The 288,358-nt window shown below is 40.5% G+C and overlaps 1 long non-coding RNA gene across 1 annotated transcript; it reads right to left on the reverse strand.

The window, feature by feature from the left end:
• Nucleotides 1-51,426: 51,426 nt before the first annotated feature.
• On the reverse strand, nt 51,427-201,993 carry LOC104147977 (uncharacterized). The gene is made up of 6 exons (XR_695015.2): nt 201,938-201,993; nt 103,805-103,851; nt 61,732-61,876; nt 57,829-57,890; nt 55,457-55,557; nt 51,427-51,936 (listed from the first exon to the last, which is right to left on the reverse strand). It is a non-coding gene; the product is annotated as an uncharacterized lncRNA (long non-coding RNA).
• Nucleotides 201,994-288,358: the final 86,365 nt, after the last annotated feature.

Below are 288,358 nucleotides of genomic sequence, written 5' to 3' on the forward strand. Positions count from 1 at the left end.
AAACAGGCAACATGCCTGATGGAGTGCCAGAATTGGAAATAAGTCTGAAAACCTTCAAACAAATGAGTGAACAAACATAGGGCTTTGCACAACATAAACAGCTAAGGAAGAAATGAGCAAAGAAGAGAAAGCCTGGGCCCTGGCCTGAAGAATAACAAGTCATACAGTTTCTGAGGAGAATTCAAGGGCACTTTCAGCAAACTAGTCCTTGCTTCCCTCCTCTTAAGCCTACGTCTTAAGCACATAAGCTAGTCAAATATTAATTGCTACTGAAGATACAGGACAACAGCTAGGTTTTCTTCTGAGCTCCGGCACAGCGCAGGAAGAGCTCTACATTTGTCCTAATTGGAACCAACTGGAAAGTTTTTACATCAAACTGTTTTGTAACAGAGACTGGAGCTTTCAGCTGCAGTGAATTTTTTATGAAAGGGCTCTGCTTTCCACAGAACGTTTCAATTTTTCATTGAAAAACTGAGCAGGCAAACTCAGAAATTAGCTGACATGCTTCAGTCCTGAAGTGCCATCACGGTGCTCTGGGGGTCTCAAGTTCCTCAAATCTCCATTCTTCGCCAAAGACTTGGCCCCTCACCCAGACTGCATGCCCTAACCATGCCCCGGCCAGGCGGTAGGAGGGATGCACACCCTCCCACCACCACAAGAGGAGAATGTCGTTCATTACAAAAGACTTAATGTAGCCAAGAAGCCAACACTATATGTTTGCTTCTATTCGCAATCCCTTCTGCTGCCTAACACAATTATTGTTGAAGGGATAGGGAGGAAGAAGGGATGAATATAGGACAACCTGGAGGAGAAATTGTATTGGATCCTTTCAGCCTGGGAATCTGCAGCAGGTATTTTGTTTAGGAAATGAAGTGGTAATGAAGGGCCCTTCAAAAATGAGCAGGACAGTCACTGAAGTATGAAAAAACAACTGAGCAAAAAAAGAGGCTGCTTGATCGTGCTTAGGAGCAGACATAGGAAGTGTCAGTCAGGTTTCATAAAGAAATCAGCTTAGCACCTGGTCTGAGGACCAGGGTGCTAGTGAATAAACTGGTGAAGGAGAATTTACACCCATATTAGTGCGATTGGAACCACATAAAAATACAGAGAAGATTCAGAAACACAATATCTGGTGTCCTCAAGTTGAAAGTCCACTTTGATAGGAGCAGCCATTTAAAGACAGTTGGTGACCGTACTTCCCGAGAGTTTAATTTTTCCAAACAGATCCTCAGCTGGCGTAACTTAGCATGACTGATTTCAGTAAAATCCATGTCAATTTACCTGTTGAGCCTTTTTCCCTTAGAGAATTGGCATATCATCTAAGATGAAAAATATATGCTTCGGCTTTACTTAAACTCCTTTTCAAGCAGAAAATACTGTAAGTTGGAGGCTTCAAAACTGACAATGCTTACTCCCAGCTATTCAAAAAACAAAGGTAAAAAGTCCCTTTCACTCCTCAGATCAAAAAAGTCTGACTTCTTTTTTTTAAGATAATCTTCTGAAGCAAGGTGAAGAGTAAGGATGTTAATGTAAGGAAGCTCTTAAACGTATCTGCAAAGAGGATCAGAAATAAACATACGAAAGGAACTTGACACATTTCTCAGAGGGAGAAGTTATGAATGATTGGATGTGTTTGAAACTTGGTGAGATGACTTTCAGAACCGAAAGATCAAGAGACTCTTGATCAAGGGAATCCAGGAGAGGTAGAAAGAGAAGAAGGGATGAAGGAGTGTAAGTCCAAAGTGAAAAATCTTTCTTGCCATGTTTCAGGCCCTTTTCCTTCTTATTAGATTGGGGGGAGGGGGAAGGAGTAGAGGGAGAAAGGGGGAAGGAAAGAAAAGGGCATAGTTATGTGAGCATCTTTCTTTTAAAGTTGATCAACATTTTCTGAGACTAAGAGAAAGGTTTGATTTGGACTCTGTCTGAGGAACAAATGCTAATCAATTCTCATTTGAGTGGTCCTCATTTACTCATCCTTCCATACAACAGAAAATAATTGGTGAGCTGATCAGATAAGGAAATGCCAAACAGGGTAGCAGCTTATAACAGAAAGTTGATCTATGGGAAGAATTAGCCTCTTGATTCTCTGAGTCACACAGCAAAGAGGGGAAAGATAAAAGAAATTATCAGGCACTGATGAGATATTTACTGAATTGTTTCGACTATGCCTAGTGATTCACAGGGCAGGATGCTCAGCAGTGTTGAGCTCCCAAAAGCCTAGCATATGCTCTCCCCCGAGTTTGATATCATCTGGCAGGCATGCACGCAGGTAATGGGGTGGCTTGGGTGTTGATAGGAGCTTAGTGATCATGAAGGGGTCACGCAGTTAAGAATCCACCGCTACTGTGCCTTTTACCAGTTCCTGGGTGACTAACGTAACAAACTGGCTCTGGGTGTCAAAAGCAGCCATCAGCCTCTAGCAGATGAGTCACTGCTCAGCCAGCTAGTGTGCTGCAGTAACCAGATTTATGTGGTGCTCAGTGTCAAATTAGTGCACGTGAGTTAAGATTCTGGCAAGGCAGAGATCGTGTAACATCGGGAGTATTTCATGGATGCAGTAAAGACAAAACAAAACGTTCAGCACTTCACCTTATTTTTAAAGACAATGTTCTTGCAGTAGTCATGCTTTTGAAGTTTGGAGTTGAAATTTGCTTCCTGACTTGAATGTTTCCCTCCTCCTGGGCCAAGTATGGTTATTCGTTAGAGTAGGATTGCCCATCCAGACTTTTGCTGCTAATGTTGGTTTTTATTCAATCTATCTGTTTTAAAGAATGCCCACTATAACAACTGAAAATATGTTTTTCTTATGTAGATTTTTCAGCCAAATATTGCTGAAATAGGGAAAATCTGGAATTTGCCCCAAGTAACTGTCTTTTGATTAAACCTGTAAATTTAAATGATATTTTGTGAGTATACTGTTCTTACTATTTGCATGTACTTTACTGGACCATCACGCATTTAGATAGGAACTAAGTATCTCCCCTTCAGCAGAGAGCCATGGAGCAGCCCGATTCTTCATCTCTGATTCTGGGCTGATAACTGAGGACTGCATCCAAGCTAATAAAAGCTTCTCTTAGGACTGTAGATAACTAAAGCTAGATAACAAAATTCAATCATATTGCTTCCTGTCCAAGTCACCCTGCCTCTTCAGGCCCCCTTTCGATCCATTCAAAAACAGCTACTTTTGTCCCAGCTATCTTTGCAAAATGCTACATCTACCATGCCTTTGAATGGAGGCTCTGCTACAGCTTTAACAGCTATGCAGAAACTAGCTGAAACAGCACAAGAGTGCCTACCGTGGTTGGAAGGGAATGCTACTTCCCCCCTGTGATATTGGGATCTTTTGTGATGCTGAGGCCACAAGTCAGCGCCATCTCCCTGGCTACCACCTGTTGGCTCAGTCCTGATGAAAGGGCTCACTAGCTCAGCTGCTGCAGCCATACCACACAGCAGCCGGCAGCTGCTGCTGCGTTCATCTTTGATCAGCTGAACTTAAAATGCAAGTTGCTATTGAGCCAAGCAATGACTTTCATTTTTCAAAAGTCGTGAATGCTGGCAAGTGTTTTAAAGTTCATTCCATGTTGAGTATTTCTTTGTGTGTGCATATGTGTTTGTATGTGCACGTGTGTGTATACTCTCTGTGATTTGTAATATCCTCATAGAACTGTTAAAGTAAAATGCCTCTGCCCGCTTTGTCTGTTACTATTTGACAACTGCTGAGGTCATTTTCCTTTTGTTTTTGAATCTCAGATTGCTTGCTGCTGAGTCATAGAAGATGGTAAGTTAAAATAAATATAGACCCTTATCTACCCAGAAAGCTCTGGATTGCTGGAATGGCAGGCTGAGGGGGTTTCTTTTTTTAAATCAGCAGTGGTAGAACAGAAGGAAAAGGATTCTGTTTCCTATCACTCACAGGCTTTGGCTGATACTAGGCTGCATGCTCCAAACCAGAAGAATGAATATCAAGAAGCAGCAGCAGAGACTGCCCTCAGCTATAGGAACAGGAGAACAGGAAACACAGTATTGCTTGTACAAGGCCCCTAAAACAGCTGTTTGCAGCTAGAAATTAGAAAATGTGAAGAAAGAAGTTTAACATCAAGAGAAGAGTGAACCTTTCAGGTACACGCTGTCTTTTCCACAGCACTTATTCTTCATCCAGCAGTCTTTCAGCTGGCTCAGCTGAGCTGTGAGGTACAGAAATAATTGTCCACATTTGCAAATTTCAGCAAACTTCTCCTATTACAGCTAAGCCAACACATTTCACATTCGCTGGAGAATGGTGGCAACACAGGAGATGCCTGTGCATAAGCAAGTTGCTGGAGTCAGTGCCACTGAGTCTCTGAGTCTGAGAGCAGATCCAAGAAGGGTGTGATGATACCATTCTTAGAAAATTGGCAGGCTACAGACTCCACTGACACACACTGCCATCCTTGCAACCACAGAGTCAGGTGAAGTGATAACACCAGTGGGAACTTTGAGCTAAAGAACGAAGAAAGAGTAGGACTCTACAGTTGTATCATGGCTGAAATTACACAGTTGTCCAGCTGGTAGCTTGAGAGTTAGATTCAGTTAACAAGGCCTCCTTCTTCCCTGTGGTTGGAAGGTTTTCTAGGACCTCTACAAATGCAGCCCTTTGGCCACTTGATCAGTCACAGAGCCTCTGTTTCACCAACTGATCTTGAGAATGATGTAGCCTGGTTCATGGGCTTGGAGGTATCTAGCAGCCTTATTCAAGACAGCATATAGACGATCCTAAGGTCCTCACCACCACAGTCCAAAATATTTTCATCATCTGCAATGGCTTAAAAATAGCTACTGCAAAGTCCTACCTTGTTTCTTGGGAAAAGTAGCATCTGCGAAGTGCTGTGGGGAATCACAAGAAGGATTCTGGGGTACTGCTGAAAAGGACTGGTCACAGAAGGATGATCACTGAATGAAAGTGTAAGAAGGTCTAGATAAGATTCCCAGAATTAGACTCTCACTAAAGACACCAGTGTCTTCATGGGTGTTTTGACTTGAAATTATTCTTTGTTTCTCATGGCCAGGTTTATTCTGCTATAAAGGATTCACTCAAGCAGACAGCAGGGTAATGCACAGACACTTCCCTCAGGGCACAAAGAGCATGGAAGTATCACTTCCAAAACTGTGATTGGCAAATCAAAGCAGCTGAAGGTTGCAGTGCTAATGTAGATTCTCCTACAGGCACAGCTAGTAATATAGTGTATTTGGAAGGCTTCCACTGCATGCTATTTTGAGCTCTCTCCTTTACTCTGTTTTCAAAGTTGTATCGCATATGACACAGTGCTGCTGCTTCCAAAGTCCAGTCCCTTGAGTAAATCCAGAAAATCATTCTGTTGTCCCTCATTTTATATGCATGCACACTAATTACTCTGGCAGTAATTGAAGACACTTTGAATATTTATTAAAACTACATCAAAGGTGCAATGCTTTTTCCCTTCTTACACGACCTGCAAGAAAATAGAAAAACAACAACAACAACAGCAACAACAACAACAAAAACCCCAGATAACTCCATTCAAGTTCAAGTTATTTAGTCCCACAACTTTCATCTGAATATTTTTGTACGGGGTTGTGGGCTGGGTTTTGTTGTTGTTCTTGCCACGGCTAATTTAGTTCTCTGCATGTGTTTCAAGCGTTTCGCTAAGGAGGCACACTGTTTGTAATGACTTTGATGGTGAAGGAACCTCAGCCCCTCTCTAATATCCCTAGAGTGGCTGAAGGGAATGTTCCCAGATTCACAGCCTCCTTGTCAGGCCAAAAGGTATATCATAACTCATTTATTTCAGAGATGAATGCCAGCAGGATTTAAATCTGCAAGTTTGCCTGCTCAATGTGAGAGCAGCAGAGAAAGGCTGATCCCCTGCCAAGCAAGAAAGTTGAAGCAACGAGAATATTAGTCCACTAAGCCACAGCGCTAGACTGGATCGCAGACGTAGCAAGGCCAAAACACGTTCTATTCATTGCAAAGTGATAGCTTCAAATAGATATTCAAAATATATGGCTGAAATCATTTTTCCCACTCACATGCTAAAAAAGATGTCATTGCCTCAGTGCTAGTGCAGCACACTCCATTACATACTTAGCCTTTTCATAAGTTTGATATTAATGCAGCAATAAGCACAGGATTGACAGCTGAATTATTTATGTATTTAGGATGATTCCATGCATTGAACAGAAGAACATTACCATGAGTTGGCCTGAAGGCTTTCTAACCGTTTACCCTTCCTAAAAATATGTGCATTTTCTTAAAAAGAGAGAGAGAGAGACTGTGGTTTTGTTGTTCAGTGTGAGCTATGATTTTCTTTTGTTATGGGTTATGGCAGCGAATTTAAATAGAAGCACTTCTGAACTCACAAGGAAGCTAAAATGATAGCAACTGAAAGTTCTTCTGGTCTCAGATGCTTCAGCGGTCTCAGTCCAGCTTGGCTGGGGCTTGATAGTTTGCTCACTGGATTCAGAGGCAAAGATGCCCTTAACTTTTCCTGGCATAGAATCAGAGCTTTAAGAGGAACACTTGCCACTGTCTTCACCTTCCACACTGCCTGGTTTTGTGGCATTTTACCACAAGGTTTTTTTTACTTTTAACTGTCCCTCCTATTCCAATCATACATAAATAGCAGAGCATATTGGCTGTTCCAGCGTGTCACTGGTATCAGAGCATTGTCCTTATGAGCATCAACCTGGTTGTAAATGGGATTTATTTTATGTTACTGCAGCTGCAGAAAAAGTAAGGATGTGTCATGCTTGCTATTTATTTATGCTCCCTTGGGAGGGCAGATTTTTTCCATTTTAAGCTGTCTTCCAAATAGCTGGGATTCATTACCCTCTGGAGTTGCCTTTTGTGCTGCTGCCTCACTATACAGGAGCCTGAACGATTAGTGTAGACTAGACATCCAACTTTCTGACAGCTGCAACTAGAGATGAATCCCACTCTAGGTTACATCTGTTGTTGACTTTTTTAGTCAGTGGCTAATTCCAAGTCATTCCAGCACAGAGTTCCTGCTCACCCTTTCTTTTGTCCTAGACCCCAAAAACAACCACTTGTCTCAGAAGAGATTCAGCCCCTGGAACTGCAGGACAATGTCTTCAGAAAACTGCAAACTTGTTTGTATTTCACTATTTTCTTTGTCTTACTCTATGTTAACAAAATACACAGTGAGGCTTAATTTTGCACGTGGCATATACTTGCTACATTTCTACATTGCGTTTTTGAAGTCTTTGATGCCTGCATTAACTTAAAATTAGTAAAAACATCAGTGCTTCAAAACAAGTAAGTGTCAAAAAGAAAGCTACCTACCAAGTATCCTTCTTGCTGCTGGCAATCATTATTTGCAGTGACAGAGCAGAACATTTAAACCTGGTGCAGTTGTCCTCCACCTTTCTAATGCATCTCCTCTCTGACAGCGGTTTACCTCTTCCATTCCTTCACTCAGGCTATTTTCTTGCCATTATTCCTTTTAACATACATTGTTCAGAAATCACATAGGGCCAGGAGAGAGATTGGCTGCTGTCAGTGCCTGTGTCCTCGCCGATGGGCACTGTATTATGAGAGTTACCTGAGCTCTGCGACGCAAGGCAGCCACCAAAGCAGCAGGAGCATCGCAGCACTGCAGTGCTCATACCCACTGGTGTGCAAGGGCTCCCCCATCTCTGCCCATTAGTCAGAGGTGGTCACGATGCCAAGGACCAGAGCATACATTTTTTGTAGCCAGTATTACCAAGTAGAGGGTGGTGTGTTCCCTGAGGTGGCTCTGACGTTTGCTCTTTCCTTCCGGCATATTATGTTCTTGTCAAAATATTTTGGCCTGTATGTCGCAGCAGGTAACCGCTAGGTGGATGTTGAGGCTAAACTCACTGAAATAGCAGCCACCCACGTGCCTGGGCTGAGGCTCTTTGTGCATCACAGGCCTCGGTCCCCTGAGTATCCAGACTGGGGAACTTATTGCATGGTGCTGTGGCTCTCTCCCTGTTCTCCCCCACCACCACCCTCACTCTTTTTTCTAAAGAAAAACAAGGTAACAGGAGGATGGCAAGTACTTGGGTCCTGCCATGACATTCAGGTAGGGAGGGATCAGGGTACAACCCAAGAACGAGGTGTTTAGGTGAAAATTTATCTGTCCTACAGTATAGACATCACTGTCACGGAGGATGGAGAGTCTGTTACCACGTTACTCCTGTAATTCTTTCTAATACAAAACTATTGAGTTTCTGATACTAGTTATGTGATGCAAATCCAGAATGACTCTGTTAACCTCAGTTCTGGGGGGTCAAAGACAGCTGCTGAGTTTAAACATAATTGTAGTTGTTTAGCAACTTGGGGATAAGTCCTTTGCTGACAGAATAGATAGGTTTACACAGAACCAAGCAAATTATGTTGGCTTTTCACTGGAACCGAATCAAACAGATCAAACCGCTTGGTCCATTTTATTATTATTCTAATCAGGCTGTAGCACATTTGATGTAAAAATTGAGTCCTCTGTTTATAGCACAGTGTATTTCATTGCTGCATTTGGCCTCGTGTGTGTGTCTTTATATTTGTAAATGTGTGTGTACATATGGATATGTATACATGTATATTTATATACACATAGAAATTCACTCACACACACAGAAATATACATATGTGTGTGTCCGTGTCTGTGTGTGTGTGTGCGCGTGTGTGAGCTCCCGTGACCTAGAACAAAGAATTATATAAATTGGATAGAGGATAAATGCTATTTTCCTTTGTTTTTTTCCTAGCATAAGTTACATGCCCTGTGAATGGAACCAAAATAAAGCATAATTTGCCGCACAGAAAGGAAATGTTTTTGATGTTTATGAATCACCACCGTCAAATTTGTACAAGTAGAATACGGTACACTGGATGTATATACACAGCAGCCCCCTTCATGTTTAAAACATTCTAGAGAGCTTAACAAGTGATAACCTAAGATAAAGCTACTGTTGGGTCAAAGAATGAATTAAACAAGTATTGCCTTTAGTCTTGACATGAAAGCATTTACAGAGCCAATGTTCTAAATCTCTGCTGGCAGAATATTCAGAGGTGGCAAAGGAAAGAACACTTAAGATGCACAGGCTCTTTCAGCTATGGGTTTATAATGATATTCCTGTAGAGGAATTTCCTGTAGAGCATTTGCAGAACACAAAACCTGACCTAGGCAGTAAGGAAGTAATACCTCAGCTGGATATGTAGTGCCTGGAGATTAGATGAGTGCTTGGGACACCTTTAAGAGCTAACAAAAGCCTGAGAATAGATCACCCTCTGGGGGTCCAGCAGCAATAGCAGCTGACTTCTGACCCTTCCCTCCCCCTTGCTGCTTTCTTAAATTCATACAGCTCCAGTGTTTTTTTTTCTTTCTGACTGTGTTTTACAAATACATTTCATGATTATGAAAGTGCCAGACTGAAAGCTCCCAAAGGGGTATCTTTTACAGAATGGGTACAGTCCTAGTTTCTCCCTTCTGCCCTGAGCAAATGAGCACTAAGCAGGAGAGAGGGGAGAGGGGATTCGTCCTTGGTGTGCTGAGGAGAGTTCGCTGTGCTTCTGTCGTTATGTGGACATCTGTCAGTCAGGATTTAGAGACCTGGTGGGGTCTGGATAGACACTACTTTCCCATAGAGCATCAAAAAGTAACATATGGTTGTGACTTGCAATCACTCCTCAACCAATCCAGACTCAATCCAGTTTTCTGACTGACTATACCCTATCATACCCCTTATTGAACCCTAAGATGTGCTTTTAAATAATTTGCATTCACTGTGGAAGACCTCTAGCTCATTTAAAAAAATCCTCCAGTAAAATTAAGGCAACACTCAAATCCAGGGCTGGCAGAAAACATAAAGCTGTGAGGATATTGAGAAGCAGCCAACACTCAAGTTCTGGACAAAAGCATTTCCTCATTTCCCCAAATCATAACAGGCAGAGCCATAGAATAAATTGGCCTTGATCCAAATTTTATTTTATCCTATGTCCCTCCCTTTTGAAACAATGTGTTTTAGGAAAGATCTGATAGAGAGTGAAAGTGTCTGAAATTGGAGGGAAGTGGAATTTAAGTGCTTAACTCAAGAACTGCTATAAAAAATTCCCATCCTGCCTACACCCCATCAGTCTTGTGCTTTGTTTTTCTTAACTTAAGCTCCAGAGATTCTCCAAATTCTGCTTTTCTGACTGTGTGAAAGCATACTAAGTCTGAGCATCTCTAATCTAATCAGAATCTAAAACCACACAGAGGAATACATACTTGTCTTGAGTATACTTCAGTCGTAGTGACAGGATTAGATACCACACAAAAGGCACAGACACCTATATCTCTGTATTTTCACAGCCTACTGGTTACTGCACCCCCCCAGGAAGTGGCAGGCATGGGGTCTATGTCCTCTGCAGCCTGCATGGGTTCAAACCCATCTCTTCACACTGTGGAAGGGTGCTCTAACCTTTCCAAGCTAGTCAAAACAGGGCTTTTCTCCGCTGGTCTTACCGCGTCTGCACAAAAAGAAGAATCCATAAATCATTGGATGAGAAGAAAAAAAAAAAAAGGGAGGATGAGTCAAGCAGTTACAGCACTCACCTGTACTTCTTTAGGTGCTGTGAGTTCAGGCCCTCACACGTCACGGATGGCAACAAATCTGCTACCTATGAGCATGAAGTTGAATTTCACTAATCCATTCCTCTGTGTGCCCCCACCTCTACATCCCGACATCTGTATATGGTCTGCTAGCACATTCACTCAACGTGCCATTTTACTTTACATTTGTAAACAGCTTTTAGAGCACTTACCTGAACAGCAGATGTTTGCCAAGTGCCTGGCTGCTGCTTGCGATATCTGGTTATCACTGCCAGGCGAAGGCATTGCACTGCACATGTAACTCCAAGGAGCCCACCTCACAGCTGCACAAGAGCACACCCCTCAGTGGTCCCATTACTCAAAGTGTGTGTATGTAAAAGCTGCTTAAAAGGCTGTTGCTAAAATGTACTAGAGGTTAATTCCAGAAGTCAGGAAAGTTGATGTTTTCTCTGAAAATAAACAATATATATTTATACTGGTAGTTGTAAACAAGAAGGTGTGCTGGGTAGGTAGCCTCAAGCTAGCAGAATTTTTTAAAAATCCTGAGACTTGTCTTTACATTATTTATAGGCTGGAGAAGATTCATTGTTTGTGAAACAACAGGCAGCCTTGTGCTACATCTACTGACATAGTGAAACCTTCTTAGATTGACATTTGCTTCGATATCCTGTAGAGATTTTCTCCTAAGGTCTGAATTTCTTAAATACACTGCATTCAAATGGCATGCACCACCCCACTCTTTCACATACATGCTCTCTCCCCGTTTCTCGTACATCACATACAACACTTCATAGTGAACTAAACCCCATGCAGCAAGAGAGAATTACCAAGAAGGGTGCATGGTATCTTTAATGAGCACATTAGTAAAATATTAATTCTTAATTAATATGAATAAAGGCAAACTGCATAAAGGCATTAGCAAAGAGTGAAAGAGTTGTTATTTACAGAAAGTTTTTGTGTTCTCTGCAGAACCCAGTATGAGTTAAAGATGCTTCTTTTACAATATTAGCAAAAAGCAGGGAACAAAGCAAGAAAAAGCATTGAGAGACTAATTCCTCCCCCAGGAAAACGAGACAAAACATCGTGTCCTAAGAGAATGCCCCATGCACACTGTCATTCTTTATCTTCCATGGCAATTTGAAAGCAGACTACGAAGGCTCAGTGGGCCAAATTCCGTTCCCTGTAACGTCTCTGAAGTCAAAGATAATACACCAGGAATTAAAACAGCCCTTATCTGCCTCGAAACCAGTTTTGCATTTTATTTGTCTTTATTTTTTGAACTGCAGTAGCCCCTAGAGGCTCTGAGTAGGACTGCTGTCCCATTGTGCTCCAAGAGCTGACAGAAAAGGGCAGTGATTGGACCCTTGGGCCTACACTTTGATTTTAGTGGGGCTCTATATGGGCTCAGAAGTCTTCCTCTTCACTTCCTTTTTTGAGGTCAATGTATGTCATGTCCTCTTCTGATATATATCACTGAGCGAGATCCTCTGGTAGAAACACCCCCAAAGTTGATAGAATTACTGATACACATAGCTTGTTGCTGGCTGCCCCTCCACCAAGCCACCCTCACCTGTTGTAAGCAATAAGTCATTTGCCAGACAGAAACAACATCCTTGCCAAGTTGTAGATGGTATTCCTGAGACATCTTCTATTAGCCAATCCCAAAAGATCTAGGAAAAAAAGTCAATTAGCAGTACGTTCAGCTGTCAGAAGAGCACTGGGATAGTCAAAGAGGAGCTTCAGTCATTCCCCCTGGGCTAGAGAGAGTGATGTCTTGTCATGGGGAGCAGTTAAGAGAAGACTAATTAAAAGCTAAGGAAAAAAATAAAAGGAGCCTTATAGGAGCAGCCCCTTTAAAAAAGATGCAATTTAAAAATTGCTAAAGACTACTTTTCCTTTATTTGGGAAAAACTCTTCTTTTTTTTTCTCTTTGCTTTTCCACAATCTAATCTTCAAGTTATAACATTGTCCTAGAAAGCAGCTGCACTACTACATGAGCTTTGTACTACATGCAGGTATTGCTATCTGCTCTGGGGACAGGCAAAAGACAGAAGTAGATATGACAAGTCAGGCACTTCTAGTAGGTCTAAATATAGCCCTTGCTTCTCTCCACTAAGCACATAGGAAAACAGCCTTTGGTGCAGCCTGGGTTGGCTACTGTATCTGACTAACAGACAGTTTAACTTGCTCAGCACATTGCTGAATCCTAAATCCACCACCACAGGTAGTCTGAATGTGGCTTTTCCTTCCATGACATCCTGAAGTCCTTTGTATAGGTAACATTTTCTTTCTGTACTAGGTTTCTTTTAAGGTTTCTAAATTGTTTTGTAAACTTCATAAAGCTCATAAAGTGCCTTCAAAGTCAATAAATAAGTTTAAATTAATCACAATTCAATCGTTGCAGGTATCATTGCTGCTATCACTTAGGTTCATCCCAGAAATGAATGTGGTGCAATGTGTTTGACATCCAGAGAAGGTATGACATTCTAGAGCAGTGTTACTCAATTGGTTGGGAAAGGATGTGCACAAGTCACATTTTTCCAACCGACAGCAAAGGATCTTGTCTTCAGAATATAATCTTCAAAAATAAAAATGATCTGTAACATCAAGTCTTTCTTAGTAATCCAATTTGTCTGAAATGATCAAGGGATCTCTCCAAGAATCTTCATTTTGTCTAAAATCCAAAGAACCAAGCCCCTCTAGCACATGATCCTGTCCTGATCCAAAGGAAAAAGGGCCTTTTAGTCACCTGCCAACAACACTTTCTGCAGTGTTTTGCTCAGTGGATTCTTCTATGGCATGTCTTTGCCTATCAATACCTACCGAGGCTGGATAGATCTCATAGCTCAAGATATTCTATTTTGTAACTGAGCACAAATTCCCTCTCCTGGCTTTGACTTGAGGTCCTCAGAGGGGGAGGTAGAAGGCATCTCTTTGCATGCATTTTTCTCAGTAGCAAGCCAAGACTGGTTTCTGCTCCTCAAAGATAAGTAGTGAAAGGAGAGGATGAGACAAATAGGAATGAGAAGTAAATCATCCAAGCACATCCATGTGAAGGTCATAGTTAATAAGGAGAAAGTAAGAAGAAAAAAAGGCTATAAAAAATACAGGCTCACTGAGCGGTGTCTGTCAGTATATCCCCGCAATAGCCTCTGTATAAATACCTAAGAGATTAAATGGACAAACTGGATATAGAGCGATCATTAGCAATTTTTCCCTAGCTTTCTTTTTCTTTCAGTCCACAGAAACGCAAATAAATTCACTCTTTTCCAGCTTAGCTATATAGAAACACTATACCCTGCCTGGAGCAGGCGTGGAGGCTGGAGGTCACATGCAGACTCCTCACTTGACACTTGTATAGCTCTAAGCATTGAATCCATTCTTGAATTTTGCCAGAGGCTGACATGGCAAGGGGGGAAGCAGGAACCACAGCCTATCGCCTGGCAGTTTGGACTGTCTGGCTAGATGTGGAAGGGAGCATACGCCCCACCTGGCAACAACACACAAGGATGCTCCTTGTGTATGTGTTGCACAAAGCCCATTGCATTCTCAATGACTATGCCACATCATGAATCACCAGGCTCAGCCAGGCACTTGCTCTTCCTATGACTATGATTATTCAGCTTTTCCTTGGACTTGACCAAGTGTTCAAGGTAGGAAATGCTCATATGTCTCACTTACATATGAACTGCAACAGAATTAAAAACAGCATGGAAGGGAAGCTGTACTAATAATCATTTCTTACATCAATGTGTGCAATAGGTGTTATTCATAGCATGCCTAATATTTTTGGTAACTCAGAAATTGTGCTCTGGATTTCCATGACTAATAACAGTGCTGAACTGTTGTATAGACGAAGCTTCAGGCCAAAAAGGTGAGTGGTGCAGTTTAAGCTACATTTTGTGGAACAAAGACTACTCTAGCCTTCCTTTTAGCCCCACTCTAGGGCTGAGTTCTTTTTTTGTCCTTTAGATGTAGCATGCTTGGGGCTGTCCTTCTGCATACCGGGGCCTTATATGAGTTTAGCAGTAGCAAATGTACTTAGAATTACAGGGAAAACATTAAGATCCAGCTGTGAGGCTCAGCTGTGGTGTACTTGTGTGGTATGGTGTGAGGTGTAAGCTTCTTGAACTGGCCACCTGCAGTCAGAGAGCGAATACGCCGGTGCAATGCTGAACCTCAGCCTTTAAAGGCAGGTTGGTGTCCAAAGCATGCTGAAAGCTGCAAAAGGCCTCCAAGCTGTGCAAAGATGCAGATGGCCCTCTGCCTCTGGCTGGCTCTTCTGAGACAGAAAAGGCCATGGACAGGACTCTCCTGGAGATGGTCTTTCTCTCTGGCATCTTTCTCTTGCGTTTCCCAAGAAAGGAATCTGTCTGGACATAGGTTTTGCATGTCAGCTGAGCAAAAACCACGCTTTACAGTTCCACCTCTCCATCATCACCCCTACCCTAACACTACCAGTGGGCTTTATAAATGCCATTCCTTCAAAAAAAAGCTTTTAGGAGCAGAAATCTTTTTCCTCAGTGTGTGCTGAAAACTGGAGCTACCTAAGAACTAACCAAAAGAAATACTCCAGCAGCTTGTGAATACTTGGGATCTGCACAGTTTCCAGCTCAGGTGGAATTCACAGTCCTCAAAATCTGTGCCTAAATTGATTTGGTGGGCCCCTAGAGTCTGAGGTTGAGAGCAGCACCCTGTATCTATCCACAGATACTCATATTCTTTGGGCGTTTAAATCTTCCTTCAGCTCTGGTTGAGTAGCTGCCACAGTAGTTTGCACAGACACAGTTAGCAGAATTTGTTGCTGCAATAGGAATTTGCTGTAGTGGTTCAGTCAAGACATGTGAGCCACAATTGATCTAATTCATTCTTTCTTAGCTGTATGGACTCCTCAGTGTTGCTGGGAGTAAAGGACTGTAAAAATCCATTTTTGTCATTAAAGTAAAAGCTCTGCCTGTGAATATGAACACAAAGCACCCCTATTATAAAAGAAGCATCCATTTTACATTGTCACTTCTAGAAAAGAATTTGACTTCCCAGAGTGAGAGAATATATCAGAGGACAATCACAGATTTCATTTGGGCTAGCATCTTCAGCAATAAAGTAGTGGGTGTTATCCTTACAGATAGGCTCTATCACTTTAATTATACTGGTAGTGTGGTACAACTCTGAGTGTAGAAAAGCTATAAGCTATATTTTGGGATCTTTTTGAGCTACTGCATTTCCATGTCCCAGCTTTATACAGCTTTTCCCAACCTTCATGAATCAGAACGAGTTATTACCTGATGATAACTTAGATGAAGGCAGAGTTTTCAAGTGATGCATGCAGAGAGGGGTCTGTTTTGGGAGGGTGCTCTGTAACTCAGATCCCCTGCTTCATTTCTGACTTGTAGATAGCAAAACTATTTGTTATTCAGTTTTCAAAGACAGTAAAACATGTCGGCCTGTCACACTCTGTAAGTTTGCTGTCAATAAGGACTTCTGAAACAGCCCGTCTTCCTTTACTTGCTAGGCAACAACAACTACCAAAAAATAAACACTTGGCTTTTATGTTCTTTGGGAAAAAAGAAAGCAAGAACAACAAATCTGAGCATTAGGTTTCTCCATGGAGACTCTTTTTATGTGCTGGCACATACAAACTTTGGAATACTACCTTATTCTGGCTTCATTCACTATATCACCATTAAGTTTGTATTCTGGATGACAGGGTTAAATTACTGTGAATGCTATAGTTAAATTATTAATGTTGCCTTTGTTGCCGATCCTGTACTGATTGCTTGTTACCTTGGTTTGTGTGGCTGGTTACAGTTCACTGCCTTTTGTCCCTGTCTTCCTAAGGTACTGGCTCTAACCAATTACCAAGTCTGATGCTTTTTTGTTGTTCTTCCTAGTTATTAAGCAGCTCTCTTAGTTTTTCCTTTGATGTCACAGTGACTGTGCTAATGAAAAGTAACTGGATTGGACCTGGAGTATGGAAGCTATATTTTTATCCACTGAGGAAGCACAGCTCAGTCTGCAGCACAGTGAGTTTCTCTGCTTTGACATGTCAAACCTTGGCTGAGATGCCAAAGTGGACTAATTAATGCTAATTTGGTTGCTGTCACCTACACCCAGGGAGGTAAACTCATACCACATAGCTGAAGTCATGCCATCGACTTTTCCTTCTTCCCACGCAGGCCCTCTGGATTTGAGCTAGCAGCCTACAGCTGAAAGAATCTGTAGCCACTACAAATTCCTAGGGCTATCTACTGCCTTTGTCATGGATGCTTTGGCAGTGTCCAAAAATGAAGTCAACAGACCGGTGGATAGAGCCAGCTGGGAACGGAAGTTTTTTTTTTTTTCAGGCTATTCAGCATTTCAATAGTTCTAGTTCCCAGTTAGAATAAAACCTACTTCCATAATAGCCATTTCCTACAATTGCAAATTCTCAAAAAAAAAATCATTAAAAAAATCAGTTTGGACCATTTTAAAGTATTTTGCTCTGATTTACTTTGCCTTGTTTCTAATATGACATTCAATGTTGCAGTAGTACATCTTTAATTTGTCTAATATCACACACAAATAATATGTAACATTCATTTATAGTACTTTAAACAAGTCATCAAAATTAAATGCTCTAGCATTATGAAAACAATATGTTTTCAATTTTCCCTATAAAAAAGCAAAAAAGATCATCCCAAGGGACTGGCAAGGACCCTCTTGCCCCAAGGCAGGCTGAGCAGGCTGAGGGAGACCAGCATACACTGGAACCCAAGACTGCCTAAGGAGGTGAGGTCACCCATTGCCCCATGCATGGAAACAAGTCATGGGGACTGCCACTAACCACAACCACCCTCTATTGGCAATGAAGTGATAGTGCTAAAAGAGTTGTTTGTGATTTGTGGCCCATGTCATGCCTGCTTCTTCCATGTGCTAAGAAACAATTACTCTTGCTCAAAGTGGAAGAGGTTTGCTCTGAAGTAATTTTCTTATACATGCACGTGTATACCTATATAATTATATATATTATATGTGTATATAGATAGCTAGGTAGATAGATCAATATAAAATCCTCAGTGAATTTAGATTATTTCCCCATCATTGACATTGCGGGGCAGGGGGAGGGAATGGAGGTATTTTAGTGAAACCCCAAACTGGCTTCATTGCTTTCCCAGCTAATTATGTTTTTCGTTGGTTTATTTTAGAAACCAAAATTGGCAGCATCTGTCAAAACCAGGACACATGCAGTGCCGGGAAGGAGGATAATCAATCTACCAGAGCAAAGAGCACATGCACCCACGCACACTAACATCTTTGCTCTCTCAGGAATGCACCCCAAAGCAGCCCATGCCAACCAAGGGAAGGCTCACTCTTCACTTTCCCACCAGCCCACCCACAACCTCTGAGTCTCTAGAACATGCTGCTGGAGCTGGTCTGCTGCCTGTCCCTACATTGTTCTTGTCTTGGAAGGAAACTCACTAGGGAAAGCTTTCATACCAAGTGTGTCAGACAAGTCAGACTGCTGTACTTCAGAGTTTGAGCGGACATGAAAATTAGCAAGAGCAACAACTTAACAGGTAGCAGACAGATGTATTGCCTCCAGCTACTAAGACATTATCAAAGGTTCACTGCTTGACATCTCTGTCCACAGGAAGTCCTTTGCTTTAGATGTTAAAGCAGATGCCAGACCAACTTGGATCTCTGACAAGAAAGCAAACCTTTATATTTGGCTGCTTCCTATGTCTTAGATGCACTTCCTTATCTTCTTGTCTCTACTACAATTTACTGCTTTGTAAGGGTTGATAGCACCAATAAGTCACGATTCACTTTGCTTTGGCTTTCTCTGAGGGATGGTTGTCCTTTACTTTCTGCACGTTTGGTAGAACTTTTAGTGCTGTTAACAAGGTAGGAGCAAGGAGAACATTTACTTGTAAAGAGGCAGGAGTAGGGATTCATCTCAGAGGGAATATTACTTTTGTCCACACCACCGAAAAGAACTACTTTTATAGCTCTGTTTTCTAAGGAAATAAGATTTATGGAATCATGCTGTCTGCATACCTTTCTTGTCTGCTTACCGCTTCTCCCTTCCTTAGGTTTGAATCTCCTGTCTGAGTTCAGCCAAATTTGACAAAGATACAGAGCCCTCAGAGGTAATGAAGTCTCCACAGATTTCTTGTCTATCCTCAGAATAGCCTTTGGGCAGCTGCGTAGAAAGATCGAGGCCTGATCAGTGCCTCTGTGAAGAAGAGGCAGGAGAGAGGGTTCAGCCATGAGACATCAAAGGATTTGCACAGGAAATAAACATTATAAATGTTCCAGCATTAGGAGATTTTCCATCAGAGCTCTAAACAACCATGAGGTTCAAATCCATAGGAAAACAGCCACACTAGGTCTATAGCTTACAGAACTGTTTTTCCCCTTTTCATCATACTTTTTCTATCCTTGAGTGTTACTACAAGGATGAAACATATGCAGTGTTCCCCTTTCTCCAGTTTTCTTTCTTTCTCCACTTGTGATTTTTCAGAACTCACCCCAGCCATGAACAAGTTTCTTAGTGGAAAAAGGGAGCATGAAGGTCTGTAATTTTGATGCTTGCTAACTTTTTCAAAAGTAAGGAATGTTTGTGAAAATAGACTTAGAAAAAAGTAAGTTTTGACTCGCAGGATATCACTCTTTTTTTAACTTAGGAAAAAGGTAAAATTTCTAGGAGAAAAAGTAAAATAAAAATACTGGATTTCCAAACCAAAACAAGATAGTGAAAGAAATGAAAATGGTCTCTCTGAATCCCCTAAAGGGGAAATAATTCAAATTTTCTAATTTTTGTTTTGATATCTTTTAAGCAACAAAGCCGAAATGTCCAAGAACTTGGCCATAAAATAGAAAGCCTCATTTCCCATACGTATGCAGAGCATCCACTATCATATGTTGCCTGCAACAGGCTGCTTTTTTAACATGCAGGCTTATCAATGACACCTGAAATATGTGAGTGCAGTATTCAATCCCTGAAGGCCATCTGTTACAAGTATGTATGTTAATTATGGCTAACATATTTATATCTTAATTTTCGGTGCCCAAAAGGCACCTAAGTCTTGCCCTATAAAGAGCACTTAAATATAGCCTCATTGGATGCTAACAGCTGTTTTGCTATTAACTTCTCTTGGGCCAAGAAGGCAATGAAGATTTTAATTATGAAGGTCATTTGTGGAAAACCTTCCCAGAGCCCAGCAAGATATGTCTAGCCTATTGCAATTTTCATGTTTTCACATATCTGAATACAAGCCAATTTTTTCTCCTGTTATGAGGATAACTGATTCACTTTTTGGACCAAAGTAAAGACTGAGATATTTAAATAAAGATTTAGCTGATTCCTGTTTGTCTGCTCTTCTGAGTGTCATTTTTCTTCCCTTTCTTTTGTTTTTTGTTTTTTTCCTTGGGAATAAGAATATCCATTGTCTTAAAGATAACCTGAATTTTCTAAGACTAGCAAATCTGGATAGCCTGGTGAGATTATTTTCTAGGAAACAATGAAGTACAGAGTGCAAATGGAATTTCTTTAACTTCTATCAGGACAGGATCTGCGTGAAACTTCTTCCAGTGTCTCAGCTGTTCTCACTATATGCCAAATCACGGTTTTAGATGGCTGAAAGGTTTATCTCTTTAAATTTTATTTAGCCACTAAGGAACTTCAGTCCTTTGTGGAAGCAATGGCTCTTTCCCACCTCATATACAAATTCTAGGGTTTGGACTTACAGAACAAAACTGAAAGAAGTTTCAGAAGGATAAAGGTGCACATTTTCGAAAAGCACCGTCCTGAGCCAAGCGGAATGGCTCCTGTCGTGAGCTGTTTTTTGGGAAAGCGGAATCAGGAAGTATGCCCTTGGCTGATGTTCAGGATTTTCCTCTCTGATGTGACACTGAGAGCAGAAAATACAATGTAAAAATTGAAACTCATGTGTGCTAGTGTAAGCACTTCATCTGCAAACTCTTAAGTTCACTTCAGCCTCACAATTTTATTTTTTAAACTGTCCTTCCAGAGAACCCCTTCTGGTAGTCTCGTGCAGTGCTGATACACAGGTGATGCACTGCATGTGCCTTCCCACTTACACAGCCTAATCTGCAACCCTCCATTAGGAAAACTCAACATCCCAAACCACAGGGGCACTGCCACTGCCTCACAGTCCTGCCCTGTACTCTGAAATTCTGGACTAGTGTGATGGGCAACATTTATCCTCCCATCACTGAGTTATTATCTGACATTTAGGCAGTTGCCAAGGTAAAGCACGCTTGAGCTTGTGCCTGCCAGTTTGCAGAGGACTGCTGGGCCTCGGCGAGCTCCCAGGGCCCAGGACAGCCCTGACCTGCCTTGAAAGCTCTTGAGGAGTGGTGTGGTAGGCTATGGCTACATCCCAAGGAGCACTAGAGAAGAGCTACAATTGCAAATGAATAGTGGGGGCTCCCCACTGTTGCAGCACGTGTGGGTAATCTTTGGCGCAGGGACAGCCCCTGTGGTTGTCCACGCAGACCCTCTGTCACAAGCTCAAAGCGGATCCCCCAGACACGGGGCACATATTCAGCGGCATGATATGGTCTGCAGATAGCCCACACAGCGGTCCAACAAGCCCATGAGTTTCTGCTCCGTTCTGCTGAGCACTGTATGACTAGGAAGCGTGTGATTTACAATGGTACTCTAGGTTCAAGGGGGGCTTTCTTTGTTCCTGTGTCCACCAGCTCCATTTCAAGAATATCTTCAAAGAGCTCTCAAATGGGAGGGGCTTTTAATGGCTACCTCTCTATTGGATTTGAACTGGTGACCTAGGGATGAAAGGAGCCATTCCAGACCCAATTACCCATCCCCTGAGTTCACCGGGTCCCTGAAGAATGTGACTCATTAACTGAACTGCTCTTTTGCTGACTGTATCTTTCTAAGCGCCTCATAACCTACATGCAATTACAATATTTTTCCCATTCTCACTGTATGTATGTCAGATACTTACATATCTCCAGTTATTTGCTAGCTAGCCTCATAGGAGTTGTGTAAATGGCATTATCAAAATTGCATCTCCCTGATTCATTATTTCCAATTTTATAAAATAGCTGAGTTAGTGAAGACACTATCAAAGCAGTTTTTAAATAAACATACTTAATCTTCTGGAGATTAAAAAAGATAGTATGGGTGACATATAATGATTATTTTACCCAAAAGCCATCAGAAATGTAACGTACAAGAAAAACACATCAAACAAATAGGCACAATAGAGAGCATTTCAATGAGAAGATAATCACACTGCAGGATTTGATTCAACACTGTGGCCTAAATATTGCCCTATATGAAAAGTGAAATGAAAGAGGAATATAAAAAAATAGAGATTTATACCCAGCCTTCTTAAAAAAATGAACTACAGCTAATATCCAGACTCATTTATTTTTAAATTACTACCTAAGATTTAAATAAGTTCAACAGATACAAAAATTAAAATACTTTAAGAAGCTAGGAAGAAAAAAGCAAGGTGCTTAATTTTCAGCGTGATGCAGATTTTTATTGATAAGAGTAAAATGATTAGGCGATGTGTTTCTAACCAGACATCAGGAAAATTCCACTGAATGTCTGATTATCTTTATATTTTTCACAGAAATGTATGGTGTATATAAAAAAAATACAAGGGCTGTCAGTGCAGAAATCCGTAGGAAGCAGAGTAAATTCAACTCTCTAGAAAAAGGAATTCATTTAAAAAATCACAAATCTTTCTGCTGTTCAGCCTGGCTGCAAAGGGATGGCTGATGCAAAATAATGCCCAATTTTCATACACCACACTGGGCTATTAGAGGTACAGATGCTGTTAGGTTCTGTCCAGACCCTCAGCTGGTGTAACTGGCATAAATTAACTGAAGTTAACTGAGCTATGCCAATTCACCCAGGTAGCTGGGAGAAAATCAGATATTCATTCATAGTATGCCTGAGAAGCCAGGAAAAGGGTATTTTAAGTCATATTGTGTTCTTTGAAGTTAGGAACCTGATTAACTCTTTACAGCAGATGCAGCCTCTTTGTGACTTTGTACTTTTCACTGACTAAATATTTGGACTCAAACTCCTTAAGGCCCTTGCTTCCTGCCAGACTTCCACTGAGAGAGGATCACGTTTATACTGTGTAATTATTTTGTTAATTAAGATTTCACACATTTCAATCACATGCGCCATGGCATTTCATCTGCCCCAAATCATTCTACAAGTGAAAAGAGCCACGGTAGGAAATAATTCAGAAATGCTACCTGGATATACGCTTTCACTAAACGATTTAGGTCAGGCCTCTCACCAGTCTACATTGCCATCTGAGCAGCATATAAACTAATCTAGGAAAACCAAATGTTTTCCACACAGCCAAAGACAGTGGTCCAAAAGACCCACAGACTGCTCATAGTACTTGGGAAAGGAAGAGCTTTGCTTGACACGTTGTGCAGGGATTGCGGCCCCTCTAAAGAACTGAACTGAAATTTGGCTCCCCAAAGCATTCTAGTTTAATCAATTTTGATAAGCTAGCCTCAAGGGATGGCACACCCATTTTATCTCCTCCTCTTCCACTCCAAACCCAAGCCTACACCACTAATATTGTTTGTTTACCTGGCATTATGTTAATAGCCTCATCTCAGATGGAACTCCTTCCACCACTGATTTCTTATCAGCCACAGAATCACAGAATCACAGAATGGCCGAGGTTGGAAGGGACCTCTGGAGATCATCTAGGCCAACCCCCCTGCTCAAGCAGGGTCCTCTAGAGCACGTTGCATAGGATTGTGTCCAGGTGGGTTTTGAATATCTCCAGGGAAGGAGACTCCACCACCTCTCTGGGCAACCTGTCCCAGTGCTCTGTCATCCTCACAGTGAAGAAGTTTTTCCTCAGGTTCAGATGGAACTTCCTGTGGTTCAGTTGGTGCCCGTTGCCTCTTGTCCTGTTGCTGGGCACCACGGAGAAGAGATTGGCCTCATCCTCTTGACACTGCCCCTTCAGATACTTATACACGTTGATGAGATCCCCCCTGAGCCTTCCCTTCTCCAGGCTGAACAGGCCCAGCTCTCTCACAGCCTTTCCTCAGAGGAGAGATGCTCCAGTCCCCTCGTCATCTTCGCAGCCCTCCGCTGGACTCTCTCCAGGGGTGCCATGTCTCTCTTGTACTGGGGAGCCCACAACTGGACACAGGACTCCAGGTGAGGCCTCCCCAGGGCTGAGGAGAGGGGCAGCATCACCTCCCTCCACCTGCTGGCAACACTCTGCCTAATGCAACCCAGGAGACCATTGGCCCTCCTGGCCACAAGGCCACACTGCTGCCTCATGGTCAACTTGTTGTCCGCCAGCACTCCCAGCTCCTTCTCGGCAGAGCTGCTTTCCAGCAGGTCAGCCCCCAGCCTGTCCTGGTGCATGGGGTTATTCCTGCCTACGTGCAGGACCCCGCACTTGCCTTTGTTGAACTTCAGGAGGTTCCTCTCCGCCCAGCTCTCCAGCCTGTCCAGGTCCCTCTGAATGGCAGCACAGCCTTCTGGTGTATCAGCCACCGCCTATGCTGCATCCAGACCAAGCACAGGAGAGGAGAACTAAGCAAGCACCTTCCTTTTGCTTGCAGTGAAGGATAAAATGCTCTATCTATTCCACTGACGCCAGCACAGGTCATGTGGCAGATACATTTTGTATCTGTCAGTGGGCAGACTTTCAGACAGCGCTGGAAAGTTAGCGGTTATAGAAAGCGTTGCGAGCTGATCTAGTGCCTCAGCTCTCAGTCAGGTCAAAGGCCAGATTTATCTCTGCTGGGCTAAAAGAGCACACACTGAAGTCAATGGTATATATTGACATCAGTGAGAGCTGGATCAGGGCCCCATATATCCAGAATTCCCAATTTGTAGGTAGGCTTCAATACAAGGAGGACACAAGACATCATGACTTTTTGACAACGTTTATTTTAATGCCCAAAACATCTGGAAAACATAAAATTGTTCAGACTTGAAAAATGCTCCTTTCAAATGCTGATTGGACTATACGCATAGTGTATGGGACATTCAGTGCTACTGGGCCCAGATAATTCAACATAACTCGTGTCTTGTTTCCTTAATAACCAAAGGAAATAGCCACAGATACAAAGCGTACTGCAGAATCTGGCCCTCTAGGTTTAGTGTCAAAATTTAAATTTCCTGTTGTTCTGTAGCTGAAGTACAAACACTACTTCTCAGAAGTAGTAAAATGCATCAGCTTCTTGTTGGCATGAAAAAAAAAAGAATACCAGCTGTTGGATATTCAAATATAATAGTCACATATTTGCATTGACATGAATGAGAGAGGTTTCTCAGTCATTTCAATGGGAGCTCGGATGAAAGAAACAGATCTAAAGGTTTCTTCTGCTTTTTAAACACTGCCTGTGAGGTACTTTTCTACTTTTTTTTTTAGCTTATCAATATGTATTTCAGAGGTTTTTTTACTTTTATGTTTAACACCTCTTTTTTAAAAGGGAGCACAATCAAGTTCCTCAGAATGCTACTTACAGGTACAGTAGTACAAAAAGGCAGCCATGGGGTCTGGGGGGAAAGCTTTCAAATGCTCGCAGGAAGTGACAGGGATAGAAAGCTGATTTTTCCTTGGAAAGCTGATAGCAGGCACCTTCCAAGCTACAGCCAGCTGGTGTAGACTGTAGCCTAATGCAGGGCACCAGGCAGTGCTCTGGACTAGAATAGGCCTTCCATTACCACTGCTGAAGACAAGCCCAAGACTGTCTGGTATTACTGGCACAAATCTCAATGACAGCCCTGTGTTCTGCTTTTCCCTTAAAAAGTACTTATTCCACCTTTTTTCAGGCACTATGTCTCTTGGCTAAAGCTTTAGCTAAGGGAAAACATGAACACAAGCTGAGGAGAAGAATCCTGCCTGACTTCAGTCAAAGAGGAGTGGTTTAATCTTGATCTGAGGCAAGAGGTAGTTTGATCTTAATAATATTGTACTATAACCTCTCCAATTAGGACACTCTGAAATCTTCCACTTTTGTCTCTTCAGGTCTTCAGTAGGTGGTTCAGGTTTGGAATATGATTAGCAATCTGCACAAAAATATGCAGCTAGAAATAAAAGAGGCAATTAGGGTTATGTTCAGGTAAGCATGCCACTCTAAAATAGTAAGAATTCAAATAATTATACAGTTCAAGGACAATATATGCTAGTGTTTCCCCTGACAATATTCAGTTCATCTCCTGGCCCTTATTTCTAATTAATCCTTGAATCCTTTCATAAGTTAATACAATTAACAATAGGTTTAAACCCGCTGTTCTGTTAAGCCAATCGGATTTGAAGAACTTGCCTTTCTCTGCCTTTCTCTGAGGAAAACCTGCTATGCTCTTAAACCTTAGGTAATTCTAATACAAGCCAATGACATTCATACACATATGAGGACACCAGGGAGGGGAAGTCTGTTTAGTTCAGTATTTCTTCGGATAAATATATACCATTTACACCAACAAACACGTCCAAAAAAACTCCCCTCCCTTACAACTTGCTATCTTCACACAAACTGTTACTGTCCAAAACAATTGCAACCAGTACATCCTGTAGGGCATAGAGTATCCTTGTAACAGCTTAGCATTAGGTTTATAATAAAAAATGAATTTGTAAAAACAATGCCTTTCCCCTGGGTATGGACAGAGAAAAAAGTTCTGTAGGATAAGACTGCATTCTGCATAAGACATTTCTTGCCTCTTACCTTATTTTGCTAGCCTTTTGCTAGCCTTCGGCTGTTTTTGGCTTTTCCAGGTCTATTCAGCCAGATCTGAATGGGAAGTGCACAGATCCTGCTTTCCCTGCCTCTCATGCACAACCTTTGCCATATATTCATTTTTTTTTTAAGTTTTTGATTACAGACTTCATGGTTACATATACAATTTAGACCTTGCTTTACTCAACTACAAACGTATACTCAGGACCTCAAGTACTTCCATTCTCTTCCTCATCACAGACAAATTTTATAAGTAATATTTGGTCCCTTTCATCTCTCCATTTTTAGTGTCTGTTCTTTCCATACTCATTGTGTTGTCCAGTCCTTAGCAGTGATACAGAAGGAGTTTCACCAAGGAATCACAAAGAGCAACGTTGACTGGCAAACCTCTTCTACTTTCCAATGTCCTACAAACCTAAGCACTAGAGCTGAAGTGTTCCATCTTTCCATTGGCTGACTGGTGTTCAAAGCTTCCTGGATCATGTCCTTTACTTCTAGGTAGTTACTTGCAGCTGAGCATTTGCCTTCTGCTGAATCTCTCTCCCATCAGTGACAAGAGACAGAATGAGAAAGAGTGAACGAATACCTCCATTAGATTTGCGTTTCTCAAAATGAGATTGGTATTCTAGTAACACCTTACAGATGTCCTGGGAACCCTGAAAGAGCCCAAACTCATCAGAAGATGTTACTTATTCTCCTTTCTGCAGAATCTCAGAAGGATTTCAAATGGATGCTTTTGTTTTGCTTGCAAGTGGAGAGCCCATATTTTTTAGTTTCAAGAAAAGATGCAGTAAAAGAAGACCAGCTATTTTTAGTTAAGAATTAGTTATGGAAAATAAATGCTGAAAATTCAGAAGCAAAAGAGCCATTTTGTTAAAGGAATTTTGATTAAAACTCTATTCCCCCTGTCCTCTGTCACTTTGTGTCCATGCCTTCTGTGGTTCATTTCTCTATCTTCAAAAACATCTGTAGTGCAGGTGAAAACCTTCATCTGTGTGATTATATATTCAAAATGTGTGACTGCAGAGTGGAAGCCTGAAATGAAAGGGCTTATTAATAACATTTTTTATTCATACAGCGCTAAGAAAAGACTTCATTTGTTCATCCCTTGATCGTCTTTTTTTTTTCAATTACCTTTTCTAAAAGGAAACTTAACGTCATCTCTGTATTCCAGCAGGTCTCCTGTTAAAAAGAAAAGAAAACAAAGCACTTTCCACTTTGGGTTACTCTTCCGGTGACTATTTCCCCATCATTTTATTTCCACATTGATAAAGCACCCGGTATCTGGTAACTCGAATCTAGAAAACTTCACTTTTGTGGGGCCAATAAGTTTGTCGTCTCCCTAGTACCCCCCACACTGGCAGGCTAATACCAGCGTCTTTCCACGTCTGGGACCTTTTATGCTAGCGAAGCCCGTCAGAGTGATCTGGCACCCAGGTTCGCTGAGCATGAGAGAGGCCTCTGCTTCTGCTGCTCTCAGGAGGCCAGGGAGCCTCCTTGGAGTCCGTTTTCAAAGGTGTCCCTCTACAGAGATTGCTTCAGCTGCAAGTTTGTGTCAGACCACTGGTCTGTGTGATCCTCCCACCGCACAACACCAGACGCAGTAGTGCAGCTGTAGGACAAGAGAGCTCAGGGTGAGATTTGATCCTACCCCAGGGGTGTCCTTCTCCCCCATTCTCCACTGTCTCTCTGCTCCTCCTTGTTCTCCTTCTGCCTCCAGCAACACATCCATTTTTTTTTCGCTCCTAAGCTTCCACAGGTTTGTGCCCGGTTAGAAAAATAAAAAGTTAGGCAGCTATAAACATGTAAAAGCAGCAGTCTTTTGGGTGGTACTGTAAGGTCTGCAAAGACAATTTACCATTCTCTTAACCAATGAGATGAAAGTGATCATCCCACGTCTGGTATCAGCTAAGATACTCTTCAGATACTCTGCATTACTCCCTTGTTTGTACATGCTAAACAGAAGAATAGCCCATTTAGAGAAGAGCCTAATGAAGTCTGAAAGTCAGATGTTCTCAGTACCTCTCAGCATCTTGTGCCTCTTGATCTGAAAAATAACTTTGTACACTTGGCTGCCTGGCCAAGCTTACATTTTCTCACTTACCTCAGAAATCTTGTTCATCAGTCTTTAAAATGTCCTGAGTGTCAGCATAGTAGATGAGAAAGGGGTAAGAAACCACTGGTTTGCAATGGAGTATTCTGTTTCCTCTCTGATTATGCTTTGTCAAGTTAAGAGGGTCTGTTATGGGAGAGATTCTGATAACTACCTTCATTACAGAGACAACGTAGATTTTCTTGACTATGGACTCTTCGCATTAATAGATTCGGCACCCTAAAGCAGGGAAAAGCATGCTTAAGCAGCTATTTTTATGACTTTATAATCCTATCTCACTTTTATTTTCTCTGATTTTTCTTACATCTGGTACTTTAACAAGTAACTCTCCTCCTCTTTGCAAGTCTGAGAGCTATTATCTTTTAACAAAGCCAGCTGATTGCTGCCAGCCTTCTATTTAGTGGCTATTTCAAGTATTTATCCTAGTCAATTGCTATTGATAGTTTATAACATTGCCTATAAAGAAAGATATAGCTGCTCATTGAGCAGGTTGGTGTCATCACTCTGCAATTTTCTTAATCCTCCTTTGGTCCTTAGTCCAGTGTGCTGTAGGAAACCCAGATTTACAAAGGCAAGTGCGGGGTCCTGCACGTAGGCAGGAATAACCCCATGCACCAGGACAGGCTGGGGGTTGACCTGCTGGAAAGCAGCTCTGCCGAGAAGGAGCTGGGAGTGCTGGCGGACAACAAGTTGACCATGAGGCAGCAGTGTGGCCTTGTGGCCAGGAGGGCCAATGGTCTCCTGGGTTGCATTAGGCAGAGTGTTGCCAGCAGGTGGAGGGAGGTGATGCTGCCCCTCTCCTCAGCCCTGGGGAGGCCTCACCTGGAGTCCTGTGTCCAGTTGTGGGCTCCCCAGTACAAGAGAGACATGGCACCCCTGGAGAGAGTCCAGCGGAGGGCTGCGAAGATGACGAGGGGACTGGAGCATCTCTCCTCTGAGGAAAGGCTGTGAGAGAGCTGGGCCTGTTCAGCCTGGAGAAGGGAAGGCTCAGGGGGGATCTCATCAACGTGTATAAGTATCTGAAGGGGCAGTGTCAAGAGGATGAGGCCAATCTCTTCTCCGTGGTGCCCAGCAACAGGACAAGAGGCAACGGGCACCAACTGAACCACAGGAAGTTCCATCTGAACCTGAGGAAAAACTTCTTCACTGTGAGGATGACAGAGCACTGGGACAGGTTGCCCAGAGAGGTGGTGGAGTCTCCTTCCCTGGAGATATTCAAAACCCGCCTAGACACAATCCTGTGCAACGTGCTCTAGAGGACCCTGCTTGAGCAGGGGGGTTGGCCTAGATGATCTCCAGAGGTCCCTTCCAACCTCGGCCATTCTGTGATTCTGTGATTCAGATTTAAGTTTTTATTCGACTTCAGACCAGAAAACGCCATCTGTACTCACGGTAAGAAGGAAGAACCTTCTCCGTCATCAAGCCACAGGCTGGGCTGGGCTGAAGCACCCTCATCCTTTCATTTATGTGTATACGAGGACAGCATACGCAAGGATGGCACTACCACAGAAAGAAGTAGTGCCAGTGTCCCTTGCCTTGGTTGATCATTCCCAGCCTTTCTTATGTGTTGCCACACAGAAATCTGGATCGGGGAATTAATCTGAGCAAAAATTGATCTGACATAAAGGGAAAAAAAAATAGTGTTTACGTGGATCACTTCTGTCATTTTACCTTTAATGCTGCTGCATTGAGGTAAATTTCACCCAGGCTGTTGTTGAACAGTCTGACCAGAACACTTGATGCATGCACAATCTCTATGCACCCTTGTACATAAAAGAAGTACCCTTTCATTTTGGCAACATGTTTGTCTGAATCCTATTTATAAGAGATGTGGTGCTGTGGTTACATGCCAGCAGGAATGAAAGATAAGCCCTGAGAATAAAAACTGCCCCAAGAAGTCAACCAGAGCATGGTAAGATCATCAGAAAATCCTTGCACCTCCTTGTTTCCTGACGTTGGGTGTCATTGGAGTTTCATGCTCATTTTGCTTTGAGGAAGCTGAGATAAATGACACTGAAGCATCAGATTAATTGCTTTGCCGTCAACAGCCCCTTTGCCAGGCATATTGGATTACTCATTAGCTGACCATCATTTTTATAAGACTTTGCTTTCTAAATTACATTCAATTAATTCAAATTTTCCTTAATTTGAACCTAGGACCCTTCTCCCCAAGACATCATCCACTAAATGAAAAGAATTTTTGTCATTAATCTCTTCCATATTTCTTTATGTGCAGTAGTCCTGCGTAATCCAAGCAAGAGCGTGTTGTTTTACTAATCTCAGGTACACAAATCTGGATCTATACTGAATGAGCAGGTAAGATTAGTGTGCCTCATTACGCCCTCCGTATTTTTTTTGTTTTTTACATTTGGACAGTTAAAATGGCAGTCTTGTTGTCAGAGAGTGAAAACAGTTTAAATACCAACCAAAGCATTTGACACAATCAACGTAGTTTGAACATCTTGGCGAGATCATTAAAAATGGAATTAGTTGTTGAGTGATAGCACAAATGTGGCACTCCGAAGGACTTCACATTTCTGGAGCTTATCTCATGCTCCACTGAAATTCATTAATGTATCTATACTGAAAGCTGTGATTTTAGAGAAGCTAAAATTAAGATTTTGCATGCCTATTTACATGCAGATTATTGCAAAGAAATTGAATTACCACTTGTTCCAAGAAATTCAATTTGGCCAGGTATTCATGTATGAGAAAAATAACTAAACCTGTGGTGTGTTCTGTATATAACCAAGGCAGTTTTATATCCCAGAACCACAGAATCATTGAGTTTGGAAGGAATCCCTGGAGATTGCCTGGTCCAACCTCCCTGCTCAAAGCAGGGTCAGCTAGAGCAGGTTGCTCAGAGCTGCGTCCAGTCAGATTTTTAGTATCTCCAAGGATGGAGACTCCACAGTTTCTCTGGACAACTTGTTCCATTGTTTGGCCACTTTCACAGTAAAAAATTTCTCCTTATATTTGCACAGAATTTCCTGTATTTCAAGTTGTGCTCATTGCCACTCGTTCATTCACTAGATACAACTGAGTATCTGGCTCTGTCTTCTTTATACCCTCCCTTCAGATATTTATATAGTTGATAAGATCCCCCTGAGCCTTCTCTTCTCCAGGCTGAACAGGCCCAGCTCTCTCATCCTTTCTTCCGAGGAGAGATGCTCCAGCCCCTAATCATCTTTGCGGCCCTTCACTGGACTCTTTCCACATCTCTCTTGTACTGGGGAGCCCAGAACTGGACCCAGCACTCCAGATGTGGTCTCACCAGCACTGAGTAGAGGAGAAGGATCACCTCCCTTGGCCTGTGGGCGACTTTCTGCCTAATGTAGCCCAGTAGCACAAATTTTCAAGATAACTAAAGATTATCATCTGTAATTCCAGGGTAAGAATTAAGGGTCTGTAATAGCCCTTGGTGGCTAGAAGTGAGGCACAATGATGTTTACATTTTAGATGCTAGATTCTCACAGCCTGCTGTACCTTGCTTGGGGGATGTCTAAACAAAATAGGTTCTTCCCTTGTCATGGCACTCCCTACCATAAGCAAATAAGGACTTGTTGGGCAGTGGAGTTTTCAATCTCTCTTCAAAATGCTTCCCACAGGAATGTTTTTTATCCTGCCCTGAAGCCAGCTGGAGCCTCTTTCTGAAGTATTGCCTGTAGTTTTCTTCCTCAAGAAACATTCAGGGTTCTAGCTTTCTTGCCTTTAAAGGTCTGGTAAAATGAAAAGATGAATTAGATAATGGTGGTGTTGATGACAGTGGCATATATTTTTCACTTGATATTTAATATAAAATACAGAAGCATCCTATAGGGTAAATGCTGGCAACCAAGACTCTCCCCTTCTACTGATATCCCCCATCTTTCACCTACAACATTATATTCCTTTTGATCATGCCTTTCCCTCACCTCTTTCCTTCTCGCTCAGTGCATCTTGAGTTCTCTTCTTCACAGTAAAATAACTTCAACATGAGAGGCAGAAAGTACCCCTCACTCGTGCATGGTGTTTAGAGCACATGGGAGTTGAGAGATGTTACTTGACTCCCAACAAGTCACTCCTGTGATCAAGGAGTGAATTTAAGCTCGTTTCCCAGTTCTGTCCATGAGGCACTGCTTTCTTATCATTAAAATAATGTTATATTTTACATTCTGGGGGAGCCCCATACTCTTGGTATATATCAGAAGAAAGATGAGAATATCTATTGGTCCGAGTCACACAGGCTGCTCAAGGGAAGAAGTTCAAAGTTTCCCAGTAGATGTCCCTATTTTCCTTCTGCTACTTAGAACTCTTTCCGTGCCAAGGACCATACAATACTGCCCCTATTTCATGAATCATTTTTAATTACAAGGGCCAAAAGGCATCAATGAGAACTGGGATACTGTTGCCAAAGGCAGTAATGACAGCCAGATCTTTGTCCTGAATAGTTTAAAACAAAATAGCAGTAGAAAGGAAATGGTATTGCCCCTTGTCTTTCACAGGGCGGGGAATGGAGATGTGGAAAGATGAAATAACTTGTGTAAAGTAACACAGGAAGTATAATGCACACCTGGAAAATGAAGCCAGGTTTCAAGTTCCTGAGGGTGCCTTAGCACAAAGTCGTCAGCTCCTCTGTTGGACTAATCTTTTCTGAATCATATAACTTTTTTTTTTTTCTGATTTTTCTGATGCTAAGGCAGAGAGTGCAAAAATCAAAGAGGGCATAATGTAATCCTGCCTGTAAAGTCCCCTCCCAGTTTCAGGCATAGCAAAGGTCCTGAAAGAGTGGATCAAAGGATGAACTGCAACCTAAAATTCAAATTCTGGTCTCTCCCTATCTCCAGAGTAGGAAAATTACTCCAAACTGTACTTCAGTAGACTAAGATGACCCAGTCCAGGTGGCTGTTGATCAGAAAGGGAGCAACATTCAGTTCTGCCTGTGTGCTTACAGCAAGTTACTTGAAATAGTGGCCCTGGGAGTCTCTCTCTCTCCTCTGCACCACAACATGCTGTGTTGTCACTAGTGAATGCACTGGAAATGGTGGTGGCCGCATGACACTTTACCCATCTCTTGCTTGTGCTTCAGTTTTCCCATTTCTTTGGAGTAGACAGAAGTCCTCAAACTGACAGTGACATACAAAAAATTAGATAAACTTTGTAACCTACAATATATCTCTATGCATACACTTTATTTATAAATATATATATATATTCTTAATATCAGGGTGTTTTTATTTATGCTACTTCGTATTTCATTTGCACTCTACAGCTTTCTTAATCTATTCTCAAATATTTCCTGACTAGGGTTCTGAATGTCTCCTTAAATTCAAATGTCAGCGTATTTGTCCAGGCCTACTTGCAGAACCAGCCAGCTGAGAAATGGAGCATGAATTCATTAGCAAATCATACCCACCAAAACCGACCTTACAACCTACATGAATCAAAAGGGAAGTCTTAGCTTGGCTGACTTCTTCAGTGGAAAAAGGGAGGCTAACCAGCAGAGTCAAAGAGGGCAAGATTCACAGAGAACAAAATGTTAGCATCAATCTTGTAACATTAAATCAAAAACAAAGGAAAGAAATACATAGAAATAAGTCTCAGAGACTATTCCATTAAGGGTGACAGTTGTTTACTAGATTTAAAAAAAAAAACACAGGTAGCCTTTATCAGTGTGGAATTGGAAAGTCATATAATGCCACCCTATGTATTTTCACTTGAGGGAAGAAAGCATTTTGCAGCATAGAAGAAATTTCTGTAGTGACCCTGGGGAGCTGCCATTGTTTCCTGGATGAGAACAACTAGGCAAAACAATACTGTTAATTTTGCCACAGGTTTTAAATGATCTAGAAACCAAAATACAAACTCTGCCTTAATAGAATCAACTTAGACTCTAACAGAACGGATTTTCAGTAACAGAATGATTTTCAGTAACATTTTCAGTAGCAGCCAGGGCCACAACTGAGAAACCAACACACCTGCAAGAATAGATATGCATGAATCTTAACAATACAAATGAACTTCTGTTATCTGGGTTCAGAAGGGAATAGCATAGACTAGTGCTGCAACGTACTCTGGCTGGCAGCTGTGTCACAACTAGACTTGTAGAGAGCCTGCAAGAGTAATAATCATCTACCTACAGCGCCTTTTCTTCCTTCAAAGGTCTCCTGACAAACACGTTCGCATCACAACAGGCATTGCCCTGAGTAAATATTAGCTCCACTTTGCAGATAAGGAAGTAGAGGTCCATGACTTCTCCCTGTGTACATTGTAAGCCACTGGTAAAGTAGTCACCAAGAATAGTCACTGCTGAATCTTGATTCCTACAAAACTGTGCTTATGACAGTTGCAGAAATTAGCAGCTTTGTGAGCACCTCAGCCTCAAATTTTGAAGCCCTTGAGAAAAGATTTAAATACGGAAGGCAGGAAACAACAAGGAAAAGAACTGGAACAACTCTCTGCTCCTTTGCAAACTCTGCAGGCATAGTCCTGCTCAAACCCTCCTGCACCTCAGGCATGGGCAGAGCCCTTTCTTAGGAGAACAGCCCATAGCTGCTTGCAGTGAAAACACCCAAAATATTCAGTTTGGTAGTACGCTATTCTGTGCGTTAGAGACCAGAGTACACGCGTGTCCTAGCTGTTTATAACTGCAGTGTGTTACCCAAATAATTGTGCCAGGATAGTACTGCCTGCTGCTGCCATGTGCCAGTGGAATAGGAAGTCGTGATGGATGCGCTACCTACCTGAGAGTGTGCCAGCCTGCCAGCATACCGAAGAGCTAGAGCAGCAGAACAGCACTTTCAAAGAGCCTTATGCAGTTCTTATTTTCTCCTTTTTAACTAGATGACAGGGACCAATTAAAGTAATGAGCCTCACAAAGTATTTCCCTTGGCTAACAGCAGCCTATATTAATGTTTGCAGAAGTGCAGCATTTGGGCTTTCTTATTAGATGTTAACATTTTGCAAGATGGTTCAAAATCCTGTAAAGTTCTCCATCTATCAGACCGGTGCCTTTGTCAGGTATAACGCCTCCTTCTTGTTTCCCATGATTGGCTATATCCCAGCTCTCTCATGTGACTGTTACTGTCCAAGGCCCTGGTTCTGCTAGAAAAGCCATGAAGGTGTGAATCCCAGCCAGGCAGTTTCCCTTATGTGGACAGAGCCTAATTTTTCAGCCTGTGTGTGTTCTAGACATGTATGGAATGAATTTTTTGGTGGGGGAGAGTTAGGCTAAATGTATATATTCCTGTCAAGTTTGATCACTATCAACCTGCTAAATCAGTTTTGGAAAGCAAGACACAAGTTTAATTTTTTTATGTAGTTTGTTTTCATAACTGCTGTAATAAATAATGATGAAGAAATTTTCTCTGCTGAACTTGACAAGCTTCTGCTTACAAAAAAAAGGTAACTATTGACTTTGGCTTGGATGCTTCCAGAGTGTTCTAATTACAACTCTTATTATATTCTTGTAAAATGCCAGACTTTCAAATGCGTTGTAAATGCAAACAGTGAAAACAGATTAAATGTGAAGATAGTGCCAAAAAATAAAGAGAGTTTATTAACTTCTTCAATTCCTGTTTCAATGCTCAGACAGGCAGGTGTCATGTCACAATGGAGGCAGGCCCTGGAATTTGGATCTAGCTCTGAATGTGCTTGCCTTCCAAATCAGGGAGGTTCCAGACCTGTGTCTGCGATTCAAGCCCGTCACTGGAGTTAAAACAAAGGCACTGTTCTGCATTCTAGTCTCTAGTTTCATTAATCATGCCTAATTTTTTCAAACTTTGGTGCCCAGTGGTGCCCTTAGGATATTATATGAGGCTTGCTGAAGTTGGAGGACTGTAACAGATTCGATAGCTCGTGTTCCAGCTGTAGACTTGTACTATAACTTTCCTTTATGATTTGTTTATGATTGTTATAACATATTCTGGGCAGCATTGCTGCCAGTGAAAAACTGCTGGACATCTTAGTGAGAAGCTAGGACAATAAAGGCCACGGCTCCTTCTCTACCATCAGCTCTTGCCCAAGGGACACACTAGAACCAGAAGGGACAAAGGAGAGGCATACAAGATAAACACCTTTTTTTTTCCAGCATAGTCTATCACCTCATGCAAGAAAATCAAGCTAAAGAGAAAGGAGGCAAGAATAACTTTGCCTACCTTGAAAAAATGACGTGTCTTCAAACTTCCAAATGGGATGAGATCAAACTCAAGGTGGTGTAAGTCAGGACATTTGCTCTTTTGCTGAGGCTTGTGGCTTGTGCTATATTTCAACAGTGAAGTATTCAGGATCAAGGGATTTCTTCAGAGTGGGCGCTATTACATTGCTTTAGAAGAAACCATTGTCTGAAATCAGATTTCAGACTCTAAGGATGCAAAAACAACAAGAACAAAAGCCTTTATACTACTTTGTGAAATTCAGTAGCTCTGCTGCTCACTCCAGCTTTTCATCTTACTTTAACATGTGTAAATATTTCTCTCTTAATTTCCATCTTCTCCTTGTTTCATTTCTCCTCAGCTTTAGACAGAGAATGCTAAGCACTCTGACAGACTACTTCTGGAAAACATCACACTGAATCACACTGAGCCCTAGTTGTCCTCCTTGGAAAAGAAGGGACTTAGGGCTCATATAGAAAGTGCTCAACGCTTGGTCAAACAGGTCAATATGAAGTCAACAGAGAATATGAAGTCAACATGAAGTCAATATGAAGTCAACATCCAAAACAGAGAACTGGAGTTCTAGCTCATCAGATCACCTTTACATCTGAAAATTAAATGTCAATATTACAGTGAAATCTTGTGTTTATATATCATTTCCCATCAAACATCCCAGACCATACGAAATGGTCTAACCTCACAACATCTGGACTAACTAGTGTTGGCATTATTATTGCTGTTTTAAAATAAAGATACTTGCAAAGAGCTTGGACCTGTAAGGAATTGCCCAGATGACACTCCCATGACACCACTGGCAGTGGTGGTCATGTGGCACTTAGAAGGACAGGGTCCTAACTGATCTTGCCAAAGACCCAGAGAGGATCAGTGGCAGTGTCCAGAAGATAAATTCTGAATTCAGATTGCAGTTCCATTCAGCAAATCAATTAGATATGTTCTTAAACTTCAGCATGTGCTTACCTGTCTCCTGGAACTTCCTGACTCCCAGTTTCTTGCTTACAGCAAGGGCAATTTTGTCTTGGACCCTGCTGTCGTCATTGAAGTCAGTGAGAGTTTTGCCATTAAATTCAATGTGATAAGAATCAGGGTCTTAATGTATACATTAATTTTTAATTTCTTTGTACTCACCTGAAATTTTTGAAAAACAATACCTCTCATTTCTCTTCAGTGACCCTGTACAGTCTGTGCTTTTCTATCTTGAAGCTAAAAATAATAATAAAAAAAACTCTCCAAAGACATTTGCCAAGTTTGAGAGACTCCTTTTAACAGACAGTCGGTAACAGTTGCAAGTTGCTCACAACACTCTGAAACTAGCTATGGGCAATGATTGTTTTTACTGAAGAAAATAAAATGACCACAATTATATTAAACTGCATTCTCTTATACTTGAAACTTGAAATTGGATCTGTGCTGAAAGGAATAGATGATAGCACACAGATGTTAATGTAATATACGCTAATACTTGAAAGTAAAAGCCACAAATTATACTAGTCGTCTTTACTTACATAAGTAACTATTGATCACTTCATCATCTGTTAATGATCATACCAAGGCAATATAGCTACATGGCGAACACTATATTATTACCATAGGCCCATCCAAATCCCAGTCTAAGTAAACTAACGATATTCCACCAAGCTACATTTCCCTTATGGGTTTTGATCTGATATGCTGTTTTCTTCCATTCAGCTCATAAGCTGTTATTTCACATTGCTATGCATTATTAAATACTTAAAGATGGTGATCCTCACATCTTCATAGCAGGTGAGATCCTCCCCAGTGTAAAATAACATCATACCACTACTGCCCTGGGAACTACACTGAGTAGCTTCAGGCTGAAAACACAACACACTGGGTTGAAATGTACAAGAGAATTAACTGGTATAAAGTAATAGCTGGGAGAATAAACAAATAATTAAAAAAAAAAACGTGTTCTTATAGTAACTGTAACGACAAAGCAGAATTATTTCTGATGTTTTTAAGAAGGTTCAGATTAAGGTCCTTATTGTAATTCCAGTGTTTGCAATTAATTTCCTCCTTGCATAAGAAACCCCAGCTTTGGTTTTTAACTTTCTGGAGAAACCTTTTTTAAAACAAGAAGGATATACATTATATATATTTGTGCTGTCCTCCTCAGAGCTTGGTAGCACCCTGAAGGACAGGCTGATGCTGAAGCAAGCTCTGAGGAGAGCCCACAGCTCCACAGGGCACGGAGGGCTCCCCACCTGACCTGAGGGGATGCTAACGGCGCTCATCATCCCACAGGTATATGCCAGATCAGAGTGTAGCGAGACAGCTTCCAGGAGTCTTTATTCTAAGTAAGCCACTGTCCTACAAATCAGGTTAAACCTTCCCACTGCCTGTGTATCTCTGCACACACACATATATGCACCTGGCAGCAAATTAAGCCACAGACCTACAGTATTTAATTTTAAGCCTCTGCACTGCAGAAGTCATTAACCAACCATTATGTATGATACAAGGCCTGACTTTTCTGATTATATTCCCTCCTTGCTTAACTTCATTCTTTCAAAGGTTAATTCACTTAAAAGTATTCATTCCCTGGTACATTCTTATACAAAAAAAGAAAAAAAGAAAGAAAAATAACACTGTTAGAAACAGTTAAGTTTGAAACCATGGTAGCAGGGACCAGACAGCAACAAGTAAAATGCCTTAATTTCTGTATAAAGTGTGATAGTCTGCATATGAAGAGCAGATTCAGCCACTTCCCCACTTTCTTCTCATATTATTGCCCAATATTCTGCCCTGCCTAATTCTCCTTCTGTGCTCCCCTCACCGTCAATGGGCACAGAGAGGCAACATTAGCAGAAAATTCATCCCACCTTCCTAAGAAATTTATGCCAGAGAGAAAGATTCTGTTGATTTTTAAAGGTGCTTGGCTCTGTCTACTGGTTACAAAGGGAGCTGAGATGACTTGCTTAGACTGGACACTTTAGCTTAAAATAGCTAAGTTTACGTGGGAGGAACCTCTCCCTGAACGACCTACTAAAAGGCACCAGGGCCTGTGGCATGAGGAAGTAAATTTGCATTTCCCAGTCCTAGATAAGCATTCAGACCAAGGGATGACCCAACTTGCTGTTTATAAGAGTGAAAGAGATTTTTCAAAAAGGCAGCAGATACACTACATGCAACTGCACAGTCAGTATTGCCCCTCAGCTCTACCGTCACTCTTTGTGTCTTTGCTTGGGAAGAGAAGTCCAAAAGATGGTACGATTTCTTAGACAGGATCACATTGCAGTATCTCAGTTGTGAGATCGAGTCCTTCCGAAGATCAGAAGGTTAAAAACAGCCCATTTGCCTTGCTTCCAGATGAAAGGATACACAAAGGAGAAAATCTCTGCTTGACACTTGCGCATACCTTAAAATAAACCTTGTTAGAAGGCTTTGTCTGTATAATAAACAAAACTGCACTCTTCCTGATTCCATTTCAATGCTGGGGGGGAAGGGGGCATAGAGTATACTAATCATGAAACTAGAAGGAAGTTGTGTTTACATTATTCCATTCGCTTCATACTTCACTGATTTATTGAATATACATCTAGCCATTACTTGAAACAACCAGATAGTATGGTCACCCTCTGAAGGAAGCAATGGCTTGTGTAATACTGATTCCTCTGGTTTCCTGTAGAATCCCTCAAATCCCTATCTTCAAAGGTATCATTTGCTATTGATCTCTACTGCAACAGAAAGCATATTCTAACACACACACTGGAAAAAGCTAAAAATTATAGCAGGCTGGAAAACAAGAATTCCGTTTTGCAAAAACAGGCTGAGATTTTGTCATTTGAACTTGTTCTATACCTGACAAAGGAAGAGGAGAAGTCATCCCGCCAACTGATGTTCACAACGTGCACCTGAGATGCACAAGACTCAAGCAGACGTCTCTTGCTGGCTTGCCCACAGCAATTTTCTGAGCCTGCCTTTCAGACATGCCAGGGGACAGCTCTGACTGCCACCCTGGATTCAGTCTCTCAATACCTTCCATTAGAGCTCTTCTATTTTGTATACCAAATTGGCACAGAAATAGGATCAAACAAAGCTAGGACTTGGTCTCTGATCTACCACATCCCAGGCGAGAGCCCTAGTCACCTGCCTACGTTTAGGGAAAACTCCAGAAGAGATTAAGAGAAAGGCTGACTATACAAACTGCTAGATGAAGATGCTATTTGGCATTCAGAAGATGCAGGTAGAAAAATCTCTTCCCATCTAGGATTTTAATATTAGTTTCTTATATTTCAGGTAAGAGCCTAAACAGTGGAATCTTGGTAATGCTGGAGTGAATCTGTATCTCTATCTAAGGACCCCACTGAAAAATGTCCTATTTTGCTGAATCAGTGTTTCTTGATGAGTATTCAGTGTTTTTAAAAGAACACAAAGAGTGCAAAAGTTCTGCGAGATATTGTGGTGCAGCTTTCAGTAGCCTCCTCTGAAAAATTATATATGTTGCCTAGAGCAGTGCAGTACTAGTTAAATAGCACAGAGTAAAAATGACATCAGCCCCCAGGATTTGCATGTAAGTCACCCTCCCCCGTCCAGTCTTAAGTAAAGAGTTTGAGGGAGTCCAGGCACTGGGAAAGGAGCTCTGCAATTTTTCCACATATCCCAAGACAAAAAGAGAAGAGAAACAGTTATAAAACCTTGTTGCAGTCTGACATTTTGGAAGGAATTTCTTGAGCTGAGGTGAGTTAGAGTAAGATGGGGGAAGGCAAGAATATCCATACTAACTTCAAATCTTGACAGAGGGCCTTAGGGATTTTTTGTCTCCTGATGAGTAGCTTGCACTTTAGAAGACTTTGTGTTTGTTTTTTGTCTTGTTCAAGATCCCTTTGGATTCTGGTGGCTGCGATGTTATTAAAAACTACCCCTATTGTTGTGAGGGTTGTCCTGAGCTGGTGGCCTCAGGTTGAATGCATGCCTTTCAAGTGGCTTGAAATCACTCAATGTCACACTGACTCTTCTGTTTCATTTTCTGCTTACTGAGCACAGAGCCGAGATGGATGCTTTCACTGGGTCTGTCACCTGCAAAGCCTTGGAGGGAGTGCCCAGAAATAAATGTGATGATTTTTTTTCTGCCCTACTAAACTCTGTGGAAGTTGACTTTTTCCTAATGTTTCTAGAATATTCTGTGGTTAAGGAAAGAGATCGTATACCTGTCCTTTTGCACACTGCATCCCCACATGCATGCTTTCTATCAACCCTCAGCATGAAGACAACCTTTTCATTTGGCGGCAGCCAGATACACATTGTACCACTGTCCATCTGACTCTGATGTTTGCCTCCATTGTGCTCTTGGGAGAGTTCAGATCCCTCCCTCTGACAGTGGGAACAGAGAAACACTAACTGTTACCTTTGTGATAGCCTTCCCTGCTGCTCAATCCACTGTCTTGCTAAAGCTCTTCCATTTTCCTTTACTTTATATTTTTTTCCTTTGAATTACTGTGACTCCAGTGATCAAAGCTTGCTCTCCTTTTCTTCTTCCCTGCAATATCCTATCATGAATGACTCCGGAGGTATATAGCTCTCAGGGCAATACCACATAGGTTCCTCTAGGAAGCCAAGCCAATCTCTAGTAGATTGTCATCAGATAGTGCTATGGATATATTCAAAATGAATAGAGAATAACAGTTTGGATTGTCTCTGGGTGTGTAGCGCTAAAGATCTGGTGCTCTGTGAAGGAAAGATTAGTGAGAAAGCCCCAAAGATGGAAAATGGGAACAGAGATGACTCTTCTGAGAAATCCCAAGTGAATGATCTGTCACTCTGGGTAAGGACAGGTCAGAAGAGAGAAGGGCTCAGTACAAAGGACTCTGGTGTACCTCTTGGTGAGCATATCTCCTCCCCTTTCAAAGAGGTGCACTAGAGTCCTTGGTGCTGAGTCCGTGGTACCAGGAGCGGTGATACCTCCATGCTGTGCCCGCACTGCAGAGAGAAGTGAGCTACAAATTCTTCTTGACTACCTTATGAGGAGGTGCAACCCCAAGAAGCAGGTTTCCTGCAGGCTTAAGACTGCTTTTTCTCAGTGTTCCAGTCTGCAGAAATCTTAAATGTTACCTCCATTATGCTTCCCATAACTGAATAATATTACTTGCTTGCTTGCTTTACAAAATGTGTATGGATCACGAGATCCGAACTTCAGGATAAGAGCTTTCCAAACTGCCCCATCAAAAAGCCCGTAATTTCTGACCTTAAAACAAACAAACGAACAGAGGGAGGGAGAGAGAGAGAGAAAGAAAGTAATGTACTGTCTCATTTGCTGTTCTTTTCCTCCTATATATCATTCCCTTGTGGGGAGTCACTACTGATGGTGGTGCAGGGCTTGCAGGTTTGGAGTTTACTTTTAAGTGATACACACTTTTTTATGAAGAGTAAGATGAAAACCCTCAAGTATTTTCACATTAATTGTCAGATAGCTACCTAGTCCCTTCCCAGCTGAGTGACAATTTAGAATTGAAAGCCTGAAAATCTTTTCTCCATTCACATCAACTTCTGGGTCCTCTAAATATTTTAGCACTGTTCCTCAAGTTGATGTTAGTCACAGTAATTGCATAATTGACTATTTCTGGCATCTAAGGGTCTTGCCCATTTTTTATCACACCAATGTTTCATCTTCCAGTTTATTAAGCAAAAAAAAGACATCAAATTTAAGTAAGAAATTAAGGAAAGGGATAGTGTTTCAGCAAATATTTTTTTTCTGGTAAAGGGAAACATCTCTGAAAACTGATCTCAGAGGACATCAGGAGCCAATGGAAATATCCACGTTTTTAGAGCTAAAGAGCCATCTTTCTGGCTCATTGGTCATTGGTATGTAGACTGAGGAATGAGAAGAATGCAGAAGCCCAAAATTACATCCACTAAATGGTAGTTATGCAACTACAAGTGGAAAAAAGAAAAGAATTCAAAGTTGTTGTAGGATATCAAGTGCCTTTTGGAGCACTTGATACACACAGCAAGAGAATAGTCAAGATGAGGCAGTGAGCATTCAGAAACCAAACCTCACCATAAAGGTATTTTAAATGGTTTAAATATCTCAGCTTCTATTAGGACACCCTGTCTCATCTGCTTGTTTTAGTGACCAAAAAAAAAAAAAAATAGTTCCTGCTTCAGTTCATACTACAGAGCTACTGCTGCTATGGAAGAGCAAGCTAGATACTAGCCCACTTCATGCATCATTGACAAAGTTGTCAGCTGAGTCCCTGGCTGCAGATTCTTTATTAGTAGTGACAATGCGAGAAACAGAAGGAAACACAGCTTGACTTTCAGGGCCCAATCTGAATTCCCATTTAGAAAAATAATCCCTTTACTCATAAACTGAACAAATCTGATAATGAGTCATCAATAGCAAACAAATGGGGAACCCCCACAATCTGCCAGAAGGGGGTCCATCTGACTCCACTGAATCCACAGTAAGAAGTGCAGAGAGGAAGTAAGAAGACAGAAAGAGTGCCTGCCTCTCTCATTCTGTGGAACTGTACAGCAGGTATATACTTTCTATATGGTAAAATATTTCAGAAACATGTGAAATGCTCATCAATTATTAGTGTATAGCTGTTACAAGAAATAAAAGCAGGAAACACAGCAGAGAGGTAATCCTGCCTTGCCACTAGCCTCAGAAGGTCAGTAGTCGAGGATGGTGACTATCTTCAAAGTCAGGAAGAGAGGTGGGAGCTTGCCCACCAGATCTGTCCATAGGGATTTTTTGCATGGTGGAGAAAGGACGGTTGCATCTACAACAAAAAGCATAAATTCCAAAATGTCTCGCAGAGAGAGCATCTGAACAACAAAAAAAGCTTATTTTGCAACTACAAAAATGCTGAATTTTGAACATTTCTAATTGAAAAGGGGCATGAGATTGCTGAGTCCAGCTCTGTCAGCATCCAAGGGCCTAGAGGAAGCCTTAGGAAGTAAGGGTAGAGCTGAAGGGTCATTCCCATTACACAACCAAGAGCTAGAAAGAGTTTCACCTACAGACTGGTCTCTCAGCTCCTATAATCCCTGAGGCTCAGGGGAATCAGACTTTTGCTGTGAGAAGAGGAGCCAACAACCACATTTCCTGGAATGTCAGCTGGCAAATTGTGCAAAATGGCAAGTGCAGCCATAATCAAAAAAAAAAAAAAAACAAAAAAAAGTGAGGCTTTGGTTCAATTTCCTCATTTTTCAGCTCAAAAATAGTAGTTTAAAATCTATAGTGCCATTTTGCTCCATGCATCTTTTCTACCGGAAACAGAAAGTTCTACTGCAAAGTTAACTTAAAGTTTGTTTAGCTGTTTCTCAGATTGTATCCCAATGCACTTTGCAGTCCTCCACCCTCAGTCTGCTGTTGTAATACTTGATATGGCACATGCTCTGTGAAGGCGTGAAAGCTTTAACAGCACAGAAATATAATCTAAAACGTCTAGCATCTCCTAGCTATAGTTACTTTCCTGATAAATTTGATATGTGAATTATTTTGTTTTAATGGCTGACGTTTGAATGTGCAGAACTCTGAAAAGCGGAGAATTTCCATTACAAAGCTCTGTCCTGTACTGTACTTTGAAGTCATAATCACTACAGCATTAATTCATTCAAGCAGGAGAAGAGCAGATTGAACTCCGCTCTGTCCTACCCAGCTACAACGTGACACGTGAGGATCCATTCCCTCCTCCATCCCAGGGCACCCAAATCAGGCTGAATGATGACCTCATGCTCTTCAGCACTGGGCAGAAGTCCAAGTTAACTACCCTAGAGATATATATTAGCCCCTGTAGTCAGGGGTCTGTAGTCATTATCAATAAATAGTCATTTGCTGTATCAAATGCTGTAAGCCCTGTATAATGATTTACAGTGTCTAACACACTGTAGTTTTAAGCTCAGTAGTGCACACCCTAAAGCTGCAGCAAAGATTAGTCCTGGGTTACTTATGGTACATTTACAGTACTGTTTTAAGTTGGGAGCAAAGTGTGCCTTTGAAGCAAATCTGCAGACCACCCTCATTTAGTGTGCTTTGGTTCATGTTTCAGAGCTGTCTTGATATGTACAAACTGAATATCCTGCAGAAGAAACTAAACTGGAAGATGTGCTCCAGCAGCAAATCTAAGGTGCTCCAGCTGCTAACAGCACTTCATGGGACCAAACTAGAACTCCCACAAAACAATCCTCCTCCTCACGCCCCACCTCTTAAAATGTGTACTTTATGGACGTCACAGCACCAACCATTTGCCTTTATGAATCTATTTCTTTTGGGTCACACTCATTGCTAATACAGGCATAATCGTGCTCCCCATTGAGCCTCCAAACATATCTAGAGAGCAAAGTTAAGGAATGACTGCAGCATATCTTGAAGATAACAAAGGTTAGCTGTCGGCACAAGTGGGTACCACAGGCACCATCACCTCCTACTAGCAAGTAGGCAACAACCCTTCTTCCCATATGGTTTTAGGTAACAGCCAGAACAGCAACACAGCCCCTTGTCTGTGCTATTGTTCTTACTCAGCGTGCTTGTAGAGACCACAAACACTTTTGTCTGCTGTGCAGACACACCAGGAGCTTCTGTACATTTACCCATACATTCTGCTTCTTCTGCCCTCTCCAAATTTTTTCCAGCCTTGCTTAACCCGATGCAGAGGGATTTCCTCTCAGCTTTAGAGTGACTTCCTCACTGCAAGGCAGTTCCATGTCAGAATTTCACTTTTTAGACTGGATGCCTGGGGAAATGGGTTTTATGCTCATGGCTTTCTGTGTTTTTGGACAAGTCACAAAAATTCTGTGCATCTCTTGTTCAGATATTTAAAATGAAGGCTGTCATTCTTCTAAACCTCTATAAACCAGCCAAAATGTACTATAGCAAAGTTTAAGCTTACCGATTTTCCAAAGGCTTGTATTTCACAATAAAAATGTTAATTCAAAAGATTTGGGATATCCCTACTTATGTCCAAAAATGCTTCCAGAAAATCACCTTAACAATAACTCAGTATTTTAAATATTGAAAATTTGTCCTAGCTGGAAAACAATTTGGGCAAAATTGTACTGAAATGAAAACTATTTCAGACCCTTAATAAAGGGATATTTTCAGTTTTCCCATGAATATTACAGAGTAATATTTTTGTATTTAATCCAAGTCAGTCTGCCCATTTCTCAGTCAGCATAGACACGCTGATCAATTCATATCTGAGCAGGCATCTTTCTTCCTACTGTGTTCAATTTCTCCATTCAAAACCATCATTTAAATAAATAAATAAAACCTTCCTTCATCTGTGTTCCATGCTACAACAGTTCTCATCAAGAACAGCAAAGGTTTTCTGGATAGGTCACACCTTTAAACCTAGGAAATAATTACTAGCAGGCACTCCTGCTGTCAAGCAATCCTACATTTGCCTAACTGAAGCCCAAATAACACAAAATCAATTTGGAGGTCTTGTTAAAGCCTTGTTTTGACCTCCTCATTGGTGTACATTGTTTATCTTTTTCAGCTTTAACCAAGTCTTTTATCATTTTAAATTCTCCAAGTCACCTTGAAGTCTTCTTTTTTTGCAGAGAAAATGTCAGCATTTGTTTTTCCTCTGCCTTCACTCCCATTAAAAATATTTCTCATTTATCTCAAACTGCCTTTTTCTAATCACTCCCATGAAAAGTCACTCAAAAATGTACAGCACAGAGTGTGCCATAACATGTTCTTTGTTGTTATGGAAGGATTTTTGGAAGGATTTTTAGTGGAAGGTTGCTAGAAGAATTTTTAGGTCCTACTCTGATTGTGAACCTTTTCAAAATTATTTTGGGGGGGCTGGGTTTTTGTTGCCTTTTCAAGTTTGTTTGTTTGTTTGTTTTTTTAATTGTGCCATAAATTTTTAACTAGGATCTTGAATGAACTCATTGAATAACTCGCCTTAAAACAACAGTGGAGTGATTGGCCCTAAGCGTTTGCCATTCATTGCATTTTCATTGTCATAATCTGCCCGAAACCTTCCAAGTTAGTTAATTAAGTCTTAACTTAAAGTTCCTTTCACACATGGCTATCTCTAAACAAATTATGCTTTTTGAATTGCAAGGTATTCCCTCCCTAGAGCCACGCAAATTGTTTCTAATATTATACCGCAATTGACGCTAAGGAAGAGGCTCTGTAATTTCTGGCTGTGTATTGTGGATCTCCTTTTGCAAACAGTGACCAAGTGACACTGTTAGGTGGTAAAAATCTGACTCATCCTTGAAAACTTAAAAAAATAGCTGTTTGGGGCTGTTCTAATTTCCATCCTCACTGTTCTCTAAAAGGGGCATTTTACATAACATAGGCAGAGTCACCAGTGCTCACAGGAACTTGAACCCAGAGCAGAAACAGGACACTCCTAGAGCAGTATTTTGCCTGTGTCTGATTGTTGTAGGGGAAGCTGTGTGATTATTATGCACATGAACATTCATATGCATGCATGTGTGTACACACATCCATACCCTATAAGAGTTACCATTTCAAAAAGTCAGCACTTATATACCAGCCTACAATTGCCTAGCACTTAAAGTGCAGGGAATTGCTGTGTTATTTCCAACATCACTGTGCGGCGATGGGGGGAGATAATGACTTCTTAATGACCACCGCTATACATAAATGCACAAAATAAACAGGATATGGTTATAAACAGTTATGTACAAACAATAAGACTACTCTGAGCTTATACAGGCTCTTCCATTTCAGGCACTTGAAATAATTTTAGCAGCATTTTACAGGTGAGAAACAGAGGTAGGTCTCGGCCAATGCTACAAAATTTTGCCGGGATAATTATCTCTGGTAAGAGCATGAAACTACTATTTCCTGCAGTTCATGTCATTATGACTTTAAAACCCTCAGATCTGAAGCAGCTATTTTGATGATGAACACTTCTGTTACCTTCATTTGTATCATCTGAGGGTGGAGGGAACAGCACTGGCAGAAAAACATTCTATAAACTATGTTGCATCAAAGTGGCATCTCAGCCTACCTAGCTGTACCAGCTAATTCTGCCTTTTAATTAAAAGGCAATGTTAGAGAAAAGGCTGGACAGATCCTTGAAGGAGAAGAGCAATACAGCAAGTGGGCTGTGTCAAGAGTAGCGTGGTTTCTGTGCTCACTCAGACCTTTCACCTCTTTAAGGATAGGTGAAAATTGCCACCACATGTCTGCGGCAAGAGTGGTGTCTGTCACTAGGAACTGCATTGAGACCTTGTCCCCATTGCACACTGATCAACAGTCCTGTACAACCAAGCCACAAGCTAAGATCAGCTCCCATCACTGCTGACCTGCTGTGAGCTTTCTGGAAGATCAGCTTGTAAGGTACTATTGATCTTCACATAATTTCCTGTTTTAGAAATGGGGGATTGCTCTGAAGAAGCCAGTGGTATAATCTTTCATCAAGGTGGCTCCTTCAAGTGCCTCCCATCGAAATACAACTGGATCTTAGCACGTTATCTGTTTTTCTTCTGCCAGAAGGGGGTCCATCTGACTTCATCCAATCTGTTTTCTTCCGAGCCTTTTTTAGCGTGGGCACCCCCTTCAAACATATTAAAAGATTCTCACATTTTTTCCAAAAAAAAAAAAAATTAAACTCCCTGTTGCTTCTTTTCTCAGTTACTGTCTTTTAAGTAGATAATCTAAACTTCTAAGCTGCTCGCTCACATAAATATCCATTAGTATGTCCAGAATGGCTTCTGATTTTGTAGGCTGCAATTAAAAAAAAAGGCAGAGGAGAGCAACCCTTTAAATAACTGCAGCAACATGCTCCTATTGTCACAATGCTCATAGTTATTATTGTGAACAATGTCTGCCATTAAAATCTCCCAGAGATCAAAGTTTTAACCTTACAAGCCTCTTTTATCTGTAAAGGCCTTCTTGATATAATTTTCAACTGCTCTGGGGACCTATAGGGGGGTTTTAGCATAACCTGACTGCATTCATTGTCCTAAATTTCCACCAAGCTGTCTAAGTTGGGGACAGAGCCAAATCTCCTTTCGCCTTGCAAATCCCACAATGTCTCTGCAGCTAAAAGGAGGATTTGGTTTTACACAGAATTTCTCACACTCAAGGTATCTTAAAGGTTCTTTGCAATAAGAGGTAGAACAATGATGACCCAGAATTCATGACAGCAGATGAGGTAGAAAATCAGTCGCCAGCTGTTGTCTGATAGGAACGGTTAACTGGGATCCCTGGAGCTTGGATCTAGTCTTTTTACTAGAACTATTGGCCATCATGCTGCTTTTTTTCCACTATCCTTCTTTTCACAGGATTTTTAACATCCAATGGGCTGCCCACAAGAGGTGGTCAGAAATAAAGCCAATTTAATGACAGATCAAGAAGATGTAGTCTTTAGCAGAGCAGTACTGTGACCCCTGTGCTTTTTATTATTATCACTGAATCTGAATCTTGGTATGAAACATGAAGCCACAAAATTTCTGATTGGGAAGGAAAAGAAAAGTGATAACTTGTGTCACCATTTGCCCACTATTCCCACTCTAGTTCCTCTACATCCTCACTTTATCAAGCCTTTTGTCAGCCCAGTATAAGCCAGTAGGTTAAAATATGACACAGCACACTATTTAATCACATCTGACACTCCAGTCATACCATTCTCATCTTTGAAAACAGATCCAGACCAGCAATTAGATTATGTATGCACCTAGCATGATTTTGCGTGACAAAATAGTTTTGCTTCTCCCTGTTGACTTCCCTTTGGCTTACGTTCTAATCATTTCCTATAATGCTAACCATTGAATACATTATCATTACCTTGGTACCTCTAAATTACCTCTAAATTCTCTTTTTCCCTCTTAGATATTTATACAGTGAATTAAAATCACAGTAGGACATCTATGACTTTGCTTTCACTTGCCGAGATTTAAGTTGCCTCTCTCATCTGTTGATAGATGCATGTAGCATAATGCAAGCAGGATATTAAAAAGCTAATTCTTTTTCTTTCCCTTCTTTAAATATCTTGCTTTTTTTTTTAAGGATCAGCTAACTCGAGTAGCTCTTTTGTATTCCTTTATTAGCTTGCAGCATGCTTTGTTAAGCATGACATAGCAACACAACTTAAAGTGGACGAGGTTGACCATGATGAATGTGTTTTTTAAAAAAGACTAATCCACCATTTAGTCTGATTTCCCCTCTCCTGTTATGGCTTTTTTAAAGTGGGCAAATAGCAGAATGACTTGGAAGATTTTTGCAATAACGACAATTAACATAGCAAGAACTCCACTCATGCCTATAAAAATTACTAGAAAGGCTAGGCTGATTTGTATCTCCTGAACTACAGTATATTTCAAGAGAATGTGCTCTATAGGTAGAATTCAGTTTCATTAGAGCACTACATGGATTTCCACTACAGAGAGGCTGCTAAATCTCTCACCTTCCTCCTCTTTGCAGCAGGAGAAAGTGAGATATAAAGCTAATGGTGGCCCCACCATTACTATCCATGCTGGGTCACTAGCATTGCACATGTGCACAGTGGGCCAACAAGTACAGTGCTAGGTCCACAGTTATGACTACAGAAGATGGGAAGCAATGCTGGATCTCACTCCACAGACTTTATTGCCAGGAGTTCCAATTCAAGCCAACAGTGCAGTACGGGGTGCAGTAGCTCCACCAGATTTGATTGGAGATGCACAAATCTGCATCAGCAGAGGATCCGACCCAGTGAAGTCAAAGAAGAGAAAAAACAGAAAAAGTGACAACAGATAACAGTCTCGTGGTCTCATGCTCTCCATTAAGACACCATTAAACCCAGTAGCGCTCTCCCAGTTGGAGCTGCTGGGTCAGCAAGCAAGGACTTGGCAAGTGGACCTCTGTGGCAAGCAGAGCTCCTGCCACAACACAGGCATTGCACTGCACGACTACGGGCTGCAGGGTGAGGGTATAGTGCTCCCTACTGCAACACATACAAGGAGCAATGCAGAGCTCACAGAGCCAAAATCACTCCCAGGATAGGCCGGAAACTTCCCTGGAAGTCAGCAGAAATGCATTCACTCATACCAGCAGGAATCTGATGGTTTCCATGGCCATCCTTTTGCCAACATCCATTTTTAATGGAAAGCACAGGAGCTTTCCGTTCTGCCTCTCCCCATAGCTACGCAATGCAGAAATTAGCCTTATTTTATACTATAGGTGAAATCCTCAAATCACTAAATTCAATGGTAATTGTCCTCTTGACTTCACAGAATCACGGAAGGGCTGAGGCCAGAAGGCACCTCTGGAGATCATCTGGTCCAACCCTCCTGCTCAAGCGGGATCGGCTACAGCAGGTTACCCAGGACAGTGTCTAGTCAGGTTTTGAATACCTCCAAAGACAGAGAGCCCACAACCTCTCTAGGCAACCAGTTCCAGTAGGATGCTTCATTAGGAAGTCACACTGTGCATCTGCAAAAAATCAAATAAATAAATAAATCACTAGAAGTATGTCCAAGCATGCACATGCATTCCTTTCTTGGGGACTCTTTCCTCAGCTAGGCTGTGAAAATCTCAAATTTAGCAGAAATTGTACAGGAATGTCTTCAGTAAACACAGTCTCGGTCTGCAGATCATTTGCAAACACTTTGTCTCACTGATTCACCATTCGTAGTTCACGCTCTGTTGATTTCTTACATAAGCTGACCTCTTAGTTTCTGAATGATTTATGTAACTCTACCACCCAGCACAAAATCTAAATAGGAAATTTTACACTACATGAGATATTCTCTCGGTAAATATTTGTGCATTTCAGCTTGACATTTGCCTTACACAGGAATAAGAAACCTCAAGCACTCAGATGACTGTCAAATGCAGACCCAAATGGGTTGCAAACAAACCCACTAAATCTGAATTCACTTTCAAATGTGAATAAGTATTCACAGAAAACTGATCATAAAATTCACTCAGCACTCACTAATAATGCTTGGGAAGTGTATTTGCTTATTATTCTCGCTGGTCAGTGGGTGATTTTTAAAAAAAGCTGCATTTCTTGAAGTTCACCTTCTCCTAATTTATGGCAAATGACCTTCCCATTCACCCCATTGAAACTGCATGTTATCAGCTGCTAAAGCTTGCCCTAAGCTTCTCCTGCCTTCCTTTCTCTTCCACTTACAGGCCTTAGCCCTGCAGGTCTTTGAAGGGGATCTCCCTGGGTTTTCATCAAGGAAGGATAAACAGAAGAGAGTTGGGAAGTTATTTGGGCATTCCACTTAACAAATCCTCTGTTTTTTTCAAGGAATGAAGAAGATATGTCCCTTGAGCTCTTTTGCCTATTCCTGGTGTGTAATAGAGTTGTGGGCCGTAATCTTTAGGCCTCAAGTTTGTTTCAAGCACTAGGCAGTGAGACCAGTGTTGGCACCTGGCAGCTGATCTAAACCTCTCATTCACAGCTTCCTATGGCTCCGTCAGGCTGGACCCAGCGCTCCAGATAAGGTTGCCTCATGCTACTTTAGGCCAAGCGTTTCGTGGTCCTGCTACGCTTTTCTGTCAGCAAGACTTTTCTAAAATTCAGTTCTGATTTGCCGTTTTAACGTGCCAGTTGCATTCTAATTTACTGTTTGCCTAATAGAGGGCAAATAATTCTCTTGCTAGTATTTGTAATCTTTGTCTATTTATACCAAATTATCAAGTCCCTCTAATCAAACATACTTTGTTTGGCTAAAATTCAACTCTTATTTGTTCCTACCTCTCTTTATCTGCTTACCATATTTTAGCCCAATGTTGCTTTTCCAGTTCCTCAAATTTAGCATCTGCTATGTTTTCCTTGGATCTCCAGCCACAAAACAAGCCTGAGGCACCTATCCTGCACAATCCCGAGCCCCTACTCCAGATCACTGAGCAGTCTCACTGCATCGAGAAGTAAGTGGAAGCTGAGTGCTCCCCACAGGACTGCGCCTGCATCAGGGCTCCACTGCTTCTGAGACCATGACTCTGCTTTGCGTGTTCCCTACTTTAATCTTTTCCTTTCCTCATGCTTGTGAACCTCAGAGCCCTTCAGATTTTCCACCACTCCTTTAATGAAGTTCGTTGTGCTCATTTTCATTTTGTTTGCTCCCCCATAATTACAAAAAAAAAAACTTTTTTTTTCAGTTTGCAGATTACTCACTTAAAAGGCAAAAAAAAACCCCCAGTGAATAGAAATGAGAATTCTCAACAACATTTAAGATACATAAATAAATAAATGAATCTGTAGACTTAGATTCTAAGGGAAATTGACCCAAATTACTAATTAAGTGACAAATTAAGTGATGACTGCTGTCACTATAATTAGCATTAATAAAAGCTGCTGGATGTTCAGATCTATGCACACTTAAGCCAATTATTTAGGAACCTATAACCTAACTTTAAGCCTAACTTTAGGAACCTATTTCTGACAAATTTGACCAAAGTATCCTCTAGAGAGAGAAGCAAAGTGAACCAAAAAAATTTACTGTGAGTCACTGTAATATTCCATACTTGCAATAAAAACAACGGCAGCTGCTTCACAACAGGCAGAAAGATTCCTCTTTATTTAAGGGGATAGGAAGGAAAAAAGAGACAGAAGGACTCTTTCTTTCATTGCTGTGTTACTCAAGGTGCAGGTTTCAGAGGATATTTTAGAAGGCTTTCAATAATACATGGCATTACTGGCAATGTTGACTGACATCATTTAGAGCTAATAGGGCAAAACAGGAATTGACACAATTTTTTCTGATTTTTTCCCATTAAAAAAAATCCCCATAGATCCATTATTAGTTCCAGAAAAGCAGTGAATTAACCAGATATATTTGATATTGGGTTCAAATTCACAGATAATGCTACAGTGCAGCCCTGAAATATCTAAATATTTTGACAGCAAGACTGGGCTGGAAATATCTTTATGTCAGCACGTCTTGTGCAACTTCGCATTTGCCTGTTCCTGGTCATTTTGCAAATAGGTTGTTTTTCTTCATAGCTTATTGAAATCGGTGAGTTTTACACCTTCCTGAGCTGTTTCCTTGATGTTTTGACACTTCTATTTCTGCTCCTGATAAAACCTAGGAATTATAGAGGTGCAATTACAGGGGTATCCACAGAGGTAACTGGCATTTTGGAGATTAGGCAATGTTGAATACAGGAAGGTGATTTTATCTGAGCTAGGCGGCACATCCCTCATCAAGAGCATACAGGTATAGCAATGAAAAGAAGAACTTGCATTTCGCATTTCTGCTAATACATGCAAAATCCACATAGCCATGTTCAGCTGTCAAGGCCCATGGATGGTTTAATTGTAATTTACAACTTCATCCTGGGTGGACTCCAACCCTGCAGCGACTCTCCCTCAGTTTGTACCTAGATGAGACTTCAGCTGCTGCTGCTGCTGCTGCTGCAAAAATGTCTTTACCTGCTGTAATAATGTTTTACCTTTCTCTGAGCCCCTACAAAAGAAATTGTAGCTCAGATACTGATCTCATTACAAAGAACAATTCTTGAGTCTCCCATATCATAAATGAAGTCTAGTGAGGTCCACAGCCAAGTGGAGCTAAATTCTCTTGGCACGTAGCCCTGTTACACTGCCCTGTTACAGTCTGAAATGCTTTTTTTCCCAATCCTGCTGTGGCTGCTGGCTCAGGCAGACACTATGAGCTGACTCTTTAGTCTCAGTCAGGTTGTCTCACAAATGGGAGTGACCAATTAGATTATCTTCTCTTATTATCTAATTAAATTTTACTTCATCTGAGGAGTTCCGTCATTAGAGCATTTGGCGGCATTCACAACTGGTGTGTGAGGAAGAAGGGAAAAGTAAGAAGTGATTAATAGGCAGCAATAACAAAGGAGAAGGAAAAAAGACCATAAAGGTCTTTTAAAACTTATTTCAAAATACAAGACAAAGTAGAGAAAAGAGTAAAGGAAAAACACATTAAACAGCGCATGAAAAAGGCCATGTTGAAATAGGCAGAGTATAACTCACTTCCGGAATTCACTGCTGCAGGAAGTGACTTTTAAAGACGATTATTTTGAATCTGAGACCTTCTTTGGAATAAATCACATTCACTTCAATGAGAGCCCACCCTGGAAAAAAAAAGAAACAGTAATCAATCAGGAATCATGAATATGAGTTTAAAGGCTTTCTCCAAAGTTGATTTTTCAGGCCCATTGTGTAGATCTATTTCAGTTTCTGGATCATTTAGCAGATAAGGAGTCCTGACCTTCTTTCTTGCCAGCTTAGCTGCTGGAAGTGTGTGCTTAATTCACATGCTAACAATCCTAAGGACATTTTTATTGAATATAATAACATAGTAATGCAGCCACAGTTACTGATTTTTATGCGGTAGGAAAAAGGCTACCTTAATTAATTTTCTCAAAACATTACAAGACATCAAACTTTATTAAACTAATCACCAATTTGTGCTATAATTCTAATCCACTTTAAGTTGTACAAATGAAATTTTGAAGTTTCTAATCTATAATGCTCTATTTATTTATTTATTTATTTAGTCAAAGACATGTTGGAAGCCTGTAGTTTAACATTTCAGAGCTAGTTTCTACTCAAAAAAAGTCACTAAAATTTTTTTCTTTGCTTTTCCCATCCCGTTCATACACTGCTGTCTTTAAAACACTAGATGATTTCCCTTACAGCGCTGTTCGAACAGCACAGACAAGGGTGGCCACACATTCCTGGCTGCTGTAGAAGAGCAGGGATGTGAGTAGCAGGAAAAATGTAGAGTCAGGGGAATGGTAAATATTAAGACCATTGCTGTTGGCTGTAGTTACAGTTAAATTGGGCGACTCTCATCTACATTGTAAACTGGCGGGTCCTGACTGCTGCTGGAGTCGAGTATGCCCTTATCTGCACACCTTCTTGCAAGACAGGTACCTTCACAGCACTGAAGTCACTCAGTGTTTATTTATGAATGTTACTGGTTCTGTTTGTCTCTTAGTTCTGAGGAGGCTTATAATGTTAATTCTGGGATAGGATCCTTCAGAAATATACTCAGGAAATGCTATAGTTTGGAGAGGATGTGGACTCTAAGCAACACTCTGAAAATACTTGACACAGGAGAGGATCCTCAACCTTGATGTTCCTTCACTATCATGAACTAATCTGAGAGTACAGCCTGAAAGAGTGAGAATTTCCCTTAGCATTGTAAAGGGCCAGAGATACCACTGGTCTTGCAGCAATGACAGTGGAGTCTAGCTCCACTCCTCTGGATGAATATTGACAGTCTCTGTGAATTAAGTCGATGATCTCATTCCAGGTCATCCTATATGTGAATACACAGTAGCAACGGGCACACACCTCTCTGCCGTGCCACAAGAGAGCCTAAAGCCTGAACTGGCACAGTCACCAGTCTCTAAAATATCTGCTCCTTCAGCTCTGGAGTGACTACTGCCAGCCAAGTAGGACAGAAAATCTTCCATTGCTGCTATCCGTACTTTCTTTTTGTAGATTAATATAAGATTTTCAGGGACCAGTAGTTATTTCCTTTGTGGATTGCTATCTTTATTTGAAAGAAGAGGGAAAATAGCTTTTTTCTTTTTAATCTGTTTAGTGAGCTTTGTCATGTTTTGTTAAAAATGCACACACTGTGCGTTCAAGAGAATGGGACAAAATGCACGGCTAAAGACTTCTTGGAAAGACATTAAATTATACAGTATACAATTATACAATAAAGCAATGGAGATGCTGAGCCGACTTTCAGTCTTCAATCAAACGACATTTTTTCCTTCCTTTAAATTCTTCTGGAATTCTTTTTCTGAAACTTTGTTTAAATTCTTCTGCAAAAGACTAGAAATTCCCGAGAGAAACTGATCACATAATCTAAAGAACATTATTTTACAGTATTTTACAGATATTTTGGATCAGGTCACTGACTTCTATGGCTTTTATGACAGAAAAAAGATCCAAAATTTTAACCCAAAATTTCAAAGTTCAGAGACGCTTCCTGATGTGGGGTTTGTGCCCTCTTCACTGTTCATAAGACAGAAGCTGCTGCAGATTTTTCTCTCTCACTAGTATTCTGCAAGCCACCAGTAATGACAGATATTTTTAAAGCTACAGTTAGCAAGACAGTATATATTGAAACTCTTCCTTTTTATTATTGCTTTTGATGCACACAAATCCTTTAAGAGGAGTTTTAGCAATTGTTCTATTATTGCATGTCTCCTTTCCCCTTCAGATGAATTATTCATACTTTGTTGTCATAGCAATCCTTTCTCTCTCTGAAATGTTTAATAACTAATGTTGACTCCAAACTAGACAATGAATCAAGTTGTAACAAAAGCTTTATTAACTAATGTGCTTTAAGGTAGGTGCATTGTTTGTCTCCCACCTACACTTACCTTAAGCGGTTGACAGTCCAGGCCAGTGATATTAATGACGACAGCAATGACAGCAAAGACACCTGTAAGAAACATTCTTTACATAAACTAATTTCTTAATACCTATCTCCTTGGCAGAGTAATGAATGTCCACTTTTTTGTTAATCTCAATACTTTTAAAAGCAACAGTGAAAAGCCACTGCTTTCTGCAAAGGACTCCCCTTTGTGACAGATGTGGTACTGGGGCTCAGAGGGACAATTAGGACCACACAAAAGGTGAGGTCTTAATAGGGGGAAGGGGGGCACAGCCATTTCCCAATGTTTTAAGCCTATGCTTAATTTAAATACCCATATACCCATGTGGTCTTATTGTCTAGTTGTCTTCCACACAACAGACCAAGCAGAAGTTGATCCAACCTATCTGTTCGCATTACTGTGGTGAGTAACGTGACTGATATTTACAGCCAAGCACTGTATTAGAGCACATCATAACCTTTCCACCTACTATACAGCTGAGGAGGCAAAATCCGAGGGCAAAAAAGTATCCAGTGACTACACAGATTTGAACTTTTCCAGCTATTTTTACAATAGTGCCTTTGGGGAATACAGTCATACAGGGTAAATATCTCTTATTTTTATTTTCCCTAGCAGAAAGATAGCAGGTTCTTTGGCAACAGTGCCAGGTTATGCAACTGTAGACATAAAGCTGTGCTAATAAAGATATTTTTCCTTCCTCTGAGGAAGCTAGGTAACCAGCAGCTGCAGGGTACCACTCTCCCAGAAGCAGCAGTGGCTCCCATGTTTTTGGGCCCAACCAGTGGCGCACTCGCTCTGACCCAACAAATCTATTTCATGTCCCTGCATACTTTTTTGAAGTCAGTGATATTATACTTCAAAACCTATTTTGAGCTCTCTGTTTGGGTTCTACAGTCACATCATCCAGCCTATATTCCCTTGATTTGATAGAGCACTGGTCTTCCCTATGGCATTTCAAAAGCTGAGAAAGTGGCACTGTCCACAAGAAGGAAGGACAAACTTTGTGTTTTACAACAGTTCAGTGCAAGCAGCTACGTAATTCCTATCCATACTCACCTTGCAGTTTCATATATATCCAGAACTGTTTTCCTCTTGGCAAGAACAAGGCACACTGTTGGTCTTAAGCAGCTGACAAACTGTACTGCAGCCAGAGGTGTGTGTACGTGGTAGTCAAATTACGGGTTAACTCGTATGGCTGTATGGCAGGAGGAGGGGACGGTTCTGAATGGAAATGGAAGGGCCCAACTCACACTGTCAAAGTCAGCCAAAATTTACCCAAGAGTCAATGGAATCCTTGTTCTAAAACTGCAGTATCTGGCCTGTAAGTAGTAAATCAACTGATACAACAACCTATAAACCTAACCTTCCAGCTGAGAGGCCTGACAGACATGTAAATCATTATAGTTTCTGATGCTTGTTCTAACTCAGTCCTTTTTCTTGGGGGAGAGTTTATAGGAAAAACAAAGGCTTCCATTTTAAGATAGCAACTGCCTCAAAACCTAAGTAAGGCATTTGGCATGAATGCCTTATTTTTGCCCAGCCTGCTGGGATAACAAATATTATCGTCCTAGGCCAAGCCCACATGACAAAGATTTCCTTCCAGAGAGAAGTGTGAAAAGTAGTTGTGTTCCCTAGCAGTCCAGCAATGTTGGCAAAACTCCTACCAGACAAAAGATGTCATTTAGAGAAGTGATGCTAGGCGCCCGCGGATGTCTTCCTTTTGCTAATTTAAGCTTCCTGTCTACCTGTGGTGTGTTTAGGGGAAAAAGGGGAACTTTGCCAATATAGCTGTCAAGAGAACTTCTGTGAAGACCAGTTGTTATGCTGAGAGATGGGTATGAGGGCACAGCATCTTTTCAAATTCATTCCAACTCTGGAAACATTTTTTTGCTGTCATTATCTTATTTTACTCTTTCTACCTATAGTTTTGGAAGTGTCTACAACCAACTTACTCCCTTCAGTCAGGGAAGGTAAGGCAAGCTCAGCAAGCTTTGCCTCTGCAGAAACTCTGATTTGCTCTTCTGTCCATATGCAGAGTGGTATATCCTGCATCATTTATTCATCCAGTTTAGTTTATGTATTTAATCTAACAAGTACTTCATCTATTCAATGCCTTGTTGAAAAGGTCCACAGGGTCCTTTCCAGGCTTCTGAGACAGGTGGTAAATATAAAGCAGAATATGCATGTAAATAATGGATTGTGATATTTTTTGACACTAGTGTTCATTATGGAGGGCCTATACCAAAACCTAAATTATTATAATATTTTTTCATATATCATTATTTGCTACTTTGCATCTATTTTACTACATAAATGTGTAATAAATGGTCTCTGGGTTAGACTATATTCAACTTTTCTAGCATATTAAAATCAAAACAAGTGATGTAAAAGAAGAACAGAAATTTAATAAAAGTATCTTGAAGATTGAATAGACATTTCAGAATTTTGAAGCAGTCATTTTCCATGCAAAATAGAATGAATAATACAGTACACAATATGTGGCTGTGCATCAGTTTGAATTTAAATCATGTTATTGGTTTTTAAATCACATAAAAATACAGGCCTTGTCCAGCAAACTGTGCCAGCTAGTGAGTTCACTTCACAATTTGAATTCAGTTATTCTCATTGAATCAACAGTGATTATAAAAAAAGCATATGCTGAAGTTTTGGTGGCCAAGACTTACCTGAAGAATCAATCTCTTAGAGTTCTAGCACAGTCCCACACATTGTTTTTTGATTCTTGGTCTTCTACCAGGCCTATCTTTGCTTTTTTTTGTTTGTTAGGCTTTCTTTTTTTTTTCAGATCACTTACTGAATAAACTACCAGAATGGTCTTAAAACTCAGTTTTAGCTTCTATGCCTCAGCTCACCATTATAACACCTAGGTACCAGAGCCATTGAGTGCATACACTGATTGGTTCTGAGATTTTCGTGATCCAGTAAATTAAAAGGAAATTTATCTTTCTTAGAAGTCAGGTGTCCAGTTGCTTCTGTGGACCAGGCAGTGTCTTGCAGGATCATTACTGTGAGAAAAGGAGTTCAAGTAAGCTCACTTGCGGTGCATCAGATGCAATCCATCAATTCTTTGGTCTTTGATAATCCTCCTAGACAGCTCAAAAGCCACAGGATTGAGAAAAGAGCTGAAGTCTGGAAACAAAATAGTCAATAGTCTCATCTCATTCTTGTGCTGCCTGTATAAGTATGGCCATAGGTCTACAGTAGGGAATAGCCTTCTATGGAAATATTCTTATCTCTCAACACACACTTCAGAACTCTTTCATCCCATTTTTGTTTCCAGAAAGCAACAAAGAAGGGCCTATAAACAACTTCTAAGTTCATATTCTCCTAAGTAAGTTGTAGCAGCGTGGCACATTTCTGTGAGAAATGTATATTCTGTGAGTCAGCTGTACACAGCTTTATACCATCCATTCATTTATCCCATCTCTGATGAATACTGATTTGGACTTCAACAGCCAAACAGGCCGAAGGCCCAGCATCTTCATCCTGCTATATCTCTCGGGCATAGCTTTGCACATGTGATAGAGAGTTCGTCCTTTCTACTCCCAGGTATATGGGGGTATCTCAAGAAGCAACATCCAGAGCTGCAATTTTTGAGGTCCAGTCATCCTCAAAGCCACAGCAATGATGTTCCAAGACTTCAATGCAGGAAGCTACGTCATCCTTTCAAGCGGCATTCACTATGTCTCTCTGTTATTGCCTCAGACACATAGCTTTGAGTTAAAAGCCATTAACCATTACTTAACATTTACTAAGCAGCAGCCTAGCTCAGGACCTTAAGAATTCCTTCAGAGAATGGATGACCTGAAAAAGTAATATGAATAAAAATACTGCATATTTTAACTTGTCTTTATTGCCACAAGGACATACCTTAAAAGCAAATGGACGCATGAACCTGTGACATCTCTCTGCCTCCCATCAACTAGCAGACTCCACATCAGGGGTGTCTGTTCTTCAGACAATCGTATTTCATCAGAACAGAGCAGCTGAGAGACCAGATTTATGTTTTCCTGGCCTGGAAGAGAGAACGCCATCTATAGCAGTCCATTCTCTATGGAACACCTTGCTGAGGGAGATCACAGTGCTTTTGGAAACCAATGTGTCTGGCTCGAAAGGGAAATCTTGTGCACTTTTCTCAAGACTCGTTAACCTAAAAAAAACATACTGCTATTGTTAGGAGGGAGAGAGAGAGCAGGAACACCTTGATTTTTTTGTTGTTCCACATCTATGTTTGACATACCTTAAAAATATGATCTCTGGAAGAGCAGGAACACAGTGGCTGTGCGGCCCCTTATCAGCATCAGCAACTACAACTCATAAAAGCAGTACTCTGCCATGGGGGACTGAAAACTCCCCTGTAGGTAGACAATATCACTACTGGTGATAAAAGACTGTGTGTGCGCAGCCCTCCACTGCCCTGTACTTTTACGCACGCTAATGAGTGCATTTGAGCTCCGGGACAGGTTGCTGGTCATGGCTGGACATGTCAGAGGACAGCAGGACCACCGTGCTGCCACCAGCCAGAGAGCAGTTGAGTTCTCAAACTGTGATCACCACTCACACCTCCTATATACCTGTCCCTCCAACAGAGTTTGGACGTAAACTTTCTTCCTATTTCTGGGAAAGGAAAAGCCTGCAAGCAGAAATGTATGTCCTCAAGCTCCCTCCTGAACTGGCTGCTCTTATGGCTTCTGCCTGCAGGATCTCTCCTGTCCCTTCTTCTCTCTCTCGCTCGTCTCAAAGAAAAGTTCAGTCTTTTTTACTTCTGAGTTAATGAGCTAGCCTTCCTGACCTGACTGTCAGGATGAATCAGTAGACTAGTTTTGCACCTCCATGCCACACTGACATTCTCTCTCAAGTGGATTTAGCATCATTTAATAATATTTTCGCTGTATTAGCCCAGCGGTGATTCTAACATACCTTAGAAGCATGAGTTGATCATTAATATTATTTTTCTTAAGGTGGATCTCATAGCCCAGCTTCATCCTAGGTACAAGAGAGGTTGCTCTTTGTAATCATCTGGATCCACAGCTACTGGTTGGTGGGTGACTATTTCTATCCATTTGCATAACTCTGTATATGTTTAAAGTGGATTCCAGTTTGGAAGAATATTTTTAAATCATATTCCTAACTTAAATTTAATATACTTTTATTAGTAAACCTATATACAATTTAAATTTAAATACAGGCAACTCGCATCAATGCCTATACTTACGATAATCATAAAATTATTTGTATTAAATAAACATTAATATTCCTATAGTACATGTGAACTGCTGAAAGTAAATTACTAAACCGGTTAACTCATGAGTTAGAGTTTTAGATCCAAACCTGGCAACATATGGAACTAGTTAAAAAACTATAGCCTCTTCTGCAAGTGTAGGGACTATATTTTATGCATTTCTGTTTGTTTAGTTACTTAAATTCAGTAACTAATTCATTCATAGCTGAGAAATTTCTGGCTGCTAAAAAAACTGGATAGCTTATTATCCCCTTCCAAACCGTAAATATAAATGAGGTGTAACACACTGAGATCTGCTAGTTCTAAAATCATGACAGACATGATGATCAGAAACTATTAGTACAATTTGTTAACCACAGACAATACTTACTTTGTTTAATGAATCAATCAGTTTTAAAATCCATTTCAATAAATTAACATTTTCCCTGAGTAACCAGCTATTTAAGGTGTTTTGATTTAACTAAAACAAATAACTTTACAACATTGCTTTATGCTTTTTAACTGAGTTGCAAATTCCATCCAACTGCAGCTTAACACAAAACACAAATGAAAGCATAATCATAATAAGGTAAATAGTAAATATAGCATTCATCATTCTTGTAAATTACTTTAAAATTTTAATCTGACTAAAAGTATACCAGGCTAAATACCTACATATGTATATATACACATGCTGGCTAAACACATGCATATTATATATATATGCATATAAAATATATATTTACCCAATTAAACCAAATCCCCACATCTAGCATAAAGCATGCATTTAGCGTGTTTCTGTGGTTACCAACCACGGAGGTCCAGCAGTCCTTTAGGAAGGTAACTAATAAGCAAAAATGCAAAACAAGATTAAAATTGACTATTTAAAACTAAGTAAGTTTCCTGTTTGCTGATTTAAATGATGATTAAAATTGGTAATGGTAATCAATCCACCCTTGTAAACTCCTGCTTTTTGTTAGAAACACAGCTATAACTTTTTTTTGTGGCAGAATATATTACAAATGAAAATAAAATAACTTTTTGTAGTCATTTATATCCAGGCAGCAATTTCTTAAGCACGGAGGGCCCTTATACTGTGCTGGGGAAATTCTGCAGACTGGAAGTTAGTGGGTAAGCATCTCTTAGGACTGGCATCAATCCAGCATGATATCATTCTGCTGTAGACTTCTGCTTAATTTGAAGCCACCTTTAAGATCATTTACATGTATGTAATTCTTTAATTAACACTGCACGCACTTTGTAACATTAGCATAATATCCAGCAATATTATTCACATTTCCTTCATCAGTACGGATTATTACAAATACCACAGCACATGGAAAACTGCCAATTTCAATTGAGTCACTTTTTTTTCTGCCCATAATTCAATTTTTTTTTGCATGCCTTCACAAAACAGAGGAATTTTCAAGAGACAAATTACAGCAAGCTGCATAAATCTTTTTTAAAAAGGCAACATTCTTCATCTCAGTCATTCCCTGGTCACCTCTGGAGTGTGTGGGAAACTCTTTTACCAACCCTTCACCTCTTTCCCATGCTCTTGTGAAGAGAAAGACAGTCAAAGTCTTGTCGTTCAAGAGCCAAAGCGACAGCCCTGAAGACTGTAGCCTCCTATAAATCCATCTAATAAGAATTACAGAGTTACCAGAGTTACCAGAAATTCAGAATTGCCTTCACAGCCTTGTCAAGAGAAAAATTAATATGGGATGAGAGGCCTATTTTGATTTCAGCTTCCTTCTTCGGGACACTCAACGGCAGCATTGCATACAAGTCTTTATAAGGCAGGAACTGTTAATACAAAAGTCGTGAGGCAAATTTAGAATACTCCACCAGGTCAAAATAAAACTTATTAGCAAGGCAGTCACTAAAGTTCTGCTGTGCAAGGAGCAGAGGACATCTTAGACGGAGAACGTACACGTGGAATACGCAGAGCTCCACACCCTGCCCCAACGTTTTGCATACCGTTTCCCCCACAGAGCATGGCTAGCTGATGGCACGACAGCTTTGCTACACGGAAACTGTTACATGCCTGGCCAAAGCAGGGCCTCATTCAGGTCCTTGCCCAGGGGGTCCAGCCATTGCGCTGAAACAGCTGCCACAGAATAGGCTTGTGTCTTATCTGCTCCATGGGCACATTTCATTTCTACTGTAGCTAAACAGCTTTGGAGAGGGAGACTTGTATTTCAACTTTTGTTAAGCAGAAAAGAGTGAAAGAACGTGCCTTAATTTTGGAGAAAACATTTGAGAAAAAATCAAAGTGTCCCACTCTTTTTTCCCATTGCTCCCAGCAAGTGACCAGGAGGTTCTGGCACCGATGACCAGTTAAAGAGCAGCCATTAGACCTCACTGAGGAAAATCAGAGCATCAGTCATGAGTTTCCTCTCCCACGAGGTCTTCTATAGCCAACCTGTAGTTAAATGCTCTCTTAATCGCATCCATCTGTGTTCTAGATAGAGGCACATCTTCACTGAAGAAGAGAAAACAGAAGAAAAAGACATCGTGGATATGAATTTCTTTAAACATATGGGACAAATTATCAACATTTAAATAATCCTACCGTTGGGGTAAATTATTACCTGTTATTACCTTTCTTAGCTAATCTATCATTTGCTTTGATATCACGTGTCCTGGCAACATTCTGCACAACTGAACCGTGCAAGAAGAACGTAAGTACCCAAAATGCAACTACAAAAACTTGCCAAACCCTCGGTGAACCAAAGCCAAATATTTTGATTTGGTTTAAGAAACCAAAATATTTTAGTTTTGTCCAAAAAAGGTCAAAACAAAATATTTAATTCTAATATTCTTGATTTAAAAAAGAAAAAGAAAAATAAAAAAAGAAAAAACTAAAAAGGAAAAGAACAAGAACAAGAAAGCTTTTGGAAGCCTAATTCTTTTTCATTTAGTTTCCAGAAATTACATTTTCCACAGAAGAAATCACACAGGTACAAAATTACCAATAAGCTCTGGGTTAAAATAATGTAACTCATTGTGCTGTGTTTCATAATCATCTTTGCAATCCTATTGCATATTCTGCACTAGAAAAAGGGGCCACTCCAAATTTGGTAACCTGTGCAGAGTGCTATGGAGAAAGATGGAGGGCCAGGGGGTCAAAAATCCCAAATCCCCAGTCACTACAAAGTGGTTGTTATATGTGGTATAGGCTAAGTGCTAATAATGAGCTACATGCAATGAAGCTACATCCATTTAGGAACTTGGATGAAAATTATTTTTCAATGTATGACTTAACATCTGAGGGTCAAAGGAGGATACACTTTCCAGTGAAAAATGACAACTCAAATGGCTCCATAACAAGGTCCATTGTCACAGACCCCTTCCACCCTCTGCCGCTTCACAAGTTCCTATTTCCTTCGTGCTGCTGTAGCATGGGGAGCTGCACCTGTCAAATCCAGCACCAGGAAACAAGAGGAGGAGGTTTTTCTCAAGCTGATCAGGTCCCCGAACCACCACTGCCCAGTCACACGCAAAGTGGCAGGACCATGCAGCCAGGGAGAGTGAGGAGCATCGATAGCCTCAAAGAGATCGGCTTCTGTCACCACTGAGGGGTTCTCTAGGTCATAAAACTGTGTGTGTATGGCCGTGGGGGTGGGAATGTGCATAAGGTAGACCTTTATCCTTTTAAAGCAAAGAGTTATTAATTAATTGGGCAAGTACTGCCACTTGGTCTAACACAGAGAACTGGCTCCCTTCAGGAGTTGAAATAACGTTTACTTCAGTCAACTGAGAAATTGTGGAGGGGAAGATTTAATTTGTATATAACTCCTGGAGGACTTCACAAAGAGGATGGACTATAAAAGTGAGCCTGTTCCAAGGGATCCTCTGTAAAGTGTGCAGCCTGAGGTGTTAAATACATGCAAATACAAGATCCTTAAAGAGGCACATATCAGGAAAAGCTGCAGCAAACTACCTGGACACCGGGCGAGACCCTTCCTACTGAACGCTGAGGGAGGCGAACAAAGTGTAGCTCTTTCACCTTCCACCCACCCCACATTTAACTGTGCTTCTTATCTTGGATTTGCACATTCACTGAACTTGACTTTTACCCTGCCTGAGTTACCAGTGATCTCAGGGCTCTTGCACAGCAAGGTAATCCTCACTCAAAGGTATGGCTGAGCCATAACCTGTGGTACCAAACACCTTCATAGGCATCCACGTTCCCAGCATGTTCTCCGGAGTAACCAGAGGGCAGCAGAGACGCTGTTGTTGTAGGCCAGACCACAGTGCCTATCTGTGAGCATTTCTTATATTCTTTATGTATAGTCCCTTTTTCCAATGGCAGACTCCCTTATCCTCCGTGTCCATACAGTATATATAACTTTTCTAAAAAGGGAAAAAAATCTCTAAGTACCTTAGAGACAAAAAATACTCAGCAATCGATCTGTTGTGACATTTATGTACACAAGTAAAGATCAGTCACCATGTATTAAACGTAATACACATTGTAGGTATATTTTATTCCCCCGCTATTCTTGAGGAATGAAAGAGCTTCTGAGGACAGGTGTGAGAAATGAAAAGTGCTCAGATTATGTAGGAAAAGATGGTTCTGAATAATGTTAAATTTTTAATAACTTGCGAGTTATATCAGCAGAGCAGCAATAGATGTGAGAAAGTAGAACTACATGGAAATCTCTCCACACAAATCGTCGCTGTTAACTTTCATTTTTTCCCCCCACCAATCTTTTTGAAGGATGCTGCTGACTCTAAGTCTTCCACTACTGTGAGTCATGTTGTGTTGACCACCTGCCTGAGCCCAGGAGATCTCTAGGCAAGAGGGAATAAGGTCTGTTTGAAGGAAAAGCCAGACTCTCTTTTAGTTATTTTTAATCCAGCAAAACAAGCAGAAGTACTGGCGATTTCCCTTTAGCAGAGCTGGCTAATTCAAAACACACTTACCTTTCTTCACTGCTTAAAAACTAAAAAAGATACAATACTGGGCTGCATCCTAGTAGAATATAAAACAAATACTAGGCATCAATTGTTCTTGTATAACCAACTGTTACAGCTATCTTCTCTCGTCTCGGTTAATATAAAGAGAAAAAAAACCCATGAAACTACCTATTATATAATACTGATAGACAAAGTCTGCACAACATGGGATGCAATATTCAGCTCACACAGCTGGAGTTTACTTGACCATTTGTGTACTGAAGATCAGGGTAAGCTGGCAATTGTTTAAGCTTGCTCAGCTGGTCGATTATTCACAGGTATAGCAGAGCAGGAAAACAGCTTCTGCTAGTGTGAAATGTGTGTTTACATCTATCAATGACTTGCTGTGCGATCTTTGGCCATCGCTCCCCTTCTCTGCGCCTTTCATTTTCCTCCCACTCTTCTTTCCTTGTTAACCCAGGTTTGCATGAGCTGCTTGCTTGCATGGTAGCCACCTCTTGCTATGCAATGTGTGGCATGACAGACCCTTCGTCTTGGTCAGGGCCTCAAGCGCTACCGTTAACAACTAACTAATAGCAACTTCTTTTTCCCTCGTATGAGCAGCAGCACCATCCTTCTCTTGGCAGAAAAGGGCTCAGCTGGAGCTCGAGCAATCTTTAATCCTGCCACAACTTCCATGCATATCCTAGAGCAGCTCACCAAAGGTCCAATTCAAGTTAAAAGCAGAAGATCATCTCAGCATCTCTAAATGCTCAGCCGCTCTTAAAAACCAGAGAAAGATCCATAATTTGTTTTCAGCGCGTAGCCTGGCCTTAGCTCCCATTCAAAAGCTAGACACCATAGTGCTGCCTTGCCTTACTGGGCTTCTGTAAGTTCACTTGTGCTCACAGTGTTCAGCTACTGCAGTGATAACAAATAAAGGTTTAGAGGCAAATGGAAACAAAGGTTTCAAAATACCGATTTAAATACTTTTTTTGACGGCCTGTCACTAAGTTCCCTATATAGTCACAATAATAAATTTTTTTGCATTTTCTCACCTCTGCAGGAGGTGCTGTCATATTGATAGGACTGAAATGTCTTATATTTGTTTGAAGGGTTTGCAAAGCTCTTTTTCTGTTTTATTATTGAGGGAATACTGTAAACATGAAAGTTGCCTCATGAAACATAGCAAAAGACAAGATCTCTGGCACCAGAAGTCCTGTGATCTACTTCAAATACAAAACATGGAACATCAGTTTAGTTGCAAGAGTGTGTAAAAGTGTCAGTTATATGGGGAAAACAATATACAGGTTTTCATTAAAAAACAAGAAAAGACTCAACTCTCAAAAGACCTCCACTGATCTTTTTCCTTTGAAAAACACAATGATACATACTCACAATTCTGTTTTTAAAGTAAAGCAGTAACAAAAGCTGGCAGCAGAGTACATGTGTACACCTTCATTCTAACAGACCAGAGGTTGAGTCTATTAAAAGGAAGAAAAATCTAGACTAAGGCAACAGATTTCATACATAAGCATTGCATAAACATAGAAACAAATGACAGCACTTTCTTATCCTGCATATATATTACATGCAAGATTTCTAGAGTAAATGGACATCCTCGAGTTTTAGTTGTCCTCGTTCTGCAGGAAAGAGTGATTGCACGAAGGTAGGATGTGGAAATTGCAATTCTAAATCCAACCCTTAGCAAATCTCTCTTTTTGTTTTTACTCTCTCCAGACCCTTAATAAATAAGATTCTTAATGGCTTCTTATGCAAGGGGTTATTATTTTGGGGATGGACATGTGCTGGTTCTGTTCTTAAGACTTTTTTTTTCTTTCACATCCCACCACAGTTATGTTGAATACTATTTGGGCGTGTGCCACTGCACATTTCACCTGAAAGAAGTAGATATAGTTGGAAAAAAATCTTTTCATCAAAACTCTATGCTGGGTTTCTGGAACGTGCTCATAACAACCAATGGGTGCACTGTAGCATCTGTCAGAACCAAGAGGAAAAGGGAAGAGTTTGAACAGAATTATGGTTGTGATGCACTACTCAAAGCAGACAAAATGCAATTTTAAATAGTCTGATATTAAATTAAAACAATATTAACTTACAAATTTGGACAATTAAAATCCCCTCAAATGCTGAAAAGCATATATGACAAGAATACTAATAAATGACTGTTGCTGTCATACTTTTATTTGTTATAAGTGAAAATACAGATGTTATCTAGAGTATCAATTGCTCTCTCCTCTCCAATATCTTTGAGATCTTTATTTTTTTACATTTGGATGAAAACCAAGGTTCTTTGTGAAAAGGCTGCACTGTGCCCATTCTTGTGGAGCAGATATGCCTGGATTTCATATAAGGTAGCAGGCTGTTAGGAATTATGTTTCTGTCAGCGCCAAAGGTAAAAAGTACCTCAGTACTTCATTCCAAGTAATGGTGAGCACTGTTACAGAACAAGATGTAAAAAAATAAACCTTTTACTGGATCAGAAACTTTACTGTTCACTACTGGTTCATCTTCAGTGCTTTTACACTAGAAATATTCATTGATTTAGAGACATCAGGGACCAGCTCTTTACCCTAGCAGAGAGGCAATGTAATTCCTTTGAACTTAACCACACAATTATAGCTTTATATTGATATAATATTCCCCTCTCATCAATAAAAAGCTATCTGCACGATGTTATCTGTCCTTTACATTTTTTTATTCAGGAATTTATATATTGAAAAAAATCTCAGACATAAAAGAGAACTAAAAACTTTAAAAATTAGAGTCAGTTCTATCTTGCATGCAGCAGTTATTTTTGCTGGTTGCCAGTGCACAAACGCATGAGTGTACAAAGACTTGATTCTGTTAGTGTACAAAGACTTAATTCTGTTCTCACCAAACACAGGACAGCTTGTGTGTAAACGAGCCTACCCACATGTGCTAAAGGCTGTCTTCTCACATTTGTTCCCACTAATGCTAAATAGTGGCGAGTCAGGCTGAAGCGGGTACACGGTATAGCTTAAAAGAGAAAGGGGAATCAGAGGGAAGCACACATATTTGCCATGACTTCCCCAACTTAAAAAAAATAATAATTTGTAAAAGAAAGAAAGAAAGAAAAAACAGATATCATTACTAACTACTGAAAATAAAACCACAATACAACACTGCTAAACACATAGAAAAGATTCTACTGAAAATTAAAGGAATGTGAAAAGAGAGATTTTTGTAAAGTGTCCTTCAATTAAACAATTTTCATAAAATGGAAATATATAATTAATAGATGTGAGCAAACCTTTACACTCTAAGCAAAGCAAAATCTTGTATGCACGCACCACAACACCTTAAAAGTATTACTGCATCACAGCACCTGAGTCAATTACACTGCTTTAATTCAACCTGAAGATTATGACACAAACCAAAATAAAATGTCATTACATGATGCGCATGGACTTCCAACTTTTTTGTATCAATAATTAGGCTGCACACCAATTTAGAAACACGTAAGGGAAGAGAAACTGAGATGCTGTTTTATGTCAGAGTTACTGCGGTCACCTGTGTAGATACAAATGCAGTGTTTGCATCATTATTATTTCACATCTGTTAAAAAGGTGTCCTGTGTCAGAAAAGCAGTAACGTGAGGTAGCCACATCTAGCCTATGTAATATTTTGAATAAACCCTCGTATGCGCTCGTTTGCTTTGCTGGATTAGGGCCATTTACACAGGAAGCCAAACTACCTGTTTACCTTGAATTAGCTGCCTGATCAAGGGAATACTAAGGTACCATTGGATGAAAAAGATCTGATTCCCAAGTACTATGTTATCATGTGAGGCACTCCTCAGAAGCTGGGACCTGTCCTAAAAGAGAATATAGGGCATCCCTCTTTTGATCTTGCACTGTTTTAAAAAAGTAATTATTCATTCCTGATGTGTTTTCTGCCTCCCTGCTAAATCGTAATAATCTGTTTCACCCTCTAATCCTTAATTTTCCTAATAGCTTCTTGTGAGAAATTTTGTCTTGTCTTAATGCCATCTTTTTCATCTGCACAATTAAAATTAAATTATCAGATTTAATCACATATTACTCACATTAGGCAGATTTGGATATCATTTACATGGGATCCAATCAAATCTAAAAACTCTCTCAAAATCAACAGGTTTAGGATTTTTGTAAGTGATAGCAAAGCAGGCCACAGGCAGTGCTGGTTCGGTGTGGAACGACAGCAGACACTGCTTGACATCAACCTTCCTAATGCCTTGACCTTCTGACCTTGTTCATCCCACTACTTTTTGATGGACTGGCCGTTTCAAGGCTTCTGCTGCAACTAAGGAGGTTGTAAAATAGCAGGAGGTTATGTGAAGCTGATGAATTGTAAGGATTTCAGATTTTTCAGAAAAATATTCTTGCAAATTTAAGAGACAGCCTGACCTTCAGGGAAAACGTTAGTAACCAAGTTCAAACATGAGCTGTGCAACTCATTCCCTCTGTGACCTCCTTGAGCTTCATCACTACAATTACAGCAAGAAAAGTTTTATAAAATGCTGCTGCCTTCATCCTCATAGCAAAGAGTTTTAAAAGCACAGAAATCGTGCCAGGAGAATTCCGCTCGCAAGTCTGTAAGTGTAATGAGAAAATCAAACAGGAAAAAAGTTTTGAATCTTAGTTCTAAGATCTAAGGATTGACTTTTTTCCTTTTATTTTCTCCTTGAACACAGAACAATGCTGAAAAATAATAACAATTTTTCAAACATCTTCAAAGGGCTGAGTATGTTAACTTCTTAATTTTTTTTCTTTTAAACTAAGGAGTGAACTGTACCAAGCTTTTGCACCTTAAGAACAGTGCATAGATTTTTAAAAGGAGCCAAAAATACACAACCATCTTATAAATAGCAAGCCTAAAATTATATCTGCTGAAATTTTCATTTCTTCTTTTAAAATAACATGTCTTGACACCTAGTAATGGTACTTTAGATATAATGAGCTTCATCCAGTGCAAACACATTTTCATCTTTTATCCTGGTCTACCATTGCGTTAATATAAGATTAAGGACAAAGCAATCCCAGAGATTCAGTAACGTTTTGTACATATTTTCCTCTTCCCACTGTTCACAGAATCTCTGCAAGGGTAAAGAGAGCTCCTGGGCAAGTCTGAATTTTTATCACATTTTACTGTTTCTATGTACATTTTAGGGCAATTATTGTGTTTAGGGAAATGCAGTGCACAAGCACCATATATCCGGTGAGGATGCCCTCACCAGTCTTGAGCAATTCTGTACATAGAGTACAGCACCTGTCCTTGAGGTGCCACATCTAACCTAAGGTCTATATTTTGCTCAGCTTGTAATTAGCTTTGATGCATCACAGCAGACTGGTAAGTACCACTAAAACAACACCTTAAATTACATTCTTAGCAGTTCTGCTTCCTGAAACAGAACATCCCAGTGTGAGATCTGATTTTTATTCTAAATTTATACACACTCATCCTGGTACTTTAATCTGTGGTTAAAGGTTTAATCGATGTATTTTATTTTGGCTTTTATACCACAGCTTCCACCAGAGTTATAGAGAACAGGAATGTGTGCCCACTATGAGCAAAGTCGTTACCTCTTAGACGGGTAGACTAACAAATGGACCAAAGGGTAGCTTAGCTCCTCCTTATGTCAGTACAGCCATACCAAGAGAGGAATTGACTGGATGCAGTAAAATAAATATAAATTTTCAGTTTGTTACCTCAAAGTTTATAAATTTGATTATTCCCAAGTATTTTCTTTGAATTTTCCTATCCTTGAAAATCTTATTTTTCCTAGACTTAAAGAAGGATTTTCTGTATATTATTTCCAAATCAGAAAAGTCAGGAGCTACTAGAAACATCTCCCATTACACGCTCATGAAATTTCCATCTCAATTTCCAAGCCAAATAATTTTGGACAAGTTCAGATACATTAGCTTAGATATGCCAAAGAATATAAATAGGTAGTTTAAGCTTCTGATTGGAATCACTTACACCTCCTTAAAACATAAATTAAAAACTTGATAACACTGTCACAGTTCATCTTCCTGAAGCAAGCACTTTTACTTCTGCTCGGTAAAAACTGCCTTGCTCTTTAAGATATGCTATTAAAAAGTCAAGATCCTTACCAGTTCTCATGGACATTAGATATTCCATCATATTTCATGAAACACAGGAAGGGTGCAGAAATATAATTTGCCAGTATTTTCCCTCCTGTCCTTCAGCAAGCTCTGTAGATTGACTGTCCGTGTGGTTTGCCTGCACAGCTGCATCACCAAGACTATTCCTATCAACATGGATTTATTTCCTGACTTTAACAGAAGCAATGCTAAGTCTTAGGTTGAGGTGCAGGTACATTATATACATTTGCTACATAATTTAATTTGGAGTAGGGATGTATACACAAAATCCCTCCACCCAAGTTATCTTAGACACAGCATACTAAAATGATTTCAAATGAGATATCAAAAAGAAAAAGGAAAAAAGCATTGCCTGAGCTCCTCAATATTTACACCAAAACCAAACGTGCCCTAGCACGTTGTGATGAGAAACGTGCCCTAGCACGTTATGTGATGAGAAATTACATGTATGTGCATGTGTCACAGTCTTTGAAGTGTTTCTAGTAAATGCTTGTAAAGGAGATCTATTGCAAGTAGCAAGGAGGGAGCTTTTATTTCTACTAATGCTTTAAGTAGATAATCCATTTGGAAGAAAAGCACATTTAAGCTTCTATTCTAATCATGTAGCCTTCCTCTCCTGCTGTGAAGGGCTCAGATTCCAGCTTTCCTTACCCCAAGTTGTCAAAAATAGTCCAAACCTACAGAAACCTCATATCTGTTCCTGCCTTGTCTGGATTCCTGGGAATCCTTATTCTCAGAGTTGGACTTTTCAGCATTGCTTCATACATGTCCTTACAGAAAGTACACCGTTGTAATGTTTAAGGCTGTAAATTCGCTGCTGCCCAATGCAAAGATGGCATAAAAATGCTACCATGCTGCTTCAGCAGTGCTTGACATGGTAATGAATGACTCAGGTGTAAGATAGTTGCATGTTTCAACAGATCAGGAAGAGGAAGTCAATGAGGTCTTCTACAGACAGCTGGAAGTAGCCTCATGATCACAGGCCCTGGTTCTCATGGGGGACTTCAACCACCCTGACATCTGCTGGGAAGAGAGCACAGCTAGGCACAAACAGTTGAAGAGGTTCCTGCAGAGCACTGAGGATAATTTCTTGACCCAGGTGGTGGGGACGCCAACAAGGAGAGGTGAACTGCTAGACCTTGTACTAACAAACAAAGAAGGTGTAGTTGGAGAGGTGAAGGTTGGGGGCAGCCTTGGCTGCAGTGACCGTGAGATGGTGGAGCTCAGGATCCTATGAAGAGGAAGCAGGGCAATAAGTGGGATCGCAACGCTGGACTTCAGGAGAGCTAACTTTGGCCTGTTCAGGGACCTACTTAAGGGAATCTCATGGGGTACGGCCCTAGAAGGAATGCAGGTACAGGTGAGCTGGTTAATATTCAAGCATCACTTCCTCTCTCCTCCAGGCTCAAGATCAGTGCATCCCTCTGAGGAAGAAGTCCAGCAAAATGGGCAGGACACCTGCATGGATGAGCAAGGAACTACTGGCAAAACTCAAATAGAAGAAGGAGGTAAACAGAATGTGGAAAAGGGGACAGGCCACTTGGGAGGAACATAGGGACACTGTCAAAGTATGCAGGGATGTGACAAGGAAGGCTAAGGCCCATTTAGAATTAAATATGGCAAGGGATGTCAAGGACAACAAGAAGGCCTTCTTCAACTACATCACTAGCAAAAAGAAGACTAGGGAAAATGTGGGCCCACTGCTGAATGGGGCAGGCGCCCTGGTAACAAAAGATACAGAGAAGGCAGAGTTATTGAATGCCTTCTTTACTTCAATCTGTACTGCTAAGGCCAGTCTTCAGGAATTCCAGACCTTGGAGACAAGAGAGGAAGTCTGGAGAAAGGCTGACTTTCCCTTTCTCGAGGAGGATCAGGTTAGAAATCGTTTGGGAAAACTTGACATCACCAAATCCATGGGCCCTGATGGGATGCACCCATGAGTGCTGAGGGAGCTGGCGGATGCTATTGCTAGGCCACTCTCCATCATCTTTGAAAGGTCCTGGAGAACAGGGGAGGTGTTCCTGGGGACTGGAAGAAAGCCAGTGTCACCCCAGTCTTCCAAAAGGGCAAGAAGGAGGAACCAGGAAACTACAGGCCTGTCAGCCTCACCTCCATCCCGGGAAAGGTGAGGGAACAGCTCCTCCTGGAGGTCATCACTAAGCATCTGGAGGACAAGAAGGTGATCAGGAGTAGTCAGCATGGATTCACCAAAGGGAAATCATGCCTGACCAACGTGATAGCCTTCTCTGATGGAATGACTGGCTGGGGAGATGAGGGCAGAGCAGTGGATGTTGTCTCCCTGGATTTTAGCAAGGCTTTTGACACTGCCTCCTATCACATCCTCGTAGGGAAGCTCAGGAAGCGTGGGCTGGATGAGTGGATGGTGAGGTGAATTGAGAACTGGCTGGATGGCCGAGCTCAGAGGGTTGTGGTCAGTGGCGCAGAGTCTAGTTGGAGGCCTGTAGCTAGCGGTGTCCCCCAGGGGTCAGTCCTGGGTCCAGTCTTCTTCAATGGAGTCATCAGTGACGTGGATGAAGGGACAGAGTGCACCCTCAGCAAGTTTGCTGATGATACGAAACTGGGGGGAGGAGTGGCTGACACACCAGAAGGCTGTGCTGCCATTCAGAGGGACCTGGACAGGCTGGAGAGCTGGGCGGAGAGGAACCTCCTGAAGTTCCACAAAGGCAAGTGCAGGGTCCTGCACGTAGGCAGGAATAACCCCATGCACCAGGACAGGCTGGGGGCTGACCTGCTGGAAAGCAGCTCTGCCGAGAAGGACCTGGGAGTGCTGGCGGACAACAAGTTGACCATGAGGCAGCAGTGTGCCCTTGTGGCCAGGAGGGCCAATGGTCTCCTGGGTTGCATTAGGCAGAGTGTTGCCAGCAGGTGGAGGGAGGTGATGCTGCCGCTCTCCTCAGCCCTGGGGAGGCCTCACCTGGAGTCCTGTGTCCAGTTGTGGGCTCCCCAGTACAAGAGAGACATGGCACTCCTGGAGAGAGTCCAGCGGAGAGCTGCGAAGATGACGAGGGGACTGGAGCATCTCTCCTCTGAGGAAAGGCTGTGAGAGAGCTGGGCCTGTTCAGCCTGGAGAAGAGAAGACTTAGAGGGGAATCTCATCAATGTGTACAAGTATCTGAAGGGGCAGTGTCAAGAGGATGGGGCCGGTCTCTTCTCCGTGGTGCCCAGCAACAGGACAAGAGGCAATGGGCAGAAAGTGAACCACAGGAGGTTCCATCTGAACCTGAGGAAAAACTTCTTCACTGTGAGGGTGACTGAGCACTGGACCAGGTGGCCCAGAGAGGTGGTGGAGACTCCTTCCCTGGAGATATTCAAAACCCACCTGGACACGATCCTGGGAAATATGCTCTAGAGGACCCTGCTTGAGCAGGGGGGTTGGCCTAGATGATCTCCAGAGGTCCATTCTGTGGTTCTGTGAGATGAATTTGTGATTCCATCAAATTAAGTGGCTTTTTGATTACAATGAAGATAGGATTTCATCTAGCAGTGCCTAGAGCACTTCAGGGTTTGGGGATTTCACTTAAGAACACTGCAGTATGCCTTACAAAGAAGTTTTTCCCCTGGCCTTTAGTGCAAATTCGCTATATTTTAGAAGATGCTAGAAGCCAAAGTAACCAAAGCCTTTCATGACGGCATGTTTGTGAAGACTGCTGTTCTTTTGCCATTTCTGCTCACTGCTGCTGTTTAATGAGCGAAACAAAAACCCACCCAGTCATCTGGCAGAACTTTTCTATTTCTTCCAGATTAGAACATTTTGTTTCATTTTCCTGCCTGAATTTTCTTGAATGTCACAGGGCCTCAGTGAAGTTTAACCCTTCACAGGTCTCTATTTGTAGACAGTCTGGAGGCATTGTCCCCTTTGCCTGTCCTTCAGTGGAACAGTCAATGCCCACATATCTCATTCTTGCTGCAGCCTTCGTTTTCATTGCTTCTGCCTGATGAACCACCTTTCCCATCACAAGCTCTTTCTTTAACAAAGCATTTTACATTTATTTAACATCTTCCTTACTAAAGAGCCTATAAACAGGTTGGCTGGGAATTCTTCTGTTAAGATCCCCCCTCTCCTCCCAAAAAGAAAATTACAGCTCTGAAAATTTAAGTCCTGAGGGGATTTAGGATAAACTAAACAGAACAAAATATTTTGTTGCAGTTTTCACAAAGGAAAGCTGAAATGGAATTTATGATCCTTCAAAACGTGAAACATTTATGTTTGTCCCATCAAAGTGAATTGGTTTGTCTGTCATGAACTCAGTGCTGATTTTTACGCCTATTGAGTTATAGCTCTTCCAAGGAGCTGCTGTTTGGTTGTTTATGCCACATATTAATTGCCTTCAGTAAGCCTTCCTGTTTGGACAACTACTCCTTTTCCTATCTACATTCTCTAGACCAATTTAAATAATTTAATTATAAAATTATTTAACCCACCTTTTAGAGATAATCAACCCACCATAAGAGTGAAAAACACCATTAGCATAGAAGGTCAGAAAGCAGTTTTGGAAACTAAGAGCAATGGAGAGGCCTGTTAAGGTATTTAGACTGCCATGAAAGCGTTGCTACAGCTTTTGATAATTATAGTTTCCCTATAAATAGTTAGGAAGACATAGATACTTTTGAAGAGGTAAAAAGATATTGAAAGTTTTGCTATAAATCTCCTGTCTGAAGGATGGGCTTTGAATGCCTTCCTGGCCAATTAGTTGGTCTTGCTAGCTCATAAAACGGAATCTGAATAAACAGGGATCAAAGAGCTATTTAATGGCATTGTTTGTTTGTTGTTTTCTAAAAGGGTTCTTTAACTGCTGAGTTACACAAGTGTCTGTTTATCTTTTAATATTGACTGTCACTATTTTCCTACTATTCATTTGAAAGATGACTCCATGGAGGAATGAGGTAACTATTGTTCCAAAAGAGCATCCTCTTGAATATAGGCCTCTCCATAAGCTTTACAATAAAATCTCATGGCCCAGGTTTTTTCAGGATAGCTATAGCTTGGTGCAGTGCCCCTGGCACTGCGCGTGGACTTGTCAAACCTCTCCAGCGTCTCCCAGAGTTTGTTGGACAAGATGTGTCCCAGCACGGGAGCAGAGGGTAGCTTTGGGCAGCTGAACCCCCACAAAAGCAATTCCACATGCCAGGTCTCCCCCCAATGCCCTCAGCCTCAACATGAACAAATGCAGCAATCTTACAGAGAATATCAATTCCCCCTGGACATGTTGGGAACCAACATACCACCTGTAATCTCCAGCAAGAGGATTTCTAGAAGTTGTATAAGGAATAGAGAAAAGGTGAACCAAAACAGAAAACCTTACTTAGAGCCCACCTAAAGAGGATCTGTGACAGCTCTCAGCCTGCAGAAACAGAGTATGACCAGGTCACATACTCCAGAAACTCCCGCTCACACTCCTGTGATGAGCTTGCCAAGACTGAGTGCATTAAAGGACAATTTCATGGTGGGAGGCTGCTTTCTGCTATGCCATACAATTGTTCCTGGTGAAGTTTTTGTATTCGATTAGAAACACCTTGGACAATTTATTAAGTAAGGAAACTGTTTGTACAGATACGATTTGTAAAGATATGATAGTATATTGGTGAGCTTTCTGCTACTCCAGAGATAGCCATGACATGCTAATTGCAATATTTAGTTTAAATGAATAACAACAAGGAAAATAATGGCTTCTTGAAGAATATTTATTCAGTATGTTATCCAGGGGTCTACTTGACCTACCTTGAAGGGAACTAACACTAGCTGAGTAGTATACAACACTTTGGTAGGGTACTCCCTTATACGGAGCATTCCTTTTATAGAGACTTTTTTTTCCAGAAAGTCTGAGTAGCTGAGCAGAGCTTACGTTGAAAGCAACTTCAAACATGAGGTCTGTAAAGTAATCACTATTCAATGAGCATCAGATAAACAAATATCATTGCGATGCACTAAGGACCAGCTCTCCAGAAAGTAACTTGTAGTCCTCAACTGGAGTTCATCTCAAACCATTATACAATGGAAACATTATGTCATTTCTGCTCAAATACATGCTGTCTTTTAAGTTATGGGGTAAACTTTTGCTTCTCTTTCAGATAATCTGACACCAGAAACTAATATTAGCCCAAGGGACTGCGTGTACCAAAAGAATTAGGCATAATCCCTACCATTTTGCATAACACCTTCCATACAAAAGGATATACAAGAGAAAATCCCCTAGAACTAGTGATTGCCAGTTAGGTATAAGCTGTGCACAAGATGCTTTGCATTTAAGGGGGTTTGGCTCCTTCCTGTGCCAAGGAAGCACATCGTGTTTTCAGGGCTAAACAAGAGCTTTCCCAGTTTTGCCAGGCAGGTGCACTGAGCAGCAGCTGGGGAAGGAAGGATCTCAGTGCCCCAAACCTTTCCCCCTTTCTCTTGCTTGAGACAGTCCAACCTCCATTTCTACAACTATGGGGAGCCTCCTCTGATCTAATGCAGGCCATACAAAAGGAGGATTGAGCGCTCTTTACTTCCACCTATCGAAAACCTATGAGAAAAGAATCCAGCACCAGTTTGAAGAGGTACATCATCAAGACATACTGACATTTGTGGTCAACATTAAAAAGTACCCTGACGTTAATTTAATTTGAATCTGGTTTAAACCTAACCTACCTTAATGTATACCTGGCAATGACAAAATATGATTTCACATCCAGGTTCCGTTCTCAAACAAATATCTTACAGTGATATGTAAGGTGTGCATATACATATATTTATGCAGATAGCCACATGTGTTTCTGAGAATTTTGAAAACACCTTTATGCCTGAACATCTTCTGAAATTAATAGCAATTGGCAGTTGGGGCTTAAAAAAAAAAATCCCCTAACTGCTTTTCACACTTGGGAGCAAAAAAACTGGAAGCTGGGCAAAATATTTTCTCTTGATTTTTCAGGGGTAGAGTGAAAAACAAGGCAACTGAGCTCTCCTCAGCCAAGCACTCACTAGTTAGGCCAAGCACTCAATCGTCCACCTACTGCGAAGTGTGGATTGAACTCCCACCACTTGCTGAAGCTATTCGAGCCTTCATCTTCCACCTTCCAAGAGGGTATCTTGTCTGAAAAACTATAGGATATATTCTTCTTTTCAGCCTCCCACTCACAGATATGAGATAACTAGTCAATTTGACAAAGAATGACCCTTTCTCTTAGTCTGATTAGTATGCTTATCTTATAGCATACAATAGAGAGAATAGTGAGTTTGGGATGTTTAGGTTTTTTTCAATTCAAGCAAAAACAAACCTGAACAAAGGAGAATGAGAGAGGGAGATTCTGCCCTAAATGCCCACAGCATCTCTCCAGAAACACATGCTCAAAGCTTGCAGAAAAAAGAGAAGAGTGAACCAAGAAGTCTTGCATCATTTGTGAGTAATTTCTCATTGTAAAAGGGCAATGCCAATAATCTGATTCAAGTCTTTTCCTGCCTTCCTTACAAATCCAAAATACAACAAACACTTTGATTCAGGGGAAATTGTGCACTTTTTCTAACACAGAGGGAAAGTTTGCAACATTATGTCCTCATGAGAAAAACCGAAAAGCTTTGCATTTGATTTAATCATAACCGATTGTACTTGGATTTTTTTTTTTTTTGGCTTGGCAGCTGAACTAAGAAATCAATTCTTGTTCACTATATTGTACAATATAGTATACTGTTGTACCATTCTAAATATCTTTAAGTTATGGCCTTAGCTCCTGAGGTAGATTTCCAGAAACAGTAGGCTGTATTTTCCTTTCTAGTTCAATAAAAATCCCAAGGGAAAGTAGAATGTTTTATGTGACAAAAATTCCCAGACTGAAATCCCTAGACCTTTCCATTAATTTATCAACCAAACAGAAATTATGAGGTATCTAAATTGGAAATGAGATGTGTATCTTCATGGTCTGTCCCCCCAGTAACCGAATGAATAAATAAATAAATCACACGACTGTTGTGGACAAAATACAAAGCTACTTGCATCTTTCTTTTCAAGCTTTAAACACTTGCAAATCGCTATGTGAACACAATGAAAAGGAGGATGGCAGGAAATGTGTCCTATGCTTGTTATGCAGCGTGCAAGAAAAATTCCATTTGTTCATGAGACGGAAAGTAATAAAGATCATTGCATGGATAAAACACTTTCACTAGCAAAATACAGATTTTAAAACACCCCACACTGTTGTGTGTATGCAGATAATATTACTCAGCGGGTGTTGAATGCTGCATATCTCAAAAAAACTGTGTGACTCATTATTTCCATGAGGCTGTCAGATCAAAATGACTTGGACTTAGCTGGTGTAGTAAGATTTTTATGAAAACAATTAATGGTTGAATGTTGGAACTGAAACCCCAGGATGTGCATGACGACCTACCCAACAAAAAGACGACTGCAAAATGTCTAGAACAGAAGCTGAACTTCATCCCACATCTACATCTGCATAACTCAGAAATATAAAGTGACCTACAAGAGCTGCTATTCCAAAAAATTCACTACCTTTTTGTCTAATGCTGATTTTCCAGGCCCATAGTCTTTAATACAACAGCTGATCAAAAGTAAATACATTTCTATAACTAGATTGCTTGGAACCTGCTCAAAATTGACCTTCAACCTCCGCTTATGAGAACTGGATATGCTTGATTGCTCCACACCGACAGAGCATGTTCAATTAATGCTTACATTATAAGGATTGTGCAAACAACACAAATGGAAATTAAACCTTTTCAGTATCCATCTGCATCTGAACATACATAAATTGGAATAAGTGTAGAAGAGCTGCACTCAATCAATTTCAGCTCGAGTCCCTGACCTGATTAAGTTATGCATGTCAATATACATTCTCTTAATTAAATGTGGTTCAGTGAACATTAGCAGTAAGAAAAAGGGAGACTATGGCCCACTTATTGTTACCTAGGATGTTACCATGAAAAACAATAGAAAGTAAATTGATGCGGGGGAAAAAGATCAGCTAAAGACAAAGCAGTTGTGTATGTCATCATAATGTTTTGTTATGCTGGGTAACTCCAAAGCAGATTACTAAAAGTGCCTTTTTTTCCTCAATGATCCACTGTGGAGCTTAACAATTAGGCAAAAAAGCGTAGCATCTGAGGAAAACCAAATGCTACACTTAAACTGTGTATCACCAATCATCCACTCTTGCAGGCAACAGGAAAGCATCTCCTGGAAAATTGCAATTTAAGAATGAAAGAATGGCACTGAACCGGAGGCTTCCTACCACTTCTCAGCAATCTCCACCTCACATCAGCCTGGTGTCGATTCTGCACAACACAGCAAGTTTTGTGGTTTAAATTCTTCTCTTTTTTCCTCAGTTCCCCAGTTTCCTGCCCCTTTTACCTTTTCCCTGCACAATCTGCCACAGGGACACCTACTGGAGCTGTTACTGGGTGGCTGTTGGCACACACATAGGTGAGTGGTTTCCACAAGGGACAACCTTCATCAGTATCGTTTGGAAATGGAGGGTCTCACACAAAGACCAAGTTTGCAAGGCTGTGAAGTACTGATAATGATGTTAGAGGGCATTAATTAAGAATGCTTTTTACTCACGGTACTGCAGATCCTTGGAGGAAAAGAGATGACAGACTGGAAGAGTCACAGAGCACTCCCATAAGAAACTGACTCAGGAGGGAAAAAATATTTTCTACAGTCAATTTTTATTATTTCTGTAGTATCTTTCTCTTCTTTCTCAGATTCAGGCTATGGATTACACAGCACTTATGATTCAGAAAGAATAAAACACCCTCTGGTGTGCTAATGAGCATGTGCTGCAGTCGCAGATGGGATTTAGATGATCCCAAATATTCCCATCATAGCTGGATGCACATGGCAGACAGCCTTTCACTTTAGCCCATTATAGAGAGTTAATCGATTCTGGATCTGGGAATAACATTCAGAAAAAGACTATTTAAGTTCACCTTCATGCACAAAAGCAAATTAAAACAAACAAATCAAACATGTTGAAACAAGCTATTTGGAGCAGCCTACACTGGAACACAACTCTTGACTCCAGCCTGGTGTGGCAACTGTAGTCATGCTTGCAGAGATGAATGGTTCTCTGTTAACCCTGCCAAATCCCACTCATGCTTTCTGGCCCCTTTCCCCCCCGGGCTTCTCCAATCTACCAATCAGCCCTGAAGTCCAAAGAGATCAGAGAGGTTTCAATTGCATCTAATGTAGCATATAAATTTTGGTCTTATTTAGCTCTTTTCCCAGTCATGAAGAGCCTTATAGGCAGTCTACATTTGTTTTATATTTACTTAAGAGCTGTGTGCTCAATAATTTCTGAAAACATTTGCGTGTTCTGAGATTGTTCACACAGAGTATAGTGCAATCATTACCAAGAAAATTCAATATTTTTTGCTTCTGAATGAAACTCAAAGAGATGGACCCAGTCCCAACTGGACATAGGTTAAAAAAAAAAAAAAAGAAGAAAAAGTCAAAAAAAAATATTAGCTGTGAAAGGAAAGCTGCAGTGGAAAGTAAGTTAGTAAAGCTTAGGGTCTACTTATTTGCAATATAGAATGATATAAACTAAAAGCATTATTAAACAAAAGGGAAAATAGAAAATTCACTAAACTATCCTGGGAAAACAGTTTCCCTTTTGGTATTTAAAAATTTCTCACATTTTTTTACTCTCATAATGGAAGATGGCGACCAATGAATGGAGTAGAAGAAACTATGTTTCTAATGTGATCAATCCACATTTCACTAGCTCCTTCACTGGAGCAGGCCAGCACAGCAAACATAGCAGACGTACCAACTGAGATCTAGAAAATTCAATTTTGGCTAATTTGGCTAATATAGATGGAAGAAACTTTGACTCTTCAGCCTTATTTCTCTGAGGCAGAGGGAAGTAGTGCAATGCTGGTTTGACCTGCCAGTAACATCTGCATCCAAATTCTGGCCCGTTTCTTGCACTGGGAAAAATATAAATGAAAAATTATTTAAATCTTAGCCAACCTCTTTGCCACACAGCGCTAACGAACCACAGTAACAGTTTTTCAAGCAACCCAATACCTTATTATAGGCCCTTATTTTCTTCTAAGAGTCTGTAATGGAGGGTTGGGGAAGGGGCTGAAGGTAAAATAAAAGACATTTGGGGTAAATTTTTTGTTTATTAATTCTGCTTGGTTTATGTGTTCTCATGTTTTACTGTGTCTCAGAGAAGGTGGTGCAGGAGCACAGCTGTACACGTACTTGCCTCCCTGGCCTATCAGTAGTTTTTGGTTCTGGTGGGGCTTTTGTAGAGTTATTAGCAAATAGAATGGACCTCACAACCAGCACAAGGTAGAAAAAAGCCATATACTTAACCTTCAATACTCAAATAAGCAATTGACGCAGCTAGCTTGCCCCTAGTTCCTCAGGCAACAAAATCATGTTTAACGTTGTCTCAGTTCATATGACTTCAGCTGAAAGCCATTTAGGTTTCCTACCACATTCATCATCCTAAATCCACAGCATCTACTTCTTAGTGTTCTAACATGACCTGCTTTTCCACATAAGACAAACCTGTCGTAAGGCAGTCAATATGGGTGATAAGATACTTCAGCCTTTGCTGATGTTGTCAACCAGGATGCTAATTAAAGCTATTTCTGGTGATAGCTTTTCCTTTTTTTCTTTCTTTTCTTCTTTTTTTTTTCTTTTTCTTTGGTCAATGTCAACATTTAGTCACATAAAACCCAGACTAAATGCAAACACTTTTAATCCTTTGCTAACACAAAGGTCTTCTTCCACACCAGCTTGTCAGGGACTCTGAACAGCAGGCAAGTTCCTAGAATTTTAATAGCTGTCATGGTGGTGCCTTTTCCAAAAACTTTCCCCCTTCCTCTGAGAGCTCTGCAGGCACAGTGCTGTAAGTAAAATCAATAACTACTCTGATAATTGCAAAGCTGTCAGGCTAGCATAGGGGTCTTTTTCCTACCTTTAAAAACAGGAAACCATGCTTTGCTGTTGACCTTCCCAGGTTAATCCAAATCCCTCCTTTGCAAGAACATCTGGAGGAAATTAAATACAATAACATAAATCTCTTTAAATGGCTTTAGCTGATGCTTCCATAAAAGCCCTATTTCATTTATGTTCCTATATTTCCCCCTATCTTTCCACTCTCTCACCTATTCAGCAACAATAAAAGATATTACTCACACCTATCAAAAGACACTTAAGACCTAAGCAAGCAGTAAGAGTGCTGCTCCCCCAAGTAACAGTGTACCCCACTGGCTGTGACTGGTGCAGCAAAAATCCCTGAAGAAAACAGTGCGCATGACTTAGCTATGTAAATTGTAAGACAGATTTTAAAATCTCAGGTTGGCTCTATGCCACGCACCCACATAAAGGTCTCCCATCCCTTTGCACAAACACTTCAACTTTGGTCAAATAATTTCTCTCTTCTACCATTAGTTTTCTCTTCCAGCTGCTCAAATGCACTAGTAAGCTTCCTTATGGCTTTCCCATCCATTCTGTCTTCCCCTTAGCCCAGCTCTCCCAGCCCAACTGTATTAAAAGGTTTGAAACTTAAACTTAGAAAAGTAAGCAGAGTCCAATGTTAAATGCATACTGTTTCAGCTTACATCCCCCCTCATGTCTTTACCTAGGAGAGCAAATAAAACCTAATCTTCTATATAGACCACTCACATAGTTACCTAAAGGAAGTAACCTATGCAGTTCATATTTTTTTAAAATATGAAATGAATTACAGAAGTTAGGTAGAAAGCAACACTGTTTATCTTTTGGCATTTAGGAAATTTGACACTGCTTTCCCAGAGACAATCAAATCAGCAGCCTGACTAGAACATCAGAAAATCTCTCTCGCTGTCTCTCTCCCTACAGTGCCAGCTAAGTAGCTCCACCTGCAATGAATTGGGATGGTGTTACATTGCAACAAATCAAGGGCATCTCGGTATTATAAATTTCTTATTAACTGGTTGATGGTGAAGCAGATGCCTGCAACTGAAGGTTCCATGCTTTGTCTTTAAGGGCTACTGAATTAATATCCAGAGAAAAACATCCTTGCAATTGTATTTTCATAGAGATCCCATGACATCTGGAATACAAGTCAGTTAATTTTACTCTTGGTTAATACTCCCCCGTGGCAATGCACCCAAAAAACAGATTAATTACAGTTAAACACTAGCACTAAAAGTCTATTAGAGCGATGTGTGGCCTGATAGTTAAAATCAACCAAAAACAAAACAAGAAATTTTTTTATTGGGTGATGAAGCTGTGAGTCTCAAGGTTCCTTTGTTGGTTCCCGCTCAATATTATCTCCCTCTTTTGCATCTGTATTAAAGGTAAGGCTGATTGCTTTAGCCTGAAGCTTCCACTTGTGAAACCCAGTGAACCCAGTGCATCATTATGTCGGCTTTTAATCATGTGGCCTTCCAGTTTTTCATGCTGCTGGTCTCTTTGCAGCAGGCTAAATTCTTGCATATGGATATATGTAGTGGCACACACACATTCATTTGCACATGCAAAATTTTAGAGTTTGCCAAAGATTTCCAAGAATGAGCTGGAGTGAAGGCACATGTTCACGCTATTCTAAAGGTTCTTGCAGTCCGTTCTCTGAAACATATTGGTACCCTACATTTCTGAATATGGAATTTTCCATTTGGAAGGAAGATAGTAATAATGTCTGGGCAGGGTAGCATCCAATATACTTCTTTGTTGTCAAACTAAATTTCTTTCAATAAGCCAGAATTATATGTTTTGAACATAAAAACTTTATTTTAGATTTTTTTTTTCTGCTAAAATTTTCCTCAGTTCAGGGAATTGTTTTATATCACTTCAGAACTTCAAAAATGTTGCATTTTTACATCATTACACTGATTTCACATGACATTTCTGTATGTGCAGAGCACAATAAGCATTATGAAGTGGCAATTCCAATTTTTTCCTCAAATGATTTAGTGTTTTTTTTTTTAACTTTTTCCTCTTTCCAAATTCGGATTCAAAATATTAATGGTTACACTAAAAATGCCACAGTCTGATTTAAAAATATTTAAATTATTATATGTTATATAAGTATATACGTTATAAGTATATCGAAGTATTTCAGTCTGTGCTAAGTGGAAAGACTTAACAATTTGATCTTCCTATCTGCATGAAATTTTGCTTTATATATGTTAAAAATCAAATTGATAGTATGATGCAGTGGTATATATTCAATATATTGCTGCACAAAAAAGTGTAAAATAAAGCAACATTTTATATAAAGTGTATAGATATATGTATATATATACATGCATATACCTGCACACACACATGCCAGACCTACTTCTCAGAATACAAAGAGGCTTGTCTGATTGGTTATTTTTTATTTTAATTCTGACTTTAACCAACTTTATGAAAAATGCTAAATTAAAGAAGCTATAGGCTAACCTGCTCCCAGTGAAAGTCCCCTCCTACCTTTTAATGGTTAGAGAGATTGAATTAAATATTAAGCATGAAGTTTGATTCTGTTACAATTTTGTTAACCATAGATATTCCCAATTTCTCTCACACTCTTTCTTTTTTTTAGCTTCAATACTATTGCATTACAATGAGTTTTTGCAGTCTAGATAAGCACTATGTTTTGAGTCAGATTTCTTGAGCGACCAGGCAATTTAAAAGAGGACAGCTGAACCAACACTGCCCGCTGAGAATAGTCCCTGGGCAAATTCCCAAGTTGTTTCTAAGAAACCATTTGGTGCAATGCTTCAGAAGCACTTTGCTATGGGCCAAAAGGGTACCAAATTGCTACTCTTAACAATTTAACAGCACAGACAGTTGAGTTACAGGGTTTGGGCTCTGAAACTGCTGAATTTGCTAGCGGAAACACAGCCCACAGCCCCTGAGCCTCCCAATCTACCTTTTTATACATTCCTAATCTTAGGCATTTCTATCTGGACCTCTCCATTTCAACTCCAGTGTGAGGAAAGCCACCACTGTTTAAAATTTTTCTTTGAGAAAGAGCTTTTCTGCATCTCTCTCTATGGAAGTACTTAGCCATGGAAACACAGTGCCTCTACCCCAAAGTATGCACGGTCTCCTACCTAAGTTCTGCCACTGTTACATTTTAAGCATGTGATTTTGTAGGCCAATGGGTCTAATTTAAGGGCAGGATTCAGTGATGAGAGGTCAACAGCCAGAGGTAAGACAGTATGATTATGCAATGGGAAACTGATGACCACCTTTTTTTTTTTTAAACACAATTAAGAATTACGTGTCTTTTGAAGGGAAACATCAGTTTCTCTGTTAGATGGTCAGTAAATGATAAATATGATAAAACCATTTAATCCTATAACCCTTTGAATATCAGGCTTCAGACGTGCTCTTTCCAAAGCCAGAAAGGACTTAGGTTCAACTTCCAAGCACTTTAAGGAATTTTTATCTCGAGATGGATGAATAGCTTATGGAACAACTGCCCACCACGTGAACAGAAATCTTGTAGGATTTCAGTGCACTTAAGCTAGAACAGAACTTGAATCTAAACCTAATCACTAGCTCTTCTGTCCCTTGCCCTTGAATAATATGTACTTAAATAATCGTTGTTAATTTTGTAACACAAGCTAAATCTGTGGCTAGTAGAAATATATTCTATTTCCAGTGGTACTGGAAATAGAAACAATTTCAAACCTGAAAGAGATCATTTTGCCAAACAGCAGGTACTTAAAGCAGCTGAAATCATTCTTCACCTGGGGTGCTGCAACTGAGAGGAGTTTTTATGAATATTACAAAGTAATTGCCAAGAGGTAGGGTGGGAATGTGCACACCTGCAGAGAAAGTACAGATGAAATTTGAAAGACAACTAAGGATGAATTTAGAAAGTTTACACTCAGAAAGAGTATGGAAGCCTTTCCTCATGATTCTGTGGGTAAACTCTTGTCATGTCACCATCGCTTTAATAAACTTTCCTGAAGTGTATGGTATTTTTTGACAGAAAAAAATCTAGGCCGCATGAAAACTGAATGGGCTTATGTCCTGCATGCTCCAAGGTTCTCCTGATACCCACCATACTCCAAGGTCATGCTAACAGTTGAATCTTTTAGGACACATTGTAGGCTTAGGGGGTTCTTTTTCCTGGGACAAATGTATTATCACTAATGAATGAATTATTGTTTACTGAGATTGTGACACCACGATTTTCATATCAGGTAAGTCTCAGCACTAAATAGAGTGAAGCTTAGACAAGCTGTGAGTTATCATATGGGAAATGGCTGCAGTGAAACCCTATGCTCCAAAGCATAAACAAATAAACGGAGCAAATAGGAAATGGTTTTCTTGCTCCTCTGTGCACTCGGTGGAAAGAAACTATCAAACTTTTGCACCCCACTGCTCCAAGATGTGTTAAAAATCCCTTTCAGCTGAGTGCAAAATGTGTCAACCGTCATTGCTATTCCAACTCAATTTAAGGGAGAAAAAAATATCCATTTTTGTAAAATCTGTCACTGAAAAACTTTCATCTAAATATTCATTCATGCCAGAGATTGGCCTTATATTTCATGCTTAATGGGCCAAATTTAGAGAGAACCCCTGTGCTGATAGCCAGTATTGACCCATGCTGTTTGTTAAGAAAAGGCACACTTACGTGGCACTGTTTTTCCACTGACATGAGCATGCAACTTAATTTAGAGCAACTCCCTCCATCTTCCAGGTAGTTTTGGTTCTCTGTTCAGCAGCTGTAGGGCACAAGTACACTGTATTTGTCCTACCAGCTCACTGAAGCCAGTGAGCTCAAGGCTTTCCTAGGCCACTGCTAGAGACTTCTAAATAAGCTGCAAACTCCCAACACTTGGAAAAAAGGTATCTCAGCAGTCCTGTCAAAACATACATGGTAGGCACAGGAACGGAAGAGGGAGAAGTGTGGAGTCGAATCACCAGTATTTCCCAAATAAAGGAATGCAATGGTCATGCACTAATATTTGAGGCAAAGCTGGAAGTGAGGAGAAATGAAGGGCTGGAGGGAGGATATGACCTTTAAAAGAACAAATAGAGTATTGCATTGCTTTGATCAATGGGCACAGGAGACAGGAACTGTTCCTTTTCAGATGTCTCTTTTTTCCTTCTTTTACAGTAAAACACTGAAGCTGAACACTTACGAGTAATGCTTGGTGCAAAATCAGGATATTAATTTTGAGCAATAAACTCTAAGGTGAAACCTTGCCTAGAAGCACTGTAAATACTTACACATTCTCATCTAACCTTTTCCTACAAACCTTTAAAGCAGGCTCCTTTTAGTGTTCAGGAAGGTAGGATGCACTGGATTATACTGCCTGCAAACAAGCCTGTTTCTGATTCCCATCATAATTAAGGGACGGCCTGAGCTGGACTGGGAATCCTGCAGCCAGCACTTCCCCACACAGTGATCTCAGACACGCATACATGCACGTCTCTTTGCATCACAGTTGAGGGCAACCCAGACATCAATGCTTAGAGTTCCTGCCTAGAGGAACTGAAAATTCATTTATTTAGGTATACCTGGCCATCTCAGTCCCCCCACTTTGAGTAGTTAGAAGGGATTTGTTGAGCATTGCACCCATGGGAAAGTCAGACTACAGGGACTTGTGAGGTCCAAATACTGAAGCACCCTGTTTTTCTGCTTGATATGTGTGCTTCTGTATTAATATTTCCACAGCTCTAGCTATTAATATGCTGGGCACTACAGAGGAAATCCTATAGTTAACCTTTATAAGCTGGAGGAATACTGGGGAAATGTACCTCAGATGGGCTAATGTTAGCACGTTCTGTACAGACTCTAGAAGCAAGTACAGAAAGTGACGCATGAATTCGTTGGGGGTGAGGGGTCAAAGGAGAACAGGGAAAAACTCCAAACCTTCACCTTCACACACTGAATCATGTGATTTAGCATTACCGTTTTACTATATATCTTTCCCTTTTTATAAGTTAAGTGAAATACAGTTATTGAAAGTGAACTGAATAACTGTGTTGAGTATAAAAACTGGTAAAATAATGAAGATAGTCAATATTGTATATATTATACACAGACAAAAATTCCTTTATGTAATCGTAGATATGCTGTTTTGGAACTCCCAAAGAAAAGCAACTTTAAAAAAAAGCAGCAGGGCTGAAAAAAATAGTATATCAGTGCACTTATCACCACAGCAGGAAGTGGAGAGTAGAGGCAGTAATATCCACAGTAGGCATGGGTCTACTGTGGGTCACAGTAATCATGACCCTTACGGCACAGAAAAAGTTGGCTGTTATTACAGGGCCCGAGCCAGCATCTATTTAAATCAGTGAAGGGACTTTCATTGACTACACACTGGACTTTGGATCCGGTCCACAGTAAATGAAGAGTCTTACTGAGATTCCTGGCCTCATAAAGAGCCAGAAACTCCTACACCATCAACAACACTTAACAGAAACTGTTCTCATAAAGACTATAACATATAATAGGGAGGAAAGCAAAAGGTTCCCTTGGAGTTTAAGAGGCTTCTGAAAATGAATTATGTAATTCTTACAGAAATTTAATGACCTTGTGTTATTTAATAAAGAACTATAGCTGTACTGTAAAATTCTATCGATTAAAATCTCCACTAAATGCTATGACAGTTTTCCACAAAACTATAATGACATAAGACAATACGCCATGTCATCTTAAATTCTGTCTAAGCAGTCCCAAGAGAGATTTCTGGTTGCAGTGTGGTGCTTACAGTCATAATATGGGTTCAATTTGAGGTCATCCCTGAAGAAGTATCCATTGACCAACTAGACTATAATCACATACAAACCCCTCAATTTGATCCCTAACAACAGTTCACCTCAAATTGGGAAATTCTGCTGAAGTCCCAAGGCTAAGGTCAGCCCTGGATTTCCTCACCTCCCGCCTGCTACCTCCTGACTGTGTTTCCATCCATCCCGCAGGCTTCGAACACAGGAAGTCAGTAAGCAGCAACCTTACAGTTCTTCATTTTGTCTTCCTCCCTGTGCATCCCTTCTGACAACCCTAAACCCTCTGCCAGTGCCAACGAGTGAACTTTGTGGAAGCAGACAAGGAGCCCACAGACTGACTATACTGTTTCGTGCAGTGTAACAAACCTTCAGAGATATCTTAATGGCATGCTGGAGACCCAAGCCAAGGAGACAGATGGTTCTGGAGGCAGCGTGGTGAAGACAAGGCAGCTTTGGCTCGTTTAGGACAACACTGAAACCAACACAGTCCAAATATGAGACAGCTGATGTACCTGAGGCTCGCATTTGAGAACACTTATGTGAACAAGCTTACTGTCTGGTGCAGATCGTGAGATATATCTCCTAAGTGGATTATCAAAACAGTCCAGTTCCTTTTTTCTCATCTTAATGGCTACAGGTCAAACCCTTAGTTTTAAAATACATCCTCTTACAGGTGTTTTCCAGCACAGTCCAAATTTCCATTTAGTCCTACACTGTAACCTATCAGTTCCTTTTTCATTCTAGCAACTATTGAAAATGATGCTAAGCTCTGCTTTTAGATAGATGTGCAGCTCTTGCTCCAAGCAGCAACATGATTCTGAACAGCTTTAAGTTCTGTCACTGTCAACAGCAAGAAAAGCTGCCACAAAACAAAAGCATGATGGGAGCAAGTGACAAGGTACCTGGGACCACGCAGATAGCAAAAACTGTGAAAGGGTGCTAGCAGAGGCTTCAATCTGTGCTAGCTCAGCAGCAGCCCGGCACAGACGTTGTATATTCCCTGGAACTGCTAGCACGTGCAGCATGCTGGCCACAATCTCTCCTTCAGTTTTGCTGTACAGACATGCTCCAAGAAGTCCTCACATCTCATCCTGAAGTCAAATTCCAGGTGAAGCCTAAGACTCTTTTGGATAAACACAAAACATGGACATGGCGTGTATACCCATACAAGACTGAAAAAAGAAAAAAGTTGAAGACAAAGTTTCCCTAAATTAAAAAAAGAAAATGCAATAGGCTATGGAACAGCAAGAATTGTAAACCTTTTTAAAATTAATTTTTGAGGTCTCTTTTTTGTTTACATTTGGAATGTATCCAGATTTTTCACATACACACACACAGACACACACACACACAAATACAGCAAAAGAACTGTGTGTGTCTGATCACACTCTGAAACAGGAGTCCAGCGCAGAGCTCTCTACATCATCCAAGCATCAAATGTTGCCAATAAAAGAGTTTAGGCTGCACGGAATATATAACCTGGAATGACAGCACAATAAAAATAAATGAGTGTTCCAAATTTTATATGGATTTCAAGAATCCATTTGATACTGTATCAGCACAACAAGAAAGAGAGTGGTAAAAAGAGAGAGGAATGTTATATTGACCTTAATGTTAAAAAGCGTATTAATAGAAGATGGTACAGTTAAATTATGCACTCTGCTTATGATATTGTACGTTATGGTCTCCCACAGATAAGCCAATCCTGGTATGAAAGAGCATTTTCACTCAGAAAAATAGAAAACTCTTCTAATTCTGAGAAAAAAAAAGTCCTATCTTTTAGAACTGATGTTTTACCTGCTGCTTTAACTCTTAAGTGCCTCATAATTAATGTGTTTTATCTCCCAACCCCTCTGAAAATGCTGGTATTCATCTTTTGCAGCTCTGTAAGGCATTTGTAAAGCCTACTGAGTTTTGAGGGATTTTTTTTTCCTTTTTTAAAGGAAACTGTAAGATCTCTGGTCTCACTGACTGCAATGCGATCTAGGCTCCTACCTGCATCACAAACAACTTTCAGAATCACTTTGAATGGTTTGTATAACAGGGAGTTGGATCCAGATTTCCTTTATCCCAAATTGGCATCCAAACCTGTGGACCACCTTTTATATATTCTTCAAATCTGGTGAAGGCACACAGGTATCTGATTAACAAGACATGTGATAATCATTAAGCCAAAAAGATGCAGGCGCAGGCTACATTTTCAGGAAAGAGGAAAAAACAAAAGCTTTACTGCTAGATCAGCTCTCACGAGGATAATCACGTGAAACATGCAAGTCTGATTTAGTTTTGTCATCTTATTTTTAGAACTGGTGTCGTTCCACAAAAAGAGGCCTATTATTCTGAAACTTAGTATTCATGGACAGTTTCGTAAGTCAGCACGCAAGACATCTTCAGCATTAATCAAAATAAAACAGAACACCAGAAAGGCAGAGAGCAAGCGCAGTCTCAGGATAAGCTCTGCTAGCAGTATATAGGCCTCACTGATCACACACCATCAGTGCTGCTCACGTGGACTCTCACAGTGGTCCCTTGCCTGCTCACGCAGCCCATCCCCCCAGAAATCATTGCTTAATTAATTCCTCTCATGCTCCATCATATTCATAGATAGCTTTGACAAGAATCAATAGGAAAGAGGTTTGTTCATGTAACTTGATTGACTGTCTTAACTCATTTAATTTATCATTTTGAATGAACATGTTTTATTTAACAGGTTAATTCTTACAGCAAGTACCACGCATATTTGTGGACAGAGAGGGGAGGCATGATACAAATTTAGGATATAAAATGGTAAGAAAGCACTTTGGCCAGATAAAGAGAATAAGCTGCATCCAGTAATCCCACAGCTTTTCCTCAATTTCAGAAGATAAAGGGGGAAGAAGAACTGAAGCAGCAAGTGCAGCCACAAGAACTGATTAGAGAGAGCTAATCTTTGCAATCATAATTTATGAGGGTTGGGTGAACACAGATGACAGAGTGATGTTCAGAGACAGGAATTTAGCTGGATCATCTGCATCTTATCACCTGAACCTCCAGGACAGCATTAAGGGAGGATATTTCTGATCTGGAAATAAACTAGCAAAACTTACTTAACAAGAGAGAACTGAGTGAAACAATCTGCTTGGCCACTTTACATCTATGGCAATAGTGACGAAGGATGCAGAGAAAGTATGTCAGCCTCTGAATAAATCTAATTACTTCAGTTTAAAGATGTTTCAGATTCCAATGTACAGTGCAAACAGTTTTGAAATGACTGACATCACAGACTTCTGGCATAAGTAAGTGCAACACTAGCCAGACAGTGAAGCTTAAGCTCTGAAAATGTCAATTTTCAGACTAAAAAGGGTTACAATTTTTAATGTTAGTGATTTATTCAGATAACACCCGTGAACATTAAAAGGGCATGACTTAACGTTCATAACTTCCCATGCATCAAGAATGACAAGACTATCCCTCAGACTTTGCTGAATAGAAAGATGTATCAGAAGCAGATAGGAAATTATATTTTGCTGAAAAACAGAAGATTCTGATCTAGTCAATAGAATTGCCAAACTACCATATGAGCCCTACCAACATAAAGGCAGCTATGGAGACAACCATAGTAAAAAAAAAAAAAAATCCATACTCTGACTGTCTGAGCTGTGAGTGGCTGGTTTGTATTCCTCATCTTCTGTATTCAGTGGCTGCATCTGCAGTTAAGTTTATGAAGCTTATAGCTTTCCACTAAAATAAAGATATACATCTTCTTCCATCCAGGGTTATGCTAGAACATGTGATGCCTCAGTGGAGAGGGCTGCATGGCATAGGCCAGGATGAACCTTGAATGTAAAAAAACAAACCAAACAAACCCAAAACCAACAGCAACTAATCAATCGGCATAATTTATGCACTACTTTAAGCAACTTATGCTCAGCATGACCACTACTATGACTATTACTAACATCACAGTGACTTGACCAGCACACAATATGACAATTTCTTGAATTTTAGAGGTTCTAAGGGGCTCTGTGCTATAAGCACTACTAGATCCTCTCACACTCTTTGGTCTATTTTAAAAATATCTTCCTCTGATACGCTACAAAGAGTAAGTATTTTTCCAGGACATCCTGGCTGCAATGGACTGACAAGGAAGCAAAGGGGTTAGAAGACCTCTTTTGAATATTCAACCAGCTACAAAGTACTGCCTGTATGAAAAATACAGCAACTGAAATTTCCTAACATCTCCTGTTATGGGACCCTGTCTTTTAATTGCTTACTGGTGTGCCAAATTTTATCTGTACTTGCTGATAACTGAATTATTTTAAGAAAAAAAAAAACCCTATTGGAGGTGCCAATTTTGGCACTTGGAGAAACTGGGATATGAAGTGGCTATGTTTCAAGGCCCTGCTCTTGAAATGTTATTGGCATTGGGTTCTCTGTATCAGGTTCTGAGCCTTTTGTCATTCTTGTTGAACAACAGTCAAATTTAGCTGTTGATGCATTTCAAAAGCTACAGGTGTCATGATAAGAGGTTCACCATTTAAAAACAACACTTTCTCCCCCAGAACAAAAAAACCACAACGTCCTGACCCACAAGGGATGTTCTAGCTTAGGTGGAGTGCAACTTCTCCTATCATCGCACCAAACACCTGAACCACCTGAACACTCCACCTTCCACCAGTGCTGGTGCCCAGTAGCTGGGAGGAGGAAACTCACTGCTGCAAATAAAGATGGGGAGCAGATGGAAGTGGCGGACATGATGCAGGAGTAACTGGAGGCAGTGGAGCCTTGGGACATGCCAGAGAGATCTGGGGACTGGTTGAAAGAGAATGGAAGATTAGGGGAAAGGACAGAGATTTTACAGATTTGAAATTAAGTCTGGCCTGGGAGCTGGGTGTGACCAGCTGGGGAAAGAGGCTGGGAAATGGGAGCCAGTGCTGGGCAAACTCAACAAGACATGGGCTTGGAAGACGAGGACAGGATAGGTGAAGTGTTTGGTATTAGGAAGCAGGCTGGACCTGAGTCCAGCCTGAGCAGGCTGGATCTGAGTCTGAAGGAAGAATGAGCAAGTTCTGGAGGCCAACCTGAACACAGTAACCCAGATAAAGGGGAAAAAAAGATGTTGAACACGGAATTCAGGAAAGGATATGGACCACATGACGCGGAGGAGCAGATAAACTTTCTGACATAAAGCAGGGGTACAGGTAGAGAGGCGTTATATGCTGGGAAAAGACTAGGTATGGAGGGACTAACACAGGCCGAAGGAAAATCATTGCTCATTAAAGCTTGCTCCTTTCCACAACCTGGAAAGGAGTCCAGGCCCCCTACCCCCCACCCTCTGATACCAGCTGCTGCCCCTGGGGGCTCACCCACAGGACTAGTTCAGACATCAGGGGTCTTGGCCATCGTCACCCCTGCTGATGAGCCAGATGAATATTAAGCAGAACATAGGATGAATTGTTTTTTTCAAATATTTTTATCATGGATTATCATTAATTTGGAAGCTATGCCCATGGTTAAAAGAATGATAAAATTTAAATGTAAGTACCCAAAAATTAGAAAAAGAAAGAAAGAAGGAAAGAAAAATCCTCAAATTAAAGTTCCTGTTGCTGAATTCAGCACACCAGGAGTGTCTACATTTTGCTACAATTTTAATTATACAATCTTGGGCAAACTGTCCCACAGTATATCCTCCTCCTCCCCACCCTTTTTTGTAGGAATGGTTCTAATTTGGAGTTTTCAGAAGAGTGATGAAGCAGCAATCACGCAATCCATTTTCCAGAATACAGATCCTTTCACTTTATGCACATGAGAAGACCTACTGAAGCCGAAAGAGAATGAAGACAAGGTTGTAAGGGGCATATTAAGCAACAGAGAACGGTTCACTAGACCTATGCTCAAGTTGGTATCCATCAGCTGACCAGATTGTTTGCTTTCCTTTCAGCTAGCGCATCCATCTGCATCTACTTGTTGTCTTCTGCCTCAGAATCATTCTACCAAATATATCTTTTGCAATGCTAACTTGGAGGAGAGAAAAAAAAAACAACTAAAATTTTGGGCATGCTAGCCTTTCTACCATCACCGCTACAACAGCACAAACACTGCTACAACAACACAGTATTACAAAACAATGCTGATAGTTCAGACTATGAAGACCCCAAGGTAGAGAAAGAAAATGTGGACAGTATCTAGTAATACACACCAACAAGCCAAGCCCTTTATCACTTATTTTAATCTGCTGGTATGAAAGTTTCTGGTTTTGTTTTCTTTACAAAAGCAGGATAGCTGCCATCACGAGAATTTCAGTATTTCTCAGGGGGGTCTTGTGTTCAATTTCTTCTGTACACCTACACACCATTTCTTGGGTAATATATCATGCTCTCCACCCTTTGGAGCAGCTGGTGTGATATTATTGGAGAGACGCAGTGCATTGATTCTGGACTGCTGGGAACTACCAGCTGGCACAGTGGGTAACAGGATAAGTATTAACTGTGGCAGATAGAGTTGTTTCTTCCATACAGAGAATGGCTCCCTTCGTTTAAAAATAAATAAGCAAACATATTCTAAGCATTTCTCCCTCTTTACATTTTCCCTGTTTCCAGGACTTCTGAAATGAATCCCTATAATTTCTCTTCCATAGGCAGTATTAGGAGATAACAACTATAGAGGTTCTGCTCTGCATTTATGTGCCTGATACTTAGCTTAAAGCTCTGATTTTCACAGCACATAGACTGCTTCAGGACTGATTAACGTAATGTAGCATCTTTCAGATTCCACCTACATATAAGCTTTGCCACAAAAGCTATGCAGTACTATGATGAATAAAGTGCAGTAATCCAGGCTGCATCAGGGGGAATGCATAGTATCACAATCAGCACACATTGCGATGAAGTACTTACATTTGCTGGTTTACAAACAGTGCAGATGGCAACAAAAGCTTTAACTCCGGCAAGTATATATGAGATTAGATATTCTTTTCACCTCATAATCTTTGTTAAGCTTACCTTCTCAGAGAAATAAAGATAGCAGAGGATTCTGAGAGAGTACATGAATCCAGTCCTGCAGGCAATGAGAAATAAGGAGCTTTAAGATATAGTTTAGTGTTATTCTCACTAGACTTCTCCACATGCCAAATTACATCACCAGTGTTTATGGAGTTTCCAAAGAGAGCGTTGTAGCTCTGAACAGAGTATGTAATCCGGATGTACAGGCAGCACACACAGATCATCCTATCTTATTGACATTTGTAAGACGACATTGAGTTGTCAGTCATGATGTCCCATTGAGGAAAAAAAAAGTAGCAATAAACTGCAAGGCCATTTCTGTATGAGAAAGCCTCTTTATTAATTGCATCTCATTAGTGATTGCAATATTGTACTAGAGAGAATAAATACTGTCACAGGAAATGCTTAAATTTGTTTAAGTTGCTTGGATGTGATTAAGGATCCAAATTCTAGAAGATGTTTTGACCTTTGTTGGGCTTAATTGAGAAGCTACTTTAAGGAAGATTAAAAATAGCTCAAATTTAAATTAAATCATAGTGAACCAACGCACATCACAAGAAGAGGCACCAAGAGGACGGTGCTAAGCAAAGTTATGGTAAAAAAAAAACAGGAGAATCCAAGTCAAAATGCAGAAGAATATAACAGATTATGAAGGATCTCAGAAATTCACTTGATAATAAGCTCACAATGAGTGAGCTAAAACATGTAGAAATGGCTATTCTGGTACATAACAAAAGGAACAATATTTGTAGGATAATCATAACGCCTCATTTCTTGAAAATGAATAGGTACATTCAGAACTAAACTGGAGGTATTTAGGTAACACAATGTTATGTATTGGGAGGTAGGTGCAAAAGTGTCTGAGCTGATGTAAGAAACAGACCATCAGACTGGATGAGTGGGTAACAAACTTTTTAATTTATTCCTTCTTCATTCTACCTGTTTATTCTTTTACCATTTTCCCCCACATTTAACACAACTATCCAGCATCTCTGAACAAGTGTAAAGGCCCTAAACTAATATACTGCTGTGTACCTTACATCACTTTACATATCTTAAAGTATTTGACAATTAGGTGAGGGAATGGAGGAGCCAACCTCAAATGCCTCTGCAGGGTGCAGTTTTGTGGCATAGCTAAATTATTCTAATGATATTCTTTTCCACTTTATCTACCAAAACTGCACTCTGGTTAGGTGAGCGCCTGAGCCATTGCAAGGAAGGAGGAAAGAGGAGCGGAAAATGCCTTCAACAAGCAGTTAGTTACAGCATTAGCATAGCTGTCCCGTAAAATGCACCAGTGTTTTCTGGGGGATTACAGGCGGGCAGGGTTTTCACTATTGATTTTGGTTTGGTTTCTGGGTCTCCTCACCCCCAAGGATCCACCCTCTGATCTGTCACGTCTTGTGGCCATATAAGCACAACTGGCAACATGAGGGGGGGAACGAGGAAGGGTCAGGGGGAGAAGGGGAAGGAAGAAGACTTGATCTGAATGCATATCCAGTGCTTCTGCCATTGTAGATCTGTCACGTTCAGGAAGCATCTAAGTCGGATACAATGTGGGGAGTCCTCCCTTCTAGCAGATTCTTGCAAGCTGTGGTCAAGAAAAACAGCTCATCTTTTGACAGACAGCTAGACAGAGATGCCACACTTGCTCAGGTCATTTACTCCTTTTGGCCCCTGGACTTCACAATAACTGATTCTTCAAAGGAAGATAAATAACCTATAATAAACTTAATACTATTTGGAAATGCTGTATACGCATAAGAAAATGCCTGCTCACCCTCCACAGGCATTTCCCTTATGAAATGAAGCTTGAAGCTTGAGTCGTTCTCTCAGCTTGCACAGCTGCAAAAATTATTCATGATCCTAATATTACCAAATGCATCTAAAAGATTTGTCTGGCTGACCTCCTAAGGCTCTGTTTTCCATAAGACAACAACTATACATAAGGTAAAAAAAGTATTTTCTTTTATTGAGTCTAAATTTACTACCCTTTTTATTTTATTACCTGTCTGCTTTTTCCCACATCTCTGAGCAGGTGAAAATGAGGACCTGATCTGTTTTCATTATGCTCATTGTGCTGCAGGAAAATGGGAGACCAATGATACAAGCAACATAGGGGATGATCTGAAAAAAGCAAAGGAGAACACTTTCTCCTATCACCCACTTAGGCAAAGACAGTTTCCCCAGGTTCCAGTCTATTTTAACACTAAATATATCAATAACAGCTTTGGTTTTAATTCAGCTTTCAGCTTCTTCAGGGCCTGCCATGCCATACTTGAGCACCTGTACTTGAAAAAGGCCTCCCTGGATCCAGTCAACCAAACAATCCCACCTTGATCTTTCAAATTCTGTTCAAGGAGGTCTAATGAAAACATCTGTCTGATCTGTCCACTTATAGAGATCTTCCATTAAATATATTTTCTTTCACATTACATACCTTCACTTGACACTATATCTAGTCTCAATATACTCGGGGAATCAAACTCTCTCACGTGCATGAAAATATACATATATATACTCATATTCTTTTGCTGGCTAAAGCCTCTCAGAATTACAATTCCACCTCTTGCCAAATAAACAATCTCATTGATCAATGCAGATAAAAACTTCTGAATCTATCAACTCTTAGGGTATCAGACATTATAAACAAAGCAAAGTAAGTCTTAATTCAGTCAGACAAAACAGAATTCATCTCAGAAAAAAAATCATTTACTCATCGCAAACTCAATGTATTTGAATTTTACCCAACAGAACTAGCATCCCCCTCATTTTAGTTGATAGGGGAAAAATAATTTATTTGATGGAATAAATCCAAGAATATCTGTACCCACTCTTAATTTGAGGAAGTTATTTGATGTAATAAAAACTTCAATCAGAATTTGTTCCAATTCTGCACCATTAAATAATGGATTTATTTCAACTCAGTTTAAGCAAGAACATTATGTTGCTACAGATGAAGCCATTCTTTTTCTTTTACATTTCAAAAGCAGAATTTTTACCAGCCTGGGAGGCCTCCTGCAGATGAATCAGGAGTCTCTCCTTGCCAATACCCATAATCTGAAATCTTCCTGTTTTCCATTCTTAAGATTAAAAATAGTGACAATGACCACCATCCTTCAATGTCCTTCATTCGATAACTTTGAGTAATAGCTGGGACTAACAACTTCCAAGGATTGTTTCCCTTCCCATCACCTAACTACAGAAACAGCTAAATAAGAACAAATGTTTTTTTCACCATCACTGGCAAAATGCACTGTAAGTAAAAACAATTTCTATCCAGCTCAGGGCAGAACAACTGCCGAGAGTGAAAAATCACACCTAGGTCATCTTCCTATTCAATTAACAGAGCAGGATAGAAAGGACAGAACCAAAGTTCAGAGTTCTGCTGGAGCCAGACACCTCCAGAGCGTGCTAAAACTCACTGTAAACACAATCATGCTTTTAGGGTTTTTCACCCTGTTTACAAGTGGCTTCATTAGTGCAGCTACCACTGTTTTGCTGTTCAGTATGCCCTCAGTCTTCACTTAAGCATGAAAATTGCTACAGCTTTATGAAGGTTTTTATGAATTTTATGAAGGTTTTTATGAATTTTATGAAGGTTTTTATGTAAATAGACATTAGTAACTGTTTGGAGGTTGATCCTCTTGTGTTCACTTGGTTCCTGTAAATCTTCCTGATCTCTTTGCTTCTGTTTCCTTATTTACCTAAAAGTATCAATTCAGTTTTAAAGTAAACAAAAGACAGAGAACAATTTAAAAATCAAAGTTACTTTTCCCGGAAAATCTCTATATGCTTCCAAACTATGTTGGTCAGTACACTACAGACCTTGGAAATGTGTGGAAATTGGTAGTTAATTACAGGCAGGTGTAATTTTAACTGGCCCTTACAGCTGGCAATAGCCACTGGAAGTATTCTTCACTGACATACCTTTCCCTTTCTCGCCATTCCACATCTTGTGCATATGTATAACAGCATGAGATAAATACATACCTTGTGGAGCCCAGTCCGTTTCCTTTTCTTATGGGGTTCTGTCAGCTCTGGAAGACAAATTGCACAGGAAGATTTGTTACCAAGTGGACTATCAGCAGCAAAGTGGCTTATGGGTTTCCCAGAACATAAGTAAAAGTTTCGTGTAACGTAAACTCTCATAGGTTCATGTAAACTCCCATAAACAAAGGCAAAGGAATTGCATTTATAGATGAGGTTCAGCATATAATGGCTGCACAGATGTTGGTAGATCCTATCACCCAAATGTAGGTTTTTCTACGGCAAAGGAAGGGAAGAACTGAGACTGCCCTTGGACAGTTCTATGCTCTCTGAATGGCATGCACCAGCTGTAAAGGCAGTCTATGAGTAAACGTGTTGTGCAAGGACATCATTTGATCAGAGTGGCAATAAGGCTATGTCAACATGTATGTCGTCCAAGAATTACAAAGACCTTGGAGATTCTCTGTGCAGAGCCATGTACATATATATTTGCTATAGATCAACATAAACAACAGCAAGTTAGTTAATGCTGAACATACGTGCACAATCATTCCTACTGGTCCCATATGGTCATATCCAGGTTTTTCAAAAACACAATACCTTGATTGCACCTGTCACCCAGACACAAGAAACACAATGAAATCTTCAAATTCCACTTTTCCTTCAGGACAAAAAGTCCTGAAGAAAAGAAGTGACCTGTCTGGAGAAAAACTGGCATCTGCTGGCAAAGAGAGAAGTAAGATAATGCAAGGACCACCAAGGTCCCAGCTCATATGCAAGGCAGGGAAAAGACAAGATTTTCTCCAAATCCTTTCAATATAGATACATATAGTTCTAGAACTGTGAACTATATGTGCTACTATATATGTAGTTCAAAGTTATAGAAACTGCCTCATTTAGAAGATTCTCACATCGGTAAAACTTTATCCATCACTTTATGAGAAACAACTTAATTCACCATGTTCATAACAGTTTCTTAGTGACACTTTTTCCTATGAGCATCGTATTCAGACCAGCTAAGACTCCACAGATGCTAATGCTGGCAATGCAGTGCTTAACCCCACTGCTGCACAGACTCATTCAGTTTTAGGGAAAAAAGCCATGGAGGGCCTGGTCATATGTTTCCATAGTTCTTCACTAGGTTGCATTTAAGGTAAGATAAAACAGTGTTTTGGATCTCTGCCCCTGCTTTAGTTCTAGCACCACACAAACATTTCTGAAAGTTTTAGCTTCAGAGTCTTTGTATCCCCTGTACAAGTACAAAAGGAGGAGGTAGCACCAAGTCTGCTGTTGCATATCTGGAAGAAAAAGACTACACAGTCAACTTTCCTATTGGACGTGACTGACGTCACTGTCTGAATTTGGTCCAGCAACCTCAGTTTTCATTAACATCACCTCCATTTAAACATCTTTGAATGAGCAAACAAAAACACTAGGCAAAGGAGAAGTGGACAAGTGAAGGGAGAGATGCCAGATGACTCCTGCACACATCCCACACATGCTGCTGTCTTCCTCCTGTTGATGTGTACTGTACTGTACCCTAAAGGACTGAGGGGAAAATAAAAATGACAGAGAACAGGCAGCACCAATTCAGCTGGAACCGTGTCTGGAGCAGGGAGCTGAGACTGAAACTACAACTGCCTGAAATCACTGCACCACAAAGGATCAGCAGCCAGTTCTTGCAGAGAAATTTTATCAGCACAGGAATGGTCTCACCTAAATGGAATATGCAACATTGTAAAAGACTTATTTTTACCAGCCTGGGAAGCTGGAGAAACCATGACACCCAGAGCCCATAGGTACACGCAGCAAGCCTGAGCCTTCATTTCCCAGCTCTCTTCATGAGCCTAACGTTGTGCAGTAGCTAGGCTGCAACGCCTACGTTTCTTTTCTTTTGAAATAGGCATAAGAGGGACAGGTGGATGTAACAAAGTCTCACACTGACAGAGAAATAGGCTTTGCCTAGAGCATGCATCTGGACCAAAGCTCCCATATGCCACAATGTAGTTGTAGCCTTAAGTGACCGGCCTAAAACGAGTTAGCCTGTGGTGGACATAACATTGAATCCAGATTTTCTCTTCAGAGCATTAACTGAAAGATTATCTTTCCCCTGCAAGTATCAGTAGCCACCACATCAAAATAAACATCTTTGTGAAAATCATGGACTCTATTCACTTAAACTTCTATTACCGAGTAATACATAATTCTTTAAAAGTTTATAAAACAGCAAGACTTATATGAAGGAACAGTTCAAACAGCTGATGCCACCATTTGCCCTGAAATAAGTGACAAACAAACATTAACCTCCTCAAAAAGTTCTGTCACCAAATATATGAACAAACACAAATCAACCTTATTCCTAAGCAAGTCTTTTTACGTGTTTTGTTATTCCAAATGCATTGCAGATGTGGTTCTGAGAGATGCATCAGGTATTTTGTTTGCATTTATGACGTTGCTGAATGAAGTCACTCCTTCTCTAAAGAACCAGGGTGAGGGGTTCTGAGTTTGAGGAGGTGAAGTTTGCAGTGAGAGTTGTTGGTGCCTCTGGACAAGCGCTGTCTGGCTTTTTGGTCTTGAGTAAGGATGCTTTTTCTTTATAACAGTGGTTTGCTTGATCACTCTCTGTGAACAGCCTTATATTTTACTATTCCTTTCAACTGGCCTCATCCCTGCAACAAAGCTTAATACTTTATATTCGCATAGTAGTCCTTCAACTTCCACACATCTAGTTTAGAAGGGAAAAATTTTGTCTATATTATTTAGTGGCAGCAAAACAAAACCCTGACTACACCTGTTTATTTAATAAAGGGAAATTCTGACTGTGGAATCCAACTCAAGCATTTTTACCACTTTGAAACATTCTACCCCATTAGAGAGCTATTTACAGCTCCTTGTAAATGAACCATTGCAAAATATTACACCTTCTATGTTTTCCCCTCAAAGATTGTCTCCCAGCTCCTGGAAATAAAATACACTGTTCTCATTCTCTCATTATTACTTAATCTATCAAGAAATTCTCAATGCTTGAGGCTCCTACAAATATCTGTAAGATGATTAACATAAAAAGTCTTGAATATATATTTTCTCTTGCAGACTTTTGAGACAAAGTAGGAAGGCAGGAACTTAGAAGTACTTTAAAACCTGTGAAGGTGCAGGTTTAAGGAGAAATAGAGGAAAAACTGCAGAATGGGACTGACAGCTTCATAATAAGAAAGGATTTTAAGAGAATAGGGATAAGGTGTTGATGTTATAGATGTTGATGGCTGGTTGGATAGGGAAGTTATAACTGCATTTCTGTAGTGACTTTGGTACTTAAGCAGGTTTCTGCTGCATCACAAAGGACCCTGCAGGTAGTCTTCCTGACTACTGGCTCTAGAACACCTCACTTCTACAAGCTGCACAGGTAACCAGCACCAGTAGTATGCCACAAAGCTCCTTTGCTTTTTGGCTTTCAGAGGGTGGAAACACAATTTAGCTTGGCCCTGCTTTCCAACAGCCTCAGATAGATAATAGATTTATCTGGGTTACTTTCACTACTGCTGAGGTTTACCAGCGTTTGGCCAACATAATTTTCCTTCTGAATTTTCCTATGGTTCACATTATCTTTGATAATACCAACCTTGTATTCAATGCAACCCTTCTTTGCTAAAGATAATTTTCTTTGCTTTTTGCATCTATTTCCCTTCTTCAGTTTCTCTGGAGCTTCCCTTTTATCGTTTTGAGAAAGGACTAGTTAAAAGAAGAAACTTGCTGATTTCAAAAAGCTCAAACTTTGATGGTCAAACACAGAACAGAGTATTAACCTGTACCTTGATGACCTACAGAACAGTATTTGTGTGTGTGTAAACGGAAACTCTTATGTTGCTAGATCTCTAGAAAGTACCAGTTGCTACAAAAAGAGGTGGAATTTAGAAGCCGGTAAAAAATGGGATATCTGAGATTGAGAAGACTGAGTCCCTGTGGAAATGAGGTCCAACAAAGTCAAAATCAAGAACACTTGAGGCTTCATATAATGGAGAAAAGACAAACTTAGACCAGGAAAATATCACACTATCTCCAGACAAACTCCAGACAAACTCCAGCACTTTGAGCCATAAGAGATGGGTTGATTCAGAGGAGGTATCCTGAAACCCTGCTTCACCTTCCTGCTACCCATAGTGTGCCGTTCTCCTCCCTACAGCTGCAGCTGTCGGTATGGCCTCCTATCAATGCACAGAAACTGGAATACTACTCATCTCACTTCAAACAGGAATCTTATTCTGGAGAAAAAGATCATCAGCTGAGCAATTTCTAAAATTTAACTTCTCATGTATATGGAAGAAGTTTGTTCATCCAGAATTCTCTACCAAGCACTTCCATATGGATGGCTTTCTTGAGACATATAACCATTGCTTACCAGTTGTTTGAGGGAGCAGCTTTTGTAGGCCTAACAAAGGCACGGTGAGCCAGAGTGAGCTAAAAAACCTCATAAAGGTCATAGCTGCTAAGACTGAACAAAGCAGCCCATTTCAACCCCACGCCAATCAATACAGAGACCCAGGATACTAATCAAATGTTCAGAATATCCTGTAGCAAGTCTGTAGCTAGGTGTACAGTATATAGTAGTTGATAGTTAAAGAACATGCGTTTGCCATAATGTGTTGACCTTTTTTCTGTTTAAGTAGAAATAATGGTTTTATGGTATGTTTAATAATACATGTGTTTGTCACTTCACTTCTAACAGCACTTCTGGAAGAAGAAGGCTTTAGTCTAAGACTTCCTGCAATTTAGACTCATCATTTTAGAAAGAAAATAGTGTATTAGAGACTTACTCATGGCTTTGCTAGCTGAGCCTATCGAGCTAGATTGCAAACCTTACAGTCTGTCTAAATGTGGGTGAGATAATTAGGTGTTGCAGAGCTAAGCAGATCTATTCATGACACTGGGTGTCACTGCAAGTATTCTTGTCCCATGGCTTTCAGAAATCGATTTCAAGTTCAGCAGACACTTACCTAGTTCCATTAGAAAATAATTATGCTATAGGGCAATCTGCGAAAAAAAATGCATACATGCAAGGTATGGAAGTGCTGTTTAACAGTGCAGAATGGTTACTTTTTACAGGCCAAGCCACTTGCCTCCTTAATGGCAGTCCAAGACTAACTCTGTGGAAACAGTGGAACAGTTCTGCACCCAGAGTTGGATCTTTCCCTTGCCTCTTGCATGCACCCTGCAGTTCTGCCCTTTTTAGTTTGTCTACGTTGAGAATGCATAATTATAGGCTAGACCAAGGGATCTAAAACCTGATATTAGAACTCTCTTAAAAATATTCAGATCTCTCAGCACTCAGGAAAAGGAAGGAGTCTTTCTGCACACCATCCAGACTGAGGTTGCTAGATAGAAGCTATAAGCTCATGAAATAAGCTATTTCAATATTTGTGGATATTAGTAGAAACTTGGAAGTAGGTACACATAATTAGAGCAGATCAGGAGTCTTATGGCAAAAGGGGTTTACTTCAGAAAAACAAATCGTGGAAACATGTTCAAATCTCAGTTTTTAGAAGGTTCTGCTGAAGCTCCGGGACGTTTCCACTGGAGATCTGCTAAGTTCCAAGCCAGTTCATCTGCTAAGTTCCAAGCCAGTTCATCTAATGTCCTTAAAAGACCCAAATCTCCAGTTCTTTAACAGAGTCACCTCATTGCCTATCTTAGAGTCAAGGTTCCCAGGGCTCCCAGCTCTGCAGCAGATAGCTGTGCCCTGAGTACATAAGCAAAGCATGACGTTCCTCATGCTTCCAGCCTCGTCACTCCACTAGGAAACTTCACTGTCCTGAATGATGCCCTTTAGAAAGTGCAGATAGCCTGCAATGCCTTGATGTTGTGTGAATGCCAGAGTAAGTGAAACGCTAAATGAAAAAAAAAAAAACCTTCACCATAAATGGGAAAAAGCCAGAAAATTTAAATTTGATCAGATCAGCAAAGTGTTCAGCTGAACCTATACTTGGCCATAAATAAGCAGATTAGCAAGCTTCCCCATTTTACACATTAGCAGAATAAATCCAAGTACCAATTCCAAAATGAAAGGTTGTTTCAGGGAAATCCATCCAATACTGATCAGAGGTGGACCATGATAAACTACTGTACCTGTAGTTGGAGAGATAAATATGTCATTCCCATCTGGACACCGCCTGGCCTAATTTTTGCCCAGCTATAATTAATTATCTTTAAACTAAACCTGAAATCCACTAGAGCTGCTCTCCTTAGTTTTATTTACCGTTCTGACAAAATAAATTATCAATTGCAATCACTACCAGAACATTTATTCATTCATAGTATTAATTTAGTGAAGTTTCTTGATTTTTTTAAAAACATTGGGATAAGCCACCCCTCAGCAAAAGTTTGATTCAAATGAATCCAATATTCTTTTTCCTAGCAATGCACTTCTATCAACATTATTTCCTTGATGATTTTTAATCTTGATGCTAGGGGCAGCTTGCTTCCTAACCCCATCCTAAGCATGTGCTATTTTTGGCCTAGATGCAGAAGTCATCACTCTCTGAAAAGATTTAAAAAATATCAGCACTTTCAAGGTCCTCTGGAAGAAGAACTTAATACCGTTGCTTGATTTTGTCCTCTGTGGAATAGCTAATCACACAGGATACCTCCAATTAATTTCTGGTGCTGCCTTCCTCAAGAGTCTTTAACATTATAAATTTTTAATATATATATCTATAAATAATTTTTAAATATTATAAATTCTAAAAATGGATAACTTTAGAAATGTGAAAACTTCTATTTCATAGACCTGAAAATGATAAATTATATTCCTTGTGTATACAGAGTACCTCCCATGCAAGGATCCCAGAATTTCAAAAATATTAGTTAAAGTAACATAAGATAGACATATGACAAGTAAATTCCGTCTGGCCAATGTAGGCATGGATTGGCTGAGGCATAGAGCATCCTAATGAATCATCCTACCTAAGGCTATGCAGAAGCTAAATGAGGGAGTAAAGGAGAAAAGCTATCAGAATCACGACACCTTGCTTGCCTTCTAACCACCTCCACCGCACTCCTGCCGTGAGGAAGAGTAGGCAGGTTACTGCCTTCAGCTGCCTCAGCAGCCAATGCTGTCCTCTGACAAAGACACTGATTTTATCCATACCTTGGGTCCCATTGTCCTTAGGCATATAACTTAAGTCATTATTCACCACTTACGAAGCAAGACACTCCCCGCTTGTAATTTCTCCTATAGCGATAGCAGAGAGGTCACCCATTATATCTGGCAGTGTGACGATCGTAAAAGGCTACTCAAAAAGGCCTCGAATAAAATTACCATTTATATTCATAACAATCAATTTTTTGCAGCAAACACACCATGCTTACATCTGCAACAGTTTCAAATTATCTCTTTACAGACAGGGCATTTCAAAATCTTGCAACCTGGCCCCCAAAAGGATCAGGAAACAATGGAAGAGGTTTTCAATGTTAACCTTTTTGTTTTAAGACAGTTTCTGACACATGACTGATGGCCACAGAATTCAAGAATTACAGTTGGGGAGCCTGCTGATTAAAAGCTCACATCACCTTGAGCTTGAAGGTAAAAGCAGGGAGAGCGAAAACCTCTGGCTGCATGAACAACAGCAAGGCAGAGGAATGAGGAGTTTAGAAAGGAATAATATTTGACTACTAAATGGTATTGATTTTTCATTCATAATTGCTACAGTGCCTAGATACCTGAGATGGAAATCAAAGCTCGGCTGTGCTAGGCATTATACACAGAGTAAGAGAGAACGCGCCTGGTCTGTATACACAAAACGGTGAGTAGGAGAAGCAAGTGGAAAGGGGAATTAAAGTAGAAGAATTAAGGTACAGATGATTCCCTCCTCACTTGAGGCACTTAACTAATTACCTAAATCAGGAAGCTAGGAACATAGACTTTACCTATATCAACGATGAAAGAGAGAGGGGATGAATCAGTCCCTACATTTTCCTCTACTACCTGTTCATAACTGACGAAGGTTGAATAAGTTACTTGGGATGCCAGGCCACAGTTATCCAGGCCAGGCTTATTTCAGAAGTCAGCCCACAGAGTTGAGGTAGGAACATAGTTCAGACCTCCTCAGCCAAAAAGCCTTGTGTTCATTGGCAATTTTACTGGTTATATGTTGGAATGTGAGAGTTGAAATGCTATTGATTTAGCTCCTTAGATGGATATTTACCCCAGAAAAAAGAGTGCTTTTCTTTAAATTGGTTTAAGGAAAACTAAAGCGATAAGCTAAACGGAAAAGAGACGCTCCTACATAAGTAGAACAATGTCCATATTATAATTACAGGGATTTTGATTCACATCACAGTTAAACAGGCAATAACTGCTCAGTACAGCTGAGCTGTAGTCTACTGCCTTATCCACAGGACCGTCCTTTTTTTTTTAAAGGGAATTATAGGTAAAGCATCTAATGTTTAAACTTACTTCCATAATAGAGCAAAGCTAAGTACTCTCTGTGTAAATTGTTTGCTAAACTGTTTTGAGTTGTTACACAAAATATATTAATGCAGGCTGAGAGCTACTGCAACGACCTGTGAGACAGAACTCGTAGACGCAGGTGGTGACCAAACCTGGACACGGGCGCCTCGGTTTCTGACTGCCTGAGTCTCTTGCGCTGCTAGCAGAACACACGCAGCAACCCTTTGAAAGGAAAAACAACATCTGCACTTCTGTTTTAGCTGCTGAATGTGGATGGAGATACCTAGGAAACACAGATTACCGTTACAGTGGAAAAACCCCCACAGCGTCACCTTTGAAGACCACTGAGCCTGGCGATCCCAGCGTTAGAAGTGTTTGCTGCCAGAGGGAAGTAAGAGCTCATACTCCAGCACATACAGTGATAAAACCTTTAGTGCAAACTGCTGCCATACTAAAGTATCTGTGCTAAAGTTCCCTGCAGGCTCACACTGCATATGTTAATTATATTATGTACTGTCCAAAATGTGACGAGATAGGCAGCAATATTTCTCAAACTCCAAGGCTGAGAAACGTTGACACTTTCCAAGCATAAGCATCACTAAGTCACTCAGCTTTAGCTCCCTCTTGCCCAAATTAGCAGCCGTGTACCAAAGCCTGGGATTTCTGCATATAGTCCCTGCATTCCCAATGCCTGAGGAAGACATTCCTCAGCTCACTAACCAAACCAGTGGTTGGTCTCAGTCTCCCTGCACTTCAGCAATCAGAGCCCTGTCCATCCCTAAATGCCAACAGAACAGGACAGAAGCTCTCTACCAGCTCCTCACACAGACAAATGCTAGAGGGAGCAACCAAAAAACTCACTTCTGGGTCTATTTGGAGAAAGAGCTGCTCCTACTCCGAATCAGCCAAGGTGAGGTAAGGCAGAGGGTGATGGAGAACGCAGAGAGCTCATCTCTGCCCAAGACCCTGGCAGCATGTTGATCTGTCCATCAGAAACAGAAGTAACATCACTACTGTTCTGGCCTGCAGGAAGGAGTTATTCCTTATTGCCTCAGTTCTTAACAGCCTGGACTGTTTTGGAAGGAACATAAGTTGGGCAGGAGGAGGAAGAAAAAGAAAAAGAAAAAAAAAGCAATCCTCTTTGATTTCCCACATGCAATTCTCACACAGGTAGAGATTAAATAATTAAACAGCAGACTACTGTTCCAGGCCATGCCTCCAATTCAGGAAACATAATGACTACTTGTCAGTAGTGACAGCACACGCTTTGCAATCCAGGGGAGCCTCCAGAAGGGAGGGTGCTCTGAGTGGAGCGCAAGATATCTGCTGTAACCCACAGAAAAGTGGGAACTCCAATTTCTCCACTTTACAAAATAGAACAAAAGATCTCAGCCTGCGAGAAGTTTTAAGGGCTCGTTAATGCTCATAAAATATTGAAGTCATTGGCTGAAAATGAAAACACTCAGGATGAATTTCAGAGCAAAGGCTATATTATTCATAGTACTTTAAAGGTTAAATATTCAAGATTAAAAAAAAAAAAACCAAAAAAACAAAAAAATCAAAAGCTTTACCAACAACAAGATCACTGAATAATACCAAAATACAGAGTATGTTTATGATCTTTTAGGATTGCAGTTTGTTTGGATTACATCAAACAGCATCTGCTGTATTTTTCCTTTACCCAAAGCACTAAGAATATGCATAATCACAGTATCATTCTACATTGTGGAATATCCAAATCTTTCTGTACGTTTCATTAAAGGGGAGCTCTTCCAAGGTAAATTTGAAAATATATAACACAATATAAGGAAAAAACCTGCCAGTTACACTGCACATTTGCATTTTTTTTTACCAGAGGCATTACTGCTTGACAAAAAAAATTCTCTGTTGCATCCCATACTCTGCCTCAACTGTGGAGAAGTCATAATCTTATGTTTATGGCATATATGGCTGTAGTCAGGCATAGACCATGATTACCACGGTGTACAATTTTTAATTTCCTAGGGGCAACATTTTTTGTTGCAACTGGCAGGTTGTTTATAGTTGTCATTTTGAGTTGCTTTTTTGTTGTTGTTCTTCAGGCCTTTTATTAACATACTGCTAGATATCACTCTATGATGGCACATGCTGGGTTAGTGATAATGTTGTCTGTTGTGGCAGGTCTCCTTTGCAGATTATGGGTATAAAATGGGCAGGGGGCAATTTACTTGTCAGAATATTTACAAACTTCAAATTGCTATCTGCACTCCTTAATGACTTGCACAACGAAAAAAATTGCAATGTCATCATGTCTGTGCTGCATGATGTATGGTAATAGAGAAAATGGGCTGGGAGGGAGACAGCCCTCATTAAAAACAAATAGCTGTGACTGACATGAAAAGCTATGAAGGCAAAAGAAAGGTAAACACATTCATATTTAAGTGGTTTTATTCAAGGGATCACAGAACTAAGAAGGCTTGATAACCTTATGTAGGCCCTACTGAAGAAATTTGTATTGGTTCACCCAGTATGGTTGTTAACCCGGAAGACATACCCATTTCTTTCTCCTGGCTACATTCATCCAAAAATAACTCTACCCGCAATTTAAAAGGACTACTGTATCTTGCTTATTTTACACTTGATTCATTTGTGTTGTCGAATAACTTTTTTATGTAACAATTTTTTAAGACTTTTATTGCACCTCTTATACAAACTTGCTGCATTCCCCTCTTTGTGACTTCCTCTATTTTTCCCCTTCTCTGAGTCACAGAACAGCCCATGGTCCCATTACTCTAGAGTAGCTTCCAATGATGTTTGGTTTGCTAATAGGAAAGGGAATAAAGATAATATCATATTTCCTTCTGTTATCCTATTTCTCTTCCTTTCCCCATTTTTCTCCAAAATGCTCTTGGCTTCTTCCCTTCCTCTTCTCCCTGCTTCCTCTACTTGTTATCAGTCTGATATCATCAGAGTGATGAATCCCCACTAGAGGCACCTGCCTTAGCTCAAAGCTCCCATCAGAGTCTGGGACTCCTGCTGCCAGGTTGGAGACTTACACAGGGCAAGAAGTCTGCCATTCGTTTGTACAACTCTAGCAATACCGGTCTTCCTCCCACAGAGACCGGATATATCAGTAGACACCCACAGTAAATTAAATAGGAATCTAAATAAATCAGCCAAAGACCTGCATGAATAGCAAGATTCTCTTAGTGCAGATCTAACACTGAGCACAGAAGCCTTTTTTCAGCCCTCTCCGGGAGGGTGTTTCTCAGTCCTGCTCAGGAGCTTCCTGGTAACACATCAGAACAAGCCGGACAACCCCAGCGCTTGCATGATACTGCAAGAGCAGTCATCTCCGCTATCCTATACCTCTGCTAGTACTAAGGCAGATTCAAAGCGGAGGAAAGAAAACAGGATTTAGGGGCCACAGCTACAAGCAGTACTGCTGTGAAAGCTGTACACTGTAGGAAGCCCAACTTCCCAACTTTACAAGCTTTCAAAGTATTTCACTTGCTAGGAACCTCATGACGCTTATCTTGGGCACTGGAGAATCAGGGGAGTGAAAGCTCAGGAGGTGGTTCATAGGCAAAACATCCAGCATCTTCCCAGGACACCGCTGGGAATCAACATAGGGTAAATATATAGCCAGATGACAAGATGACCTGGGGACAGCAAGGATCTCTGCCATTCTTACTGGCTCACTACTTTTCATGGCCACATTTGGGCCACACAGTAGTCAAAATAGAGGACCAGTGTGTTGGGGTGCAGCAGGGGTCATTTTCTCCCTAAGGGCAGGCAAGTCAAGGGCGACCCCTGTATGGGCAGTGCCCTCCCCCACAGCACACCATCCCACAGGGTCTGAACACAGCGAGCAGAGCTGGGGCTGGTAACAGGGCCCATCAACAACCCCAGACACAATGATGGAGTGAGCTGTGTCTGTCCAGTCAGGAGTAGCAGGAGATGGGGCCAGAGACAGGACAGAAAATAGGTCCACAGCATAGCTCAGGCCAGAACTCCAGGCACAGGGCTGAGGTTAAATGGAGCCGTGGGCAGTGCTGGGGTGGAGGTTTCAGGTGAGGCTGCTCAGGGCATTAAGGCTTGTTGGTGCCTTCAGAGCCCTGATACATCCTTGTTGCTAAACTTGGCACAGAAGCATGCTGAAATTGAGCCACTATCTGACCACTCTTGCCACCGTAAAGAGCTACTGATTGCACCTTTCTCCATCATGATTTGATGGAGAGCTTTGATTTTTTAGAGCTCTAGGTTTCCTGGGATATCTCAATTTCTGTTGCCATCCTCTCCAAGGTAAGGTGGGAATTGAAGAAGAGTCTCAGTCATGGTGAAGAAAGCAAAACAAATAAAAGTTTCTAAAAGCTTTTTTTTCAGCTGATGTGCGTCCTGAGAAAAATGGAAACCAGTTACACTTTTTTATCACTTATTATCTGTGCCTTCCAATGAAGCCAACTGCTGAGAGACCCGTCAGCGTTCCTACTAATAATTCCCTCTACCCAGCTCTTCTAGTACTTCAGATAGCTTTACATTTTCTTCTTGCCCAAAGCCAAGTACAAGGAAGAGTGCACCCCATGCCAGCCTAATCGTTCCCTCCAGTGAGTAAGAATTTTTCCACTGACTAGAGTGGAATTGCACTGTATTCTTACTGAGAGCTAAAATGGCACAAGGTCACCAGGCAGCAAGATGATGATGATTAAATACATAGCAGTTATGTATTGCAGTTCTCATCGACAGATCTCTAAGCACTTTAGTAAGCAGCACATTATATCACTATTTCAGATAGCACATGGAGGAAGAAAGATTTGCTCTGACAAATCTAGCAGGCTAATAGTAGACCTGGGGTAGAAATCAGGTCTCCTAAATTTCAAATTTGTTCTTTATCTGCCAAGCCTTGCTTTCCTCCTGAAATATTCTCCTACACACAAAATTTACAAACATTTTTGATAGCATAAGAATCTCACATGTTAACTTTATAATTACATATCCACGGCAAACTGTTTAAAAGGTGCTTGTAAAATATCATCATTTATTTCTTGTTTCAGCATTGTTTACCAGCACCATTTTTCACAATCTTTGAAAATGTTAGAAGAGGGGTAACAGTCTGAGCATCTGGTTTGTCATAAAAATGGAACATGTTTACCTAAATGTGAAAGATTTACAAATGTTTTTAATGTTTCTATGGAAACCAGAAAATCACAAACCACTCGTGTCAGAGCCATTACCGTAGGAAAGATACATATTTTCTCCATATATATGGAAAAACATATCCCCAACAGAAAAAGCATGCTTTCATTTTAAATCAAATGAAAGTAACAGCGAAATCTTTTGAAATTTGGGATCCTTGCTTAGCCACAGACCAAAAGTAACACAGGCTTCCCCACACAGCACCATTGTTCAAAGCTGCCAGTACTCTATACTAAGAAGCTCAGGCTGTTAATCTACCTAGTCCTTGGCCTTTAGTCAAGCCTTTGTAAGAAAATATCAACTGGAAGCAGTTGTGATAGTAGATTTTGCAACATAAACAGCTTTACGTTGTGAGGGAGCTGGACTGACAGCCAAACTCACTGTATCCAGGCCACCTAACAACCTTCCAAGGGGAATAATTCTGGTTATTATCAGACTCAGGTAAATTACTGGAGATATGGATATATTTATCCAATCCACTTTCATGTTGTAGAGTCAATTTTTTCACAAAAACTAATCGTTTGCACTTGCCAGTGCTGTTCATTGACAACAATCTGATGAACTTAGCTAAACTGCATTTTACTCCATTTCTTCTCTCATACAACTCCCTCCTACTTCAAGTTATACAGAAAAACAGTCAGCATCATGGGACACTGCCAAAAGTTACTTATGATCTAAATCCATAGCTTCTTCTTAGTGCTCCATGTCTTACTTTTGCTATCTAACAAGCCATCACAACTAAAGCATTTCAGTATGTAAAGCTACCTATTACAAACTACCTCACCTTCATTCCAAACAACAGCACCAAACAATTTTTTTTGCTGTTTTGTCCCCCTCACTGCTTGTAAGTACTCTCATATGAGGTCAACAGATATTTAGCTGTGAGGGGCCAAGAAAAGTGCTGTCTTTATAAAGAAGCTATTTGGTTCATTTGACTCAGCAAAGGAAACTTAAATTTATCTATGTAAATAATCTCATCACAGTCAAGAGACCTATGCATACATAAAATTGTGCCCGTGCAACTGCATTCTAGCCTGTGTCCCATGTATTCACAGGCATCTCAGTGAGACTTCTGCACTGGCTGCAGAGTCACACCCTAGAGCCAGAGAGAGCCCTGAGCACCTCGAGGCTTCAGTAATTAGATGGAAAATTCAAGCTTTGGACATGATTTTCTCTCTCTACTGACTATAAAGGGAGAACAGAGCAACCACATGCCTAATTCAGGGATTTTCAAAGAAAGAGGGGATGAACCTTGGCCTCCATGCAGGTCATCAGTGCTAACAAAAATATTCCGTAACAAGAGTCTGCCCTCGAATAAGCTTGCCCAAGACACACATGCTTTCGACTTACATAGTTGATTAAAGTCTTTAGAAACCTATATTTGGCACTCCAAGAGTAGTCTGTATGTTTAGACATAATTTTATTTTCATCTATAGAACTTTGGGCCTGATATTCAGAAATACCTAAACATACCAGAATGCTAAGTGAAGCTAGTGAGTGAGCTACATTTCATGCAGCCTAAAGAACCAGGTTATAAACATTTAAGTAACTGCATATGGATGGCAATCTCCCTTTAATCCGCTTTAGTCCTAGATGTGTAAAACTGTTCACGAAAACTTGACATTAAGACCTAGAGGTCCTTTTTTAATTTGCTTTCATTTCTTGAGCTTTAGTATAAGACTCATGAGACTTATTCATCTGTGTTTTGAGATTCAGGAAACAAAGAGCGTTCCATAAGCAGTAACATCACTTTTAAAGAGATCTTCAGCGTCTGAAACCACGTTTGTTCCTCTTCCAGATAAACACCCCATAAGTATTTCCTTGCTTTGCTACTTAACCTGTAGCAATTATGTTGAAAAAGAGATATGAAACTACGTGCATGAGACTTAATTCTAAATTAAGTCACATGCATATTTTATAATCTCATTGAATGTTACTAGAAACAGCTTTCATTCCCTATTCCCCTCCAAACTATCACATCTGCTAATTTAAAACCAAGTTGAGGCTTCCCCCTCCCCCCAAAACACAGGCAACCGTGGTTATACTAACAATTCATACAAAGAACAGATTTCCTCTCACCTAACTTCATAGATCTCACAGTTTAATGGCTCATTTAAGCTAGAAACATAAGCTCCCTCTAAAGACAACGCAGAGAAAGAATCACAAATAAATAAATCGGAATAAATTGCACTTAAGAAGACATGCCCTCTAGATGAGACCACATGATTAAACTAGATACTTAACTCTTAGGTGGGATAAATTTAGGTGAAATTAACTCTTTACCCTTCCTCTGCCCCAACTGGATTTCAAATGCTGATCTTACAAGAGACAGAAGATTCTTGCATATGAGTAATTTCTGTGAGTAGGGTTTTAATTTCACTAGTATAATATGAGCAGTGATATAATATGTAGCACTGTTGGTTTAGGTGTTAAGAGTTTTTATGGAACTGCTGGAATAAATCCAGGGATTACAGCTCCAACGACTGATGAGCACAATATGAACCTACTGTTCTTCTGGAGAACTAGAATTTGCACTTCAATGCTCAAGCTAATCCTGCCAATAACGGCTTCCGAAAATCTAGCTCAGGGAGAGGTATTTCACAACTATCTCATAATACATATCTGAGCACATTTTTCTGAGACAGATTGGGCAGCATAAACTCATATGAATCAACGCAAATACTCTTCCTGAAAACGGTGGGAGTAGTAATGGGAACAAATGCTTGCTAAAATAAGTTAGTCATCTACGATGTGATACGTGAATGTTGCCACCTATCAGTCAGAGCCCTTGAAAAAGGCAAGATTGAGAATTTATTCTTCGTTTAGTTTCCACGGTTATTTTTAGATCTTTAAATGACCACTCTAGAGAAATGAAATTAAACATAGAATTTTCTTTTAAACACAGCAAACAGGTTTTATAAATTATAATACTGACCTCTTGCGCCCTGGCGTTTAGAATTAACGTTTTATCAGTCATCATCCAATACAATATATCAGGACTCCCAATGGACCTCTGCTATATTACATATAGTAAATATAAACAATTACTTTAGTAAAATTAAGGAAGTGACTATGCCAGATGACTAACAAAGGTTGGTTTTATTACAGTTTCAGCTAGCCACTTGATATCTAATTAACCCAGCTTTCAGGGGTAGCAATAATATGCTGGAATTCCTTACTGTTACTTCCGTGCATATTCACAAAGTGGGTCCAGTCTCTCACAGATCTGTTAACTAAGATTTGATGTCAGCATTTTGACAGTTGATTAAGCATTTGAATGATGTCACTTGTATCTCAGGTCTGCCTGTCTCAATTTCTACAGTACATCTGTGGCAGAAGAATTCGTCATACTGCCACCAAAAAAGCTGTTTCAGGCCGGAAGCTAAAACTGAAGTAAAACTGTCCCCCAAAACCCAAAATATTTTTACTTACTTTCACATGTCTGTGGATATTTTCTACTTTTATTTTCTACTTTCATTAAGGATGTTGTCCTTTGTTATTAATTAAATGGAAAATATTCATAGCTACTGATTGAATTACCCCAAAGTACCTGCTTAAAATGATCGATATTGATCAAAATAAAGGGTAGAAAGTACCGTTTCTTCTTAATGTAAGTGATTTGGCTCAAGAAAGGTTTTGATCAAATTAAGTGGATGATCTAATTAACCTGTGATTAAATTAAGTGGAGGGCAAGGCGTATAGGCATAAATCCCATACACATTGAGATGAAACTAATAGTAATGCACATATTTACAGAGGCTGCCAGGGGAAAGCATGCAATAAATTCAGTAAAGAAAAAAAGGTCACAGAAAGAAGGAGAAAATAAAGCATGAAGGGATTAGAATAAAGGAAGAAGATAAATACAGCCACAGATAATGATTACCAATGGAACAGCATTAGCCAAGGCTGGTAGATTAAAGGCTGAGAATACACTGGAGTATGAAAAAAAATCTTCCAGACTAAAAATCTAATGCAATGCAAAACTCAGTGATTCAAATTGAAATGGAATTCCAGAAGCTACAAAACCAGCTCTTGGACAACTTCAAATTAATTTGTCTGTAGTTAGCCCCTCGTGGACCACCAGTGACAAAGAAGAGCAACAGGAACAGGTTGTTAACGAAGAGCCAAGGCCCTGGCCCAACCCAGATAAACATTCCCAACGGCCTCACTTGCATGCAGCAGCCACTTGATGTTTCGAAATCAGGATACTTCTGGCCAGGCATTCACCAAAAGGCCATATGCAACAAACCAGACAGGAGGCTGCCCCTCCTTATGTGACCCACTCTCTCTCTAGACCAGTCTGATTTCTTTCAGAGGGCTTTTAATAAAATGCACAATCTACTTCCAAAGAAGGCTGAGTTGGGTTGCTGACATTATTGTGCATCTCCAGAATATAAGACCTACTGTTTGTCTTTCTCCTTAATTAGACCATAATAATACATTAATCTTGATCTCTTTTGCTGGTATTCTGAAAGCCCGCTAGTACTCCTTGTATGCAACCTGGGGACATGTACGCAAACTTTTAAAAAATGAAGTATTTTCATATGCTTATCAGATTAAAATAAGCGAAAAGAATAATTGGCTGTAAATTATTCAGAAATGATAAATTACAGAGAAGGAACTCACTGGCACTATAGAATTGCTTTATTTCTGCCAGAATCTTATAACAACAAATGATTAGTTAAAACACCATTTCAGAAGTGATATTTTCACTCTGCTATAGCACAGGTAATTTTCCTCAAACAGTACTTCCTACTAACTATCTTCCTGTGTTGAGGCAAATGCTGCTGTCCTGAATTTTGAGTCTCTTCTGAAGTGCAGGACAGGCTTTTAGGAGAGACAAGCCACTGGGGATTTTAGGAATCAGTGATCATATATCAGAGACCTATGTGTTTTCCTGAAACCTGTCTTTTCTGGGACCGTAGGCAAATAACTTATGCTCCAGTTCTAAATAGCAATGCTACCTCTGAGGCCATTAGCAGTTTTCCACAGTCACTCTTTCTGGAGTTTGGGATACTTGCAATAAGCACGGTAGTCAATAGAATTTGTAGATACGTAGCATTTTCAACTGTCAGATTTAAGGTGTCTCTGTGAGAGAACCCTAAATAAGGAACCTCTTTAAAAACTTCCAGCCTTCTTCATCTGGGCACTCTAAAACAACACGTACTGTGTTTAACTAAAGAAACCCAAGCTAATGCTAAAGTAAGTGACTTCAGATACTGTAATTATTATAAGTCGTGTTATTGTCATGTTCTGTCTGAGACAATTGATGCTGCTGAAAAGAGCAGAGATAGTTTAGGTATTTCTCTGTGACAATACATTGTGTCTGGAACATATTTCCTTGGTTTCCTGATTTTCTCATCTGTGAAGTAGGTGACAACTAGCATACTCTTCATTTATGAGGTGACATCCACTGATAAAAAGTGGCATTCAGTGGCAATCGTTTTAATTGCTTAAGCATAGCATTTCTTATGTAATCTACATAAAGCTTAATTAAGCTTTCTTCCTTTTTTTAAATTCTTGTTTGGGGTAAAAATTCAGAGACGTTCTTATTTTGCACTACATAGTTTGTTTCTCCTCCATTCTTTTCTGTGCCTTTAAGAACGTACAAGTCATGACTGGAAGCAGAAATGCCACAATATTTTCTCCCAAGATCTGTTCTTCGGACATATGCAGAAAGTTATTTTAAAAAATCAGAAGAAATTTTTAGATGCTTTTTGATGAGCCGTGACTTTGATGAGCCGTGTAGATCAGAAAGTTCTGCTAAGCCCTAAACAACCCCATGAACTTGAGTGTGCTTATAGTTTGTCTAATGCTTTGGAAAGTGTACCCAAGTGCTATCATTTTTTTCTTCTTCTCTTCCCTCTCCTCTCTATCTGAGCTGAGGGCTAACTATACTGAAATTTTGCACATTGAGCTTATGTTTCTCTGAGTGATGATAGAACAGAGAGCACAGTTGTAAAATTCACAAATGTCAGCAGCTTGGAGGGGTTACAACTACTCTGGAGGGCAGGAGTAGAATTCAGAATGATTTTGACACATTGGGGAAATGCTATGAAACCAACAAGATGAAATTCAAATCAATACAAGTACAAAGTACTACACTGAGAAAGGGAAAAGCAAAGTATGCACAAAAATGTGCACTAACTGGCCAGGCAGTAAGAGAGCAGAAAGCAAGGAGGCTTCAGAACACCATAAAATGTGCATCAAACAGCACTGTGACACAGCCTTGTAAACAAGACATATCCATTTAAAACCAGGATGTCATACATATGACGCAAGATACACTTTTTTTTTGCTCTTCTCAATACTGGCTAGGTTCAGCTGAGCTTACACGTCCAGTTTGGGAAACACAGTTTTCAAACAGAGAGCCCAAGGAAGAGCAACTAAAGATTTGAAAAATGTGCCCAAGAAAGAAAAGAATGAGGCTTACTCTCTTTATGCAAAGGGAGGGCAGGGAAGACCGAATAATGATATATATTCCAATATTTGAAGGGTTGCTACAGAAGAGGATCTCTCTGTCGGAAAGAGGTCCACCTATTGAAGAGGATCTCCATGTTTAACAGAGATTGCAGAGGACATGACTAGATTACTGTATAGCCAGGGAGATTTGGAATGGATATTAAGAAATACAGTAACAACTTAACTGGGTAGCTTGAAGAATTTCCTTCACTGAGGGTATTCAAAAACCGTCTGGGCAATGTTTTATCAGGCAAGGTAAGCTAGATCCTACCTCGCCTTATAAGGACGGACAAGATGGTCCTTTCTACATTCTGTAAAGAGTGCTACCATGATCAGTTGTGTTGCTTAAAACAACTTAAAGAAAGTAGTCTGTATTTTAAAAGTAAAACAGCATTTTGGATACCTCAGTACTTGAGCTACCGGCCATAAGGCGTCACCAGGGACAAAACTTTTAGTGGGCTCGTGCTCAGCACTTTCTGAGAATCAGACCGTGTTCATATGTCAGAACATACAGCTAATCAGAGTCACCTTGCAGCTCTGAAAACTTGAGACATTTCTTATCATTCCATTAAAGCATTAATGTGGATTTTTGATGAGTACATTGCGCACAAAGTGGTAACTTCTGCTCCAATGTAATAGTCAAAAGTGGTCACGGGCAATTTTTTTTTCTTTTTCATTCAAAGAGATTTACTCCTACACAAAATAACCTCTGTTCTGCAATCAATAGCATCACTGAACTATTGGATTGGAAATCGTAGCGCATAATCAACTCCAAGACTCAAACAGCAGAATTCGTATTGTTCTTTCCCAAGCAGATAAAATGAGATCTCTCTGTTATCTTTTTAGTATCAACAATTGTGCAGTGAAGATATTAATTTTCCATTAATAGGCATGAATTATATATCTGGCAGTTGTCAGCTGCTTTATGTTACCGGAGCAATGAATTAACCTTACATCATGCTGGCAACTCTGCAAAATTATATATTATATCAAGGGCATCCTTTTCCCAACTCAGATGATTGCAATAACTTTGTATCATAAAACCTTATAAAGCAGTTTAATCTTCTTTTATGCATGCAGGTAACTTAATCTTTTTATATAGTACCATTTCATTTCTGTACATCTAACACTAACAATAGCTTAATACAGAGTAGAATAATATTTTTTACTTCATCTTTATTTCATCTGGGTTGTAGAACCTGTTGCAGCATCTTCACTTCCCCCAATAGTTCTACTGGTGTCTTATCTATAACCTGTTATACCTGAAGGAAAATTGGCAGGTGCCTTGCTAGCAATAAGGAACATCAGAAGGCCCCCAGAAGCCCTCTGGTTTTCCACTTCATTGCACATAATCATGGTTTCCATGACCTTCATAACTCCTTACCACGTGCCCTGAAATAAGGAGGAGAACTAGATAGCAAACCTAGAGAAACGGCTGCAACTAAACACATTATTTATCCGGGTTCTCATGACAGCCTTAGATTAATGAACAAATGACTCCACACAATTTCTCTTCTATTACTTCTCAGACAGTTTTTGGTTCAGATATACTGTATCTTAACTCCTTATTCCTCAGAAGATATCCATATTTCTAACTCATTTCCTACAAAGGCACCTGTAGAAACATTTTGCAATTTTTCTGAGTTAATTCTTATTGGCAAAAGAAAAGTATTAATAGCTAAATGAGGACAATGAACAGTGCATTGACTTCTTCAGTGCAGAGCAATCCTTTGATTCTTCTTTCAGACAATTATTATCTCTTGCGTCTTACACTATTATCTGCCTGTGGAGTGTAATCAGCCCCTTATCTTGATACTTAATGTTATATACACTTAACACTGCTAGACTTTGGTGCAACTGATTTGATGTTTATTCTATAAGCAATTTTAACTTACCTTCCAGGCTCATTTTTTGTCAAGTATATATAAACAACTGTGTGTACTAGCACGAATAGTTCTGCCTGTGGCATTCTAATTCTGCATATATAGTAGCAGCTGCTTAGGGGGCAGGAAGTTGAAGTTTTTTGTTTCTTTTTGCCATATTTTCAAGGAAAGGGCTAGAAGCATCAAAAGAAGGGCAATTGCTAATTTAGGAGAAGTAATCATTCATTTAAGGTATTCCTAAGCTGTAGTTCACTTTAACAATACAATCTGTAATGTTACACCCACATAGGCCCCCTAACTTGGGGAAAACTGTGAGGAATTAATGCTGAGTTCCAGGCTATAGATGCTGGTCCCTTCTAGCCTGCCTTCCCAATTGGATCCTCACCCCAATCTGTATCACGACTTGTAGTGGAGTTGGTTTCCAAGCAACATGCTGAAATAACTTGCAGTTTTTGTTCCTTATCCTGCCACAGAGTTTGGGAAACAACCAAAACTTTAATTACAAACCTAATTCCTCTTTCACTCATCCTGGACATAACTTGACCTCTCTGTAATTACACGTAAGCAAGTTAAATATACCTTCTCTATTTGTTCATGAAGAACTTCAGCACATTTCTATTTTAAATTGAAGATCATGGTCTTAGGCCCAAAGTCTTTCCTAGATCACCACTTACTGCAGCTGCCCTCAACAGTGGTGTTCTCCCCCTGCATACCTGACCTTGCTCTATTTTGTCCAGAATACTTCTGACCCCGCATTTCCTCAGTCTTTATTTAAATCAGAGCGCTTCCTTACTAGGTATCTGGGCTTTAGGAAGAACATCTGAGTCTCAAGTAAGATAATACTTCCCATATTAAGTGCAGAGGTAGTTGAGCTCTCAAATGATTGCAAGACTTTTTCACATCACCCCAGAATGGAACAATCCTTTTTTTTTTCCAGAGTTCATTTTCTGAAAACAAACAAGGTTCTCTTTCAGTTACTGGCTCCTGCCCTCCTTCCTTCTTTTCTTATGATTTCTAAAGAATTTGGTGCAAAAAATAGCTAGGAAAATTTCAGCCCTAAGGTCTACTAGTAAAAACTTCACAAAACTCCAAACGATAGACAGAGAGGTTCTGTAACAAAAATTTGTAATTTGCAATTTGTAATCTTCACTGCAAGCTCCACCCAAAATACCTGCATATGCAATGACATCTAGATTTCACTTTTGTCTACAAAATTTCTGTTGAATAAAGCAAACTGTAGAGAGATCTAGACAGAGTCTATGTGATTGCTGTCTTAATAACTAGTACCAGGAAGCAGTAATCCACTTGATATTAGCAATTACAATCAAATCATTTTAGTACAAATTGATGTGAATGATATCGTAATATTTTACAAAAAAGTCCTTCTGTCCCTCATGTTTCTGTTCCTGGGCTATACATTCCCTTGGCTTCTGAGATAGAAGTCAGTGGAAATTGCACATGAAGCACTAGGACAGCATACTGGCCTCTAAGGGGTTTGGATGCCCCAGGCAACCTGGAAAGCATCCATCCTTCCTTGTTTTCAGTCTTTCAAACAGCAGAGATACTAAATGTTACACAGCTTTTAATGTGCTAGTTTGCACATATCTCCAAAGAGTATGGACATAATTGGCAATTGCCTAAGAAAACATAGGAAATAAATACACGCCAAACCTTAAAAAAATTATAATAGAAAACCTCAGATATTTGATGTACTTTCTAAACCTGTGCATCAAGCAGAATTGTGTCAGATGCCAAGCAGCATGGGAGAAAGACCACACATTCTTTCTTTTAAGATCAAGTTTCATAAAAAGATTGCATTTCTCTTCTGTCTCAGTGAAGGACCAGGTGGACCTACAAGCAACGAGATGTCTCTTCTCATTATTACCTGTGTCCTGATGCAACCTGCTGTGACCTGATCCAGCACACTGAATGCTTCACTGAGGGCCTATTTACCTGGCACAGTGCCATGTAGAAATGTTCATTCTGCCCCCGAATACACTCTCACCCACGAGTGATTTGTGGCTCAGGGACTTCTCAAGCGAGTGGTGGCATCTTTGCCTTCCACAGCCCTCTGTGGTCTGTTCTCCCAGGGGGTTGTGCAGCTGCTTTTTGAGTTAGCATAAAACTGAGCAGCCAGACATATTGTAATGCACAGAGCTCTGCACTAATGCATATATATACGCATTATGTTCTATTGCTCACCAGTACCTCTGTACAGCACTTTGCTGTGCTCTTACAGCCTACAGAGGGGAAAGAGTAGTGGGTGTGATGCTATTTATACATTCAACAAGCATTTTAAAAGCTCACTGACTTCTCAAGAAGTAAGACATTATTTGAAGTAGTTAGAGCCTAGAAACTTTTTAATAGCACTGTGCAGGGGGAAAATAAAGAAAGAAAGAAAGAAAGATTAAGCCAAGTAGCAAGGACTTAAAAGAAGTACTCTTCCTGGGCTAGTCAACCAGTGTTAATGCTCTGCCCAAAAAGTAATACAAAATCTGTTGCATGTGATTAATGCTAGAGTAGGTTAACCTCAATCTGCTGACAAGATAGTAGACTCAGTATCATCTTATCCATACAGAGTATTTTTAACATCTAATTAGCATATTATCTTACAAGTTGCCATTCTTCCACATAGATAGAATCAAATTATCCTATAAGCTCATGCATACATAGATCTATGGCTGTGAAACACTTTTGAACTCAAATGGCTGTTAGCACACACAGTTTCCCAAAGGGAAATGCTTATTTGTGTTGCTGTGAAACACAAAGCAAGAGGGCAAGGAACTCTGGTCTGGAAGATGAAGACAAGTTCCGTTTTTAAAAGGTAGGCTTACTTCTGATTTGTTCTTAGAGTCATGACTATGGCCACAAACACATTTCACCCTTTCCACATTCCAAAACTAAAGTATAGCAACATCAAATTAGAGCCAAAGAAATTAAAAATGGTTTCATTTAAACCTAATTATATCATTAAATGTAATTTTTGTATTACACAAAAGGTTAATGTCATAGCAACTTATTAAAAGAATTTCTGTGAGCCTCATCAAGAAAGTTAATAATTTAGATACCATATGAACTGCAGCAAAAATCCCTGTGATACATTTGTCTGTATAAAGCAGCAGTTTTCAAGGTTATTCCTTTCATATGTCTTAATAGAGGTGAATGCTGCTAACTGGAAAACTAAATATACTTTGAGATTTATTCTTCCAGTAATTGCATTTCAGGTGCTAATTAAAAGCAAAGCCAAGAAGAATATTTCATAAGGGGTAAAAAAGGAACTTTTTTCTGAATACATGTATACATATGCAATACAGGACACATGCAGTACCATTATCCACGGTCTCCTTTCCGATATCAAAGAACACAAGTTGCATGTCCTGCAAGGGAATCATTTTTGACCAAAAGGGCTGCTTTCCATTCCCAGGTGGGACCGCAGAGCACTGACAAATTCACTGCATTATGCAGCATTCTAGGTGGGACAAAGAAGCAACAGAGGGGCAGAAGAGCAAAAGGGAATTCTTGGTTATGGCTCATGCAGTGTACATCAAAGTAAAAATGGCTACTTGTGAGCTTTAGGTTGGGGGTTGGAAGGCATTTCTGGAAGTGTGAAATTCTTCAAAACTTGTGAAGAAAGAGACTCGCAAGGCCAGGAAACAGGATGAAGGCACTCACGAAAAGAGAAGGTGGAAAGTCTGGTCTCGGGAAAAAATTAAGCAGAAACTCAAGAAAAAAGGCAAAAGATAATTTTTCTGTAATTCTATAGGAGGCTTAGGTTGCATAGCTTTATATACCTAGAAAGGTGTGAGATTCACATAGATTATTCTTTAACCTCTGCGTGGAGCAAGAGGAACTGGTGGACTGGTTCAGATAAATGTCTTCATCTGTTAGGAAGCAGTGGCATCCATTTACCTCATGATACCTTTTGAAAGTGTACCAGAGGCTCCTATTTTCTGCCAAAGGCAGTTTAGTATTGTTTCAAATGTTCATCAAGAAGATGAGAAAAAATGTATAAGAATATGGGGATTCCAGGAATCATATTAATGTAGAATCTTATTCAGAGAGCATTTTCATTTACGTTTCTTTCACAATCATTCCTTGTATTGTAGCAACGAACTGTATATCTTTTCTTCTCCTTTCTACTTTTTTGACTTGATGCTGGCTGTAATCACCTCCAGGATAAATGGAGCTATTACATAGCAAGCTTTTCGTCCTTACTGGTATTACGTTTATAATTTAAAGAAATGGTTTTGAACTAGGAGGAGTAATGGATGAAAGAGCAAAGTTGGATACAGGCAGAGAACAGTCAGGTAGCACAGAAGAAGAAAGCCAAACAGGATGTCAAAAACTGACCTCATCTGTGGCAAAAGCATTATGGATTATTTTTCATTCTTTCTTAGCCACAGATTTCAAAAATTAATGTTTTCTTTTCTCAGTTCAGACTTCTAGTGCCTATATAAGCTTACAGAATATTGCAAATATAAGTGGCATATCCTGCTTTAAAAAAAAAAAACTTTTTCATTATCGTAATGGAAAAATAATCTATTTCCTGTACCCTGTCCTTAAGAGACTGGTCCTTAAGCAAGATGCACAATTAGCTTTGATTGGAATACCAGTATAAAAAAGAATATAAAGCTATGAAATAGCAAGGGCAAGAACAAACCTCGTACACAAGAATGGTGCAGTGGAAGATGCTGTTGGAAATCTTTGCTCTAACCTCTCTTGATCTTTGCCAGTTTTTAAAAATACATACTAAATTATTTTCCAGTTTTACTCCTGTGTTGTTATTCTGAAGGCAACAAGGCCAGCTAGGCAGAGGGATGTTATCTGATGTCCAAGTGAAGTCAATGAGACTCTACCTGAGCACTGAAAGCTGGACTAGGGCTCAGCTGCATGCAGTTGTACAGTAAACGTAACCGAGTTTTTTCATATCAGCTTCCTACACGTCCTGAGAAGTGTGATTGCTGCCCTATGTTAATATGTTACTGAGACAAATTAGACATTAAATGATACCTAATTAAAAGAAATCATCATTCCAGAGGAACCCTCTACTGTGATTACAAATTCATCTGCCACCAGCTACTCTTTATACCTGATACTGAAGAAAAAAGAATATAAAGAGAGAGGATCCATTTACAGAAAAAATAGGGCTACATAATACAGAGCAAAAGTGAAGTGCCATTTGGTTTTCACTTTGTGCAGGGGGAATTAAGTCAAGATACTTAGGTACTTACTGCAAAAGACCTCAAAGTTGTCTAGTATTGTACATCCCCTTCTAGCTGAACTTAAGCCTCTAAAATAGAGAATTAAAATAGAGCTTCCCATATCTCAACATTATAATAGCATTTCTACACTACGGTATGCAGGACATGATTTTTTTCCTTGCTGGTAAAAAAACTCTTTGACTTTTTTAGAATCACTGTTTTAACATTAAATATAATCAAAAATGTAGTTTGAAAATAACATAAGTTTTCCTACAGGTTGCAAAGGTGCTTTATTCTCACTGAGGGTGGTTACTCTGTCCTAAGAAACATCACAATTTCCTCAAGGACCAGGATAGTTCTGACTTGATAGCAATATGTATTTGCTGATGAACACACACTCTGTTGTCTGTTGTTTATTTCTTTTGAAAAAAAAAAAGGTGGCTGGGAAGAACTATCTATCTGACCTGTTACGAATGATTCTCTGCCTTCTGGATTCAAAGTTTTCTTTCCTTTTATATAATGGCAGCTTTCTATGGTCTTTCATAACTATAAACTGCAGATTAACATAACTGCAATTAGTTCTCTCAAATATGAAAAATCATTATTAAAAGAGTGTCCTACTGAAGAGAGAGAATATGTTTAGCAGCCAGTTCATATTTAGGCAATATATTTTCTCTCACAGAAACATTTTCAACTGCAGGAACTATAAGAACAGCATTTTTTCATCAAGAATCAGTTCCAGACTCTCATGATGTTTGGAGAATTAGCTAAATGCTACCAGTGCCTTTGTGGTTTGTTTTCTTTGTTGCTTTCTGGGCTTTGCTTTTTCAGACGTTACAGCTTCATCCCTAATGTTCTCCCAGGGGCACATGGGCTTTTTAAAAAGATCTGTTTCTTCGAGTACCAGAACGGTCAGATTAAACTGCCAGCTTTATTGGGGTTATCAGCAAAGGGAACATTAGGGTCCTTTTATGATATCAGTTTATTCCTGATGTGACAATGATATGTTTAAAGAGAAACATGAGTACAGTCTGAAGGAAAAAAAAAAGATAAAGCCATGATCCTACCACATGCAGGTGCTCGATTTTAGACTTTTTAATCAGAGATGAAAGTGGGAAAAAGCATCCTGAGAACTAAAAATGCAGCAGTGACCTGACTGAAAGAGGTTTTCTTGAGCCAAGGCCTTTCCTAATCTGTATTAGATTTTGTACACAATCCTCACTATCAGTTTATTTGCTCAGGATTTCTGTGGCTTCCTGGACAAAGCCCACTCATCATTAGAGCTGTCCCACAACTCAGTCAGAGTAAAAAGATGCTGTGAAATATTATGAGTGAGGCATCACATTTTTTGCACTGTAAAATACCCATTTTAAACTAAAAAAGGGATGAACGGTAAGCTTCAAGGAAATGCAGCAATTTCTTTCCCCCTCTGGCTGCACACACCATACAGCATGATGACAGAGGAAACGACAACTAAGTCACTAAAACAACATTATCGGAATTGACATAGAGACCGAGGCAGTCATATTTGATGCTAAAATACAGTCTGAGTATATCTGACTGGGCTGGAGTTGATAAATTTAGATACCTGCAGGCGCACATCTGGTTACATTCTAATTTAAATTCCAATGAGGGTATTGATTCTGTTCTTATAAGAACTCAGGTGAAATTGGGTGGTCTTTACAAAGTAAATTGCTGCCTGAACCACGTTATAAGTGACTGCTGGTCACACAGATAATTTTGTATGCATAGACGCTTATAGAATATGGCTATGTCCATTAGAGATATTGCTGGCTCTCCATAGATCAAATGTTCTACAGTACTAATTTCAGAGATTTATCACTCATGACAATTTTATGGCCCACCTTAAATAGCTGCCCTCTGTGAAAAAAGCAGCCTGTATTCAGAACAGTCTGACTGGTATAAGCTTCTTTGTAAGTGTTTCATAGAGCATATGCCTCGGAGCTTGGCACTGAGAACCAGCTGACGACTCATTCTGGGACAAATCTCAGGATCCCTCAGGCAAAACCAAAAAAAAAATCATTCAAACGGCAGGCGAGGCGTACGATAACCCGTACAAAGAGGCTCCTTCCTTCCCACTGCTTAACTGTAGATCAACAGCACAGTACCAAAAGACATAGAAAAACCCATCTCAACCTTTAAACGTGTCTCCACAATTTTTCCATTCATTATCATTATCAAAGTCCTATTAAGAAAGAAACAAATGAATAAGCTACCAACAAATGGTACTTTCAATAGGTAAAAGTCAGTGAGACAATGTAAGGACTGTGTGGAGCCTCTATTCTTTCCTTAAATCCTGCTTATTTTAATATTTGTTGTGGAATGCATTTTTTCCCTGGTATACTGCTGATGACAGCCAAGGCATAGTCACCCTTCTTGTGGAGAATATTATGACAGAGAACTCTGTAATGAGGGGAGGAAGGAGGAAAGTACCTATTCACACCTTTCAATTTTTGAACAGGGAAGTTTTGTGTCTACGCAATTTTACGTTTCAGAAGGTCATTCTCTCAGGTACTGATATTTATACCAGTGCTCTCACAGCACATATGCCCGTATAACAAAACCCAGGCGCAGCAGACAGCATACGAACAAAGGTGATCATTGGGAACAAGATTCTGTAGTGTTTTCCCTTAAAATCATACATGAGGATTTTTACAGCGCAGGCCAGAAGATCCACTACCTGTTTACAACCAGGTGCAAGAGGTTCAAGCTAAGCCCTGTGAGCCTTAATCAGAGGTTAGAATAAAACACTGGATAAAAGAAAGTAGAAAGAAGACAGAAGACAAACTGTTAGCAGAGAGTAGGTACTGCAGATGTTCCTACTGGTTTGGTTTCTCTTTGTATGTTGACTATTTGCAGAGCACAAAGATTATAATGAAAGCTGGCAACAGTGAAGCAAAGCAATCACATTAACCAGAGGGAACACTTGGCTGCATGCTCATATCCGGCCATGAACTGGAAAACACAGCCATCGAAGAGTATAGCAAGTTACACTTTGGCATTGCCCTCTCCGTGTAGAAGTGCCTTTACATGTGTTGATATTAATGAGTTAGGAGTATTTGGCAACCGAACACTGTTTATGAGCAACATAATTTTAACATGGAAAGCACCATCCCTATGATACCACTGTAACTGAGCACTTTGATGAAAGATGTGGTGACGATAAGAAAACAGTTTTGGAGAAGCCTTTTCTCATTAGCTTCATATCAGGTAAAATTCGGTGAATATCTCAAAGTTTTTATTACTCTCCTTATAGACTTGTTAAGGTGCATAGAGCTCGGGTGTCACAGAGCAAATAAAATACTACAATGCAACAAAGCCCGGTCAAAAGCTGCCCCAGAAGAAATGGCTAGGCAAAGAAAACTGGGTAAGGCTGCTGACATCGCTTCCATGTATCAGCTGTCTCCGGGAGCAAATAGCAGAATTTAAAGTCCGAATCAGTAAAACAGGCCAATAAAAATGTTTAAGCATAAAGAAGGTTGTTGTTTTTTTTTTTTTTTAATTACTTGAAGTTACCTGTGTTTTGCTTCTGATCACTTGAAGTTATGAGCCTTTTAAAGTCAGTGAACCAGACTACAAGCATTGGATCAGACATGGCAACTTCTTTGCACTTCAGGTATTTCCTACGGGCAATGCCCTTCTAACAACACAACATTTTTATTGAAATACTGTCACTCACCACAGAAAGCATGCAAGGGTCTCAGAAATGACGGGTTGCTAGAGAAGCTGCACCTTTAGCTTATTTAATGAGTCAAATGGCATGAAGTTTTATGCACAAGGTAAGCCCTACCGGCACTCCAGAGCCCTCATGCCTAGGGACCTCTCCCTTCCCCAGAAAAATCCTGATATGACTCTGGCTTCCCTTAGTACTACAATGACAAGAGAAAATCAGGCCAGTAGAGGCACTGAGCACAGTCAGCTTGTGCAGTAGTCAATGAAAATTGAGTAGGAGCTTAACCTCTTTCCAAAATCAGGCCATTAGAATACATCTGCTGTTGGAGCATTTGTGTTTGCACAGCTGAGAAGGGCCATCAAGAAAGCTTTCTTCCAGTTGTCAGGTCAATTGTGTCACTTTTAGAACAGATCACTTAGAAATGATTATGTTTTTAAATCAAATATTTTTGTAATTGTCCCCAGAAATTAAAACAATTCATGAAAAATTTTTGATCCAATTTTTCAGAATTGTTCAGAAGTAAAAGTGATTCCCAGTCTGGCCCTCCTTGAAAACCAAGGGCATTATGCATCCCAGCTAAGGATACCCGTAAAATTACTTCTCTGATGCCCCATTTCCTTTCTGAACAGAGTTGCCTAAGGGCTTTACAAGCACCATTTAAGAGTAAATCAGTTCTGTAACTGAACACAAGTTTTTTGTTTCTGTTTCTCGCTTCCCTTTCTGGAAGTTTGCATTGCCTGTCCCTGTTTGACAGGGGACACAGAGGCAGTCCTTTCAAGGCTACTAGGCCCAGAAATATGCAAGCATCCACACACACTTAGGGGATGACCAGAGACATGGTTTCATCCATGCCTGCATAGCAGCCTATGAAACTGAACCTACATCTGCTTTTGGGCTAGCCTAATTACACATGCCTGCTTACTTGAGCGAGATTATGCCAGTTTAACCTTTCTTCCAGGGAGTAACACAGGAGAACAGTTTTGCCAACAGAGAACTGCAGGAAGCTAAGAAAGCCCACAAGTCGTAAGCCATGCCTATGAGAAAAGCTTAGACACTTTGAGGCAAATCACACAGGGGTTTGAGGTCGATGCACACAATTAAAAACTTAACCCCCAGTGAATTAAGACCATCAGATTTTTTGGATGAGAATAATGCATTAGGGTTTAACAGGCATTTGTTTCTCAACTCTGCTCAACTTTCCTGTGATTTCATGAGAGAAAACCCTAGTGAAACTTACAAACGAGTGGCTTGTTTCATTCATCAAAAAACGCTATGAATGGGTTATTGTTGGCTGTGTAGCATTCACCAAAATCATATAAATGTAGAATTGCATTGCAAATGCAGTTCAGAGCACCATGGAGAATCACAACCAAAAGAGACTGAGGAGAAAGACTTTTTGCCTATTCCCTGTTTGCCTAGCCAGCAAAGAGAAACAGCAGCTCCAAGTGACAAGGCAGGTGAAAGGCGTGCAGAGCTCCTCAGAACGCCCTATTATCGCCTCAGCAACTCTCAGGCACAAATGTTTGATAGGCAAAGAGAGAAAAACAGCTCTTGATGCCCAGGGCAAAAACCTTTTCGGGGGGGGGGGGGGGGGAGATAAACAAGTTGTGGCATATAAAATCTGCAGGCACTTTGACTGTACTGATGGGGCTAGGAAAACAAGACGTGACAGGAACAGAAAACAACCTGGAACACCATCCTAAGGGAGCAGAGGGGGTCTTTAGCAAGGGTTCTGTAAGCTGTGTGGCTCACGGTATTCCCCCAGGGCGATGCAGAGACCCATTGAGATGACACCTTCACCAAAATGACACTGCAGCTGTTTGATGCGGCCACTGCTCCGGGCAGGCTAAGAGGAAATTTTCTGCAGAGCAAAGGAAAAAAACACTTCTTAGAACTGGCGGTGATGCCTGAGGACTTGACAGCAGTTCCCCAAGGGGTGCCAGCTCCCCAGCGACAAACTGCCATTTTGCTATTCTTTTAAGCAGCAGTGTGCTTCCTCCACGAACTCTTCAGAAAAATCCTTCTTTCCAGAAAGCAGCACAGAGATTAATGGATAACTCAGTTTTGAGGCATTCCTTAAGGAGCCACAATGCATGAGTTACTCCTTAAATTCACCTCTCCGAGCTGAAATCTAAACATGCTCTTGCTGAAATAACCCATGCACTGTGTATTGCTGAGGACAGATGCACGCTGCAGAATGCGGGGGTACCTGGACCACTGTTAAATGAACTAGCTCGGGAACCAGCAGTCATTTACCCTCAGCAGTGTGTTAATTTATCTTGCCGAGGCACATAATGAGAAGATCTGCAAGGTTCAGTCTTTGGAATTTGCAGTGGAATCAAAGTGGCTTAAAACAAGGGTCAGACAAAGGAAATACTGTCTACTATTTAAATGTACCTAATCATCTCAGCTGTCTCTGGAAGGAGGTGCCGCATCCTTGGCCCAGGCAGAGAGACTAAGGGTGATGATTAAATATTCAGTTTGGCTGAAGTGCTTACACCCTTTAAATCTTTGCCTAGCCAAATCCTAGAGGCTAACATCCTTGAATAGAGATGGTTGAATGGAGCATGTATCCACTCCTGAGCTGATGAAATTTTCAGCCTCCTGTATTAACATAAACCTTTATCAACCAAAACCTGACCTAACAGGCTGAACTGAGAAGTGGAGAGGCACAAGACCTGATATGCACACTGTTTAGCTGTTTCTGCTCCCAGTAACTTCTTGAAGACTTGGTGTAGACAACCATCGATTGCAATCACATTAGATGTCATAGTTAAATCTACTAGCAAAATGAATCAGGGCTCTAACTTAGGTGACTGGATGAACTAAAGTTGTGTTAATCTGGCAACAGTGCTAACATTCCCTGTCTCCTCACAGGACTGAGTGGCTCAGGTACCGTGTCCTTCAGGTAGTCAATTCGTTTTTCCGCACTGCAATTCAAGCATGTGGACTACTTCATGGGTTCACCTAGCTGGCTAACAGGTTTCTGGAGTATGCTCCATTGTGCAAAGCAGGCATGCTCTTAATCACAAAAGAGAGAATAAACCTAAGAAGAATACCTGGTTACATATGACAGCCTTGCTGCATTTTGGATTTTTTACTGAGAAACAGCACAAAGTCAGAATCCCTGCAAACTAAATTTTCAGGCAAAGCATACACAGAACAAGTTTCAGGGGGAAAAAAAAGTATCATACTTCTTGTTGAAAAGGCATTAGGCTAAGATATTTCATTCAATAATAGAGGTGACCAAACCCCAGAATTACTGTCCCCAAGTACTTTTCTGTATTTCACTTTTGTTTTCATCTAGGGCCAAAATGTTTCATTTTCAGCACTGCACTATGCGTGTCTTAACTGCATCTGTGGAATAATAAATGTACTCTGCTTCATATTTTTACTCTTCTCCTCACTGGATTACATTTCCTATGAGGGGCTGGGCTATAGGGCTCCCATGATGTATTTCTACAGAAATAGTTTCAGGGAAGATGCAGTTCAGATGAAAATTCCAGCTGGGAAGGACAGGGAAAGGGAAAGGGAAACGGAAACGGAAGCAGAAAGGATCATGACGGCTGAGTTGCCAAGATCTCTGTTAAGCGCCTTACATGATAATCACTTGCAGTTCCCTCTGACTTCAAGGGACTGGATGATGATCACTCTTGGAAGAAAAATTAACCAGCTAACAGAGGCACTTTATATAAGCTGGCAAATATCACCAGATACACTGTAATGGGCTGATAATTAACCAGTGACTGCTGCAAGAACTTCTCAAGAGCCTGTAAAATGTGTCTTAAAATAAAAGCTGGCACTCAAAACAAAATATCAACTCTGACAATGCACCAGCTGCCCTCACAGCTGATTTGGTCAACACAGGACGACCATGGCTTCAGTCTACCAGTGCCGCCCAGAGCTCTTCATGTCAACTCCAAAATCTCTTTGAGCCAGGAGAGCCAGAGAGGGGCAGAATGGCCTCCTGTGAGTAGCTGGGAGGCTGCAGAATTTGATAGTATGGGAAACATCCCCAAAGTAACAGAAATTCCCACAGTTGATGGTTACTGGGAAGAAGCGGCTGATTAGTTCAGCAGGTGAAAGACGTGAGAAATGAACTATAACACTTTCTCAAATGACTTATTACCCCCTTTTACTAAGCTACTAGTACACATACATATAGTATAGGACCAAAATGTAGCTATATCTTATTTTGCCAATATTTTCATTTCTTGATTCATACACCAATACATTCTTCTAGTCCATTGTTGGGTCAAAAATTCTTTACAATTTAAAAAACAGTGATATTTGTGGTATGGAAATCATGATGGGATGCTCTCAGGCAAAAGAGGGATTAATTGTAATTGCCAACTTTTCTGAGCACACTTAACAAAGTAGCAGCCAAATGCTGCCTTATTCGGTGAATCCAGGAGATTGTTTGAGCAGGCAATGTTATATTACTCCGGGGTGGGAATGAAATCATGTGGGAGCAGCAAGCACAGCTCATGGAGAAAAATTACCATTTTATATTTATTACTTTGGCTGGCTTAAGTGCCACAGGAATAGACTCTCTAATGCATTTGAGTGCAATTCCCCAACAATTTGACTCTGTTGCTTTGTAAACTATTTTTAGGGAAAGTCTCAGAAGGCTTTTAAAGGCACAAGTCATCTGATTTTCAAAGGTTATTTCGGTGGTTTATCAAAAGGATATAAATAACATGATACATCTCTCCAGATTAGATTGATACTTTGAATTCAACTAGGAAATCAGAACTTTTGGAGAAAAATGCCCATTTTTAACTCACACATCAGTTTTGTTCCATAAGCTTGAGTGCACTTCTTCAGTAGGTTTATCATCATTTTGTATTATGTTTCTTTCACTAGTAACTGTGCAGTGTAGATTGTTCATGTTTTTAAAACAATGTATTTAATGAAGCTACAGGCTTGAACATACATAACTGCATAATTATACTGTTCACAATTTAATGGCAGAAAAGCATAAAATTCTGTTTTAGAGGAGATGCTTGAGATGCTTGTCAAGGAAAAAGTAGACAGGCATAAGTTCACTTCTCTGAAGGATATCTAGTCAAAACTGTGTTCTTTTCGTGCAACAGCAAGGTACTCTAAGGGTTCACTTCCGTATCTTATGTCTGCATGCAGTCATAGAACATAACCACTTTTCAACATCCAGTTCTCTTTCATCTTGGACACCGGAAAAATTAGCTTTTCCAGCATAAAAATGTACCTTTCAGCTGCTGGGACCATACTACAGATTGGTCTTTAGTTTAGCTTTCCAATATAGCAACATTCAAGATAAATATACATGCTTCCTGTTTATGTGGTAATAGCCATACCCTGAACCCATCAGATGTTAAGGCTGAAAATTGGGCCTGTTTGCTGGCCTAGGACATTATAGTAATAGCTTGATCGTGTTTCCTGTTTATTTTAATAATCTTTTTTATTGTAGTAACCAAACCTTGGGCTTGGGCTTTTCCAAGGTAAAGTCAGAGGATATGGTAAGCCTGAACAAAGTCTCTATTCCAAGCTGTCACTTCAGTGAATATCAGCAAGCATCTTCCAGTCCACCCAGCTGACTGCCAAAACAACGGCTACCCTGTACTTCATAAAATATTTATTTTGCTTCTTAAAGGACACAATAGGCTCTTATAACAACTGAAATAATTTCCGTGAGGATCTCTCTCACTCTCCACTGGAACTGCCCAGGGCAGTCTTTGTCTGCCTGTAACGCAGCAGGGAACGTAAGCGTGGGTGGAGCGAATATTTTTTTGCCATCATACTACTTATACTAGAATTAGGAAAGCAAATGAGAGAAAGCATACACATGTAACCGTGTCATCATCCCGGGAAATTCTAACCCACAACAGTGATTGTAATCCAGGCTGCAATATCGGTACATAGTAATTCATCGCAGTTCAGCAGCTTCAAGCTCTGTTTCCTTTCTGAGAGCTGGATGAAATGAGCAGCCAGCCCACCAGGTTCATCAGATGAAGACTGCCAAGCCAAATTGGCAAGGTCATTGAGCCTTGCAGCATCCGGTGGAAACTGCATGATCCCTACTGGACTGTAGAGGCCTTAGGATCGCAGCTGCCTTCCCTACAACAAGACCTTAAGACAGCTGTTCCCTCTCCTACCTCTCAAATAAATCTGTGAATTGATGCAGGAATAAGAAAAATGTACACAGTTTCTACTCCAATCTCACACAGCACTGACCATGCTTGAATAATGGTGCTAGAGCTGCTGCACGGCAGGCAGGCTATTGCAAATCAACCAGTTGGCGATGAATCACACCAAGCGCCACTTCCAGACCTCTCCTGCCGGCCCAGATGGGCAACCTCCTCCTGAGGCCAAGGCAGTGAATGGTCAAAGCTCTCAGACCTACATGCACACTATTGCCCTGGGAAAGTCTCTTCAGAGCCTTCTTTCGTCAAATGAATAAGTAATAGAAAAAGGTTGAAAAGGATTCACGATAAAATGTAGAGTCAACTCTACAAAATCAGTGTAGACTTCGGTGAGTTACTCTGATTTTAGTCACCTGTAGTTGCTTTACACCAAGTTACTCATCAAAATCGGAAAACACTTATTCTAGTATTTTGATTCTGCTGTCAGAGCTCACCCTGTTCTTTGGGGCCTGCTAGCCATTTTTTTCAATCTTTCCACATAAGGACACGTCTAAACTACCCTGTAACAAGATTAAATATATTGAATGCTCTGCCTAGCACCACCACACAGATCACTAGATCATCTACCTTAATGATTTTTGTAGGCCAAATAAACTCCCACTGCTTTGGTTAATAGTCCCATTTCCTGTAATGTGATTACTTCTTATTCCAGCTCTCAAATCTAAAAGAAGTATTTAAACAGAGTGATCCCTCCTTCCACTGAACTTCACATTTTTCCTTCCCCCTCCTTATTCATTTTATAGTAGATTCTTTCCATTCTTAGATGTAAAATGGCACTTAATATCATTTGAGCACAAACTTTTACTTCAAGAGACTGACACATTTCCATTGAATTGTGGTGATTCATCCTAGAGATTTTCCATATTGTATGAAATGATGTCTGTTTCAGCTTCCTGTCTCCAATAAACAGATTTAAACCTCTCTTCATTGCTAGTGTGTTTGAAGCAGCATGGTTTTAGCAAAGGTAGGAAAGAAAAGGATTCTCCAGATCTTGTTCTTCATTCTAAGAAGAGATGCCATTATATGGCACAAATTCCAACACTTGCAATATCACTGACCATTTTTTAAAGTGATATTCAGTTGACCATAAATAGTAAATAATTGAAAAGAAATTCAAGAAAATACAACTGTTTATCATAGACAAAGAAAAACAAAGCAGGGCACATCCAAGCAGGAATGTCAGGCCCCCTGGCAATCAGCTCCAGAAAGCTGTGAAAAACAAAGCCAGAAACACCTCAGAAGAGTCAGGAAAGCACAAAGCCACTATCATGGAAACAACAGCTTGCAAATGAGAAAGACAAAGGATAATGAAAAGGTCTACAGGTGACCTTGCTTTCAGAAAAATTCTCTATTTCCAGATTTCTGAGCCTGCTTGCAATGAATTACTGACATCACAGCCAATTGCCATTTGAGGATGGAGAAATAAGCCAAAGGAAAGATGGTAGCAATGACAGTAAATTAAGATAAATAATGAGTTGTGCTACTGTGCTGCCAAGGCTAGGAAGAGGGGAAGGAAACCAACATCAGACACCTTCACTATGCTGGAATAAGACACTTCAGACACATTTCTATAGCTTTTTATTTCTCATTATTTCTCACTTAATATCTGTAAGTATGGGAAGGTAACAGAAAAACAAAAGGTTTGGTGAAGAAGGGACTGAGAAGCAAGGCATCAATAGTTTCTTACAGAGATGAAATAAAGGGCAGAACAGAACAATCAAGCTTAACTGAGAAAGAAATCACACATCACAACTCAGTAATGGTCAAACATATGTCTCAGGAAAAGTGCTTGTTGCATGCAACACAGGCAGAGTCCTAAGTTTAAAATAAGGTAGAAACATTGGCGTATTTGCTTCCTCTGCAAGTAGTAGCGAAGAACTAATTTTAAACATCCAGCCCACAGACTTCTTCCCAGCCCCAGAAATGTGCAATCTCCATTCAGTAAGATTGGCTTTTATTGTTCATTTCCCACTGGTTACCTCATTAAGGGCTGGATTCTGAAAGTTCTTGCGTATGACATACTCTATAGCAGAGCATTTGTCAAACTTTTGAGAGACCTTCGAAAATATTATCTTTTATTGATATCCAGTCAGGAATTTTTAGGTGTTTTTTTCACGTAGAACAAAGGAAGACAAGATAAATAAAATCTGCAATTCAGAACCCCTTCCAAAATGGTAGGAGCAAAGGTTCCTAGTATCAGACAGCATAGAAGAAACTGAAACATAACTTCATTTACAGCTTCAGTTTCATCCGCGACATACTTTTTGCCAATTATTATCATGCGACCAAAGATCAGTAACTGGCTTTCCCCCCAGTCCCTCAACCTCAAGAAAAGAGGAAAAACAGAAGAATGAGGGTTTTTTTTTTTTTGCTTTAAATTCACATCTTCTTCAAGCACAGCTCGCAGTAAAAAAGGCCAGCCTCATTTTAGACTAGAAAAGCAAGCACTTAACACTCCCTCCATAAACAATTCTCAATGCCTTGGTGAAGCATGTACATTTCTTAAAAATTAAGATACACTTCTGTGGGCTTAAACAGAGGTTGAGAAACTTCACGCTTAAAAGAATGTTTCCTGAGAAAGTTAAAAGAGAGCTAGAAATAAAGCTTAGCTTCTAGCTGTCTTTCAACCTTAAATTATGGTGATCTGTGACTCCACAGGAAGTCAATAACGCAATGGATAACGTGCTTAACTAGGGATCAGACAATTGCCGGGCTGATTATCCCTATCTTGTGAGTATTTGTAGCCTCCCTTCAGAGTTTGTTTAAGTCACCCAAAACTTTTGAAGCAAAATCAAAAGAGCCACAGACTGACCATGCATTTAGCGTATCTGGCTATAACTTGCCACTGTTCTTATGCACCCTCCTTCCCCCAACATTATATGCTTTTTTAATTAGTTTAAACCAGGAAGTTGTAGCCAAGCAGAGTAGAAACACTTTGTTTTGGGATATGGAAGAATAAAACAAGCTGCTTCTCCACATTTTAACATATGTTAAGCTCATTACGGACCTCCATTTGAGTCCTTAAAATACTAAATTGTTTGGCTTCTCTATTGGAGACATAAAGTTAGACCTGTAAGGAAAGCGCCAACCAAGGGGGTCACAGACTGGCGGTAGGAGGATGCCATGTCTGTTTTCATGTGGGTACATACGACATAGTCAGTGACCATTTTTGTTCCTGCCATAGCAGTAGTTTCCAAGCTCTGCTTTACTGCTTTATTTTCAGCCGAGTCCACTTTGAAACTAAGATTTCCTCACTGTGCTTAGCTTGGAGCACTGGTTTGCTATGATTGGAAACACCAACAAAGATCTTGCCACATCTCTCTCTCTTTGATGAGTGAGATTCAAGCTTCAGGTGTTAAATAAATAATTTAGATAAGGTCACTTCTGTCCCCTCATCCTCCCCACCTGTCCAGCCTCTGACACACAGCTTACCTGAGGAATTACAAGGCAGCCTCTAACCACAGCAGATGGATGTCCAGTGGTCCCTGTTGTGTTTGATTCATGACTCACTTAGCAAGTGCTCTGGTGAAAGTTCAATTCATTTCATTAGGTCCATTTCTTACTTTCTCACAGCACAATCTGTCTTACAGCGCAGTCAGGCACTGCGCGGCAAAGCCCAGCAGCTCTCCTCCCCTGCCCCTGCAAGGCGGTGTGGGTACGAGCCGAGGGACACACACTGCAGACGTCGCCAGTCAGCCCTGGGAACACGTGAAACGTCCCACTGCTCAGGCCCCGACACCAGAAACACCCTGTACTCTCATGCTGTGATTCAGACTCTGATATCAGGTGCTTGCAGCTTGACAGCTTTGCCGAAGTGCTACTCTGTCTGTGCCAGCAAAGCAGCCAGCTCGAGAGTCACAGAGCGAGCAATCATCTGTTGCATGGGGGCGGCAAGGAGCATCCACGGCTGACGGTGGTTGGAGGGGGCAGATGTGCCATCACCTGGCTGTCTCTGACTCAGCACTGAGTCAGAGCGCCTCGGGAGTCTCACAGAGAGATCAGTGAGGACTACAGCCTGCTTTAAAAGCACCACAGAAAACGCAGTGATGCTCCCAAACACACCCAGGCCAGCTTCCACTAGAAAATGTTTTAACTGCACAAGTGGTGAGCGTTTTGTGAAACTGCCAGGCAATGCAGCCAGCATAGCTAACGTGATCACACAAAGCACGGATGGTAAGAATTTTATTTAAAAGTATTGTAGCGAAAATCAATTGGAAAATTAAAAATGTATAGCCCAGATTTCCAAAGGGAAATCCGTTTTTATATACAAAAAGCACCTATATAACCAGAAAACAGTTAAGACTGAATTCTCAAGCAGTTTTTATAAAACCGAGAAGAAATAACTACAGTAAAGGTTGGACATTTTCTGGAGTTTGGGGAATTTCTTTATATCACTTCGTAGACCCCTTCTGATTTTAACTGGATTTTTAAGGTTATTAGCAGATATAACTTTCTCAAGGAAAACCATTGCTTTATTGAAGGGGCCTGAGGTCAAAACCCAGACCTGAGGATGTGGAATCACTCGCAGACGCAGAACAAGTAGAGTGGTGGACTGGTCGGTACCCCTTCCCCAGCAGCCGGGGCTCACAGCCCCGCCTGCTAGCAGGGACTGAAGTCAGCGGCGGTCTATATTCCCATGGCAGGCTGGAAACAGATTTCTGAGCAGACGCTGGTCATGGTCAGCTGGTTCTGTGCAAGGGCCAGGAGTGCAACCGCAAGGGGACGCAGCGGGTGGACAGCTGGGAAGGAAGGCAGGGCCACTCTTTCTCAGCTGCTGCTCCAGGGTAATCAGCCCGTGCGCTGAAAAACCAGGAAGACCTACGCCGCAGCTCGCCGGCTTCTGCGAGCGCAGGCCTGTGGGCAGTCCCAATGGACGGCTCTTACGGATACCAACAGCCATCGCCTCTGCACGCCTGGACCACAGGGCAGCACACGTCGGAAATCCTAAAGCACCAGAACATGCAAGGGTTGTATTTCAAACAAATGATATCATGATTATACTGTACATATATGTGTGTGTTCTACTCAGGGAAATAGTTTTCCAATTTAAAGATTAGGTTGGTAGAAAATAAGTATTGGATACTGATACCTATTATCCATACAGCTAGTTTCTGATCACCTTTGCTCACTACCTTGTCCTTTATTTGATGAACTGCCCTATTCAGTTTAAGTAGGGCTGTTCAAAGAGTGAGAGTTTGTGTGTAGTATGAATAAAGATGGAAGAATTTAGAAATAAATTAACTGCTGTAAACAGTATCAGTTATTTTGAACTCCTCATTGCCTAAATGGAAAGCTAAATAGTGCACTGTTTGCGAGCACACAGTCAAATTCAGATTCTTAATTACCGCATTTTCTTCAAGGCTCATATACAACAATTGGATACATATGAGGCTATCACTTCAAATTTACTGCACCAAAAAAACAAGTTTATTTTTTCTCTTCTTCACTTTGAATTCATGGCCTTTGAGAGTCTGAAGCTGACAGAGAGAAAGGATATAGAAAGCATGCAACTGTTAGGAGGATTTTTGGTTCAAACTCCATCTGGGTCTAGTGTCGTTCCTGCCTTGGACTCTTGAAGCCTAACGTCAGTATCTGCCCAGGTGGGCAGAGGCTATATAATTTTAAGATTCGTGGCCTAATTAAAATGATTCCAAGATCAAATGACTCTTCCAAAAGCTGTGAATTCTCACCAGCAGGCTTCTTTTCTAGGGCCCACACTGAAAGGAGCTGAGTTACAACAAAGCAAATGGGGATGCTCAACAATTTGCAGAATCAAGTGCCTGGATACCATCCTGTTCCAGCAAACATTTTCATGGCAGCAGGTTTGAGCCACAGAGTGGAGAATTAAGGACACTTTCATTAGTTAAATGCTAATTGCCCTAGCAGTGCACATAACAGCGAATGAAGCAGGGAGGAGTTGGGCTTATCACTACGCAGCAGCCACCACCGCAACTCAGCTTACAGGAGGGAAACTAACTGTGCCTGCAATCTCCAGGTGATGCTCTGCCTCCTGCAAGAAATCTTGCCTGATCTGCCCTCAGAAGAGCAGTTCCAGCTTGTTTGTCCTCCTGGATATTTGCATTACCAAGCCCCTTGGATTAACATAAAGGGCTGGTAATAAAGTAAATAAAACGAGCTACTTCCCACAGAGGACTGAGTCACAGAGAAAAATGAAAAGAAAAGAAAAGCATTAAAATCAGGAGTTTTTTTGAGTTTTCTGCTGTTTTGCAGGAGAAAATGGAGGAAAAAAACAGCAGGATGAGAGAAGCAAAGACATTTCCATCATGAATGCTTGAATGCTGTACACATGATCTCATTGGTAATGGGTCAATGCCTCCTGCTGTGCCTAGGGCAAGAAGGCTGTGATATAAAAAATACTTTTAGTGGCTGTTGACACTGCTGAAAGCTTTCATTTCTCTCTTACTCTCTCTTTTTTTTTTTAACTACATCTATGTCTCCATCTTAATCATATAAAAATTAAGAACTTTATAACAACCACTTGGTTGAGCTAGTAATTGCATATTACATCATTTATCACACATTTATTGACAATCAAAGTTTGTCACCCTCTTAATAAAAAGAGTGGGGCTGCTGAAAATTTAAGCACAATTGGGATATTTGCAGCACAGCTTTGTCATCAGTAGTGATGATGACAGGGACTAGTTCCAGTAAATCCTCTGGGACCTGGAGCCATCAGCTCACAGCCAAACTAGCTGGGATCACAGAAAGGTTCCACTCCAGCACCCTGGAGTAAATAGGAAGCAGTAACAACTAAGATGGTGTGTTCACTTTCATTAGTTCATTCACTGAGTATTTTGGAAATAAATTAGAGCTTTTCCCACCACTTTCCTGTTAAACAAATTGCAGTTTCATGTCATCGGTGCCCTCAGAGAAGTACAAAACTTCGAGAGGGCTCAGCAGCGTATCTTAATGCCTCTAAAGAGAAGATAATTGGCAGTGATCAGTTAGAATTTTTTGCTATACCTGGATAACAGGCAGAGGTTGAGATAGAAATGACACAGTAGAACAACATAGCAAAATTACAGAATACAGCTGCATAGTAGCAAATATATGATCGTGATTACCAATGGCAAAAAGCAAGTTAATTTTCTGGAGTACTAGTGTGTCTCAGCCCTTCGTAGGACATTGCAATAAAGAAATTTCATGAATGGTAGGTGAAGGGTGATTTTTCTACTTTTTCTGCTTTCCCTAGTTAAACAGTAACCCAAATAGGAATTGACTATAAATATAAATAGAATATAGCATGAAATGAGAAATAATATCTGATTATTTTGTATCACATCGATCCTCAGGACTCATTATGGTGCCTATGAGAAAACAAGGAGAGATTAGAAGACCAAAACCACTTTTTGGTTATTTTTACTGCCTTCATTACTTACTACTGTTTGTTTGCACTTCTTAGAAATAACACAAGACGCCATTTAAAATCCTTTAGAAGATGAATGTCACTTCAAACACTGCACTAATGTCTCCTCTTCCCCAGGGAGAAAGATGGGTTACAGTACACGAACAGTGAAGAGTTTTAAAGGCTATATATTGCGTAGGCTACTGAGTTCCTAAGGAAAACCCCGGATGGCAGAAATTTCAGCAAGGATATACAATAGAAATTGCACATAGAGGGTCTAATATTAATCATTTTTCTTCCTTTGTAGTATATTAGTACTTTTCATTACATTCCCTTTTCTCTCTGTTTATTTGTGTGTGATCTTATTGAACACTACAAAAGAAAGAGAGACATCAAGATATAATTCCCCTAACTTGCCAAAGGGGTACAATAACGCTAAACTGCTATCAGCTAAACTTGCCGAACGAAACTATTTTTCCATGGAAAGTACTACTGCGAATAGTGACCAAGAAGAGCATCAGACTAATCAGCCATCTCTCTCCTTTTTGTCTCTCAATGTCTTTGGTAAAAACACTCTTTTTGAGGGCTCTTTTTGTAATAACTGGCTTCTAATCAAAGAAGGAAGATAGAAAAATCGCTAGCAATAAAGGCAGAAAAGCAGAATACTTCATGAGGTTTACTAAAGATTCTGTTACGCAGGATCCAGCCTATCTGGAAAGTATTTAGATACTCCAGGGAAAGGCACTGTGGAATTGTCCTCATCCTACGTTCCCCAGAAAAAGTCAGAAAATCGTTACGGGATATGAAGGCGAGTGAGCCTTTCTGGTCTGTACCCACCTCACTCAGGCACGAGTTGCTGGACTCAGTACAAAAGAAACTGGATGCAGTTCGATGGCCTGCACTTTGAAGCTTAAACTAGATGAACTAATGGTGCCCTGTAGCCTTTACAAAAAATATGTACATTACTTTTTGTGGACTTTTATATTCCCTCCTTTTTATCCTACCTCTCTCCCTCAGGCAACTTGCTGCATTGCTCTGCAACTTGACAAAAGAAATAACCAGAAGCCCTCAAAATTAACAGTATGTGTGCATGTGTGTGTATGGACACCTCTTCCCTAATCAGAGCCAGAAAAAGGGATGTACTAAGGGCATACAGTAAGTGCCCTGACAAAGACAGGCAGTGGATGAAATTCAATATCCTTTGGATACACAATTAATATGGAGATTGTAGAATTAAAAATAGAATCTGTACTATTACAGAAAATAAAAATCCATGCACTGTATCTTTCACATAGCTGTCTGTTATTCTGCCTTCTATTCTTTTTTCCGTCTTTCTGTACGTAAGGCTGCTCACTTCAAAATGTCAAGGAGTCGAATAAAAATCAAAAGAGTTCTAAGCTACTGGATAAAACCTCTTTGTACTCACTGGGTGGCATTTGCCCTCAGAGAAGCACTAGGAGCATGTGATCCTTGACCACTCAGCAGTGAGGTGCAGCAGATGAAGATCAATCCTAACAGGTATGCCCTGCTCATAAACCAAGTGAATAGGTAAGACTATGACTGACTGGTAAAAACCTTTGGCACATCGCTGCCTTGCACAACCCATGAAATTCTATCTTAAAAATATGGAGAGGGCCTCGAAAATTTATAAGAGCAAATGCCCCCTCAGGCATCATGATTTTATCTGGCTCATTCCTGAGTTCCATTTTTCAGATTCTCATCACCATATCCTAATCACAGAGGGCAGCAACACATCAACATCTGTAAGAAATGCCAGCAAGGTATTCCCTAGTCAAGCTCAAGGAAAAATGGTGAAATAAGGCTAAAGGTGTGACTGAAAATAGTAAACAGTTAGGTCCAAGATGAAAAACCAAGGCCCAGAGCCTTGCCTCCACGCACTCTAAAATGCAAAAATGAAAAGAGCAACCATAATATTAATAATTAAAATTGAATTAAAAGTAGTGTAAGTAAAGGCCAAGGGAGTATTTTTAGTTTATAAATTTTTTATTGTTTTGGATCAGTCAGAGCCATGGAAGGCTATGAATATAGAAATATGCATGTAAATGAAGTAATATGTACTAAGATGTCCTAACTGAGGACATACTTCTTTTTATAAACCATAAAAGTTGTATAATTAATATTATAATAGATTAAGGACACGAATAAGTAATAAGAATTATGTTTAAATAACTGCTGTGTAGACAAGGGTCCAAAAGGATTAAAAATACAACCTTGAAGCCAGAGTCTCATTTGGTCATGTCCATAGCAATCACTGCAGTTATATTGTCATGACTATCAAAGCCATGTGCGCCTAGCATAGCTCTGAATTATTATGGTATGGTAAGAACTTGATCTGACTTGAGTTATGCAATATTTCCAAGAGCCTTGAAGAGAACCTTAGATATTCTAAATTTGAGAAGAGTAAAGACAACAATCACCCCTAGATTTGGAAAATTCATTAGTCATATAGCTGTCTCCACAGCCTTGTTAATGGCAAGTCACAAGTACAGGCCTTAGGGAGGGGTGGTGAAGGGCCGTATCTCATTTATCCAGGATCCACCACCCTCCCACCCTCTCGCCCTCTCCGGGAGCACGGGTGCCACCGGCAGGCCTCAGGATTGCTACGGGGTGGGGGAGCAGATCCTGGGAGCGCTGAGGAGGAGCAGTGCCAGTGCTCAAGGCACTCGGCAGCTGAGGGACGCTGTGCAACTGCACTGTGGGAGCCGGGCCGCGCTGACCACGGCTTTGCTGCTGTGTCCAAGACGTGCAGAGGGAGTTTGGCTCCTAAGGAGAGAAGAGTTGTGATTAGTGCAGAGCAAGCTCCGCGCTGCCAAATCCTCCCTGCCGCTCCTCCCTCAGCCCCTCTTTGCAGACCCAGGTGTCGCGGGGTGTAAGAACCCTCCTGGGGCACCGCTTGAGGACCCTCCCCGTGGCGTGGCCCCACTGCTATTTAAAAAGCTCAGTATTTATAAAGCTCTTTGAAGACGAAAAGCAGCATCTGATCATTACAATGGCATTCAATGTATTCAATTAAGCCAACCTGATCAATTCTTTGCAAAAGATATACTGGTCAGAACTGCAACATTATTTCAAACTGGACTCAAGGACAAACTGCTGCGCTTAGATGTCTGGGCTTGACTGACCACACTGATTTTCAGCCATACTTGCCAGCAGAGAACTTGGCCCTCAGTGTCAGTCTTAAAAATAACGACTTTTTCCCCACCTCCCTCTCTGAAAGCACCACAAAATTACATGGGGGGGGGGGGGCTCTTCCCCCTTTCTTTGCCCTCCCTGCCAAAAAAATCCCTCATAATTTTTGCTCCTTTCAGGAAGGTCAAAGGGCCAGCAAGACCATGAGAGGAGGAAGGAAGCAGTAATACTGAAAAGAAATATTCTTTAAAAATGAAACCTACCCGTGTCAAGCATGATTCCACAGACATTGTAATCTATCATGAACGTAACTGCTCCTCTAAGCAGTGGCAGCACATACAGTCACTATGAGAAAGCTATTCCCCACTGCCAAAAGCAGTGCCAGCCCATTGCGAAGACAACCTGAACTTCTAGGCTAGTTGGCCATCACCTTCCTGAGAAAAAAAAAAAAAAACCTTTCCAAGGACCCTCACATGCACCCTAAGAAGACACTCCCTGGGTCTTCTCAGATTGCCAGGGTAGACTCTCTGAGCGAGCTGTATCTTCGCTCTTCTCCTTGCTGTGGCAAAGTGAACAGGGAAAGGGTTTCCTTTAGAGACTGTGTACATGAAGTTTTAGGTGGTATCAAACATTAAGCTGGTAACAGAGGTATTGAAGGGATGTAAACTAATGCACCTGAGTTCGTGGAGCATTCATTATCAGTCATAAAGTGAATACACGTGCATCTCACTTCCAGTGCCTCAAAAAGCACATTAAGACGCACAGTTAAGACATGAACTTAGCTCCAACTTTACTATCCTTTATGACTACCAATAATAAAAATTCTAAAATAAAAATCTTGACGGCATGTAGGTTGATAAAACGGCTCCATCTTGCAGAGTTTACGAGTCACGTTACACTGTTGTTTTTTTTTTTTTTCCTGTTATACCTGAATGCTTCTAGGTGGTCTTATGCTAGAAATGTGAACAAGTTTGCTATGGACTTGTGATAACTGCGTGCCCCTGGCACTGTGCTTTTGGAAGGGTGGGGACAGGTGAAAGAGTTCAGGAGGATATTTGTGTTAATTGAAAACATATCCTTATTCTACACATATGATCTACCTGAGAAACACAGCAGAGCAACATCAGCACCTAGACACTTTTTTCCTGGAATAGACCAGCTGCACAAGGGCTTGGGGTAACTTCAGCCTTCCAAACAAAAACAAAAAATAGGAAAGAAAAATGAACCCATATGAGCAGATTTATTCTGAATAGTAATAGTAAGGAACACAATTTTGACATGTACAAAAGCTGGGTTTATTATCCCCTGGAGAGAAGATGAGTGGAGAAGCTGACATTGGTTGCACGGTGACATTTCAGGATGGAAGGAAGGCATGTAGCCAATTAAGTCTAGCATTTGTACCCTGTAGTGTTTTTCCCCTCAAGTGCTTATCTAACACTCTTTAGAATATGTTCACAGCTGCAGCTTCTATTTCTGCCATTAGTAAACTTTTCTACTCTTGCTTTAAAGGAACATGCCCTGAACTTCCTTCCTGGTTCATTCTTTCCGTAATATGGCAGGATCCGGGATCTCAAATGAAACACAAACGTTTTATCCTGTTTGCTATTTTTAGCCCTCTTCTAATTAATTTGAATTCCCCCTTCCTATTATAAATTGTTTAATCTCACTGTCAGCCTCATCAGTGGTTATTTATTTATTGTCCTTTGATTTCAAGCTTGCACTGGCTAATCACTGGGGTGTGTCTGGCTAATGTTTCCAGAGATTTCCTAGATGAAAATGAAAAGACTGAATACAGTGTTGGTGCCTCTGATATTACACTTGCTTCCTTTCCTTCACTGTCTGTACAGCCATTTACCAGTTCTCCGGCCTTGAAAACAGGATGTTTTCACAGGACTTCTTTCTTAACTGATGCCAGTATTCTTTGTTCCCCTGGTCACTGTACCATCAAAGTTTTCTCAAGTTCTTTAGCTTACTAGCATATTGTAAAGGTATGCATTATCTGGACTTTACATCTTAAGAGCCTGAAACAGCATTAGGGTCCAGATCATGTTCCCACTGAAGACAGTTAACTTCTGAACGACCGTCTGACCTGCAGAGATTCAAAGCCCCTGACCTGCACTTCAGCTTAAATCATACACGGCTGCGAAGAATCACAGTTCTGGAGAATCACAAGTAAGGCAACTTGGCCTGAACGACTTGACTTCCTTTTGTGATCAAGGAGTTTGTGATTAAGTCAGGAACCATAACTATTCCCAGCTACTAGACTATAACATAAGGAAGAACTCCAATTCTCCCTCAGTAAGCTTGATAGTAGAGATGGCTGGAAAACAAGAAGCTTTGTCTCACAAAACAGAAAAGCTTTCGGTACTGACTTACACCACATCCAAATAAAACCAAAGCACTGCAAGGATTTTTCAGGCCCAAAGAAGACTTTCAAAGTTGCTGCAGTTTTTTTCTTGTTACTGTTTTATATTTTCCTCAAAAGTTTCTGTTTCAGCAAGTCAGTATTTTCCAATAAAAATGTTGTTCAAATAACTGCTGATGAGGACTACTTCTTAACAAGATTCACAATAAGATAAGTAATTAACTCCACTTTAAACATGGTTATGCATCCAGTAAGATATGTGAGACCTTCCCAGTAAAAAGTAGAGCACCATATTCTTATACAGCTCCACATATCTGTTATTTCGCCCACCCTCAAAAAAATCTAGATTTTAACTTTGCAGTAAAAGGAGTAGAATTAGAGCCCACACTGACCTCTTTTTGAGACTTACCTTTGGAAAATGCAGTCGGATAATTACTAATGTTGTTGCAACACAAAGACGTTGAACATAGCTGTGGCTACTGAATGAGAAGGGTTTTCTTTGTCTTTTTTAAAAAACAGGTATAAGAAGCCTTATGAGATAAAACCCTAGCTGCTCTTCTGCTAACAGTTAGAATTATTTGTGTAGGAGAGTAGGAAGAGTAGAGTAGATAAACGCTTTCATAAGAGCTTTGTGAAACTGTGCAATAGACCTTAAAATGAATACTGATATTCTAAGGTACTTTATGGAAAAATCTGAGGATATTCACACAAATTGCAATGGCTCTTGTATTCGAGGCTGTGTCATTCACAAGAGCCTATTGCAGAAAAGTATTTGCATATCTGTTCCTACTTGCCATTGATGGCAAATTGTTGCCATTAAAGAGATACCTACATGAAAATCAGCTGGTAATTTTGAGCTGCACTCTCCCGTATGGGAACTATGCAGACAGCTATGTTGGGACTAACACAGCAGATCCATATGGTTTAAACAATTTTGGGATGTGAATAAACTCCATCCACAGCCTCTAGACACAAACACTACAACTGGTATCATTTCTAGGAAGCTTTCCCTAAGTTCAATTCAGAGCTTAAACACTTGTGAGATAAAGCAAAATGCAGGAGATGAGTAGTTTCCTTCTGTCTGTTCATCCATGTTCCTTGGGAGTTCATCAGTGCTCTCAGGAGTCCCACTTCCCCATTCCTTCCTTCAGCAAGCTTAGCCCTGCTTTCTTGTTCCTACTGTAGAGCATGTAACCATGAGCAGACCTTGCCCTCTCAGAATTTCTTCTCCCCTACCCCATAGGACTCTCTTTGTCAGACAGAAAAAGTTCCCAAGAGGAAGGTTCCCAAGGAAACCAAGCAAGCTGTCATGTATCTGAAGTATGAGATGGAAAAAAATTATTTCCTGAACTTTAGCAACAATTCCGAGAATACATGCACAACAAAGACAAAGTCAGTCAAGGTTAATGACCATCAATTGTTCAGCATTGTTTGCCCCCCTGTGTCAACACCTTTTGGAATCTGAGTCCCAGCTGAAGACTAAAAATAACCAAGAATACTACAATTAAATTGAAATGTCATAACACATATTGATACTCTAAAACATCCCATCTATTTCTTGGGAAGGCAAGTTCCTATAGGAATAAAATATACCAGTCATGCAAAAGAGAACTTCCGTCTTCCTTGCCAGAGCACTTAAGCACAGATCATTTCTTTCATCAGCATGACTGACTTTCCTAGACACTCACTTTGGCCAAAGAAGAGGGAGGTTTATGGGACACAAGCCTCTAGTTTGGGCTTTCATGACAGGAACGCGTCTTTGACTTCATCTGTACCACACAGTAGTAAAAGTACTTTAGCCTCACCTGTATAGTCCATAATGGTTTCACTGCCACCCACTAGCTCAGCCATTTGAGCAACATCCTGGTATTTCTCCCATGAACTGCTTTAAAAAACCCACATACTGAATCATAACCTCAGTACTGTTATAAACCATCTCCATTTTTTTATCAGTTCTCTCCCACAGAGCCAGTTTCAGTAATGTCTATATTTGAGAGCCTTGTGAGCTCACCTTGTGGAGCCAGATTACGGTGTTTCAAACTCAAAACCAAAGGCAAAGCTCTATTCTAAGAGCCAGATACTACTTATATTTAAGTCAACGGCAAAAGCTTAGCCAACTACAAAAGGAACAGAATGTAGCCAAATACAGGTATATTCTTTTGTATTAAAGTACTGAGAGTGCAGAGGAACAGTTTCTGCTGAATATGCTGAAGAACACATAGGCTGGTGGCTCTCCCTCCTTCATTGTTTTTGAGGAACATAGATTAATTGGGATAGAAGATGATGGAGTAATCACGTCATTGGCACTGAGATGACCTCTTCACAACTCTAACTTCCCTCAGATGCTGCTGAGCAATGTTTTAGCTGTATTTTGTCCAGTCTCACAAGCAAGTCCCTGCACAGTGAAACACTTCTTGTGAAGCCTATGAAAGAGGATATGGAGAGAAAGGGGACCAACTAGTCTTGACACTGCAGCAAACTGCTCAGTTTTCTGCTTCTCTTCTTCAGTCCACATCTGGGAAGTCAGAAATGAAGAGGATTGCTAATGTGGAATGACACACCACCTAGCAGAGGGAAATGGGAAGGCCAGAACTGGAAAAATGAACAATGGGGTGGGCTAAGCTGGAGAAAAATTACCTCTTCCCAAAGACCATACTCAAAAAGCCTGAGATTTTTCATTTCAGCTGACATTCAGCTCCTTAGCTTAGTATGTTTCTCTTCTACTGAGTGAAAACAAGGTTTTCCTTTAATCAAGTAAGTAAGTGCAGACAATAGCAGGACTGAATAACCTTGGAATACTACATGGACTCACCCTGTAGTCACCAAAGAAAGAGACTGTGGCCTTTTTGCTAAAAATCCTTCAGTTGCACCTCCAGTCTTAACATTGACCTACAGGCCCTGCTGAATCCAGCCACGCTACAGCTAGATCTCACTCTATAGCACCTGCTGCCTACATATAGCCAAATGCTTGGGGCCTTAATGATGATGTTTATCTGTTTGTTTTTTCCCCATACAACCCTTGACAAAGTCACAATAATCTGTGCACGCACAGCTGGTATCGCAACCCTGATCTTTTCTGGAAGCAGCCCTGTAAGTGCAAAGATCTTCCCAAAACCAGAAGTGCAATAGCATTGCAGCAGTTTGTTAACATAACACATTGTGCTTCATGGTTGGGGGTAAGCCTGGGTCACTTTAGTATTAAACCAGAGCAAGATATTGACAACCTATAAGAACACATGAGAGCTAATATCAGTTTCAAAGGTGGCAAACATTGTGTAGCTGCTTACACAAGTCTGTTCATGTAGTATTTTGTTTGCCTCGACACTGGGAGCTCATTGAACATTCTTGCCTGACAGCAATGATTCATTTTGGGATTTATCTCAACTGCCCTCTTCAAAATGGACTATCTTCAGCTCACTTCAAGGCCATGTCTCTCTGTGTGTTTTCCCTGCTCATCTGACAGAGATTACTTGTCTATTTACTCATGTAATCTTGCCAGCTTCCTCACAAGAATATCTCCTTCTTCAGGTCCTGCAGACTGTAGGCTTCTATAGATCCATCTCATTGACTCTCCATTGCTTTTCAAAGCTCATCATTCCTCTGCCGCCTAGCTTTCCTGATTTCTCCCTCCCTCCCACTATCATTATCTTGTTGTAAGATGCAGTTTCACACCGCATTTTTGCAAGTAGTTTATTTGGAGGGGGAATATTACAGTGGAGCTTTTCTTAAGCATGGCAGTAATAAGGATGGCAGGGGTGAAACATTACTGTTTCCTCCTGGTTCTCTCTGCTCTTCCCTTTAATCTGCATCAAAGTCTATTCCTTCTTGCAGTGGATGCCTGACTGCACTGTTAATGACTGCTTCTTTGGCCATCCTCCCACACTGAACGTAAGGGAATGCCCAGGATCCATTCTTGTGCCTGACCATACAGGCAACAGTGCAACAGGTCCAGGACTTGAGGGGTCCAGAACTAGTGTGAACACATAAGGTGTCATAAGATGTTTCCAAGAGGCAGAAGTAAGGTGGCAGACTCAGCAAGAAAGAATCTTTTGAGCTCCTTTCATACAGAAAAACTTTCTACCTCTCTTGGATTCCCATCCATGGACCCTTCCAAATACTTACGGAAGAATCAGGGAAGAAGTCTGCAGACTAACTGCTGGAGCTGTCTTCTTGAAAGTCCTGAACAGGATGGAATCATACATACCTCTGGAACTCTAATTTCCCACTATGCTCATTGCAAATCAGATTTCCTTGCCCTGGGCAAACTGGGATTACCAACACATCAGAACTCTCTGCCTCTCTTCCCTAAATCTCAGCAAGGGCCTTTTGATAATCAATGTAGATATCAATAGCATTCTGTGAATTGATAAAAATCATACTAAAAAAGCAACTGTTTTTTTTTGCTAGTGCCAAGATGCAGCAACACTAATACTGGCATCAATTGTGATTTTCTTGTTGTCAGTTGTTGGTAAAAGGCCAATAAATATAGCCACTTACTGTATTGTTTTTAAGCTGGAGTTCTTTGCAAACTGCAGCAGAGAGCAAGCATTAAGGTGCTAAAATTAGTTTGCGCTGCAGTAGTAACAAATTAAAAATGGCACACTGTTACACCAAGCAGTGTACAGTTCTGCCAATTGATTTATGAGGTCAGGAGTAAAAGAATTTATCACCTGGCATTATCTCTGCCCAGATTTAATGCCTGCTCTGTCGTTGATGCACACACACACACACACACACACACACACACACACACACACGAAATTATAGGAGTAGAGAAAGGTCTATTCCAAAGACAAGGGCCGTTTACAAAGGAGTGTTCCTCTCTCAGACACTTTAATGAAATAACAGTCTCAGTGGCTGAAATCTCATAGCATCGTGAGAAATCCTTATGGTGGTGGCTTTTGGCTCCAGACAAATATTTTTAAATTCGTTGTCAAATGAGGAGAGCACTGTCATATCACCTCCAGCCATGAGGCATATATTAAGCTCTGGACTGTTTGGAATCTTTGCTCCCCCTTTCTGTCTCCCAGTAGCACAAAATCAATGGTGGACTGAGATCCTTTGCTGAAGTTCAGAACAACAGGTTCACCATTAATTCAAAGTCTCCTTTCAAAAATAAGTACTGACAAAGAACAGAGAACTGCTTTGGTTCCAGTGTAAGAAGTCATAGGAGGAGAGAGGAAGAAGAGAGGCAGTTCCCGATTTACAGTGAAGCTTCATCTTGTTTAAAAAAAAAAAAAAAGTGATTGGATGATCAGCTTTAGTGTAAGAATGCTTGCCATGTTTCACCTCAGATGTGACTGAACTTCAATAACAAATGAATATGTCCTTATCTGCTGTATGCTGAATACATTTGAATACTACCTGGCTTGGAAGAGAGGCTGTAAACAAAAGGAGTAACTATAATGGTATTCATCTGAAGAGAAATAGGAATAAGTATATACTCAGCAGACTGTGATAAATTATCAGCGTTATCTGCTTCAACCTTCACTGTAATCTTTGCTATCAGAGTGATTTGGGTGACTTCCACTTGCACCATACACAGATAGTCAGAATCACAGAAATTCTAATTCACAGTCTTATGATAGCCAATTCAAGGCCTATTTACTTCTAAAAGTGCATGAAAGTCATTGCTGGAAAAATGTCAGATGAATTTACATAAAAAGTAGGAAGACAGGGAATTCCAGAGACTATATTAAATCTGAATAAAAAGTTTAACATCATCTCATTGATAATTATGCAGAATACAAATTAACACAACCTAAACTGTAAATCTCATGTCCAAAGTCAGCAAAAGTCTTTAAATTTTTAAATTCTAAGCACATCTTTAAGAGCCATTGAATTTGAAACTTGTTTAAGGTCACATAAAATGCTGTGCTCAGGCTGGTGGAACTTAAGTCTATTTTCTGTGTTTTGCTGAGCTGTCTGCTGGTATGCTTTGTAGAAGACCTGAACTTTGCTACTGGCCAGTCTATTCTTAACTAAAACCCAGTATTCCTCTCTGAACACACTTAGACTTTGGAAAAGATCAGCTTGGCATTAGCTCATTTCTAATTACAAATCATACAGTTTTAATGGAGTACAGCCAAGTGCAGAACCCCCCAGCTGTCTGTCACTGTACAATCATTCATCTGAAAATAATAATTTGAATATATTTTTAATTAAAAACTATTCCAAAATGTTAAGGGACCTGAATATGGAGATTTTTTTTTTCATTTTCTAATTTTAAGCAGTAACAAAGCAAGTATGGGCCTCACTTGAAACTGTACTTGAATATTTCAGAGACTTTGAAGCATAAACGATATCACGGTCCAGAAGAATAATTTTGCCCTTTGAAAAAACAAGACACATCCCAATCCACCTACTAGGGCCTTGGCTCCAGCTTAAATTTACTACTAAATCCAAATATTCTGTAATAATAGAATAAAACCTAATTTCCCATGTAGTCATTACATTCAAGGAACACTTTACAGTCAGTATTTTGTATAGAGAATTATTCTGCTCCCATATGTACTATGAAATGAGATTAAGAGTTTCGCAGGCACTGTGGGAATTAAGGAAAATGAAAACAACTGAACATGTGCCCCGCTAGTTTCCACTTAATAAGGTGTTTTTCTTTTCAATATTTAGTTGCAGTTCAACAATCCTGATTCTGTGGTAGATTTTGCAAGCAAGAGCAAGTAAAATTTAGACCCAGGGAGTCCTAGTAATTTCAGCAGGGGTTTGCCTAACACACAGCATAGACTTTGACCTTCTTCCATGTCCTATCAAACCTTTGTACTTCCACTGCTGACAAGATTAGGTTATTAGGTACCTTTCTCATTAACAATTCCAGCCTTTTTTCTTCCAGTATGCAAAAAAAGAATCAAAATATGCCTTCAGTTCTCAGAGAAAAAATGTAAACAGTACCCCACGGTACTGAAACTGTCCCTCCAGTGATCTCTCAAGCCAAAGCCAAACCAATTTTCCATGCTGGCAACCCAGTGTCGAGCATAGGGTCATACCCAACCTCTATGGAGTCTCACTGTCTTGAACTAGGCTGCTCAGCCTCTTACACAACCTCACATTAAGAAATGCTCTCTAGAAAACTGTTCAGCCTGAGACTTTAAACAGGAAGCGGTTTAACTACGTGCAGCAATATGGTATGATACAGAACCAATACCCCATACAGATGGACTTCTAGGAGGTGAAGTGGGAGCCGGACAAAAGCAGCTGTGCTTAATCACAGATATGTGCTGGGAGCAGACTCAAAGTTCAGGAAAGTGCCCCAGAACATTCCTATCATCACTTCTTTTTCGCATAACACACATAGCCACCTTCCTGCTTGTAACTAGGTCTTACACTGGGCTGATAGGATGATGATGTACTCTGCCTGCACTGCCTCATTCAAGGGCAGCTGAAAGATTCTGCCCCAGAGGGAGAGAAAGTGAAATCACCCCATTTGAAATTTGCCGACAACACTGGGCTTTGGAGCCTTCCTATTGCAAAAAATGTAAAATATCAAGAGCTGCTGATCTGCAAGAGAGTTGAAGTAGTAGACACAAAACAAGCTGATGCTAGGACCGTTTCTTATGGTCCTTACTTATTTTCTGTAGCACCACAAGAGTCCCACTGCATTTCAAATACCCAAGCTCTTGGCTTTACACCCATCACCAAGGGAGAACAACACCCGATACGTCACTGCTGGCGTGTTAGTTGTATACTAACACAGGAGCAGGCATAACAGCCAGCTAATGAATGAACCACTAGAAAGTACAGGAATGAATTCACACTGTTTGTATATAAATACAAATGAAATATATAGGGATATTAATGGGTGTTCATGCATTTTATCAGATACAGGTAAACATGTAAGTAACTGAGACATCATTACTGAGGCCCCTTGTGTACGCCGTAAACTAAACTCCTACACACCCTTTGATATAGGAAGTCAGGGCTCTGTAGTAATTAGTGGCTAATTTGTATTGACATGTGTGCGTTTGGAATGTTTTTGTGGTTCCCTGATGTGCTCTAATTCATTTAGTTCCAATAAGGGTAAAGCCCACTAAGCTGATGCTATTGGTTATTTTTACAAGAAAAAGGTTTCAAAGAGCAAGTTAATCTCCAAGCCTAGTTTTTCATCTCACTAGTGAACATTTTATCTGGCCTTTGTTACTTTGCATCCCACACCTTTTGTTATTTTCAGGTTTCTCTAAGAAGTCCCAGCAGGAGGGGAGGTCACAGTACCATACAAGTTCTACTGCTTTTGAATAATTTATTTCTAATTTCTGCATTTTAGAACACCTCTCTGTGCTGTGGATTCCAAATTCCTGTCCTCCATCCACAAATGCCTGTTCTTTACTGTGCTGAATTTTAAGAAAAATCTTTTGGCAGTGGGCTTCCAAAGTTGATAAAGATCCAGCAGGCAACCATGTCGATCTTGGTATGGCAGAGGAGGAATATTACTAAACACAGAGATGAACCAGCTAAAAAGATGCACAGAATAAAGGCCAGCTATCTGGCCAGCTATAAAGGCCAGCTATCTTAGGAAGCCAGCAATGCAGCCAGATCTTTATTCTACGAGGGTTACTTTTTTATGTCTAGCCCCAAGTGGTATAGCTTAAAACTGTTACCATTAACACATTAATGGTCAAATAAAGAGGTGATTTCAGGCAATTCCTTTCACTGAACATTGTTTTGGAGACTCTTTGCCTAGGAGAGATTGAGAACTGAGCTGTCCTCTCCACAGTTAGAGATGTTTCTGTCAGGTCAGGTGCGAGGTTACATGGTGGGCAACCAGTTCTGACTTTCCTTGCGCTAAGTGGATTTAGGATCAAAACAAGGACGGTTCTCCCTTAAGCTGCCCATCTGTCACCTTTTTCAAAGTGAGTTTGGATCCCATTGAGAAGGCCCTTTAGTGAGCAAAGAACGCTGGAGCTGTAGCCAAGGGCTGATGTTAAAATAGAGTAGCCATTCCTTTTTCTCAATTTACAAAAGCAGATGCACACTGTGAATAAACTTTTTAAAGGCAATGGACAAGTCACATCGAAGGATTTTGTGGAGGTACAGAGGAGAGATTCAGTTATATGTGCCCTTGTCTATAATCCCCTTGCACTCATACCTGAAATAATGGATATCGTCCCAGTCCTTACTGCCTAAGGAGCATCTGGGAAAACAAACCTTAGAAACTATTAATGTAAGCAAAAGGAATACCTGGAAGATATAAGGAAAGAAAAAGTCAAAATATTATCCCAGTGGAAAAATAACCAGGACAGATTTGAAAGTCCAACACACACGAGAAAAGAAAAGTTACTTTTTTAATCCTGTATTATATGTTTTGAGAAAGGAATAAAAATGATGGATACCTGTGTAACTATACCAAATGATTTCAAGAGTACATTTTCAGGAAAAGGTTCAATTGATATTTTATTACCTAGATTACTGGGACATGACAGATATGATTTTTCAATGTATTGTAGTACTTAGGTTCAGGGCCAGTGGGCAGCTGTAGCAGGAGCCCTCAAGAGGTCCGCTGAGCCCAATGGAGGCACTTAGATTTCTTAAATGTATATATTTTAAAGTTTGTCTAGTAGTTCTTTTTAAAAACCATTCAATTGTGGCTTTACCAGAGGCATGTAGCGTGTGACTGCAGGGTGGATGGCTTTGCAGTAGGATGTCTAAGCATTCCTGAAGCTTTTCTCTTTTGCCAAATATTTCTCCTGCTTCTGTGCATTTTATCATCCAGTAGCATCTTTCCGTATTCAGCATGGCACAAGTAATACAATGAATTCCTTCAGGGCTGAAGCTTATGTGCAGTCACTAATTAGCTGCCAAGGCTTCCTACCTAAAGGGGTGCAGGAGGTAGGGCCAGGACAGAGTGGCTTGGAGATTAAATTTATATTGCACATGTGGACGTAATGTATTTAATATGCATTTCCTCATACCTTCGCAGCAAAATTCCGAAGAGATTCACACCAGTACTAATAGCTGCTCTATCTGGGCTAAAGTACCAAAAGGAACAAATGGAGTATTTTAAAATGGAATTCCTCTCCTCGGAAATCAGATAACCAGCAAAAGACAGTAGCTCAAAAGTTCAGTGTGCCTCTACATTCAGCGAAGCAGCTCTATGCTGATGATGGGCAGAGGGGAAGAAGAAGGAAGAAGGAAAGGAGATCAAAACCCCAAACCACATGAGTCGGAGCAGCCGTGCTGAGCATGTTTCATGAGACAGGAGCACTCAAAAAGATTAGCCATAGACAGGAGTGCTCAAAAGGATTAGCTATGGGCCTTGTTACCTGGGAAGACTGGGAAGACAAACCACTAAACAACAAAGTAGATAGCAAACCCACCTTTTTGGTGCATAGCTCCTAGATAATTCCAAAAGGCAAGGCACAATCCTGGACTGCAATATCCTTTCGGCATTCATCACATGCCACTTCCACCCAGTTCAGCATCCCACCAAAGAGTCAAGGTCAATATTATGCCAGTCTATGCAGATCTATCCTGATGAATATCCTTGCACAAACTCTTCATTAAAAGTGAGCTGCCATGACAAAATCTCACCATTAAATCTATCCATGGTCATTCCTACCATGTGCATACACACTGCTTATTCCCCTTATGAAAGGTTTTGTGGGTATATTTCTTCAGGAGGCCTTATTTTAGATTACTTGAGGACCTTTTTTTCTTTTTTTAACTTGCTGTCCTCCTAACACAAAAAGGAAAATTCTCTGGCATAACTCCTCGGGTACAGCAGTATTTGCTCTTCCCCAAGACCCTCATTCCTCCTGCAACTGCTCCTGCTGTCCTAGAAACTGTCTTCCTGGCAACAGCACTTGTCAAATCACAGTCCCTTGTGAAAGGCAGGTTCTGCACTGGATCTGGATAAATTCTTCCTCTTCAGTCCTTCCCGTCTTTCAGTGCCAATTAATTGAAATCGAAGCCATTTGTGAAACACAGTTCTGAGTCACTTGTTTTGTCTAATTCCCAGCCTCCCAAAAGTCACCTTTCGTAGGCACTGAATCTCCAGTGGTTAGAAACCCATATCAAAAGATACTGCTGCATTTGTTTGTTATTATACCTCTGGCCCATCCTTCCTTCCCCCGGAAATAGAAAATGAAGAAAAAAAAAAAATGCCAAGCTTAGAGCAGTTATAAAGCATGGTTTGGTATGGAGATGCACTTCCCACCATTTTTGTTCAAATAATGCCCAAGACGAAAAAAAACAAAGGGTGTAAATAAAGGAGGAAAATAGATGAGCATTCTTGCCTTTGCCTGTTCCTCCAAAGCAGGAATACCTCACACAGCCACTGACTGAAGTCAGTAGCACCACTTGCAGAGTAAAAGAATACCCCATAAGAGTAAGGATGCTGCTGGCTGAACATAGCTGAAATATTCTATACAGTGTTTAATGAGCCTGGGTTGGTGGATACTCCTGCTGATAAGCTGTCACAGTTGGAAGGTCTTTACAGCAGAGTGAACAGGTATGGAAGCAACTGCGCTGCACAGGAAATGAATGCCAATTGTTTGCCCATTTGAAATCTCTCACCATGGAAGAGAGCTAATTAAGTCCTGAAAGCTCCCAACTGTGGTGGATGATGCTAATTTTTCTCTCAAACAAATCCACACAATCAAGTTGTAGGGTGCTCAGAGATACACAAAGCTGTGTAGAAAAATAATTGAGTGAGTAGGTCATATGAGATCTTAAACTCTGTTAGGCACGCAGCTCCAAAAGGTCTTTCTGCTGATCACATAATTTGAGTGGTGGATCTATGGTTATGCAGGTGAGCAAGAAAAATAAAAATGTAAAATGAAATACAATCTTATATTTCCATCCATTATTCAAAATAAGCCTGCAAAATGTCTTTGAGTACAAAGATGAACTTTTCCCTGAAAAGCTTTTCTGGCATTAGCTGAAATAGCACAGAGGCAGGCCATCAATGATTCCTCTGAAGTACCCAGGAACTAGGCTTTGCTAATCCATAATGCTTCCTTTTTTTAACTCTGTCACTGCATCCAATTTGTATGTCTAGAAATTGAAAACTTTAAATTATTCCAGGCCTCAGTTACAGATTAAAAGAAGCCCTGGGGAAGTCAAGACTTTAGGCAATGCAGCATAGTTTCTTCAGTAATCTGCAAAAAATGTTAAGGGTTGCAAGGAAAAACACAAAAAAAGTTAAGAAATGGCAACAGTCTGGCTATATGTAACTTCTTAAATCAGCATCTTCTTGTTTAATTTTCTTGATACAGTCCTTGATGGCAGGAGCCCATAACATTTCTGCAGGATCCATGTTTCACTTGATGCGGGGACTGGCTGAGCAATCAGTCATTATTCTGGTGCATCTTCAGAGTATGTGGTCTGTGACTTACGGCTCAAACTCTGTTCTCGAAACAGAATGATTAATTTTCCACCGGCCTTCTCTGAGGCACTCTTCACTACAGTCTTGAACACAAGTTAACATTCACAGCCAGTAGGTGAGGAAGAAGTGCTCTCTCCATCCTGCAAATGGGCAATAGAGGTACAGAGGTATTCGGATCAAAAGTCATCTGACTTGACACATCATGAATAGGGGGCTCCCTTTTTTCCAGCCATACTCAGCACTGCATAGAGCCAAAAGAACTCCAACCTAAAACACCTTAAATGGCATGCAGGAATTAATGGAAGAAAATTCCTTACCAGCTGTGAAACGAAAGATTAGAAATCCCTTGCTTAGCATTGCATAGAATTTCTGTGGCAAGAAAAGGAAGAAAATCCACTTCTATAGGGCAAAATCAAAGATATGACCCAGGAAACCATCATTCCTCCCCCTGCAAATACCTATCCAATTCACTATACATTTCTAAAAGAATGCAAACACCAAGGCACTTGCAGGGAATAATCTCCTTGGCTGTACCTTCCTGACTTTTCTTCTAGATAAGCCCCTCCTGCAAATGAGCCAGAAATACTTAGGAAATGATAGTGTCTGATCATGTAAGTAGTCCAGAATATTAAGCATGGTTACAGGGGGCACACCAAAGTTACATTAAAAAGTTAATTCTGATGCGTCCCAACATTTGATCATTTGATTTTTTTCTTTTTCTTTTTTTTTTTTTTTTGCAACTTCACTATCTTTTCAGATGGGTATAATGTGTTTATTTGCTCAATTGTGTGTTTGTGATTGCCATGGTTTTTAAAAGGACAAACTATGAAAAAGAGAATTTATCCCAAGGCATCAGACTGGTCATCAGTAAGGTCATAATCTTCACATCAGCCATGCAAACCTCTGCTCTTTAAGATAAAGGGCCAATAGCGGGACTATCCTGTCCTGTTAACACAGAGCAGCTGTAGAAGGCAACAAGGTTAGCACTATTTTTCTGATAGCTCTGAGCATTGCAGAAGAGAGTTTACATTTTTCATGGAAAACAGTTAAGCAAAATTTTTTTCCCAAGCTGTAGGCACAATTTGCTTGAAGCAACTTGATACTTCAGTTTTGTGGGCAAATTTATTAAAAGGCATCTTTAGCTGAGCATGAGGAACCTTGGCCCCTCCTTCTTTCATTAGGGCACGTGCACTCACCTGCATAACACTGCGAGCTTTCCGATGTGGACAGATCTGCTGCTTCCCCCATCTTTCCTCCTATTCACATTTATTTCCTTCTGACATATCAGAAGGGTAGTGATAAGACAGATACCTTTGTGTTCGCTGAAGCCCTACCAGGATGCCGGCTATTCTCTATTAAGAAAGGCCAAGGTGCTGTTTTGTGAGGAGATACTGCAGATTGCACTAGTTAACCCTCCCTCGTTTGCAGATTTTAACATTCCTGGTATAGAGCTTTTTTTTTTTTTTAATTTGGCTATTTAGTAGGATTTGTTGCAATAAAGGCAAAACAAGACGAGGCTTTTCCACAGGAAAACAAGAATAAGTATATCTAGGCATGGTAGAGGGAGGATCTGAAATTCAGCCAACATAATCTAGCCTAGCTCATTGCTGGACTAGAGAGCTTATTCAGTCCTGTTTTCTCTTTCTCTTTCCTGGTAAAATCCTCATTTGCTGGAAGACAAAAATTCTGAAAAAACAACCCCCTGCAAGACCTCCAAAAAACAACAACTCCCCCATCAGTGTTCATGTGGGTTATTGAGCAAAGCCTTTCTTCATCAGTCAACATCTGCCTATTTTACCAACAGAGAGTAATGATTTGAGAGATTACTGTGTTTCAATAGTATCCAAACAATAACCGAAACCACATCAGAGATTTGATAATAGTATAACTCAAAATTACATAGATGCCTTAATTCTCTTTCGCAAAGAAGCTAAAGGTCAAGTCAATAAAAGGTTAAGCTGACTAGTATGAATTATTTTAATATTCTTCTTAACCTGTCACAAGATCAATAATTGGTGTCATCATCCATTTTGTATAACCAAAGCCACTAACACTATTATTCTAATAAGAAAGGAATAAAGTATATTAGCTTCCTGTTATTCCTATTCCTATTTTATTAAATTTGGAAATTTCAAACTCAAATCAGTAAAAGTAACAGAAAAAAAAACAATAAAATGAAAACCAAACATCTTGTTCCTATATAGAAAAGAAATGACCATTTGATTAATGATATATTGAAAAGCTGTGTTACATTTTGCAGAGTTCAAAATACAGTGCAGAAATAAACTTTTTTTGCAGTAAATTTATCTTAGTGCATTTGTTGTTATGAAAGCGTGATACCTTTTTGTTTTCTGTAACTCCTGAGCACTTTCTCATTTGGTGAAGCTTGCCGTTTATTTTATTGTTTGAATTCATTATAGACAGTCAGAAGAAACAGTATGGGCCTGATTCTCCCATTATGCACATTTGCAGAGATGTAAAATTACAATAGAAAAATGTGGATGTTAAGTGGTAGCACGCTGTTTTTACAAGGTGTTATTTCTTTCACTTTCGTTTTGCTTACTGTTTTTAAAAAATCCTCATTCTCCATGTGTAAATGAGCATGCTAGGTTCAAGTCAGCATGCAACCTAGCTAAGTGGTCACTCTCACATGGAGACATCTGAGTTTTGCTTTCTGTATTGTACACCTCACCTCAGCTAAAGGTCACAGAGATTTGGCTTGCCTGCACTTAAAAGGATTTGTCAGGAGGGCGATATGGGCCAATCCTGCCAGGGAAAGCTGGATTTTATACTGCCAAAAGCTTTCTTTTGATACTGTAACTTAAAATAGTCCTTCAAATGGAACTGGGCCACTAACAAAATGGCACAGTAGGTGTGTCTGTAGTAGGAGATATATTAGCATAGTTGCATGACTTAGCCACGTAGCTTTTTGAACAGTAAATGAAATAAAGGAACAAGGGTGAAGTCATGTGATCCCACAAAATAAAAAATGATTTTGGAAGGCAGAACCTGAAATTCTAAAGTACTGGAAAGTAATGGCATAAAAGACTCAAATAATGCACAGAAGCTCTGCAAGAGATCAAAATGCATCTTCAGTAAAATACTTTTGCTATAGATGACATGATCTGTAGCATGAAATTTTGAATAGGCAAATATGAAACATAGAAATATGAAAGATGGTAAATGCATTGTGCTGAATACAAAAACGTGACACAGAAATGCTCTCTCTATAATAAAATAAGGTCATACAGCAAAATTTCTTTGATGAGCTAAGTCAGCCTTAAGAAAGTGATTCAAAGTTGGTACTACTACTACAGTGTAATGTTTTGAAGTCTCTTGTCTTCTTACAGGTTTGACAAACGCCAAGCCCTTTTCAAGCAAAAATCCCAACCCAACACCCAAACATTGAAAGAAAAACAAACAAAGAAGAGATAGCTTGGTTTGGCAGGCTTGTGGGTGATATGCAGACTGAGATGCAGCATCACTCTGCATGAGGAAGCTGGCATCTAAAACAGCGTTATCAAGAAGTTCTAGGATTTCATTTTCTGTTTGCCAGATGCTAAATGCAAGCAGAGCTGTGCAAAAGCTATTTACTCAAAAAAAGGTTCAAGATAGACCAAAAGTATTTGTAAAGTTCATTCAAATCTATTATTTTTAGTTATCTACCTAAAAACCACTTTGATTCACAAATTTTCAAAACAGTATATTTGATTTTCATTCCAAAATATTTGTTTCAAAACTTTCCTTAAAGTAAATTTAAAAGCTAAAAGAATAAAATCTAAAAGTAATTCTATGCAAGCAAAAAGTGTTTCATTTTTCAGTAGACTAGAAATCATTTTATTGTCTTTCTCTAAGGAAATAAGAAAAATCTCTCTTAAGGAGTCCACAAGAACATGTTTATTACCTCTTATGTTACATGTTTACATGTCTGGCATGTTTATTACCGCTGCTCTGTCTAGGTCCTCATTCCTGAGCCTCTGCATCCAAACTTCTTGAGAAGGTGAAAATTCACTTTCTTTCACAAATTTCAGTCTAATACCTGATGATTTTTTCCATTTGTCTGACTGGAACAAGAGACTTTTTACAGTAGTAGTTGCTGAGAAACCATAACCACTAGTCTTAATTGCTGCTTCACATAGCTGCACAGGCCAACTGTGGGAAAGCATTCAAATAAAAATTCATATCAGAAGGGCCTAGCACACCACTCAGAGCAACAAAATATGCACTGCAATAGATTTATTGCAACTGGTGCTCAGTACAGTATTTGATATAGGGATTCTGCCTTACAAACTTAATTCAGATTGGTTGGGATATGAGCAGAGTTACACAGACAATAAATTGGCTGAAAAAATCTGTAAACAAAGGGTAGTGATAAATGCTACTGTATGAAGTTGGAAAACCACACAGCGTAGAGAGATAGAGATTAATGTTCAGGACAGTCTCTTAATTTTCATCTACGTTCAGAGGAGGGGCAGTAAGTGCTTATATACATATGTGCGTGCGTGCGTGCGTGCGTGTGTGTGTGTCTGTGTGTGTCTGTGTGTATGAGAAATATATGGACTCACATACACATATACACAATCCTGAATGGGAGATTTTGTAAATCCCAGTAAAGAAACAGAAATATTACAATGGGATCCAAAGGCTGAAAATAGATAGTACATTAGGAAACTACAAGGTAATGTTAAATACTCACTAGTAAGAAACATAGAATGCAATGGCCCAGAGGGAAAAGCAGGGGTAACCGTTAAACACTATCTTAGAGAAAAACTTCCAGCATTTTATGCCAGCAAGAAGTCCAACAGAGTTTGGGGGATGTATACACTGAGGTGATATACAACACAGCAAAGTAGAGGAGAAGACTGGCCAAGCTGCTCCTGGAATATTACGTTCAGTTCTGTGCTCCTCAGTATCTAATACTGACAAATTGGTAGTGGTTCAGAGAGGAGAAAAGAAACTGCCGCCTAACAGTAGTAATATCTAGGCCACAATTCCATTGAAGTCAATGACAGGCACCTAAATACCTTTGAGGATCAGGCCCTCAATCTTATGTAGAAGGATTTGCTTATGAAGAAAGATTAAAAGGTCTAAATATGAACAGCTCAGCTAAGCTCTGACTAAAGGGAGATGTGATAACTGCCTATAAATATTTGAAGGATATAAACATTAAGAAGGGCAATGAATTATTTAGATTGATACAAGGGATATAACGAGGAGTAATGGGATGAAATTAAGAAAGAGAAAATTTCAGCTGCTCCCTGACAGTGAGGTATATTTCATCTGTGAAATAATTTACATTGAACATCGTAAAAAACTTCTTCAGTGTGAGGTGTATTAACCTGTTATAATCTCCAAACAGTAAAGGCGGGAGTCCCATCTTTTCGGAACTGCTAAATTTAGATCGAACAAAGTATGAGAAAAGGAGGAGAGGACTAACTTGCATTGACTGGGAGACTCTCGGGATGACCTAAAAAATCTATCCCTCTTCTTTAACTTCTGAGACTCCTGTTAGCTTTTATTATCCAAGAATGCCACAGCATTTCCAACATAATCTTTGTTACTAGCTGAGAGAGAAAATACAATCTTGAGAAGGGCATACAATTTATTTGAGAAGGAAGGCACCTTACTCACGTTTAATTACAACTGTTATCCAGAAAGTACAAGGAAGAAAACAATAACTGTCCTGAGAGGAACACACCAGCACTTCCAATCAGCATTAGGACAGATAAACAACTAAGGTAGTGGTTGGGGGGAGGGGGGTTGGAGGGAAGGGCTTGCTAGAAAATGAACTTGTAAATCAGAGAAATACCATTTAGGAGGCTATCTATCTCACGCCTCTATGGTTGGCATGCAAAATTTTGCAATTTCATCAGTTGGCTTGTATCTGTTCAAGCATGACACACCATAAATGAAACCCATCTAGCTACAGTGTAACTTTGCCCATTCACAAAATAATGCACTGCTGTGAAAAAGAGGCAGTGCACTACCTAAAGGAATTTCATTGCAGCTGCAGAAAAAAAGCTTCAAAATCTAAATATAACTTTCTTTCATCTCTGCTAGTGGTGCTCAGCTAATACTGCAGCTTGCAAAGTACCCATTTCCATTCTGGGTACTCTCCATGGTGGATTCGCTATCATAGCATCACTATTTGTTAAATCAAACTTTGGAAGAAATTCAGCATAGAGGTTCTCAGGCAGGCAGAAATTTAATATTAGGTTGCTTTAAAAAAGCAACAATAGCACAAGAGCGCTAAACTTCTTAGCAACATATGCAGGGAAAGATATAAGCTGATTCTGGTGGAAAGAGATGGGAAGAATATTTAGCTGTTTGAATTTGATTGTAGGTGAAAAATGGTTCCACTTTTTGATAATTTCATTACATTTTATAGGCAATTAACATGGAAGACAATAATATCGTACCAGCATATCTCAAGTGTTCATCTCTAAGAAATGGTTCCCAAACTTTTTAGAGTGTTCTTCACAGACTTGATCTAGCACCACACAAGTAGCATGTGAAAGTGATGGATCAGGATGGGAAACCAGGCAGAAACATGCCTCACATCAACATGAACATTTAAGTTACTTTGTCCAAATCAAAAGGAAAATATGGACCTAAGGGCTTCTCTTGGATGTTAAGAGTCACATCTAACTCTCATTTTTTATGTGTGTGTGTGTGTGTGTGTGTGTGTGTGTGTGTGTGTGTGTGTGTGTGTGTACTCAAGTTCATTTGAGCTGAAACACAACGGTGTAGCTTTCTTTACTGTATGCTGCACAAGCACTCGCAGGAGGAGGACTTTGGAAACCCATGCTTCCTCCACAATTTTAATTGATTCTCTAAATTCAGCATTTTCAAGAGAACAGGGAACGTGAAAGACTGGCATGAATTTCTAGCAAAAGAGGTCATCACAGCCAGGTTTTTTTCCCACGTTAGAGGCCAGCAGGAGACTTCAAACAACCCAGACACTCAGCTGCAGCATTGGTACATTGTTAACTGAGGGTGCCACCTACTAAGTCACTAACATGCCTTCTAGAATAACTAACCAATATTGACCAGGCTAAATACTTTCCACTTTTTGATATCTGATGAGCACAAAAAAACCCCAACCTTATTACAGTTTCAGGACAATATCCAGTGCTCCAACCTAATTAATCCTGACTGGAGCACTAGCAGCAGTCTGCCTTTCAACGGCACTGTTGTGCTGGGTAGCCATTAATTTTTTTTGCACTTTCATTTTTACTCTCAGAGGACCTGTAGATCAAAGCTCTTTTTCAGAAGTTTTCTTTCATAGAATTGTGAGTAACTAAGGTCAGTGAGACAAGACAAAAATGAACTCAGTAGCATTTAGTTAAGAATATATACTGCAGGAAGAAAAGTAAATAAACCTACTGAGCATTTTGTCCTTAAAATGGGTGCAGTTCAGGTAGTTTTCAATTCATTCTCCACTAAGAACATATTTCCAGTGCTATGAGACAGTATTTTTCAATCAACTACACGTGCATTTAAATATCTGAATCAACTACAGTTGTATGAGCAAATCTTGTCCTGATTCATATTCAGTCTCAGAGAAGTCAATGAGCCAAATTCCACTCTCAGTTGTACCAGAATTAATCCAGAATACTTAATTGGTCTCAGTGGCTTTACTCCAGAGCGTGGTATGTGCCTCCATAGCATATAAATCATAGTGGGAATGCCTCCTGCAGTAAACAATGAAACAGATACTTCTGATCAATTTTGTGACACTTTTGCAGGTTTGCTTTCTGACTCTAAAATTTGAGAGACCACAAGCACCAATATGCTGCACATTTTCTTGATTTTCAATTAGCATTTTGTATTAAAAAACCACATAAACAAAACAATGACCATCTTGCAGATCAGCTGAGAACAGGTTTATTCTAAACCTATGTTTATTCTAAATACAGAGTCACAGAAAGTAGGGTTGGAAGGGAACTCAAGATACCATCTAATCCACTTCCCACTTGAAGACAGAATTTCTCCCAGTGGATGTCTGTCCAATATGAGCTAAGAAACCTGTGATAATTGAAACTACACAACCTTTTTCTATAAAATCTATTTCAGTGTTTAACTGTCCTTTCTGCTAGAAATCACATAAGTCTAGGTCTACAAAAAGATTTTATATTTAGAAGTGCAACTAAAGTGGGATTCAGAAGTCCAGAACTGAGATCCTCAGAACAGCTGCCTTGCCACTGAGGCACGTCCCTTCTCCACATAAAAGTTTCCCAGACAGCAAAGGCCTGCATATGTTCACACACAGAAGCACCTCCTTGCTGACAAGGCTGAGCATCCAGTTCATGCTTATACCATGCAAGAGTCTTGTCAACGGGGAAGATGGATGGGGAAACACCTAGAGGGACTCAGTCTAGAGCACAGGCTATGACAACACCATCAAATCAGACTTTGCAAACCTACAGCATCTGCCTACAGCATCTGCCACCTTCCTTCAAAATGCAAAGGACAGAAAACAAAAGAGGAAGAAGAGGCATGGCACTCAGGCATCCCCTTTCTCTCTACTTCAGTCAGTAACTGAAGCACCTCTAACCAGGATGTGAGACAGGCATCTTTTCTTTCCTCCTTCCAATTAGAAAAAGCCCAATAGTCGTTCTACTTCCATTTAAGAGTCTGGACAACAAGCATAACAGAAGTTATCCAAAATCCCATACTCAACTAAGTGCAGAATCACTGACAAAAAGCCTTTTTTTGAAGACCACTGCAGAGGCTTTGTGAGTCTCACTGGTCCCAGAAGCTCTTGTTTGGGAGCCCTGGTCTCAGGGAAGCCAGAGGCCCGGTCCTATCTGACTTTTGTGGCCTGCAATGATAACCATGGATAAGAGTGGTTACACTTCGATAGAAGGAGCACTTAGGGAGAGAAGAAGTCTCTCTGGGAGAGACTGGAAAATCAACTGGGCCACAAAATTTTAAGGTACTACCTGCAAATTACAGTGGTGCAGAATAACCTGTAGTCTAGGAATTATGGGAACAAGATGCGATTTCAAGGCCCCCGGGTACAGAACTTGTTCTTCCCCATCCAAGTTGAATAAATGATCTTGTCTTCAAGTGCAAAGTGAGGGACCTCACATCCCCTTCTGCTTCTGTAGAGGGTTTTTTTTTGTTATTTTTATTTTTTGAAGAATTGACATTTGCTCTTTTTTTTTCTTTAGAGGGGCAGGCACTAACTTTAAGTACAGATTCTAGATAGTGAATTCTAAAAATCATTCTTTATCCTTACAAAGAGGCTCCCTGAAAGCAAGAGACAGCAACTTGAATTTTTATCCCACCTCCCAACGTTGTGTGAAACAATGCTGTCTCCAGTGGACTGTCTCCGGCTAAACCACACTGGGAGATCTGAGCTAGCTTGATGATAGCTGGCTGATCCAAGGCTAACAACAAACCAGTATGAAGATTAGTGGGTTTTGTCAGTCCCCATTTCTGAGGCGTCCAACTTTTCCCATGCATTGCGCAGCACAGATGGATGTCTCTTTTAAGGCTGCAGATTCCACTACAGCTGCCAAACACCTGAAAAGTAGGCGTGCCTGCACTCAGAGCTGTGGCAGCTTTCTGATTCTGCGCGCTATCCAAGTCTTTGTGCTGTATGTTCAGTAGAAAAAATTTCAGAAGTAAAACCTGATCATGAAAATCTCTAGACTTCAATACTTAACAATTATTAATCAACAGGCTGATTGCAAAACTGAAAGAAAATGCTAATGTCTTAAAAAACACATGCTCCAGGAACTCACATAAGGTATTATTGGAAATGTTTTAACAATGATAAACACAGTCATAGATCTACTATCATCATTAAATACCTCAGCACCATGTGAGGAATTGGCATTATAAAGGCAAAATTCATAAGACGTGTATAATAGTCACTTCCGCAAAATGCTATGGACCTTTATCACATCCACAGACAATACATTTAACAACTACATGCAGAATTTGGATAACTGCCGATTTCACAGATAGTCCACTGTGTGCACTGTTTTCATGTTCACCTTCCTAAAAAAGTATGCATCAATCTAGTTTTCAGTTGCACCAGCAAATAAAACCATGCCCTACTCCTGTTTTCTAGAGACAAGCAAAAAAAAAAAAAGTTTTCTAAAATACATTTGTGCTAATTTCAGGCTCTGTAACTTTTCTCCTAGCATTATAAAATATCAGATACATGAGTAGCTTGCTTCAAATGGATAGTAATTTTAAAATTAATGTAGAAATATATATTTTAATTTACTTCATGTTAATCCACAAGATTATAATATGTGACTTTGCAACATCAGTCCATCACTAACATTGCAAAAACAGCAACTGATCAGTTCAGACAGTCAAAAACATTCAAGCAAACAAACAAAATATTCCTCTGGTTTCCCAGCTGCTCTGAGAAAAATTGTCAGTGCTGTATAGCACTGACAGGTTGGATACGGAGAGCACTGGGAAGGAAACACAAGCTTTTGTTTTTTATCTAGTGAAAAAAAAAACCTAAAAATCTTTGCTATCTTGATACAATGTGATAAAAATAGGATCAGGGAGTAAAGCTCACAAATAACCTCAGTTTCAAAAAATCAAACTGTAATAGTAAGCTTTTCTTTTGGTTGCATTTAATACTTGAGTCAGTCAGTGGCAGCAAGTAACGTATGTTGAGACCACAGGATGTATTCCCTTCCTTTTTATTCACTTTACTTTTAGTTACAGGGATGCACTGACTTGGCAGAATCACTGCAGCAACTAAGTAATGAATGAAAATCAACTGAAAAAAACCCTGTCCACTGCAAGGTGCCATCACTGATATGGCTGGCTGGGTGCTTGTGTGCCCAGCACTGTACTGGCTCAGGCTCTGCTGAGGAAGTCAAAAAAGAAAGTCACCTTCCCCATCCAGAAACTTTCATATATCCTCAAATATTCCTTCCCCCCCCACACCTTGTTCTCTCATAAAGTTTTTAAGGTGATGCTCTGACAGGTTTTGGAACCTCCCAGATCTTTAGAGCTGCTGTCTTCATGGAAGGAGACAGCAGAGAAGTGCTCACTTCCTACCTCCACCCGACCTTGGAAACAGCTGGAGGCAGCTGCCAGCACGAGGGACAAATCCTAGAAATGTGCTAAACCCACAGAAGTCCCTCATCCCTGGGAAAACAAGCCCTCGGGAGCTACGCTGGTCCCACAGCAGGGAGAGCTGATGAGCAGTCACGACTCAGCTTCTATTCTCGGCTCTGCATGGAGTCACAGAGAGGAGTTACTCAGCGAACGCCCCCGGCTCTGCCCTCTTTCCTCACCTCAGCGGCAAATAAAAGCAATCACTAATTACCTACAGAAGATAGCATGAGACATAAGAGTTGAAAAATACCTTTAAAATACAGACTTAAAAGAAAGGGCAAGCTATTAACAACACAGCTTGAAGATCCATGTAGCAAATTAGACAATTATACATCTTTCCCGGACAATTGCTACCAATTTCTGCAGGCTCTATATTTTCCAATTAAAACAAACCAACTAAAAACTTTTGCCTTTCGTCATTGGCAAGAAAACCATCCTGGCATGAGGAAGAAGCGTTCCTGTTTTCCAGAGTTTATGGAGGGAAGCTCCAAGACTTCTGCTGCTGTTCAGGGGTTTCTCAAGCTACCAGACAGAAAATGCTTGCAGTTTTGCCACTTGCCATCGGTATTTTCCACAACTCGAAGAATAGTGAAATGACAAGGTTCAAACAATGTTTGCACTGCTGCTTGAGAAAGCTCCTGCACGGAGGCTCAGCAGAAGGAAGGAGTGCCAAAGACATGTCGATAACAGGAAGAGACACGAAAATTGAGGGAGAAGGTAAAAATACAGTCAGCCACATCTCATCAGCAGTTGCTGACAGAGCAAGAGCTAACAACAGCTTGCACCCATACTCACAGCAGCAAAGGGCTTTGAAACAAATGGGTGAGGAAATAGAAAAACACCCTGTGTGTGTAAGCCAACGTAGAGAAATTAGGGGGACTTCACCCAGTCACAGCAGGAGTGTAATACGTAGCACCAAGAAGCTTATCACCATTGTAAAGTCCTCAGGGCCCTCCTTTCCCTGAAGCCTGTAGAAAATTCACTCATCTAAACACAGCTATTGAATAGTGGCAACATCAGTCTTTCCTACTGGTCTACAAAAGCTAAAAATCTGGCAGGTTTCCAGGACGTGTGAGAGTAAAGAGTCACTGGTTTAACAAAGGAAAAGGGAATTTTAAAAAAAAGTGCAGAAAGGAGGAACACAAAATGTACAAGATGAGTTAGCGAACATAACATAACGGGAAGAGAGAAAAGAATATAGAGGGTTGAAGATGGGGCAAGAGGGAGAGTGAGTCTAGAAAATAATTAAGGTAAATGTGAGGGAACAATATCAGCATTAAAAAACCCATAACTGTACCTACTGGAAAAGAATAAAGAAAATGGAGCCATGCCAAGAAAATTAGAGGGCTTTAAAAAGAAACTGAAAAAGAAGGGCCTGCCAAGCTACACTTATCAAATGTTAGGCAAATTATACCAATATTTGACAAATTTATTCAAATACTGCTGCCATAGCTGGCCAAACACTCTCCAGGAAACGTGTTGTCCAACAAATATCAAGGAAATCCTTTGAATCCAGTTACTAATTTTCCAGTTATTTCACCAATGCCAAAAGTTGGTTGTTTTTTTGATTTAAATCTGTTACTGGAATAAGTGATATTTATGGTAAGGACAGTTTTTCCCAGTGTAGCTGGTATACATATGGGTCCTATCAATAGAAGGAAGAACAGGAGGCTGGCAGCACTACAATTAACTACCATGCCTAGCAAATAATACACAACCTATTATTTCTTTGTCTTATGGAAGCGCAGGTAATTTTCCTCTAGTGCAGTAGGACTATTCCTTTGCCTAGTAGGTGTCAACTTTTGAAGTTCATATTATCATAACTATGCTCCTTTGGTGCCAAGTTCAAAGTTGCAGTCAGTTACCAGCAGGTAATTTACCTCTTATCTGTTTAAATACACCAGTGCTTTGTCAGATTAGCCTTGTGCCTGTTATTGGAAGGTTATGTGATGAGGTAATTTTCACCCAGGACTTATTCAAATCAGTTTTCAGCACTGTTAAAAGGCAACATATTTTCTCCCTCCTATAATGCCTTCTGTCCCAAAGTATATTATGAATTAAGTACTGTATTACAAATTGAAAAGCTACATCAAAACAAAATTTAGATACAAAGTTAAACAATCAAAAGTTGGGAAAACACCATAGTTACTCCTATAGATGCAACCTTAATTCAGTCCCCTTGTTTATACACATAACGATATCATCTTTGATAACACAACTGCGCAGAAAGTTTGCATGTGACCTTTCCTTCAATCAGTGCACAAGCTGGATGGCGCTCTGGGATTGAATTAGCTGTTTAATATTTCTTTTTATCCTCATCGTGCAATGTGTAGTCTCACCTTATTTACTGGACAACTTCCATACCCTACTTTGAATACCTAATTATTAATTTCCTCATGGGCTTTTCTATGGCGCTGTTCACCACAGTACCTGATGTTTCACAAATATTAATGAATTTATCTATTAGCCCCATGAGAGAAGCTAATAATACCTTACTCACTCTATCAAAAGGGAAAGGGGAGCAAAGACCACGGGCATTGCCAGCAACCACAGTACGATACCAGGAGCAAAGCCAAATTTCAAACCACAGCTCCACAGCCTCCCGACGCCTGCATTCCCCTGCCAGACTGCTTTGTTAGCAGCGGTGCCAGGCACGCACGCACAGATCCCATTTACCGCTCCTACAGCTACCTGCGCTCGGCACATATGGGTTTAGGCAGCAGTGACTTTGACTGCGTTTGGGCCAGGCCCTGACAAGGGCACGTGCCACCCGTCTATTAAGTCCACCCGCTGCACCATTTGGCACTTCTTTTCCTCACTAAAAAGCATCAGCGTGACTCTAGCTTTCTTATTGCATTGCATCAGGTACAATCACAGCCTGATACCATTGAGGGGAAAAATGGGAGAGAAATCTATCACTGCAAGGTGGTAACTCCCAGGGGCCGTCTGCCTGTGATATGGGCTCACTGAAACGGCTGATTCTGGATCCAGATCCGCGGTGCCTCCTGCTCCTGCTAATGAAAGTCACTATGCTAATTCTCCACCTGCTGCCTGACAGAATTAGAAATGGATTCCCATAGCTTCTTTACAACTGGTAACTCCAGACAAATACAGCTGGAGGCAAGGAGAGAGAAAACGCATCCACATATATTTGGGGAACCGAGGAGATGGGTGGGGAAAGCTTCAATTTACATGCATAAATTGACAGTTGAAGTTATTTTTGCTGTTGGTTATGTCTACTTTTATAGTTAGAAAGCTGTTGTTAGGCAAGCCCTATGACCCATCTAATGTTCTAGGCCACTTCTGGATTTTTAAAGATTTTTTTTCCTCAAAACACTACCATGAAGTCCTATAGAACATGTTTATGCAAAATGATAGATCTCAGTGCACAAGTAACCCTGAAACTGAGCAGTCTGGGCCCATTTTAAATTTTGTGGGATGAGTTCTCAGTCCAGAACTGTTCTGCCTTCTGTGCTTTAGCATCATGAAGCAGTACTAAAGTAAGTTCAACTATCCAGATGAGTACTTTGAAGTGGCACAAAAACATTTATCTGTCATTCAGAGAGTGGTTGTTTTTCAGAGAAGAAGGAGAGAAGCTTGGGTATGTGTTGCTCTGTTGACCTTGCCAGCTGCCAGTCACTGAGATGACTTTTCACAGACAAAAGATAATTTGTCCAAATCACACATTTGGTGTTCCCGATGACCTCAGATGGGTCCTAGTGATCAGAGCACCATAAAGTGAGCAAAAAAGCTGTCCTGAGTCTAGCACCAAGCACACACAGACACCCTTGCACATTCAGAGCCTATACCTGCACTTCATAATGGCAATATGTTATACACAGTAAAGATCACTGAAAAAACATATGTGTGTCTATGTATACATATGTATTTACAGAGAACCACAGCCACAGATTTCTTTCTCAAGCAAAAGCCTAGCTGATTTCTACACTCTCAAGTTTACTGACTCACACAGGGCAGAAGGAAATTTTGAGAATTAGTTCCTCTGATAAACAGCTCAGCTTTCCATCAATCTGACATGAAGTGCAATCACTGCTCTAAAAAGCCAAAGTGTTCTGTGATGGAGAGAGAGGAGGAGGAGATACATCACCCAAGCCATGATGGCTAGAGACATTTTTCCAGCAGAGACCCCGAGAAGCTATTACATCTTCACAGGATGCTGAAAAGCATTGCTTTCAGAAACCACACAGAGGCCTCCACAGTATTTTTCTCTACCCCAGGGAAGCTATGCATATGCATAACCATGTCCTTTCCTTGTACAAGCGTGCCCATAAGGCACACCGCTGGCATTGCTAGTAGGCCTCCTTCCCCACGTGCCCAAACAAACGCGTGATAGCTGCTCTCCTGCGGCAGCACAGATGGGAGGGTCGCTCGGCAGCTCCCTCAATCAGCACTCAGCAGCCGGGTAGGAGGGCCAGACCCAGCTCAGAAACACATGTGCTGTGTCTTCAACCTACAGCCGCAGGGCTGGCCTTCAACACAGGTCCAAAGCACACGGCAGTCAGCACCAAGACTTGCAGCAGGGTCAACAGTCCCTGCCTCAGCTGCCCAAGGCCTGACCTTAGGGTCCCTTGTCCCTTTAACTTACAGTAGTAACTTCTTTTTTTTTTTAATGGCAAAGTCAGCTGTGCACTTTTAGAGCCCTAACTCCTTTGTTTCCTCTAGGAACATGTTTTGCACTGAAATAGTTTGGGTAATTAGATTGTTTTTTCCCCAGTGAGGTATTATGATTCTCTCTCGCTTTCCTTCTCATCTCCTCCTACTGGAGTTAATGTATTTCCAGGTCAGTTCTCATACAGCTCTAACACTTTCTACTTCACTTGTTTAGGAAATTCAGCAAATACTACTCAGTCAGTTAGCTCACACAGCTTTATAGCTTAGTGTGGTCATTCATTCTCAGTTGAACTGTGCATTCAAGATAAACACAAGGTAGGTGCTCCGCTTTGAAGCCCGGAATCACTTACAAAACCCACTGGACCTGCTAGACTGTCTTTTCAAATTAAGTCTCTACAGCAGGGCTCCACCGGCAGCACTCTCTCCTTCACTACTCCCTTTTTTCCAGGGATGCAGGTATCTCTCTAGGTCCAGGATTTTTTGTTGTTGTTAAATCAAAATAGTAACATCACCTTTATTAAATATTTCGCTTTAAACATCCCTTCTGGTTGCCAAATACATAGTCAGTGCCCCATCCCATGCACTTCCCCCACCCCCACTCTCTCAGCTGATGCACTCAGCAGAGCACCCGGCTCCTCTCCTCCCCACGAAGAAGGTGTTGGCAGCTTCAGTGTCATTCCCTGCTGCCTCGAGGCATGGGACACAGTCTCCTCTTCCTTCCCCCTCCGAGACAAGGTGCCAACACCTTGTCGGCACCTCCTTTGAAATTTCCTACCTCCACAGCCTGCTGGAGGCACTGGTTCCTGTTTGCTATGTCTGTAACAAAGCTATGCATTTCTTGAACTTCCTCCTACCTGAGAAATGTATACAGCCACAAAAAAAAAAAAGAAAAAAAAAAAACTTGTTAACCACACAGCTTTGTACAGGGAGGAGAAAATAGTATCAGTTACTGAGGATGCAAGCACATTACCCATCAGGTTTCATTACTCTGAAATACTGTATCAAATTGTTAGTTGGAATTTTATTTTGCTTTTTTTCTTACAAATCAGAAAAAAAAAACTTTGTTAGTAATTGCCGAATTTAAAATTTTGGACTTTATCATTGCAGAAAACAGAGAACTATTGTTCTCCTTGGAAAGTTTCAAATTAAATTTTGGGTTTCTCTCTCTTTCCATTTCCAAAGTACCATGAATTATAAATAATTGACTAGTCTTTCACCATCTCTAATGTGCAAACTCTAATACATTTTCTCTGTTTTTTCCAGCTTTGCTGTCAGAGGGACTTTTGTATTTGGGTTGGGAGGAGACAGGAGGTGAGCAACTGCTCAAGAGATCTGATGAAATCCCAGGGCTAGGAAAGTTGTGTCCCTTACCTACAGGATGTACATTATGAAGGCAGCTGCAATGCAATCAAAGTCCACTACTCAGTAGGGGCTCCTTCAAATGACTTTCCCCATGATACGGTGTAGTTTCTTTGAGCACAAGGTTATGCAGTGTTCATGCTAGCTTAGTCCTGGGCCTCTCTGAAGCAGATACTGTCAATCATTTCAGGCTGTGTTGAACTGAATATTACATTTTCAATATGGTGTTTACAGTTTTCCAGTGAAGGCTAAGCTGAGACTACCAAGGCATTTTACTGAGTAGTACATGAGATTCCCCTTGAACTAGGCTGTGGATATGAAAGAGGTGGCTGACAACACTCTGCTCATTAAAAATCTATTTCTGTATTGTACTAAGCATCCCTGTCTCCGGTGATTGCAATTAAAGGGCTTAGCCTCTTATTAAAAAAAAAAAAAAGAAAAAAAGCAAAGACACAACACTGTCAGGATTTGGACCCTGAAACTACTGCTCCACTATGAGAAATCACACTAGTGCATGCTGGAAGGAGGCTGTTGTGTAGATCAGGCACTTTCCCAGCGCTACACCGCCCCCCTACCGCAGTGATAGGCTCGGGGTAGGTAAGTGAGCTTCTGCATTTAACATTGGACTCAGACTGGGAAGAATCAATTGGATATAAGAATATATTGACAGAAATGACCAGTCAGTGGCAGTTCAGTGTGGAAAAGCACTTGTAACTGCAGATGGCTCATCCAACACCTCTTCAGCTTGCAATGTTGAATTAGAGATCTCATGAGAACAGTTTTGCTCATGGTATTTCAGCACCTCCGCTCCCGATTATGAGCTGAACGTGAAAGGATGAATAATGAGCCGCTTAGCCAGAGGGCCCCGGCCATCACACCCACTCCAGCGTTTCCGTCAGCTTCTGCTCTGAACCTTCCCACGAGGGCCTCCCCCACTGCCCTCACAGCCTCCTACCAGCCTCTCCCCTGACACCGTGCCACTCCGTACTGTCTTCTGCGGAACCATACTGGAGACATTTGCCTTCCCCCCACGTCCTTCATTCTCCCTCCATGGTAGGAGGAGGGGTTGCATCCCTCCTTCCCAATACCAGAGTCCCAAAACTCCCTCTCCACACACTAGGTGCTCTCCACACTCCCACTGCTGGCATTTCCCTATGTCCCAGGATAGGGTTCCCATGTGCTCTTTTCACCCAGAGTCAAGGACTTGGAGCCTGCCATTCTGGGGGAATGTGAATTTCTCTTTTTCACATCCCCTGTTTCCTTCCTCCTCATGCAGTTCCTCCACTGCCACCTAGCTGGACCTGTCTCACATACCAGCTTCTTCTGCCCACAGCCCCACGCACCTCCGCTCTCCACTGCTGCCCTGGGAGCAGTCACTTGGAGAACGCCAGGGCGTAACAAAGCAGAGACAGTGCTGGGCTGGAGAGCCTCACATGCAAAGCATCTCAGACTACGCTTAAAAATGTGTAAAGAATTATTTATAGGAGAGTTATAACAGCTATAATAGTTGCACACTGTCAACCCTCAGATCTCCCTCAGAGACTGGACCTAAAGCTGAAATTTGGCAAGTATCATTACTCTTGTTTAACAGATGGCAAAATTAAGTTACAACTTGCCGAAGTTTGAGTGGTTTTGAAAGAGCCAGAGAAATGCAACCCAGATTTCCTTTTTTTTCCCAATTCCACAGCTAACGTTTTCCTTTCCCTTGTTATAACCACTAGTTTGTCCCCAGATAAGATGTGGACTTTGGCATAAAAGCAAACGCACTGTCAGAAAAATCTGAGAAAGAGCTGCAGTTCCCACTGTGTCTGCTCCTGCCCTGTTAACACCCAAGAGGCCAGGAGTTCCCTACCCTCATAGGGGCTGGTAAATTGGTTCATTCACGCACTTCTTATTTTGTTTTAGATAAAAGTCAGCCAGGTTAACTCAGATTGCCAGCCTAAAACTCTGTAAGCTAACTGCTTGTTTTATTTGAAGCTGATTCAGGCACTGTTCACTCAAACTGCTCCGCAATACCTAGGGGCAAAAACATTTTGCATCATCCCCACAAGGTAATCATAGAAGGGATCCTTCTATGGCCAAAGATCCTAAGCTATCTTTGTGGCACTTTGTAAACTGAGCAACTTTTGTTGCTACTAGACTTAGCGAAAATAACATCCATCTAGCACCAAACACCCAGGCACCAGCCTCTGAGTTGACCTGATCTCAAATTCACTCTACAGGGTTTTACCTCTACAGGCTTTGTACCCCTTCTTCTCCTCTCTCTCTGCCAAGGTTTATCAGGGAACCGTAGCACAGCTGACCCCACAGCATATCTGTTCCCAGCCGTGGAAAAGCTGCAGCAACTTCTCACTCTTCTCTTGAAGATCTGTTGTTTGTATACTTTGCTCTTCTGTTCAGCCCATTGACTTACCTCCCTTATCTTCAATCTACAATTAGCAGAGATTAAGCGGGCTGATTCAAATGACATTTATTTTAAAAAAGGAAATAAACAAAAAGGATCAGGGATGAGTTGAAGTGCAGGGGTAAATACTGAAGAACTGGTGTGCTCTCCCTCTGGAGAAGGTCATCCTGAAGAGGAGAAAAAGCAGAATCAATGACTTTTGGCTCAGCAGTGATGGGAGTCAATCCATCAGGCAAACCAATGGCAGTCAGTCAGGCTCTCACAGGCACCACCTGTTCCTGCCAGCAAAATGTCACATTTCTGAATTCATTTACATAGCAAGATAGCAATCCCCCCAAGGGCAGCATTTAACAGTTTCTCAGCTGTGAGAGCAACCTACTAAACAGGGAGCGAAAAGGCAGCTCTTCTCTCCCACCAATTGAAAACTTCTAAAATTAAGTTCCTGAAAGTATTTCTGTGCCAGCTGTATGCTACTTCTGGAGGTCCTGGTGACACTGCACTCATGTAGGTGTGGACTAGCAGAGAAGTTTGGGAAGTTTGTCACTGCTATGTCTGGCAATGAATGACAGTCTCTAAAGAAGTGCTCTCTGAGCAAACTGTAGAGGATATAAGTTTTCCATTGGTAGCGCAAGCTGGAGTGAGGTCAGGGAGAGCAAACATGCTAGTTGCATGGTGGACTTTGAGTGTGTCTGTTTAGGCATGTATTAGATCATTATAGACAGTTTGTGAATTTAAGAAGATGCCAATTTGCTGTGGGGGACTTCTGTTCTCCTTGAATTGCAATGTATCTATGAAGCCCATGTTTAAAAAGAAGCTCATGCTGAAGTTTTGTTTAGCAGAGCTCTTGGCCCAGATTCTCAAAATACTTCACACTCTTCTGTTTCTTTAAAGGTATAGTTCCACCGCTTGAAACCCTCTAACATCCTCAGAAATCATTTACTGGCTGACTAACATCATAAGCTGTCTAATCCCAGTGGCATCCAAGTTCATGGGCACGCATTAGGCTGGTATCACTGCCCCACCTCTTTGCAACTCCCAAACACTGGAAGTTATTCCCAAGCGAGAAGGATTTAAGCAAAGATACTTTGTGCTGAAGCTTTTGAAGTACGTGCTTGCATTCCTTCTGTTGGCTCTGTAGGGTGCCCAGCAAGAGATAGATGAACTGGTGGGAGTGTAACACCTGAAATGGCCCCAATTAGCTGTGTCTGAATTGTTCCAATTACTGCAGCACTCCGCTAGCTGTAGACAGGCACCCTGATGGGCTGTTTAATGTTCTAGCCTCAAGGTCCCTCAAGCAGGATTGTCAAACTAGGCAGGGGAGCCCATCCGCAGAAAAGCTCCAGGATCACCTACAGGATCAGATACATCCCAGGTGAGAGACACCTGGCTGAATGGGATGTGGTGTGATCACTCACTCTGGAGTCATATCCACATATCCACTCTTATCAACATTCAAGATATGAGCACACACAACTTCACTAGCAGGATGTGTTCTCAAAGGTGTGAAGATAGTCATGAAGCCAAATGCTGAACCCTCAAATTCTTATTTCTCTTTCTTTTTTTTTTTTTTTTAGCCATAACAAAATTCTCATTTCATGGCAAGCTCTAACCTTATCTCTCTTTCTCAGTGTCCTCATTTCACTGTGAGGGTGACAGAGCATTGGAACAGGTTGCCCAGAGAGGTGGTGGAGTCTCCTTCGCTGGAGATATTCAAAAGCCGTCTGGATGTGATCCTGGGCAATATGCTCTAGGTGACCCTGCTTGAGCAGGGAGGTTGGACGAGATGATCTCCAGAGGTCCCTTCCAACCTAAACGATTCTGTGATTCTGTGATTCAGAGATTCAGACAAAAACATACAGACATCTCAGGATGTTGCAAGCATTTTAATGCTTTGGAAGAAGCTCTCTGATGACAAATATTGCTAACCGCCTTCACAGAAGTAGATAAGCAAACGAACTGTCACATAGTTTATAATGTGAGGCGGGGCTTAGTAGGTTCTCCATATTCCTCATCTCTCAGACTGTAATTGTTTATCTTCTTCCATGGTGTTTCAGGTTTTTTAAAAACAAAAAGCTTCTTTAAAATAAATAAATATTAATTTGGAATGCACAGTCACTGTACACATTAACCCAGTTGGTGGAATAATTGTAAGGTACTTTGTCTTAATTATAGCACCATGATACAGTGCAGTTAAATAGCCATATAATTTTATACTGTTGCCCTGAAGGCCCTTACTTGGAGTCAACCTTTCCTTTTCTTTTCCTACTTTTTAAGCAAGACTTAATTTGTAAGTGTTAAGGAAGCAAGGAAAATTACTTAACCCTAGTCCCTTTATATTTTTTCTTCCATTTTTATTCTCACTTTTGAAGATTAATATAAATGAATACAGAAAAGTGTCTTTCCAGTTAATTATGCTTTAGGGAAATTTATTCTCTTTTCGCTCCCCCAAATTCTATTTTAAGGCCCAGTCTCATTCCCTTTTTCATTAAGAAGCATTAGGAAATAGTCAACTGTATCGTATGGCAGCTGATTCTTCCTCTCATGCACATCCCCAGCTCAGCCTTCTTTGCACTGTATAACTCACCAAAGATAATTTATGTTGAAAAAGGTCCCTTTGAAAACAAAACTTAGAGGCGCTCAGATTTTTTTACTGATTGTCAGGCAAAATGATAGTATAATATCCACCACCCTTACTTTCTCTCATAGAAAAAGTTAAAAAAAAAAAAAAAAAAAAAAGAAAAGCATGTCTGAAGTAATGGTTTGCCATGTACTCCTCCTCCCCCATCAACCCTGCTGTGGAAATACCGTTTCTTCTGAAGCAAGAGTCCAGCCTGAGACAGATTACAGACCCATGCTCTAGTTTTCAAATGGACCTCTGGGCCTGCAACAGTTTATCCACAGATAGGAGGGAGCCCCTAATTAGGTAGTATCACTGACTGCATTTAATAAATCATAAATCACATCTCTTTCTCCCTCTTGTACCAACTTTACAATCCTTGTGTAGTTAAGAAGTAATACATGGCAGGAACTTGAACATGGTCTACCTTTTCGTTCAAACCTTTTCTTTTTGGTTCAAACTACAGCATTAAGTATTCAGTGCCTTTTGGCAGGTCCTGGGCTTCCTCTCTCCCCAGGGTCCATCAATGTCACCCACCACCAGCACCTATCACTGCCACCTCCTTCCTGCCACAGCTTCTCCTCTTGGGGAAGGTGGGTATTCTTGAAGTATTGGCATTTTCCCTAGAGTCTCAGGTCCTGGAGCCAAGAACTGCATGAAAATCTCAGGTTATTTTTAAAAGAAAAATATATGTTCTCCATCTTCTCCATCTCCTTTCAAAACTCATTTGGAGTAAATTCAAGAGATTTAAACTAAAAATGTACAGGAAAAAAATCCCCAGTCAAAAACAGTATTGGAGGACTTGATTTATGGTCCTGGAAAACTCAAATTTGGCAGTATTTCTGCCCCTCTCCCACTCTTTTGCTGTTCACATCCAGGCAGGTGCTACTTTTTCCTTCGCATATTTGCATTTCTCCATCTTTGACAATAACCTCGTTTTAGAAGTGAGGAAATCCTCATCTTACCAGAAAGCAGTTCTGACACTCTATATAAGGACAAGTGTTACAGTAAGTCAAAAGCAAAAAAACTATGAAAAATATTAAAAGATAATACAGTATCATAGTAGGTCAAAGTCGCTTCTGTCACAACACCCTACTGAAGAGAAACTTGAACACTGAAAAGACAGGGGGAAGCTGTTTCTGGCCACCTCTCTTTCATCTCCAAATATTTTTGGCCATCTGACCTTGTGGCAAAATATCTCACCAACCAAGAGCAGCTACGGGGAAAGGCTGAATGCTCCTCACGTCTGTAAGAATGCAAGGAGCTGCTGTCCCTCCATGCCTCTACTGTCACTTCTCACTTACTCTGTCCATCATGCCTGATGCACTTTTTCAGAGACAGTGGCATGTCAGGCCTTGGCCTCTATTTATTCATCTTTTCATCATGTTGCCAGCACCGTGTTAGCCAACATCATGTTGATTGTGAACGATAGCACAGAGATAATCCAGCTGAAGCCTGTCTCCATTGTTTTTTCCACAGCACAATGTCATGGAAGTGTGCTGATGGTACAACCAACAGGTCCGAGTGGCATAACGGGGAGGCAGAAATGAGTTGTGGCACCAGGAATACCTTAAGCCAGTTGGGTGTGAAAACTCAGCCTTTGTTCTATCAGCTAGAGTAGCTGGCTAAAACATCTCCGCTGCCTGAGAGAAGCTGTAAACAAAATCATATATTTTTTAAAAAGATTCACTGCTTTTGCAATACTTTTTAACGCTTTTAATTGGCAACATATATTTATGGGTTGGCAGATTTGGTTCTTTTGCTTTTTGTTTTTTTCCCCTTCATTTCACTCCTTTCTAATTTACTGCTAAAAAAGAGGCTGGAGACATTACAAGAAATCTAAGAATTCAAAATCTAACATTTACTTTGACTCAAGAAAAACAGATTTTTTTGTTTGTTTGTTTTAGAAATGTGCTATATACCCAAAGAAAAGTAGAAGACCTCAAAAAATAAACACAGGAGGGGTTTTCTTTTCTCTTTTTCTGTAAGCATGTCATTCTTTGTGACTGAGTATAAAAAGAAATTGGTTACGCCATTGGCCAGGTGTGTCAGGAATAAAGATTTGCCCAGGGTAATAGCTAATACAGCAGTAAAGAGTTGTTTTCTCTGAGCATTGAACCAGCAGAACAAAGCTATCTCCAGAGTCACAAGCATGTACTGTCATTTTTTTCCACTACAGACTTTCTGCCTGGAACCTCTTTGTGCTCTCCCCACACTAGTTTAAAGTTATCATGGAAACCCAAAGAAATCACATACACATACATTTCCATGCTTAGCTTCACAGTCTTCTGTCATTTATAGTAAAGTGTCATTTCTCTGTGATATTGGGTGACGTGAAAGACAGAAGGGCAATTTACTAAAACAAACAGTCCAGCAATTGATCTGCAGCAGCTCTTAAATTTCTAAGCCAGAAAGAGCCTCAGTGAATTATCAGCCCGTCAAACCCTGCAGGCACAAGCCACCCAGCTCCAGCTCCAAGCAGAGACACAGAGAGAGCTCTGTCAAGGTAGAACATGAGTCTCAGCTAAGTCAGCGGCAAAGCTCCCAGGGACCTCCTCATGGCATCAAAAATAGAAATTTGAGCCCTCGAGGCTCTGAGAGATGGAGCTGAGGAATAGAGAGGGACCCTGAGGTTCTTAAGGGAAAAGAGGAAGCAGATTCTAGTGGTGGCCACTGCCAGAGACAGGTGATTGGTCATTAGTCTCATCTGCTAAGTCAAACCCTACTAATTCTGCACTCTAGCTACGTCCGCTATTACAGGCAGAGCAACCTGCACAGTGACAGTATTTAGCAGCAAGGAATGAATTCACAAATTTCCACTGAAGGGAAGGATATATTTTAAAGGAAGAGCTTGTCCATTTTGAGAGGCTCAAGACTGGTATGTTGTCCCTTCCTTTTTATAAGGCTAATGTTTCTGGGCTATTTACTGACTGGGTTTTGTTTGTTTTATTATTTTAATCAGCATACAGCCATTTCTTTACTGTTTCTTTAAAAATTAAACCTGTCCAGCCAAGTCCTTAATTTTTAGAATAAAATTCTTCAGAGGATGAATATTTTTGTATGCTTACAGTAGAATTCAGCTTTCTTAGGAGGTAGTTCAGTACTTTTTCTTTAATGGGTTATTAAGCTCATTAACATTCCAAGTGACTATTTTAAAGTACTATTAGTCTACACTATGTGGTAGAATTAAGGAGAGGTCTATTAAAACCAAGGTTTGCCTTATTTCCTTTAATTCTCTAAGGTGAACTCAAATACCAAGAAATACAGGGTACTTTTGTCAGACTGCATCAGTTAAGCAAGGAAAGGGGGAGGAAGGAAGAAGCAGCTTTAAAAGTTTCTTTCTCAGACTCCGTTGTCTTTCTTAACCTTAGTCAATGGTGCAGAGGAAATACCCTTCCATTTTCCTTCCCACTCGTAACAACTGTAATGAGTCAAGGTACATGCCTACTCCAAGCTGGTGCTTTTATCTCTTGCCCACCAACATTTTCAGAGATTTATTCCATGCTACCTGCTACCTTGTTCTATCTGTTGCCCACATAAACAGACAGGAGCTAGTTACAATGAGAAATATTTTTAATATGCAGCGGGAAAAAAAAAAATTAAATGCCCAAACATAGCACAGAACTCTGCTAGTATATTCCTTCAACTAGCCATTCCCCTCCCATTTAAAATCTCCAAGAAGCAAATAAGAGAATAACTGTGTTTACCTACAAGGATCAAGTCAGGTTCCAGCTCCAGTACTTGAAGAGCTGTGCAGACTACAAGAGTTAAACCTGAAGAATTTACAAATGGAATTTGCAACTCCCTCTGTGTTGTACCTATCTTGCTTGTCCTTCCAGAGAGTTCAGAGCTGGACTTCAGCCACGGAGACAGGAGGATCTTGCCCGTGTGAGTTACATAAACTCATTTACAGTCAAAGAGAAAACCCAGGTACCTTCAGGGACTGAGTCATTCAGCCCCAGTAGAAGCCTCCAGGATGGTTAGATGAATCTCTCTCTGGGAGCACTCCTTTGTCCTCGCTTACAGCAGAGACGTCCCAGCCAAGACACCATTCTTCAGTCATCTGAAAGTCAGTTTTCATGAATCCCGCACTCGGGCATGGTCCATCTGCTGTCTATGATTTTTGTATCATTTTAAAGGACTCCTCCTTTCTCCTTCTGAGATGCATAACATTGTTCCACAAAAGAATGATATTTCATTATAAACTTAATAAACAGCAGTTGTCTGCCATATTTTACAGCCCCTCTTAAGCAAGTAAGTAATAAATGCATATTGCTGAGCTCAGCTCTGTGCCTCTCATCTGGCTTACAAACTTAGGATGGGTTTTACTGCAGTGAGGGAGTCACGGTTTAGAAAATTAAGATCTGTGTGCAAGTTCTTTCTCTGATTACTAAAAAATATAATTCAATTAAAAAATAAAACTAGTAGTCCTCTACATCTCTAATATTCAGCTAGACATGCGCCTTTCTTTCTTCATTTTGAAGAAAAATTTATCTTCTTCCAAGTATCGGAGCAGTTAAAAGGAATTTTTTCCTTTTATACCTTATTCATTCCTTTCCTAGGTAAATCCTTACAGCTTATTCTCATGGAAGTGGGAGTGAGTAATATAGCTGAGCACAGGAAAAAGTTTAAGCAGGAAAATAGGATATCAGTCCAAACCCATCCTCTCAGAAAGGGCAAGTTTATAGATCAGACATGGGGAGTCCATCACTGTCACAGAGGACGTGGAGAAATTATCGTGGTAGGATACAAACAGCTTTGCTTCCCACAGATTATCAGCAAGAGTTTCAGGAAAATGTTGAAATGAGCTCTCCCAGGCTCTGATTCAGCATAGTGCTAAAACATGATAACTTAAGTTTTCGATTACTGCTTTGCTGCATTTGGGCTTCTCTCATTAGGCTCTATTGCAAATAGTTTAAGTGATTTGCAATGACAGCACCTTGCCTCTTTGTGACAGATGCTCTGAATGAAATGCTATCGTCTTTAAACCTCTTCCAGAATTTAGTTTAGCAAATAACAACAAAGGAGAAGCTGCCAAGGCCAGGATTAGAATCCAAGGTGATCTGGCCACAGTGGATAAAGTGATCTGGAAACAAACAAAAATGCAGTTCAGCCAAAACAAGTGTTACCCAAAAATATATGGGATAGAGAATGACTGGCTCACTGTACTAGTTCTGCAGAAGAGTTTGAGGATTACCACATACCACTAACTCAACAAGATAACGTTGCCGTTCTATTCCTGGAAAAAAAGAATGCATCCACCTGGAACTGCAAACAAAAATCTAACCTAAAAAATAGAAAATCATCTTTTTACTGTACTCAACACTAGAAAGGCTTCTCCTGTGTTTGGGAATCACATTGCAAGAAGGTCATGAATCAGGTGAAGACACTTTATGAGAGCTGCAAGAAGTAAGCTGGAAAGCCTGGTCTCTATGGAGAAGTCCACATGAACTTGAGCTAGTCTAAAGAATAGAAGTCTGAAAAGTAGTAGCTTTCAGGTAAATTAAAGATTACTGCAAAAAAGAAGAAAAACATGATTCTCCAGTTTCTATTGTAAATGAGCAGTAAAAGTTTTGATTAACCTAAATCTCTCTTGCTGCTAAACTGAGGACAAAACACCAAACAGCTTGCCTTGGAGACATTGAGGCAACAACCACTGGTGGGATTTTAACAGCAGGCTTGACAAATACACATCATTCAAGAAGATTCAGGTATAGCTGACTTGTCTCAGGGACAGAAGCAAGAGCTAGGAGATCTTCAAAAGTCTTTTTAAGGTTGTCACCTTTCAAATACAAAACTTGGAGAGGTATGAGTAGAAATAGCTGCAATGCAGGTAGCTTTTAATCTGCTAAGTCTAGTAGCAGATAAACATGACTTATGTTCATCTGCAGCAAACTGTTCAAGGCCCAGGCAAAACTGCACACTGTTAAAGCTCCTGCCACTGCTCTTGGTTTTCCTGGGCCAGCCTGTAACTATCTGGGCCATGGCTGCTAAAGGTCCAAGCGGAGGTAAGAAATGATTTGCACCGGAGTCACAGAGGTCTGCATTTTCCAATCTTATAGAGGCCTGTGCACAAGACAATAACTATTACACTCCTCCAGCATGCTACAGATGTAAACCGGGCATCTCACTCAGGTACATCACATGAACTAAATTCAACTCTCTTCATCTTTCTGAAGGAATCTTATAAACCTGGGGAATGCAAAGGAACAAGCACTTTGGATGGGAGCTTAACAAATGAGTAGGATGAAGCTTTCAAACAGTAAGCAGTGAAGGATTTATTTGCCATTGATGCAGAACCCTGGACATTTTCCTTCCACTCTGAAAAAAATAAGTAATAACTAACAACTGCTCATAGAGTGCAGACACTTGGTTCTGGGTGGTTCCTTGTTACTCATTTAGCAGCACACCTGGATTTGGAGGCAATGCTGAAGCAGGTGGCTACTCAGGGCAGAGGAGGATTTAGGTGCCTCAGAAGCAAGGCTCACAGTTTCGTGGGGGAAAGCTTATCTAGACTGTTTTGTTTTGTATAGCGGAGAGCAAAAACGCTAATGAATTTCCTATACTTGGGGAAACTGCAGGGGAAACAGCACACTTTATAGTTCATGGGATCTGCCCTGCCAGATGCAGGTGTTTTTCTATTTCATGTGGGCCTGTGATGCTGTTTGAACAAGAAGCGTTTGCCTTCATCCAAGTTTTCAACATGAGAGGCAGATATTAGAGCCACAATGGTTAATAACCGCAGTCTTTAACAAGACTGTCAGTAAGCTGAAAGCTGAAGGGCATTCACCAAGAATAATACAGTCAGTCCAGTACTGTAGGCAACTATGCATTAGGCTACATCCAGAGAGCAAGAACAAGGTGCAACACATCACCCACTGTGGTAGAAAACTCAGGAATGTTAATACAAGAAGCTAGAAAATTCTAATACTAAAAAAAAAGTCTGGAAAGAGGCAGAAAGAACTTAAATTAAGAAAATTAGAAGCTGGAAATTTAAGTGGTACCGCTGCGTTCTGCTAGTCTATATGTTTGAGTCAGCCTCCAAGCATTGGCTTTCATTTAAAATGAAGTGCATGGCTAGCTCAAAGCCTTGTTACTTAAGATTCACATTCACAGGTGATACTTCATGGAGGTTCGTTCTTGATACTGGTGCTTGTTCGTGGCTTTTATCTGAGGGTCTACATTTAATCTTTATCATTCTTTTTATTGAAGAAATCAATTCTCATTAATTATTTATTAATTAATTAATTAATTTTAAAATTAATTAATTTTAAAAGGTTTTCAGTAGGTGTTAATGAACTGCGGGAAGACCCTTCAGGGACAATACTCGTCCGTCACATTGGAAGTGGTGCTAAGTGATGTGATAAGCAGCGACATGTTAGGAGTTTTTAGGTTTTAGCTGAGAACATCATCATAGAACTAAAAAGCTCCTGTTCTATGTGCAATATGGAAAAGAACCCAGCAACCTTAACAAAATGCATGCATAACACACACACAAATAAGGAACTTCATCAAACAAGTAATAAAATTCTTCTCCTAGTCCAGAAAAAAATAGCCCATTAAAATGTTATAACAACTATTGGCTACTTTCAAACAAACAAACAAAATATTTATAAAAGAAGAGTTGAGGCTGGAGGTTTGTTTTATAGTTTCCAGTCAATATATATGCAAGTCATCCAATAAAGGGACACTCAAATCACTTGCCTACCCATCTTTTTCCAAATACCAGTTCCTTTTATAGGCAATCACTCCCTTTTCTACAAAGGGAGCTACTTTTCAAAACAACTCTTCTCCACAAAAAGATCAGCAAATGAACTTATTACGAAAGCTAATCTGATCCCCCAATGCTAAATAATGTTTTATCACCCACAGTAATTCCAGCCAACCTTAATTGTGTATGTCCTTGTTTTATTCTGTAATGAAAATGTAATTTTATCTCCTTGTTTAATACTGTAATGAAAATATAATGTTTAATATATAAGCTTGGGATTTTTTTAATATTGTTTATTAAATGTATAAATAAGAGAATAGTCACCAAGGGTGTATTATTCACGGTAGAATTCTATGGCTTTCTCAGATTGTCATTTGGTGGAGAACAATCTATTCAGGAGGAAATTTAGAATGATTGATCCTGTGGTGTTACAGGGCTGGGTGAGTGTTGTATATCTTACTGGTTTATTTTTCAGCTGTACTGCGTCTGAATTAAAATACGTCTTTCCTTAGTCACTAATGATATATTTTGGAGAAAAAAGGACTTTTAACAGGAATATACCATGTTAACCTAGTGCCTTAGCTGCTGAACAAATGTTAACAAGAATGACGAGGCATGATGCCTCAAATGCATGATGCACATGAGGAAATAAAGCAATAAGTAAGAGAGAGGTTTTTTTATAAGACAGAGATCATGTTGGGTATCAGTCTTACAGCTGAGTTTTACCGGGGTCTTAAAGGCTTAGCTAAGGAAGACATGCATTTTCAGTTTTACCTAGGAACTACTGCAACATACAAGGCTCAGAAAAACTTCGTACAAGATCATTTCCTACCACGGCAAAATGAGATTCTTTGCCTGGAGCTCCCCAACAGTAACTAAGAGACTTAGAATATGAAACTTGTCCCAGACAAAGCATATTTACCAAATGAAAATAAGCTAGGTGTGCTGCAAGTAGAAGGAACATGTTTCTACTTTCTTCGAAATACAGTTTCCTCCAATTTCAGTCCAATCACAATTAAAGATCTACTGGTGATAGTGATGACACACACTGCACAAGATGACTTTTGAGAACACAGCTTAATGGTAGAAAAGGCACAGAGCAGATAAAGATCATACATCAGACAGATGCTGCAGTTATCACCAAAGTAGCACAGATGACTTGTGCTACAGTGAAGCCATTCGTTATAGCTGGAATTAGAAAGGGCAGGGCTGAAAATCTCTCCACTTAGGACAACACTGAGATAATTTCAGCAGCTATAAGTATTTTTCATCAGCTGATCTTTCTTTTTCAAATTAGCGGTTTATTTCCGCTGGTGTGTTTTCCAAGCAACACAGTTAATGTGCTGCTTTATCTTTTTTTGACTATGTCAGTATTCAGATACAGTAAACTATGAACTTTATACAGTAATGGAGGAAAACACTTACTCAGTTGCAGCACATCCCATTCCCTATTATGTTTGTTTTAGGACTTGTGAAATCCTTTATGTATAGACTGTACAAGAAATATGACTAAAAACATTGCCAGGCCAACTTCTCAGAGAGTTCTGGTAGTATGTCAGAGATATGCTGCACCTAAATTTTGTAAGAGTTTTGAGTTATAGCGATCTATAGGGTAGTCTCCTTTGCTGCACTCCTAAATCAAAAATTTATTTTTAAATGATTCTCATGACACCTTCTTTTAAAAAAAAGAAACGGTGATCCACAGTTACATAAAAATACAAGCCGGACTACAGCAGGCAAAATCCTTACTGATTCTCCATCTCATTGCACGACTATGATTTGTGGAAACAGACTGCGGTGCAGTAGACAGGCAGAGGAACTACAGCCATTAGTAGGTATATCATTTGCCACAGAAAAACCCAACCAAATAAACAAAAAGAGCCCCAACATGTCAAGGCAGAATTCCCTGGGGAAGAGGAATTAAGGGTAAGTATTTCTATTCGCAATAGGCACAATAATGTATGACAGCAAACCGCAGCCCTGCTGAGGCTTCCCTCCCACCCTGAGTACAACTCACGCCCTGGCTGGGACCTGCCAACGGGGCAGGCAGGGCACGAGCTGCCATACCCCTTGCCAGGGACACATCAGCTGGTGTCTGCAACACTCTGCTTTCTCTTAATACTTGCAAGTCTAAAATCTTGTCTCGCTCTGCAACATGCAGCAAATAAGACTGCCTACTGACCAAATATAGTCTAAAAGCTTTTGTTTTTACGTATAAAAAAGAGAACCACAACTTTCTCACCATTAGCTTAATTTGCAATATGGATACAGATATACATCAAAGTGTACTGTCTCATGTCAAGGAAGATGAATACTAACCAAAGATGAAGTTAGCTATTGTTTCAGTCCACGAAGCATAAACTATTGTCACAATAAATCAAGAATCACTTATAGTACAGCCAATATGGCTCATAACACATCATATCACTTGAGGCTCTAAACTATAGACAGATTATTACACTTAGATTTTCCTTTAAAATGCTCTATAACATTAATCAAAAGCAGTTAGGAGGAAAAGAAAGTTCCTTTTAGCACACATAAGCTAATCAACTGTGTAAAGTGAGATTGTTCAGGCAAATTCTGTTACTCTCATGAATCAGAAGTTTCCTCCTGTAACAAATTTGCCCATAAAACAGGACCCTCTAACTGAGATGGAGGTGTCTCCTGAATCCATTCAATCTGGAAATGGATCTGTTTAAATATATTAAATATCCTAAGGGACACAGAGTTTTGTAAGGGGAGAAAGAAGGACAAAGGAATGCTAATATAAGAGCTTAGGTTAATATAAGAGCTGAGGACGCAAATGCTGGACAGATTTTTTTTTTAAGTGAATTATTTTGGGATGGATAGTCTGAAATGACTAGTCAAAACAGTAAAGTCTTTAAGGGGCTACTACAGCAAAAATATGGTCATCTTCCAATGCAAGAAGTCTAAACTTGCCTACGGCAGCGCAGAGCAGGAACAGCTAAGAGAAAAGATCACAGAGGCATTCTTCAGTCATTATGCTCCCTCTTATCAAAGATTTAAAAGACCACAGTAGTCATTTTTAAGTCAAAGCACTGATGTACAGAACACAGTACGGGCAGCATATTAAGATGATGACTATGGAGTGTACTGTGTAAATATGCTAATAGAGACAGCACCAATTACAGATTTTCTTTTATTCTTTCTAGTCCTCAGAAAGATGAAGGTAAGAAAATGATGAAAATACGAGCGTTGCTCAAAATATAAACCACTAGTAATGCAGTGGTATGACATTTGTTCAGTACCCTGGCAACATTACATAGGCAGAAGCAGAATAATATTAAGTCAAAGGAGTTTCCAAGTGACTGCTAGAAGCGGGGGTTATTTTCACCAGCTTCCCTTGATATTTCCTTCCATTACGTTCAGGCATGCATAAACAAGAGAAACAACTATAAGCATCATGTATAAATAAACAGACTAATTACGGACTGTTGAAACTCCTGACCGTAAACTAAAGATATCTTCTGTCTTCTGCAGTCACCAAATACCGCTAATACTTTTCTGAGCCAACAGGAGCAGTAATATCCCTCCAGTGTAGACAAGCTTTATTTTTCAGGAAGCAGATCCGCTAAACCTTTCTCCTCTGCTAGGAAGCTGGCAGCCTGAGTCTGTCACTCCCCCGCCTCTCCTCCTCAAATCTAGAAAATTTGTTCCATCTTTTAATTACTTCTGAGGGTGCTTATGGCTTTAGTCCATGTTACCATCATTATGGGGTCCATATTTCTTTAAGACTTAAATGCAAATGTTTGTATTGATAAGAGATAAAACTATGAAAGATAAAAATCATATGCAACAATTTTTCTAAAAGACTGCATGTAGCCAATAGGTAATGACTGCAGGATTTGCATTTTATACCCATTCTTCAAATCAGTCTTTAGGGAACCCATTGTATCTATTCTTAAGATGAAGCAAATTTTATAGGTTACTTATGCAGTGCTCATTAACATTTTTAACCAAGTAACCAAATCTGTGATGTGTTCTTTTCAGAACAGCATTCAGTTTCTGTGTTGAAGACTTTCAGTGTGCAAGGCAACCCTACAGATGGCTGTGCAGATAAACGGCCCTGTTGAACAAAGTGTTACTAGTCACATGTAAGTTTACCCAAGCATTTTAAAGTTTTTGCAGAACTAGAGTTACTACAGTTAGTCATTTCCATGTCATCTGGGTTCCTTTCCATTAAAAAAAAAAAATTAGCATCATACTTAAGCCCTCACGTATAAGAAGTAGTGACTGCTTAAGTGCATAAAGATTAGAGACTGCAGGACCCGCTTGCTACCCTCAATTTGCCTGTTCTCACAACATGCTGAAGCCTGAGGAGCCCAGTAGAGTGCATTTACCAGGGTACACAGCATGCCCTGGCTGACAGTCAGACAAGGAAATGCTTCCTTCAAGGGGAGGCCTCATTGATGTCACCTGAAGATTGGGAAGATGAAAAGGAGAAAAGCAGTAAGCACCTAAGAACCTGAACGGCAGATTGCCCGCCTAAGCTGTTCCCTAACCTAAGCCTCCTCTATTGAGGGTAAGTCTTCATCTGCTGCAAAGACTCAAGAACAAAAAGATAGCCTATCAAATTGTAAGCATTGAAATCAAAGTTTAAGACAAAGGTCTCTGTATTCAAATATTTATGTGCTGAAGATGTAGTTGAAGTGTCTGATATTATGGCCTGAAATAGAATAATGAAAATAGACATTTTAACTATGAAAATATCTTTCCAGTTTTATTATAGAAGTGCTTGATAACACTTCCATTAGAAAGACTGCAGTAAAGGTCCCATTCTAAGCCTTACCCTGAAGGCACCTTTCCATCTATGAAAAAAATCTCTGCTTTCAGTACACAGACTTATAACTGTGAACAATTTCTTTCTAAACTGTTTTATAGATGGAACTAAAAATATTGATCTGTCTCCATTTTCAGAGCTTGTTTCTAACATTCTTATTCTCTGTAGATTAAAAATGGCTTTCATTCCAAAGCAAAAATTATATGAATTTTTATACCACATATAAATCTTATCTGAATATTTGTACTCCTGCTTCCCTTCCCCCTGCAGAAGTAGGCTCTTAGAAAGAACTTTCACAATTAAGTTTACTGGGACTTCAAATACGGAAAAGAAGTCATGAAATATATGAAAACGGCCATTTAATTGCACTTAAAGTAAAATTGCACTTTAGAATGTCTTTATTGTTAAGAGTTTTTATGATTATATCTAACTAAAGTTTGCATAACACTGCTTTTCTGTAGTTTTAAAGTACACCAAGGATAGATATTTCATCCATTGGTCACTACTCCTACTCACATTTAGAAGACTACAAAGGAAAATTCCTTCCCCTAATGTGTATGCTTACTCAACAAAATCAAACAACTTTGCTTTTTTTGTGTGCGTGTGCACTTCTTTTAATGTAAGATGCTGCGAACAGAAAATTCAGGAACCTTTCCTGGCATATGCAAACATATTTTGAAAGCTCATTCAAGCCTCTGAGGCTACAGACCTAGGCAACACTCTCAAATGAGCAGTTTTCTTTGTAGCATTTCCATATTTCCAGCTAAAAGAAACATGATTTGAAAGTTTAGCATTTCATCTTTCTCTGCTGCCTGGAACTACACAAAAGCATTTGTGGAGAGGAGTGGAAGGATAACTGACCACCTAAACCTCAAGAGTCTTTCAAGGAGAATTTAGTCCAAAACTTGGCCTAAGATTTTGTGTATCAACCAAAAGGTACGTGTCCCAGCATGCAAAAGGGGGAATCTACATGGCAGAGGAAGGTGTATACCTTGCTGGCACCATGAAAAGAAATTTGATTTTGCAAGATGAGGGAAGGATCTGGATATATTCTTGACTCTGAGTCTTCCTCACAGAGATCTCCACGTTAAACTAGACATTAAAAGTAGATGTATTTTCATACACATGTTTGTGAATGTACTTGCCCACCCATATGTCTGTGCTCAAGGTCAGCCCTCACTTCTCATGGATTTGCCTATGAAATACCACATTCCAACCTGTCAGGCACCAACATGCCTAATTAACTACTTTTACCTTCTCTCCTGGGTTCAACAAGGACTACCTTTCTTCTTGCCTCCACTACTTGGCAGGAAATAAACTGCAAGACAAAAAATGAATAGCCTTTTTAGTCACTTTTTGTATTACACTCCATTCTTTTTGATGTTTGATGTGTTTAGGAAGCCACTAGGAGAATTACTGAATGATAGCATCTGCAGCGTTCTTCAAATACGGATGGATAACCACTTGCATCCTGCATCAGATCAGTCTGGCTCACTGGACCAAACACTTACCGCTAGTTCAGAATTCTCCAATGGCAAGTTTCTGTTTGAAGATGCTGATTCAATGAAGTCTAAGCTTTCCTGGATACCGCAACTACTGAAAATGTCAATGCCACAAAATACCAGCCTGAACATCCTACTTCCAGAGTGTCCCAAGCACATGGATTGCAAATGGCCAGCTTCTTCAGCCTGCAAGTTCCCAAGCTGCCAAACAGATGAGCCGGCTAGTAAGTAAAGCAGATTCTCCCATTCCCACTAGAGATTCTGAATATTGATATTTTTTTTTTTGCCTTGTTTTGCATCGGAACCAACAAGTGAAACTAGAATTCCTCAAACAAAAGTGCCACTTGTACGAATGTTTTTAGGGCACTATCTTGGATCACCAGCTCCCTTCAGTTGTGTTCTCCTCTCTGATCTCTCAGGTCCTTCATAACCAGCCTTCTGCATGACTATCTTGTTGGCTCCTCAGCTACCTGGGGAGGGACAGTGTCTCAAGTCTAACACAGAGATAGAATAGACTGCAATATACAGACACTGCTTAATTCTCAGTGCTTCCTCTTAGGTATTAAAAGGACTGGTTTACTTTTAACACACATACACACAACAGAGATTCCTACATTCCACACTGCTTTTCTCTTCTCCACCTTAAGAAATAGCCCCACTGAGGATACAAATCACTTTGCCAAGGATTAATGACAGCTTTCCAACAGCTTCTCCACTGCCCTAAAAATTTTTCATTATATCTATTACTTTACCAAAACAGAAGGGCTAGACTGCTCCCTTTGCCAAGACACATACTTTTTTCTCTTATTAAATATTAGGAACAGAGACAGGAATCCAGACAGACCCTTAAAGACTTGTCCTGAAATCCATTTCCTATAGGTGCTTCCATTTCTTTTGGATTTACATTTGCTCTGCTCTTGATCCCATTCTTTACAGAAAACCCAAACACAAACAAGCTTAGAATAGCAAGGGTTTCAGAGAGTTCACATTCAATATAATTGCAGAACTGACCACATCATACACAGAAAGATTAAAAATGCAGTGTTATTCACATTTGAGTTTTTGAATAGGTCCCAGTCTTATCTCCAGGAACAGTATTTTTTTTCTTTCCTCCCACCCATTGAAGTTCTTGTTTTTATTTCGTTCTCTTGACACTCAGATACAAAAGACAATGGGCTAATTAGATAGAAAAGATTTTTAGTTTCACTTTCATTCTTACAAGGATTTCACAGATTTCTAGCCAGCTTCCTTTCAACTGCCTGAAAACCGCACATAACCCCAGAACATCTCTTTTTCTTGACTGGGTCCCTTCATGCTGATTTTTCTTTGGAATGTTCATTTGTACAGGAAATGGGGCAATTTCTTTTGATTCACATAACCGTGTGAATGTGCTTTCCTTTGTATCATCTCTGCTTGAGTGGTGTTTGTGTTTCTCAAGGGAAGCCAATCTGTTGTGAAGGACATTGAATGCTACACTGAGGGTAACATCCTTTGCCTGCAAGGCAGTGTGAACACCCTGAGCCAGTCCATGAAATTCATCACACACAAGCAAGCAGGCAATGAAATGAAGTGCATTCAGCTGAAACCACAGACCAGATGCTTCCACGGTATAGTTTCGGTATGGTTCACTTAATTCTGTCAAAGCCTTTATGATGGCAGGGAGAGAGACATGTGGGTGCATGTGCTTTTACGTACCCACTATATTTTTTAAGGCTGTGTGAACACTAATTGGCAAGTCCAGGAGTCACAAATCAGCACTGGAAATTCTTGTTTTCTGAATCCCAAAAGTCAGATCATTTTTATAAGGTCATCTGAGCACACAAAATAAACACCGTATTTTATCTTACAATAGTTGAGACAGTTTTCCAGAGACCCTGCTGGCTTGTCTACCCTTCGAGGTATTCAGAAACGACTATTATACTTAACAACAAACACGACGTTGTAAGCAGAATTATTTTCCAGATACAAGCATGCCCTAAGAACAGATGGAGGGAGGGAGCCACTTGTCTTTGTTGAGGATATGCTATTTCATACCAAATACATCCTATGCATTACATTGCCTCTGCAAAACACAGAAGTTTCTGTAGAAAAGGACATCGTAGCTCCTTACTGTGAGATGAACACAGTTAATCCTCCTTCAAAGGAAGTGGTTTGTGATATATTCCACAAGTTCTTGGTGCATCATTATAATTATATAGTGATTAAAACTACATTGCCTCAAAGCTGACTGGTTTATCTGCAGTGCTAACAGAAGAAATTGAGTAAGAGTTTATCACAGTAATACCACATCATTACTGCTCAGTTGCTTCCTGCTGAAAGCTGAGAATATTCTGCAGAAATATTCTTCAGACCTCCAAAAGACGCAGCAAAGTTCTCTAAGTTAGAAACTCCTGCAACCTAGGAACTGTTAGCATGAAACCAGATCTTACAGCTGCATATACTAAAGCAGACACCAGAGCACTGGCAAGTAAACTCCATATTAGGGGTTACTCCTACTTGTTGCACAACAATATTGTGTTATTTGAATTGCTGGAATTTTAGCCCTAAGCATATTCACCTCCTCTCCTACAAAGTAGCACAAAGCAGGTTGTAGAGACTTATCCGCTAATGGCAGTGGTTTATAGCTTCATGTTTATGGTTTCAAAGATGTTAAAGCCAGGAGAAAATTGTTCAAATAACGTACCCTGGCCACCTTTTATATCCACCAAAAAAATACAGTCCGCTCAGGTACCTCTAAGACCAGTAAACTCTCTTTGGCAAAAATACATCTTCCAGACAGTTTTGATGTAAAGACAGAGATGGAAAATCAGAACTTTCTCTTCTGGTAATATGTTCCAGAGATCAGTCCCTCTCACTAGCATTTTTCTGTGTGCATATTGATTTTCCATTCTAAATTTGCTGGCTTTAAACTTTCAACTTTTGCCTTTTTCCCCAACTAGGTTAAATACATTTTAGTTCCCATTCTTCTTCTCCATTTTTGTGTACTGCCTAGCAAATGCTCCCAAGCAAATACTCCCAAACTAATTTTCTGATAAACCCAAATCTTTCATCTCTTACTACGAACGTGCGTTTCTGATGGCTCCCGAATTCAGTCGCAGTTTCATGTTCATTTCCAGATCACCAGTGAAAGTGCTGAACAGGGTTAAACCGAGTACTAGTGCATGCACAGCCTCACTCAAAATGCCTCCACTCAATGAAAGCCCCCAGTTGAGGGCAATTTTGAAATCTGTCAGTTTACAAGTGCACAAACCACTTAGCAAAGAAGGCACTTCTCTGGTCTTACATAATTTGCTGCATGATTGATAGTAAGTTAGTTGCCTTACAATGTTTCCCATTCTTAGCAATAGCAGTCATATTTCATAAAATCGTTTTGATAAGTCTGTCTTTGCCCGACAAGACCAACTCTCCAGCATCCTCTTTGTGCTGTTCCCACTTCTAAAACAGAAGAAATTTCTTTTACATTCACCCTTATCTCTGTACGTTACCTTACAAAATTTACATTTCTACATTTACTTCTTTATTAAAGGGAGCCTATTTCAGCTTTTCCATCACTTTGTTCCAGAGTGAACTCAGGCTCAGCATATTATACTTATCCAAGTTCTCCTGGTTGCCCTTTCAGATCAGTCAAAATGACCTACTTTTTCCAGAGGATTTGGGATACACTCAGAGCTGGTTGCACACACCACCTTTTTGCTCCGTGCACAGATTAAAAAAAGAAAAAAAGCGTCACAACTTAGTTTATAGATGAACTCTTCATCTCAAGCTGCTGAGATGCATATGCTTAGCTCTTTGAGTGTCTCATCCAGTATCTGGCGCTTGTCAAGAGGCTAGCCCTCAAGCAAGTGGTACGGAAAGGCTTAAGCCCTCCCTACCAGCAGAGACCACAAGGAGGGATCACACGACTTTAGCAAAATATAAAAGATAAGCAAGTCACCTGCAGCTCAGTCTTTTTAGGTGTATGTATGCAGCTATCACGTACACACGGCAACCCTTCTGGAGCACAGGGCTATGGAAGCAGGGAGACAACAGCAGCAGCATTTTCTCTGAGCCCAGCACCACCGCGCAGGCAGGGCACCTGGGAGGAGGCTGGGAACTGGAGAGAGGGGGCCGCGTGCAGGCTTGGCGCTATAACAAAAAACTCCCCTCAAGCCACACCGGACAGTGTGCACTCTGTAAGAACCAGCAACGGGCTGCACACAGCCCCCTATTCACAGTTTAGCAGGCACCCCTGATTTAACCACCCCCAGCCCCCACCAAAACAAACAAACAAACAAGCCCCCCAGTGCTATCTTGTGTAGAAGATGAGAATATATTCCTCAATTACAAGGACCATACCTGAGAGAGGGTAATACAGTAAACCAAGCACATAAATGTTTGGAAACATTCAATGATGTTAATGAAAACTTCACCTTACAGTTAAATGAACAGAACTTGTTCATTAGTTAATGAACAGAACTTGAGCAAATATTCTTTCTGATAGACTAAATAGCCAAGCAGCCAGGTACACCAAAACAAAGTGAAAAATTGATGCTAGCATCTTCAAGCAAATTTTGCTGTTTCAGGGAATTTTGTCCCGCTATCCTCTTCAATATTCTGCCTACGTTTTCCTTTGCCAAATTTCATTTCATTATATTTCTTGGACCACCCTAAACCACACTTCTATTTCTGCTTGGTGTGGACACCCTCCAGATATTTGTGAATGTTTATTGCCCTAACCCTGCCTGTTAGCCAGTGTTTAGTTGGGAAACATCAATTCTCATTTGGATCATCGCTGTTGCCTACAATATCTGTTACTTTCCAGTTCCAGCATCCAACTAGCTCTCATTTTAGATAGCTACACAGTGTGCTCCCATGCATAGCACCAAGCGCAGATAACTATCTGTATTTCTAAACTCATTGTATCATCAGGAAAAAATTTGCCATAATTAAGAGTCTAAAACAAACATATCCCACTGAGGGCCTTTAAAGTTTATGGCCCATCCAGCCTTGTGTCCTGAATGGTGTAATTTGTGAAACGCTGCGTTAGCAGGACTGCAGAAGTCTAGACTTGGCATGGGTAGATGCTCCCCCCACCTTCTCAGCTAATTTATAATCTACACAGTATTTTAAGTCTCAGACAGATGACTGTGAAATAACGATGCACATACTGATTATCTCTCCATTCTAATAATCTGATTTGAGTTGGAACCTGCTGCAATGATGACATTTCACAAGGAAATGGTCGAACGCCTTCTCTTCAATCTTGCTGTATATCAGAGATCTCAAGGGGAGAAGCTCTGCACAGACAGAAAGAGCTACAATTTTATTATGTGGAGTAAAAGGAAAGGCACTGTGTAACACATGCTGTTTTCCAGCCATTTATGCTTGAGGAATTATTTTTAATGTCCGTGGCCAAATTGCAATTTTGCTATAACTGAATCCAGTGAAAATTTGTGGGTCTCTCGTTACCTGATTATAAGATATACTAAAGATTATTTTTTCCCCAGTATATTCAAGCCCATCTTTTTCCTGCTGGCTGAAGTAGAGAGAGGGGCTTGGCTGGCAGAAATAAGGCTTAGGAAAAAAATCTGGGTCCAAACTTCACGTGCTGCGATGTGCAGCAGAACACCTTACTGCTGGGTTAAGGACTCCACAGTTTTGGTATATGCTTGTGCTGGTGTAAATGAGAGTAGATCTTGACCCCTAGGCAGAGAAACCTGAATTTCAAGCTGAGTGTAAAAAAAATTCATGTCTGTGCAGAGGAGACGCTCGTCTTTCTTTAGCTGCCTCACTATGGCCTGGACAAAGATGGGAAAGGTGATTTTTCTCCACCTCAGTCCTACACAGTTGGAAGGATGTTAAGGCAAGAGCATAAAGGCAGAAGGAGCGTGTGCAGCCTCTAGGCTGCCAGACAGGTTACCAGGATCAGAAGAGGAGACCTTCTTCTCAGCAACCCAGCTCCTTCCCCATGAAGAAATCAGAGGCCCCATTCGCCCCTTTGTCCTTCTCCTCCTTCCCCCTCACCAAATAAAAAAGTCTTACAAAACATCACCACCTATTCATAAGCAGACTGGCAATTATGCAGATTAGGAAGAGCAAGGCTGGGAGAACTGCGGTGTTTGCAGTCAGGTGGCTGAATTTGACCTTTTTTCCCTCCTATAATTTAAGACCTCCATTCCTATATGTTGGCAAGTGGGTAAATCCCAGTTCCCTAGATGAGTAAAAATACCTTGACAAATCCAGGGACATGGAGTTGGGTGGGGTGAGGAGTGGGAAATAAAACCACTTTTGCTTCTAGTTATTTCTCCTCTCTCTTCCTCTCATTGGTAAAGGGTAGCCATTGGGACATCAGGGTGATGCTATCATCCATCCCCATAGCTGGAAGGGGTTTCCGTCCCAAAAGGATAGATTCTTCCTGGAGGGTCCCTTGCATACACCAAGAAAAAAAAAAAACAGTCATTGAAAAACTCAGCTGAGAAATTTTGCAGAGAGATAAGGGAGCACCTTGTCCGAGAAACCAAATATATGGGCTTACTATCTTAAAAGGAACCTCACTTTAATGTTGCTGCTAATCAAAATGACCAGGGAAACCAGACACAGTTAACAAAATATCAAGTTCTGGGCCCTCCTAATCCCTCCAATCACTTATGCATGGCAAATAGCATTAAGATATCATCAGTAGTGCCACTGATACCTGTAACAGTCTCACTGCCCTGCCCACCTTTCGTCATTGGATTTAAATCAAGGTCAGTGCCAGGGTAGGCAAAGGCAAGGCACAATCTCTCCTCAGCAGTACTTTGTGGATTTGCTGTTTTCCTCTCCCTTCCCTCATGACAGTCTCATGGCTGAGGTTTCCTCAACTTTAGATGCTTTTGCCATATAAGCCCCTGTGCAAAGTGATGTTAATACAATCACTGAGATTTTCTGGATATGCATTCAGATAAGCCCATGCGTTACAAGGGCAGACGCAGAAATTAGCAGAGAGTCAACAGCATACGAATGACTTTGGAAAGCAACCCGATACAGACATACACTTCAGTTCAGGGTACAGGCTCATCTCAAATAGCAGTGGAGAGTAAAATACATAAGGTTACCTTTAGGTGAACCTGTACCCAGGCACAAGTAGAGGTTATAACTGTGCTATCCTTCACTCATGAGGGTGTTAGTAACACTTTTGGCTATGCAGAATCCCAGACAAGCTCACGGATCAAATGGGTATAGAGCAGAACATATGCATAAGGATAAGCAAACATACTTGTTTTAAAATGTAAAGAGTTGGAGCACATGTAGATTACAGGGGATTAGACATACAAACACTTACTAACAACAGTGGGAGTTATGCACCTAATATGCATTACATGCTGCTGTTAAAAAAAAAAAAAAGACTCTCTATATCTACCTACATAATATCGCCTTAAAAACCCAACACATTAACTCTCAAACGTGTCATATGAACTTCAGCACAAAAATTGTCCTAGGGGAAAACATGTCTCTTAAGAAACTGACATTTTTCTTGCTTTTAAGACTCATGTAGGAACAAAAGCACTCTGTCTTCTCGTCTCTCTCTCTTTTCTGTATTAAAGAAACATAAGCTTTATATATAAGCTACAACCTCTTCTATATAATTTTTTGACAGTAGAACCTTTTCCAAGGAGACAATACCCCTAATGCAGCCCAGGAAATGTTTGCCGATGGGGTGACTTTTGATGACCAACATGTCTGCATGGAAAAATCTACACAGACTGAATCCAGAATCCAATTAAACTGGGCCATTTTGGTGGTGGGAAGAAGCTGCTCAGAAGGGAGCCCATCAAACAAAGCATTTGGCCAGTTCCAGTCTCAGACTTCACAAAATTAGACTTAGTACCTCAAGCCTGGTGAAATTCCCGCCTGCCAGGCAAACACATTTTCACTGTGCAATGCCATTTGCTTGATTAACTTGATTCACTCCACACTGCATGGGATATTTTAAAGTGTTAAAGTGCATTGAGCCTTAGAGATTAGAAATTAATAGAGATCCCAGTAATACCCTCCTGAGGTACTGTCTAGATGCCCCGCCAGAAAAGGTGGTTTTACTTCTGTTTATTTGTAATGGTCTCTGGGAAATCTGAACTTCTGATGCACTTCTATCAATCAAAAAATGCTATCTCCCCATGCCCTCCACTCCAACTCCCCAACTGATATTCCCACATATTTGCTTTTCAATTACACTACCCCTCACATAACAACATGTCAGAAAAAGCCCAAATATTTCTATTTTCTTCACTGCAAAACTTAATTTCCATTAATTCCCACAAAAGAGTTTCCCCAAAACACTTAGGGTAGCTTCTTCGAAATCCTTCTAAAAAGAGATTAATAGGATTTGCACACTCACATCACCTTGACCGTCTTTGAAAATCCCATTCTTCATTTTTTTCTGCAATAGGAACGGACAGAAGCAGTACCCTGTTGCACGCAAGCCTCAGCAGTTAAGCTAGGGCTCCCTACTGTGCAAGTACAGTTCCTTTTCCCCAGAATAATCCAACTGAGGAAGACCACACACACACTGCATCAAACTCTACTAGCAGAAGAGAAACAAGCAAACAAAGAGTATTTTCCAAAGGCAAAATTTTTAATGTGTTAAGCAAACTATTTTATAGCAATGGTACAGTAAATCCATCTGTTTTTTTTCAGAACTTTTGATATTATACTCGATAAAGAAAGTAGAAGGATAGAGAAGTGGGGCATTTTTAATCATATCCTGCAGCTTCCCCCTTCAGCTGTCCTGCTGGCATTGAGGTTTATCATTGCAAATGCAGAAATACATGTATGTGTATCGTAAAACTCAGTATTAAACCCTTTATTGAAAAGGACACAGGGGTTTATGTCTGGGAACCAGGAGCAGATTACTAAAGATGTGACAAGTGCCAGTTAAAGCAAAGTGTTTAAGTCAATGCGTGGAAAATAATTACATTTCTATTTCAGTGAACCACTTGAGCACTTGCCTATCTTTAAGTAGAAGCATAAAAGCTTTTTTGAATAGAAATGAGCCTACTTGCATCCTGAGAATGAGGCATATGCTTAAGTCCTTGTTTCAATCAGCGTCTACTTGAACAAATATAATCTCCTGGATTTCCCCTTACTGTTTGCACACAGGAAACGTGCAAGGACAAACACTAAAAGCATACTGAGAGCTGATAAATCCACTCACCCAACTATATCAGTGGGGTTTTTGCCTTTGGGATCAACTTTGTTTTCTCTCTGAGTCCACATGATCATGTCCTATTCAAAAAATATAGAGATGATGATGTGCACCTCAGGGAGCTTCTTGGGAGAAAAGTGAGTGCCATAAGATGTTTCAGAAATTTCCCAGAATGTCACATTGTACTGATGATATGGCCTGAAAATGAGGACATTATGGCTAAAATACCAGTGAAGGACACATTAACAGGAAATAGAGTTACTCATAGACATAGAATCAGACTAGTTAGTATTACGAATCTGTGAATGAAAATCGGAGGGTTTTTTAAAATTCATTATTCAAAGGTGATCACTGATATTCAATGGGGTAAAGAAAAATAGAGAGCACTACTTCTCCCCAAACACATGGTGCCTCTGAAGCAAGAGCTCCCAAACTTTTACAGATTAATATTCTAAAACAAAATAATTTTATAGATTAGGATTCACCATCTAAGACACTAGATGGTGTCTGCTACAGACTACCATTGCATTTTAGAGTACAAGACAGCCATCTCCTGCAGAATAACTATGTGTTACAAAGAGAAAAATAGGCTTAAAAGAAAGATTAATTCTAAATACTGGAGAACATTAGTGCTAAAATATTCTGCAGGCTATAGCTGTTTACATAACAGTTCTTGACTCAAAGGATCCCACATCTGATCTGTGGAAATGACCATCCCACATGATCATTCTTTTATCAGCCACTACCTGGACAGACAAAGCTTTCCTGAAACAACCCAAAAAAAATAGCTATTGCTTAAATACAGGCAGTCAGTTGTCAATATCCTGTTGCACACAAGTGAAAGTTAAAGCACTAATCTCTCTGTAATGGGTGTAAATACAACAGTTTCCTAAGCTGAAAAACAAGAGTATAGTTAGCTTATAAAAGGGGAGAGGAAATGAAAAGTTATAGGTAAGAACCATTTGAAACAAGTAGGAGATATACACAAAAATCGCAATGCATCTGTTATGAATGAAAGCTGTATGGGCTAAGAAAACTCTTATTTAAAGAGAGGAAAAAAGCTATAAATAAATAAATATGCACACAGAGCGTAGATGACAGCATTATAGCAGTGAATATGAATTAAGAGCTAGAAAGACAAGAAATTGGATAAAGTAATCAATAGGCATAAAAGTAACTCTCTGACTAACACTCAAAGGTTTCTAAGCACAGCAAGAACACAAATGGATCCTAGTAACAATACATACACACTACCAGTAAAGTTATGTACGATAATATCAAAAGGGCAGAGGTGTTAAATATTTCTCTCCTGAATTTTGTGAAGGAAAAGTGGAATGAATTTACATCCGCTAAAGATAACAAAATACTTCTGTATCATGTTTAGTTACTCTTGGAACATATATACCAGTTTAACATTTTAAAATAAGATACTCAGGGAAAAGAAAATGAAACAAAAACACCAGCAACTATACTAAGAGACCTGGATGAGAAGCTCCCTGAACCATTGAAATGGATTTTTAACAGCTTCTGGAACCCTAAAGTTCAGCAGAATAAGAAAAAAAATTAGTGACGGGGCAATACTTTACAAAGGCAAATGGGCTGACTAGTTTAGCACCAGGGATCAGCAGGCCTGGCATCAATCCCAACAAAATAATGGAATGGCTAATTTATGCCATAGTTAGGCATAAAAGGAATGCAATGTAATCAAAGACAACAAATGTGGGCTTGTGAAAACTACATCTTGCTTTTAAATGGGCCTTTTGTTGATAAGAGGGTAAACTTGTTAATGTAATAGTATTAGATTTGACCTTAATTAATGAATTACAATTACACAAAGTCAACATGGCATGCATCACATGGATTCAAACTTCCCAAAGTGAAAGATCTTAAAATGTTGTTTTAAATGTGGAGCCATTGTTGAACAGCAAGATTTCTGGAGATGTGCTCTGAGACCTAAACTACTCCAGGATTTTAAATCAACAAGTCAGGGGAAGGGAAAAGCATCCCATATTACAGCATATAAACTCAACGACCACACACACAAAAGACAAGGGAGAGCAGATACTAATCCCAAGCCACCTGGATCATCTGGGAAGTTTTGAACCAATATTTTTTTCCTTAAGCATAAAATTATATGTCTTCTAAAAACACAGATTTCTCAGCCAGGTACTTCGGCGTCACCACACACGACCTCTGCTCCCAGGTTAGTCATCCAGTGCCCTTTGCCACTGCCCAAGAGAGTTTGGTATCCTAGCAAATCTTCCCCTGAAACTTGCTGCAAAATAAGTCACTTAAGCTAGTCAACACTGAAATATGGAGGAAAGAGCCAAGTCTTATGCACTGGTGTGATAAGTGCTACGGAAGCATCGAGCTCAGGCATCTATTTAGCAAAAAGGAAATGGAAAAACAGGAAGATGTTTCAAGAATAGTCTAAAGAATGACTAAAGGATCGGAAAACCTGCTTTATAATGAACCATCAAAGGAGTTCAATCTGTTTGGCTATTAAAGAAGAGAGTAAAATGGGATTTGAGTATGTACCAACCTACACATAGAATAGAAATTTGATAAAAGAAGGCACTGCAATTTAGCAAAGGAATGATGAGATCCAGCATCCTGAAGCTTTGTCTAGATACAGTCAGACTAGAAAAAAGGGATGCATATAAGGAACAACGATGGTAACTAAACAATTAGATTAATTCATGTTGTCAATTCCCCATAGCTGGATGGTTTCCTACAGCCAGGTTGCGGTCTAGATCACCTAGGCAACCCCTAGGTATTCAGACTCTTCAAAGAGGCACATGCATAAATGTGGGGGCGGGAGATTTGTCTGGCCTGCTGCCACTTTCCAAAGGATCTGGAAATTCCCTAGCTGTGTTGCCTTTGCAGCTTCTGCCACCGTCCTACACAGGAGGAGACAGCAAGGATGGAGGCATGCTTCCCTCCTGTCTGCATGCCAGGACCACAGCTGCCTCCAGCACAGCTGCTTCAGAGCAGCACTGTGCTCCGTCCAGCATGGTGACAGCCGAAGGAGTGCGGTAATGCAGCCTGTGTTTCGAGATGCCTATTCTACTCCAAAAATCTAAGAAAAAAGAAATTTTTTTTAAACACAGCTACATTGTTGCTATTACTATCCTGTTTCAGCTTTTTCAGTGTGAACAAAGTCATCCTATACTTTCATTTTTCATTGACAAAGTACTGTTCAGGCACATCACCATGAATGTTACACTTCTAGGGCTCTAAGTCAGGAACGCTTAAAATAAAGTTTGTATGCAAAATACCAGTCAAATAAATGCTTCTAATACAAGTTTTTGTAACACTTCACAATACCTAGGCAGAAAATTCAGGCCAATTTTCATCTAATAGCATCCTTTTACATTTGTACCATCCTGGTATCACTGCTGTAAAACAGTAAAGTGACCAGCTATTTCAGACACACTTTTCTCTGCAGTCCAGCGTTAACTAAAATACTCTGAAATCACTAGACCACTAAGAAGTGGTTGACTACCTGCCTCACTGCTGCAGCTTTAGCAAGACAGTTTTTTCTTTTGGTAACTGCATACATACTACATCATGGCAATTTTTAGCTTTACCTCTACATTACAGGCATAACAACAGCTCTTCCATACTGTATATACTAACATAGATATATTTATTATTCAGTATGTTAAACTTTCAGTGATCTACCTAAACTCTATGGAGTTACCGTAAAATCTACAACCAATTGTAATATCAGCAGTATAATACACAACAGTATCTCCTTAGTCACTGTAACTGAATAACTACGTTAAAAAACAATGACTACATAGTAAGAATTAATTTGATTCTAATCTTCTCCAGTAAAACCATAAACCATTGCTTACTTTATAAATCCGAACACATTGTAAGACATCTAACTACAGCATATTGTTTAAGCTATAAAAATAATTTTAAAAGCCCTAGATTAAAATCCAAGGCCTTTCACAAAAGTAGAAGCATTTGCTTTAACTCTGATTTACATTGCACTCCATAACTTGAGTGTAATGATGAGTCCAGCAGATTTGGGCTTTAATGAGGGCCATGAGTAATGATGAACAGCTGGCCATCTTAAATCAGGATGTCTGCTGAGAGTGGGCAATTTGAAAAACCATAGGCTAGCTATTGCCAGCATTTCAGAAGCACTGCCAAAAATCTAAGAAACTTAGGGAAAAAAAATGCCTTTCCTAGGATCTAACCCCCTGGCCATTTAAGGTGCCTGGCGATAGTGAGCATGCTCATTTGGTTGGTAAAGGAGTGACTCAGCACAAGAGTGAAATGTAACTGTCCCTTTGTGGCTACAGTCAATTTTGGTGAGGGAGATAAAACAAAAAACAAAATTAACAAACAGAAAACACCAGCAAAAAACCCTGAGCATTTGATCACTCCCCCACGAACAGGACTAAAACCTTTTCAAATCTGTACAGCCCCGATCACTGAAAGCTACCACAAAACAGCAGATATCTGCAGGTGAAAGGTGTTATCCCCTTCTCGCTAGCTATTGAGAAATTAGGCCTCTGCAGCACACTGTAGTAATTAGCCCTATATATTATAATGTATGCTATGCATCTCAGCAATGCATTAGGACAACTCAGTAAAGGAAAAGTTTTCCATTAAGCAAATCAGCTGGCTGTAGTACCTATTCCATCAATAGCTGGGACATAAAGACTGAAGTCTAAAATCTAGAGGGATGTAACAACAGGAGACACCATCATTTTTTGATGTAACCCCTTTTATATTTCACAATTTTCATGACCAGTTACTGTAAGATTCTTCATAAATAGCCCAAGAACACCCCAAACTATGATTAACTATCAGAGTAAGCTGAGAGAGAACACAACCAAGATACCCTGTACCTGAAAGATTATCACCTCTCTCTTCTCATCGTTTTCTTTCCTAAGCCATTACACATCCCATTAGTTTTGCTAACATTCATCTTCCATCCTGCTTTTATGCTGTCATCTCTCACAATAAATTCAACATTCTTTTTCTTAAATCAATATACCATCAGCTGCAAATCCTCAGTGATTCAACCTTGCTCTCTATTTATCCTAATATCCTTCTCACCAGAGCGCTCATTAAACACCATGTGTACGCTCCAAATATGGCAAGCAGAAAGAAACAGTGGCTTCTAGCTGAAGCCTCCTTAACTACATGTGGACAACCTCACACCACTGACTGCTCCGTCTGAGAGCAGAGCACTGCATGTGTGCCAGGCCAGCCGAGGGACTGGGAATGAATGGGAGGGAGACTTCACAAGCCCTGGCTGAACTACCCTTGCTCAGAGACCACGTCAAGCCCAGACCACAGGTCTCACAGTGTCCCCAGAGACACCCCACTGGCCATCAGGCTCCGTACATGTCAGCAAATCTCTGGGTTCATCTCAGGCCAGCATTAATTTTCCTTAAACCCTCCAACCAAGGCTGGCTCACTCTTAAGTCTCTCTATAGAAATTGCACATCCGTTTCACTCTCCTGGATTAACGTGTCATCTTTCACTTTCTGAGACACAGTTAAAAGCAAGGAACACAAAGGAACACACCAACACTGCAGAGAAATTTCCAGATCAGTCTTTAACAAGCCATAACTCTTCCCTGAGTAACAAGCAGCTCAAATAGGATATCTCTGGGGAGAGAAAACATTGACCCAGCTTATTCACAGGATTAACAGAAAGGCTGCCTTGCACAGATGAGTGAGAAGGCACGGGAAACTGAAAGGGAGTTCCCACAGCCCTCGAATCTTTGGAAATAAAAGTCTATGACTAGACCCACACAGAAGTGTTGCTCAACTATGGTCATTTTCTTCAGTTAGGGTTGCATGCAGAGAACCGGCTGGATGGCAGAGCTCAGAAGGTTGTGATCAGTGACGCAGAGTCTAGGTGGAGGCCCGCAGCTCATGGTGTCCCCCAGGAGTCAGTCCTGGGTCCAGTCTCGTTCAATGTATTCATCGATGACCTGGAGGAAGGGACAGAGTGCACCCTCAGCAAGTCTGCTGATCATACGAAACTGGGGGGAGGAGTGGCTGACACACCAGAAGACTGTGCTGCCATTCAGAGGGACCTGGACAAGCTGGAGAGATGGGCGGAGAGGAACCTCCTGAGGTTCAACATAGGCAAGTGCAGGGTCCTGCACCTGGGGAGGAATAACCCCATGCACCAGGACAGGCTGGGGGCTGACCTGCTGGAAAGCAGCTCTGCCGAGAAGGACCTGGGAGTCCTGGTGGACAACAAGTTGACCATGAGGCAGCAGTGTGCCCTTGTGGCCAAGAAGGCCAATGGTCTCCTGGGGTGCATTAAGCAGAGTGTTGCCAGCAGGTGGAGGGAGGTGATGCTGCCCCTCTCCTCAGCCCTGGGGAGGCCTCACCTGGAGTCCTGTGTCCAATTCTGGGCTCCCCAGTACAAGAGAGACATGGCACTCCTGGAGAGAGTCCAGCGGAGGGCTACCAAGATGATGAGGGGACTGGAGCATCTCTCCTCTGAGGAAAGGCTGTGAGAGAGCTGGGCCTGTTCAGCCTGGAGAAGAGAAGGCTCAGGGGGGATCTCATCAATGTGTACAAATATCTGAAGGGAAGGTGTCAAGAGGATGGGGCCAGTCTCTTCTCCGTGGTGCCCAGCAACAGGACAAGAGGCAACAGGCACAAGCTGAAACACAGGCAGCTCCATCTGAACCTGAGGAAAAACTTCTTCACTGTGAGGGTGACAGAGCACTGGAACAGGTTGCCAAGAGAGGTTGTGCAGTCTCCTTCTCTGGAGATATTCAAAACTCACCTGGACGCAATCCTGGGCAATATGCTCTAGAGGTCCCTGCTTGAGCAGGGAGGTTGGCCTAGATGATCTCCAGAGGTCCCTTCCAACCACAACCATTTTGTGTGATTCTGTGGTTCACATAGCACCAGCTAGGGTGGTCTAAAGTGACTGGTTCCAAATGGCTGGCATGACCTATCTTATTGATTAGACTTCACGCTACCAGCTGTTAATTATCAGCTGTGCCCGACCCTTTATGACTATGTAAAGGAGATGGAGGTGCACCGAGGATAGAATTTGGCCTGAGGTGCCTCATATGTGACTAGCACAGAAAAATAACATTGTGAACATTAATACATTTCTTAGCTAAATATTTTATGCTCAATTTGCAGCTTTGGTTTTAATATTTCTCACATTATGAGCCCACACTTTATTTTCTCCTGCCTATTCCCTCTACTGCCTGTTCCCTCTCCTCCCCTTTTTTAGCAAAGGCATAGAGCTCCATACAGTATTTAAATCAATTATGTTTTTTGAATGAAGAACATTCGGCAAAAAAAAAAAAATCATTGCTTTAAAAACATGTACATTAAGAATGTGAACAAGAGATGCTTGCAGTATTTCATAGGAAGAACTACACAGTGCTTCTGCTGAACTGTTCATGTTTTGTACCATGCCAGTTGTTTATCTCTTGCCCCTATTCACAGAGAGTTCTGATGTGCTTGTTTTCTTTAAGTTCCTGCTTCACAGTAAGGAATCAGACAGAGTGACTGCATTGCTTGTACGGCATTTCTTGGAAGGAGACTGAACCGCTGCACAGGGGAACACATGCAGTTTGAATACATCTCCTGGAGAAGCAGTATTTTCTCTAAAGTGACCAAGAGACGGATGAAAGAAAGAGAGGCAAAAATATGGGACACAGCTGCTACAGCTGTGAATAACTACCTATTTTCACCTCATAAGCATTTGCATGGGGAAAACTAGTTGTTGAAAGTCAGTGTCTTCAAGGTAATTTTGTCACCAGTTGGCACTTAATTTGATCTTCTATTTAATTTGATCAAGACCTCTGAAACTAAATCATCTGATGCTTAAAAATACAACTTCCACTCCTAATTTTTTTTCTGCTTTAGTCAGGATAAATTGCTGCTGGACAAATTGATTCCTGGCTGCTGATAGTTGCTATTTAACTAATGGTGATGAGCATAAAAGAAATGCCTATAAATAAATGAATAAAGAAGGACATAATCCAAAAAGGTAGAAGCTGGTGAAGGAAAACTTGTGCAACAATTCAGGATAGCTACGAAGCTAAAAAATTATCTTGTGACTACTGCCATAATAGCACTCAGTCTCTTTCGTTTCTCTTCTCTTACTAACATAATATATAGTTGCTGTTTACCCCCAAAGAGTTTTTTTAAGTATTATTATGCCCATTTCACAGACTTATAAAGACTTTGTAACTTGAGTAATGTCACACAATAGATCTGCACCATATCTGGGAACAGAACCACTTCCTCAAGATTCTCCATTCAGAAGACTTTACTGTGGACCAACCTATATCCTCACTGGCTAGAAAAGCTATAGCATATACCCCAACAGCAATAGCAATAATACAAAAAAAAAAAAAAAAAAACACATATTTCAGCCAGAGTGGAAAAAAGATTGGTTAATATTAAACAGGAAGACTAGACCTTATACAGTCGGACGCAGGGAACTTTTTACCTTCTCAACTTTCTTCCTACAGGGACTTTTCTCTTCATCCTCCAAGCTGAATACTTAGCCCATGCAGATTTGGCAGAGTCCCACCTTGATTTTTTTTGCCAAGCAATACGGAAAATTGATTTGGCTAATGCAGAGAGCCCTTGGTAGAAGACCAAAGAGACAATATAGTAGACAATGGGTAATGCCCTTAGTAGCCAAAAGAAACAGATGAAACCTCTGCAGCACATCAAATTCCAGGACTTAAACATTTGTAGTATCACTTAGCATCCCAACTCACCACTGAGCAGAGCCAAACACATAATGTGTGAGGCCCTGAATGATCCGTGATTTCTGCCTGATATCTTCGTAAAGATGCCATTAGTAAAGGCTTCAAGCGTAGCAGAAACTGATATGCCTCAAACCAGGGGATGCTGACATCCAGCCTCCCCAGGGATCAAGAGCTTTTTGTTCTTCTCTGTCTTCCCCACATGAGACGTTATGTTTGAGACAGTTGTTCTCTTCTCCAGCCACATAAAGTCACTTATTTTCCACCTCCATCCATCCATCGTACACGTGTTCTCTCTTGCCTAGTTTTATTTTTCAGGTCAGTGGCGGTATTGTAAGTTCTCCAAGAATAACATTATTTTCATTAATCCAGCCCATGCTAGTCTGTTCTGAGGGCAGCTTGTGTCAGCAGCACATTTCTGTAGCTCGGGTAATTTTCTCCGCTTTAAACTAAATCAGGGCACTGACAACTCTTCTATTTTGAAAGATGCAATGACATAGGACACTTGTTATTTTTTCCCTCCAGTCAGGATCTTTCCAAAAAAGCTCAGTACAGCATTTCTACACCATCTTCCCTTCCCTGAAATACCTCCCTCACTTCTATATTTCAACAAGCAAACATACAGGAGGAGAACGCTAATAGGCACCTGAGGCAGAGAGAGGGTTAATGAGACTCGTAGTGAAGTGTCCTCATTAGGCGTGAAGTCATCTTATTAGAGAGTGACATAGGCTATGAGAGGAAAGTGAGCCACTGCACAGCAGCATCCCTGACTTTCAGAGAATCCCACTCCATTCATGGTAGGAGAGAGAGAAAAAAAAAAGGAAGGTGGATCTAATTAGTTACTATGGCAGAAAAGGCATGCCCATTGCAACCTGTTGTGCACTCTTCCGCGGTAAGGACTTGGGGCTCCAATGTAACATGCTTTTAATTGTTCATGATGCAGAGCACTTTGTGTTGACTGCAACCCTGCTTCAATCAACAATTTCCTGACAGGGAAAGAAGAAGAAATTCAGCCATGCAGTCAAGCCATGCTGCTTAAACCAATGGGTATTTCCATATTCAGCCGTAGGAAAGAGGATTGTCTCATTAAGGCACAGAACAAATGGGCAGAAATTTGAGATTGTTGCTTCACCCAGCTCAATAAGCTGCATCACTGCACAGAGTTAGAGGGGAAGGGATGGAGGGGACAGATCTGGGGGGTGGCAGCCCCCCAGTCTGGCACATGGGGAGGTAGCACTCACTCCTTGTCAAACGACTTTGTGGCTGCATCCCTCTCCCTATTGCCACTTGCCCAAGTTCATTTATCACAACCTCAGCAGGTGCTTAAATTGTTGAGGAACTATTATGCCACTGCTCTCCACATCAGTTTCAGCATGGAAGAATACCACACCTGAATTCAATATTTCATTGACTCAGACAAGGGGGGTCTTTGTTATTATTTTTATACACCGTGTTTTGCATTACATGCAGCATTTGCCATAATCTCAGCTACTCTAATTACTCTAAAGCCAGAACTAGATATAAGAAATGAAGTAAAATGAAGGCATCACCTTGGTATCTAAAAACCCTTTAGATGTGCATTAAGTGAAACAACTATCCTACCTAGCTCCACCCACCGCTCTCTCTTCCCCAAGAGTTTTGAAAGAAACTTTTTACACATTTAACTACTAATACAAAGAGTGTACTTTCTGAAGAGCATAACTATTTGTATTTATATTAGCAAAGACAGCACTCTATGAAAGTTACTATTTTTCTACAATCTCAAAAGGGCATTTCATCAGCATAGCTGCAAATACGCACTTACTGCAAATAATAAAGCAAAGTGCTCTTACCTTCAGTTACTTCAAAGATCATTTTAGATAGAAAGCTATGTCTGGATCATGAGCAGCATGCTCAAACTGGTTTAAAATAAACTGTTAAACATGAGAGACTAGGAAGGACCTCAGGAAGTTGCAGGGGATAAGAAAGAGAAAAGCACCAGCTAACTCAGGGTAGGGATGAAGATGAGTTCAGCAGCATGCTAGAGAAAAGCAGAAAAAATAATAAATAAATGCATAAATAAATACATCCATAAATAAGTAAAAGAGAATTCTCAGAAGTTGCCAGTGTGAGCTCAGGGTCTCATGTGCAGCTCAGTAATTGACTGATCAGAGCACAGCAGTCTTCCACTGATCAATATGTATGTACAGACACATTTCCTCTCTCTCCTTCAATAGGTTAGCGAGCTGAGACTGCATATATCTGCATGCGTCTACTTAAAGAATAGACTACTAACCTCTCCTCATTTTTGCCCCCAAAAGAGCTTAGTGTGAATTTTTAAAGAAGTTTACAACTTTAGTACAAGTTGCAAGTAACATACACAAGTTCATATACGCTAAGCAAACATCAAGTACTACCTTTTTTACAGGCGAGGAATCAGCATCAGTTAAAGGGTAGACTCAAGGCCATACCAAGAAAACTACAGGAATTCAGTTCTTCCACATCCATGCTCCTACCATCAGTCTAAACCTATTTCTCAGGCCGCCAGTTGGACTGACAAAGAATAAAGCACATACCAAAAATGAGGAAAAAAACTAATTAGACACAAGAGATCTGGACAGGGAGCCTGTTACTTGCTGAATTACCATAGAGCTTGTTATTACTGCTGCATTATGTTCAGTCATTTCAATAATTTAACAGTAGCTCAAACAGAGTTGCTGGCTCCAGATAAAACATGGCAGTTTGAAAAAGTAATCAGGAGAGAAATGTAGCCAGATGGACCAGCTGATTGACATGATTTACCAATACATCATTAGTGGGAATAATAATAATATTACTGCTATTATTTTTATGAGCACCAAAAAAGAAAGCCATCAGCGTCATGGTGTCCTGATGCGCTTCTGATGATAAACCTTGGTCACGCAAAATCACTCGTGAAACTGGTGGAGATCTACTGCCACACCCTGTACCAAAAACAAATACTGACAGCCACACACTTGAGATCACAGTAGACTAACACAGGGGTATGTGACCACCAACAGAACTCCATATATTAAAAAAAAAAAAAAAGTAAGAGTGCAAGTGCAGTGGTTTACCCCATCAGAAAAACTAGTCTTAATTCACAGAAAGAGAAATTTCATAAGACTTTGAAATGAATTTACCCACTTAATTCTGGACAAGAAAAATGGTGTAGGACGATTCTAGCAGGATTTGTTCACTATTCATGAGCAGTTTCTAATCTGGCTTTAGAGTTTAGCATGTAGAAGTGCCACTTTTCACAGTAAACTGCAGATTTAGCAGTATTACACTTTGTTAATTCTGCAGACAGAGTTTTAATAGGACTTTCTAGCTCACAAATTTAAGTTAACCCCTTGCTCCCCAACTGAGCAGTAATGGCAATGCCAAAAATCCCTTTAAGCTTCCTTCCAGCCTGAGGCAGCTGACCATTAATTTTCATTTCTTTTTCTGCAATTTCTCTTTTTTAGAGTGTGCTCTCCTCCCATTTGTAACTGATAACATTTAGGAGTTTTTTCCTTGTTTCATTTGTTTTTTGCCTTTCTCTTACTCTCTCAGTTTAACTTTACTTAGAATGCTTCAGCCTTCACTTCAACCATTTAAAAAACAAATCAACAAAAACTAAGTTGTGTGAATAGGGGGAGATACCTAAAAATCACTCTTCTGGGGAGCTTTGGGAGAAGTGGGGTAGGGAAGAAGTATGCATACATTTATCATTTCTCCCATTGAACTGTCTTTCTCAGATAACCCAGCTGAACAGACATCAAAGCTGGATGCTGGAATATCATTGAAGTGGTAAAGGGCAGCAAGAGAAAGCATGTGCACAGACACACACTGCAAGACTGTTTTCTGCATAACAGAATGAGACATGTACGCTTTTAACCAGTATTAGAACTTAAGGAATGGAAATTTGTTGCTTAGAATAATAGTAACAATAAAAAAAAAACTTATATCAGGATGGGTTTGTGGAGTGAGAAAGGTAATACACACTTTGGTCAGTGATTTAGTAGATTTTCAGAAGTAAATCAAGCTCTTCTTCCCAAGATAGCACTTTCTTGGGACAATACTAATGCTTATTTATTCAAAGCTGTAATTATGGTCACCCCTAAATATAGTACACTAGAACCGGGGGAGAATTTTGTGACATTCAAAGTATGCACACAGTCAGAGCTTATTTCATGGTCTTAGTTTGTCTAGATCAGTAACCCAGAAGTCTAGTTCTGCTTTTAAGTGTTTGTTACTTACAGGTTATGAATAGCAATATTCAATATGAAATAGCAATTTTAGCTATTTGACTTTTAACCTTAGATTTCTAGATGACAAAAGGCCTTTGATGACTATTATAAAAAAGGTCCCTGTTCACAAAAGATGGGAAGCAAAAGAGGGCAGCAACTGAAGCACTGGCTGGTGATGGCACCACATTTAGCTCTGCACAATTCAGTCACACCCAGGAAACAGCACAAAGAAATCAAACCAGTTGGTGTGCTCCACACCAATCGTTTTGGAGAGTCTGCATACACAAAACGCTAAGCTACAATAACAGCTAAGTTTGGGGGAATTTATGAATCTGTGCTCCACGCTTTGCCTTTTTTGATGCAGGAGCCAAGCACTAAAGTTCAGCATAAGGTCTTGCTCATTCCTGTGCCCAGCACTACATGGCCTGCAAATAATGAGTGCTCTTCATCTTGGCCAGGAGCAACAGCATTGGCAAGCAGCCTCTGGGACCAGCCACACACCGCAAAGTTCAGCGGTTGGAGAGATATGCTGAAGCACTTCTCTGAAATGCCAGTCTTACCAGCAAAACTATGAGGATGCAAAGAGGCTGTCTACAGTGGCATCTGGCCAACAGCACCCAAATGACATGACGCAAGATGTCAGGCACAAGAACTGATTAAATTTCACGCTACAACAGAAGCAGTTCTTTGCAGAGGTAAGGCCTTGTCCTAAGACCATGCAGAGGCTCCAAAATGAAGGAGAATGACAGCCATTGCCATGCTGTTCTATATTTCTGCACCAGGAGCAATGAAGTATCAAAGATGATGTTGAGTGGCAGAAACAAAGCACACAAGCCCAGCTACTTATGGTAAATTAAGTGAAACATGTACTAGTCCAATACTCAGCAATCTTCCAAAAAATCTTAACACAAGTATGTTTTTGTTCTTGCTAATGAGGCCGCAGATGCTGAGATACTTCTCACTCAAACAGCAGCCCTTGTCCCACTGTCCTTCTAAAGCTTTGTAGCATTATATGATAAGAACCATATTTACATTAATGGTAGTAAATTAATAGTGCCAGAAAACATTCCTAGGCCCTGGAACCTGATTGATGACACTACTGAATTTTCAGAGCTGTCTCTGGTTTTGACCCAGGCCAGTTATCACTCTCCCAAACAATTCCCAGGCGTGATCTGGGAGTCAGCACAGGCTGAGAACTGTTCCCAGCAGGCAGTTTGCATGTAATCACCTGTTTTGGAAGACCAAGAAAATTTAATCATGGATGTAAGCTGTTTCATGCCAGATGGCCTCAGGGAACAGCCCCGAGTACATTCTGTTTGTTGAAATAGGGAGAGCCTAACTTATGGGCAAGTTGCACAAATGTGGAGTGGATACAAGTCTGATGCACGGTTAACACTACAATGGGACTTCATCAGTGAAAAGGAAGCTTAACAGTATACATACTCATATGAGATGAAGCTGCTAAAGCTTCTGGGGCATTACATTCTATAGCAGCACTCCAAGTCCTTGCTTACAGGTACTGGAGGTCAGGCTACAATTTTTTTAAAACTTCAGAAGAACAAAGTGTTACAGAGTACTAACAAAACAGAGGAGCTTAATGCCAAGCTCACTGAACTCAGGTGACTTTGCCTCTCACAAAGACAGGAAATTCCACAAGCATTTTCAGTGTCTTTCATGTTGCTATCATTGTCACGGCTGCTGAACGGGGCAGGGAACCTGGTGACAAAGGACATGGAAAATGACAAGGTATTCAATGCCTTCTTTGTCTTACTCTGTACTGGTAAGATCAACCTTCAGGAATCCCAGGTCCCTAAGACCAGTGGGAATGTCTGGAGCAAGGAAGACTTACCTTCAGTGAAAGATCATGGAACATTTGAACAAACTAGACAAACATAAGCCCTTGAGCCCTGATGGTATGCACTCACAAGTGCTGAGGGAGCTGGTCAATGTCACTGCAAGGCACTCTCAACTATCTTTGAAAGGTCATGGCGACTGGGGGAGGTTTCTGATGACCGGAGAAAGCAAATATCACTCCTATCTTCATGAAGGACAAGGAGGAAGACCTGGGGAACTGCAGGCCAGTCAGCCTCACCTTGATCCCCAGGAAGGTGATGGAGCGAATCTTCTGGAAACTCTTTACAAATGCATGAAGGACAAGACAGTGATCAAGAGTAGTCAGTATGGATTTACAAAGGGAAAACAGAGCTGGGACTGTTGACCCTGGAGAAGAGAAGATTGAGAGACTGAAGGGGAATATCATCAATGCATGTAAAATATCTGAAGGGAGGGTGTAAAGAGGACGGGACCAGACTCTTTTCAGTGGTGCCTTGTACTAGGAAACAAGCAACAGGCACAAACTGAAGCACATGCAATTCCACCTGAATCTGAGAAAAAACTTTTTTCTTAGGCTCTGGAACAGGTTGCCCAGATAGGTTGTGGAGTTTCCATCCTTGGAGATATTCAAAAGCTGTCTGTGCAGGCTCCTGAGCAGCATGCTCTAGATGACTCTGCACGAGCAGGGGGGTTGGACTAGATGATTTCCAGAGGTCCCTTCCCACCTCAACCATTTTGTGAAATCATGTGTGACCAACCTTCTACAATAAGATGACTGGCTTGAAGGATGAGGGTGGAAGTAATGGATGCTGTTTATCTTGACTGCAATCAGGCTTCAATACTGCTTCCTATAACATCCGCATAGACAAACTGAAGAAGTATGAGCTAGATAAGTGGACAGTAAAGTAGATTCAAAACTGGCTGAACTGCTGGGCTTAAAGAGTTGTAACAAGCAGTACAAAGCCCATCTGGAGGTTAGTCACTAGTCAAATACCCCAGAGATTAACACAAAGGCCAATATAGTTTAACAAACACCTTCATAAACACCCCATTAATGATGGGACAAAAGGGGCACTCTGCAAATTTGCAGATGATACAAAACTCGGAGAAGTTGCTGGTACACCAGATGGTTGCACTGCCATGCAGGGGGACCTCAGCAAGCTGGAGAAATGAGCAGAGAGGAATCTTATGAAGTTCAACAAAGGGAAATGAAAAGTCCTGCACCTGGAGAGGAATAACCTCATGCACCAGTACAGGCTGTGAGCCAACTGGCTGGAAAGAAGATTTACAGAAAAAGTCCTGGAGGGCAACAAGGTGAACATGACCCAGCAACGTGCCCTTACAGCAAAAAAAAGACCAACAGCCTCCTGGGCTGCATCAGGAAGAACATTACCAGTAGCTCAAGGGTGGTGATCATTCTCCTCTGCTCAGCCCTGGTACACATCTGAAGTGTTGTGTCCAGCTCTGGGCTCCCAGTATGAGAGAGACATGGGCATACTGGAGCGAATCCAGCAAAGGACTACAAAGGTGATTAAGGAACTGAAGCATCTCCCATACAAGGTGAGGCTGAGAGAGCTGAGACCGTTCAGCTTGGAGAAGGAAAGGCTGGAGAGGATCCAATCAATGTGTATAAATGTCTAATGCAAGGGTGTGAGGAAGACAGAGTCAGATTCTTTTCAGTGGTGCCCTGTAACAGGACAAGAGACAATGGCAACAAACTGAAATTAGTGAAATTCCATCTGAACATAAGAAAGCACTTCTTCACTGTGAGGGCAGCTGAAAACTGGAACAGGTTGCCCAGAGAGTTTGTGGAGCAAACACATCTATCCTTGGAGATATTCAAAACTCGACTGAACAGGGCCATAAGCAACCTGCTGCAGCAGATCTTGTTTTGAGCAAGGATGGCTGGACTAGGCAATCTCTAGAGGTACCTTCCTATCTCAGCACTTCTGTGATTTACTCTTGGAAGAATCTCAACATGGGCAGACAGGGAATAATCTGGAGCTAATCAGTTGCTTAATGTCAAAATAGAAGCTCAGCTCATCATATCCCTGCTCACCACTACGACAGCATTTAGCTGAGAGTGAGTGGATCTGCAGCTTCTTGCAGCAGGCAGATCTTGAAGTCGTGGAAGCATTCGAAAATTTTGCTGACGAGATGAAGGCCCTCAAACTCAGCATTCAATTCTGTGAAGTGTTTGCAGCTGCTTCCAACCACGCTGAACAAAACAAATATTCCGTTGCAGTCTCCTGCAAGTGTAAGCAGCACTGTACCATGGTTTTCAACTCATCAGAATTGCATGAGGAAGCAACAACTTTTCATTTTGCTTCTAGCCTGCTTGATTGCTTATTCGACTCAACTCAGAATGCATTGCACTTGGGTTAACATCAAGAGTTTTTCGGATCCACTTTCTTTCTAGCTCTGTGAGCTACCATCACATCAGGAAGGCTCCTCTGAAGGTGATGCCTTTCTGAGTTCTGTGCGATGGACGTGAACAGCCCACAGCAATGGGCTTCTGGTCTGGATCTCTGCTGCATAACAGACAAGGGATACATCAGGATACAGATTGACCCAAAAATCTACAGGAAGGGTTGCCAGCTTGTTAGTTTAGTATTCTTCCAATATTTCTGACTGCTGCAAGGACTGGCTAAGACTACCTACGATGACTTGCTCTGCAGAGTCTCATTTTCAACTCTCTGGTGTTTGAACGTTTTACTGCAAAATAGCTGAGGAAACAAAGATGAATGGATTGGCACTCAAGCATACAGCGAGGACTCACATTAAAAACAAAAGTTTTAAGTGAACTAGGGAGAATTCATGCTGGTTGAACTTCTGTCTATACAAAATGGAAAGAGTTCATTTGTACTTAATAAGCTTTTAGATTCTATAAGTTTTTTGATCTATATGACAATCCTAATATTTGTGTGTGTTTGTTCAAGAAGTCAAACAGTACCTCCTCCTGCTTTCCAGAAAATCCCAATTATGCCACCAAGGTGGAATCATAACTTTGAAGATTTGCCTAGATCTCTCATTTCACCTCCATTTTTGGCCTTTAATATGATGTTGTGATTTGGGAGTGAGTCAGTAGTGGGGTTTGATGAAAGCTTCTGAGGATTGCTGCAGGGACAAACAAGCAACCAAAAAAACAGAGAAGCACTTTTCAGAATGGCTCACGCCATGCATGGAGAAGCACGCTGAGATTGCAGCATCAAGAGATGCCTCTATTTCAGTTGCCATGACATCATTTTCCTGATACTAGGGAAGCCCCTGAGGACGGTATTGTAGAAATGGCCAGCACTACAATCACTCTGTAACTACGTACATATACACATGTGTTCTTTTTATTCCAAAAAACTATGAAATTTTGGAAAAGAGTGGACCAATTTGTCAGAAAAAATGACTGTGAGTTGATCGATCATCTTAGAAGCCTCGATTGAAAGGCAAAACCACAGAAAGCTTCAGATGGAGGCAGTTAACCATCACACTTGCCATTTTGACTTTAGTACTGGAATGTCAGAACTGCAAATATTTTCCATTAAGTAGAGTTAAAAAAAATGCTCTCTGCTAGGTTATTCTGCAGGAGATAGATAAGCTATTTTCATAATAACTTTATAAAGAATGATTTTACTATAAGTGCATAAAAGAGACTTTTTCTTGTCTGAGAACATGAAGAGTGGTGAAATTCGTAGCTGACTAACATAGACAGAATTAGTAGGGAAATTCACTAAACTTCACAACCTTCCATTAGAGGAGGAGGGATCACTCCACACACTGCTCCTACACTGGAGAGAGTATCCAGAATTTTCTCCTCTTAGTCTGTGGTTCTGCAGAACCTGCCAAATATCAGCGCATATCTCCTTGGAAGCTTCTGGCCTTTGAATTCATAAAGTTAACATGACCCGAGTAGACCCTGTTTTACAGTGGTTCCTCAGAGCACAAGTTTTAGGCAGCTCCCTCATGAAGAAGAGGTGGTACTGTTCCAGATACTGAGGAAAGTGTGGCTGATTCTTTCAGGTATATTTGTGCTTCCCCCATCTTACCCCTTGTGCAGGTCAAGGTGCTCAGGAAAAGGGAGAAGAGCACAATCAGACCACAAGTACCACTGTAAAAAACCCTTTTTTGTTTTTTTTTTTTTTTAATTAAGAAATTAACTTTTGCTGCAACTACCACCAAAGCTTTCCCACATCCGGACTCAGAGCACTCAAGACAAAAGTCACATCTAAGCATTTAGCATGTAACAGCTTGATTCTCAGAAATACTAGTAGTCTAGCCAAACTCAGCTGGTAGGTTTAGGTATTGTGCCCCTGAATTAGGCATTGAAAATTAAGAGAATGGACACCTTGAGGTGGGCGATGGGGGACATTTGTCCCACCTGTTTAGCTTTGTTCACTGTAACATTTTGCAAGGATGCTGCATCTCCAAAGCCAATTGCTTCTTCAGTGCAAAATGAAGCCAAGGAGAACTACAAGACCTTTACAAAATGGTACTTATCCTTGCAGCTTTACACAGTTACATAAGAAGCAGCAGCTCTGTATTTATTTCACAGTAGTAGTCCAAGAATGAATTTTCTTGCAGGGCTTTCCAGAACCCAGCCTCACCAGGGACATTAACTTGATGAGAAACACCTTTAGTTTGCCTGCTAGATGGAACATTTTAGGGCATATATAAGTAATAAAAGTTAATGGATTAAGTCTTGCCTGGGGTGGAGCAAAACAGAACATTAGTCACTGAACCAGGAGCTGTACCTTCCTGGTGAGTCATAAGTACAGAAGGGACATCAGGTGTCAGTTTCCTTTTCTTTCGGTGCTTACTGTTTCCTGGTAATCCAAAGCACCTAATGCCATGACGTGAATTCCAACAGAAGGTTAAATTTCTGCTGCTCAGCGTGCAGTAGGCCAGCATTCACTGACAGACTCACTTCCCCTTTCAAGATCTAACCTGAAATCAGTCCTTCATACCCAGAAATTGTGCTACTTCTCCCCCATCCCAACAGCACACCCCATCCCAGCGGTCTGTGCGGAGCTGCCCAGCTGTTTCCCAGCAAGCACGCTTCAATGCAAGAAACTTTCAGCTGTACCAGGGAACAGGCTCAAAGACATTAGGTAGGCTAAGCTGCTGCAGACGCTGCAGGTCTCAAATACTTTTAAGTTCTCCTATGCAAGGCAAGGCATGTAAATAAATGGGGATATCAGAAAGTACTAGAGCCAGGCTAGCAGCTCCAAAAGAGCAAGGAAGAAAGGAAATAAAAATGGGGGACTGAAGCACCAGTAAAACTGCCCTCACAACTGGATATGGAATCATTACTCTTTCCCAAGTTCATTTAGAGCAGATGTACTCCCAAATGTTATCTGTAGACAAAATATTTTGAGGCTGTCTAACTGCAGGACACTTCTCTTGGCAACTACTAAGTGCTGACTGGACTTGGCAACCCATAGTCTAGAGGCAGTCACTTTAAGAAAAGTCCCCTGATATATTGGAAAGTTCTTGTCTCTGTGAACTTCTCTGGCCCAGAATTGTTGATTTTTCCCCATGTGTCCTATCAATTACTCGTGTGCTATGGAATATTGTTTAATAAACATCACCATTTTGTTGGCAGAGCACCTCTTACAAGTGATCGATCATAAGAGTCTAGGAAATAGAGCTCTTAGAACTTTATCAGCTCCCTGCCTTTCCTTTGAATGACATCTCATAATCATTACAAAAAACCACCCTTGGCATTAAAATGATTTATTCTAATCTAAACAGAGATTACTTTAATTAAACACACATTTATTCCTCTTGAAAGTGACAGAGTGCTCCCCTGAAGCCCTCTATCACTCTATTTATCAAACGATTTCAAAGGGAGTAGCACACCACTCCTCCCAGACCACTTTGCCACGGAACTCCAGCTTTTCTCCAAAAAGAGGGAGGAAAAGAATTCCACGGGAGGAAAAGATAAACAGGTCAAACTGATCTCAGATAAAACTATACTGATGTCGAGGGACTTCTACCACCATTAATAATTTCCTGAGTTTGTAACTGGACACTAAACAAAGGTGCAAAGTTTGGATCAAAAATCAAATCTGCATTTCAGTTCTGACAAAACCGAGGAGCTAATGAAGCTAGGCTTTTTCTTCAGGCACCTGAAGAGTCTGGTCACTTTTTTTATGACTGCTCTGGAGCATTTGTAGTGACTGAAAGTCAATAAAGGCCAGAGGTGCACTGTCAGGAGCTATATAGTTGGAGAGAGAGAGGGAATCCGGCTTTGACACAACTGCATAACAGAAAACCCATCGCAGGAGAAGCATCAAACAAGCAGTGTAAGGGAAGGCTGGGAAGGTGCGACTAGTAAGAGACGCATGCATACAACTGCCAAGACAGTTCAGTTTGACCCAGAATGTTTAAGAAAACAAATAGTTTAAACCTGGAAGTACTAACATTTAATTCTCTTCTCAGGCACTGCACAAGAGATTGTGAGCAATATTGCTGGAGTCAGTGGAAATGTCTCTGCATAAAACTAGTGCTCGATGTTGAAAACAACTAGGACTGTGTGAAAAGAGGAAGGGGGAAAATAAGAACATGCAGATGTTTGCACCTTTCTTTGCGCAACAGAATTTTTTTTCAAAGTAACAAAATCCACTTCTAAAAAAAAAATCAAAATATTCAGTGTGCTCCTTTTTTTTTGTCATCTTCGGTCTGTTTCAAGGATGGAGGGGGGGGGGGGTCCTGTCAAATTGTCACAAGAAAAAGTTGATCTACATTAGCATTAAACCAGAATATAACTAGAGGTACTCATAAATCTCCTGAAATAATCCATTTCCTCCTCCTTCCAAACTCAACATTTCCAGCCTAATTTACAGACAAGTATCTGAAATGCATCCAAACTATTATCAAATCAGTATGCTAGGTGACTGACATTCACCCTTCACTGAAAGTCTCTTGGAAAAGAAATTCACGAAAATTCTACCCCAGATGTCTGAGCTTTTTAATGACTAATACAACAGAGTCTTTTCAGGCTCACCTTTCATTTGTTATTTACTCAGCAGTATTTACACACTGTTAAGGCAGGCTAAGCCATACAGAGGATAGACATACACAAATATAAGCGGAATTATAATATGCTCTTTGCAAGATAACTATGACAGAAAGCTACACTGTCTGTGTAGGAGAACATAGGGATGAGTCACCATACTGAAATGTTCAGGCAGTTCCTAAAAGGGTGGTAATTATCTTTCCTACTCAAGTATAGGGTACACTTTTAATTGCCTTTGAACTATTTACTGCCATGCACTTCACTTCCAAAGATTGGTACCAGAAGACACTGTTAGAAAATTGAGACTGTTAGGCCTGCAGTACCTATCTCGGAAGACTTAAGGTACCTACTGATGGCACTCTCGAACAAAGGTAGCAGATTTTATCCCTCAGCTATTTTAAGATACAAGAATAGAGGCAAAGCTATCCCCACTCAGAAAGAAAAATGCTACAAAAAACAAAAAGACAAGTTAGAGTAGCTGTAGCTTCTGGCGGGCAATGTAAAAACATGAGCACCCTGATGAAGGCATCTATCCATCAGGAAACAAGTCTGCTTCAGACATTTTCATTGATCAAATTATTTATTTGCACTTATCAGTATTCAGGTGTGCTTATAATTTTTGTGCTTAGAGGGCTAATTAAACCTATATAAAGTCTCTAGTCACTCCATTTCAGGGCTATGTCTTCCTTCAGACAAAACGTGACAATTTAGCAAATAAAATCATTTGAGCCTAGAGAAAAGTTCACATCTTTTTGAGTGAAAAAGACTGATTTTTCCTGCATGTTACTCTCTGTTGAGGGAAAGGTCTAGGCAAGGCCATGCTCTATGCCCAAGGACATCATACAGTGAGAGGATACCATGCCCAGAAGAGGTTAATACTCCACTCCTCTTCAGCTTCTGCCTCTGCCTCCTTTAAAGGCCACAGCTCCCTGATTAAGTGCTTCACTAGCCCACAGGCAAAAACAAAAACAAAAACAAAACAGCAGGTAGCATGCTATGGGCAACATATTTTTGCTATCATCTTAGCCTGCAGAAATATAGAGACCTCCTTATGGGAAGGAGGGATATATGAACTGGAAATTAATTCCTATTGAACTAATAAAGCAGCCTTACCCTAAAAACTGTTTGAATACCCAAAATATGCATCAAATTCATTTCCTAAATCTTCCAAACTCTAGGTACCTAGTCAGGTCAGAAGGACAAGCTACAACACCTCTTTCCTCCGCTACTTGTCGAACCCCACGATGGGGCACCTTTTCCGGGTTAGATTTGGGAGGCAGCCCGTCCACCCACGTCACAGCCAGTGATGGTCATCTGGAGAACGAAGGCCACATCTGCATCTAGATGGAAGTGCCGGATTTAGGGGCTTGGTGCAGCCGATGGTACATTAGGCTGCCCGGTCTTACGTCCCACAGATGTGCCGATCGCCACCAAAGTCCCTCCAGCTCACAGACAGGGTAAAGCATAGACAGAGGTCCAGCGGTTCTGGAAGACTGACCAGACTCACTGTCTATGTGAAGAATTTTACTCTGCTTTAGTGAACTAAAGGTTTACATCGGCAAGCCTGATCTACCGAGTTAGGTCAGGCAGTAGGCTGCCACCACTTGGTCCTGCTACCTCACGCGAGGCCAGAGGACCTCACAGGGCCCATGCCCTAAAACAACGCCCGGGAGAGCACAGACGCTGGCTCAGGAGGGAACCACTGGATAGGTCTCCCCTGGCCGTCAAGCCGACGGGGTAACACAAGCAAAGCCGGATCCCGCTCATGCAGTCGACAAGCCGTGTCACGTCCGGTAAGTTGTGGTTGACCTGTTCCCCGGGCAGGCCAGAGCCACGTCGGAGGCTAAAAAGGAACTGTTTGTTACCTGCTAATCAAAATAAAGACCCCTTTCTTGCTTTAAAGTTTCCTCTTTTGTCAGTTCACCCATATTTTTAAAAAAGGTCATTTAACTTGTAGTCACCAACAAACTATCTCCTCATTAATCTCTACCTAAGGACACTTCAGTTCCTCTCTTAACCCCCATGCCACCGTCACTTGCAAACGGGCGAGAGCAGCATCCCCTGGGGCAATCCCAGGCTCTCCAACAGATGAACTTTCGGACAGGGAAAGGCCCTTGGGGAAGAGGAGAATCTCACTATATTTAGTACCTGTTCCATTCCCAAAACAGAAGAAGATGCGAAGCAGACAACACAAGTCGATTGTTCCTGTAGTTTAGCTGAGAAGAAAACAGATACCAGTCCTTTCTCTGGAAACACGTTAACAGAAGAAAGGAAGAAAGCCAGAGAGGTGGATTTGCTGGGAGGCATAAAGGTTTTCTGACTCAAGGAATAGATTGCAGTGTGTTTGTGGGTGCACTAGAAATACTACTACGTAGTACCTCATTAACTGAATAAGGTTTGTTACCCCCTATCACTTACTGTAGGTACCCCACACAGAGACGTCTCTCCAGATGTAAGACTAGAAAGCAGCAATAATAAAAAAGTAACGTCCTGGCTTACCGAACGTTAAATAAGCTGTCATTGTGCAAAATTTATTCATCATCCATAGGAAAAAGTGATGTGTCCTTTAGGAAAAGGAACAAGTAGGAAAGGGGCACTTGGGAAAGATTTTCACATAGAAGGCCTCCAGTTAGGTACGTTAATCCCTGATTTTATTTTACTTTGTCATCCTAGGAAGCTAATACACTGCTATCATTCCGATCTTTCAAAAAATGTTTGCTCTCTGTTTTTGTGTTTCTGTTCCACCTTTAAATGAAATACTTTAACAGCTCTCACTACATACAAGCATGAGCTGTTGACATATCTCAGCCCAAGTTAGTGATCTGGCAAACCAAACACACAGCCTTCTCCAGCCAATCTATTCTGCAGACTCCCTCCACAACTAGGAAAATTCAATTAGGTAAATTCCTAATTGGTGCAGACTCCCTCTCCTGCTAGCCATCACCCTTTACATTGTTGTTAGCAGTCTCCTATGATTAATTAGGCCAATAGTAGCAGCCTGAACTTCTTATTCCTCTAGACTTCCAAAACAATACGCTCATTACAGAGGCGGTAAAACTTTCATTATGCAGTTCATTTTGTACCTCAGGTTACTAGGGCTTTAGTTCTAGCAGCTTTCTATGAAATGCTCTTCAGTTGTTCTGAAAGGTATTTGACTACCCCACCTTCAAATTTAGAGGTCCAAGGCAGGGGGCCAAAGATAGAACATGTCACTGTTGAGCACTTTAGCCTTAGATTTTGCTTGCCAAAACCGAGGTTGAGAAACAAGGAATGCAGAAAAAGATGCCTGAAAAGTAACAAAATTTCTGTTAAGGCAACATGTACAACTATACGCAAACAGTGACCTATGCCAGAACAAATACATAACAGCCATATAGATGCATTTTACTGAAAACATATGACATTCAAAATAACATGGGGAAGGGGCACAGCCCCTGCCTGTTAATGTTTATAGCATATGATGCTTTCTGGAAATAAGGACTGGTGACATAAAAGAGCCAAGCAGATAGAAGCAGTTCAAGCAGTAAGCAGGGAAATAGGAGAAACAGATCTTTAAACATTTTGAAGCACGTTAAAAATTAAGGTTTAGGTTAGGAATACTTTAAAAAAGAAGTGCCCTATGGATGAAAATTTAATCAAGATAGTGCTGCCTGAAAGGATTTCCACTTTGAGAAACAACTGTAAGAGAGCATTAAGTAGGATGGAAAGAAGGCTATGACATATAGTACATTAATGTTGCCACAAAACCCTAGCTAGAAGACAGAACTAGAGCTGTTTTCATCTAAGAAGAAATGCTAGCTTCTATGGGTTTGATGCAGCACAAACCTCCTTGAACGTAACAAAGCAACTGCAAAAAGTTGCAAGCATAGGACTTGCTCTTTCAAATGCCCAAAGTCATACTCAGGCCATTATTTAACTTTTTCTAGACCTTCCCACAGGCATTTAAGGAAGGAATAAACATGTCAGTTGAAGGAGTGGCTCATAATATTATTTAATTTCTGGTAAATTTGCATCAAATGTGTAATACGAATTAGCATGATACAAATACTGATTACTTTTTACAAAAGGTAGCTATTTTAATTAAAGTGTACGTATAGTATTGTTCAAGCCTAAAAATCAACGCATAAGGAAGCTTACCTCCTTCAGTTACATACTTGTATAGCTGAGATCCTAGTATGATCTGTGGCTTCCTATTTTCTTCTCAAATAATGACAGCTCTCTAATAAACCTGGAACAAAGCTTCTGGTTTCAACCCCTGAATATCTAGGTGCCAGATGGGAAAATGCCAAATAAAAATGTAAGCACAGTACCAAAGCCAAAGGAGAATCACATCTCAGATATATTTCATTCATTAAGTGCTCTTGGCTATTGTTCAACATCCTTTCCTGGAAGTTCCAAAGAAAAAAAATAGCTCTCTCTTCATGTGATTCCTTTTGATCCAAGAACCAATTCCTTATTAAAGGCTATTGCTTAATCAGTGCAATAAGGAGAGTTTCTACACATGAAAAATTTGGGCAATATAGAGGTTAAAACACCTAATTACTGTGCATTTGAAGGACACTGCTAGCACATACTGGCTCAGATGCTGTGGCAAATGGCCACAAGCCTGTGCTTGGTAGCAGCTTTTGTATTTGCTGGGGCAAGTGGGAGAATACTGGGGTGAGGCCAGTCTTTAATTCATAAAGATTCAGAGGGAATAGCAGAGCTCTAGCAGGCAGGATTTACTGCTGCATACCTGTCAGCTTTTGTCCCTGCCCTGCACCCTTCAAACCACCATTACAGAAAACCCTGGACTTGCTGAAACTGTGAGGTGGAAGGGCCTCACAGACATCTCTTCGATTCCTGCCAACTGCAGTCTATTGTCACGTTGACTCCCATTTAACTGCTTAATGTAGTGTGAATTTTAGTGGGCTTTAGAGTTATTACAATAAAGCCAAATTTAACCTCACCAAGAACACAAAAGTGTAAGAGCTACAGTGCAGTTCAATTGCTCAGATTGCCTAATAGTATCTTACAATGTTTTTAAATAAGATGCATAGTACCTAAGGGACATGCTAACCAGAAAATCCCTTAAACTATTGCAGACTGAAAGGAAACTATAACTTTGTACTTAGTATGTCTCTTTTATAAAAAATTTGCTTTTACATTCAAAGATATAAAAGTAGCTGTTTAAACAGGTCACCCTACAATAACAACAAGTGGAACTACACATAGCTACAATGTCTAGTAAATTTATTGATAAATACTCACAGACCTGAATTTGACACATGGCAAGCCCTGCATGGCTCTATGAACCAAACCTGATTTGAAGAAAGAACTATTCCAACCAAGCAGCTTTTACCTAGGGAATATCATAAAATACTGATTCACAGAATTTAAAATCTTTTGAAGAAGCATATCAAGTCTCTCAACATTTCTATTGAAAAAAAATCAAAATATTTTCTTTTAGAATATACAAATATTTCAAATAATTTTCTAATCAGTCACAATGACATCTAAACAGACTGCTTGCAGGAGATCAAAAGTAAGTGTTTAAAACATATTCAGACTTCCACATTTGTTTACGGTACCTGAATTGGGACGTTTTAAATGTCCTAAGAGGTGGAAGTTATATTTTGAATCCATGTCTGTCTAGTAGCTTCACAGAAGAGAATAACGGCTTTTAAACAAAGGTGTTTGGAATAATAAGAGCACAAATTAAAACTGATCCAAGCTCTTTTAAAGCATTGGAAGTTCTTAGATATGAGTGCTGTGTTTTAGCACTTATACACCCCGGACTATACAAACTTCACATCTGCAGTTAGTTTCACAACTTATTGTACCAATAAAAAACTGTAGTGCTTACATTTTGATTGAACGCATCCTAAGGTTTCAAGATGAGTCCATTTTCATTCTGTATTCATTACAGCAGACTTGTAGTACAGTAAAATACAAGCACGGGCCTATCCTCACGATCTTCATTATTAACTAGAAAGGCAACGAGATCTGGATACTCTTCTCCTTACACTGTAAACCAAATAGAGAAAAGCTGATGCACAATCACCCTCAACTAAAGTCAAGGGAGTGAAACGTCCAATAAAGTGTCAAAGTTCTCAGCATTATAATGCCTATTAACTGTATTCCATGAAGGACTTTATTTTGTTCTTGCAAACAAAATAATTTTGTTTCTGTTTATTTTATTCTTGTTCCAGTTGGAGCCACAGAAAATAGTAGTCTGAAAAAGCTGTTTTTAAAGTCCAACGTTTCTGCTGAAATAGAACAGGGACAGAAAGCAGCATAAGGCAAAAATAATCTGGAAGTTAGATACCTACCACAGTTGCAGCAAGAGTCATAAAAGTTCAATTTTGATTATCACTAGAGATCATAATTCTCACTTACCAGATTTTCACAGCTAATGTGCAACATTAAGGTAGTAAAAAATCTGGTAAAAGGATGCAGCAACTATGTAAACCATCTGCTGCTTAAAATGTCAGCTGAGAGAATGACTATGGACATATGGGGATATCAGCGGTGAATCATCCCTTTAAGGGTAAGGCAAGCTCTGGTCAAATTAAGCTTTGAAAACAAAGCCAGGCTGGGCAAGGGGCTGGAAGCCACCATGGAGCTGGTGGAGCAGCAGGCAGCTGCTGCAGGTTTTGGGTGTCCACAGGGCTCATTCCAGGAGTCTCTGCCCCCTCCGTGGTCAGCCAGGCTCTGGGGACATCCCTCGCTCCAGTTCAGTATGACCGATATCCTCCCCATCAATGCAGGATCACAGGCTAAAATGCAGACACTGAGCACACCAGCAAAAGATTAAAGGTCCGCATTAAAATGGTAAAAGTGAAATTAATTAAAAGCTAGAAAATGGAAACAAAGAGGGATTTTTATTCAGACTTTAAAGTTTCGATTCTATTTCCAAAATGAACAGGGAACTGGATCAGCTCCCTTAGCTTAAATTTGTCCTTTCAGCTTTATCTGATAATGCCTGCAAGAATATCCACGGCTGTCTGTACTCTGGCAGATAATGCTGGAATGGAGCCAACCAAATGAGCCACTTATGCTGATATTTTGCCTTCGGACAGCAAAAATAATTCTCAGAAAAGTGTATTAGACTGGACACCTTTCCATATGGAGGCAGAAATGATTTTTTGCTGCACTTATTTAGCAACCAGATTGTAAGCTGGTAGGCTGACACAACAGCAACAAAACAGCTATAAGATCTGGGGGATGTTGTTAGGTTTAAATAACAAAACAAAGCGTGCGCACACATAAAACAGGTCGCTGTTATTAAAACATGCAATTCCTCAAAGTGGGACCCAAACAGTGCCTCCCACAGACTCTCCCAGTTTTCATCTGTGCAAATGAAAGCAAATATTGAATGAGATATTGCTTTACACCATTTGATATAGCTTAAATTTAGAAAAAATATTATTTTTACTTACAATAAACTGGAATTTCCAGTGTGTTATGCTTTATACAGGCATTTTCCCTAGTGACAACTTAGTAAGAAACACTAGAAGCATCTTATATTACTTTAATTTTAATTTATGTGACAATATTGCTCAGTTTGTTTGTTTGTTTGTTTTTTTGTTGCTGTTGCCTTATTCTGCAGAATTTCCATTTGCAGAGCATCCCATGGAAATGCATTCACTTTGCATTAGATATGAAGCCATCTCTTTTCAACCATTTCATATTTGTCACCTTTTCACCAGGAGCCCCTATTCTTTGTTACTGGAACAAATAAACACTATGTTAGTGGAAAAAGCAAATACTACTACTACTACTATTTCTGATTTCCTTTGTCAGAGTGAAGCCTTTGCAGAGAAGTCTAGAGGAAAATTTCATGTTGCTAAGGAACCAGATCCAAACCAGCTAACAGGAACTTCAGCAGACTTCAGGCCCTTCGCTCCTAACCTGCGATATGAAAAAAGAGCCCTGCTGCGTGTTTTTGCACTTGATCAGAACTGCCCTGAGTGAGTAGCAACTGGAAGAAAGACGTTTTCTGCCCGAATGTCCTGTCTGTACTCTCCAAGTCCATATAAAATATGGCAAATACATGTATTTGAAGTTATACAGCAAAGGCACAACAAATTTTTTGCTCTTTTCTATGTCTGAATTTAGGGAAAAAAAAGGAATGACTAACTGTTCTATGGAACCATCTATCTCTCAAAAAAAAAAATGTTTATTAAGCCACAGACACAGAGGGCCTGATTAAAAAAAATTTGTCTATGCTTGCCATTAACCACAAAAGTCATCCTAATGTTTTCAGTACAATGCACTTACTCATCCTCAAAATGAGGTCTGGTATATGCTCTAGGACTTTGCTAGTTGACCCAGACTTGGGGACACAATAGAAGACTTCTGAGGATTCCCAAGCCTGTTAGGCAAGAGCACCTCTAGTTCCTGGTGGGAACATCAACTAGTGAGGCACTTACTTTTAGTGAGATTTGGTAATGCCAGAAAAAAAAAAAAAAGGAAAAGAAAACGTAGAAAATATCCAAGGTTATTCGATGCTATGCCTATCTAATTTGCACTACCTAGGCTGCAGAGACCAGATGGATGTAGTGCAAGTGAAAGATATCAGTTGTGGGCAACTTTTGCTGTGTCCAAGAGCAATCTTCCCCTCTCAGGGCTTCTCTACAGAATACAAAGGAAAACAATCGTTTTGAAGCAAGCCCATGATTCAAACACTTGTCTTGTCTCTCATCAGGGACATAGAGGACCACTGTACTGCTGCATATCCATCTCTACCATATCTGCTGCTTCTCTGGAAGGAGACTCTTATTACAGTAACAAGAATTTGTTCACGAAGGAGTATGTTTCCCTTCCTCCTTTCTCCTGCTGTTTTAACCCTTTTCTAGATTTTTTCTTTTCATTATGCTAGGCAAGTGGAGTTAAATGAGAAGATCAAACTGAGACAAGGAAGATATAGCCATTTGAGATGTATTACTTTATCACAATCTAAATTCAGGATTTGAATTGGCTTCATTAGCAGAAAAATTGTGTTACCTTTTTATCACTGTGCCTAGTTGTTCACATTTAAGTTCTTGTTTTGCTTTCAATTCTCATCCTCTTGGATTCCCTTTGCCCCTTTGCTCTCACCATAGCATTTTCTGGGTCCTTCCTTTCAGTGATTCGACTTGAGTTTTACTTGAGTACAGGCTCCGAGTTTCCAGTGGTTCAGGATCACCAGCCCTGCACTGCTTTCTTTGTCCACATTACATATCCTGGCATTGAGACTCTGAGGGCCACAGCACTGATGGCTCACCTGGATGTGAATGTACCAGCCACTGTCCTGGCCCAAGTCATTTGTGGGACCATAAGCCTCCAGAATTAAATTAAGTACCTCTAAAGGCTGCTCTGAACAATCCAATTATCAAGTGAAGAGTTTTGATAGACCCCGATCTTCTGGAGCTGAGGCCTGAGATGGGAATGGCCATACAGTCACATATGTTTTTGAACACAGAAGGTCCGGAAGCCTTGTAAAACCATGGGATATCTTTTGGGAGATCCGTATGGGTACCAGTCAGGTCACAGCATCTGAAGAATGAGCTTAGTCATTCTGTTATTTCCTCTAGCTTTAAAGAGCTTGTTTTCTTCTCTTCCCAGACTCCCTCAAGAACAAAAGCACTGCAACATAGATTGTTGCAGCTTCTCAAAGGTGCCAATAGAAAATCTAATTCCTTTATCATCAATCCACTAAGCAGGACGGATTATTTAAAAATACTCACTCAGTTTTAACTAAAGTATTTTTAAAGAGATTATTTGGTAGCAAAGATTGGTATCATCAGCTCTTAGACAGTACTAACAAGTTGTAGCCATTGTGTCCTTTCCTTCCAACAAACAAAAGTCATCCTTATTCAGATTAACATATTTGCATTATGATTGTACTTAAGACTCCCATCAGTGTCAGCTGTGCTAAACATAATACGTACAAGTACTATAACTGAGTTATTGCCTTAAGGAAATACATTTTAAGCAGATAACACAAAAATACACTCACAAACTAGAGACTGCAAATTTTCCAGAGATTCAGGCAGATGTGCACAGTACAACTTTGTGCCTCCCAAGGGCATATTCACACTACTTAACTCAGGCACCTAAGTGAGGAGGCCAGTTTAACAGAGGCAGGTTTTGAATTGAAGTAATTAAAGTCACCTTTGGGAGCCTAAATAGGGAACTGAGGTTCTGGATACCCACAGTTAGGCATGAACACCCCTCATGTATTTACAAACCTTTTCACAGGGTTAAAATTAAGCTTCCTAATCATGCTTTTAAGAGCAGGAAGGAGATACTGCTACATTCAAAATCTTGTTTATGGATAAAGGGAAAACACAGCCTACAATGCCCAAGGGTTTATGATAGTGTAACTGAAGTCTTAAAAGTTTGAGCATTATTAGTCCAGAATTAATTGTTCCAGAAAAAGAAAGAATAATAATGCAGTTAAAATATAGAAAGAGCCTCAATAATAGTAATGATACAGCTAAAATTGTTATACAAAAACTTGTTAGGTTTCTACCCCTTTTCCTAATGTTTTCCTTATCCTTCCACTGCTCCTCTGAGTCCCATATTTGGTGGTTTTACCCTTGTGGTGGTGGGGTTATGGCAAGTCATCAGAATCTGGAGTCCTTTGCCAGGAAGAATATGATGTTCATGCTGTTAGTTTCTTCTTCCTCACTCTAGGATCCACTAGGGGTCATTTTTATATGTTTGCTAACAGGCTTTTACATCTTTGCTGTTTCTTCATCCCTCTGCAGGTCCACATCACATCCAAATTTCCTATATATGGTACTTCTTACGTGTGTTAGATACTATTACTTTGTTCTTTTTGATGCCCCTAAAACCAGTTTTGTCCTGCTCCAGGTCTGAATTTCTTTAACAGACCATTGCCCAGTTGTTTATAGCAATGGGGTCTCTAGCTCCCCCATCTCTTGTCATCCTGCGCTTGCACTGCTCTACACCGCATCCTGTGTCTCCAATTCTCAAGGCCTCTTCTCTGCGCTACGTCATTGTGTTAAAGTCATAAATATTTCGTTCTATACAGAATAGCTGCTTGCTACTGCTATCTATATAAAACTATGGTTGTACCATACAAAGATAACAAAAGTAAAATAAATTAGCCATAGACACCTGGTCAATTAGAGAAATTGCTATCACAGCTAAACTAAGTAAAACAAAGCTGCCGGCAGGTCAAGAAAAGTTCAGACAGAGCAAGCCTGAGAAGGCTCAGTTTTGAGGCCTTGCAAACTCAGTACAAAGCTTATGACCTGTTACTAGCAATGTCAATACTGTATTACAGAGCTACACAGTTACAATACACAAAAATTTAGATCTGTCTCATCCGATAGATTGCTAGACCTCTTATGACTTTAACAGGTAGCTGCTTCAATGAAAACATAAAAGGGAATGAATTTCATAGGTTATTCCAGGACCTAAAATATTCTGCAGTTTCACAGTCCTACTACAGAATGTGGCCATTCAAGGAAGGAAGATGAAGGCGGCTTGTATCAATGGCTCTGCAATTTTTCCCCACAGTTTTCATCCAACCTCACAAGTAAGAGATTCCTTAATACATATAATACCAATTCTCCCAGTCCTCCAACTCACAGCTCTTTAGTGATTCAACTCTGCACGTGGCCATGAAAGGCTCCACAGACAAGAGTTTGAGAATTATTCAGCTAGTACACTTGAAACATTAACAATTTCACTGGTCAGACTTTACCAGGATGCCTGATCTCTCTGCTCTCACCAGCTGTGAGAAAGGCAACCGAGGGTTAGCAATGGCTACATTTCCAACCTAAAAATATATGCTTGCTAAATTAACATTTTAAATTTAAATCCAAAAGCAGTCTCTGACCTGAGCTGACCCAGCCACCACAACAGAGAAAGAGAAGGATAAATATCTGACAAAAGCTGCCCAGAAATAAATGCCAAAATCAGGTTGGCAGGGATCCACAAGAAGCGAATTCACAGGCTCCTAACTCAGTCAAAAATTAACTGGTGCTGCTGGGACACATGAACTGGATGCCTGGATTTCTGGAAAGCCTGATGGCACAGAATGCTGATAATTTAACTGGTGTTATACAAATGAAAAGATTGATATCACCGCTGCCTTCCTATCTGCAAGGCTTCAAATATTAATGCCTTTTTCAGAAGCAAGTTGATCGATACAATTTGTGCTAACGAAAAAAGAAATGAGTTAATCAAAACATTCACTTTAGGAAAAAAAAAGTTTTCTGAGTGTTCACATACTGAAGCCCAGCAAATACTCCCTCCTTTTTACAAAAAGACAAGCCCTATAGCAAAGCAAACCCTGCTAAACACATAGAGAAGAGACTACGGATGCTGAGATATGCAGAAGCTTGGATAAGTCTTACAGTGGATTTCTTATCTGTGGAAGCCATATGACAAATCATCCTACAACAAAACCTCATTGTGCCTTATTCATTTTCCTCTGATCCAAATCATACACTGCTCTTTGACTGATATGCTAATGATACAGGGGGAGGGGGGCAGTTGCTGCAACTTCAGGATCACATTAACTAAGATGTACGTAGGGACTCTGAAAGCAGTTCTTTCTGCGTCCCTTCAAAATTCTAACCGAGGTCCCTAGAGAGCACACACACAAAAGCGCTGAATTTGTCCACTGTGCCTCCAGCTCCCTTGAGGCTGTGCATTGCTAAGACAAATGGCTAATTCACTACAGCCAAATGTTGCACATTTCATGATTAAACACAGCCCTCCTCAGACTTGGCTTCATTTGTTTTCTCTGCAATGAAATATGTGCAGGTTTATATTTTTTCATTACTACATAAATACAAGCAGTTTATAAAATGCTGGCAGCATTATCAAAGCTGAATCTTTCAATCCTGTATGGAAATGGGTTACGGTCAGTGTTTTTTTCCCTACTGTCTGTGGCCATATAGTTATTTAACGGCATTATTTAACAGCGTTTAAATAATTTTAATAATTGCCAGTGCTCCTTCCCTTAGGAGTTCAATTAAATCTAACCCCAGGTCTGTAGGCATTAATAGGAAGAGTGAAATCTTGCTGTTTCAACTAGCTATTTTTATTAAGATTTATACAGTGTTAATTATCAGTAGTCCCTTATTATACAGTTTTCAGTAATGTAATCTCGGCATTAGCATAGCTAACAAGAAGCACCATTTAGTATACTATGCTCACAACCATAAATGCTCACTTGATGCCTGATAAAGAGCTTTGAGACATTTAATGCTGGGGCCAGCTGTATTGTTAGTTTGTTTTTCAGAAGAGTTGTCCATGCTATAGAGACTTTGTGTATGACATGATCTCTAAGTAGCCTGATTTCTTAAACGTCTTGCCCAAGACTGTACAATATGATCAGCTTTCTTTGTCACCTCAGTTCCCAATATTACAATCAGAGCTTCTCAGCGAGGCCAGAGGCATCATCTGTGTTCAAATTTTTCAATTACGAGTTCCCCTGTAGAATAGGGCTCTACTGCACCGATGGAGAAGCAAAATCATCAGTTACTTTAGCTGAAACTCCACCAATTTATAAGCACACACATACACACCAGTTCTCCCTCCTCGTGTCCAGGATGACCTCTGCCCAACTTCTTGGTCGCCATCCACCCTTGTCAGTCCTTGCACACACTCAGCTCTCACTTCAGCAGTCTTTGCGTTAACAACCAGCGAAGACAAGGGAAGTGCCAAATTTATCCTCTGCATATATAAGCAGCAGCCCTTACTGTCCATACTGTAAGGAAAGCTGGAACAAATTACTGAAACTGCTAATCTACATGCACCAGAGTTTACAAAAAAAAAGTGTTTCTGATTTAAACCTCCTCTGCCACACACAGCATCTATTCCATGCCTGACGGCACCAAATAGCTCAGAGTAGCAAGCTCTAGAGTCTCAGACTATGACGAAGCAAGAGTTTAAACCATGAAGCAGATGGGAAAGACAGAGGAAACGTACCAACAGGTTAGCATTATGCTTCCAAATTTTATAAAAAAGCCTAACATTTGAATGACTGTGGTTGCTGGGGTCTTAGTATCTTCCGCCTTCACAGGCAGAAGAGCACAACTTCTAACTGCCAGCTGAATCACCGCAATGTCTTCCTCTTCGATTTTCACCAGCTACTTCTCCAAAAAAGTATAGGAGCAAGGAGATGCCTGGTCACTGCCTGATCACCCTGAAAGCTGAGGCTTTGTACTGCATTCCCCCTTTCTCCAGCTTCAGCACACCCTCCACTCTCTTCCCCTTTCCACCCACAGATCTCCTGAGGGTAGAGACTCCAGAATAGATCCTTTCTTCAGGATTGCCCAGCTTCTCTTACAACAGAATTTTTAACCACTCCTGTCTTGGCTCCCAGCTCGATTTTGAGCCTCCATGCATTCTGAGAAAAACATAAGTTCTTTCTAAACCCTCCATTTCCTTTCACCTATTTCCTGAGCCATGTCTGGGGGAATGCTAGCGTAACTCATCTGGCTCTTCCACCTATTCCCTCTCTCCACCTCCCACCAACACACGCCTGCAGATCTCTTACCCTGTTTGCATCTGCACAGGCTTCCTGTACCACAGAAAGATCATCAGTCCTAAGAGCTACATTAACATCACCTTTGCCAGCCCTTCACCTGACTTCACCTACTATCAGAAATGAAACTCCAGAATCACAACGGTCCTGATCCCTACGGCACACTGATCCACACTGATAAGAGCTCAAGGTCTGGTACTAAATTCAGTGAATCTAGAAAGATTCCTGTAAAATCACAGCAAGTTTCATATGGAGGTCTCAGTCGCGGCCAACATGACTCCACGGGCAGGCGAACCTCCCTGGGGGCTGCCTCACCAACTTGTGGCCTGCTACACCACCTACCATTTCAGCAAACACAATGTACAAATATACAGCCACTCTGATAGGAAATCACTGTTTATCAAAAACTACAACAGACATTTTTAGCCTATTTAAAAGTAACACAGTCTGACTTTATCTTTTGTTTGTTTATTATATCACTATCTACAAAATTTTACACTTTATTAAAATTGTCCATTTTTTTGTATGTTACTCTTGTGGGGACTAATAACAAGAAATAACCATGACAACAAAGTAATAAATGGTACCTTTTGAATATATTTAAATAATTTTTGAATAACTTCTTGACAGTTACCATAGCCAAAATATGTGTGTATTTTTTCACAAAAATACATATTATTGTCACTGTAAGCAACAGAGATAAATTATAGGCAATTTCCACTTTTAAAGTCCTGTTTCTATGGTAATATGAGCAACTGCTATTACTTCAGAGCTTGTTACCATGGTTATTTCAGGTAATTCCAGGTTTTTAATACCCTTAAACCTGAAGTGATACTTTTTCTCCTATTTTGCTGTTGAGTAAAATCACAGTTCAACTTCAGCGAGAACACAGCTCTTCCGGTTAAAACAAATACAGTGTATACTGCATATGTGCAAGGAAAGGAGGCAAAGTGAATTACTTACCACTTAATCCCTAACTGACTCCCTTCCTCTAAAAAGGCAATTTTTCTCCTTCCCTCCTTCACACATCTTTCTGCCGAAAAAGGAAGGTGTTTCCTTGCTGGAGGAAAGCCTGTAACTTCGCTCAGCTGAGCAGGGCACTCGCCCCAATGGCCAAGCCCCAGGGAGAAGCTGCAGTGGGGTATCATGCTCTGCAAAATCTCAGCTCTAAGGGGAGCCCCCAGAGAGTGGCTGGGCTTACAGGGGTGACCTGCTATATCTAGGATATCCGACTAGGGCAGTGGTGTAGTTTGAGTCACTGGGAGATGCCATATGATGCTCCTGAATTGGCTCCAGTGTTGTCATGATTTTGGCCATTTCATTAGCTTCTCATGAGAACATAAGTTACTTTAAGTCTCTGAGAACATCACCTGTTTTTGTCAAAAACAGGATTTTAACCCACATAGCTGTAGAGAAAAGACAGTAAATGTGAAGTAAATGGAACAAATGACTTAGAAGCAGGAAAGCAAATATCCACAACTCCAGACATTTCACTATTTTCAACTAATCTTATATTTTAACATACCTAAAGAAGCCCTTAATTTAGATTAGCACTTTTATGTCTGTTATATATGGTTATGATTTTTTTCTGATATTAATGAATGAGACTCATTGTGATAAGCAACAGTGCACAGTTCAGATGTCTTTTCCTCAAAAAGGTGTTGTCAGTTCTTTTGCGAGATTTAATCATCCATATTTAAAAGTCAGCTTGAATTATACTGGCATGGATTGTATCCAAATAATTAACACATGTCCTCAGATTCAGACATTAATAACACCAGGACTGTTTAGTCCCTTAGAACAAGGGAAAGGACTATGTGACCTCAGAAACCTATTTTCTTGCCAGTGTGTGATTAGTGCAACCTAGTACGGATGTTTCACCTGAACTGCACAGACCAGCTTTGGCTATGTCTACATTATCAAATACCTTGGCATAGTCGGATAGATCCATAAATCAAAGCAGTTAGCACTGAGGCCCCTCATTAAAAGCAGTTCGGCAGTTTTACCTCAGACTAAATTAGTATGAGGTAAACATCCCCACCAGGCATGTGTATCTGTTAGTGTATCCGTGCAGTATGTATCTGATTTGTATTTTACCATCAGAGTTATAGTGCATTTGGCACACACATGGGGTGCATGGTGACCAGGGAACATCAAGGCATGCACACCACTGCTCCAAACCAAAACAGTAATGTGAACATAGCCTTTCTCTGTCCTTGGAGATGATTATCATTTTGAAAGAAGGCAGTGAAGGGTTGGTCAAGGTTACATAAGGATTAGTGACCTAAGATGGGCTGTTGTTAGAGATAGGGAGTGGTAAGTCTGGAAACTACCTGTTTTCTCTGTCATTTGTTTCAAGGGCAGTAATAAATAAATAATGGCTGAAACTCTTCTACTTCCACCTAGGAGTTCAGAAAAAACGTTTCTTATCCTGAGACAAGTGACAGGTCCAGCCGAGCAAGGTTTACCCATGTTACCCTCAGAAACCCAAGCATGGTGGGCAGGTACATCTCAAACTCCTTTGAGCCCAAAAGTGATATCACTGTCTGCAAACCTCTTCTATTTTCCAGCAATACTGCAAATGTTCTGTTATGTAGATTGACTGGCCCAAGTCTGCTACTGTGGCGCTCCACATCATCACACAGGCATGCCCAAGTCCCTCATTTTGGGAACTGTGGTCATTCCAAAAGGCTTTAGATTTTCTTCCTTCCCTTCTTATTCCCTGGACATTACACATACATATGTATACATACACATATTCTAAGCTGGTGCCTGGATGTCATCTAAGGTGTCGACATCTGTAGAGAGCAATCCTGCAAATGGCACAGCAAGCTGTTCCACAAAATTCTCCACCCTGCCAGGCCAGCTGGTGGAAGGGCACTAGTCTAACCAATTAAATTACTCAGGCATTTTGTAGTACCAATCCTTCTTTGTAGGCTTCAGCATAAAATGTAAAGATGCTTTTTGGAGCTCTCTATACTGCCTTTTCTTTTTCAGACAGTCATGACTCCTTAGATCCTGATACGTTGAAGAGCTTGTTTTCGCTCACCTAAAATGTGCTACCTCCTTTGCTAAGATTTGCTAAGATCTATTTAAAAGATCAGCTTGAACTGTATTTATAGCCAATATTCTTTTATAGTAGTGACACATTTCTCATTTGGCTATTCTGTTTCATTTTCCTTTTTTAAAGGCAGCCCAGGACTATATTACAACAAACTCCTGCCATTTTGCTAGAGCTCAGTCAGGGTAGGCCCAGGTACGAAGCTTTGAAAATAGCCCAGGACACCCCTCTCCCTTCAGGGCAGACCAGCTGTGCTTTTTCCAGGATTACTTCTCCAAAGCATTGTGATATTTTTAATCGTTTGCCTCCTTTGTTCCTGACAGCACTATGTATTTCCTGCTCTGCCCACCAAAATAGTCTCTGACCTAGACAGATTGCGCATGATAAACTGGGGGAAAAAAAAAGGATATGATTTTTATATATGATCCACATCTCTAATCCTGAATTTTTAAGAGAATAAAATGCTTCTGCTTTCTCTCTTTTCTCTTCCTGCATTTCAGCCATTGCCAAATTCAGTTTCCAGAGAGAGAGCTAAATTCAAGAGACTAAGCCATTCCCTGCTTCAAAAAGCATCAGTTCATTAACATTACAGTGATTATCCACTTGGGTTTCGAAGCCCTCTCCCTCTAATCAAAACCATCTATCCGCATATCTTTCTCCAGTTTGAAAGGATTTCCCCCAGCTTTACAGCAGAGAACTCAGGGAACCAGCCCCATGACAAATACAGACTTGGTCATCGCCTAAACTGGAGCTACTTTTTTTCCTTGCCAGAGAAACACAGTTTAGGGGTTGCCAGGCAGAGGCAGTCAATGTTCAAAGCAGCCTAGGGGATTTAAAATCAAGCTTTCCATTAGAGTTAACAGATAACCGACTCAGTGGAAAGTTGAAATTTCTCTGGACTTGCTTTGGAAAGCTCAGCCAAGGAATCCCTTTCAGAAAGCCCGCTTTTGAATAAGCTCCCCTAGTGATATGGAATTAATTCAAACTGTTAAACACCATTGGGAAACTCTTGTCGTTCTACTGCTACACTCAATTTACATTACAGCTCCCAAGAATACCGCAGCAGACAGAAGAAACTGACTCCTATTATACTACGCCAGCACTAGCACCTGTAGAAAATAGGAATGAAATTTCACTAGGTGCAAATGATAGTGCTGTAATACCCTAGCTGCAGAAGTGAGAGTCAGGCTCATGGGGGGACATATTTCCCTCAGAAACATAGTGTAGGCTGAATTCCTTGAGAAAACGGTCTTCTAAAATAATTTCAGGGTCCTTTGGAAAGGAAAGTCAAGAATAAGTTCAGTCATCACTACCAGCACAAGGCTACCCAAATTTGCACTGGTACAGAATACGCTTAAACTGGCGTTTAAGGGAATTTTTGGCTCAGGGTAGTGAGGTTCCACAAGAATCTGTCATTAAGAGCAGCAAGAGCAACATGCATCACTGGTTTTAATAAGCAGCTCAATCAGTTCAAAAGAGGCGATGCAACATACTTTTGATATCAAAAGAGTGGATCTGACGACTCAGGAAGTCCCTCCGAGTCCTGTGTTGTTGTTGTTACCACAGGGCTAAGACAGGATGACACTTTACATCAATGACTCCCTTTCTTCCCTCCCGCTGACCTCAAGGTGCACTATCCCCACATTGCCTTCCTCAGGGCTGCTCCTGAGCTGTTCTGCGCAGTGGGACAAGGAGCATGTAGGCAATGTGCTGCCACAGCAGCTCAGCAAAGTGGTGAGCAGGGCCAGAGATCCACCACAGCTTCAGGCCACCATGAGTGCCCTGAGCCCTACAGCTGCGACCTGGCTGGTCTGGCATCCTGTACAAGACATACACATGGATTTACCTCCCTGCTTCCAGCCAGCAGCAAATAGAGACCATTCACTGTGGGCCAGCATTTCAGGGGGAGAAGCAAGGGACCTAAGTATTTAAAACAATTTCTTCTCAACCTGTAGCCTATAAAATCTAGCCATGTAAACCCAATGGGAGGGAGCTCCAGGGCTCAGCACCTCAGAGGCCTGAGCAACCAAGCTGTGAAAGCTCAGATCACTCATTTTAGTCATCTGCCATTGAATGTTTTGGCCCCAAGTTTGATCCTTCTTTCCATCTTCCTGTCTGGAACTTTCTTATCAATTCCTTGTCCTCAAAAATGTCAGTTCTCAGGAAAGTAGTGTACTGACTCCAGATGGAGGGGGCAGGTCACAGTGGATATTTCCCATATGACCTTTTCATCCGTAATTCCCTCCCATATAAAGGACAGATCAGCATTTTTATTATAAATCCAACCCACAGAATAACCACTATCTGAAAAATGTTAACAATTAAACAATAATTCTGGGATTTTGAAATTAAGTGCCCTGTGCGGGAACAGATTAAGAGAATATTGTCTATGCAATTCTGGTGAAAACCAATTAGGCTCATCATCTAATGAGCAATGATACTCTCTCACATCTGCCAGCAAAACCAATCAACATAATCTATTACAGGTGGATGTGTTTCCTACTCACTGCACTACAGAAATAATTCAGCATCATGAAATATGGAACCATAATCAGCAATTGCTAATGTGGAGGAGCCTAGGCTTTTCCTAGCATCTAGACTTGTAACTACTATTATGACAAAAAGAAGCACTCAGATTTGTTACCTACAATTAATACCTACTCATAAGACATCAACATATATTTTTTTAATCACCTAACAGATTATCACACGGCATTTCAAGAAAGATCCTAGCCAAAGTGGAAATAATTCCAGAGATTCCAAGAATCTTCACTTGTTGCCACAGTTTTGCCTCTCACATCGATGACAGAAATCCTTCAGATCAGGAGGCACACTTCCTACTTTCTTTGAAAGTGGAATAAAACTTTTTCTACTGTTTCCATGATATTTGACTGAATCTTATTATTCACTAATGCATCCTTGTCTTTGGTAAAGTTGCTCTAATAACAATGTGAAATCGTATACAGTCTTCCAACATCTACTAAAAAATGTTGTCATTAGTAATGGCATGTTTTGATATACCTATACATAAAAAAAAAAAAACCCTAACCCTTAATGTAATATTGTACAACCATGAGCAAAAGGACTCCAGATTTCTCTGAGAGTTAACAAAATACTACATTCAAGCACAATGACTCTGCTGAGTCACATAGGTGTGCGGAGTACAACAACAAATCCATGAAACCCTGATATAAAGTTCTTGAAAAGAAGGGAATTAAACCAGAGAGAAATGTGGCCTATAATCGTTATCCACAGATGCAACTAAAACCAGCATCAGTGCAGCCCATGCTGCAGTTATGCCAAAGTTGAAATAAGTACTAATTTGTTTTTTACTAACTAATTATGACTTACCAAGAAACTGATGCTGGAGCTTCCTCCACAAGTAGGAATAATTCTAATAAAAATTGAAATAGTATCATTGTTGTATTATACCCTTCAATCTAGTATGCTGCCATACACAAGAAACTCATTTTCGTTTGATAAAAAAATAAAAAAGTTTGTAGGTTTTTAGGGAAATAATCTTTCAACTCTATCAGTCCAAACAGGATTTGAACTCTGAATCCATGGCAAATTTTAAATCAGTCTGAGGTAAATCACAGGCATCTGAACATTTAGAAATCTTAAACAGCAAGTTAGCTTTCACAGATTAGACTCTTTTTCATTTCATGTTGGAGAAACTGTTACAAATGCAAAGAACAGAACACACATTTCCCCCCAACCCCCAAACTTTTCTGAACATTATATTGAAATTTACTCCAATAAAGAAATTGGTTTCATTTGCTTGGGCAGGGTGTTGGTTTGCTTAACAAAAAAACATTTGCTGAGTTTAATTTGAAGGAGGAGGGTCTCTTCAGTCTCTTACCTTGTCTTTTGAAAGCAATGTACTTTAATGGCAGAAAGCATCCCTAGGCCACTGGAAACCTTCACAGCCGTACAGTGGAGGGCAATGAATAAAACTCAGAAGACAAACGTTTGCTGTTTGCTCCTTCTGGGCACACTTTAAGAGAGCATTTTACTTTAAGAAGAAAGGCAGAATGTCCCTCTTCCCAGCTCATGGATTTTCTGGTAATATTCTGACAGAGATCCTGACCACATTGGAGGAGTTCAAGGTTCTGAAGAGCCAAGCGAATAATTCACCACTCAGCACGGCTTGCACCTAGTGATTCTTCTGAACCTCTTGCAACACATGAACAAAGTTATACAGAAAGAAGCAACTTTCTTGTAATCTACCGTAGGAAAAAAAAGTCCAAAGCTTAAAGGCTTAGAAGGGAAACTCCTCTGTGATCTTAACTAAAGTAGACTGTGACCAATATTAGTAAAATGCAAATAGCTAAAACATCATAGAGTGCTTTATTACTTAATATTTCTCTGTTTTCCTTTTTATGGGAAAACCTTCTAAAATTGCATTTGTTTTCTTTTCACTGCTCATTACTGAATATAACCTGGAAACGATCAATAGAGCCTGAAAAACAAATTATTAAGATCTGCACATTGACCAGGACACTCACAATGTCTTATCGAACCTGTAAAAGAGCCCACCTACTATATGAAACCTTGCAGTGGGATCTATCTGAGCATTATTCTTCCTCAGTGATGAAACAGTGATGCTTTAAAAATAAAGAAACAATCAACTTCTGACCTGTATATTTAGTACAGTTAAAGTTCTCTCATGTTATCCTTTTTAACAGGCTGTACTGCATATCCATTTTAACATATCTTTAATAGATTCACATCTACCAACTAAAATCCCTAAGGAGTACAGCTGCAATGCCCTTTTTGAGTGTTTTCTCCCTTCAGTTGTAATTCCTCTCGCCCATGAAAAGCCTCACACAAATGACAGGAATCTCACAAATGAAATTGCTTCTCATTATTTAACTGGAGATACATACACACTCTTTACATTTTCCATTTCCCCAGATCCACAGGACAGCAGGAATTATACTGAGTTCATACAAGCTTGTGGCCTGCCAAAAACAAGACACTGGGGAGACCTGATATCTTCCTGATGTGGCCCTGCTGGCCTCTCTCTTAGCCATTGTTAGCTCTTTTCCTCTTAACTCTGTTTTTAGGAATGTTATAAATGCTAACTCCTCAGCTGACTGAACAGGGAATGAGACCATTAATGAGACAAGAAAGACAACTTTTGCCTGGACCTAGGACCATAGAGAGAGCATCAACAGCAAAGCTCAGCCCTAGATGTACTGAAGAAGAACATGTCTTTTCACCATAGGCTGTCATTCGATATAACCACCGCTAGAACTTGACAAGCACTTAGGTGTCAGCTCAGGGTTGGCAGCCCATTACACACCATACTGTATTTCTTTATACTCAGCTTCAGTGAACAGTTGGCAGTATGACGTATCAGTGTACTCCTGACATTACCTCAGTGCTTCCCTACTTTGGCAGCATCTCCCCCTTTTCATGCACTTTGATACCTTTTTTACCCTAGAAAACTTAAACTTGCTTCAAAGACCTTGTAGGCAGATGTAGCCACAACAAGTTCATGGCATCCATTTGGTGAATGAACATCTGTGTTCTAACCTGTACTAGGAATTCTATAAAAAGGGATTGTTTCTTGCTCCTATTAGAGGCTTTCCTATATATGGTGCTATAGCTTTGCTACAGGTACCCCTTTGTGCAGAAGCAGTCATGAATGTGCTGCTAAAGAGTGTGATAATTTTCACATAATCTTTACATAGTCTCTCCTTTAAAGAGCTTTGATTAACAACGCATACATGCTGCAAACTCTATGTATAGCCCTCACTATATATCTGTAGTCCACAGATTTACACTTATGGTAATATATAACAATCATGAGCATTTGCAATTGCACATATATTGTCTTTTTATTTTAAATGCAACTGCAAGATGAACTGTTCAAATATTCTGCTTACCTGCATTATAAACAAGACAACACAGAGAAGACATTGCAGTGGCATCCTTTAAGTCAGCTGTAAACCCATTTTACTTTTAGAAGATGAAGCTTTTTCCACAGAGACTACACAGGAAAGAAAAAGGAAAAGGAAAAGGAAAAAAAGGAAAAGGAAAAAAGGAAAAGGAAAATAAAAAAAAGATGGATGCAGAGGAACAGAAAAAATGGAATGGTATTCGAAGTACCAATATATTTTTCCTAGTTACAGTACTTGTGTTAGGAGTGCACAAACATTCAAGCTTCCTTAATGCAAATATACATGTAAAATCAGATCTTTTTAAAATTATGTCTAAACTGGCAGAGATTACACATCTCTGTAGCCGTGTTCCTGTGACAAGAAGGCAGAAAAGGATCCAGTCTGCATTGAGAAACTCATAGGTCAGCAAAATATTTTACATCTGTCTTTAAAGGACATGCTAGTATGCTCTGCTAATCTCACAGTTTTCAGACCTGTATTTGTCTAAGCTGGCACACACGTGTTCTGCCAAGCTGTTCATTTATAAGTCCTGTCCTAAACCTGTTGAAGCAAGAACACCCTGCACAAACCTTTTATTCCCTGAAAAAGGAGCTCTTTTTGAAGAGAAAGCACACCAAATAGAGCACGCCCTTGTCAACCCTGAGGTCAAGGTAGCTCATCAAGTAACAGTAAAGAGTGGAGACTATTTCTGTATCTGCCTTCCCAGGCAGGCCAGTTTCTTAGAAGCAGTGCCACCAAAGCGGCAGCTTTGTGACAGTGTTATGTGCATCTACCTGGGAATTCCATTTATTTAAAACATCATTTTCTGAAATATGTACCATGGGGGTAAGCAAAGTGTACATGCATTACTCCAAAAGATAACAATTTCTTTTAACATTCAGGCAGTTGCAGGAATAGGCTCTGAGTGGAGTACTTAGTGTATCGAATAGCAGATTAATTGTCAGCTGCACCACGCAGTTTACTTTAAGTGAATGCATCAGCATGTAATTGTATGAATGCGTATTGACAAATGACTGATTCTTTGTAGTCCTGCTGAATAGAAAAGGCTGTCATAACAAATTGCTACTGTTCAGGAACAGGTATCTAGAAAAAGCTGATGCAGAGAACAGTAGTGATTGTTGCCTAGTACTTCACACAATAGGAGAAAAACATTATTGTTTCTTTAACACTCATACTTCTACGACCCATCACAAGGAATTATTTTGGCGTTCACATAGACATAATGAACCTTTCCATAGGAATTTCAGTAATATTTAAAATTAGCAATCTTTAGTGTCCGCTTATTATAAAGTATTTATTTATGCACAGTTGTAGTACCGAGACATAGCTCTGCTATCCATGTATCATATCTCTCTCCAATCTCATGAATCCGTGCAGCTTTGATTTTTCTAGAGGAAAAGTGATCTCTAAAGGGTCACATTAAAATTGCCTGATTTTGCAGAGGAGAAATGTGACCTAATCTTCATTACTTCTAAACAAATGTCATGTTTCAATTGAGGGAGCACTGGTGATAGTCTATATCTTTTATGAAATTGAACAAGGATGATATTGCATTCCCTCTGTCCAGAAGAATGATGAGATGAGTTTGACTTATATCAGTTAAAAAGGTCATATTTTTGTTTTCTAGATACAATATAAATCTATGGCTATAAAAATGTGAAGTTTCTCTCCCTCATTATCAATTATAACAGACAATTAAGTAATGTAAGGTGTTACCAAAAAAAATAAAAGGAATTCAACTAATTCACTGAGTTCCTATCATAGCAGCTTTAATAACACTAAAGATCAGTTCCAATATTAAGTGCGTTGTGCAATTTCATACTGGTACTGGCCCCAATTCATAGGCTTAATCCTGATTTTAGATCAACCATTATACCTGCGTACATCCACATCAGCTAGAATATTCAGTCTCTTACTTTCAGTTCTGTGGAAGAACTCTTCTTCTGCTTCCAACACATGCCTCTTTTAAAAAGATGAAAGCCTCACAGTGGCAATTATTGTAGTGACAGAGAAATTAAAGTGCAGTAGGTGACAATGGATCCAATTATGACAGTAAATATAGGTATCTGCATAGTATTTCAATTCTCAAGTACAGTTCCTGTAAACAAGAAAGAGGCATAAAAATTTGAGACAAAGCCTGGTAACACCAAACCTTGTGTTCTGTTCACAAGCAGACCAAGTGGAAATTTTGTCCTACTAAGAACTTGGAGCTGGTGATAACAGCCCAAGGACAGCGCTCATTGAAAAAAAAATACTTAAATGTACACTGGTACTTTGATATTGACTTAACTATATTCGTTATTTGAAGAAATAAATCATTTCTTGGGACTTTTTCCAATCAATAATAGAGAAATTTAATCAGCCTTCTGTCCTTTCCTCTAGTCATATCAGGCACGCAGATTCTGCACACTGTGTAAAGTGTTTCCTGTAGCCTTGGTTAAGGACAACCTGTAACATGAAAACCTGCCTTATCTTAGTACTGGTTCCTACCAACTTCTACAGGAGCACTACACTCCTGGAGTTCCCTTCACCCGTGGTGAGTCCATTGGCAATGCTTATATCAGGCCTTCCCCTGCTCTGCTCCTCCTGCAACACTCTCTCCCAGTAACCTCACAGATAACTACGATGGATGCGTTTGTGAGGTTTCTATATAAACCAACTTCCGTGCATACTTGGTTAATGACCTCTTATTTTATTACTGGAGTTAAAACCCCAGCTCCTTTCACCTAGAAGTGCCCTCTTCACATTCTCTAGTGAAGGAAATTTCTCTCCTCCTCCAGATTCCTCCCTAATCAGAGTTTAGGATTTTCTCTGAAATCTTGAATCCTGTTCTCCTAGGCTCGAGCTCTCCATCATACTTTCTCAAACCTCCTGAATCTTTCACTTCCCAAAAAATGTCTGTAGCCAGCAATTTTCTATTTTTCCCTCCAGTCCTTCCTCAAGCAGAGAAACATGCTTGAATATTTGAGGACAATGTCTCTGATAAATGGAACCATTACAAATGCCAAGATGTTAACTCTCTATTTTATATCCAACAGTAAACTTTACTCCCCTAAAAATATGGATACTTGCTCCCTCCCAGCAACATAAATTCTCTAAATTAGCTACTATTCTCTAGCAGAGCTTGAAAGCAGTATATCAAAGCTTTGTGGAACTCATATTCAGAAGTGCAAACATGTTTCAAAAAATTTCTCCCAATTCTCATTTCAGTAAAAACTAGATATTCATTGACTTCAAAAAGTAACTTGTACAAGTGATGCATTCACAGGAACACAAGCCTTGCACACTTACGAGAATATCTGTTCACAAAAAGGCATATGCCAAATCCACTGAAGAGGTCACACTGAAATCTAATTTGCTTTCCCTTTTTGAGCCCTCCTGTCATTTAATCATGAAGCAAAAGCAACACAATACAATTTCAAAAGGTCAATCATTCATGAACAAATGGCTGATGACAGTTAAGGGAAATAGCCTAGAAGCACCCCATAGGCTGAAATGTGCTTGCATTGAGTTTTTGAGTGCTCTCAAGCAAAAAAACTGTTCAAAATACATTCTGATGATTTATAAGCAGCATGAGTTAAACTGGACAATTACATATTCACTACTAATTGTCTCACTTGTTAATTGGTGTTTATTTGCTATTCCATATTTTTCAGACATGTGCCACTGTTTGCATATGGAAAGGTTGTGACATTATGAAACAACTATGAATATAATTGAGACAGTTAAGAGTTTAGGGCTCAGATAAGAGAAAATTGATATTTTAAAGATATTTCACTTTTTCTCCAGCTCAGCTTATGATCATTTCTTTCCTTTGCCAACAAGCACACCATCTTCCTTTGCATCATTGCTATAGCTTTTTCGGTGTTTTACCTTCACACTTTCAGATTTCATTTTAAGGCTAATCTCACTCTTAAAATGTCTTTGATTTGAAATGCTTGATTTGAGAATAATTAGAATTTCTCCATAATACACTCTTCTTCTAAATGATTGATACATGCTCCTTAAACTCAATTTTCATATAGCTTTTGTCTGGCACTTTGCATGTTTGTGAGACTAAATATTTCCTGCAGTATGACTGAGAACATTGTAATACAGTATTCCTAGGGATTTCATATCAAAGTATCAGGAGTAAGCCATTTTTCTTTTAAATGTAATTTTTCTGGACAGATCAGACAAATGTTTTGATTCTCCTCGGTGCCTCTGGAGCAGTGCAATGCAGCTACAGAGTATCTGCCAGCCTGGTTTACACCAAATCTGTTTCATGACATTAGCTCATTCAGGAGAAATTCACTTCCAATCACTTCCCTGTCCGACCACTGCCACATGCCTACCTAAACAGATATCTTACCATACCTACCACTTTACCTTTCACACCACTTCTCTCAGCCTCTATATATCCAGATGAAAATAGGTACAGACATACATACAGTTTAATATCCCCTTCCAGGCAGCCCTCACTTCTGAGTAGGCCTGGAGGCCTGTGGCTAGTGGTGTCCCCCAGGGGTCAGTCCTGGGTCCAGTCTCGTTCAATATATTCATCAATGACCTGGAGGAAGGGGACAGAGTGCACCCTCAGCAAGTTTGCTGATGATACGAAACTGGGGGGAGAGGCTAACACACCAGAAGACTGTGCTGCCATTCAGAGGGACCTGGACAGGCTGGAGAGATGGGCGGAGAGGAACCTCCTGAAGTTCCACAAAGGCACGTGCAGGGTCCTGCACCTAGGCAGGAATAACCCCATGCACCAGGACAGGCTGGGGGTTGACCTGCTGGAAAGCAGCTCTGCCGAGAAGGACCTGGGAGTCCTGGTGGACAACAAGTTGACCATGAGCCAGCAGTGTGCCCTTGTGGCCAAGAAGGCCAATGGTCTCCTAGGGTGCATTAGGCAGAGTGTTGCCAGCAGGTGGAGGGAGGTGATCCTGCCCCTCTCCTCAGCCCTGGGGAGGCCTCACCTGGAGTACTGTGTCCAATTGTGGGCTCCCCAGTACAAGAGAGACATGGCACCCCTGGAGAGAGTCCAGCGGAGGGCTGCAAAGATTAGAGGGCTGGAGCATCTCTCCTATGAAGAAAGACTGCAAGAGCTGGGCCTGTTCAGCCTTGAGAAGAGAAGGCTCAGGGGGGATCTCATAAACGTGTATAAGTATCTGAAGGGGGAGTGTCAAGAGGATGGGGCCAGTCTCTTCTCCGTGGTGCCCAGCAACAGGACAAGAGGCAATGGGCACCAACTGAACCGCAGGCAGTTCCATCTGAACCTGAGAAAAAACTTCTTCACTGTGAGGGTGACTGAGCATTGGAACAGGTTGCCCAGAGAGGTGGTGGAGTCTCCTTTTCTGGAGATATTCAAAACCCGTCTGGATGTGATCCTGGGCAATATGCTCTAGGTGACCCTGCTTGAGCAGGGAGGTTGCACTAAATGATCTCCAGAGGTCCCTTCCAACCTAAACGATTCTGTGATTCTGTGATTCTGTGATTCTGTGAGTACACTGTTGGCACAATATCATATCAAAGTTGATTTATCGTTACAAACTGATAGCTATTTTTTTTCCCCAGAAAAACTGAAATCAGATACTTCAAAACCTTGTTTCTCTTGAGAATGAGCCCATAGGCCAATGCTGTATTTCAGAAACCATCTGTCCCCTACATTGCACTAGATAAAAGGGAAAGCAGAAGAGATATTAACTCCCTGATCTCTCAGGTGGCAGAGGGCAATATTTGCTCCCTAAAAAAAAAAAAGTCAGACAGAAATCTCTCTCAAAATTTCACTGTCCTGTCAAGACATCAACAATTTTGAAAAAAGGTATTTATACAGGTGTGGGGTATGTTCTCCCTGGGTAATGAAATTAGCAGTGATTAGGCACTGGGCAGTCAATGCTCACCCCGTCTTCTGGACCCTTAACCCAATCACTACTGCCACTGACCTCAGGAGCACCCACGGTTATCCTGGCCCTCATAGAGAAAGCTTGATGTCCTCGAAAAATGTCTGGCTGTCAAACATTGTCGTTGTAACACTGACAAAACACTGAGGTCTTTGAAAGGGTTTTGAAGAGGTGTATTTATTTCTGTGCGACCTAGACCTAGAACGAGCACCCAAAAGGTATTTGTAACGTGAGACATCTCGAAAGCGGCAGAGCACTGACCTGAATCTGCACTTCTCCAGCGCCATGTGAACGCTGGTTTTCTCTGACCAGACATTTAGTAAATACAGAGTTAATGCCTTCCTAATAGAAGTTTCACCAAAACTAGTCCCTTCTGAAGGTAAATTCAGGTTTTATACATCTTTGTTTTCCGACTAGAAAAATTTTTCTCCAAGGGTTTCCCACCGATCTATCTCTGTTCTCTCCTTCCGTTACCAGCACTGGTCACTTGCTAGCATCCCGTTGCTCTGGTGTCCACCAGAGAACCTTATTCAAAAGCTTTGGAAAATTTAGAGTGTATCGATATATTTGCACTTCAGTATTTTAACCCTATCATATAAGCAGTAATTGCTAGCATTTAAATCTTTTCTAAATTAAGGATACTATCTGCAGGCCTACTTCTCACCAGCAATGTTAACACTACAAAATAAATAAATAACTCCCACGATGTGAAGGAGACTGAAGAAATATTCAAAGATTTATTCCAAAAAACTTGAAATGATTTCACCTGGAGGATCCATTTTAATATGAAAAATGCTACTGCACAGACATATGCATATTTTTTTCCTATATGCAGAAAAGTAGCACAATCTTCAAGAGGCATCCAGCATCTAACTTTCAATACCTACAGCCTTTTTCACTTAAGAACAAAATAAAAGTTATTCAAACCCCTGGATCACATCTTTAGTTGGCCATCTCACATGCAACTTTTGAGGAAAAAGAAAGAATTGCATGGGCCTAATCCAAATTCTTTGAAGTAAATTTTTTGAGTTGCAACAGCCTTTAAATCATGTTTTTGTTTGTTTATACTACTTTTCTCCTCATTTTTGGATAAACCTCTTTTCTGTCAGTTCATAATACTAGAATTATCTTGAATAGGTGAGGAACTCCTTTTTGTTATCAAAATCCACTCTTTCGTGCTATTATATAAGATACTTAAATTTTGCATGAAATATCAAAGATGAAATAGAGAGGAGAAGCAGCTGCTGAAGATTTTTGAATTATAAAAACCAGGTTGGTTGACTTATGCTCTCCATGATTAATGCTGTTATAAAGCCCTGAAGCCTGAAGGTGCAATGTGTTGAAGGGAAAAGTTGGAAAATTGCTAATAACCAACAGATATTCAAAAGTCGGAGCAGAGAACTTTGCATCAGGACTCATGAAGGCTTCATCTCCCTGAATGATTCACTGCCTGCCAGGGAGCAATTAACCTGTCTGTGCATCACCCTACTTCATTGGTAAAACAAACTGTAATACGTTATCTCTCTGGGGAGGAAGAAGAGAGGGAATTGAAGATTAATTATTTTTAAAATTTATAAAAATGCATTTGCTGTCTAAACATGCGCAGTCCCTTTCTCCCCTTCCCACAAATTAATCTGGAATAAAAATTAAAAAGCTTCACCACCCCTCCAAACCCCCTCACACCTAGGCCTCAAGACACTTAAGAAAATCATGAAGAAGCCAGAGATCTTCATCATGGTGCTCTGAAGATAGTATGTTTGCTCTACGTAAGAAAATGCTTGTGGGGAAGCTGTCAGAAGTCTTCCACCGAAGACACTCACTCCACAGGCACAGGCAGAGGAGCGTGAGGCCTGCCAACCTGGCAACCACAACCCAGCTTCAGCTCTAGGTTTGTGTAGTCCTTTAAGATCCACGCTTGAAAAGGCAAGCTGCATATCCACAACACTTGCATTAGAAGTACCTAAGGTACCTCAGCTGTCCTTCTCTGGTAAAACAGGTCCCTTTAGCCTTCGAATTATGTAATATGGCAGTTGCTATGGAAACAAGTTTTATTTTATTTCTCTTAAATACCTTTGTCAATAAGCACATTCAGTTTATTACATGTCTCAGCTGCCAGAATGACTTAGGCCCTCTTTGCTTCAACATGAATACCTGTATTTATGCAGAAAGGAAAGGCTGGCTATTTCTTAGATGACTGACTGCTCCTTTTGGCATAATATGTTCTTATGAAGAGTTAGGTGAAAACAACCCACTTACCTTCACAATAATAAATTAGCCTGTGTGACTCAGAGGGGAAGTAAGGGGAGGAAAGCGGAGTGAGAATTAAAGTTTTGTGCAGTTCTGCTGAAATTCAGGCCACATAATCCCCACACACCCATGCATATAAAACGGAGACTCTGGAGAGGCAGAGGTTCTATAGAAAACAAAATTTTAAGACCTGACTGGCCTTTGGTTATGTAAAGAAATGAAGATTGAGCAGCTGCACTGACATTTCGTTTCTGGATAGCAGAGGATGGTAGTGACTCATTCCTCATTGCTATGCCAGTATACCTTTTCTATATAAACTTTCATTAAGGTTAAAAACAAATGAGAAGGCAGTGCATTTCGGCTTACATCAATGTGTTGCTGACAAGCAGGGTGAGTAAGTGACCTGCCACAGTGGCCCAAGCCAAAGTACTCTCATTTGGATCGCTTGAGAGCAAGTATTTCTCATGTGAAATTCAGAAAGGGCATGCTGTATATAGAAATGAAATTAGATTTTACTCCTGTTCAGCAAAAGTCCTCAGAGCCTAGGTTCACAGCTACTCAAGTTATATGAGAGCCTGAATTACCAGGCACAATGGAATATAAATGGCAAATATAAGAAGCTAATACTGTATATGATGGATGAATTAAGTGCAGAGATAAAAACAGACGCAGTATAATCAGTACCTGCCTCTGGTAACGATAAAATTTGATCAAAAAAGAATGAGTCTGTATGTAGAATATTAGTCAGAGCTCAAAGGGGAATATTAGTCAGAAAGTAAAACTTCCTTAGCTTCCTTAAGTATTTACGTACAGCATACAAAAGCTCAATTCACTGCCCTTGGCTAAGCAGGGCATTTTGTATTAAGCTCCAAGTCCTGCAGTTACCACTTTGAGATAACACTTCTTGTTAATCCTTGCTCACAAAATACAGCAGCGCCCTCAGACACCCAGACGGAGCACACGACATGTCAGATAACTCTGATCATTCTCAGTGCCATTTTGGGCTTCTTTCAAATTCCCGTCCACGCTGCATTTCAGAGTGAGAAGGCAGACACAAACTTTCTCCCAGGAACTCACCCAACATCTAAGAAAAGTTCAGCTAAACACCGTCTCTTCAGTAAGAGCTCTTCCCCAGGCCTTGGACATTATGCCAGTAGATGCTCCCCTGAGTATCCCCAGCTCCATCTACCTTATTCTGAGCCCTAACCTCTTGCCTGGGAGAAGCTAGACATATCCTAATCTAAGTGTACCTCCCTCCAGCCAAACCACAGCTGCTGAGCACAAGCACAGCTCGCCCTAAGGGAAAGACACCCTCCTACATACGGTTTCACTGAAATGAACATAGCATCTGTGAGAGGCAGATCGCTGACCAAGCAGGGAGACATAGGTAGTGTCAGCACCAGCTCCTTTCTGCAGAGTAATTCAGCACACGTGAGCCTGAGGATAGTAGTGCTCAGCCTTCTGGGTGGTGGGGCTGGAGAGATTTTGCCCAAGCTTTTCCCAGAAGTGAGATATGGCTTCTGTCTAACTTGTTAGGAGCAGCATAGTCACACAACAGCAGAATTCAGAGCACTGTTTGTATTTCACATTTTTTTTCCCAACAATAAAAAATGTCACCCCTTTCACACGCTCCTAAATCCTACTCTAGAAGGCCATCTCCAGTCAAAGGAGTTTCTGCGCTTATTAACCTCTGGCCTCGTCTTCAAATTAATGCACTTGTAATGCTGAATCTTACAATATAGGCATCTGTCCTTCAGGAAAAGAAACAAACAGGTATCAGCCAGGATTTCTTTTTCATAGCCCTCTGAACAGTTGTTTTCCAGTAACAACCTGCTATAAAATACCTGATAGTTAACAAGGACTAGATCTGAGCTAATTATATATGAAAGCCAAAGCTGTCATTCTTGTATTACTAATCTTGAGAGCCATTTAACTCAAAAAAAGGCAACATGAACAAAGCCTCTGTACAAGAGAACAGTTTTGCACTACTAAGTAAACACTGCATTGTAAAATCACTCTACTTAGGAAAGATTTTATTTAGTTAACTAATTGGTCTCAGTAAAAAATATACAATAGCTCAAATTCTGTTCTCAGTTACACAGAGATAGATAAGCCTCCAGTGACTTATGTGGAGTTCTGTGCAGTGTTATAGAGCAAAATTTCCCCAACCACATAAAAGCTTCACTCTTGGTGTGTATAGCATACATTGAGGAAGCAAATGGAAGCAAAGCAAATGAAAAATGAGTAATGTTGGTTCCCCTGTCCCCAAATCAGCTTGTCGGCTGTAGTCTGCACAAAAGGAGGACATGGGGTAAATGGGGTAGGGGTCAAAATCCTTTGCACTTAAATGCCCACAAAGAGGCATCTTTCACTAGAGTGCATGTTCTCTACAAAGCAGTTATTAGTGTTCATTCCTGTGCCTCCACATTCCCGTATTTTGTTTTGCTCCATTCTTGTCTCACGTAGGTTTGGCTAAAACACTGCCGCCCTGAATCTCTGATATCCGAGGATGTAGATTTGGAAGACTGTTAACCATGCTGGTCATCGTGCACTAATCCACAACTAGGGTAACCACAGTGATAACTACTTGCCTGTAATCATATCCTCAAATCACTGTATTATCCATCTGCTTTCTTTCTAGCTTGTTACAGATCTGATAGACTTATAGATGGAGAAGACAAAATCAGTGGAATTTCATTTTCTTCCCAAACATTTCAGTGTTAGGTGGACAATACTGAGCTGAGAAAGTCATATTTGGAGGTAAGAATCTTAACATTGCTCTGCACAAGTTGTCATGCCACTGACTTCATGGTTTTTCTGCTCATTTGCAGTCACCCAAAGCTGTCCCTTCTATAAGCTTTGCTGCTCAGGGTGCGATTTCCATTTCGTTGTGCTAGTAGCAGTTTTCTCTACATACTTCATAAAGATAACAGCCAAGGATCCACACTGAGGAAGCACCGGTGTACATGGGGCAGGGGGAGGGAGGCAGGAAGGTGAAGGCACGGACAGGGAGGAAAATTCGGAGAAAACAAATTTCCCACTACTGGCAGGGCCAAGGACAGAGGAAATACTTGCCTTTCTCTCACTTGCTTTGGGGATAATATGGGTCTTACAGCAGCTGGTGGTCTTCTGAAGCTTTTAAATCTGTTGCAGGAAATTATGATCTCTGGTATAAGGCTGAACAGCCGTTTCACAGCTAGTATGCAACTATTTGCAACTACAAGGGGCTGGAATCAGTGAGTCCCTTCCAGTCCTCAGTACTACGATCCACACATGCTCAGCTCACCTTGAACACTTCTCCAGTGGAGAACCTTCATACATAAGGCTCCCTATTAAAACCCGTAAAAGAAAATTCATAGTCCAAAGGTTCTCTCCTGACCAGGAGAACCACATAGCTAAAAAAAATTGAAAAAATCACTCACAGACTGAAGACACTAGCAGATATAGACACACGCACATAAACACAGTACAGCATGTGTATTTACATATGCACAGTCCTTGACCTACTCTGATAGCAGTTACCCTGTCCTGTAAGAGAGGATCACCCAGGGCTGCTAGCTCAGGAGCCACCAGCCCCAGGGGTGCTTCGCAGACACTCCAGTTGATACACCAGACATAGCTGCTCAAGCCTGTCTTCTAAGGAAACCATTTAGGTAGTCAAAGTGACACACATTTACAAATATATGCATCCTAGGCCATCAGCATCTATCCTAGCAGTCGGCATACTGTAAGCAAGCTTCTTCATCCTTACGCCCTCATCAGATGCATGTCTTTGAAAACTTCACAGAAACAAACAATCCCTCTCTGATGGTATCGCGGGCTCCTGACATAGCCAAAGCAGATGTTTTCCTCCCTTCTCTTCATAGGTCTGGTATTTGTGTCACACTGCAGACCGACATCCTTCTCTTGCAGACATGGCCAGAATCCATAAACTTTAGGTCCATAAAATCAGGGTAAGATAGGGGAGTGTATTTTAAAAGCTGTAGCAGAAGCAGCTTCTCTTTACATTGCTCTTTGCTCTTGCAGTCTCTAGCTCAAGGACAGCAATACAAAGCCCTGCTCTCCACTGGCTGACTATATCAGAGTACTACTGGGTGGTGCCAGAAGTTTGGTTGGCTAATTGCAATTTTACAAACAGGCACAAGAGCTACTCCTTGTGGGCCAGCTATGAAAGCTTACTCTTTTCTCATTTTCTTCTTGTGGAAGGAAAATAAAAACTTTAGGTAATGGGCTATAATAAACATACTTTACATCTCTTCAAACTCAGCTCTTGATTCCCAACTTTCTATTTACGCACCGAGTGCTATCTGGGAATCATGCTTCCTTTCCCAGCCAAGGACAGAGTCACAGAAGCTGGTGAACTCTGCTGACTCTGGACCATATCTATAGTGTCCCTCAAGCGAAAAGGCAACTAGGTTTACAGTAACACATGGCACAGATGACAGAGAGAAATCACCGGACATGACATCCTGGAAGCATGAGACCATCTCACTTTCTATACAGAAACGGAGGCTTACGGGACAGCGGCTTATTGTATTTATGTCAGCCACCTGGCATAGGCCCAGGCAGGCCATGGGAGCATGCAAGGATGGCAGAGAGCCCAGAGGGATGCAGCTTCTAGCAGAGGTCCTCCCATCCTTCCCCATGCTCACAACCTCTGCCTAATCTAGCCTGCTGCTGTCAGTACCATGCCTAAATGAGCAGCTGAGCTTAGCTGTTTCTAAACTGCTAAAAGCATTTCCCATAAATAAGCAGAGAAGTGTCTACCAGGAGTAATTCTTAGTAGGAAACAACACATCCTCTTTGACACATGGCTCCCCTGTGCACTGCTCATACCATATAGACTCTTTCACCGCTCATTTTTCTTCTCCTCACCCCAGCCCCATCTCTGCTATCAGCAAACCCACCAGCATCTCAGCTTGGCTCATGTGTACGTCTTCCTCCATAAAACATCCCCTCCTTCCAGGAAGAACAGGACAAATGAGCTCATGTTGTCTGGCCACAGACAGAGTTTCCGACTAGCACAAGTTGTGCCTATCAAGCATCATGCAGGATGGTGATGGCCAAGGCAAAGAAGAGGAGTCTTGATGCAGGCCTCATGATGAGAAAGTCTATCTGCCCACTCCACAGTCATCACACGCAGGGGTCAGATCAAGGGCCAGCAAGGCCCTCCTTCAGGACCTTCTAGCATGTTGGTGCTGCTAAACCAGCTGGATGACCTGCCACTTTCATGTAGGGAAATCTGTAAAACAGGCTTCTTATAGCCTCTGCAGCCTAATCCCAGCATTGTGCAGTGGAACAAAATGTTAGAGACAGGAAGAACCCGATTTGCACCAGTGCTGTAGCAGGAAACGTTTCATATTTAAAATTCATCACATACAATCTTATCTTCATCCCTCGTGTTTGATGTCAGATACTGGTTCCTCTTCAGCGATCTGATAATTTGTGTATGAGGATTAATTTTTAGGGACAGAGGAGGAAAATAGCTGAAAAAGAAGAGAAGAGAGCATTATTAATTTTGCTAGTAACTCTTCTAAGACCTCTGCCTCCACCTCTGTTTGCTGCAACCCCTACCTTGTCCTTCCTTACTCTTGCTTTTTCCAAGAGAAAACCAGGCCATTTCCTGGTGCCTGCTGGTATACTCAGATCCGTAAATCCAGGAGAAGGACAAAAGGAGACAAACTGTGCTCCATGAAGTCATTCAAGAGGCTAAACCTGCGAATATGAGCTCCACAACTGTGTGTGGGCTGCCAGGTACAGATAACTCCTGGAGATGTGTGAAAGCCAGGGAGCCGTAAGGTTTAAAAGCACAAAAATCCTCTATGGTGAGCAGCCTCAGCTCAGATGTTGAGGAATCGCCTTAGAGGTTTCCCTGAAGCAGATGTTTTTCCAGCATGAAATGTCACCACAGAAGCCCGTACGTGGGACTCAACAGAGAAATGTAAACGCTAGTCAATGAAAGTCAGGAGGATATGGCTCACTTGAGGCAAGTCTGATAGCATGAACCAGCCTAGCTAGCCTGTTACGGTGTTCATTTCTTTCTCATAGCCTTTCTAAGAGCCTTTTCACGACCCATGCTTACTGCATCTCAGCCTGCTGACAGCTGCTGCATTCTTTTCCCCATAAGATGCCTTAGAAAACTGAGTGACCAACTCCACAAGCAGTCCAATTTATCCTCAGTTTAAAATGAGTTGTCTAACCCCAGCTAAGAGTCATTTTTTAACTCTTGGAAGAGAAAAGGACTTAGTGACTCAAAACACAGGAGGTGTTTCCTACAGAACCAGGTGGAAAATACTGCTTCTAGAGAAACAGCTCTGCGATTTTTGCAGGAAGACGTTGTAAAAACTGTAAGACCAAATTCCCCAGCTGGAAGTGATACTGCTGTGAGGCATTACTTTAATGTGCATTCTTTGTCTCTGCTACATTGCCTGTTTCATGTTGATAAATTAATAAATAAGTTGGCACAGAACATATGGGCTAGAAATAGGTAAAATCCAGAAACTAAGATTTAAATTACAGTAAAATTAGGCATTATAAATTCTTTAGAGGGATCTAAGTCTGAAGACTCTTCCACAGACATTTTTGCTTGCTTAACAAAATACATGCACTGAGCACTAAGCAGGAATTTATTAATAATCTAAACCTCCAATTTGTGTTATTTAAAAAAAACCACAAGCTATGCATGAGATAACCATGTGATTTATGATTTAAAATCATTAATTTTATGAACACTTGAAAAACATACAAAGACATATCAAATTTTATTCTCAACAGTTTGTGCATTGCTTGCCTAGCTGGTTTGACTTTGTAGAAAATCTTTACTTTTACAAGATGTGGGGAGCTCTTGGGGAAAGTCCCAGGAATTTAAATATTTAAGGTAGGAGGTGCTTAACTAGTTCCCATGTTCTCTAAAACTGGGTATTTTTGCAGCAATCAGCTAGAGTAGGATTTATCTCATCTAATTTTTGATGTCTCCATGCTCACAGCTAAGGTAGTCATGAAGAGATATGGACGCTTTTAAGATTCAGTTCATCTGATGAAACGTAGACTTTTGCTATAGGATGAGAGGAATCATGTATTAGAAGTGCATATTTCTCTCCATTGACCACAGAGGGAGCTTAGGATATCTGATTTGTATGTAAACATGTCCACTGCAGAAATCTGCATGGGGTCAGACTAATCACATCTCTATTGTCAAGAAGTTAATATAATTGTAGAGAAATAGCTATATCAGATCTTTGCCTTCTTTTCTCCAGCCTGTCTCACTTATTTTCTCTCTCTTCTTTTGATTTTATGTGTTGTGAGGCTTCTTGTGGCCCCCTCAATTGAATATGTGTCCTGGTTCTCTTGAAATCAGCTATAATCTCATAAGAGACATGCAGTATTTTGAGGTAAACTGTACAAAGCAAGAGCACATCTACTATTTCCTATGAGGGGTTCACAATCAAAAAGGACAGAGATCCCAGAAAACATTCTGCCTAATTCATGGATACCACAATATTATCAGATGCTGAGTTGACTTATGTAGGAATCTTAGTGAAAAGACAGAAAATGGGAACATATCCAGTGCAATACCCTGACTTTACTGATATTGTGCTATCAGCTGTAGATCACAAACAGACCTCATTAGTGTCATCATATTGAAAAAACAGGCTGGATCATTCAAAGGTAAGGAGAACTAGAGGATGCCAATTTATTTCCCCCCCAAGAAATGGAAAGATTAGGTATATTATGCAGTCATTTAGGAAACCTCTAGAGGTAGAAATACTTTTTGGAACTGAAAACAAAGTGTCATTCCAATTATACAGGTTATGAAAACTAAGTTCTTGGACAAGAGATGATAAAGACATTAGCTTAAGTAATCTCCTCTGACATATTTCTAGTCCTAGGAGATTAAAAGCTGGAAAATACCTTAGAAGATTGTTCGGTGCACAAGAAGGATGAAGCAGACAGTTTGGATTTTGTGGAGTAGCAGAGTGCATACCACAGGAAGAATAAGCCATACTAAGAAAATAATCTGTATCACAGAGGCAGGGAAAGACTACCTTCTTTGTTAGAAACTGCACGGAAGATTAAAAGGTCTGAAAGTTACACATGCAAGCAGATACTCAGAATACAATTTTTACAACTTAAACCTGGCATGTTCCAAATATTTGGGAGCAATATGGTAAAGAAGATCAAAATAAAAATTTCCCTTTTATACCAGCACTATAAATCTGGAGAGTAAGCAACAAAAATTGAAAATTGCTGAGAAGAAATTCAATACAATTGGCATTACTGAAACCTGGTGGGACTATTTTCTTTACTAGAATGTTAAAAATCGCAGCCTGTAACCTCTTTGGGAAAGACAGAGCAAAAAAAGAGGTTGGAAGGGTATTCATGTTAGAAGACAATTATTTGCTTTAGAGTCACTGATGACTTAGAACAGCAGGACCTTAAACATACATGGATCAATGAGCTCACTAACAAACCCCACAAGGGTGTTCTGATGAGAGGCTCTTACAGATCACCAAATCAGACTAGAGAACAGGATGAATTAATCCTTAAATACTTGTCAGTAATGCGGGGAAAGAGATATTGTTTTGGAGGTTTCAGCTGCACATGCGTGATGCAGGTCCCAACCAGATAACAGTAAATCATCACTCGAGCTTCTGGTATAACATGTATTTCTATTCTAAAACCCAAGTGTGCTCTACCCAACATGAGGTAACTATTTTATAACAAAACAGATGACTGAATCGTTAGACTGGAAGCTGGCAGTTATCTAAAGATCAATCATAGCCATCCAATTACATTCAACACAGGCAAAGAGAAGAGAGTCTCGGAGGGCTTTATAGATAGGTACGCAGTACTTCAGAAGTACTGCTTTCCAAAAGCTGAGGAACAGTATTAACAAAACTAAAATGGTGCTCCAATAACACAAGTGAAAATCTAAGCTCCGCAAAAAGACTTAGTCAGTCAAAATCTTCCCTTCCACATCAAAGAAAACTCACATATGTGTGAAGAAAGACACCTATAGAAAAGAACAATAGATATTAAATTAATATCAGTTGGTATAAATCAAGTTAGGAAGCACAGATATTTAAATAAATATCAGTTGTTATAAATAAATATCTGTTGTTATAAATCAAGTTAGGAACCTCCAAAAACAGATAAGGAAAAATAAGGAGGCAGTGTTAAACTCATAGCTACCAAGACTAATGCAAGCAGAAGTATTTTGCATTTGTTTATGTGACTAGAGGCTGACCTCCATGGTGAGCTGGTGGGGGAACCCCAAAACTGAACCAGCGCCACTGGAACCCCCTGCCTTGGCTCCTCCTGGGGCTGTCACAGGGGAGCCATCAGCCTGTGGTTCCCTGGGTGAGGCAGTAGGAGAGGATCTCCCCAGATCGTCTCACAGACTGAGGGGGATGATTGCCTGCGGGGGTGTGAGGCTCATGGTGGGACATGGGGGAAGAACATTTGGGGGTTGCACAAGACTTGTCATGGGATGTTTAGGGGAAGGACCAAAAGGGGAAAAAGAGAGGGATCAAAGTGGTAGGGGGAGGAAAGAGTGGGAAAATAGAGGGAACAGGTGATAAGAGGAGCTGGTTGTGTGTAAACAGGCTCCTGGCTATTATGCTTGTCTGGCCATGCCCTGAGCCTGGTCACCACTGCGTGTCCTGTCTTATTAAACCCCTTTTCTGTTTTCCTGGGTGAAGGCGCCCTCTGTTCTGTATGCATGTGTGTGCATGGAGGTCTACATCCCACAGCTGGAGTCTGCCCATGAGTCACAGGGGCCCATGTGTCTGTGATGCCAGCGCCTGGACAGATGGGATTGTATGTGTGTGTGTGTGTGTGTGTGTGCGTGTGCGCACATGCGTGTGTGCATTAGTGCATAACTGATAGCAAATACTGAGCTCAATGAGCCAGCTAGCAGGATAAGAGGCTTAGGAGCCAGGTTTGGAGTGGCTATAAGCCTGGACAAGATACTAGAGAGACCAGAGGGTCTGAGAGCTGGCTACTGGAGGAACCAGGTCCAAGTCAGCTGCTGGAGGGACCAGGAGCTCTGGGAGTCAGTACTGGTGAGGCCGAAGGTCTAGATCAGCTAAGAGAAAGATGGGGGGGGCAAATGGGAAATCAGGGGATCCAGGGGTCAGCTACTGGGTAGGCTGAATGTCTGTGGTCAGTTACTGGAGGGATTTGTATGGTTTATATATATATATAAGTATATGTTTTCCACTACAAATCCTGACGAGCCAGAGAGGAAGCAGGATCAGGGTGAGCTGTTTGTGTTTGCGTGACGACTATCTTTTCTGCCTGCTGATCTGCGTGGCTGGCTTTGTGCACATGTATATGTATATATATGTCATGTCCACATGTTTGCACCTATTGGGAATAACATGCTCAGCCTCAATACTTGCTGGCCCTGGGGACCTGAAGCCACAGCAACCTTGCTTCTATTGAAGTACTGGATTTGGTAGCTCCTAACAGTTTATGCTTTTTGAAAACGAAAGGAACCACCATAAATGGACTAGGCCCATTCGCAGGTGAAAATGGTAACACTGGCCATCATGACACCCAAACCTGGAGTACTGCAAATATTCCTGTTTTGTATTTGGAAAGAAGGTGATGGAAGAAGTACTCTGCAAGATATTTGGTCTCCAAGATGTTGTTAAATTGCACCTACTGTGAAGAAAATCTAAAAAAAAAAAAACACTAAATTTAATGCACAGTTTTTCAGCCTGCTGAAATATATACAGGAGTCTTTAAAAGAGTAGTTTACTCCCTGTGTGTTCATTGTTTTTTTGCTAAAACAGTACAATTTTAGAATGCTAGGAAAACACCAGGGAATTGGAATAATACTCTTTGCCAATATTCAAAGGGAAAAGTATTCAGCAGTAGTGACCTGGTAGACTGGCTAGACAGACATTGACTCCAAATAAAATGATAGAAAAACTGAAGCAGGTTTCAACCAATATAGAGAAGTAAGACAGAGAAATAAATAACGGCAATAAAAATCACTTTATAGAAAAGAAATTGTATCAAGGAATCCTGATTTCATCCTCTGAGGAGATTATGTTTAGTCAATAAAGGTAGGTTGAGAGACCAAGATTCTTAGATTTTCGTAGCATTTGATGTAGCACAATAGAACATTCTGATTAAAATTAACATTGTAAAATGCTGCACATGTTAGATGAATTAAGATAAACTAGATGAATTAGGTAAGTTAAGCTTAGGCCAAGAAGTAGTTGCCCAATAGGGAATATCTGCTGACGTGCATTTTCCCAGACAAGTCTTACTATGATTAGCAATAGGGCTGATGCTATTCGACATTTTCGTGATGAATTGGAATAAAAATAAAGTTAGAAACAATCAGTTAAATCTGCATCCAAGATAAAAATTGGTGAAATGGTTAATAGCAATCAGAAGAGGGCTGACTTAAGAAAACAAGTTGGCTTGGGACTACTGCAACAAAGTGTGTATAAATATATCCAAGTGTAAGATTTTATGGCTAAAAACCAGAATGCAGGTGCCACCCACAGAGTGGGGGTGATCAGCATCAGGGAAAGAAGTGGCTCCAAAATAGCTTTCGCAAGGATAGCGAACAAGCAATTCAATATATGCTCCTAGGGCAATGTTGTAGGGCAATGTTGTAGCAGAATGGGCTATTACGATCTCTGGACATGAAAGCAGTAGAAGTAGGACTGATATTGGTATGCTGCCAACGGTTTTGGTGGCCAAATTTTGAGAAGAACATTAGAAAACTGAAGAAGGTGAAGAAAAAAGGTCACAAAAAATTGACTTTGAGAGCTGAAGAAAATGAGTTAATGTGAAAAACTTTAACAGCTCAGGCTGTTTAGCTGTTGAGACGGCAGGCTGAGAATAACTTGATTACAGTGTCTAAATGCTTTCAAAGGGTGAAAATCGGAAGCACTAAAGGGTTCTTTAATCTAGCAAAGACATATATAACAAGAACCAAAGCTAGAAATGAAGCCAAATATGAAATCATGCACTGATTTGTAATCACAAGAGTGATTAAATACTGGGAAAAGTATAAAGAAAAGTCCTTCTTCATCTCTTGATGCCTTCAGATCATGTATAGATGCCTTTGTGGAACATACTCCTTCGTCAGAGAAGTTATTTTTTAATTCAGTGTGTTCAGCTGATAGCCAGTTTGAGAGTTAGATCCATAGGAAACTTCTCTTCGGCCTGCAGCCCTTTCCTTAGAAAAGGCCCTCTCTCTAATCTGAGCAGCAGCATTCCTGGGAAATATGCTCTAGGTGACCCTGCTTGAGCAGGGAGGTTGGACTAGATGATCTCCAGAGGTCCCTTCCAGCCTAAATGATTCTGTGATTCTGTGATTTCCATCCACACTCTTATTCCCCTGCTTCTCCAGTGGCAGAAGCCCATCTCTGCCCTGTTACTGCAGGAGGGAGATTTCTGCCATCTGCTGCCACTGCTGCCTGTGAAGGATGCAGGCTGGTCAGCAGCTGCATTTGCAGAGCAGAGATGCTGCGTTGCCCTCAGGAAGAAACAGAGGCTTGAAACCTGACCTGTGTTCATGGCTACTGAGATCATATCTCCTTGCTTTACCTTGAGTAACTTACTGTACTCTTAATGATGTGAAGTATGTAAAACTACTTATTTCATCAAGGCAGAAACAGGTTCATCTAGCACAGGAATTTTAATTCACGCCTGATTTTAGATATAGGAACAAGTCTGATAAAGCAGCCTTACTAACACAGGAAATACGGGTACCTCCTTTATTAAAAGAAAAAAAACCCCATATTCTCCTTGAAAGGCTCCCGGGAAGAAGCTGTCTACCTAACTTAGCTGCCTATAGCTATGCAGAGAGGATCTATCGCTGGAGGGAAGCCTCCATCACTCTCCATTGACCAGACTGTATATTTATTCATGTACCTTAAAAAGGTGGTTTATCAGGCACTTTAAAATGTGTAGGCACAAATAAATTGCCAGATGAGGTACACAGACTCCCCTCTGCAGGCTGGATCATCTAACAGTCTCTTTGGGCCTTAAAACTTAGGATTCTGTTAAAACCATTTAAGCAAGGCAAGCCTTGTAGGGAGAAGTATTGTATTTTACTAGACCAACTGACATATCACAGCTGTTTATCACTGCTCGTACTACTACCGAAAGCACTAAGAGCTGGGACTTGGGAACAGAGAACATAGTGTTCGGTCACACGGATCTCTGACAGGCTCAGGGGAGGGGAAAAACAGACTTCAGAAAATTTAGAAGAACAGCTGCATGTTTGTGGGCAATTTGACTTAAATCTACACATTCTTTTAAGACTTCACAAGGCAGAGAACGGGGATTCAGGAAGTCAGCTCTCAGTGTCAGACCTCTAGTGACTTCCAGGATAAGCTGCAGCCGCGAGGGCAGAGCACGGGCGCACGCTCCTCTCCAAAATCCCAGCAGGACTCATCCTGCCACCAGCAGCATCAGCAGTGAATGCCACTGCCTGGATCGCTCAAACATCTGGCCCAACCCCAGATCTACCTACACCTTATTAAAGCACTGCCATCTTGTGATTTTTTTGTCTAGGGTCAGACTGACACTTATTAAGATGCTGCTCATTTTTCATGAAGGAAATCAACATTGTCTTAATAGTCACCTAAAAGTCATTTTTTTCTAGAGACAATAGCCCGGATTTTGATTTACAATCGGCATTGGCCTCTGGCTTTTTGGCGGGGAGGGGAGAGGGAGGAAGAGAAAGAGTTATTGTGCCAGACCTGAGGATCTGAGTTTTGCCTTGGGGAAGAAGATTTCAGATATGCATGTTTTTGGTTTTTGTAAGTGTTCCTTTTTATATCAGAACTCTGTCAAATCCAAGTATGTTTATACTTTCTCCATAGATTTGTGGTTCTTTGCAGCCGCATGAAGAAGCTTTTGCTCGTAAATATTTTTGAGGAAGGGCAGTGTCTCAATCACGGACCCATAACATCATGAAAGCCAGGACTTTCATGCACGAACAAAAGGATTTGCCGCCCTACTTGCCTTCCACTATTTAGAGATGCCTTCAAAAACCACATGACACAGGGCACTCTAGCTATTGAATAGCTCAATGGATCACAATCTATAGTCTGACTTCTTTTAATTCAAACCATCCAATAAGCGTTTACAAATAATGTACATGCTCCCGCGCTCCAAAAGTGTTCACAAATCATTTGTGAACAGAAAAAAAAGAGCTAAATCTGCAATGCATATTTTTTGTAATAACCCACTGAATCAGAATTACTTCTGGAAAGATTGTTCAGCATTAGCTAGTCATCAAATCATGTACTTTTAAGGAACATATTAGATCTATAAGTGGTCCATTGAAAAAATGGTAATTCAGCACCATAAAGTAATTTGAGGACATGGTTTTAAATATATGGTTTTTAGGAGGCTATCTAAACAACCACACAATTCTAAAACATGCTTCACTGTCCAAAGAGTGCTGAGATTTAAGCTGGCTCATAAGTGTTAGGCAATCAATTCTTGTAGACACAGCTTCAGAAATGCTTCCATTTTGTCTGGCTGAATTAGAAATGAGTTATTTCATTAGTAGAATTATTATTTTGGGATGAACTCCAGAACATTACAGCTTTACATTTAACCTCCATTACAGTCCAGAATTGAATTAACCTCTCTTTCTCATATGAGAGTAGCTAATGCACTTTCCTTGTAAAATGCAAATATCCTTATATTTTGTTTCACTGGAAGCACTTAGAAAAATTCAATGGAATTACGGTTCATAAAATTTCAGTGCATTCAATTAAAACACAACATTTTAAGAAAATCAGTTTATCTTCTTTGCTATCATTGAATACTGGCACTGGGAAAAACAAGTACTGCTGAGTTACATGGTAAAGTATCAAACTGGTATCAAATCAGGGCAGAAACTCTATGCTGCTGTAACATACGCAACGTACAAGACTAAAGGCATATTTTGGAAGAGCTGTGCCCAATGTGAATAAGACAATCAATTAGGACTGTACTTTTCCTAAAATCTCAATAATCTTCAAAGTTCCTCTGGGATTGCTTTTTTTTTATATTTTTTTCCTTTTCCCCATTCTGAATTATAAAGTGAAACAAAACATAAATTTGCATGTTGCTGAAAACAGGTTGAACTGAAACCACAAATTTCATGAGAGGCTCTACCACTGAAGCCTGTTACCGTCATATCATGACTAAAAATCCGGTAACACAGCAGTTGTGTCTGTAGTCTCAATTCACCATGTTTCTTAAATGTTTCATAATACTTCTGAGTTGAAAGCAGGTTTTTGCAATTACAGGATTCAGCTTTGTTCTGAAAACAGAAAATTTCTGCATTTTCTGAAAGGAAAAATTCTGGAAAAATACATGTCAATTAGACATTCCATTGTGCATTTTAATACTTAGCTATTTCTTTAAAATATGAAACAAAATATGCTAGATAAAGTGAAAAAAAGTTCTATTCTATAAATCAGAAACAGGATATTTCAGTAGGAAATTTATAAGGTTCTTTCTGGGATGCAATTCTGCTGGAAACATATCTGATTTTGCAGTGTTTCAGATTTGACGAACCACATACTTGAACATAGCAATTTTAGGTTCAAATGTCAATAGCGAAGCTGACGTTTTTCAAAGTATGACGAACTTGGCCGTGGATCTTCTCAGCTGAAAAGATCCAGCAGCTAAGGAAACACAAGTGGAAGAGCCAAAGATGAATAAAAGTATAAATTGGTATGGTAGCATACACTGATGCACCACAGATGTGGTGCAATCATATCACAATCATAGATATAGTTATAGGTATTACAGTTCACTGTGAAAAGAAGATAAAGCGCCTGGCAGCTGTGATTTTAGGAGTCTGTTTTCAAGAAGAACTTGACTTTAACAGATTAGAGATCAACTGAAGAAAAAGACTGACTCACTCTGGGACAGATTAATGTTTATCAGCCACTGTGATAGCCCAGCACTTATGTGACCATGACTAAGGGACACTTTGCAAGACTTTGCTCATGACACACTTCTCTCCAGCTACTAGATCTGCACAGGAAGATCCTTGCATTAGAGGAGAGCTGGGCATAGGCCAGACCCAGACCACGGCAGAGTTCAAAGCGTTAGGAAGAAGGTGAAAGACATTCATTCGCAGAAGCTTGGGATAGCAGTGTTATTAAAAGAGCCTGAAGCCGCAAGTAGGGCGCACAAGTCATTGTAAAAATTGTTATGTTAACTATTGAATAACACTGCTCATTTTTACATTGTGTCAGAAGTGCACTCACCTGGGAAAGATAAGTGGGTTAGTTCTGGAGGAAACAAAACCCCTTATAACTCCAAACACATTTTCCAGTTGATAGGATGAGAATTTTGCTTTCTGACCAGCTCTCTCCTGTTTTCTTGCATCCAGAAGGCCCTACAAGAAATCAGTGCCTCAGGAGCTCCAGGAAGAAAGTCTCACAAACTGCCAGCTGCATCCAGCTGATGAGGATCCCAGAAAGCTCAGATCATTAGGGACCAGTGTGGCCTCGTGCCAGTGCACAGCCTTACCCTGCGGGTTGCTCTGAACATCCACAGCCTCAGCATCTGGGTATCTCAGAGACTGCAGCTCCGCAAGGCTCCAGAGCTGGGGAGATCCGGAAACCTAAGCAAATGGTTTGCACTGTCAGCTGAAAAGTGGGGATGGAATACATGTAGGAAAAGGCAGGCAAATAGGATTTCACAGTTATTCTGTATAAACCATTGTTAGAAATGAACAGTACTGGGTTTTCTCTCTCTTTCTACTTATTTAAGTACGCTTTCTGAAAACAGCCAAATTAAACCAGACAAATATGGGAAGTAAAAATTCATATGTGGACCTACATTAAAAAGTAGCTAAGAAAGGTCAGAGGACTATTCAGAAGTTGCTCACAGTCAGTAGTCTGGATTATCACTAGTATCAGAAAGAAAATGGGTAAAGAGGAAGAGTATAGGAAAAGCTATCAGAAAAGATCAAGGCAATTTATCAAATATATTGATACATATATTTGACAAATTATAAGGATATCATCTCAGAGACTGGCAGATTCTTCCACCTATCCAGCAGATAATTAAAATAATATTTTCACATTTTCTTTTATCCCTTTCAGGTTTTTTCTTCACACTAAAATACAGCTCTTACAGTTCTGACACGACATTTAAGAGGAGTTAGGCTTTAAAGCTTAATTGTTTGTTTTCTCCTGGGTGTCTTTTGCACTTGTTTAGGGCATTTCGTTGGAGGCGGCTTTCAATTATAAGCAAAGGTTCAGATCCTTGTTTAGATAGACCTTACACTGTCCATAAATCCTGGAATTTCACAACCAGAATGACTTTCTAAAAGCTTTTATGAGAAAATATGGTTTAGGATGGAGACAGCTGGTATTTAAATTATCCATGTGAGAGAAATTACTCTTATTCATTTACCAGATGCTTCATTCATATATAGATTTGTAAATTAATAATTCCATAATACTTGCAGCTATATAATCCTAAAATCCACACACTTTTGTTCAATGACCTTAACAAGCTTTGACTTTTTCTGTTTGTTTGTTTAATTTCTTGCCACTAGTGCAGCAAATATTGCCAACTGCCATTTTGATGAAATAACGGATGAAGGAAAAAGTCAATGTTCACTAACAAGACAAGTAGAGTTCATCAAACTGTTATTTCTGCCTGTACACTAAGCTCAGGCTCCAGAACCATTCGAATAGGAAAATCATATCTGTTTGTCCTTATTTCTCACTGACTGTTCTGTGATAAGTTTTAAAAACCAATAACGAAGAGCCAGAGGTATCTGAAGAGACAGGAAAATGCCTTTTGTACCTACAAGCATAAACTGGACAAGGAAAGATTTTGGGAAGAACAGGAAAAACAAAAAAATGTTTTGCCAGAATGTTCTAGGAGATGATCTTAAGTGCATATGATTGATATTTATGGTAAATACTGAATAGATACAAATGCATCTGGGTTCTTTTGAACATGGACTTCACACAAAATAAACTTGCACTCTCAGGGCACATCTCAATTTAGAAGAACATTTATTCAGTCACAGAATCACAGAAAACCTGGGGTTGGAAGGTAGCTCTGGAGACTATCCAGTCCAACCCCCTGCTCAAGCAGGTTCACCTAGAGCAGGTTGTTCAGGGCTGTATCCAGTCAGGTTTTGCGTATCTCCAGAGGAGGAGACTCCACAAACTCTCTGGGTAACCTGCTCCAGCATTCAACCACCCTCATAGTGAAGTGCTTTTTTATATTCAGATGGAATTTCATATAGTTCAGTTTGCGGCCATTGCCTCTTGTCCTGTCATAAGGCACCACTGAGAAGAGTCTAGCTGTCTTCTTTACGCCCTTGCATCAGATATTTATACACACTGATCAGATCTTCCTGAGCCTTTCTTTCTCCAAGCTGAACAGTCCCAGCTCCCTCAGCCTCACCTCCTATGAAGATGTTCCAGACTCTTCATCATCTTTGTAGCCTTTCACTGGACTCGCTTCAGTAGCCCCATGTTTTTATTGTACTGGGGAGCCCAGAACTGAACACAGCACTCCTGGTGAGGCCTCACCAGGGCTGAGTGGATCACCTATCTCAATCTGTTGGCAATGCTCTTCCTAATGCAGCCCCATGGCCTTCTTTGCCACGAGGGCACATTGCTGAATCATGGTCAACTTGTTGTCCACCAAGACCCCCAGGTCCTTCTCTACAAAGCTGCTCTCCAGCTGGTCAGCCCCCAGCCCACACTGGTGCATGGCGTTATTCCTCTCTAGGTGCAGGACTTTGAGCTTCCTTTTGTTGACCTTCATGAGGTTCCCCTGTGCCCATTTCTCCAGCTTGTTGAGGTCCCCCTGAAAAGCAGCACAACCATCTGGTGTATCAGCCACTCCTTTCAGTTTTGTATCATCTGCAAACTTGCAAAGGGTGCAGTTGGCCCCACCATTCAGGTCATTAATGAAGATGTTAAACCAGATTGGTTCTTGTTCAACCTCTGGGGGACACCATTAGTGACTAGTAACTGGCCTTCAGCCGGACATCACGCCACTGATCACAGCCATCTGAGCCCAGCAGTTCAGCCAGTTTTCAGTTCACCTCACTGTCCACTTATCTAGCCCATGGCCACTTACCAGCTTGTCCAAAAGGATGTGTCAAAAGCCTTACTAAGGTCAAGGTAGACAACATCCACCGCTCTCCCCTCAATCGCCAAGCTAGTCATCTCATCATAGCAGACTATCAGGTCGTTTAAGCATGATATCGACTTTATAAATCCAGTTGAAATGATGTCGCTTCTTTCTCGCAACCCTGAAAACATTGTTTTATTTCCCTATTTTCTCTTTTCCACTGGAATATTTGTCTGTTTGTTATTCTCTCATCTTGATGATTACAGCTTCCTTATTTCAGGCCTTGCTGTATTTCATCTCATCTTAGGCAAAGTGTTGCCCTTCTTCCTCACTTTGAATCTGTGCATTGATTAAATTCTGCTTTACACAGATTTCAAAACTCTTGTCTCAACTTCGGAGGCAGCACACAACTCCACCTATCGCTTCAGTGTTCCTCCTATTTCCTCTGCTTTTGTGTCTTCTGTTAGATATCCATTTTGTTTCATGCAAAGGCCATTCACTGATCATCTTCCATGCCAATCAAAAATCCCGATGTCATTGTCTAAATTCTTCTTTAACATACTTGCCTGTGAAATGTTTACCAGAAACCACCATAAAATTAAATACATTTTTAAAATATATTTTAAAACCTCTCTAACTCAGAAATTCCTATATATATTACAGATACTATACATCCTTTGCACGTCTAAATTGCAAGCTGCTTAGCAGTTTTTCTTCTAACCATTCCAAAAATAATTATAATAATACTGATGCGAACCTCCAGTTCCCTTCAAATTTCTTGTTAGGCAAAGATTTCTCCTTGGCCAAGAATCTCAGAAGGACTAGACTTTGAGACACTCTGACCACAGGTTTCCCAAATTGAAACGCTTAGAAAAACATAGCTGGTGTTGGCAGAATGGGCTATTTTCTGCTTCATTTTATTCCTATGGTTTTCTGGGCTTTCTGCAGCAAGAATGGTCTTAAAGTTGTTTGAAGGCAAAAGCCAATTCCAAATAGCAGAAGGATCATAGAAAAATCATTATATTCAAAAACCATAGCTATAGAGCCCTTAATTTTTGTATTTTGGGTGACTTCACAGCTTGGGAAACAGCAAGATCACTCAAGTAGCTGCTAAGGATACTAGCAAGAGACACAGAACAGCCACAGGGGCATCAGGCCACAGAGAAAGATATGCTAACACCATGGGGATGAAAATAGTCTTCTAGACTGTTCAGTAAGCTTTTGTAGAGCATTCAAAGTGGCAGCTGTGATACATGAATGACCCATGTTTGCTAAATACCTGCTTTCATCAGAAAATGCGTATAAATGCGTCCCTGAGTCTCTGTGACTCTTGCCCAACTAACTGAATACTTATTTTCTTCCAAAACTTTTTCAAATATTTGCAGCTATGAATCAACCCCAGCACATCAGCTAATTTCCAGCTCTGCAGAAAAACCCTAAGGAAGTAGAGTAACCCAGGTTTCCTTCTTCATTTTTGTAAATGAGTCAGATAAGCTTAAAACACAGGCCAGAGACATCTCATGTCTAACCTTTCCATGGCAACTTCGCCCTGGCTTTACCTAGGAAAGGGAGTGGATCACGTTCAGGAGGAGAGAACAGCCAAATTGTGACCAGAGGGTTTCAAAGCCCCTCTTCTGCATGTAACTTCTGCACATGGAGCATGTCCACAGCATGCAGATTTCACAGCCTCTAACAGCTGCTGGCCCTGCTGGAGGAAATATGCTAAGTTGATTTTTAAGTGAGTGCTCCCTCCTCACATTGCTTTTTTAAACCAGCTTTCATGACTTCTAATTCAGTACAGACCCAAAGTACACTTTAATTGCATCAATCCATTTAAATCAAAGTAACATTGTTAAGTAAGAAGTGCAGAAAACATTTAGCAAGTACATCTGCTTTGTAATTCTTTCCACGCATGTCAAACTGTTAAATTTACAGTGACAGCCAGAAGTCTCCCCAAGAACAGCTTGTGGTTACTTGTAAGATAGTGAAAATACTGTTTGAACAATTACATCCTAGAATATCACCATACAACTGGCCCACCATAACCCGGGCCTTTACAGCAGCTTGAAAAGCCTATCTTTGTCAAAGTAACTTTTCTACACTCACCTTGAATGTAAGTATACAGTTAACGTGCATATTCCACAGTTCTGGGCAGCGTGACCCACGAGAAGAGCCAAAGGGTTGATAACAGATAAACTTCATGTCTCACCCTGTATTGCAATGAGCCCTGTTCTCTGCTCCAGTTTTCCCGGCTGCAACAGCGATAATGTTCACTTACCTAATGCACAAATATGTTAGGAGGATCAGCCAATATCTAACTACTTGAACATTTAAAATGTTATTTTTAAAGTGTTAATATTATCACTAATACATTCGGATATGATTTTATTCATGCTTCTGATATTTGTTTCTCAGATTTTATAAGAGCTTAAAAACAACAAAAAATTATTACTCCCAGGCCATATTACACATTCCATGAGATTATTTGGGCACTATCAGACCCTTCAGGTTTGTCTGAGTCATAGCCACTTAATAAATTTATTGAACTGCTTTGGATCAGACCATTCTAGAAAAGAAGAAACTGTATTTTCATCTTACTTAGCGTTTCTTCTGTGGCAAAGAATTAGCTCGATGTCATTATACCAATAGCAACTTTAAGCAACTTTAGTTCTTTGAATGAAAAAGAAGGAAGTCCCAGTTCTCTGCAGTGATCACTGCCCTGTTACTCTGGTTAAATGTATGCCTATAGAGTACTACAACAGCTTCAGCAGCTGGATGCAAAAAAGGTCATCTCTGATCTGATGCTCCTGAGTCAGGCTATTTTATGCTCAGTGGCAACTGTCCGCAGATAATAAAAAGGAGAAATAATAGCTCTGCAGAGCTGGTTCTCTTAGATATTTTGGCAGACAGGTCCATTCTATTCATATACTTTGGAAAAATTTTGAATTTCAACATAAAATAGCCAAGCTTCATTATTTCCCTGGGTGCAACCGGAAAACCAGTAGTTAAAGTCATGGTTTCAGTCTTCAGGCTTCTATTTAATGCAAGGTGTATGCACATATCTATGCACACGAGAGTGTGTATTGAGAGTGATAGGGAGTTGACTGATGGTCCATTCAATGTTACTTTCCATTAGTTCTCTATTCAAGATAATGTTTTAATACTACTACTCTTCCCATCTTAAATCAGAACTATTAACTTTGTCACACATCAGTTGTTCTCTATCACTGATAAAACCTCCTTTTTCTTGGAATTCAAAGCTGTATCTTTTGCCCCATGGACCAAATACATTTATTCTCCCTCTCTTCTCTGAACTCCAATTTTTATGCACACACCCACACATACTCACACAAACGTGCGCATCGGTACTTTTGTATAGCTCCCATTCCAGAAGATCCTATGCTCTAAACACAAACAATCATACTAAAACAGTAACAGCTCATTTAGAGTTTAGATGGAGGCATCTGATTCAACAACTGACGTTCAGGATGACAAAACTATTGGAGCTGTGGCATTTTCTCTTGCATATGAGGAAAAACCTTTCTTACCTATGCAGAACCGAGAGGAATTGGGGCCTAACCAGGAGAAGCATGTTGATTTATACAAGCTGGATATCTGAACCTCTTGTTTTCAAGGTTTCTACTTAAATGAGATTTATTTCACAGAATCATAAAATAAATGGTTGCAAGGTCATCTAGTCCAACCCCCTGCTCAACTAACTGTTTTGCATAAAGCTATATACACACCCTTTCTTTGTAGCACCTTACAGATGTATAAAAACAGAGGACAGAATGTCTGCCAAGAGCATGATTTAGAAGACAGATCAAGATGAATAGTACTAAAACATATACTCTGGCTAATTTAAAAGTACAGGCACATACACAACTTATCTTCATCCTACACGGTTCCTATAGGATTTGCCTCAGTCTTCGGCCTCAAGTCCTGAGCCATGAAGGTCTCTATAATTTTAGAGCTTTTCTGCTAGTTTCTTATGTATGCGTAGTTTAGATACATGCTTAACCTATGAAAAAAAAATCTGACATAATCTTTGTCTACATATAATCAGGAAACCTTCCTTTCTCCATAAGGGATAGAGATGATATGTAATTATGTCTTAAGCAGCTACATGGATGATTATCTGTTTCTCTGGAGCTTATCAAATTAAGACTCTTCTCTTACATTAACTGCTCTGCATACCACCAACTGTGCTACTCTGGCAGTCCTGTTAAGAAACATTCTCCTATCACAAAAGGGATTGATAGGCAAAGAACAAATCTATCTCTATGACTAAACAACCTGTTTTATTTCGATGGGTTGTTAAAGGATAACACTTAAAGAATGTAAGCGAAAATACAAACATGTTGACATGCTCCAGAATATACTGGGCATTTATTCATCCTGTTATAAAAAGCCATAACTTTTGAATTAACGGCTGTTCGTTTATCTTGAAAGCTCGGCATCTGCAGAAGCCCTTATTAGCCCCTCAGGGACAGCCAAAAGCTATCATCGATGTT

The sequence above is a fragment of the Struthio camelus genome, chromosome 3 (genome assembly GCF_040807025.1).
Source record: "Struthio camelus isolate bStrCam1 chromosome 3, bStrCam1.hap1, whole genome shotgun sequence".
NCBI classification, from domain to species: Eukaryota; Metazoa; Chordata; class Aves; order Struthioniformes; family Struthionidae; genus Struthio; species Struthio camelus.